Raw genomic sequence first — 276925 nt, forward strand, 5'->3', positions numbered from 1 at the left:
CATAGTCGTGGAAAGATCAAGGTCTTTGGAGACAAGTAGACATGATTTGGAATCCTAACTTTGCCATTTCCTAGCTCCAGGCTGTCATCCAATCTAAGTTGTAAAATGAGGTTTAAAAAGGTTGTATTAAATGAGAGAACATGTACAGCCTTACTGTGTAAGACACAGCAGGCATTCAGTGTTAGCTCCTGATAACTCAAATAGAGCAAATCCACCAGGGGAAAAATTAGACTTTACATACATACACCCATTTCCAAATATCCCTTTTGATTTAGTTCCATAATAATGAAAATAGGGTTCACTATTTTCAGTGATAATCACTGTGCCTAGAATTCTCCATCAATCCTTTAATATCCTTCTAAGAGTCAGCTCTAAGACTTCTCTAAATTCCTGATCCAACTTAAGTATTCTCCCTCTGCAGACCTGTGTGCTCACTTTTATGATTTAACACTTACTAGCTGAACTGTAGTTAATCTGCCTGCACTATTACACTGGGAGCTTCGTGAGAACAAGCATCATGTTATATTCTTATTAGAGCCCAATAATAAAGTGACTATTGAGTAATGTATACATGAACACCATGCTTTATACTTAATTTTAATTCTTAATGACATTGATTCTTCCTTGTTTTATTTTTGTCTGATTTTCACTAAGGGCCCAAGTATACAAAACAGGGTTTATACATAAACACAAGGGAAAAATGAAATAAATGCCACTTTTTACGATTCCTGTATTTTGTAAATTACTCTATGACTTATATGAAGACTTCCTGTTTACAAAGAGATAGTATAGTAGACATGCCCAAATTACTGGATCATAATCTTAAAGCTGGAGGAGACTTTGTCTAGTCTAAATTCTCTGTTTTATAGAAGAAAAAACTGAGACCCATGGAGGTTAAAAGGACTTCATCAGAATCAATGAGCTAATTTAATATCAGAACTGAAACCAGAATTCAGGCTTTCAAATTCCCAGGCCAGTGGTTTTCAACCACGTGGACCATTTAAAACCGTTAGAGCTTAGCTCTTCTCAATGAGAATTAGTTCTTCTCCCTCAGAAAGTTCTGAGCCCAGCGGTCTTGGATGGATTGTTTTGCTTTCAAAGACTTCTACTAGGGAAAAACGCCTAAGTAATAACCTGGATGTTGATGCTGTGGTTTTATTGCCACAAACTAGGAATGGTCTCAATGGACTATCTTACCTTTCCTAATTAAATATTTTCGGAAAGAATGGCCTAAAATAACTACTCTAAAAATTAAAACCATTATTTCTTGAGATGGCATCCAGAATTTATTTAGCTCATTGCCAACAATTACATGAAAGTTTGATCATTGTATTACATTTTGCAACTTCCAAATGATAGATTTTCCACAAAGATACGCCTCAAAATGTTCCATAGGTACATTTTAGAAATTTTTCTCCGCCTATGGTGGTTAACTGGTACTTTCTGCTTTGAAGTATTTCCCATCCAACCGTCTTGGCCATGTTTAGGAGGCATAGGATTTAGGAGTTTTCATCTTTGTACCAGTTAAGGCTTTTATGTAACAAGTAGTAAAAAACCCAATCCATTCTCTCATAGGCAAAAATAGCTCATGTAATCTAAAAAGTCCAAGTAGTTCTGATTTGAGACACAGCTGCATTGGGACACATAGGACATAATCAGGGCTTGCTTCTGATCATAACATTCTGCCTTCTGCTGACCCAGGTGTCACATAGTAACCAGGTGGCCATGTCAACTCATGTCACATCCTCTCAGCATCAAACCTCTTTCTAGAAATTCCCGGCAAAAGTATCTGGCTGGCCACATAGCCATCCCTGAATCAATCACTAGGGCCAGGGAATATGGCGTACTGACTAGCTTAAACCTGGGTCATACACTCCTCCCCAAATCAGGTGTGCTCAGCTTCACCAGAACCACATGGACTCAGAGCTGGAAACAGAATGGTTCCTCAGAGGGATTTCTGAGAGTGAGATTATCAGAGGTCGAATGAATGAAGCAAAAATAATAGGTAGCCATCCATGTATTCATGTACAGTAAATCCCCTACATACGAACCTTCAAGTTGCAAACTTTCAAAGATGCGAACATGCGTTCACATATCCAATCTAAGTTAGTTCACGTGTCTGGCATACATTGTCAAGTGCATGCATCCTCTACAAGAGGTTGTGCTTTGGTGTACTTCACAGTACTGTTGCTGTGCAACCCGAGGAGCTTACTAATGAAGACCTGATGGAATTGGAGGCCCAGAGAAAAGGACGAAGAGAGACAAGAGGAAGAAGAAGTAACAAGAACCGAAGAGATTCACGACGCAGGAAATGGCAAGGGGATTTTCTTTATTTGAGAAGGCACTGTTAGTTTTTGAGGCACAGGACCCGAACATAGAACAGTACACAAAGGTTGCAGCAGCCGTTCAGAATGCAATACAGTGCTACCGTGTCATCAATGACAAGAAAAAAAGCTACTACCGAGACATCACTGGATCGTTTTTTCAAGAGGGTAAATAGAACTGAATCCAGCAAGGAACAACCTGTGCCATCAGCGTCAGGCGTGAGTGAAATGGCAGCTCGCCCTCCGTCTCCTATTGCTGACAATCCTTCAGCTCTACCATCTCCCACCTCCTCTCCCTCCTCCAGTCAGTAACTCTTCTTGGCTGTTCACTCAATGCCAGCCCAGCGCCTATATGCCAGCTGTTGTACCATACTACCGTACTTTTCAAGGTACAGTACTGTAAGATTAAAAATGTTTTTTAATGTATTATTTCTGTGAAAAATATTATAAACCTATTACAGTATTGTACTATATAGCCGATTGTGTTAGTTGGGTACCTAGGCTAACTCTGTTGGACTTACAAATTGGACTTATGAACGTGCTCTAGGAATGGAACTCGTTCGTATGTAGGGGACTTACTCTTAACTCTAGAACTCTTGGCTTCCTAAGAAAAATCCTAACTGCCCTTGGGTCTCCTCCATGAAGCCAGATCAGAGAGCGCTAGCTATCCCCCAGCCTGAAAAGAGGTAGTTCTTTGCAGAATTGCCTTTCCTGAATTGTACTACACGGGGATTTTCCACTGCATCTAAGGTGTAGCCCTCGGAACTTGTAACATATGTAAACCTGTCTGGTTTGTTCACTTGCTTACAAATGATCGGGTTCACACAAGTATTAGCATAAGCAAAAGTGTTTACTCAGCTCCAAGGATTTGGGTACAGAGGTGTGGAGAAGCCACTAGAAGAGACTCAGCTAAATACCAGGGGAGTCTCTATGATGTTGCCTGAGGAATTTTGCGCATCTATGGAACTGGACAAGTTGTGGAGGGCAAGGTCAGCCAGGTGCTTCCTAGATAGGATGACTGTATGCTTGCTTTATTTTTCAAATTGGGATGCTTCGGAGAATGAAAGCAGGGAGTTCACGGGCATAAACTGGACCTCTGCCAGGCAAACTGGGGTATATTTCCAGGTCGTGTGGCACCAGGGAACCTAGAATAACAATGCCTCTGTGAACATACTCAACATAAGGTATGTATTCCATGCTCACGGAATACATTCAACTCCTTTATAGCTTTAGACAACCGCCCTTGTGGGCTCTGGTGTTTGGGCACACCCCAGAACATATCATTGTGTTTATTATCTGAACACTTCACAGTATCATTTTTATGAGAATCCTTGTGAGAAATTCTTACCTGATCGTAGAATTGTTCTTCCTGTACCTGGTGTTACTTTAGTCTTATGGACACTGTGGATGGTGGATCTGACCAGTTTTCTCTTTCTGCCTTGGCTACTGAGAAGCTTAAAGTGTGTGGCCTGCCCAAAGTGAGTGTGTCGGTCATGGTGGCATGCACTGATAGCCTCCTTCCTGATTCTTTTTTTCATCCCCGCCCTCTGGTTTCCTTCACGTAACTTTTCACTTATGTGATCTTGTACCTTAGGTTTTCTTGTTAGTTGCTTGAAGTCCCATAAGTAAAAAACAGATAGTCCCCAACCCAAAGGCCCACAGAGGTGGGGTGGCCATCTTTTCATTTGACTCCTTCAGTTTTTCAAGCATGTCGACCCTGCCATCTGATTGGGTTGAACTGCAAACTGTACGGCTCTCTAATTCAAACAACTCATCAGGGAGAAAATAATGAGACAGCAGAGTCTGAACACTGACTATTTGACAATATTGAGAAATTTTTATCAAAGTTGTTTAGGTGTGATGGAGGTATTGTGGTTATGTTTTTTTATCTTTCAGACGTATATACTGAAATATTTACAGCCAAGTCTGTAATGGCCAAGTCTGACATTAAACAGATATGGACATATAATTCTCTCCCAGGGAGGGGCAACAAATTTTTTTTTTTTAATGTAGGAGAAATGTGTTACTACTCAACCTCTACTGTAAGATTGGCAGCCCTGAGAACTCCTTTTTTAACGTAGCATGTTATGGATGTATTCCTGCTTCCAAAGGAATGAGGAGCAGACATTTCCGCATGCAAGACAATAATATATTTTTGAACCAAACCGTCTGCCATACTCACCCTCCCCTCCCCTGGAAGTAGGGCCAATAAGTCAACATTTTAAACAAGGACCCCAGCTGACTCTGATGTAGGTGGTCCTCAGATCTCACCTTGAGAAATTCCACGCTGTAATGATATTCTTTCCACACTCAAGAGCCAGAAAAGCTTTGCTTACTCTGAGAGACCAGGCCATTTTCTTAGGATTCCATTTACCTCTTTTTCTTATTTCTAATCACTGGCAACACTTTCAGAAAATAATGGCTTTGCATCCTATTCCACAAAAAGAGGGCTCTGTAGTCAAGTCAGTTTGTAATAGGCCATATACCTGCCCTCCTCTTGAGAAAGCCACGATGATAATTACCTCATTTCAAAGTCTGAGTAGTCCTGCAACAAAGAATCCTGTTTAAATTTATTCGATCCATTTCCCAAACTGAACGCAGAGACCTTTTTATGAATGCCTATTAAAAGCTCCACAGAACACACTGAGTGGAAATTTCAAACATACCTATATTTGTTAATGAGCTTAAGTTTTAATGTTTTCAAGTCACCACTGCATTAACTGCCGTCTCTCAAGGTACACCCGCGAATCTCCTGGCGGTCCAGTGGTTACAACGCCATGCTTGCACCGCCGAGGGTGCAGGTTCAATCCCTAGTCGGGGAACTAAGATCCTACAAGCCACGTGGCATGGCCAAAAAAAGTTTTTTAATTAGGAAAAAAAAAAAAAAAAAGGAACGCCCTCTAATGCCTCCATATTCCCTGTAGAGAAATAGTCACATCACAGAGCACTGAACTCAGAATCTGAAAACCTGTGGGTAAATGCTTGTGTCACCATTTACCAATCATGTGACCTTGAATATGCTACTTCATCTGAGCTTCAGTTCCTTCACCTGAAAACAGAGAATAACAGCTGTCCAATCACTGCATTGATGAGAGGGTCACCGCGATAGCACATAGGAAATTATCTAAATCTGTAAATGATTTCAAATAACAATGTTTGTTTGAGGCTTGGGCCAGAATTGTTTACAACCAGACAGGAACCAGTTGTCCTGCCTGCTTCCCGGTCCAAATTATGGCACTAGCCCAGCAAATAACCTGGTGACTGGAAGGGAATCCTGGTGCACACGTGGAAACCCGCAGGCGTGCTCAGGATCTGGATGCGTTAGCACGTGTCTGTGTGGCAGACAACACCCTCCCCTATTACAGACCTCTTCTGCTCCAGTCAAATCAGAAGGAGGAAGCCATCACCTAACTCTCTTCATTTCATCTGTACACACAAAGGAGACTAGACAAAAACAGGATTCCATAGGCATACCAATCCTGATTAGCAGAGTGTAGAAACCAGTCGCCTTGCCTGCCACTGGACTAGGAATCTGGGATAACTGTCAGTGCCCTCTTTCGCCCCTACTCCAGGATATTAGATTGCTAAATCATTGTCAATACACCCATCTGATGAAATTAGGCTCATGGGGCCACTACAGTTAATATCAGGGTGAATCCAGGAATGAACACTGAGACCTTCTTCTCTGGCAGAGAAGAACAGAACTAAGGTCCTTGTCTAAATAGCTCAAGCTTTTCCTTTGAAAAAGACAAGCTAGAGCACATGAAGAAACCTGCGATTTCCGGCAATTTTCCTCATTCAAACTATAGAGCTGGTGACATCAATATTCATATCGCTAAGGAAAGTATGACGCTGACGCTTGTTTTCTGTCATCTTTTTTTTTATTATTATTATTTTTAAATTTATGGCTGTGTTGGGTCTTCGTTGCTGTGCGCGGGCTTTCTTTAGTTGCGGTGAGAGGGGGCTACTCTTCGTTGCAGTGCGCAGGCTTCTCGTTGTCGTGGTTTCTCTTGTTGTGGACCACGGGCTCTAGGCACTCGGGCTTCAGTAGTTGTGGCACACGGGCTCAGTAGTTGTGGCTCACGGGCTCTAGAGCGCAGGCTCAGTAGTTGTGGCGCACGGGCTTAGTTGCTCTTAGATGTGGGATCTTACCGGACCAGGGCTCGAACCCGCGTCCCCTGCATTGGCAGGCGGATTCCTAACCACTGCGCCGCCAGGGAAGCCCCCATCTAACTTTTAAACGGATATTTTCTCTTTTATAATTTGGATCATCTATTCCACCACCCCAAGACTATTTAAAAAAAAATAAAAACTGCACAGATAGATATTAGGTGCATATACTTGTAACACACTCCTATAGTTAAACAGAAAAGTGCCAGAGAGAAGAAAAAAACAAAAAAACGGACATGAGCAACCACCAAACAAAAGTTGTTTACATCTGTTTAATGCTAAGAACACAGACATCCTAAAGAAGAGATAAACACTTAAGAAACAGAGTTTTGAGTTTTTTCCTAAACAGGATTTTGATAATGAAAACTAGCGTTCCAAACCTCGAAAACAATAGGGCATACAAACCTAGAAAAATGCAACACATATTTTATCTCTTATCTGAATTACCTGAGAACGCTGAAACATTCTCTTGAAGAGAGATCAGTATTAAAATCGTGCAAAGAAACTGTACCCATAGTGTTGAAACCATAAAACCAAGACCTGGCTTATACATGATAAGAACAAAATAAAAATAAAGCATGTAAAATAATATGCAGTTTACAGAATTCAAAGAAAATCAGGGTGAAAGAAAGGCAGTTAGGACAGGAGACATTCTATAAAGTGGGACGCTCCGACGATGTCTACTGCAAGCCCGGGTGAAGCCAGGCGCCCTGAACGTGTGGAGCACTCATTGAGAGGAGGGATAAAGCGTGATTTCTCTAACAGCCAGCAAATTAGCTGATGATCTGGGAAAACTTCCAGAATTAAAACTGAGGTAGTTTTCAGTAAGGAACGTTCTCCTTGAAAGCATGGCCAGCGCGTGGTTGAGCCGGGACCTGATTCCGGCAAAGTGAATCTGCCGCTCTTTATTCAACTTTCTCAATGAGTCCCTAGAGCACAGATCCCAGTGGGGGGTGCTCCAGTACTTGGGGTGTCCAGGTGTGACGACGTCATTGGCTCTGAGGGAAGTCTGGGAGCCAATGGAGCTGGCCACAGAGCCTTGGGAGGACAGAGAGGCGGAAGACCTCAAACTGGAGGATCGCGACACAGACGTCTTTGATACTGCTGACCCCTCTTTAGCCTGGGTTCCCAGAAAGGAGAGGACATTCTCGTCCATGTCAGTCTGGGTGCCAGCGCACGCCGTGCCCATGCTGGATTGTGTCCCCACGTCACTCATGCTCACGGTGGGCGTCCCCTCTCCTGGCTCCGTCTGAGTGGTGGCATCGGTCGCCCTCCCACCCTCCAGCCTGTCTCTGCGGCTGCTGAAGCAGCCCTCCTCACTGATGGTGAAGGCCTCAGAGTCCTCGCGCCCGGCCTCTGCCTGGCCTTCCTCACAGCCCGGCTCGGCCTTCCTGGGGCTGCTCGAGAGCCTGGCCAGCCGTAGCCGCAGCAGGTTGCCCAGCGTGAGCTCCTTGCACAGTGGTTTCTGGTTGATGAGATGGTCAAACCTACCGCTGATCCGGAAGCTGGACAGGCGTTTGGAGCTGATGGGCTTTGACTGTGCGTACAGTATCCGGAACTCCAGGTCAAAATGTTCAACCACCTGGCCGGACAGGATGACCAGGTTGCTGCTGTTTAATTTGCCATCCGTCCATGTAAAACTTGAGGATTAAAAACAAACAAATAGAAGCTGGTAAGGATGAGCGATCCTCATTTACTCATTGTCAACCTGAATATAAAGCCCAGATATCCTGAGACATAAGTCACAACTCTGGTGACAGCACACCTACGATGTAGTGTGAATGCAAGTTGCCTTAACACAGTACATAACCTAGGAATGCGTTAACACAAGAGTAAAAAGGCCACTGTTCAACCAACAGGCTAAAATTTACACTCCTCAGCCTCAGAGCTGCTAAAAACTAGAAAGGGCTCCTAAAGCACTTAGGCCAGCGCCCTTACCATGAGAAGCGAGGAAGGTGCCTAGCGACGACACACGGGGAAGCTAGTGGCAGAGCCTAGACTGGGCCCCGGTCCCTCCTCCATGCTGCCCTTTTCACAAAGGGAGACAGGACTGTCATTCTAACGATGACACTGTTGCTCAACGCACGTTTAGAGCTGACAAGTGGCCGTGCGCCCCTGCCTGTCCAGCGTACCTCCTCCTTCCCATGGTAACAGAACCCTGCCCCCTCCCAGCGCAGACAGCTTCATGTATGCACCCTCTCCAGTCACAACAGGGGTGGGCAGGTGAGCCAGGCTGGCCGGAGTATCCTATCCCCTGGGATGCGGGGACCTATGCAGCGTGGGCATGTGAGCTAGTGAGAGCCAGGGAATTTTGCAAGACCGATACCAGTGCAGAGAGAAAGAAAGTCTCCCTCTTTGAGAAACAGCTACTGAAGGCCACGTGAGGAAGCCTGGATCTTTGCCTGCAAATGGAGAGCCTGACAGAGAATAAAGATCAACTAGAGAAAAGCAGAACCATGAGACTGTGTTCTGATGAATGCATGGCCCCTACGTCAAGGTGAGCTGAAAACAAAGGGTCCCTTTCTACACTTTCAAGTTATGTGAGCCAGTAAATTCCATTTTGCACACAGTAGTTTGAGTTAGCTTTCTGCACTTGAAGTCACCGCACTGATACAGAAATTCGTATCAGGAGTAGGGTGTTTTACATAAGAAATCATAAAACATAGTAGCAGCTCTGTCTCTTGCAACCAAGAACCTAGGCTAATGCAAATTCACCTTGAGAGCTGCCTTCAGAGCCTGAGAAGAAAGAAACCCTCAGTGCAATCATGTAAACAGGACACCTAACACCAGGATTTTACAATGTCCTCAACAAACAGAAGCCATCCTCGTCCTCGTCCTCAATAGTAGCATATTTCATTTGTCGGGGGTAATTTTTATATTTTATATTTTTTTAGAACAGCCAAAAAACCATTTGGAGCTAAGTTTGGGTAATACAGATAAATCCTACTTTGGGTGAAAATCTAGTTTCCTCCTGTTATTTCCAAACATCTTATGAAAGAAAGTCTCCAGGAAGAGTTCCAGTTTTGTTCCAAGCAATGACAGTACTGTTTGAAAAGAAAGACACCAAGAGTTCCTTGATCTGCTGGCCTCATCTTGCACAAGACTTTGCACACCCACCTTTACCCAGGGCTGACACATAGTTATCACTCAGGGATGCGTGCTTCTTCACAAATACGTTTTTCTGGGGCTTCCCTGGTGGTGCAGTGGTTGGGAGTCCGCCTGCCGATGCAGGGGATGCGGGTTCGTGCCCCGGTCCGGGAGGATCCCACATGCCGCGGAGCGGCTGGGCCCGTGAGCCATGGCCGCTGAGCCTGTGCGTCCCGAGCCTGTGCTCCGCAACAGGAGAGGCCACAACAGTGAGAGGCCCGCGTACCGCAAAAAAATATATATATATATACGTTTTTCTATCCCTCTTTTTGGGGGGGGCGGGTGGGGGCTGTGCAGCATGCAGGATCTTAGCTCCCCAACCAGGGATCAAACCCATGATCCCTGCAGGAGAACTGCGGAGTCTTAACCACTGGACCACCAGGGAAGTCCCCGTTTTTCTTTTTTAAACTGTAGAGACACACTTCACGTATAACATCAGAGTCTAACACAGAGGTGGCAGAACACACCACCATCAGAGAGACCTAAGTAAAAATGGTGTATCTTGGGCTTCCCTGGTGGCGCAGTGGTTGAGAGTCCGCCTGCCGATGCAGGGGACACGGATTCGTGCCCTGGTCTGGGAAGTTCCCACATGCCACGGAGCGGCTGGGCCCGTGAGCCATGGCCGCTGAGCCTGCGTGTCCGGAGCCTGTGCTCCGCAACGGGAGAGGCCACAACAGTGAGAGGCCCGTATACAGCAAAAAAAAAAAAAAAAGGTGTATCTTAACCTCTGGAGATTGGTGTTTACCACTCTTTGTCTCCACCCTCCATTCAACTTCCCTGCTCTCTTCCCTCAGATGCCGTGCCAACGTGAGACTTCAAAGGTGGAGCCAGAAGCATGGATCAGTACTTTCTAGACTAAAGCACCAAATCACAAGGCTTGAAGCAAGGTGAAGGATTAAAGTAAGGGGGCAGCTTCAGCTGTGCCCTCTGCACTGAGGCTGATGCCTGCAACTGCCCTTCCCTTAAAGTGGGCAGGGACGTGGAGGGTCAAAGGCCCCAAGGAACAGGAGTTGAGACTGTTCCTGTCTCTGTTAACCCCCAATTCATCCACTGCAGTCCTGGCTGAGCCTTGAATCTAGGACTCCCTCACTATCGGGTCTCCAGGCAAGTTTCAGCCTCTGTACTTTAGGTTTGTGGACCACGAGGCAGGGGAGGGGATCCCAGCCCGACCACCTTCCAGAGGAGGAGTCTTTGATTAACAAGCTCACACACACACAGATGCACACATAGCAGAAGACTTGCCCATAAAGGCTCACACTGAGAGGAAAAAGCAGCTTTCACCTTTATATAGCACACTTCCTCTGAAAAGTTTAGATTAATAAGCATGGACGAGTCAGAAACTCACCTGTAGGAGCCTGTAGCCACACGAATGCCATCAATCAGTGTGAACTTTTCATGAACCTTCCCAACAATTTTAGTTCCTGACCTTGCATAGTAAATATTTCCTGTAATCGTCCGAACTGTCATCAGCTGTTGGTGGGGGAAGTGGGAGAAGAAGAAATGAATGATCCAGTGAGCACATGATAAAAGAAGCCTTAGTTTACAATTTCCAAACAGACAAGCTTACTAGCAGGTCAGTGGTTCACGGTCACCATTCGGTAACAACACCCACAGCACGCAAGCCAGATGATTCTCAGGACTCAAGTAACGCTACTTAACATTTAGTTCATCTTCTTGCATGCTTTTTTATGCATGCATACTTATTTTTGAGACCTTCGGTTCATGTGGACACGTGCTCTAGAAGATTCACTTTTTGGAGACACTAAACAATAGAATCCAAGAAATGACTTTGAAACAAAATGTGGGGGGATAAAATCATCAAAGAAAACATGCCAGTGACAGATAACATTTTAACAAAGGTTTAAAGAAGCTAAGCTGATGTTTCTCCTCCTCTTTAGTTTAATAGCATTGCTAATAAATAATAGCCCAGGACTCCCCTGGTGGCTCAGTGGTTAAGAATCCGCCTGTCAATGCAGGGGACACGGGTTTGGTCCCTGGTCTGGGAAGATCCCACATGCTGTGGAGCAACTTAGCCCGTGCGCCACAACTACTGAGCCCCCGTGCCACAACTACTGAAGCCCGCACACCTAGAGCTGGTGCTCCGCAACAAGAGAAGCCACCACGGTGAGAAGCCCACACACCGCCACAAAGAGCAGCCCTCGCTTTCTGCAACTAGAGAAAGCCCATGCGCAGCAACAAAGACCCAATGTGGCCAAAAATAAATAAATAAATTTATTTTTTTAAAAAGTAATGATTAAACACTATAGCAAGACATAACAACATCCAAAGAAGTGAAAACCTACATCTACACAAAAACCTGTACACAAATATTCATAGCAACTTTATTCATAACAGTAAAAAACTGGAAACTACCCTAATGTCCTTCAACGGGTGAATGGTTAAACAAACTATGGTTCAACCATACCATACGATACAGTTCAGCAATGAAAAGGAACAATCTATTGATACACACAACAATTTGGACAGATCTCAAGGGCGTGAAAAAAAAGCCAGCCTCAAAAGGTCACACACTGTATAATTCCATTTACATAACATTCTCTAAATGACAAAATTACAGAGATGGGGAACAAATTAGTGGTTGCCAGGGGTGAAAGATTCAGGGGAGGGCACGAGGAGGGGAGTGGATGTGACTATAAAGATGTAGCATGAGGGAGATCTTTGTGGTGATTGAATAGCTCTGTATTCTGCTGGCAGTGGTGGGTACACATATGTATACATGTGATAAAATGGCACGAAATAGACACACATGGTACCCATGTCAATTTCCAGGTTCTGATATTGTGTTGTAAGTTACATAAGGTATAACTATTGGGGGAAACTGGGTGAAGGATACATGGAAACCTCTATGTACTATCTTTGCAACTTCTGTGAATCTATCGCTACTTCAAAATAAAAACAAAAGACAAAACAAAAAAATTAGGGCATAGCATAACATTGTTTCTGCAATATTCTTACCAAAATGCGTAATATGAATTTAACCATGGGGAAACATCAGATAAACCCATATTCTACAGAAAACTGGCTAGTATTCTTCAAAAGCATCAAGACTCTAAAAGACAAAGAAAGAGAGGAACAGCTCCAGATGAGAGGAAGCTAAGGAGAAATGACAACTAAACGCAAGATATGGTCCCAGATTGGATCCTGGATAAGAAAACCAGCATTCATGGAATGATGAGTGAAATTTATCATGTCTACGGAGTAGATAATAGTACCATATCAAGTTTATTTCCTGATTTTGAAATTTGTGCTGAGGTTTGTAAGATGTAAACATTTAGAAAATTTGGGCAAAGAGTATCCAGGGATGCCTTATATTATTTTTCTAACTCCTTTGTAAATCAAATTATTTCAAAATGAAAATTAAAACAGACAAAAAACCTAGAACCTTCCATAGAGGTGCACATGAAGCTGGCAGGGGAGGGCTTCCCGGGCGATCCCTGAGCAGAGCTTCAAAGGGTCAACATATAATAACAAGCATAAAGAATATCACTGTGGGCAGATTTCAGTGTGGTTTTGTGCATCTTTCCCTTTGGAACTTACCTGAATGCTATGTAGGCCTCTGTGATTGTGGTCAAAGCACTTTTTTTTTTTTTTAAATTTTTATTTTACATTGGAGTATAGTTGATTTACAATCAAAGCACTTTTGAGTGCCTGCACACAAACGTGTGACCAAGCTCCCGCAGGCAGGACACCCAACATTCTGGACCAGCCGCAGCACCAGGGCAGAAGAAGTCACCCCCACTTCTTCTGGTGAGGGGCAGGTTCACCAGCACACACAGGCCCTGGTGAGAGAAGCCTCCATGGCAAAGTGGTGCTTCCCGAAGAAGAAGTTAAGACATGATGAACATGGGTGAGGCCAAAAAGACAGATCTCCTTTTGACCCTTCCTAGAGGATCCAGACACCCACGAAGGCAGCAACCAACTCAGCAGGCAACTGAGTCAGCAAATACTCCTAGATTTCTGCTGGGTGGATGAATCAGAGCCAGTCACTCGATCAAAGTCGTGGCCGGGCTATTCTGTGATCTTCCTGCTGCCCACACACAGCCTCAATTACAGCAAGAGCACCTTGAAATTAAACATCGACACCTTCAATTTCTTCACCAGGCTCTGCGGCAGAGCAGGTATGGACTAAACATCTAGTTAGATGACGATGCACTTTCCAGGCCTGACTTGCATTTCCCTTGGGTCCACCTGACACATTTTTAAATTGACTGTCAGGTCACAGGGCTGACTGTTTCATTCCGTCTCCAAGCTCCAAGCCTTACCTCCATCATGGATTTGCTTTGAAGCACTAGTGACAAGTTAGTAGCTACCTAATTAAACCCAATCCTGTTTCCTCTTGAGGGAGAACAACCAACAAGAGCTCTCAAGAGAAGTTAAACAGTCAAAATTGTGTAAACCAAATTGCTTGATAATAACAAGGCGGTAAGTTCATGTCCCCTACGCGGTAGCCTATAGAACCAAAGTCCAAACTCTTCATTCACTTTGCTCATCACTTTGTTTCCAGTACCTGGAACAATGAGTAGCTCAGAGTAGGTGCTCACATAGGTGAGAAACTAAGTTGATGAATTAAGGTGATGAACCAAGTTGATGAATTAAGTTCTGAAGCTCTTAAGTTGCTTAATTTTTAAGAAGTGAATGGTGTAATAAATGACTATTTTTCTTGCCTTTCTACTAAAGAGAACAAGCTTGCTAAGTTACATAACCTTACATTTAAATACTTAAGCTCAAATTACTTTCATGCTCAGAGCAAAGGACATAAAAAGTCTAATTTTATAATAATGAGAAACGAGAGGCAGCATGTGACAGTGATTTAAGAACACTGGGGCTGCAGGCAGGCCGACAGATGGGGAAACTCCATCCCACTACTTTCTAGTTGTAGACACTGGGCTCTTGGTGTCACCACTTCCCAATATGAAACACAGGTATAACGCCACTCACCTGATGGGGCTGCTGTGAGGATTTAAGTTGCGTAACATTGTCAAGAGCCTAGGACAGTGCCAAGGACACAGCAGGACTCCGTAAACGGTGGTCCTTACAATTAAAATTGGAGCCTACCAGTGCTGCAGTCAAAAGCAGCAGCTTCCAAGGCAGCATCTTGCCATCAACAGACAAGCTCCCCATTAAGAGGCATCGTGACGTGAGGGAGAGGCCAAGGTCTGAACCTGACTCTGTCTTTCTTTCCTGTGAGGCTTCAGGCAAACGACTTTTCTCACGGCCTCAGGTCCCTCCCTTACAACGGGGAGACCACCACCAACGGGGAGGTCACGGATGCTCAGTCATTATTTGCTGACTGTGGTGAAACTAGAAAGAGTGTAACACAAACCTTTTCCTCTTCAGGATGAACTTTCATATCCATGCACATATCCAAAAACTGAGAGAGCAGGGCCTGGTCCAGAAGGATGTAGACAGCAACTCCCTGTTTCCGACAGATTTCCTGCAGGTCTCGGAAGATGTCAATGTCCGTGAAAACATCCATAACCACTGCAATCACCTAGGGCGTTGGGTAGAGAGAAGAGCCAGCGGTCAACCCACAAGGATACCACCTTACAGCTCGTTGTCCGGACTCTGGACCCCGTCTCAGAGCTGGGAAAGGATCCCTGTCCTACAATACTCTTCCTTCCTTCTCCTTCTGCGGTATCAGTTTTCCTCTCACCGTGGACTCTTGTCTGTCTCCAAAGACACTCAGGCCACTGTATGCTACAAATCTGGACTTGACCCAGCCACTCTCCTCCACACTGCAAATTTCTCAAAACTATAGATTCATCCACTACTTTGACCTCCTATGAACTTGTTCCATTCAACTCTCTTCCTTTACTAAAACCCCCGTCTCACAAGCTCAGCTCAGACCGGCAAGATATCTAGGTTCTGCAGCTAACCCACCATCATTTTAGACACGTGGCTTGTTGCCCATGTCTGTAAAACAGGTATGTAAAAACTTAAGAGTCTCTCTGAGGCCCCCCTTCTGGGTATACCAGTCTCCAAGTCTGATTATATTGTCTGGTTTTGGATCATAATATGGTTTTCTATTATAATCTAGAAAGGGCCACCTCATCCACCACCAATTCATGGCTTGAAACTGACTGAGCCAGGCAAGTCGATTCTCCCACCTCCTGCCTCCGTCGCTGCACATCACCTCTTCATGACGTCTGCTCCCTCCACCTGTCAGGATCTAACCAAATGGCTTCCAGAGCGCCAGCCCCTCCTCTGTAAAAGGTGGTCTCTGAAGTTCTCTGGTATCTGTCCGCAGCGCAAGCCCACAGCGAGAGCACGGAAATATGTCCTAAGGATGCTGCCCTACAGCTTGGACCAGTCCTTTCTGCTCCCCAACGACCCGGCTCCATTTGTGCCTCCTAATCAATTTTCCCCACTCAGCACACAGTACAGTTAAGGGCCACCTCAGCCTCGTGGCCTTGGGTAGATTACAGCTGCTTCGAAAGTCTGTTTCCTTCGTTGCAAAGTAGATTTGTCGTGAGCATTAAATGACTAGGCCACATCAAGTGCCCATACAAGAGGTCCCTCTGCTATCTGTTCATTGATTCGCTTGACCAGTCCAGAGCTTAAGCCGTCCAGACAGTTCAGCGCAGGGAAACATCTCCCAGCTCCTGGCTTTCCTGCTTAAAGAGAGGCCGCTCCAGCAGCAAAGCCTCTAATCACACCCTCTGCAGGTTTGAAAGCATGGCCGTCAGCTAATTCCTGGCAGGTCTGCGGGGGAACCAAAACATGCGGGTCTCGTACAAGCCCCTGCATCGGGTCAGAGCCAGGACTGTCACCTTAGGAAACCGCTCCCCGAAGCCAAGGTTTGGAGCTCTTCTGCAGGCTGGAGCTGCAATGTACCACCCTCCTCGTAACCTCATCAGTAAAAACATGAGTCTCTTCCAATCACATTAAATCCTTTCCTGAACGTTAAGGTGACTGACTTACAGGTCTGTGAGAGCAGAGGCCCCTCAACGGGACTGATTCATCTCTGGGGGCCCAGAGGACTCAGGCCAGTACCCGAGAATCATTACCCCTTAAGTATTTGGGTATCAAAGAAGTGCAGAGGGGCTTCCCTGGTGGCGCAGTGGTTAAGAATCTGCCTGCCAGTGCAGGGGACACGGGTTCGAGCCCTGGTCTGGGAAGATCCCACATGCCGCAGGGCACCTGGGCCCGTGCGCCACAACTATGGAGCCTGCGCTCCACAACTACTGAGCCCGCATGCCACAACTACTGAGGTCTGCGTACCTAGAGCCCGTGCTCCACAAGAGAAGCCGTCGCAATGAGAAGCCCACTCACTGCAATGAAGAGTAGCCTCTGCTCGCCGCAACTAGAGAAATCCTGCGTGCAGCAACGAAGACCCAACGCAGCCCCCCAAAATAAATAAATAAATTTATTTATTTTTTAAAAAAGAAGTGCAGAGACAGACGATTTTACTGTCCATCTCTAACACCTCAGAGTCTTGTCCACCAGGAGAAGGGACCCAGAAATGCCAGCTCCCAGGAAGTCATTGCTGTGAGGGAGTCTGGGAAAGACAATTTATCTCTCTGGTTCCCTTTCTCTAATGTTGCCAAAGCCCCAGCGGTGAGCTATTCTTGGCAAACGGTACAGCTAAACCCCACTGGAGACAATGATTTAGAAAATAAAAAGTGTTCCTTCTAAATTGGTGGCATCTTCAAAAGTTTATGTCCTCCAATGCATTTTTATACATCCTATCTGGAGATGTATCTATCCCACTAATTCAGGCCAAACAACTTACTGGTTAAAAGGCAGACAGGCGTGGGCACAGTTCCCAGCTCTGTGGCTTACTGCTGTGTGACTCTGGGCAAGTTGCTTAATCTCTCTGAGTCTCAGTTTCCTCCTCTGGAAGATATGGATAATATCATCTAGCATCCACATCACAGGGCTGTTGTGAGGATTAAATGAGACAAAGCATGGAAAGGGCTTCGCTCAGGCATGAACTAGGTGTTCAAATGCAGCCAGCACCTCAGAGTCTACTGTGGGCTGAACCCTGTGCTAGGTGGAAAGATGGCTATAAAGGATTCGACATGCACCTGACTTACCCACAAAGAGAGGACACGGGCTGCAGGGAAGGAAAATGATACTTACTGTAACAGGCAAGGAAATCAGGGGAACGCTTTGGGGGACGGGGAGACAGTAAAGCATCTCCCTTGCAGGCACAGACCCAACACAGGCCCTCAAATGTTTACCAAAGGAGAGAAAAGGAGGATTCCTGGAGGAGATGGCCTTTGAGTTGAATCACAAATCAGGACGATTTGGACAGGGGAGAAGCAAAGGGGAGGGCATCCGGAGGGAAGCCACATGATGACAGAGGAAGATGTAGGAAATGATGGAGTATGTCCCAGTCTGGCTGGAACGCAGAGTATGCATGAGAGGGAGCGACAGGACGTGACTGAGAGACAGGTGAGTGTGCAGGAGCATGGAAGGCCTTGGACGCCAACCAAGGTGTCAGGATCATACAGGCCATGGAGGGGAGGAGGTTTAGGATGAGTGACAGGACAGAAGAAGCTGATGCTGGAAGTGTTGGTTGGAGATGTGGCCCCCCTCCTGCAACATAGGGCCACATACCTAAGTACCTGAAACACAGCAGGCACTTAGTAGCTTTTTAGGTTCAGCAAATGTTTAGGAGGACTAAAGACTGAAAGAATAAAAATCAGTGATAGAGGTTTTGACGGTGGGCCAGGCAGGAAGCCATGAGGGTCACAGAGAAGGGAAAGGGGCCTGTGGGAAAGGTAAGCAATGTTCTCCCTGGGATGAGGGAGGAGAGATGGGGTTGGAGGGAGGCTGATTCAGGTCCACACAAACAGGAAACAGAAACAGAAACAATCTTGAGAGAGAGAGAGGTTTTGAAACTGATTTTGAGGTGGCAGTAAAACCTCATAAAGGGGTTCTGAATACACACATGTGAGAATGAGTCGAGCTCATAAGAGAAAGTGAGAGAAAATCAATCCGGGGTCAGTCCCCGTCCTCAGGAGAGACAGGAGGTGAGCGCGACGGGGCCGATGGACGTGCACCCAGGTGCCACCCGGACAGAGCCGAGGAAGCGGGCCCAGCTGGCCGGGCTAGAGAGGGCTGGAGGGTTGCTGGAAGCAGGGCCCCAGGAGCGGGGCCCACAGCATAAGGCGCCTGCCAAACTGAATTTTGATTTATCATTTAACAAAACAATTGTGCAAACACCACCTTTGTTAGGTAGTGAGTCAGTATCTAATTTGCTGTTAGTTTCATTGTTTGGTTTTGAAGCTGCAACCTTTCCTGTGTGTTGAAAATAATTGGGTTTGAACGCCCACGGGGTACTTAGAGGGTAGATGGAGATGCTTCTCCCTCTGACTCCCCCTGCATCCAACATCCCCTCCTCTTTCTAGAGCAGGACCTTTAAAAGACTTCTGGAGGAAGAACAGCCCTATGGGTGGAAGCAGTCAGCAGGAAGGCCCGCCTTCCTTCCAGACCCCATCCCGGCTCCCCCTTACTCTCTGCCCTCAGCCCCACCCCACCCCCGCCCCCATGCAACCAAGCCCGGCGCAGCTGAACTAGACCTGGGGCTTCTCAAGTCTGTGAAGGGACAGACTCTTCTCTGAACTGAGCAATGACCTGGGCTCATTTGCTAGCCAGCTGAGTGTCTGCTTTGCAGAGCTGGCCACATCTCCTAGGTGTTGGCGTCCATGCTGCAGGCTGCTGGGCCCTAGAAGAGCACCGGGACTTGAAAGCGGTCATCACTCCCACTCCCTGAGTCATACCGCGGGATGGACAAAGGAGAGACACATGGGCAGGCGGGCATCCCATGCTCATCAAGTGCCCACATGGTCATGGTGGGTATTGTCCTGTCCCAGCCTATGCTACAAAGGGCCTACCCGCTCTCCTAGAGGTGGAAAGCTCTGCAAGTGGTGGCTTGTGAGTGTCCGATCCAGGGTCAAAAGCCCATCTGCAACTCAGCGCACGTTGGTCCTAACATGACACCTAAAGAGGAAATACCCAGCTGTCGGAGCCTGGATGGTCGGTCTGCTGCCAGTCCCCATGCTGTTCCTGCTCTTCTCCAGCCACATCTACAGCAGCCACTCCTGCATCAAGTCCCATGGCATCATCGCAGGTGACAAAACCTCAAGCCTTTCCTCCCTCAGTCACTCCTAACCGTCCCTCGATGATTTATACCATGGGACCCGGTGATCCACGTGGTTACAGGTAGCAGTCCCCGGGGTATTCTGCACAGGCCCTGTGTATGTGACTTTTCACACAGAAATGAAATCTTTTCTGTTTGCCAGAAGCTCTAAAGAGGTATCCCGAGATTTGAAAACCCCGTTAATTGTTATCTCCAATTTACTGATAAGAAAGATAAAGCGTGCAGAGGTTCGGTGACTTGTTCAAGGTGACACACTCAGGCAAACGCAGGAGCTGGAATTTCAGCCCAGCTGACCCCAGAGCTACCTGTTAAAAAGTGTTAGATTGGGACTTCCCTGGCAGTCCAGTGGCTAAGACTCCGTGCTTCCAATGCAGGGGGCACAGGTTCGATCCCTGGTCAGGGAACTAAGATCCTACGTGCTGCACGGTGCGGCCAAAAAAGAAAAAAAAAGTGTTAGATTAAACATTATCGCAAACAAATCTAATGTTCCGTCTTCAAATGATTGAAAGCTTAGACTAAATCCTGGAAGGATCAGTAGAGTATTCCATGAAGTATATGAGATTGAGCCCATCACAAAGGATGATCACTAAGAACACAAAACAACTTGCCGAGCGAACGTCAGGCACCTTGAAATGCCCTAGGACAGCAGGCACTTCTTTCTGCGGGCAGTTCTGCTGACTAACTCCAAACTGACTAAATCAGGAAACCTTGGGAGGCACAGATGCTACATGAACAGGCTACAGAGCTAGACCTGGACGTGGATGCAGGCTCCTCCACTTCTCGTCACCGTGTTCCCTCTAGCAAGTTACTTCCATTCTGTTGGCTTCTGCAACATACAAATAATGCTACCCCCCTTGTAGTGTTTGCAGTGGGTTTGGTCAAGAGAGAACACTTGACAGTTCCTGGCACCACAGAAAGCCCTTATATGGCAGCTGTCATAGTCTTAGTCCTAATTCTGCCACCGACCCTGGCCAAGTCATTCTACCTGAGCTCGGCATCCTCAAACACGGCTCCTCCGAGCTCTATCATCTGATTCACACACCCTCGATGGGCGGGGCAGGGCTCTGAGCAGGCACTTGAGCAGCCTCGAGGGGCTACTCAGGGTTGGTCGTTCCTGTTCTCATTCCAGCTCTTCCTCTGCCTGGAGCAGGAAGTCTGTGTCACTCACCCCTTCTCACTGCACCTCAGTTTCTCTCCCTTCCCACCCGTGGTCATAAAGCAAGGACACATGTGAGAGATGCTTGGAATTCTACCAAAGGTCTACGCACGTGCAAAGATGCGTCAGCCTGTCTGGTGGTCAACAAGAGCCTGCCTGCTGAATTCCTCACGTTGACTGAGTGACACCCGACTCGACTTCCTTCAAGTCCCCAGGGCTCCTGCCTCTTCTGGAGACCTTCTTGCAAAAAAAAAAAAAAAAAAAAAGACCTATATTTTCACCCCATGTATTACAGATTTTAACAGAACAGAAATTTTCTCCTGGAAATTTCTTTTAACATCTTTAAATAATGGGGCTTCCCTGGTAGCACAGTGGTTAAGAATCTGCCTGCCAATGCAGGGGACACAAGTTACAGCCCTGGTCGGGGGAAGATCCCACATGCCACGGAGCAACTAAGCCCGTGCACCACAACTACTGAGCCTGCTCTCTAGAGCCCGCGAGCCACAACTACTGACCCCACGCGCCACAACTACTGAAGCCCAGGTGCCTAGAGCCCGTGCTCCACAACAAGAGAAGCCACCGCAATGAGAAGCCCGCGCACTGCAGCCAAGAGTAGTCCCCGCTCTCCACAACTAGAGAAAGCCCGCGTGCAGCAACGAAGACCCAACGCAGCCAAATATAAATAAATAAATAAATTTATTTTAAAAATTAAAATAAAAATCTTTCAATAATGATCTTGATATCAACTTCAGGGTTTAAAGACAAAAAGAACGTCAATTTCCACAGCAAAACCTAAATTCATTCGTGCGTGTTGTTTTCTCTAAGTTTCATGGGCTCTTATAAAATTAGCAATTTAAGTATCAGATTAAATTGCCGATGGAGCCTCTATCTGCAGAGAGTGGCCTGGGGCGCCTCTGGGAAGGCAGGGGTGGGTAAACCAATTTTTCAATGGCCCCAGGGGTGCAGGGACCAGCCACATACAGCAACATTTCCTCTGCACTATTCCAGCATGAAGTACACAGGCAGGCTGGGCTTTTTCAAAGGGAGGGAAAAGCATTAAGAGACGTTTTGCGGGGGGAAGGGGCTTTATCATCGTGAGTTATTTTTTTTTTATAATTATGTAAAACATCTGCCTAGCTCCCAAGTCCAATCGACAAAACAAGCTACATCCAGAGACACCTAGCTTCCATCCTTGTCCCTTCTCTTCTGCCCTCCCCACAAAGATAATAACTTCAACTAGTTTTGGGTTTCTCCCATTTTTTAAAAAATATAAATAAAAGTATGCATGTGTACACATACTCATTTATGTTACTAAACGAGTATGTATATGTGTGTATACATATGTATATGTATATGCTCATATCCCCCCTGTAGATACAAGGCAGCGTATGATACGCGTTGTTCTAGACCAGTGCTGTCCCAGCAGAACCTTCTTAGATGGTGGAGGGTCTGTATCTGCACTGTCCAACATGGCCGCCACTAGCCATAAGCAGTGATTAAATACTTGAAATATGACTAGTGCAATAAAGGAACTGAGTTTTTTAATGTATTTCCTTTTTTTTTTTTTTTTTTTTTTTTTTTTTTTTTTTGCTGTACACGGGCCTCTCACTGTTGTGGCCTCTCCCGTTGCAGAGCAACAGGCTCCGGACGCGCAGGCTCAGCGGCCATGGCTCACGGGCCCAGCCGCTCCGCGGCATGTGGGATCTTCCCGGACCGGGGCACGAACCCGTGTCCCGTGCATCGGCAGACGGACTCTCAACCACTGCGCCACCAGGGAAGCCCTGTATTTCCTTTTAAGTCACATAAATTTAAATAGCCACAGGTGGCCAACGGCTGCCGCATTGGTCACTGCGGTTCTAGCCACTTAATCGTAGGAAACAGAGCTAGCGCTCATCCCTTTTCAGAGCTGCTAGGCGCTGCACTGTGCAGAAGGATCCGTTTACTCACCAATCTGCCACTGATGGATGTTTGAGCCCTTCCAGCCTTTTGCTGTTATAATCAGTGCTGCAACAAATAGCCAACTGCATAGGCCTGTTCATATTTTTCACCACTGTATCTTTGGGACAGATACACAGACATGGAACTGCTAGGTCAATGGGTAAATACAACTGAAATTTTGCTGAATATTGCCAGATTCCCCTCCAGAGGTTCTATCATTTGCATCCGGACTTTAAAAAAGCCAGTAGGCCTACTACTTTTCTTCATGAGAGAACTTATCCTTTAACCATAAAGGAACCAGAGAATAATTCTGCAGCTTCTCTACTGCCCAATGGATGCCAGGTGAAAAGAATAAAGAAATGAAATGGTAGACAGAAAACAGAATAGTGGTTGCTGGGGGCTGAGAGGAGGAGGGAATGGGGAGTTATTGTTCAGTGGGAACAGAGGTTCCTCTTGGGAAGATGAACAAGTTCTGGACCTGGATGGTGGTGATGGTTGCATGTGGTGATGGTGAATGTCCTTAATCCACTGATCTGTACACTTTAAAAAAGTGCTAAATTTTGTTACATATATTTTACCACAATTAAAAAGAAGAAAGAAATGAAATGGTGAAAGACTCCGAAATCCTTAACCTGACACATAGAACCAAAAGGAAGGGATAAAAAGTAGCCACACTTAGTCTAGTGGGCAGCACTTCATGCATCAGTGAGATTTCCTAGGACAGTGGTTCTCAACCAAGGGCAATTTTGCCCCTCAGAGGACATTTGGCAATGTCTGGGGACACTTTTTAAAATTGTAAAATATATAACATATATAGTATTTCCATCTTAACAATTCCTAAGCATACAATTCAGTGGCCTTAATTACATTTGCAATGTCGTCAGCCCTCACCACTATCTGTTTCCAAAACTTTTTTATCACCCCCAACTGAAACTCTAACCACTAAAGCAGTAACTCCTTCTTCCCCTGACCCCCTCCCCAGGGGAGACATTTTTGAATGTGATGACCATTTTTTGGCGGGGGCCAGCGCTTCTGGCATCCACTGGGTGGAGGCCAGGGATACTACTCAGCATCCTACAATGCACAGGACAACCCCTCAGAACAAAGAGCGTTATCCCGTCTGAAACGTCAATAGTGATGAGGTTGAGGAAGCCTGCCCTGGGTTCTGAACAGGAACTGCTCACACTGCACAGGTTCAATTGCAACTCAGAGAAGGACTGTGCAAGGCCAGGAGGGCCTTAATTTGGATACATCCACGCGCACACCAGGGGCCTCCAACAGATTCCTCAGCTGTTACTCCTCCTAGGAGGCAGGACTCTTTGTCAACACAACGACAGCTTTTTACAAATGCTCAGGTTATCAAAAGGATGCCCAAGTGTGAGGTCATAGCAAAAGTGCCCCTTTGGAACAAAAGCTCGTCGGGAATGGGCGGCTGGTAAGAGCGATGGCTCTGGAGAGTGCAGGACCTCCTAGCAGGGTGAGCTTTGTCTGTGAGCTCCCATCCAGACGCTAGGAATATCCCAAGAGCCTCGGCAACAGCACATCACCAAGTGAGGGCACACAGCACTTCCAGGCAAGGTCTCCACTCCCAGCCGATCTGTGGGGGCCAGAGCCCAGCCCAACGCTGATTCACATGGCAACAGAGACAAAGAAATGAATGACTCATCAACAAATACAGTAGTACAGGCATAGCTTCTAGAGTATGTGTGTAAGGGGGAAATCCTGTGTAGTTCAAAATTCTCCTAAGAGCAGACATCTCAGCTCTCAAGAAGTCCAAAGTGGGGAAAAAAAAAAGTCCAAAACAGTACTTCCTCCAGCTTTGGTGAAGCTCAACTGACACCGAGTCAGCTTGTATTCAGAAGCCACGCTGTACATGAATCGTGTGTTTCTAGGTGCTGTACCTCACTCAACGCAGCAGACCCACGCTTTGAAAGGTGCGCAGAAACTGAGCCCACGGCAGAACTGGCAGGTTCACAGCCCTGGTCCCACCTACCCTGGGACAAGTCCTTGCTGAGCAGATAGGCAGGCAAACTCACTTGCTGAATGATCAAAGGTGCACGTGAGACGTCTCCGCTGTACCTACTGAGCACTATTTGGTGCCAGAGGCCCTACAAGCCTAAACGGCTCAAAAGCAACATGAGTCCTGGATGAGGACTCATCCCAGAACCATCCGTTGAGGCCGCAGAGCCAGGATCAGACACCACCATTTACCAAGTGAGCCTGGCTTCTTGTGCCTGTACCCTGACCACCCCAGTCTCCTTCCTGCCAAGGGGAGATCTAGTCCTGTCATCGTCATTTTCCTTTTTCTTCAATATGCAACATGGAAATTAAAAGTTCAAATCTTAAGAAACTCTTAAAAAAAAAACCCAGCTTATTGAAAACTACCAGAGCACCAACCCTCCCTCATGGCAGGGGGCCCTGTGGGGTGGTGAGTGGTCGAGAGCCCGGGCTCAGGGGCCAGGCAGACGGGCTCATGCCCAGCTCTGTCCCACACTAACTGTATCTTGGGGAAGCTACTTATCGTCTCTGTGCCTGGTCTCTTCTTAACTGTGGCCTCCTCTTAGGTTGGGGAGGGTTAACTGAGAGAGTCCAGGTAAAGGGCTTAGCACAGAAACTGACCCTTTAAAAGTGCTCAATCACACCGTCAAGCGCTTTCGCCATCTGAACACAGACACAGAACGGCTTCTCATCTCATCTGGAAACGGCCTGAGACCTACATCTCTACAGTCCTCGCCGTCACAGGTACTGGACTTCAAAGGATGTATTCGGAGTGACACAGCCGCTCCTGTGTACACAACCCACACCTCTACCTGGAGCAGCCGCACTGGACCAGCCACCAGATTAGCTCTCTAACACCTGTCTCCTCCACAGATTTCTGTCCACCTGGGGACAGCGACGCCTCCTTACCTCCACATGGCACAAGGCAGAGCGTGGTGGCTGACAGTGCTTAAGAGATGCTGTGCCTCGGTTTGAGTCCTGGCTCTGTCATTCCCTGGCTGTGTGACCTCGGGGCAACTTAACTTCTCTATGCCTCAATTTCATCAGCCGCAAAATGCAGCTAATAATCGCACCTACCTTAGGGTTACTTGGAACAGTGCCTGGCAGAGAAAGCATTAGTATGTTTTGGGGTTTTGGTTTTTTTTTTTTTACATAAAAGAGATGGTGTCTGAGACCTCAAGTTTAGCGTGTCTCACATCCCACTCACCTCCCCATCCCTACCCTCAGTCTCATTCTTCTCCTGTATTCTAATTTCGTGGCATCACCACTCACCCAAGCTAAAAAACCTCAATTCTTCCTATACCTTCTCCTTGGCCTTGCCTACTTTCCTGCCCTCTCCCTCACTACCCTTCCGGTCCATCGAATGACCAAGTCCTGTCAATTCTACCTAAAATTATTCCCCTGCCCGAGCCCCAGCACTGCCTCAGCACAGACCCCCTTCGACCCCCTTCTCACGTGTAGATCCCTAAGCCCTTCCGTACTACCACCTCTACTCCAGTCTCGCCCCTCTCTAACCCATCCCCCTTCCTGCTCTCGCCAGCATTTACTGCTCAGGAACCCCAATCTGATCAGCTCCTCTCCTCCCTTTAAACCTGCGATGGCTCCCCACTGCTCCTTCCAGTAGCGTGCGAAGCCCTCGACAGTCTGGCGTCAGTCTTTCCCTTCAGCCTCCTCTCCTACCATTAACTCCCACATACTCTCTGCTCCAGCTGTGAGGAACTTGGCTGCCTCCCCAAATGCCAGGTGTTTTCACACTTCTGGGCTGGTCCCTATCTTCTGGTCTGGCAAGCCCCACCCATCCTCTTGGACCCAGCTCCAAGGTCACCATCACTCCTAAAGCTTTCTTCAGCCTGCAGCAACTTCCTCACTGCTTCCCGCCAGCAGACCGTCAACTCTCAAGTGCAAGCAAGGATCATGTCCTTCACCTGTGGCCCCAGCCCCTGGGGCACAGTGTCCAATACACAGTAGGCTCTGAATAAGCAAGCAATCTGGCATATGGCAGAGACACTGAAAATACTCATCAGATTTAAAGGTAACGTACCACCTTTCTCAGTTAAAACTGCCCAGGTTCCAAATACAGAATCTTGAACATATAAGTGTGTAGCTGGACTAGGGCACAGAGCACGGCAAGAGGTTCTACCCAGGAATGCATTACAGAATGCCTACAAGACAAAGGTGTCTGAGCATCAGCCTTGAGCCCCTTCTAAGACCAGCATGAGTTGATGGACAGTCTTCCCTCTGGTCTTAGCTCCAGTGCCCCTCCACTACCACTAAAAATCGGATGTAAGCAAGAGGATAGGGCAATTCCGCTCTCTTTCATGGAGACCCGTTCATTACTTTTCTGAAGTTCCAAGTGCCCAAGTTCTCTCCCTAGACGTGATCGTTGGGAAGGCACACCTATCCTAAAATGGTGTCTTTTTCCATCTTTTCAATCCTCCCGCTGAACCCATAGTGTCTGTTGCATCAAAAGGACCCTCAGCACACCCAAAGCACTGCAGGACTGATAATAGCCTAGCTGGAGCCCACACCTACTTCCACAAAGGCAAGGCACTAGCCTACTGTACCCCCTATGCACTGCAACCCCACCATCAGGCAAAGAGCACCCAGCGCAGGGACACTGGTAAGTCAGGGCTTGTCCCTTCTTGGTTACTTCAATTGCCTTGATGCACAGATATCATAACCACAGTCAGACACACAGGTACGAGCCCTACCAAGTCTTACCGTGGCCTGGGGCTTTACCTGCCATGTCTCTGGCACAGGCAGACAGCCAGGAAGCTGGGCACTGCCAGTCAGCAAGCGAGGTGGCATTTGATCATGGCTCTGGAGGAACGAGTCTGCTGCCACACCCTACCCACCCCTCCCACCTTCTGGGCTGCATTCTTCCTCCCAGACCCCTAGTACCCAGCACCCTGCTGCAGTCTCATCCTGGCTGGCAGAGAGACAAAACCTCCCACTGCACCCCAATACCTTGTCACACTAAGAGTCAGACAACAGCACCAAAACCCACTGTGAAGAGAGAGATGACTTAATGCAGGGGTATGTGCATTTTTTTTTCCAGCTTATGGAAATGCAAACTCCCTTCCCCACCCATTCACTGAAGGAGCAACTTCCCCTCCAGGCCTGCAGGAGGAAAAAGGGTTGGGGCTCACTTTGCCACTCTGGTATGTATCTGCTTTCTACAACAAAAGACACGTGCAGGTGACTAGCAATGATAGATTCCTAATGCCCTGCAGTTGTCTCTGGGGACAACTTTCAGGAATTTTCCCCTAGGTTATGCGCTTCTTAGGTATTGCATCTCCTAAGAAGCTCCTGAAAGCGGGATCTAGAGTTGGCTGACAGACATTCTGACAACTGGTTTTAACTGAAAGCTGTAACTAGCAGGACTTCTGATCACCCTCCCAGGGAATGTGAATGTTAGGAGTTGGAACTTGGGCACAATCCGCCGTCTTGGGGACCGAGACTCCTCCCACTCTCCCCTGCCACGAAGAGCGGCCAGGGAGGAGATCGGGGATCCGAGGGGATACACGCAGAGTGGGGCGAGTCGGGACCCCGGGACCACCCGGCTCGCGCTCCTAGCAGACCTCAGTTTCCCGTTTTTGAAGGGAGTGTCCCGTCGGACCGGGGACCGAGGTGACCCGAGGAGCCGGGCCGCGACGCTCACCTCTCGCGCCGAGCGGAGCTGCTGGCGCAGCGCGTCCTTGCAGCCATAGGGGCCGCGGGCGCCCGTGCCGCGGGGCTGGAAGTGCGCCTCGACGCGCGTGGCCCCGCGGTAGGCGCCCTTATAGAAGGAGGGCCAGCCGAGCTCCAGCAGCGGCGGCTCCAGGTCCGACTGCTCGGGGAAGTAGGTGCCGGAGGAGCAGTCGTGCGACGAGCCGAAGGAATCCTCGGGCCCCGCTGCCGCGCCCTCCTCGCCGGGCCGCTCGGCCGCGCCTAGGATGGCGCGCACCTCGTCGGGGTTTAGGAAGCGGCCGAGGCGCTCGCGTCGCAGGAAGGCCGCGAAAGCGTCGGGGCCGCCCGCCACCAGCTCCTCGAGCGCCAAGCGCCGCTCCTCGCTGTACAGCTCGGCCGGGTTGGGCGGCCCGCACGGCGACAGGCAGGCTGCGGGCAGTTCTTCCAGGCCATCGGACCGCAGAGCCATGGCGACGCTCTGACACAAGACAGCTCGGACCACCACGGGAGCGCAGGACACTTTATAGGCACCTTTGAATCTAACCGGCCCGCGCCATTGGCCGCGCCGCCCCTCCCTGGCTCTTCCATTGGCTGCCTTGTTGTGACGGCAGAGTCCGGAAGCAGTGCACGCCTCTACGACTCCGCCCCCTGAAGTGCTATTGGCTGCCCCGCGGCGCGGCCCGGCCCCGCCCCGCCCCGCAGCCCTGTCCCACCCAGCGCCTCCGTAGAGGCCCGGGACTGCTGCTGAGACCACGTTCTTGCTCCGTGGTTGCTCAGCGGAATTTAGTCTTGGCGACTACGTTCCTGTTCCGAGGTAGCGTTCCTGCTATGGTCCTGCGGGGAGCCGAGTTCATCAAGATCAACTAGAGAGCAGATGTCAGGCCTGAGTGGCCGTGGTACCCGGGGCGGTGGGGCAGGCAGGGAGCCCGAACTGAAGCCGGAGAGCCCGACCACAGCCATCCTCGCGCTCCCCCTGCCGGCCGCCCCACAGCGCGGCCCTACAAGGCCCAGGGAGGTCAGAAATGTGAACTGGGAGGAGAGGCTGGGACCTGCTGGGGCACACTGACCCACTGACCGTGCTTCTCCGGGTCTCTCAGAGCTTGGGTGAGGCCAGCCACTCCCCAGTATTGAAATCATTCATTCATTCGTTCAAAAATACCGGTCCGTCATAATAGCCACTCCTTTGATTACACCTTCAGGTAGCTTTCTCTTCTCTCACCTGATCATTTTCTTTCGTTTTTAAGATTTATTTTTTTGATGTGGATTATTTTTAAAGTCTTTACTGAATTTGTTACAATATTGCTTCTGTTTTATGTTTTGGCTTTTTGGCCGCCAGGCATATGGGATCTTAGCTCCCTGACCAGGGATGAAACCCGCACCCCCTGCATTGGAAGGCCAAGTCTTAACCACAGGACTGCCAGGGAAGTCCCTCACCTCCTTGTTTTTTGCCTGGCAAAACCCCAAACCTGGTTAAACCCCACTCTCCACCTACTTTCCTCCTGCACCCAGGCCGCCATACAGTGCAGGGGAAAAGAAAGACACAGTCATGCCCACCAGCTGTGCCTGAAATTCATGGTCTCAAGTGGGCCCTTAAGGTTGCCTGCTAGCCTCTATTTCCCTAACTTCTCTCTACCTTTTCCTCTCTCATTCTTACTTTTAGAGTTTGCTTTCTATTTCACTGAGAAAATAATAGCAGTCAGGGAAGATAGTTCCACATGCTCCCACCACATCTTCCTACCTGTTTGCATCTCTGCCCACATACTGGGCCTTCCGTTACTATGGATGAGCTGTCTGTGAGCCTATCTAATGCCAGTCCTTCCATTTGGGCAGTAGTTGCCAATCCCCCTACTACTAACCTATGTCTCTCCAGCAATTCCCTCCTCTTTCCTGGATTATCAATTTCCCTGCTTTACTGGTTCATTCCTATCAGCATACAAACATGCTGTAATATTTTTCATCCTGCAAACAACACTCATGACCCTACATCCCTCTAGAGCTTCCTCCCCATTTCACTCTCACTTTTATAGCATAAAGCCTCAAACAACTTGTCTATACTTGCCATCTCCAGTCTTCCTCCCATTCTGTCTTGAATCCTGTCCAATCAGGCTGATTCCTACACTGGCCAACCAAAACCTCTTGTCAAGATCATTGTGAGGGACTTCCCTGGCAGTCCAGTGCTTAAGACTTTGCCTTCCAATGCAGGGGTTGCAGGTTTGATCCCTGGTCGGGGAGCTAGGAACCCACATGCCTCACGGCCAAAAAAACCAAAACATAAAAAACAGAAGCAGTATTATAACAAGTTCAATAACGACTTTAAAAATGGTCCACATTAAAAAAAATCTTAAAAAAAAAAAGATCATCATGAGCTCCACGGTGTTAAATCTAATAGCCAAATTTTAGGCCTCATTTTCTTTGTGTAAATGAGAAGACATATATACAACTGTAAAGTGCTTCATAAATGTGAGACATTACCATTATCATGTATCAATATACTTTTTTTAAATAAATTTATTTTATTTTTGGCTGCGTTGGGTCTTCGTTGCTGCACGTGGGCTTTCTCTAGTTGCGGTGAGTAGGGGCTACTCTTCGTTGTGGTGCGTGGGCTTCTCATTGCAGTGGCTTCTCTTGTTGCAGAGCATGGGCTCTAGGCACGTGGGCTTCAGTAGTTGTGGCACATGGGCTCCGTAGTTGTGGCTCGTGGGCTCTAGAGCACAGGCTCAGTAGTTGTGGCACACGGGCTTAGTTGCTCCGTGGCATGTGGGATCTTCCCAGACCAGGGTTCGAACCTGTGTCCCCTGCATTGGCAGGCGGATTCTTAACCACTGCACCACCAGGGAAGTCCTCAATATACTTTTTTAAATGGATGAATGTCCGCTGCTACAAAGATACTTCCGTTCTTCCCCTCTCTCCCCATACCCAGCCTGTTTATGAAATTTTTCAAGCCCAAGTGTGGAGATTTCTATGTGTCCCTGCTCTGGCAGCCAGCATCCAGAAGGGTCCAAGACAGCATCCTTTTTCATCCTCTTCCAAGACACCAACAAACTTCTGTATGTGATGCAAACAATGACCACTGTCTGGGGCTGTGCAATCATAGAGTTTGTCAATCTCTCCATTGCCTAAGGTCAGAAGTGAGAATAACCACGGTCTCACCTGCTGAATTGTTGTAATAATGTGAAGTAGTATGTAGTATTTTACTTCCCCACTATAAACTGTATGAGGAGAAGGACTGGGGTGGTTTGGGGAGAAAAGGATAGGACAGGTCAGTGCACTCCAAGAAGAGAACAGAAGAGAAGGGCAGCCCTGTTACGTATAAATGTGTCATCAGACAACCATTTGAAAGTGTGGGGGAAAATGTTATATGAGCTATTACAGGGCTCCATGTTAATTTCAAAAGAAGAATTTGACAGAGTGAAGCTCATTTTCAACCACCCTTCTTTTCTTGACTTCATCAGGTTTCACCTTCTTGCAGTCTAGAAAGATACCTCTCCGTATCTGAGCCCTCAGAGCTCCCTCTGATTCAGGGGCCAACTGGGAGAGCCCTCTGTGGTGGGGTCAGGGACCTGGAACCCTCCCCTGCCCTTTATCCCAGGCACTACCGTTTTGTGAATTCAAATCATTAGGGTTCAAGCGAGCTCATAGCAATGACCACAGCCACACTAAACAGGTGTTATTAAAAGGAATTTAATAATCTTAATTAAAAACTCTTAACAGCGAATTCTGTCACAGGCCTTGGCAGCTGGAAGCAACTCCAGGGGCGCGCCCCTCTGGGATGTGGTCGAGCCACAGTCTCGAACATGGGGCTCACCACTGCCGCATGGCGTGGTGCTACCTGGAAGTTACTTCAATACAATATCAAAGATCCACAAGGATTTTTTTTAAAAAAAGTTTTAAATATATTAGACTCTCTTGATTGCCATTTTTACACAAAGCTGCTGATACAGTATACAGAGTTTTAACTTTTTTTTTTCACATAAAATACATTTTTCTTAAATGTTCTCTGTACATCAGTGGCTTCTGGTCTGGTGAATTATTGCGGAGGGCTGTGGGTCTACAGACTTTTCCTGGGTGCACAGAGCCAGGCCCCGCACTGTGGCACTTGCAATGCCCATGGGAAGCAGGCCCTCCGGCCAACTGGCCAACAAGAGACTGTCGAGGAAAGCTTCTAGCAGAGGCGGTCACTTCTGCGGAGTCACCCACTGACCACATGACTCTTTGCTCTTATGTGCCCTGGGGGAGGGGAGGCTGTCCCCAAGCCACAATAGCAAGAGTTAAATACAGTCCTTCTGGGCATCCCGTAAGGAGCGCCCTTCTGGAAAGTGTCCCAGTATTCTGCTCTGGGAAAGCAAGTGGAAGGGAGAACTCAAGATCAAAAGATATCTGACACCAACAACCAAAATGGTCTCATGTTACTACAAGGCCAGCAGACTGGTGGGTAGGACAGGGGACACAGCTTTGTTAACTTTTCTAAGCCTATTGAAATTGACCAAACAGTACAGAGCAGTTTCACCAATGCTGCATATTTGATGGAGAACTACATCCTGAAGTCTTCAGAAGACCTGGGCTTAGGGTGCACTCAACTTCCTGGAGCTACTCTCAGGCCAGAAACTCACTCTCTGGTGATAGCCACCAATTTTCAGTTGTTTGGGGCATAAGGTGGGAGCAAGGGCGAGAGCTCAGAGGGAGCCATGTTGCACAGGCTTTAGAAGTAGCCTTCTTTCATCTGCCAGGAACTGCCACCAGACCTGGGTCTAAGCGGGAGCTGGGCATATGGTCGACCTTGCCAGCTTTCTCCCTGCTCCTTGATCCACACCTGCCAGGAATAGAGGCAGACTCATGAGGAAAGTTTTCGATATTAAAGGAGAAGCTCCTTTTCCTCCCAATATCCGTTGGTGGGGCAGGACTAGGTAATAAATGAGCAAAAATGAGGAAGAGACAATGAGCTTAAGAACCTGAGATGCCTTTGGCAACAAGTTCCAGACTCCTTGTTCTTCTAGACACTGACTTCAAACTGGTATTATACAGTGGCTGAAAGATGCTGGCCTAAAGGCAGTTATCCTTGAAAGTCCCAGGTGGACTTGGGATGGTATCTGCCTGGAACCCAAGATCCAGCATCTCCATTTAGTGGCAAATGTTATCCAGGGGTGGTGATGTCAGCAGCTTCCCAGCTAAAGAAATTCATACGCTAGGGATTCTAGGAGCAGAAAAGCAAAAGGTTGCTGGACTAGGATGCAGCCTTTCTGTCTCAGGTGAACTGAATGGGGCTGTTGATGCTCATGACCATGAGGATGGTCATGACCATCATCAAAGGATGAGACCTCACTCTCTCATTCCTCCTTTATCCCTGGAACCTAATACAGTGCCTGGTGAGTCACAGCTACTCAATAAACTACATGAGTGAATAAATGAATGACTTTGGCCCCAGCTTGTCCCTTGACACCGAGGAGACCCACAGGGAAAGTTCCCCCAGGTACTTGAAGGGAATGGTTCATCCCCGACTGAAAACACGCGCTAAAGCCCAAGAGTCTGCAGTTGGCTCCTGTCAGGGGATCAGCTGGGAGTCCCAGCCTTCTGGGTGGGAGAGGAACGGCCCAGGAGGCAGGAAGCAAAGGAGGAAGGAGGGAACAGCCAGAAGGGCTCAGAGCGGGCAATAAATACCTTCAGTCTCTGGCCCCTGAGCAAACAGATCTGAAAACGTACACAGCTCTCTCCTAGGAGCGTGTGTCTTCCCTCAGCACCTCCCAGCTTGCAGCTCAAGTGGGCTCAAGAGGAATTTCAGTGTCAGTCTGATCTGAACACTATTTTAAAGCCTAAAAGGCATGTGTGTTTTGAATCATCCCTGCCCTGCTCCAGCCATAGGATGAGATGATGGAGAGTCAGCCCCAGACCCCAGGGATGTGGCAGGTGTCACGCACACCTGTCTGAAGTCGCCTGACCTGCCTTTCCACCCTGGACTGGATCCGTCCTGGAGCTGGGGTGGGAGTGGCCTGGTGCTGTGACTCTCCCTGCATCCAGGAGCACTGTTCTCTGACCCAGCTGCCCTGCTCCTGGTAAAGCATCAGCGAGGCCCTTGGGATCCAGCTATCTCTGCCTCTGGGCTATGGGAGCCATGGCGACCACAGTGGAGGACTGGGACAAACAGCAGACCTCATTACTAGGACTGTGGCACAAGGGGGCTTCTCCAGCCCCAGCCTCTGGCCCAGATGTCCCTCGGTGAGAATTTCTCATAAGCTCAGAAAGAAAAGGGTTAAAGGAAACCCAGATTTGCCCCCCAAATTCCAGAATCTGGACCTCAGGGGCCCCTTCAGAGCTCTAAAGAGGTAGTTTTAGACAAGTAAAGGGTGCACAGAGCAGGAAACAAACCTGCAGTTCGTTAGTTATACCAGGAGGTTTGGGCTGATTCCACGGACAGCGCCCAACTCATGGGCAACAATTTCAAAGGGGCTCACGAGAGAATGCAGTGGAGAGGTGGCAGGCAGCCTGTCTCTCATAGGCTTCCCTCCGCAGCATCAGAAAGATTGGGGCTATGAAATAGTAGAGCTGGGGCAAGACCCAACTACAGCCCCACCACCGCTCTCCTGAATGCAGTGCAGGGTGTTGGACCATGTGCACCTTGGATTTTCAGCCTTGGGCTGTCACCACTCTGGCAGGAGCAGGATGGGAGCTCCTGGGCCAGACAGGAACTCACAAGGGCCAACTGGCAAACCCGTCTCACCAAGCATTCCAGAAAATGCAAAGCTGGCCTGGGAGTGCTGAGCATTCACTCTGGGAGAGGTAGGGGCCCCGGCAGCCCCCCACTGCTCACTCTGATGGCTTCGTCTGAGGAGGGCCGGCTGAGACAGGCTGGACCGAAATCAGCCGAATATTCACAAAGGTTGGCCAGGGCGCTGGGCTCTGTCATGGTTACCAGAGACGTCTGCAGAAATTAACAACATGAATTCGCCTCTCTCCCTGGAAAAGCCCTTCCAACTGAAGTTTCTCGCTTAGCTTCATTTGTCCAACACCAGTCAGTAAAACCTAGCGATCGTGATACTGTTCAGGAAAGAAAACTAATTCAGTGGACCCCCTTCCCAACCTGAAGCTTTGTAGCCTAAAAGAATTCTTTCAGCAAATGCACTTTTGGAAACACTACCTTTGTTCTCTCTCCCCTCCATCTTTTGATGCTTCCACCCAAGAGCAAAATATGATTTGGATTATTCCAGGATTGGAATAGCCAGGTTTTCCACCTTGGCCCCTGGGCACTCACACAGCTGGCACTTGGCACAAGCAAGGCTGTGGGGAGCAGGCCTACGCCCGTGTCATCCACCCAACGTGGGCGCATAGCTCCCTCTGGATGCAGAGAGGACCTCCTGTTCCTGCCGGATGTGGATGATGATAGCAAACGCTGGTAGGGCTCTGGGCAGGCTGACAGGTATCAGCTTAGCAGGCCTCCTCCCCTGCTAAAGCCATGTTGGCAGTGGCGACAAAACTCTGAGTCTTAACTTCAGTCCTCTTGGGAAGAGCCCACAAATTCTCAGTCCCACCTGCTTCCCATGAGCCCAGCTGTGTCATCCCTACACATGTTGATTGTGTGTGTGTGTGTGTGTGTGTGTGTGTATTGATATGTCACATGTGAGTACTGGTCCAGAGAAGCCTTTACCAACAACAGAACCGGAATCCCAGCCCACGCTCCTGAAATCTGACAGCAGGATGAGTCAGGAAGCCACTATGGGCCTTGTGTTTGATGGCAGACAGTGCGGCAAGAAGCAGAACCGTGGGAAGTGGTGATGCTATGGGCAGCTGGCTGAGAGGTGAGGTTAGCGTTCCTCTGGAAAGCAGAGCCCACCTCTCCCCAGCTGCCCTCGGAAGCCTCCCCAGCCAGGGCTGCTGGGCTGGCCTGGATTCCAGGGACCCTCTCCCCAAAGCATCCCTCCCCTCCATCCCTCAGGGACTAGGAGATGCGGCAGCAGCCGTGGACCTTCTCCTCCATTTCCTCCATGGGGGCCTTGAACTTCAAGAGTGGGGGGTCTCCACTGGTGACCGTGTAATACACCGAGGTCCCATTGCTGCTGTACGGGGAAGTTCTGCCTCCGATCAAAGGGGCCTTGCCTTCACTGCCGCCCTCACCCGTCCTGCCCATGCCGCTACCCAGATGGGTGCTCAGGAAGGGGTGGCTGAGCAGCTTGGCAGCAGCCCGCTGCCGCTTCAGCTCCAGAAGCGTCTGGGGGCTCTGTTCCTTGTAGCCACTCCAGGGCGGGGTGGCATCGGCCATGCCAGGGTTGCCATAGGCCATGTTGTAGTCCGGCACCTCATGCACTTTCCAGACGTCCCCGTTGGACAGCGCATACTGGTAGGTGCTGACCGGAGCCCGGAGGCCATTCTCAACAGGCACGTCCATTTCACTTCGTGGGATCTTGGTAGGAAACTCGGAGAGCAGCACGGGCTTCTCCAGCCTGGGGTTCTTGAGGGTGAGAAGGACAACGTTACCAGCTGGCTGGAAGATATGAACCCATACCCCACTTGTGCCTCTGCTGAAAGCATGATTGTTTGGGCCTGTCCTCATCCGTTTTCCCTACCTGGGTAACAAGACTTCTATTTTCCTTTGGGGAACTCACCAATCTATGGGTTTTGATAGAGTTGACCCACTCTCACCTTTGCTCCCAGCAAAAGACCACGACCCCAGGCCTGGCCAATCAATAAACTCCCTACAGGAATTGGTTCAGGGGTGGGTTCCTGACTGAAATTGGTTCAGTGAAACTCAACCCTGGGACTTGTGCTAGAAAAGTTGGGAAAGAGCAGATCTATTTCTGTAGGAACTACGCTGGTAAGAATGATGTACTGGGGAGATACCGTTTCAAAGGGTCTACTTGGCTGTGAAGCCAGCACTAAGGAAGACTGAAAGAGAGACAGAGACTGAGAGAGAGAGAGACTGCATCCTGATGATATGTTTTGAGCCCCTGGATCCACTTGGCCCCAGACTTTCCAGTTACATAAGCCAATGCATCTCTTTTTTGTGTAAGTCGATTTTAGTTGGGTCACTTGTAATCCTTCCTCTTAGCCCCTGGTGTATCTCCCCTACAAATGGAAGACTCTTACCCAGAGATCTTTTATACCTAGAAATCCCTGGGTAATAAGAGCTTTAAAAGTAGCTGCAGCCTGTGGGCTTCCCTGGTGGCGCAGTGGTTGGGATGCAGGGGACACAGGTTCGTGCCCCGGTCCGGGAGGATCCCACGTGCCGCAGAGTGGCTGGGCCCATGGGCCGTGGCCGCCGGGCCTGCGCGTCTGGGGCTGCAGCGGTGGGAGGCCCACGTACCACAAAAAAAATTTAAAAAGTAGCTGCAGCCTAGAAACTATGACTAAAAGGTAGATTCATCTGACAGTGACGAAAATATAAAGCATAGCAAAGTCAAAAGACACATGAAAAACTAGAAATATATTTACAACCTATAAGAGAAAAGGGACTAATTTCCAAATGTATAAAGAGCTCTTAAAAGTCCATTTGAAAAAGCCCAACTACCCAACGGAAAAAACAGGCAAAGGACATTAATATTCAGATCACAGCAAAATGTAGATCTATATAGCATATAAATGTAGGAAAAATTTTCAATCTCACAAATAGTTAATGACATAAAAATTTAAACAACAAAATATCATTTTTACCCATCACATTGACAAATTTTTAAAAAATATTTATTTATTTATCATTTATTTACTTTTGGCTGCGTCGGGTCTTTGTTGTGGTACGCGGGCTCAGTAGTTGTGGCGCATGGGCTTAGTTGCCCGGATCCTGACCAGGGATCGAACCTCTGTCCCGTGCATTAGAAGGTGGATTCTTAACCACTGGACCATCATGGAAGTCCCAACACATTTTTTTTTTGGTTGGCGGGGAAGTGTACTGAGTGGCTTGTGGAATCTCTGTTCCCTGACCAGGGATCAAACCTGGGCCTTCAGCAGTGAAAGCACAGAGTCCTAACCACTGGACTGCCAGAGAATTCCTGACAAATATTTTTAAAGTTTGTTATTATTCAGTGCTTGCAGGGGTGTGGGAAGTAGACAGGAGTGTCAACTGCCACAACTTCTTTGGAGGGCAATGACACACCATCCACCAAAAAAAAAAAAAATTTTTAAGAAAAATATATACTTTGCACAAGCATGCCCATTTCCAGGACTTTGTTTCACAGATAGATTCCCTCAGGGGAGCATGAAAACCGTCATTAGGCAGGTGGGAAATTATGGCAAGTACTTGTATTAGACTGTTCTGGAGCTGGTAGGAAAAAATGAAGGAAGTCTCTATGTGCTGACTTGTGATTCCAAGAATCTGATTTCTTGGAAAGATCTCCAAGAAATATATAATTAGATTAAAATATGGTAAGGAGAGGAATGCTTCCCATAGCAAGTTTCCATTTATGTGTGTGTTTCTTCTGTTTCTTCAGTGGCTTCTTCTGAACTATGCAGGCAAACTGATGACAAATGGGATGGGAGGATGCAGATTCTTGATGGTCTAAATCAGTGCTTCTCAATCTTTCATGTGCATATGAGTCACCTGGGGCTCTTGTTAAAATGTATATTCTGATTCACTAGGTCTGGGTTGGGACCCAAATTTCAGCATTTCTAACACGTTCCTGCGAATAATTTGAGCAGCAGGGATGGAAGACACTCGTTCTCAGCCTTGAGTGCATATTGGAATCATCTGGGAGATTTTAAACACATGCAATGCCGAACTGAAAAGCAACATGCTGTGTGATTCAATCAACATACTGTATGATTTTGGAAAAGGCAAAACTTTGGAGACGGTAAAAAGATCAGTGATTGCCTGGGGTTGGGAAGGGATGAATAGGGAGCATCAGGGATTTTTAGGGCAATGAAAATATTCTGTATGACACTTTAATGATGGACACATGACATTATATATTTGTTAAAATCCATAGAACATACAACCAGAAAAGTGAACCCTAATGGAAACTATGGACTTCAGTTAATATAATGTATCAATACTGGCTCATCAATGATAACGTGTATACTACACTAAAGCAAGAGGTTAATAATAGTGGAAACAGGGGGGCATGATAACGAGGGTATATTGGAACTGTCCGTACTTCCCACTTCTTTTTCTTTTTTTTTTTTTGGCTGTATCGCAGCGTGTGGGATCTTAGTTACCCGACCGGGGATCAAACCCATTCCCCTGCAGTGGAAGTGTGGAGTCTTAACCATTGGACCACCAGGGAATTCCCCCCACTTATTTATCTGAAAACCTAAAACTAGTCAAAAAGTAAATAAATACATAAAGTCTATTCATTAAATAGATAAATAGGGACTTCCCTGGTGGCGCAGTGGTTAAGAATCCGCCTGCCAATGCAGGTGACAAGCGTTCAATCTCTGGTCCAGGAGGATCCCACATGCCACAGAGCAACTAAGCCCGTGCACCACGACTACTGACCCTGCACTCTAGAGCCTGCGAGCCACAACTACTGAGCCCTCGTGCCACAACTACTGAAGCCCACGTGCCCGTGCTCCACAACAAGTGAAGCCACCGCAATGAGAAGCCCACGCACTGCAGCCAAGAGTAGCCCCTGCTCGCCCCAACTAGAGGAAGCCCGTGAGCAACAATGAAGACCCAATGCAGCCAAAGATTAATTAATTAATTAATACAATGCCTGAGCCCCAAGCCTGGAGATTCTGATTTAATCAGTTGGGACTGCAGCCTGGACATCAGGTTTTTTCAAAACAAAAACAAAACACCACCCCAAGGTGATTTTCTTTTACAGTTAAGATTGTGAACCACTGGTTGAAGAGACGGGGTTGTCTTATTACTGCTGTGCCTGCTATCAGTGAATCAGCTCTGCCAAAACCATGTACCCAAGCCAGCCCTGGGGGTTAACAGCACAGAGCCTTGGCAGAAACCTGACTTGGGAGTCAGGCTGAGCAAATACTCCCTTAGATCAGTGGTTCTCAAATTCATGCATGCATCATAATCCTTTGCAGGGCTGGTTAAAACAGAGAGTGCTGGGCCTCAGCCCCAGGGATTCTGATTTGGTACATCTGGGGTGGGGCCTGAGAATCTGCATTTCTAACAAGTTCCCAGGTGACACTGACACTGCTGGTCCAGGGACCACACTTTGAGAATCCCTACCTTATAGACTATTATGTCCTTGACAGCACCTAAGGCCTTGAAAGGTAGTAGGAACAAAAAAGGAAGGAGCTTTGAGCTTTGCAGCTGTATCCTGTGACCTCCTTGTTCCCTCTGGGGCTGGGACAGGGACCCTGGACCCTGACGGTTTCCCTGGGACAGGACTTCTGAGCACCTGAGAGAGGACTGCCTGCTTCTGGCTATGCCATCTCTGTACCCTGTCTTCTCCTCCCTGGTCTGAAACCCCAGCCCCTGAGGCCAAGTGGCCCATCTGATTGCTTTCACTCAACTCCAGATAAACTGAAGCCTTGATGAGGAATCTCCAGAAATTAACAACAACAACAAACTCAGACCTAACTCAGGCTGGTCTCCAGCATCCCTATCCCCCCACCCTTTCCCTACAGGGCTCATGGTTTATGAAACTCTACATCAATGAGCACTTCTGAGAGAATCCTGGGGCCTGGGAGATCTGAATAGACACAGGGAAAGGAGCAGGCGTGGAGAGGGAAACCCCTGAGGGTTTCTTGAAGAATCTCAGTCTCTCCTATGAATCAATAAGGAAAAGATAAACAGCCCAATAAAAAAGGGCTAAAGAACAGATGAAGCACAAAGAGATAACCAGTTGGCCAATAAGCACAAGAAAAGGTTCAACATCATCCACCATCAGGGAAAAACAAACTAAAAATTTGAGCTACACAGCAACCCCACCAGGACGGCTCACACGCAGAGAACTAACTATCCCAACAGCTGGCAAGAAAGGCGCCTTCACTGCTGAAGGGAGAGCAGACAGGTACAACTGCTCTGGAAAACTGCCTGGCGGGATCTCTGAAAGGTACATATCGCCTACCCCGTGACTCATACAGCATTCCTTGGTAAATACCCTCCAGAAAACAGCGCTTGTGTCCATCAAAAGACACACACAAGGATGTCCGGAGCAGCTTTATTCAAAATAGCCCAGGCTGGAAACAACCCAAATGTCCACCAACGGACGAATGGACACATAAATTGTAGACTATGTAAATAATAGAATTTACAGAGCAATGAAAAAGAATGAACTGCTGCTGAATGCCACCACGTGGAGGAATCTCGGAGACACAAAGAAACCAAACACAGGGCTTCCCTGGTGGCGCAGTGGTTGAGAGTCCGCCTGCCGATGCAAGGGACGCGGGTTCGTGCCCCGGTCCGGGAAGATCCCACATGCCGCGGAGCGGCTGCGCCCGTGAGCCATGGCCGCTGAGCCTGCGCGTCCGGAGCCTGTGCTCCGCAACGGGAGATGCCACAACAGGGAGAGGCCCGCGTACCATCCCCCCCAAAAAAGAAACCAAACACAAAGAACCATAGACTGCCTGGGTCCATTCATATGCAGATGCAGGTGCAAAACTAATCTTTAGTGCTCCAAGTTAAATAGTGGCTACCTTTGGGGTGGGAGAAGTCCTTGGAAAAGAGAACATGGGAGCCTTCTGGGATGACAAAAATGCTCTATACTTTCATCGGAAGGTATGTGTTTGTAAGTTTATTGAAAAATTCATTTAAGCTTTGTGTACTTAACACAAGTTACACATGAATCACAAAGAAAAAATAATTAAAGCATAGCTGGGAGGCATTTGAAATGTGATTCGATTTTGATCTACAACTCTTTTCTCTCCCAACCTCCAAGTTTAGGGAAGAAGGAAGACAAAAGCTCCACGTGTGCCGGCTCCATCCCAGCCAGTGCTTTGATGGGGATTCTCTTGCCTTCTCTCCAGCTGGCAAGACAAGCCCTCATGTGACCTCCCTGTTCACGCAGGAAAGCAGGGCCCCCCTGAGACATTTTGCATCCCTCCAAAGCAACACTTGCTAGAAATGTTTTCAACTGCTCATCGTGTAATGGAAGAACCACAAAGGCAGACCCCTACTGGTATGGTCAGCCTCTTCCTTCTTGTCCCCAGCAATTCTGCTCTGGTCCCAAACCTGCTCACTCCTCTCAGCAAGGCTGCAGCCATGCATGGACCTGAGTGTATCGGTACTGAGTCGAACAGTGTCCCCCCAAAACTCATACCCACCCCACATCTCTGAGTGTAACCTTATTTGGAAGTAGGGTCTTTGCAGGTGTAATCAGTTAAATTAAGATGAGGTCACATTGGATGAGACCTAGAGGGGTGGGATAGGGAGGGTGGGAGGGAGACGCAAGAGGGAGGGGATATGGGGATATATGTATACGTATAGCGGATTCACTTTGTTATACAGCAGAAACTAACACAACATTGTAAAGCAATTATACTCCAATAAAGATGTTAGGAAAAAGAAAAAAAGATGAGGTCATACTGGATGAGGGTGGGTCCTAATCCAATGACTGGTATCTTTCTAAGAGAAAACAGAGATACACACACACATACAAGGAAGGCCATGTCAAGACAGAGGCAGTGACTGGAGGCCTGCTAGCAAAAAGCCAAGGAAGGCCTGAGCCGTCAAAAGCTAGGAGAGAGGCGTGGAACAGATTTCCCTTCTGAGACCCCAGAAGGAGCCAACCCTGTTGACACCTTGCTTTTTAGACCTCTGGCCTCCAGAACTGGGAGAGAATACATTTCTGTTGCTTCAACCCACCAAGTTTGCAGTCTTTCGTTACAGCAGCTCTCAGAAACTAATACAGCATCCTCTTAGGAAAGTGGTTGAATGCCCAGACCATTGGCTCCTCCTGGAGCCGGCTTCTTAGATGTCCTGCCAGCCCCTTACTATTTTTCAAAAATTTTCTTCCAACCTGATGTCTCAACACAATTCTCAACATCTTGTTATATTTCCCCCGAAGAAGTTGTAGTGTCCTCTCTCCCAGGGTGGCTGCCCTACTAAATCTCTCTTCTGGGAAGCTCAGAACTAAATCTCTCTTCTGCTGGAGCCCAAGCAGGCACATGGTGATCACTCACTCCCTGGCAATTATGAGTCCCTACTGTGTGCAAGTCTCCCAGCTCTGACACGAACACACCCTACGCTTGCCCCATTAACCACGGTAGCTGCCCACATCAGACAGGATCCAGCTAGTTTAAGGGCACTGACCAGCTGACCTCCCTCTGAAGGCTCTGAGATGAAGAGGCAACACCAGGCTGGGGCCCTGTCCCCCTCCCACTGCAGTGACCAAGACGGGGGCCAGGCAGGAGGCAGGCACTCACCGGGTCCTTATTCTCTTGGTCTGTCCTGGTCTCCCTGATGTCCCCATTGTAGGTGGAGGTCCGCTGATCGTCGGCTGCGCTCCTCTGCTGCCATAGTATGGCCTCTCCCTCATACTCCTTCCTGTACAGGTTGGTTCTGTCCGACAGGCTGGCTCGACGCACCACCTTCCTAAGGGGAGTGGGGGTGGGGGGATGCTGAGAGGCTGCATCCAGGCGCCATGGGTGGGGGCATCCTCGGGCGCCCCGGCTGCCCTGCCCCTGACTCACCCGCGGCTGCCCGCACTGGACGTCCTCCGGCTCAAGGATGACTTGTGCCTCAACTGCGACTTCATGATCACGTCGTGCTTGTGTTTTAGCTCCAACAGCAGTACCTTGAACTCTTCCTCTTCACACAGGTCTGAAGGGGCAAAGGAGCCCATGGTGGGGGATAGTGCAGGGGGCTGTGGCCCCTGAGGGCCCTCCAGACCAGAGGAGCTGCCACGCCAACCCACTGAAAACTCCCAGCATCTTTTGGGACATGGGAGGAGGGGAGAAAACAGGGCCAGCCTTATTTCCTGGGCTACGACTCAATCCTTAGAGGAGTGTAAGAAGAGGAAACCTACGTCCCGTGTACAGTCCCAATTCCCAGTTATGACCGAAGGATTCAGACACCTTTGATAGCTTCCAAGAGGAGTCATTAATTCCCCACAAAAAGTATCAAGAGAAACAAGCAGGTACCCCACATAGCCCAAGCAAGAACTTATGAAAAGATGCTGAAATCATACATCCCTACCCACTCAATCCACCTCATCCTTTCATTCAGCCGTCTACCTATTCGCTGAACCAGTCATCCATCCATAGACTCATCCTCTACCCACCCATCCTTTTATTCATTCATACATACATTCATCCACTTATCCATCCATCCATCCATCCATCTACCACCCATTAATTTATTCATTCATCCAACTATCCATCCACACACCAACCCACCGTCTATCCAACCATATATTTAACCATTTATCCTCTATTCATCAAAAACTCGATGAATGCTTATGTATGTACCAAGTGTTGTCCTGAACTTACCTATTGGCATCTCATCCATGGACGTCCTAGCACTGAGACTGGCCCCATGGGACACTAATAGCTCTGCCATCTGCATCTGAAACACAGGAAGAAGCCAAGGTTCCCCCTTGCCCAGGGCTCAGAAAGCCTAGGAGGTGGAGGGAGTGTTCAAAGCTTCTTAGGATGTGATCCAAAGAATGGTGGGGCAAAGCTGACTCCCAGGGAAGGCTCTGCCCCCTAAAGCCAGGAATCCCGGCAAATGCAATTGGCTTGACACCTCCTCCAGCATGTCTGGGCCATACCAAGGGACAGAAGAAGGAGTCAGCTATAACTCCAGAGCTGTCAGGTGTTTAAAGAGGAATGGTGAAAGCCACCGAGATTTCTATCTGGGAGACAAATGGAGAAACTATTCAAGGCAGAAATGTGGGGAATTTTCCAGCAAATTGGATTGTCGTCTTGTTAGGACACAACTCGTCAATCATTTCTGCAAACTCCCTAGGTCTTTTCATATCCCACATACTAGCCGTAGCCAACACCCTAAGTGGGTCTTGTGTTCTTTTGAACAACTTCCAGCCCAAAGGACAGCAGGTTGACCCTGTGATGGCCTCCTTCACAGCCCTGTGGGTGACAACTACCTGTCCCCAGAAGGCAGCCGCGTGCAGGGGTTCCCAGCCATCCCAGTCCTTCACATCCACGCGCACCCCGTGGTCCAGGAGGAGCTCGGCTGCCCGCAGGTATCCATTGGCTCCAGCTATGTGCAGCTGAAGGAGAGGAAAGACGTGAGCATTCCACATGGGGCTGGTCCCTCATTTGGAGGCCGGAGAGCCCGTTCCCTGACCCAAGTCCCAGATCATACTTGGGGCCAGCAGAATGGAATAGAATGCGGTGGAAATACCAGCCATGTTACAGAGCATTAGTAAGTCTGCAACGTGGAACTAGAAGGTAAGGCAGACAGGCGAGCCTTTCTCCCGTCTTCAAGCCCTATAGTTAAGGCGACAGCATTCACTGAGTCCCTACTCTGCATCGAGCCCTGTAGAAGGGGTCTCACAGGTCCAATAGGGTGGTTTTAAAGTATGTCTACAAATTCTTTGACACATCTCTCTTTAAAAGATGAAGCTTAGGGAATTCCCTGTGGTCCAGCGGTTAGGACTCCACGCTTTCACTGCCAAGGGCCTGGGTTCAATCCCTGGTCGGGGAACTAAGATCCCACAAGCCACGCAGTGCAGCCAAAAATAAAATTTTAAAAATTAAAAAAAAAAAAAAGGTGAAGCTTAATGCCTCCCTCCTTGAATGTGGGCCAGAACAAGTGACTCACTTCAAACAAATAGGATGTGGTGAAGTGGTGGTGTGTGATTTCTGAGATTATAAAAGTCATTGCTGCTTCCACCTTAGACTCTCTTGCATCAGTCACTCTAGAGGGAGGCAGCCATCATGTTGTGAGGACCCTTAAGCAGCCCTAAGGAGACAGCCTAAGAGATGAGAAACTGAGGCCTCCTGCCGACAGCCAGTGTTAACTTGCAGCCGTGTGAGTGTGCCATGTTGGGAGTGAGTCCTCCAGCCCCGGTCAAGCCTTCAGATGACTGCATCCCTGGCTGACATCTTGACTGTAACCTCATGAGAGACTCCATGCCAGGGCCACCCAGCTAAGCTGCTCCCAATTCCCTGACCTACAGAAACGATGTGAGATAATAAATATTTATTGTTGTTTTGAGATGTTACATATTGTGTTAGTATGTTATGCAGCAATAGATACCCAATACATCCAATAAGGGAAAGCTCATGTTGAGGCCCCATCTCTCTTACCTGGCACCATTTAAGGCCTCTGGTGATGGATACCACCTTGCAGACCTCAGTTGTCCACTTGCCCAATCTCCCAGAACATACATAAAGTACTTAGCACGTGACGAACCCTCAGTAAGTGATGAACATCCTTAGAGAGCCATAAGTGATGACAAGATGCACTGTGGGAATGGATGGAGGAGCGAGAAGGAGACGAGGCAAAGAGAAACCAAATGCCCAGACAAGGCGGAAGACAGGTGAGAGCCCAAGGAGGCCAGCAGAAGCCAGGCTGGGAGGAAATCAGAGGGCTCTTGGGGGGGCCAAGGTCTGGGGCAACAAAGCCCCAGCCAGTGGGACAGGGAAAGCATGGCCTTCAGAACAGAGCCCTGATGGCCAGATGCTGCATCATCCTGGGGTCAGGTTGCTGTAAGGTTCTGGCAAATAGAGGTTTGCCTTTATTTTTTAATTTGTAGAAAAAACTCAGGGTGTGATCTGGTACAGGCACACGTGAAAGTTGGTATCATTATCTGATTTATAAATATCTGCTGCTTGCCAGTGGTTGGGAATGACACACAGCTGGACAGCCAGACATTACAAGCTGTGGGGTCACATACATGGCTGGGAATAAAAAGGTATGACTGGGAGAGCAATATTGGTGGTTTTTTGTTTTATTAAAGTACAGTTGATTTACAATGCTTCAGGTGTACAGCAAAGTCATTCAATTATACATACGTACATATATATATATATATTCTTTTTCAGATTCTTCTCCATTATAGGTTATTGCAAGATATTGAATATAGTTCCCTGTGCTATACAGTAGATCCTTGTTGTTTATCTATTTTATATACAGTAGAGTGCTAATGTTAATAATAATAATGTGTTAATCATTAGCATCTATTGAGCATTTACAGACTCTGTGCTGAGCACCTACATGCAGAATCTCATTTAGTCCTCCCAACAATGCTTAAGGAAGGTTCTATTCATCTCCCCACTTTACTGGGAAGACCTGAGACCTAGTATGTGCCCGGCCCATGTGGGTGAGCCACTTATGAGGCTAGCCCAAGCGGAGCAGACCCCTGTGTCTAGAGGACTGAGCCACAGACCCAGAGGAGCTCCAGCTACGGTGGGCAACTCCCTGATACAGCCTGGCCATGATTTCATACAGCGTTCATGCAGCAGTACTCGATCCAACTACCTGACTCTATCCTTGAGTTCTGGGCTGAGCAGGTGATCTGAGCAGGGACCTTGTTCATAGAAAAGGGCATGAGGTGTATAAACCTAAAAATGGAACTACCATATGATACAGCAATTCCACTGCTGGGTATATATCCAAAGAAAATAAAAACACTAATTTGAAAAGCTACATGCACCCCAGTGTTCATAGCAGCATTATTTACAATTGCCAAGATACGGAAGCAAACTAAGTGTCCATCAAAGATGAATGAATAAAGAAGGTGTGGTATATATAGACAATGGAATATTACTCAGCCATAAAAAAGAATGAAATTCTGCCATTTGCAGCCATGTGGATGGACCTAGAGGGTATTACACTTAAGTGACATAAGTCAGACAGAGAAAGACAAATATGTTATCACTTATATGTGGAATCTAAAAAATAAACAAATGAATGTATATAACAAAACAGAAACAGACTCACCAATATTGAGAGGGATGGGGGAGGGGCAAGATGGGGTAGAGGATTGAGAGATACAAACTATTATGTATAAAATAAATAAGCAACAAAGATATATTCTACAATACAGGGAATATTGGCTATCGCTTTGTCAGACTTTAACTGGAGTATAATCTATAAAAATATTGAAACGCTATGTTATACACCCAAAACTAATATAATATTGTAAATTAACTATAAAATAAATAAATATTTTTTAAATTAAAAAAAAAAGAAAAGAAAAGGGCATGAGGCAGAGGGCAGGGCTCAGGAACAGGTAGGAGAAGCCCAGTTGTCACACCTGGGCCACCAGGTCAGGCCTGAGGGACGGTGAGGGAACTTGGTACTGCTGAGCTCTACCTGGTGAGCTGAAGATTCTGAAACCCCTGAGTCCTCACGATCACACAGACCACAAGCCTAGGGCAGGGCCCAGCCATGGGCAGGGTTGGGAGTGGTGGGGTGGCCTTCCAAGGCCACGCTCCAATTTTCAGTTTAGAGGCTGCAGAAGCAGACCTTCCGCAATACTGAGCTGTATCATGCTATGAGAGTCTATGAAGAAAGATCAAGAAGGTTTCCCAAGTCACTGACACTTGAGCTGAAAGGGTGAGTGGAGCTAACGAGGCAGATTAGAGAGAGAGAAGGTTCCATTGTTCTCCATCTCCAGGGTCTAGTACCGCATGTGGCATAGAGGACGTCGATGGGTGGGCGAACCGATGGATGGATGGGTGAACCAGTGATGAATGGGTGCCTGGGGGTGTCTGGCCTCTGAAGTCAGGGAACCCAGAGGAGAGGTTGTTGCGGCAACGTCAGGGACAGCCAGCGAGGCAAGGCATTGGGGTGGGAGAGGGGACACTAAGGCAGGAGAGGGAACAGTGCAAAGCAAGATGGCCTGGGTGAGCAGATGAACAGGGTACCAGTCCTTAGGCAGGAGACATCACAGGAGGAGGCGGAAATAATGAACTCAGGATGGACACCTGGAGCTTGAGGTAAAGGAGAAACTTAGAGACAGAAGAGGCGAATGGCAGAGCCAAGCCTCCCACCCAGGGCTCCCGACTCCCAGCCCCAGCTTCTCAAAGCGGCTGAGCCCCGCTCTACTAACTTCCCACATTCCAGGGGCACCCCTGGCCCCAAGAGGTGGGGGAGGTCCAAAGCCATGGACAGGCCCCAACTGTATAGGCTTGGCCTCCACCGGCACTGGCCCGGTTCAGTTCTAGCTGGTCTGGGTTCTGGTCCTGACCACCCCTCCAGCCCAATCCAGCCTGGCCCCTCTCCTCACCAGTGTGGCACCCTGGGCATCTATCCAGTCAAGGTCCTGGCCGGCTGCAATCATACAGTGAATGTCCGAAATCATCTGCTGCTCGGGAGCTGCCCGCTTCTCATTGATTTTCTCTTGGGTGATGCCTGCAGTGGGGAAGGGGGCATTGAGTCAGCATTCCCAGGCAGAGAACCCAATGGGGAGGGGAGCAGGGGAAGATTGGGGAAGCATGACTCCTGTCCCCGAGGGTCTGCCAGTCAACGGGGTAGATAGATATGCTCAGAGATCATTTCTCCCAGGCCCAGTGAATACAAACACCACGTGTTGGGCCACAAACAAGGTCCATTCCTGCCTGGTACCCAGTCGGCATTGTAGTAATATTGATTACTGTTACACACACAGTTCTTCCACCCCTACCGTCCACCTACCTGTCTCCAACTGCTCAAATACCTGGCCCATCTCATCCTTTAGGTCCAGCCTGGACCACCTCCTCAGCTGGCCTCCCCTGACCACTCTATTTGACCAGGTCTCTGTTAATTTCTTCTATTTCGTCTACAGCTGTGTTTGCAGCGCCAGGCACGATGCTCAATGAATCTTTATTACGGCAATGACTGAATTACTGAGCATACAACTTTTGAATGGAGAGCTGAATAAACCGAGGTTGAGGGACACAGAAACACATTTTCAAGCCTGAATCTCTGGCTAAGAATTTAAGTGTTACTAGCAGCTGCTAATGGTATTTAAGGAGAGAGTGATTTGCTCTGAAAAAAAAGGTCCATGAGATCAAGCATTCTTGGATAGAATTCAGGGGAGGTCTGTAAACTTGAAAGAGAAAAAGAATGACCTGTTTATTTTCATTAACCTTTAAATGAAATGTAGCATTTCCTTCCATTAGAACGGACGCCAAATTCACAGTAGAATTGGCAGTGCCTGTGACTCTGTCACCAACAGAAACTGTAGGTATTTTCGTATCATGTTATCTTATTGTTTCACGAATCAATAACGTTTCTATTTCACACATTTAAAAATATTTGGGGAGCTCTACTTTAATAGAAGTGGTTTCCTTTATAATCCTATGGCTTTGATAACTGCATTTAAAAATATTATTCTGAGAAGGGTCCATAGATTCACCAGATTGGCACAAAAATTGTTAGGAAGTTCTGCAGGTGAACAAGGAAAGCGCCAGGGCCAGGGAACGGGCAGGCCAAAAGGGCAGTTCCCGCAGCCACCTGGGAAGAAACACAAGCGCAGAGCCCGGGCAGGACCTTGGACTGCAGTCCAGGGTCTGGACTTGAGATTTATTTCTAAAGAGGAGGTCCTTCAGGGGTATGCACTGGGGTGGCTAGTGTAGGCAGATCTCTCTGACTGCTGCATTCATTTCCTCTCTGAAGCTCATTTGTAAGCTGAGGACAGCCCACATCTTGTTTATCCAGGGTCCCTGGCAGCCCGTGTGGTGCCTGGCACAGAGCAGGCAGCCACGAATGTTCTTGACTTTGTATTATTTTTTCCAAATGGGAATATATCTTTATTGTGAATGTTTATTGAATTGAAATTGTCACAGCTGACGAAGAGACCCGGCCAGCTGAGGCCACCCGTGTGTGGGGGGGTGACACAGATGAGAGCAACGCCCCCCTTGTGCACAGCACGTTTTCCAGGGTTGTTCTGTGTCCGCATCTTGCCCATCACATGGGTAACAACCATCGTGGGGCCCCATCCCAGTTCCTGAGCACTGAGCAGGCGGTGGGCACATTGCTAGGTAACTTGTTCAGCTGCACTGATGTGAGAGAGCCGCAGCCCCGCACTAAGCCCACTTCACCGCAGGCGGCCCCGCCCTTACCCTGGTACGCCATGCACGTCTCGATGACATCCAGGGTGGGCTCATCCTCGCAGAGGTCATAGGGCATGTTCCCATCGGAGTTGACAGCAAGTAAGTCGGCCCCACTGCAGAGAGAGGGCCAGGGTGAGGGTCAGCTTTGTGCGCAGAGGGTTGGTCTGGTTGCCTCTACCATCCAGCCTCTCACTCCCACCCCACTATGCACCCCAACCTCCACAACCCGACCACGGTGCAGCCCAGCAAGGACAGCATCTCCAGGATCTCAGGGGCCCCAGGTGGGAAGGGGCCAAAATCCCAGGAGAGCTGTGCCAGCAGACTTCCCCCAGCTTCCCGCTCTGCTGAACCAGCAGGCAGGCACTTGGGCACAGATGTCAAATAAGAAAATACAACATTAATGGCAGCAGCACTGCTTCCTAGGCATCTGCTTAGAGCCAGGCTTGATCTAAGCTCTTTACACTCATCATTTGATATAATCCTCGTTAACAGTCTTCTTGGTTCAGTATTATTGGCCCCATCTCATGCAAGGGAAACAAAGGCTCAGACAGGTTCAGTCACTTGTCTGAGGTCACACAGCCAGGACGTGGGAGGGTCAAGACTCAAACCTGGCCCTTTCATGGGCCAGCTCTTTTCACTCCTCCTTGTAACCTCAGCTATCCCCTACCTCCTCCTCTAAGTCCCTGCCCAAAAGGCTGACCAGGATAGGGACAGGACAGAGCCTTGGGGCTCCATGGCAGAATCTGCCTTTTGGGCCACTGGTTCCTATGTGCATGGTTCTGGGATGCCCTGCGGCAGAATCACCCGGGCACCACTGAAATAAAATGCAGCTTCCTGGGCTCCACTCTGGACCTCCTGAAACAGAGTCTCTCGGGGGTGGGGTGGGTGGGGTTGAGGATTACGTATTTTAAACCCATGATTCCGGTGCACACCGGTGCCGGAGACCCACTGTACCAGGCTGGCACCGCTCCCTTCTCCTCTCGCACCATCCCAGATTGGACTGTGGCCACCTGATGCTCCTGTAGACTTAACCGCACCCAGGTTCTCATCGGAGGTGTGGGCATGGGCCACCTGCCAGTCCTTTGGCCTAACAGCCCTCCACTGTGACCTCTCTGAGCTCCTGTGTGCCCTTGGGTAAGCTCTTCCACCTCTCTGAGCCAGGGCAGCATCTCTATCCCCCCAGTATCCACCTGATGGGCCCTGGCTGCTCTGCTGAGACCCCTGCCAAAGGTCACCTGCACTCGGCCACTATTCCTGAATCCTTACACTCAGATGTTCTCCTGGGACCCCAACCCATGGGTCTCTCTCCGTCTTGGCTCTGGTACTGAAATCACCTGATTTCCTGGTGGTTCCTCAGGACTTTAGCATCTCTGAGTGCTCTGTGCCCAGCACAGGGCTTGGCCCAGCTTGAGTGCCCTCCCATCACTAGATGAATCCAATTAAATACGCTTGAAATTTAATGGTACCTTTTCTGTGTGTTTATAGAAACTAAGCAGACTAGAAGGAATTTCAGCATGGGAGAAGACTGTCAGAGCTCTATAGAGGGAAATGGCCTTATTCCTGGGAAAGGCATTGTTACGTGGCGTCCCCCAAAGCACGTTCTGCCCCAGAGAAATGCAGGTGGACATGATTTGGCTGGGGGTGGGGGCAGAGCCAAGGAAGTATGCTTGCTTTTTTTTTTTATAGCAAGAAAAGCAAAAATGGCAACGACACATAAGCATGGAGGAGATGAATTCAGGCTCATAGGGACAGACAGAGAAAAAGAGATTGAAAAAAGAAAATGATACCCTGATACAAAGACAGACGAAGACACTACGAGAAAACTTCAGGCTGATATCCCTTATGAACACTGATGCAAAAGTCCTCAAGAAAATACTAGCAGGGACTTCCCAGGCGGTGCAGTGGTTAAGAACCTGCCTGCCAATGTAGGGGACGCAGGTTCGTTCCCTGGTCCAGGAAGATCCTACATGCCTCGGAGCAACTAAGCCTGCTAGCCACAACTACTGAGCCCGTGTGCCACAACTACTGAGCCCGTATCCTGCAATTACTGAAGCCCGCACGCCTCGAGCCCATGCTCCGCAACAAGAGAAGCCACTGCAATGAGAAGCCGGCGCACCTCAACGAAGAGTAGCCCCCGCTCGCCCCAACTAGAGGAAGCCTGTTCGCAGCAGCGAAGACTCAACACAGCCCAAAAAAAACCCAAAAAACAAAACCCAGCAAACCAAATTCAGCAGCCTATTGGAAGGATTGTACACTGTAACCAAATGGGATGTATGCCTGTAACACAAAGATGGTAAATTTTTTAAAAATAAATTTATTTATTTATTTTTGGCTGCATTGGGTCTTCATTGCTGCACGTGGGCTTTCTCTAGTTGCGGCGAGCAGGGGCTACTCTTCGTTGCAGAGCGCGGGCTTCTCACTGCGGTGGCTTCTCTTGCTGAGGAGCACAGGCTCTCGGCGTGCAGGCTCAGTAGTTGTGGCCCATGGGCTTAGTTGCTCCATAGCATGTGGGATCTTCCTGGACCAGGGCTCGAACCCGTGTCCTCTGAATTGGTCTGAGGATTCTTAACTACTGCACCACCAAGGAAGTCCCAAGGATGGTAAATTTTATGTTAGGTATATTTTACCCAATAATATCAGTAGAAAGAGAATGAAAGGAAAGACAGAGAGAATTAAGAGAGACACAGTGGAAAAGACAGAGTGATACCAAGGAAGAAAGAGACAGAGATGGAGAGAAAATGAGAGAGGAAGACACAGGGATGGAAAGGGAATGTGGTGAAAAAGAGAAGGAGTGGCAGGCACCAAACGAGACAGAAAAAAAAGAGAGAGAGGAGATGAAAGTTAAAAAAAAAATAGAACTTGGAAAAAACCAAAGGCAGAGGGAAGGCTGTTCTTGGGGGAGAGAGGGGCACGTACTACTGAACGAGGATTTTCACCAGGTTGATGTGGCCGCAGGTGGCCGCGGCATGCAGGGGCGTCCACAGCTCGTTGTCCTTGGCGTTCACATTGGCACCGTGGGAAAGGAGCAACTTGACAATTTCCTCAAAGTTGTCAATGCAGCACTGCAAGGTGGACACAGGCAGGGTCAGCTCCCGGCAGGGCCCTGGGTCGTGACGAGGGCACACCAAGTTCCCCCTCGAGAGGCCACAAGAAGGACAGCAGAGCCAATCTGCCTGAGTTTGAATCCAGCTCCATTACGTACATGCTGTGTGATTTTGGGCAAGCCACTTAACCTTTCTGAGTCTGTTTCCTTGTGAGTAAGTTAATAATATACGAGATAAAAATACAAAGACAATCTAAAAATAAAGTCATCTATAAGCTGTTTTGCAAATGTTGGTGGAATGGGATGAAATTTGGAATGAGGCTTTAGAACCTTTTCTTTTTAATTTCAGAAGGCTTCCTTCCAACAAAACTGTACGGAGAACTCTAACTTAGATAACCAATCGATTCAAGCAGGGCTGCTCGGGCTGAAGCAGGGGCATGTGTTGGTTGGGTGGGGATGGGGGTGATGGGGGAGACCCCCCTTGACAGCAGTGACCTCCTAGATCACAGTTTGGAATCTCTGACTTAGGAATTTCTGACCCAGAAGCTAGTTCTTGGGGAAGTCCCAAGTAACCAAGCCTTGCCCCCGAAAACCAAGCTCTGTGTGAGGCTCTAAGGGGTCCTTAATACAGTCCCTAAGAGGAGACAGCCGTGTCCGTGCTTCTGCTTGTCCACACGTGGGGCAGGCCCCAGAGAGATGCAGGGCTCCAACAGCCATTGGAGCTCCCAAACTCCAGGGACGGAGGGTGAAAGATTCCAAGCGGACAGAGGGGCCTCACGCCAGGGCCATGAGCAGCGAAAAGTGAGGACAGAGGAAGTAGAAGACAGGAAACCACTTTACAGACTACAGGACGCATCCCAGGTGACCTCTGGAGAAGCCAGCAGGGGACAAAGTGCTCAGAACTGCCCATCCAGGGAAGCGCTTACCCCTCGGTGCAATGGGAGATGTTGCAGAGTTATACTCAGAGGAGCAGAACAGTCAAGCTTGCTTTTTAAAAAGTCCCTCCTCTGGCTGCATGTGGAGAAGAGATTGCGATCACAAGCTTTGCAGGGGAAAAGAGGCATGGTGAGGAACTATGCTGAAATCACCCATGTAAGGGATGATGGTGGTCCAACCTAGAGAAGTGACCGTAGGCCTGTGGAGAGATGACTGGATGCCAACAGAAGGAGCAGGGGCACCTGTGGCAGCCCCAGGTGGGTGTGGGGATGGGGATGGAGATGGGGCGGCACCACGGCCTCCACCCCTATTCTCAGCAGAACCAGGGGCCAGTGCCAGAGGGACAGATGGGAAAGAAGCAGCCATTTGCACAGATGGTGCCAGGGACCCAGGTTCTCTTTCTGCACCAGCCGATCTGGGGTTGGCTGGCTCTGGGGGCATCTCTCCGGACAGCAGGGGCATGTGTGACCAAGTGGAGCTGGGTGCTGCCTCAGGTAGTCGGGAGAACCATGCAGTGACACAGCAATGCCGGCAGAGGGCACCCAAAGGCACCAGAGTGAGGCGTCGGGGAAAGGCGTGGGTCCCCAGGCTGTCACCGGGAGATGGGTTTGGGTTTGGGATGGCCCGGTCCATAGGAGGAGAAGCAGCCCAGCCCCTGGGATCGGGGGACAGGAGGGCCAGAGATCCCACCCTGAGGGCTGCAGAAAACATGAAGATGGGCGGGGCGGTGTGCGGCAGGGAGATTATGCATACAGAATTGCAGTTGTGTGAGAAGGATGCCCATGGGCTGGGCCAGTCTGTACCTGAGCAAGGGCTGGGTTGGGACCTGGATGCAGGAGTGCAATGGGGGCTGGTACGTGACGGAGCGGGCCGGCCTCCTCTCCTGCATTCCCCAAGGTGGGCAATGACACCTGGCATTGGATGACTCCTCCCACCCCGTCACTTCCCACGTCCAATCTATCACCAGGTGTGGATTCCATCTCCTGCATCGCTGTCCCCATCCCCACTGCCTCGGCTGAGGCTTCCCTGTCACTCTCCTTCCACACACCTCAGCCAGAGAGAGCTTCTTTGTTAATCCAGCCACGTTGCTCTCAGTTTACAACCCTCTGAAAGGCTCCCTGTTGCCAAGAGCAGAAAACCCACAGAAAGCTCTTCTTACTGTGCTCCTTCTTTGTATTGGAGCAGTAGTGACAATAATGACACCTGTAACAACAGCCCCAGCAAGAGCAGTAATAATACGTCACATTGTCAATAATAAGAGCTAATGCTTTTTGAGGAGTTACTAGGGCCACGCATCTTGCTAGCCATGCATTGCCTCATTGGATCCTCAGAACAACACTTCCAGGGCTCCACAGCCATGTGGGGCTAGAGGCTACCATACCGGACAGTGTCGTTACACAGAACATTCCATCACCGTAAAGGTTCTATTGGACAGTGCTGCCCTGAACTCAGTTTCCTGAGCTGTAAAATGGGGATAATAATATTTCAAAGAGTTGCTGTGACGATCAAACCACACTTCACATAAGTGAAGTGGCTTTGCCGAGAACTGAACATGTGACGAATTTTAATGCTAATAATAACTAGTATTTACCCAGTGTCAAGTGATGCGTATAGGGTTTTTATGTGTATTTATTTAATCCTCACAGCAACCCAACGAGATGGATACTTGTTATTCCTCTTTTACAGATGAGGAAAGTGAGGCACAGAGAGCTTAAATAACTTGCCCAAGGTCACACAGCTAGAATTTGTGGATGCATGAAGCCCTGCGGGACAGGAAGAGAAGCCAAGAGGACACATGGGGAGCCCCTGGGTTGATGGCTGAGGGTGGAGACTTGTCCCCAGGGCTCATGGGTAGGGGGATGGCCAGTCTCTGCCCACCCTTCCTGCCCTCAGAGGGAGACGGAGAGGCTCTCCCCAGCCCAGGGTTCCAGTTGCCTGGCCTCCCACTCGCCAGGCTGCATTCAAGTCCACCTGATCAAAAACTTGGTCCAGAGCACAGGGGGGCTCGGCGTGCTCACTCGTTAACTCAGCACACACATATTGAGCACTACTGTATGCCAGCATGGGGAGTAAGACTGGGATACACCGATGAGAAAGAGACACGGGCTCTGCTCTTGTGCCGCGCAGAGTCTGGGTAACGGGAGACCAGCATTAAACAGTCATGCTAATGGATGACATGACAAAGGGATGCTCAGAAGAAAGGATATGGATATAACAGCAGAGCTCTCAGGCTCTTGCTGTGCACGCACCCGAGCGCTGCGTGAAGTGCGACGGGGAGCAGTACCGTGTGTGCAAGGGACCGAAAAGTCAAGTGGCTGGAGGCCAGGCAGCCAGAAAACATGGTGGGCTCAGCAGGGGCACAGGGGATTTCCTCACCCCCAGCGTTATGGAAAGACACCAGAGCACTTTGAGTAGCATCAGCAAATGTTGGGTCTGAGCATCCCTGCAGCCACTGCTTGGAGGATGAATCAGGGGCAGTGCTGCCTGAATGCTGGGGACTAGATAGGGGGCTGCTGCAGCATCCAGGTGACAAATGAGAGCCAGAGCAGCCCCTCCCCAGCCAAAGGGGCCTGGGCCCATCTCGCTGCGCTAAAAAGGATGTGATAGCACATGATTCCTGGCCAGAGTTCATGGCTGTGTGACCTGAGGAAGGTCACATAAGCCCCCTGTCAATCACTTTTGTCGTGGGGGTGGATGGATGCCTTGGTGGGTGTGAACAAATGTGCTTCGGAAACTGTCAAGCTCCAGACAAACTTGCTTTGTTTGTCAAACCCTTTGCCAGGCAGTGAGGACGCAGCGTACAAAGGCTCCCTGTCCGCGGAGGCTGTGTGTGTGCCGTGCATGTGGGCACGGGGCTCTGTGGGCGTGTCTGTAACAGACACACTCGTCTCCAAAGCAGACAAGAGCCTTTCAGATGTGGTAGCTGCGGCTCCCCTCCCGCTCCTCCCTGAGGGCTCTGGGCAGGAAAAAGCAGGGAGATGGGGTACCTGTCCAGGTAGACAGCAGGGAACCAGGGGCCCCAGCGGGTCCTTACCTGGTGCAGGGCTGTGAGTCCATCCTCGTTACACAAATCAGGGCTGACCTTATTCTTCAGGAAGTAGCGCACTGCAACAGAGGGGACAGGAGTGACTGTCCTGTCACACTTCAGGTGTGCAGGGATGCGGGGGACCCAGGTAAGACCCTCTCTCCCCCAGGTCCTGACACAAACAGTCTTGTTTACTTCTTACAACATGGGTGAGAGGTAAGTATCAAGACCTCCCCATTTCACAGATGAGGAAACTGAGGCACAGAACACAGATCTCTTGTCCAGGATTTCCAAGAGGTGGAGAGCACTGCCTGTCTTACTCTGCATAATAATGACAGGAGCTAACGGTTATTGAGCACTTCCTGTGCGCCAGGCACAGAGCTAAGCGATTTACATTTGTTGTCTAGAGGGAGAACATTCTAGTCACTGAAAGCATACACTCTGGTGTCCAATGGCTTGGGTTCAAATGTAAGTGCTGTTTTTATTGGCTGTGCAACCTCAGTCAAGACACTTCCCTCTGGGGCTTCCCTGGTGGTGCAGTGGTTGAGAATCCGCCTGCCAATGCAGGGGACACGGGTTCGAGCCCTGGTCTGGGAAGATCCCACATGCCGCGGAGCAACTAAGCCCGTGCGCCACAACTACTGAGCCTGCGCTCTAGAGCCCACGAGCCACAGCTACTGAACCTGTGTGCAACTACTGAAGCCCGTGCACCTAGAGCTCGTGCTCTGCAACAAGAGAAGACACCGCAATGAGAAGCCCGTGCACTGCAATGAAGAGTAGCCCCTGCTCGCCGCAACTAGAGAAAGCCCATGCAGAGCAACGAAGACCCAATGCAGCCAAAAATAAATAAATAAACAAAAATAAATTTATATATATATAAAAAAGACACTTCCCTCTCTGTGCCTCAGTTTTCTATTCTATAAAATGGGGATGATGTTAATCCCACCTCACCAGGACATCATGTGGAATAACTGAGGTGAGCTGTGGCAGGGTCTTAGCATGGTGTCTGGCACATGGTTTGAGCATCAGCACTTGTTGTGGAGGTTGTTATTATTTTTATTAACACTGCAGGTCCCTGCACCCATAAGTGCCAAATGTCTCTGCTTTGGCCCTACTGAGCCTTGAGGTTTTTAAGCAGAGGCTTTAACTGCCCTCCATCCTGAGACCTTTGTCTAATGTGTGTGTGTGTGTGTGTGTGTGTGTGTGTGTGTGTGTGTGTGTTTTCAGGGATGGTGGGAGGGGGGAGGGAGCTGGGGCGTGGGAGGGCAAAGAGAACTCTAGCCACTTGCTTAGGACCCTCTTGCTTAGGACCACTTGCTTAGGACCACTCCCTCCCCTTTTCCAAGGGGACCCTCCCTCCTTCTCCATCCTCCCCAACCCATTCAAGCCCTAGTTCCCATCCTGGACCCAAGGGCAAAGGGAAAGAGGGAGGGTCAGCACACACATACTGGTAGTACATCATCATATCAATATATTCAAGTCCACCTGCTCAGAAACTTGGGCCAGAGCACAGGGAGTCTTCAGTGCGTTCATTCATGAAGTCAGTACACACATATTAGGCACCTACTGTATGCCAGCCTGCGGAATGATGCTGGGATACACCAAGGAGCGAGAGGCATGGGCTCTGCCCTCGTGTGGCTCAGAGTCTGGGCAGCAGGAGACCGACATCAAACGAGCGAACCCACCAGCCCTGCAGGCCCCTTCCAGCCAGCAGCAGGAGCCCCTGCCATGGCCTCCAAGCTTTAGGATACCCGTCTCTGGCCAGCCTCCAGCTGCACAGCTCCCATGGGGTGAGGTGCCCATGGAGTCCATTAAAGCCCATGGTTCCTCTCCTGGCCCATCTTACCCTTCCCTGTTCAAATGTCTCCAAGCCCGAAGGTAGGGCCTGCACAGGTCTCTTCCCCAGATCCACCTTCCCAAGTGTGGACCATGCAGTGGGAAAATACACCTCTAGGCTGCAGGGGTGACCAAGGGGTGGCCGTTTGCAGAGCAAATGGAGGAACTTGACTACACAAGCTGGCTTGTGTGTGAGGCCCTCATGACGCCAGGAACTGAGGCCTGGGTCCTGCAAATGGGAGAAGCAGGCTGGGCCTGGCCCCTCTGAGCCCCTCCCACTCCCACCCAGTTTGGCTTCCTCAAAGCACGAGCCAAACTGCACAGCCCCTGATGCCCACTGGGGGTGCTATCTCCACACTACAGCCCACCACCCACGCAATGGGGCAGGGACGCAGTGGTTTCCTCCTAGATTTGCCTCTGCTGTGGAGGAACAAACTCGAGTGACCTGTGAACGGCGGAGGGAAGGCCATCCATTCTGCAGGCTGAATACCTGCTCGGCACCCCCAGCGAGTGCTGGGGAAGAAGGTGAGGTCTCTGGAGCAGTGGGGATGGGGGCCGTCTTCATTAGTCCCAGCTCCCGGACCCAAAGCCCCAGTGGCATCCTTGGCCTGAGTGTGAACAGAGGCCCCTGTGAAGGGGTGGTTAAGGCCTCCACCCAGCATCCTGGCAAGAGGTGACATCTCCGGCAGACTTGCCCTAGATGCTTTCATTGCTGCTGGGGGTCAGAGTGAAAGGAGTTTACACCAGATACAGTCAGGTCCTCTGGAACCACTAGCCACATCTAGCTCACATGGCTTTCAAATGTTAACTCATAAAAATTCAAAATTCACTTCCTCAGTCGCTCTGGCCACATTTCAAGTGGTCAACAGACACAGGTGGCTACCATATTAGAAAGTGCAGAAATAGAACATTTCCATCTTCACGGAAATTTCTATTGGACAGTGCTGCTTTGGGGCATTATACATGGAAATTAGCCCCATCGCCAAGAGCTAAAACCCTTCTGTGGCACTCCGTTGCTCTGGGAACAACGTCCAAAACTCTTACTATGGCATAGAAGGTCTGCACGATGTGTTCCCTGCCTGCAGACCTCCATCTTGCACAATTCCAGGGGGAACCATTCACACTGTGGTCTGTGAGACTGGCACCCCCCAGCCCAGGGCAGAGCAGTGCACAGCTTGCTCAGCTGTACACAGGACTCCTAACCTACCTACCTCTCCAGTCTCACTTCTTAAACTCCAAACACTTTCCACAATGGTCTTTTGTCAGCTACGGAGTCACCATACTTCCTTTGGCCTCTGAGTTTTGCATAGCCTGTTCCCATTGCCTGGAAGACGCAATCATCCACCCATCCACCCACCCATCCACCCATCCATCCACCCATCCATCCACCCGTCCACCCTCATCCAAGCATCCATCCAGTCTTCCACCCATCCACCAACCATCTATCCACCCACATCCATGCATCCATCTCTAATACACACACACACACACACACACACACACACCTGTCTCACTCCTCATCCTGTACATCTCCCCTCAAACTCTCCAGACGAAGGCACTCCCCCTGGTCTGCATGCCCTGAGCTTCTATACATCTCATGTATAGCCTTATCACAACCGTAATTAAGTAACAATTTGAGTAATTATGGTAGACTTTGGGTCTGCCTCTGTAGGGCAGGACAGTGACCTGGCACTTACTGCTCTTTCCTTAAGGCCTGGCACATGGTAAATCCTCAACAACCTTTATAGACCCTGACCTAGTTGGCAGACCCTTAGCTCAGTCCAAGTACACAGCTTCTCCATCTCTGAGCACAGCAGACCACCCTGTAGTGCTGACCCGTATGGCTCGCATCTGGAGTATGCAGTGCTGCCGGCAGTGTCCTCCTACCAGGATGGACGGTAGCTGTTCTCAGCCTCAAGGCCATGTTTGAAGACTGTGGCCCAGCCTGTCCACGGGCTGGTGGGGTTGTCCTGGGCCTGACAGCTGGCCTTTGGGAGAGTGGAAGTGACCATGATGTCCCTGTGCAGGATGGGTTTCTGGAAGGTTCTCCTTTGGGGGTGGGTGGTGGACCAGGCTTCTGGTCCAGGAGACACTCTTTGAGGCAAAAATGGAGCATCAGATGCCAAAAGCATCCTTTGTGTGCAGTAATTATCGGGGTGTTCTCCGCGTGGCACGGGAGCCCGTGTGCAGTAATTATCGGGGTGTTCTCCACGTGGCACGGGAGCCTAAGACATGTAATTACTTCAATGTTGGGCAGTTATTTTCAGCCCAAGAGGTGGGACAAGTCATCCTCATCTCTAAGGAGCCGTCGATAGTCACGAGCCAAGGCCCCCTCCGTGGTTCTACTAACGCTTTAGCTGGGAGCCTGGCTCTGGACACAACTCATTGGAGCAAAGACCCCACCACCCAGGGCCTGGCCAGGTTTTCCTGCCTCTGGGGTTCAGCAAGAAAAATGATTCTTCTATCTACAGTGTGTTCTTACTGGACGCCTCCTATGTGCCCAGGTACATGCAGAACCACTTTCTTTCATGGGTTCATGTCTAATTATTCCTCTTACGGAGAACAGGAGACAGAGGGTCAGGGAAGTGCAGCTCACAGCCACGTGCAACCGAGTGGAGGAAATCAGACCCTCTGATTTCTAAGCCCAGGCTCTTAGCCACAAGGCTACTCTGTTCTGTCCCTGAGGCGAGGAATGCGAACCAGCATTGCTGGAGTAACCAGAGCCGGGCTGAGAGCTGGTATGGGGAGGAGGGGGAAAGGAGAGTGGACAGAGTGACCTCTGCTCTGCAAGCATCAGAGGCCCTCGAGTCCCAGGCCAAGCCTCTTCTTGCAGACAGAAGGGCTCAGGGACCCACAACCAGGACAGAAGAAACATGGCAGCCCCGGGGTCATGGTCAGACATCTCAGGGGCCAAATTAAACACAAAGTTGCCTTCTCTCACTCCCTCCTTAAAACCCTCTGGTGGTTCCACATTGCTCTTAGAATAGAGTTCAAAATCCTTCCTTGGCCTTCACTGGGGTCAGCAACCTATGGTGCAAGGGCCATATCTGGCAGGCAGCCTGGTTCCATAAATTAAAATTTCTTGGAACACATCCGCACTCATTGATTTACATATTGCCCGTGAATGCTTTTACCCTACAACACCAGAGTTGAGTACTTACAGCAGAGACGTATGGCCCGCACAACCTAAAATATTTACTATCTGGCCTTTTACAGAAAAGATTTGATGACCCTGGTCTTCACGGTCCTGCATGGTGTGGTCCACCTACAGGGCTACCACCTTGCACAATTCTGGGGGACACTGTTCTCAGCATAGTCTATGGGAATGGCTAGCTCTGGAGTTGTGCAGTGTGCAGCCTGGTCAACCTGACCAGGCCATCCTATGTTCCTAGCCCTCCAGGTTCTTCTCTTGCTCTCCAAGCACCTTGTACAATGGAGGTAACTGGCTTAGGGGGATCTGAGGGTTGGCTGGGGCTCAGAGAGGACAAAGACAAGAAGGGCATGCTCTCCTCTCCAGCTGGGCATGTCCACCACTTCTCCTGATTGCCCACCCTCAGGTCTGCCCCCAAAGCACCAACACCAGGCTTGCCCATCAGTTTGTCCAAGTGACCCTCTGTCCTCACACATTTCTTTAGCTGTGGCTTTAGGCAAGTTATTCCTTCTCTCTGTGCCTCAGTGTCCTCATCTGTAAAATGGGGATCACAACAGCATCTTTTTTGTGGGGATGCTGTGAGGATTAAGTAAGACAATGCCTGAAAGATACTACTATCATTTATATTAAAAATAGGGCTTCCCTGGTGGCGCAGTGGTTGAGGGTCCGCCTGCCGATGCAGGGGACACGGGTTCGTGCCCCAGTCCGGGAAGATCCCACATGCCACAGAGCGGCTGGGCCCGTGAGCCATGGCTGCTGAGCCTGTGCATCCGGAGCCTGTGCTCAGCAATGGGAGAGGCCACAGCAGTGAGAGGCCCACGTACCGCAAAATAAATAAATAAATATAAAAAACAACCACTGAGCCTCTGCCGGGTCCCACCCTGTGCTGGGTGCTGGAGATGTAATCATGGATATCTTGCATTTCTCAAGAGCCCTTGACCTGGTCCTAAAAGACAGAGGTCATCTCTCTCCAGGGAGCTCCGAGCATCTGCTGGCTCAAGGACCACAGTGAGGCCACAGCCAATGTCCCCACCACCCCCCGTGAAGGCAAGACCCCTCTGCGATGGCAAAGAGGTGGCTCCCGCCTCATGTATTCCTGCTCCTGGCGCCAAGCCCGTCGCTCCACCCACAACTCCCTGGCAATCTGGCTGGAATCTGGGCCAAGCAGGCCCATCTGTTCCCCTCCGTCTCCAGCTGTAGCGAGCGAGGCTGAACTGGCCCATCTCGGCAGGAAGCTGGTGGCGGCTGCCTTTGGGGAGAAATCACTGCTGACAAGCTTGTGTTTTCTTTGCCACCTGACCCACTCCACCCCACAGAGCAGAACGCCTGACCTCGGGCTGGTGAGTGATGTACAACCACAGGTGTGGGTCCTGCTCCTGCCCTGGGGGATCAGGGACAGCAAGGCAGAGGTGTCTGCTTACTGGAGGCGGACCTTGGACAACCTACATCTGCTGGGGGTGCCCTGGGGCTGAGCTGCTGTCGCCTGGCCACATGACTTCCACAATCACGTTCACAGGACACCCACTCACCAAGCCCTCCTCCCTTCCCATCTCGCTTCCTTTCCCACCCAACACCCAGGAATGAAGCCTCATCCTCCCACTACCTCCTAGGTGCTGACCTAGGAGGTCAGATCTAGTTCTGACCCTCCACACCCCTACTTTGTCCCTCCCTCCAAACCCCACTCCCTGAAACCCTCACCAATTCAGTCACACTGGTTTCTTCCATTTCTTAAAGCAAAACGAAACAAAAACTGAACTCCTCAGGGCCTTTACACACAGTTTCCTGCACCTAGAGCCCTCTTTCTTCCCATACTTGGGGCAGCAAACTCCTCTTCTTCCTTCCAATTCCAGCTGAAATGTCACCTCCTCTGAGAGGCCTTCCGTGATCTCAATCGAGTTGCCTGAGTTATTCTCTCCCATAATACCCTGCATTTCTGCTTCACAGTAGCTCCTATGGCAATTTATAATTATAGGGTCATTAGTTAGCATATATTAATTATATAGTGATTTGTTTAGTTTTGGGGGCTCCATGAGGGCAGGGAGCCCCATCGACTGGTATCCCCAGTGTCTAGCATGGAGGCTGGCTCAGAGCAGGGGGTCAAGAAATATCTATTGCAGTGAGAGCACCTGAAATCTACTCTCTTAGCAAATTTCTAGTACTCAATACAGCACCATTATTAACTATAATCATCACGCTTCACATCAGGTCTATAGATGTATTCAACCTACATAATGGCAACTTTGTACCCTTTAACCAACTTTGTACCCTTTAACCCCCAAAAAAGTAACTATATGAGGAGATGGATATGCTAATTAGCTTGACTATACTAATCAGGTAAACATCACATTGTGTACCTTAAATATGTACAATTTTTTTTAAATTTATTTTCATTTATTTATTTTTGGCTGCGTTGCGTCTTCGTTGCTGTGCGGGCTTTCTCTAGTTGCGGAGAGCGGGGGCTACTCTTTGTTGCGGTGCGGGGGCTTCTCATTGCAGTGGCTTCTCTTGTTGCAGAGCACGGGCTCTAGGCACGTGGGTTTCGGCAGTTGCGGCATGTGGGCTCAGTAGTTGTGGCTCACGGGCTCTAGAGCGCAGGCTCAGTAGTCGTGGCGCACGGGATTAGTTGCTCCACGGCATGTGGGATCTTCCCGGACCAGGGCTCGAACCCGTGTCCCCTGCATTGGCAGGTGGATTCCCAACCACTGCGCCACCAGGGAAGCCCAAATATATACAATTTTTATTTAAAAAAATCTATTGTGTGAATGAACAAAGGCAGGAAGGAATGGAGGGAATGCGCAATGCTCTGGGGGCCCACAAGGCTGCTTGTTCAGGGGGGCCTTGGGACGGTGGGACATGGTCTCTCCCTGGGGACACATGCATAGTCCTGCAGACACAACACAAAGAGTGTGACTTGAGGACTGAGAAGCAACAGGCATGGATTTTGCACAGAAATGAAGCAGCGAATACCCCTCCCCAAGCCTCCAGTGGCGATACAGCCAGACATGGCAGCTGACCGTAGGAGTCCCTGAGCCCACCTCCAGGCCAGGCCCCAGGCACCATCATGACCCTCCCACCCAGGAGACCAGTCCTCACTCCCTCTTTCCTGCACCTTTGGTGTCCTTTCTACAATCCAGCACTGACTGTACAGCAAGCACTTTGTCCATCAAATCCATTAGTCTTCCTAAGCCAGTTATGAGGACTAATGACCTGCTATTATAAATTAACTGCCTGCTACCATCACCCCAATTCACAAATGGGAAAACTGAGGCTCAGGCTTGAACATGTGAAATGATTTGCACAAGGTCACGTGTCTGGGAATGGCAGAGCTGGGATTTTAACCCAGGTCTGGCCACCTCCAAAGGCTGAACACTTAACCACTTTGCTAAAACTGCGGCAAACAAGGACACGGGGAAGGGAAGGTGGGCAGCAAAGAGATGTGCAAGATGGATGCAGATATTAGCGTGAAGAAAGCCATTGACAAAAAGCTAGAAGAAAGATCAAGACCACTGCCAACAGTTCATTGTTCAGTACATGATAATAAAGACAACGATCGCTAACAGTCATCCCAGAACCTTCTTATTAGAGCAGGTTGCAGACAGGACACTGGGGCAGGAAGTTAACACTTAGCTTGAGGTCCCGTGACAAATGAGTGGCAACTCGGGGGCTGACTCGAGCCTGAGCTCCACCACTTCCTCTGTTTGTCTTCCTGTTGCCTCTCCGTTCTAGGCAGACCCCACCCCATCCCTGATGCGAAGCATCCTCATGGCCGGCCTCTGGCTGCTGCACCCCACCCCCTAGGCTTGCACCTCCTCCTTGGAAAGTCATGCCCCCTGCTGGCCCTGTTTCCTCCCCTTACACTTTGCTCAGTCTCATGGGGTCCAGCACCTGGGGTCTGGTCAAACCAACTCCTCTGGCCCTCCCTCCCCCTCTGCCCCTCCTCAGGGTGCTGTCAGGGCTGCAGGGGGCCCAGCCTACTGCTTTAACCATGCCAGAAGGGCCAGCACTCTCAGCCTCTTTCCTCTCCTCCCAAGTCAAGGTTGTCTCGGGTCCTCAGTGCACTGTGCTTCCCAAATCATTCCACTGAGCAACTTCAACCTTTCTACCCACTACTGCTCCTCCCTGGAGCAGAAAGAGCCAGAAATAGCTGCTTCTAGGGAAGCCCAGCCGCCTTGGGCTGAGGGTGGAGTCAAGTCTAACGGTTTCTGCAGGAACTGGTGCAGCCCATCCCACAGGCAGGAAGTGCACCCCCGGATCCCGGGCGATGACTCAGCCACAGTGGAGGGTGGACTCAAAGTCACAGCCCCAGGCCCAGGGCCCAGGAGCCAGGCCTTGCTCTTCCTTAGGTAGGCCCCCTCCAGGGCCCATTCGAGAAGAGGGGTCAGACAATAACAAGTGTTGGCAAGGATGTGGGGACATCGGAACTCTCATACATTGCTGGCGGGAATGTAAAATGGTGCAGCTGCTGTGGAAAACAGTCTGGCAGTTCCTCAAAATGTAAACATGGAATTACCATATGACCCAGTGATTCCACTCCTAGGTATAGACCCAAGAGGAATGAACACATGTCCACACAGAAACTTGTACACAGATTTTATAGTAGCATTATTTACAATAGCCCCAAAGTGGAAACAAGCCCAATATCCATCAATGGAGGAATGGATAAATGAAATGTGGTTTAGTCACACAGTGGAATATTATGTAGCCATAAAAAGGGATGAAATGCTGATATGTGCTACACCATGGATGTACCTTTGAAACATCATGCTAACTGAAAGAAGCCAGTAATGAAAGACCACATATTGTGTGATGCCATTTATAGGAAATGTTCGGAATGGGCAAATCCATAAAGATAGAAAGTAGATTAGTGGTTGTCACGGGCTGAAGGGAGCAGGGAATGAGGAATGACTGCTCATGAATACAGGGTATCCTTTTGATGAAATTTTTCTGGAATTAGTTAGTGGTGATTGTTGTACAACCTTGTGAACGTACCAAAGACCACAAAATGCACACTTTTAAGAGGGAATTTTCTAGTATGTGAATGATACCTCAGTTTTAAAAGGAGAACAAGGGGCTCCAAGCTGACCTTGAGCATCCTGCTGTAAGCTCATTCCCCTGCCAGCCTGGGAGATCTGTGAGGTCAGTAAGCACCTGTTGCATTCATCGCTGTACCCATAGGAACGAGGATGATAGCCAGTACACAGTAGGTATTCAATCTTTACTTAATGGAAGGGAAGGAAGGAGGAGGCCACTGGCCACTGGGCTGTATATGATCTGGCCTCTGCTCACCTCTCCTGGTATCATCCGTCCTCACCACCATGGACCCTTTCAGGACCACCCATGCACCACTCTCTCTCTTGCATTTGTAAGCCTTCTTGTGTGCTATTCCCTCTGTCTGTCTTTTTCTGCCTTCACTTCACTTGGCTAACTCTTAACCAGGTTTCAGCTTAAGTGTCCCTTCCTCCATGAAGCCTCCCCAGGCTGGGCCAGGTACCCTTCTCATGTGCTTTCTGTTCCCTCCACAAGAACACTTAACACCATAATGTAGTTGTGTATGGATCTGTCTGTGTCTTTACTAGACTATCAGCTCTGGAGGGGTAGAGGAGTAGGAACCACAAACTTTCTAGCTACTGTGACATAGGCTCCTGGTCCATATGTGAGGATTACAGGGGTCAGGAGAGCCTGCCTGGCTCCTACTCAATCCTCAGAACTGGCCAGAGCATCCTCCCTTGGGATATTTTATGCTTTGTCCTCTGGACAACAAGGCTCCCAGGCTGGGCTGGGCCACAGACTTTTCCATCTCAGAGAGAATCTTCATCCCTTGGCTTATATAATGCAAAGAGGCCAGTTTCTGTCTTAGCATCTCTGATGTCCACATGACTGTGAGGACAAGATGGCCAAGGGTGCACCAGACATGAAGCTATAATCTCTTTTCTAGAGCCTCCATGCCCAGGGCACATGGCTGAGCTGGGCAGGAGTTTTTGACAGAGACTCGTATCAGCTACCCAGATGTCTCCGGACATATGTAACTTATATCTAGTATTAGGTGTGTGCCAGAAAAATGATTTCAGACCCTTTAGAATATAAACTCTATGTGGGCAAATCTTGTCCGTCTTCTTATCTGGGGTATCCAGCACCTAGAGTAAGAGCTCAACAAATATTTGTTGAGAGAATGAACAAGAAAAATTGTTTTTCTTCTATGAGAAGATAACACTGAAGATACCAGGGAAATTTAACAAAATATGTACAAGATCTATAGGAAGAAAACTACAAAACTCTGATGGATGAAATTTTAAAAATTAAATAAAAGGAGAGGTATTCCATTTTCATGAATAGGAAGACTCAATATTGCCAAGATGTCAGTTTTTCCCAACTGGATCTATAGATTCAATGCAATCCCAATCAAAAATGAGTTATTTTATGAATACTGACAAACTGATTCTAAAGTTTATATGGAGAGGCAAAAGATCCAGGATAGTCAACACAATATTGAAGGAGAAAAATAAAGTTGAAGGACTGACACTACCTGAGTTTAAGACTTAGTATAAAGCTATAGTAATCAAGGCAGTGTGATATTGGTGAAATAATAGACAAATAGATCAGTGGAATAGTATAGAGAGCCCAGAAATAGACCCACATAAATATAGACAACTGTCATCCATTGCTGGTGGGAACACAAAATGCTATAGTCACTTTCGATGGTTTCTTACAAAACTAAACATACTCTTACCATACAATCCAACAATCACACTCCTTGGTATTTACCCAAAGGAGTTGAAAACTATGTCCACACAAAAACCCACATACAGATATTTATGGCAGCTTTATTTATAATCACCAAAACTGGGAAGTAACCAAGATGTCCTTCAGTAAGTAAATGGATAAACTGTGGTACATCCAGACAATGGAATATTATTCAGTGCTAAAAATAAATATGCTATCGAGTTTAAATGCATATTACTAAGTGAGAGTGAAAAACTACATACTGTATGATTCTAACTATATGACATTCTAGAAAAAGCAAAACTATGGAGACAGTAAAAGGATCCGTGGTTGCCAGGAGTTGGGGAGGGGGGAGGGGTGAAGAGGCAGAGCACAGAGGCTTTGGGAGGCACTGAAAATACTCTGTGTGATACCTTTATGATGGATACATGTCATTATATACTTGTCCAAATCCATAGAATATACAACATAAGAGTGAACCCTAATGTAAACTATGGTCTTTGGATGACTGTGACGTGTCCTTGTAGGCTCATCAATGGTAACGAATGTACCACTGTGATGGGTGTTGTTGATGATGGGGGTGGGCTATGCATGTATGGGGCCAGGGGGTGTATGGGAAACCTCTGTACCTTCCCTCAATTTTGCTGTGAAACTACAACTGCTCTAAAAAATGAAGAATAAGTAAATAACGAAGCAAACAAAAAGCAACCAGGGAGAAGCTACAGTTAATCCTCTTGAAAAATGCATAGTCTTTCTGAAAAGCGAGGGTGGGAAAGGAATCTCTTCATAATGTAGGAGCAGACATTTATGTACTAGATTTCCTCCAAGGGATGGAGAACTACATTTAACTCATCTAATGTGAAGAAGACATGGGTCTGCAAGGTTTCTCCATCGAATCTCCAGACTGTGCCTGTGTACACTGCCCTCTGTCCCTCTCCCTTCCTCCCCTTCTGTCAGCTCCTTCACGCCATAGGTATCTTGTGGCCTCCCCGCCCTCTCACCCCCACAGGAATTTATCTCAGGGACTCAAGGCAAGGATACTGCTGGTCCAGAAGCACGACCCTGAACTTCCCCCATTGCATTCATGAGCACATCAGTCCCCAGCTGTGCCAGGTCCCTGTCCTTCACTAATTCTGCTTCCAGAATTCTCCCAGCAGCTCCTCCTGCAGCTTCCCTGCAGACCCAGGAACCCCATCTCCCATCCACCCTGCAGAGCCTGGCCACCCAGGAACTCTCCAAGGTATTAGCTTTTATCCCAATTCCCCTCCGCCCAAACGCCCTGCACTCCTCTTCTTGAATTCCTGTTGCGTCCCCAACTCCATCTCTCTCACCTCATTGCTCTTTCTGCTTCTCTCTCCTTAATTTTTTTAAACAGCCCAATTATATCGTATCTCCAGGGAAGCAATAGATAAAAAATATTTCCAGGCCTGCAGGTAGGTGCTGCATACACATAAACACTAAAATGGCTTCACAGCCATCATAACAATATCTAGCATTCGTTGAATACTTTTCACGTGTGAGGCACTATGCTGAGACATTACATGTCTCAGCCCAGTTAATCCCCACAACAACCCTATGACTTAGGTGCTATTATCAACTGATTCAAAAGAAAACTATGGTTTGCTCAAGCTCACTTAGCTAATAAGTGTTGAAACTCATTTCTAGTCTGGGTGATTCCAGGCACAACTGGTGGTTCTGGCATAACTAGTGACAAAAGGTCCTCACCCAAATATAACCAAGAATAAAATCCATTCCTATCAATATTTAGGCAGAGAAAACAAGTTTCCTATGAAGGGGGAAATTCCTTTAGCTCCCATCTGCTCACTTTGAACCTTCTGTCTGCTTTCCCTGATCCCCCTCTGCTGTCCCAAAGCCCCCCACTTCCCACGCCTGTCTGCCCAGTTCCCAATTTCTTCCTAAAGATGCTGTGTCTTGCTTCTCTCCCTCAACACAGAGTTATGCAGGACAGGGACAAATCGCAATCTGGGCTTCCTTCCGCCTGTCTGACCGAGGAAATTAAACAAGATCTTTGAACGTTTTAAAGGTAACCACCAGAGAAATTAAAATCAGGATTTATATCTTCCGGATCAATGGAAAAGATAAAAGCAAATAAACATAGTATTCATGAAAGTCACAAAATGAGAGAAACAACAGAAACACAAATGCCACAAAGCATGAAATTAGATGACCAAAACACAAACATTATAACAATAAACAAAATCATTTATCCTCCTCTATAAAGCAGTAGAGATTTCGTTGCCTAAAAGAAAAAAATTCAACTATGTGCTGCTAACCAGAGATACATCCCAACAAAATAACAGAGAGACTGAAAATAAAAGGATGCTCAAATATAAAACAGGCAAATGCAAACACAAGGAATGCGGGGGTGGCGACATCACTGTGATACAGAATAGAATTCAGGGCAAGAAGAGGAGGTAATTAACTTTAGGTTGATTTTTGAAAAATACTTCAAAATAAAATCATAAACAGAAATCAGATCAGTGGTTGCCCGGGGCTGTTGATGAGGTGGGGAAAGCGAAGTTGTTAGCAGTTAGGAAAACTTATGAAATCATAATCAGTAAAGCAAAATTCAGTGCAACACAAATTGTCAGTATGTAAGTCAAAACCACAATTTTGACAGCCTAAAGAAAAGATCAGGTTGGGGGCGGGAGGGGAAGACTTATTGACAAGGTTGTTCACAGTAGCATTGTTTACATACACTGCTTATAATTGAGAAATATTGAAAGCAACCCAAATGTTTAAACATTTGAGACTGCTTAGGTAAAATATGGAACATCCATGTAATGGAATATTCTGCAGCTGGTATCTTAAAGAATTTTTAATGACATAGGAAAATGCTTGATATATAACATAGAATGGAAAGACAAAAAACCAAAACTATACATTCAATGCAATCTCGATTGGAAAGGAAAAATGCATTGGAAAGGAAAAATGCATGTGTCCACACAGATACACACTTCTCACTGGGAAAAAAATTAAGATATTAACTGTGGCTATCAGGGACTTTTATTTTATGGTTGCCAGAATTTTCCAAACATTTAAAACTAGGTATGGACAACCTTTATAATCAGGATTTTCTAATTTCACTATAAAACTAAAACCAGAAACAGAATGGTAGGCGAATGGTAAGAACTATATTTTTGCTAAGAGTTTCTAGGGCAGAAATGAGGTCTCAAGCTGGCTGACCCCACGAAGCAAATGCTGAAGCTGGGATTCCCGCGCTGGGTAGGAAGTTAAACAGCGACCAACAATAATAATAACCTCTTTGTTGGTATTGCAAAGAGGTTCACAAACTATGGTCCAATGGCCAAATCCTGCCACATTTTTTTTTTTTCAAATCCTGCCACTTTGAACGGTTTACATGTTAGGAATGCTTTCTGTGTTTTTTAGTAGTTGGGGGAAAAAAATCAAAGAAGAATATTTTGTGACTCATGAAAATTACATGACTGTCAAATATCAGTGTCCGTAAGTGAAATGTAATTGAAACACATACTCTATATATTGCCTATGGCTGCTTTCTCTGTGGTAACAGACTGTACCACCCACAGAACCTACAATATTTCTTATCTGGCCCTTTGCAAAAGAAGTTTGCTGATCTCTGGCGCAGCGCTTTTCCGCTAACAAAGCATGTTGAAAACCACAGTCACTTAATTCTCACAATAAAAGTCTCTGGTAGGAGAGGAAGAAATCAATGGATGTCCAAGGCGGACCGTGGGCTCGTGGCCAGGAGGCGCGTGAGCAGATCAGGTTCAACGTCTTCACCTGCCAAGGAATGAAGGGGGCACAGGTCCCCAAGAGCCAGCTGTCACTCACCTTTCTCCCCATCGTCTCACCCCCAGCCCCAACTCAGTCGCTTCTGCCCTCCAAAAGCAGTCGCGTTTCCTGTCAAGAGCGTGACCTTCTGAAACCTGCATAGTGGAGGCTGCAGCTGCAAAAAAGATGGTATTTTTATCCGGAACCTGCTTCCTGTTTGCTGGCTGGGGTTTTATTTGCTGGTGTTCTGTTTTGTCATTTCTGATACAGACTCTCTCCCTTGTCACATCAGAACAGAGATGTCTGCCCTCAATAGGGTATGCTGCCTGCCACCAGGCCCACCTGCCCCCGGGTCCCTGGTCCTTTGTACTCTCCCCTCCTGCTGCACCATCTCCTGTAATATTGAGATACCCATCTTCTGCCTGCTCAGGAGCAGAAATCAGGGCAGCTGGATGGGCAGGGGGGAAACAGGAGCATTTCTGCTGCAGGAAATGGAAAAATCCACTCTCTTATCAGAGGAGAGCTGGCTGGGCTGGGAGAGGAACAAGTTTGCAGGTTTTCCAGAGCTTCTGGAACCCACTGTCCTTAGCAAGGCCTGGCTGGGGAAGGACCAGGGCAGCTGCTGGAGGTGGTTAAGTTTGGGACTTGGGAGTCATTTGCTGGGAATGTCCTCCCCTGGGACCTGGGGATCGTTTGCTGGAGCTCCCAGCTACAGATAAAAAGGGACTGCCTTCAACCCTCCTGTCCCCGGGACTCAGCCAGATGGGGGAACAGAGAGCAGATACATCAGTGTCTAACAAGTCAGTGATAGCAGGAGCTCACGTTATTGAGCACTTACTGTGTGCCTAGCACCGTGCAGGAATTAGCTCACTGAAGCCCTACCACTGCCCTGGGCAGGAAGGAGGCAGCCGCTCTGATTGAGGCTATTTTACAAACAGGGATACTGAGGCACAGTGAGTTTAATTACCTTGCCCAGAACCACTCATCTGGTAAGAGACTCCAGTAGCCCCACACTGGAACTCTGGGCTTGCTCTGCCATGATGATTTCATGTCTTAGAACTAAACCTGACCCTAGGTCTCGGGAGCTGGGGATCTGCAGCCGGGAGCATCCGTGTCCTGTCATCACACCCAGCACCAGGCTCTGAGCCAGACAGATAAAAGGGCTACAATCACTCCTACCCTGGAGAGAAGCCACCAAAACGTACCGCTGAGGGACAGGCAATCTACCTAAGCATTGCGCCTGGCATGAAAACACAGGTGCAGTGGCTAAGAATTCAGACCCCTTTTCCCAGTGATCTGACCTCAGGCATGTCACTGCCTCTATCTGAGCCTCAGTTCCCTCACCTGTAAAAGAGGAATTAGAACCTCATAAGGTTATCTGAGAAGTAGATTATAGAGTACTGATATAAATAACAATAGTAGTAGTAGTAGTAGTATTTAGCTAGTTGTCTCTTCCCATCCCAGCAGTGATCCCATAGGAACGTGGAGCCCGGTCTTCAAGCTCCAAGGCACTGAGTGGTGGTTCCAGATGGTGAACATCTTTGGAGAGCTTGTGAGCTGACCACAAGGTAGAGCCAAAGGGCATCCCGGGTGTGGCATCCAGCCTCCAAGACGCATCCCTTCCTCCTAAGATTTCACACGCTTGTGCAGTTGCTTCCCACACTGAACAGGACTGACTGACATGGGTCATTGTAGGATGGCGTGTGACCTGTGAGGCTGGGTCACAGAAGACATTGCAGGTCCCATCTTGCTCCTTGGACCACTCACTCTAGAGAAGAAGCTGCCATGGTGTGAAGACACGTAAGCGGCCTTGGAAAGACCTCATCATGAGGAACTGAGGCCTCCTGCCAACAGCCATGTTGGAGCCATTGTGGAATCAGAGCTTCAAGCTGCAGACGAGCCCTCGGATGATGGGAACCTGGGTTACGTGTTGAAGACAACTTCGGGAGGGACCCTGAGTGGGGACCACTCAGCTACCAGCCCAGGCCTCCTAGCTGTCCTAGAACCTGCGCTTTCTCCCCTCGGAGTCAGTCAAATTTCTGTTAACCAGGGAAATTCTTCACTAAACCCTAGAGCTGACTAAGGGTTTCTATTTCTGCCCACAGTGCTGAAAACACGTCAGTCATCACCTGAGTCTCCTTCCTGTTCTAGGGGCACCACCCCATCTTCCCCACTGCATGAGGATGGGACCAGGTCTCGAGGCACCTTCCTGAGCTGAGGGTATCAGGGACCTGGCTGGAGAGAGGTGGGGGAGGAGACAGCGGCCACATACAGCTTCCTAACTCACAGACCTGAACGTGCTTCTCTCCTGCTCAAAAACCTCTCGTGGCTCCCCACTGCCTCCACGCTGTCAGAAGCCAACCCAGTGGTTCTCACGGTGCGGTCCCAGCAGGAACGGCAGCACCTGGGAATTTGCTAGAAGCATAAATCCTGTGGCTCTACCTCAGAAATACTGAACCAGGAGTTGGGGGGGGGAAGGCGTGACAATCCATGGTTTAACACGTGCTCCCGGCGATCGTGAGGTTCCATCTCCTCTCCCCTCACTCCTTTCTGTGTCTTCTGGGCCCTAGAAACACCCAACTTCTCTTCCCCCTCCCCCGCCAAATATTCACTGGGTACCAACTCTGTGCCAGGTGTGAGCACACAGCAGTGAACAAGGCAGACACCAGCTCTGCTCTCCTCAAGCCTGCGATCTGCCCTGCTCTCAGTCTGGAATATTCTTCCCACCATCCAGCTCCCCACCCAGGCCCTCACGCCAGTGCAGGAGACGCTTGACAGTCACGAGGCAAACATTAAATGAGCCGATGAATACGTGACTGAATGCACCACCTCCTTGACCCTGAATTAAGCGCCCTCAGCAGGCCGTGTGCACCTCAGCCGGAGCGCCCGTCACCCTTCACGGTGGCCCACGGAGCGCTCGAGATGTGCACAACCCGGATTGAAATATTTGTGCTGTGAGTGTAACACACGCACTGGACTTGGCAGATTTAGTACCAAAAGAGGATGGGGAAAATGTCTCAATAATTTTTTTGTACTGATTATATGTTGAAAGAACAGATGGAGTTAAAGAAAGTATACAAATTAATTTCACCGGTTTCTTTTCTACTTGAAGATGCTACTAGAACATTTGAAATTAAGTATGTGGCTCACATTTTTTTTTCTGTCGACCAGCACTGAGGGGGTTGTAAATATTTAGTCCCAGGACTACGGGCTCCAGGGGCATTTCTGTCCATCTATCTTTCCTCCCTTCCTTCTGTCCGCCCTCCCCCCCTCCCTCTCTCCCTTCCTTCCTTCCTCGAATTCTAACCTCCACCTCCTCCTTTCCACAAACATTTATTGGACATCTGCTCTAGACTCCCACCATGAGACCTGCCACAAAGTAGGTACCAAGCCATCTGCTGAATGAATAAGTCAGTGCTCAGAATGCAGACTGACCAACAGGTGACCCTGGGGGAGTTTCTCTCCTATTTGATTCCCATACCTGCTTGTTTGCGTGTAGTTTTCCCATTTCATTTCAAAAGCAGCCAAATTCCAAAGATGTCGTTACGTAACTCGGGGCCGGGGTCAGCTTTCCTCTTGCATTTGGGGCTCAGGTGCCCTCATGTCCCAGCGCCAGGACTCTGAGTGCAATACACTTTGTTCCTGAAGCTCCAGGAGGCTGGCCAGGGCATGGATCTGGGCTTGGAGCTTTAGTGCCAAGTTCTGCAGTGAGGGGAGGGCAGCAGGCGGAGCCATACACTGCACCCTGTCCAACCTCCACCGGCCCCCAGGGGCCTGGGAGGATGAGGGTACATGTGGGTCAGTGAGACCCAGGCTTCAAGCCTGCCTTGGACCCTGGACAAGGGTCACTGTGGAGGAGCTGCTCCTTGGAGCTGGGAAGGCGGCAAGAAGGCTGGCACGGTGCATGGCCTTTCGTGTCCCCAGGACACACTCACAGCTAACACAAGGTCGTGGCCACCGCACCATGGCCCAGCAGCCAGCAGCAACTTCTCTGATGCCTTCCCACTGGTTTCACAGCCTTCCCAACCTCGCACTGAACCACTGGAGGTGTTCCCTGCCCCAGGGCCCTTGCTTATGCTATTATTTCTGCCTAGAATGCTCTCCTCTGGCTCAACCTCGATCTTTCCACATGGCTGGCTCCTTCTCATCCTTCAGGTCTCCGAAAGGTCATCTCCTTGGAGAGAACTTCCCTGACTGACCTTACTAAACAAGTCACAGTCCTTTTTTCTCTACGAGAGCAACCTTACCTGTTCCTTCATAGCAGGGAATTTCACAGTAGGGGAGTGAATTGCCACCTTGGGCTTAAAGAATCTTATCTTCCCCTTTAATATACTCCATGGATCATGACAGGAATTTTCAGTCACTTAAATCGCACACCTCATGTCTCCTCATGCATAGGCTGAGAGAAATAAGCCTCATACATAAGAGTCCAGGCTGTGATTCCGTTTACATGATGTTCTAGAACAAGCAAAACTAACCATATACTTCACACCCACTAGGGTGGCTATAATCAAAAAGCAGACAGTTATAAGTGTTGACGAGGATATGAAGGAACTGGAACCCTCATACAGTGCTGGTAGGAACATAAAATGGTGCAGCTGCTGTGGAAAACAGTCTGGCGGCTCCCCAAAAAGTTAAACATAGAATTACCATGTGACCTAGCTATTCCACTCCTAGGTATATACCCCAAATAATATAAACCCCAAGAACTCAGACAAATATATATACACGCATGTTCATAGCAGCACTATTCGCAGTGGCCCCCAAAACAGCCAAAAGGTAGAAACAACCCCAGTGTGTACATACATTAGGTCACAGAAAGGAATGAGGTACTGACACATGCTACAATGTGGATGAACCCTGAAAACAGGACGCTAAGTGAAAGACGCCAGACTCGAAAGGTTACATATGGCATGAGTCTACTTGGATGAAGTTTCCAGAATAGGTAAGCCAATAGAGACAGAACGCAGATTTGTGGTTGCCAGGGGCTAGAAGGAGGGGAGAATGAGTGGTGACTGCTTAATGGGCACGGAGTTTCCTTCTGGGGGGATGAAAAGGGCTTGGAACTAGATAGAAGTGGTTGCAAAGCACGGTGAATGTACTAAATGCCACTGAATTGTTGAACTTAAGATGGTTCGTTTTATGTTATGTGGATTTCACTTCAAAAAACCCCAAACCAAAACCAAAAATACAACTAACCTGTAGTGGTTAAAAAAAAATCAGAACAGTACTTGCCTGGGAGGAGGTAGAGAACCAGCTGGGAAGGGGCATGAGAGAATTTTCTGGAGTGATGGTAATGTTCTAGACCACCACTGTCCAGTAGAAATACAAGACGTGGGTCACATATGTAATTTTACATTTTCTGGTAGCAACAGTAAAAAAGAAACAAGTGAAATTTTGATAATATATTTTATTTAACCCACTCACTCCAAAATACTGTCATTGCAACGTGTCATCAGTATTTTAAAATTCTATATCTTGACTGTATGTGTAGCGGTCACACAAGTCTACATCAGAGATTTTAAGAGATTGCAGAGAGCTAAATACACATGCACACACACACACGCACACACACACACGCACACACACATCAATGAGGGTATGAAAACTGGCAAAAACTGAGTCCGGTTGACGAATTGTATCAATGTCAATTTCCTGCTTGTGCTATTATAGTTTTGTAAGATGTAGTTACCATTGGGGTAAACTGGGTGAAGGGTAGAAGGGATCTCTTTGTTATTTTTTCAGTCTGCATGTGAATTTAAAATTATTTCAGAATAACAAGGCATGGGATTCATCCACTGGGGTGGGACCTTGGACTCCTGAGATCAGGGGCAGAAGTGCCGTGGGCATGCCGCTGGGCACAGGCACTTGCCAGATGTACACACTAGGCTGAGCCAAACCAGACCCAGCCCTTGCCTTGCGGAGGGTCACCACAATGCATGGTAACCAGACAACCACTCAAATAGAGGGAACCATGCCGTGAGGGTGCATGGCAGGGACCCAGCCCAGTCAGGGGCTCAGTACGTCCACAAGCCTGCAACTTTAGGGCTTAACATCTCCCGATATAATCAAAGAACGATGACAGCTGAGAGCTGACATGTATTGGAGTCTTCCTCTGTGGTGGACATGTGCTAAAGCCAGGCTTCATTTAGTTCTCAGTACAACCCTTTTAAGGAGGTATTATTACTTCCATTTAACCAAAAGAAAAACTGAGGCACAAGAGGTTGAGTGATTTGCCCAAGGTCACCCAGAAAGCAGAGGAGCCAGGATCTGAGCCCAGAATGTCTCGGTCCAGAGCCCTGCGTCTGACCCATGCACTTCGGTGACGCCCAGGCTGGACCACACAGGAAGCTGTTCCTCTGGGCCTGGTGGATCTTTAACCGTCCCCACCCCCCGGAACCACTTCCTCTGTCGTCCCCATCAGCACCAGGTTGAATGTTTGAGCATTAATGCGCTGACGAGGCCAGAGGAGCTGTGACCACAGTGCACTTTGACCATCAGCCTTAGGGTGGGCTGCAGCCTGTGTGTGTGCATGTTTGTGTGTGTGTGTGTGTGTGTGTGTGTGCGCGCGCGCATGTGTGTGTGTGTGTGTGTGTCTGGGCCCAGCCTTGCCCTCTCCTCAAATCCCTTTTAAAAACAGCACTTTCTCCACCAAGTGATGAACAGATAAACAAAATATGGCATATCCATTCAATGGACTACTATCCAAACATAAAATGGGATGAAGTGCTGACACACACCACAACAGGGATGAACCCTGAAAAGATTATACTAAGTGAACAAAGTCAGACGCAAAAGCTCACATATCGTATGACTCCATTTACACAAAATGTCCAGTATTGGCAAATCCATAGAGACAGAATGCAGATTGGTGTTTGCCAGGGGCTGGGGGGGAGGGGGGCACAGAGGAGTAACTACTAACGGGTATGGGTTTTTGGGGGGGGGCGGTATGGGGTTTTGAGGTGATGAAAATGTTCTGGAACTAGGTAGCACAACACTGCGACTGCACTAAATGTCGCTGACTTGTACACTTTAAAATGGTTCATTTTAGGGCTTCCCTGGTGGTCCAGTGGTTAAGACTCCACACTTCCACTGCAGGGGGCATGCATGCTATCCCTGGTCTTGGAACTAAGATCCTACATGCCGCGTGGCATGGCGCCCCAAAAATTTAAAAATAAAAATGGTTAATTGTATGTTATATGAATTTAACTTGGCCTGCACCTCAGACGTCCATGGGGTGAGGGGAAAGCAAGCGGCTCTGCTTTGTGCCAGGTCCCCAGAAGCTCACCATAAGAGCACTGGCGAGCCACTGCCTGTTTTTGGGACACTTACTAAGTGCAAGGCGCTGGGTATGTCATCTTAGCTAATCCTCACCAGAAGACTGAGATATGTGCTGCTGTGACTCCGTTTTACAGAGGAGGGAAAGAAGCTCAGAGGAAGCAAGTTCACTGCTGAAGTTCACTTAGCAAGTAAGTACTAGAACCCGTGGGCACCTCCCTTCCCACTGCACACACACTCAGCCGACAGAGGACCGCACACCCAGGATCTGAAACTTCCTCTCTTCCCCAGGGGCCCAGAGTCTGAGTGATCACCCTCCCTCCAAAACCAGAAGCAGGAATCAAGCCTTCACAAGCTTCTGAAACACGAGTGCTACTCTCAAAATACAGACAGGCTCTGCAGGGGCAGGTTGGAATTGCACTAGAAGCCAGGAGCCCTGGAGGGAAGAACAGAGGCACTGACTTCTGGCTGTGTGAATTCTGGGCAACGGACACCCTCGCTGATGAGTCTGTCTCCTCATCTGCGAAGTCAAAGGGCTTTGGTACACAGGTGGTGCTGCAAAGGATGCAGCAGCGTGCAGGGCGTGGGCTAGGTGTCTGTCAGACGTCAGAGATCTGTGGGGAGACAGGGTGTGCTGGGGCGAAGCTCTTACTTCTTCCTCTGGTCCCCTCACACCCCAGGACCCACGGCTGTCTCACACTTGCCAGGTTCAAGTAGGTGTTCCCCTGGGGTCATACAAGGGTAGAATTTGTCTCACGTTCCAAATCGGAAACTCGGGCCGTCCTGAATTCCAGCCTGGCTAAGGGGACAGAGCCTGAGAGACAGATAGCCCCGAGGGACTGGGGCTGAGGCCACCGGCATGATTTCAGGCCAACCCAGCCCATTAAATGGTGCTTTCCCAGCCAGAAGGAGGCCAGGCTAATTAAGCGGAATGTGCCAGTCTGTAAATCGATTTCTGCGCGCCAGGAGCTCCCAAAGTGGGTCAGAGACTGTTAGTCCCTCAGAATCACTAGGAAACGCCCACTTGCTACCTGCATCTCAGAGCCTGGCTCTCTGTAGACACATCTAGGAGCCACACCCTCCCCACCCTGGTACCCGGGTTCAGGTCGCTGACCGAGGTCTGACTCTCCAACTGCCCAGCCCACCCCAGTGGGCACTGCTTTGCTCTACGGAGAGGCCGATCCCCCGGTTCTCCCCAAAAGGCTGGGCTCAGAGGTTCAGGGTGAGCTGGTTTTTTTGTTTGTTTAATTTATTTTTATTTTTGGCTGCCTTGGGTCTTCGTTGCTGCGCGTGGGCTTTTCTCTAGATGCGGCGAGCGGGGGCTACTCTTCATTGCGGTGCGTGGGCTTCTCATTGGGTGGCTTCTCTTGTTGCGGAGCACGGGCTCCAGGCGCACGGGCTTCAGTAGTTGTGGCACTCGGGCTCAGTAGTTGTGGCTCGCGAGCTCTAGTGCACAGGCTCAGTAATTGTGGCACACAGGCTTAGTTGCTCCGCGGCATGTGGGATCTTGCCGGAGCAGGGCTTGAACCCATGTCCCCTGCACTGGCAGGCAGATTCTTAACCACTGTGCCACCAGGGAAGCCCTCAGGGTGAGTTTAAAGTCACAGCTGGTGGGGGAGCGGGGTAAGCTTTGGGGGACATGGCCATGTGTCATGGACAGTTCAGGTCAAGGCCTCTGGGTCTTCGAGCCCAGCTCATGGACAGGGCCCAGCAGAACCCACTGAGTTCACCAATGAGAAGAGAACAAACCAGCCTGAAACAAAGTCCAAAAGTGGCATCTTGGAGGCTAAAAATTACCAGCTGGAAGGTCCAGGCTGAGGGGCAGAGCTACACAAGGCCTTCAACAGAAGCCATCAACCATGGCCCAGATATATGCTGGGGACATCCTAATAGTAACAAAAAATTCTGTTTATCAGGGATTGCTGTATGCCAGGAAGTATGCCCACGCACATGACACACATTTCCTTCTTCAAACCTCGCAGCTTCCTGTTAGTGTCCCCATTTTACAGATGGTGGAACTGAGGCTCAGAGAGATGGAGTGACTTGCCTGAGGCCACGGCAAAATCAGGGTTGGACCCCAGGCCTGGCTGAATCACAAATCCTCCCTCCATGTGCTGTCCTGCCTCTTGGCTCATGGAAAAATCTCACAGGGCATCCTTGGTGGCCAACCAGGCTGCCGGGGCTTCACCAAGCCTTGGAGTCTGATGTGACTCTGAATTGAGTCGGTGTGGTGAGCCTCTGGGGTCAGCACTCAACACAGTCACGCTGCGGGAGCCTGTGGACATACCCTAAAGCTCAGGGCCCTGACCAGCGGGGATGCAACGAGGGTGGGCCTCATGGGCGTGGGCGTGTCCAAAGGAGACAGTGACAAGGAGTCTGGCTCCACGGGGACTCGGAGGGCTTCATAAGTAAGTCAAAGGAACCTGGCTAAGCTGGAACTTTCAGTGGAGGGCAACCACCTGACCCGGGGGCAATGGTGGCCGTTTGGCCTGAGGGGTGTTGCAAGCTGAGGGTACAGGCTGGCTCTTCTTGGCCAGTTGGGGAGATTCTAAGAGGCTGCAGGTGGGAGGGGTGAGAACAAAAGTGAGAGCTGACAGCGAAGTCTGGGAGAGCGGGAGAGGGAAACTGGAGATGAATAACGGGCCTCGCTCTGCTCAGGTGCTGCCTCCCCGCCTCCCCACAAAACCAGCAGTACAATCTGCACGTCTTCCCACCGAGAAAGCACAACAGCAACAGCAAAATGAGTGCGAGCTGATAGCCCCCCGCACTGCTCCCGGGCCACAGCCCACCCAGAAGGTCCCTTGTGAGAGGTGTGCGGGAACCTGGAGGTCTTTCCAGGCTGAGGAGGGCCTGTGAACCCCTCTGTCATGCACAATCTGACCTGGGATTGCTGCAAAAGGGGGCCAGCTTGGTGTGGCAATGAGGGCACACATCAGAATGCCTGCGTTCAGTCCCCAGATGTGCCACTACCTAGCTGTGTGACTTTGAGCAAGTTACTTTACCTCTCTGTGCTTCTGTTTCCACAACTGTGGAAGCGGGGTGACAACGATACCTCTCCTAGATCGTTATGAGGATTCAATGGGTGAATAGTTATGAAGCACTTTAAGTTTCCGGCACAGAGCGAGCGCTGGCAAGTTTCTTTACTCACCCCCAACTTTTCATATTTAAATAGCTTTCCTGAGGTATAATTCACAACCATACAATCCACCTATTTAGAAGGCACAATTCAATGATTTTTTTCCCCCTGTATGTACAATCAATCTTAGGACACTTTATCACCCCGAAACGAAACCCCATACCCATTACAGCCACTCCCCATTCCCACTGCCACCCCAAGCCCCAGGTAACCACTAATCTGCTGTCACTGCAGATTTGCTTTTTCTGGGCATTTCCTACGCGTAGAACCATACAATGTGTGGCCTTTGTGTCTGGCTTCTTTCACTTAGCATGTGTTCAAGGTTCACCCACGTGATAGCACGTATCGCTTCTTTTTATGGCATAATGTTCCACTGTGCGCAGAGGCCACATTTTGTTTATCCACTCGTCAGTTGATGGACATTTGGCTTATTGCCACTTTGGGGCTATTCTAAATACTGTGGCTATGAACGTTCATGCACAAGTACTAGTGGGGACATATGTTTTCAGTTATCTTGGGTAAATACCTGAGAGTGGAATTACTGGTTCTTTATGGAAGAACAGCTGGATTTAATTCTCACAATTTCACTGAAAGAAATTTTATTATTATTATTATTATTATAGCCACTGTCTAGATGCAAAAACTGAGGTGTAGACAGGAAAAGCAACTGGCCCAGAGTCACGCACATAATGTATCGGGGAGACGGAACACTACAGAACGTGGAAAGCGTCTGGTTCTTTCCATCATCAGAGTCAAAGGGGGCATGGGGAGGGGGCCAGGGCTGGGGGGTGGGCAGGGAGACAGAAATGGAAGCGTGAGAAGCCCACACCCTCACCTTCACCTGGAGTGGTGGGGCCTGCTCTGCAGGAGCCCACAGTCATGCAGGGAGCTGAACCTGTCAACAGGGACCTTTGGGCTGAGGCAGAAGGAAACCAGCCAAGGTCATGCTCTACAGACCAGAGGGGAAATAAGAGGCACGTCGTTGCTCTGTGGTCAGACCAGGGTTGTCTCAGGACCAGGAAGTCAGGGAACTTCTCCTTTTCCACACCTTTTGTATTCTGTGCTGTGGTGGGGCAGGACAAGAGGGGCAACTCACATCCAGGGAGACCCCTTGGTGGTGTGCCTTCCAGGGGGTCCCCGTGGCTAGCAGGCTCTAGTCCTCGGCCTCTTAGAGAGTCCAGAAACAGTCTCTACTTTATGACCCAGAGCCACGGCAGTCTCTAAGCCCCAGGGGACCAATGAGAGCCAGACACCCCTCTGGGTAACTTCAGAGATTTGAAGAACAAGCCCATTGCCCTCTCCATGGTGTTGTGGACCTGAATCATATCCCCCTCCTCAAAATCTCATGACCCAAAGACGGTGTCAGCCATCAGGCCCATTCATTTGCTCAATAAATTGGGTTTAAGTTTTTCCCTCTGACTGGGATTCTCCCCTCAAAATGATGCATCCTGAGTCTGCCAGGATCTAGGGACCCCAGAGCTCTCCCAATCAGCAGTGAGCTTTCTTCCAACATGGTCAGCCCTCTGGAATCCATCCCCCCCCAGCCTTGGGTGATTTATGTGTCCCCACCTCGGGAAATCCCTACCAGCTTCTCCAGCATTGCAGGAAACCCCGGCAGCACCAAAGAAGCCAGCCCTCTGGCCTGACAACTTGAAAGTGCTTGCTATGGACTGAACTGTGTCCCCCCATCAAAGTCATACGCTGAAGCCCCAAACCCCAACGTGATGGTGTTTGGAGGTCGTGCCCTTGAGAGATGATTAGGTTTAGATGAGGTCATGTCATGAGGAGATTAGTGCCCTTACAAGAAGACACACCAGAGAGTTTGCTCACTCCCTCTCCCTGCCATGTGAGGACACAGTGAGAAAGCAGCCGTCTGTACGCCAGGAGAAGGATTCTCATCAGAAACCAACCATGCTGGCATCTTGATCTTAGACTTCCAAGCCTCTAGAACTTTGAGAAAATAAACTTTTGGTGTTTAAGCCATCCAGTCTATAGTACTGTGCTATGGCATCCTGAGCTGACAAGACAGAGTCCCCAAGCCATGGCCACCAGGAGACTGGGCTCAAATGACTTGGGGGATTTGAGACTCCCATCTGCTATGCCCTGGGAGACACCCAGGTCAATGCCATGATCAGTCACTGAGTGCCATTAGTCAGAACCTGTTTATTAGCCAGAGCACACCAAGACCAGAAACGTAGTTTGAAGAAATCTACAGAGTTATGTGGGCTTTATGAATATATTTTCAGCTACAGAGACAAAGATGGTAATATTTGACATGTCCCCAAACTTACCTACCGATCTATCTGCATAAAATCCAACCCCACCCATTAATTAGAGCTTAACCTTAAACTTTTTATAGTGAAAAACAGTTTTACCAACGAAGAGCTTCCCAGAGTGAGTGGCCTATCCTGGAGACAGCAATAGGACACCACGTCATATATGGCATGATTGCATTCTTTCATGAAATAAGAGCAGGCTCTTTAGGACCCAAATGTAGATTTTGAATTAAAATTTTTTTCTGAGGCCTGGAATTATTGCCATATAATATTTTCCAGGCACCTGGTGTCACAAAATGCTTTTGAAAACATCAGCTAGGTATGACCCTTGACAAGGTGTCTGTCTCGAGATGTGCTAGAAAGGACAGAAGAGAGAAGAACAAACTTTCCACGCCCAGGAGCTTTCTCTTCCTATGTCTCATCCTATACAGATGATGGAAATTCACCATGGACTATAAATGTCTCAGTGCAAATGAGGTCTGATTGCCAGTGGTGGGTGCGCCCTGGGAAAGACTGGTTCTTTTTTTTTTTTTAATTTATTAATTAATTAATTTATTTATGGCTGAGTTGGGTCTTCGTTGCTGTGCGTGGCCTCCCTCCAGTTGCGGCAAGCAGGGGCCACTCCCTACTGTGGTGCACGGGCCTCTCATTGCGGTGGCCTCTCCTGTTGTGCAGCACGGGCTCTAGGTGCACGGGCTTCAGCACCTGCAGCACACGGGCTCAGTAGTTGCGGCGTGCAGACTCTAGGGCACGCGGGCTTCAGCGGTTGTCACGCACAGGTTCTAGGGCACAGGCTCAGCAGTTGTGGCACATGGGCCCACTTGCAGCATGTGAGATCCTCCCGGACCAGAGATCGAACCTGTGTCCCCTGCATTGGCAGGAGGACTCTCAGCCACTGTGCCACCAGGGAAGTCCCAAGACTGGTTCTTAATTGTGCCTCCATCTGACAGACCTTGTTAGGAATGAGTTTGCAACATGGCTGCTAGGCAGCTGCATCCACCTGCAGGTAGGAGCCATGGGCACTTGTTTTGTTTCTCAGTTTCCTTCCTCAAGCAGGGCGCTCTCCCTGAGGCCTCATTCCTGGCCCAGACCTTGCTAAGTGCTGTTAAATGGTGAATGGGGAGGACTAGCCTCTTGAAGAGGGATAAACGCTCCACAGGGGTGTGATCCATGATTGCAGGATAAGGCTTAGAGTGCAGGTTCTGATGTCAGACAGTCCTGGCTCTGCCTCTTACCCGGGCAAGTTACTAGACCTTTTTAAGCCTCAGTTTATCCATCTGTAAAATGGAACTACCAATAGTACTTGCTCCCACTCCAGGTCTGGGACTCTTCTACTGTCCCACTGCAGTAACTCCCACTTTGTACTTCACCTTCATTATCTACTTACATCCTCCAACTACTCCCTCATCACTCAGGTACTCCCCTTCTCTCCTGCTACTTCCCCATTCCCTTAGCTGCTCCTTCATTATTCAACTCTCTGTCACTCACTCACATGGTCACTCATCCCACAGTTACTCTGTCACTCCCCAGCTTCTCTCTCACCCTCATATTATCTAAAGTTATATTTTTCTAACTTAACACAAGCTTGGAACAATCAAGGGAATCTTGGCTTTTGTTGGGACAAATCTGTCCTAGTCTATATATACTTATCTTTGCAGGAAACTGTCTCTTCCTGGACCAAGCAGCTGATGTTTAGAGATGGAATATTTCCTGCTTATTATCTTAGAGGCCTTTGGTCTGGGTGACAGGGAGTGGGAAAGCAGAGCCCACATGGTACAAAGGCATGGAACATTGTCAGGCAGAGCCAGGAGTCTCCACCACACAGGAGGAACCTGGCGGGTTGGTTGGCATAGCCTTGGAGCAGCTCTGCTGGTTCCAGGTGGGATGCTGAGGCAAGAGTCTCCTCCCCGTCACCAGGGCCCTGCCCCTAACCATCCCTGCAGTTCAGGATGCTCTCTCCTAAAAGCTGGGAGAGCTTCATTATGGATCTGATTAAATCATAAGGAATCTCATCCCAAGCTTGCCAGAAAACAAGCTATTTTCAGCATCCGTGGGCAGCAAATGGAGAAGAGAGTCATGAGCTGGAAGAAATGACTGTGTAGAAACCGAGCCCATTCAGATGAAGGTTGGCCACCATGCCTCCTTGGCAAAACGTTAGATGCCAAATAACTCGGGAGAACTTTTGTGACATAATATACAGGTTTTTGTCTTGTTTTGTTTTGTTTTAATGACAAGGGAACAGATCATGTTAACTCCTAAGGGTTAGAGAAAACAATGTATAGAAGCCAATTAAGGTTCCTCCAAAGAGCTTTGTAATTATAGATGGGTTTTAAACACTTAAATGGCTCAAGCCAAGCAAAACGAATTAAGAGATGACACACGGAAACCAGGAAATCCTGGGCACCTTGAGTCCTATGGTTTCAGTCAATGGTCTGACAAGTTCTTCAGGGGGCAGGTCCTTTCGTTTTAGGGACTCTGAAAGGGCTCCCTCATGCAGGCTGTTTTTAAGTGTTCCATTATGTGGGGTGGCCAAAGCCTTTCACTTTCCACTGGCTTACAATGAAAATTGATGTAAAACAATTTTTTTAACTCTTTTACACTAAAGTGTAAATGACTACAACCAGAATATTCTCATGTAAATCACTGATAAGAGGCTGGCACTGAGTAAACAGAGATAGAGAAAATGAGAGTAATTACCGCAGTAAGGGTGAGCAGAAGAAAGATTAGAAAGAAAAAGGAAGAGATAGTAACCTTGCTTCTGGTTCACTGTGAATGAAGCTAGTGGCAGATGATAGTAACAGCAACACTGGCTACGTTCACTGTCCAGCCTTTAATCTTCACAGCCCCATCACCACAGTCATTATTCTCTCCACCTTACAGATGTGGAATTTGAGCACAAAGAGATTAAGTAACTCACCCAAGGTCACAAGATAGAGATTAAAACTTAGTTTTGTCTGATTCCTTGTTCTTAAGCTCCAAAGTCTGCCTACCTCTCTGCAAAACTTCCCAACTTTTCCACCGTCCCCCATTTGATTCAGTTCCCCTATGCCATCCACATTTTGAAAGATTTTATCTATTGAGCACACTGTATTTGTGAACTAATAATTTGTTCAATAATAATAATTATTGAACTAATAATTAGTTCAAACTAATAATTTGAACTAATAATTGGAACAAATTACTTTTCTGTTTCTGTTTCAACATTGATCCAAACTTTAATCCCAATTACTGGGGATTCAACATAATATTATGAAATCACAAACATCAGTCATGGCTATGTGGCTAATAAGCAATACAATTAAATAAGCATAAGCACTGTTCCCCAGCACTGAATTCTGACTGCCACATGGTTTTAGAGTCAATGTCAATCACATACTTGGCATACTCAACCCAGGACCCAGGGTTCCCAGATAGAGGACTCTGGTAACAGTGTTTGGTCCACCCAATACATCCCAGACGTTTCCAGGGAAATCAACAGCCAATCACAGTGTTTGATCCATGTCCAGGGTAATCACATTGTGTTGCTAGAATTCCAGTCTAGGGCAAAGCAAAGTCTAGAATGTGTATAGATTGTAACAATAACGGCCCCCAATGGATCATGCCTTATTAGTACCCACACGCTGTATAGACTCCTCCCACAGTGACTCTGCGCTTGGCCATGTGACTTACTTTGGCCAGTGAGACATCAGCAAACACGATGCAGGCAAAGCTTGATAAATGCTTGTGTATCAGAGCTTGTCTTCTTGAGACCCTGACCCCACCATGCTAGATGAAGTCCAGGATGAAGCACCACATGGAGAGAGCAGCCCAGCCATCCCAGCTAAGCCCAAACACTGGTTTACCTGGCAGCTAACTGCAGCCTCATGAGTGAACCCAGCCAAGACTGGTGGAAGAACTGCCCAGTCCATCCAAAGAATCATTGAAAAATAATAAGCTGTTTGAAGCCACTAGGTGGTTTGTTTCAGGGTTTGTTATACAATAATAGGCAACCGGGGCTTCCCTGGTGGCGCAGTGGTTGAGAGTCCGCCTGCCGATGCAGGGGACATGGGTTCGTGCCCTGGTCTGGGAAGATCCCACATGCCGCAGAGCGGCTGGGCCCGTGGGCCACGGCCGCTGAGCCTGTGCGTCCGGAGCCTGTGCTCCGCAACGGGAGAGGCCACAACAGTGAGAGGCCCATGTACTGCAAAAAAATAAATAATAATAATAATAGGCAACGAACCAGTACAGCGTAGTTCTTGACGATGACTCACCCAGAGGACTGCCATTACTATCTTCATGGTGCCCAGGGACCCGAAAGAGTCATTAAGCCAAAAAGCCTGTATCCTAGGGTTTCTCTTGAGGGACTGGGAACCCTCACTCCTCCATCAAGATTTAGGTTTCATTTGGCTTTTCCTGTGTAAATGACAAAAGCTCCATTTCCCTCTCCTGGACTTTGTGGGTTCCATATCTATCCTTTCTTAGTCTTCCCCTCTGCTCCGGACACAAATTCCTCCATCAAATATGGTAGACGGGGTGGGCAGTGAGACCAGCTCTATTTGTTGGCACAATCATGGGATGAAGGCACCGGCCAATGCAATACTCTGAGCAGGTTCTGGAACATTCTTCTATTTTTCAAACCCCCACCTGCTTCCCCATGGTTGATGACTTTGGCTTTGGTGATTGTTGAGAGGAGGGCTTAGGGTTTGTGCATTTAAAGAGTCTCTGAGTTTCTTTGACGGAAATACTGACCATTTTCTCACTCCATTAGAAGAGAAACAGTGGTTCCTAGAAGCCAAGCAAGAATAAATCATGCTAAAAATACCTCATTTATCTCCTCCACAGGGTCACTAGACTGACAAATGCCAACGTTAGGAAGTGTCTAGACTTCAGTGAGCATTTGACAAGCCTCTCATATATCTCCCTATCAACACCCAGCGAAATGCTGGTGTCATGGTGTGTCAGGTTTAAGAAGGTTCCAGGAGAGCACCCAATTGGTTGAATCCCCCTGAATGGCATCACCGTGGTTTATCAGTCTATTACAAGTGGTTTCTTCTCCCAAGAGTTATCTCACACCATCCAAGCGTATAAGGCTAGTGAATAAAACCACAATGCCAGTTTCACGTGAGAAAGAGAATTGTCTTGCACGTCAGAAATTCATTTAAGCATGGTCGACTCATTCTGCATCTGTAGGCAGACCTGGCTGGCACGCCAAATTATAATCAGAGGGTTGCAAGGAGATACATAATCATCACATTTAACGGCATTACGTCAACATGGGTTGAAGTCTCCTTTTCCATAATCAGATTGTCCTTAGCAATGGGATGGTAATCGTCAAAGTTGCTGGTCATACTGTCCTCTCCCTTGGACAGTATTTAGATCTCACTGCTCATAAATGATCCCCTAGCCTCCTTTTTCTAGGCATCTGTTTTGTTTTTTTTAAGTCCTAATGTTTATAATTGGATTCAATAGACATAGAATTACACTTGAATAAATATAATCAAACTAACAATGGAGGGAAAAAGGAAAAAAGTACAAAACTGTACACATTGTTGAAAGTGTGTATATATGTTGATTTAAAAGATTCACTGTTATACTTAGAATTCGAGAAAGAATAGATAAATGTATATGTATAACTGAATCACTTTGCTGTACACCTGAAACTAACACATTACTAATCAATGATACCCCAGTTTAAAATTAAAATTAAAAAAAAAGATTCACTGTTATACTTAGAACTTTTTGTCTTTTTGCAATTATAATAAAACAAAAAGTTATGAGCAGAATACTGATTCGCCATATTAAATGCCTATATACACTCTTTGAAAAAATAAACACTATTATGTCTGTATTTAAAGGTTTTAATGTAAAAAATGAGCTTGCTTCTTGCTTATTCACATAGCTGCCTAAGTTGAATTGACAACAACAGTACTTGCAGGGCATAACTTTTACCTATGATGCTTCCTTGTTTTGTTTTAATGGCATTCAGTAGAGAAATCAGTTTAACAGAGGTATGTTGAAGGGAATGGAATAAGAGCTTTCAAACTGGCTTCAGCAAACTCAGAAGCATATCAAGATCATAACTTCTTTCATAATTGTTGTAAAACTAAGGCAATATATTGTAACGATCTGTAGAAACTTCAGTTTTTGCTCTTCAATTTTTTTCTACCATTGAAAAACACATTGCATTCTCTCTTTGCAGAGAAGTATTGATATTATTAAAAATCAGACAAATAAGCAAGTCTGTCTATCAAAGTGTACAAATTACATTTTTTAAAAGGTGAGAGAGGGACTTCCCTGGTGGTCCAGTGGTTAAGAATCCGCCTTCCAATTCAGGGGACACGGGTTCGATCCCTAGTCTGGGAACTAAGATCCCACGTGCTGCAGGGCAACAAAGCCCACACACCGCAACTACTGAGCCCATGCACCACAACTAGAGAGCCGCGTGCTGCAACTACAGAGCCCACGTGCTCTGGAGCCCCCGTGCCACAACTAGAGAGGAGCCTGTGCATCGCAATGAGGAGCCCATGTGCTGCAACGAAAAGATCCCGCATGCCACAACTAAGACCCAACGCAGCCAAAAAGAAAAAGAAAGGAAGGAAGGAGGGAGGGAGGGGAAGGAGAGAGGAAGGGAGGGAGAGAAACAGGGAGGAAGAAGGGGAGGAAGGAACGAAGGGAGAGATGGAGGGAGGGAGGGAGAGAGGGAGGGAGAAATTCTGTAATTAAAAAAAAAACCTCTATAATCCTAATTCCCTGACATAAAAGAAAATTTAAAATAAATAAATAAAAGGTGAGAGAAAACTGGTTTCTTTTTTTTTCTTCCTCCCATTTCCCCCATCTCAATCCCTAGTAATCACTCTTCTAGTCTTTGTTTCTATGAGTTTTGTTGTTTTAGGTTCCACATATAAGTGATATCATACTGTATTTATCTTTCTCTGCCTGACTTACTTCACTTAGAATAATCTAGGCATCTGTTCTTGACAAAGCTCTTTTTATAACATTATCTACTGTGAAGCATGTGAATACTGTGCTTTCTCCAAAATGACTTTGCTAGACTCAGCTCCAGCTTGGCCTGGCCTGGTCTCTTATTCACTATTGAACCACCAGTGCTGGTCTGAAGATGTCCAGACTGTGTTCCATGAATGTCTGTGCAAGAGTCTCTACTCTGATTCATGACATGTTTTGTTATAATTTAATCCTCAGAGAGAACTCTTCTTTCAAGTTTCTGTAGAAAAGGAAGGTGTTCCCACATACCAACTACAAATAACAGTACAGTTAAGTTCATCAGTTGAACAAATATCCCCAGTGGGTAATGACTGCCTGTGATATCTTAATATGAAGGCGGTCTCTGGGGTTGTGCTCCCAAGCTCTTGTCTTTGGCCATGTTCAACATTTTTGTCAAGGATTTGAATAATGGGCAAGGCCTGTGGTGTCCCATACAGTAGCCTCCAGCCTAACCACAGTTGACTACTTAAATTATTTTAAATTAAATAAAATCAAAATATTGGTTCCTTAGTTACCCTAGTCACATTTTAACTGCTCAATAGCCCCATGTGACTAGCAGCTACCATACTGGACAATGCATTTCCATAATCAGAAAAAGTTCTACTGGACAATTCTGAACTAAAAGACAAATGTTCATTGCATTTATGAACAACATGGAGTAGAAACTGTTGACGAATATTTCATTTGAAGTAGACATATTTAACTATGGTCTGGCCAGCATCCATTTTCCCTCCTTCTGGTAATAGCATCCCAATTTTCCTTGGGGTAGGTACAACATACCTGCAAGCACCAGTCCATGTATTTTGGGAGGAGCTGACTCCAAGGGTGGACATATGACTCAGATCAGACCAATCATAGCTTTGTACTCATGCTCTAGCCACTGTGATTGGCTGAGAGGTAAGTATATAGCCAATCTCAGCCAATGAGATTCAGTTCTGGGATTGTTGAACCTACGACATGATTGAGAGGAGAAACAATTCCTATTGGTGTTGCAAAAAAGATAGGATATATACTTCAAACTGCTGACAGTCATCTACTCAGAGACATTTTTTGGTAGTCCCCTGTATACGCATGTGTTAGTTTGAGTTGGATTTCCTGTCACCAGTCTTAATTTATCATTCAAGACATCCAAATTATTTGAGCAGGTGGATAATGGGCTCAAAACTCAACAAGATTGTGGCTTCCCTGGCAGTCCAGTGGTTAGGACCCTGCGCTTTCACTGCTGAGGGCCCAGGTTCAATTCCTGGTCTGGGAACTAACATCCCACAAGCCGCACAACACAGCCAAAAAAACAAAACAAAACAAAACTCAACAAGATAAATTTAGAGCCTCGACTTCAATGCTGAAAATCACCTGGGTGTCCAGGAAGGCTGCTGGGGTGCTGCCGATGTTCTGCCTCTTGATCTGAGTGCTGGTTGCATGCGGATCCTCAGCATATGAAAGTGCAACCAGTTTTTCCCCTTTCTGTATGAATAATACACTTCAACAAATAGTTTTTTTTTAAAAAAATCAACTGCATTAGGACCAGATGAGGAAGATGTAACTCCACTAATGGAACACTGACCCGAGAGCTTTAGTTTCTTATAAACTCAATATGAGTCAACAGTTGCTGCCCAAAAAGCCAATGGAAACTTAGTCATACTAATAGACACACTCAACCTGAACGAGGAAACTGACAGCGCCATTCACCCTAGGGTGGGTCAGATCAGACTTTGGGGAAAGGTATAGACAAAGTAGAGCATGTTCACAAATCTCAAAGTCACATCCCATAATAGTCAGGGGGAGAAGAGATGGGAGGACATGATACAGGCAGGACAGGCTGAATGAAACCCTGGAATGAACAGGGTTTGAAAAAACAGACAACCCTACGATCTGCAAATAATGTTATTTTCTACACAGAAAACCCCCAAGGAACCTACGGAAAAGCTGAGACTAAGGCGCTCAGTGGCCTGATACAAAGTTAATATACAAAACCTTAAAGCCCTCCTTTCAAGATATAAACAGAACTTACATGAAAAAAAAAAACAACAAACAAACCCTAGAGCTTTCCTAAAGGACATAAAAGAATACTTTCCCAATAGAGACATGTACTACTCACCTACTTAGAAAAACTCACTATGACAAAGATCAGTTTAGCCCAAATTAACTTTTTAAATTGTGATAAAATATACATAACATAAAATTTACCATTTTAACAATTTTTAGCGTCCAGTTCAGTGGTATTATGTACACTCACATTGTTGTGCAACTGTCACCACCATCATCCACCTTCAGAACTTTTTTCATCTTCCCGAATTAAAACTCTGTACCCATTAGACAATAATCTCTCTTTCTCCCTTCCCATCAGTCCCTGGTTAAATTTCTTTTCAATTTTTGTTATCGTGGTAAAACACACATAACATAAAATTTACCATCTCAACTATTTTAAAGTGTACAGTTCATTGGTATTAAATATATTCACCACCATCACCACCATCCACCTCCAGAACTCCTTTCATTTTGAAAAGCTGAAACCCTGTGTCCATTTATAATACTGATCAATTTTGGAGGAATCTATTTTTGAGCTTTGCAGGGAAAACTAACCCAAAAGGTCTTAAATATTATGTGAACAGCCAAAAATAACCAGGAACATTTTGAAAAGGAAGAGCCATATGAAGAAGGACTTTTGTATCATACATTAAGCCACAATATAGAACTACAAGGATCAAAACAGTGCAAAACTGGCACAGAAACAGATTGTTAGAACAGAATAAACAGCTTGGAAAGTTACCCTTCTTCACAGATAAGGGTCTAGAGTATGAGGGTGGCATCACAAACTCATGGGGAAGGGAAAGATGCTGAACAATTGATAATTCTTTGGAAACAATATAGAGATAGACAGTTTTTTCAGTTATTACTTTATACTCAAATGAATTCCAGAAGGATTACATATTTAATTTATTTAAATAAGGCCCCCAAAATCTAGAACATAAAGGTTAATATACATCACTGGATGAGGAAACACTTTAGAGCAAGAGTTAGCAAACTTTTTCTGTAAAGGGCCAGAGAGTAAATCTTTTCATCTTTGCAGGCCTTATGGTCTCTGTTGCACCTACTCAGCTCTGCCATTATGCTGTGAAAGCAGAGACAGTATGTCAACAAATGGCTGTGGCTGTGTGGCAATAAGACTTTATTTACAAAAACAGATGGTGGGAAGATTTGGCTTTCCAGCCATAGATTTCTGACCCCTGTTTTAGAGGGATAAAAGCAAAGAACAAAATAATTGGGAAAAAAAGCAAATATCATTAGGTTTGGCTACATAAAAATTAAGGACTCCAGGGCATAAAATATATATATACGATAAACAAAATGTTAAAGCAAACACACACACACACACACACACACACAAAATGCAGGAAATATTTGCACCATACATGACAACAGAGTTAACATCTCCCCCTCTGTTTTCATTCTTCCCCTTTCCTTCTCCCCCTCATACACAAACATATACAATCATTGAAATCAATAAGAAAAAGAAACACACTAGTAGAAAAAATGGACAAAACTCTAAACAGAGGAAGAAATGACCAGTAAGCTTATAAATAGGTATTCAACCTCAAACATCTCAATTATATGCATATTAGGACCACAGAGCTATTTTTCATATATCAAATATATCAGCAAAGTGTGTTTTTAGCGCCACTGACCAGTGTTGATGGGGAAGGCAGAGGTCAGGCAGGCCTGATACCCACTGCTGATAGGGGTGTACACGGATGTAACCTTTCTGGTGACCAAATAAGCAGTTTATATTGAAGCTTTGCATATGTTATATCCTTGGATCTACTGAACCTCTGAGAATCTACTCTAAGTAAATCATCAAAGCTGTGGACAAGTACTTTTATACAATGATAATCACGATGGCATAATTTATAGTAGCAAAAATTAGAAACAACCTCAAAATCCAATAATATGGAGAGTGGTTCCATAAGTTATGGTACACTCAGACAGCTGTATGAGGTTGTCATTTAAAATCTCTTTTCCAAAGACTATATAAAGACAATAAAATCGTCAACCTCTAAGCAACATTTGACTCAGCAGACAGACCTTTCTTCTAAAAACACCTCCTTCCCTAGGCTTCTGAGACGCCACACCATCCTCGTTTCCTTTCTTCCTCCCTGGCAGATGGCGTTTGGTCCCCTTTGTTCTCTTCTTCTTGGCTTAACATGTAGCTAGTAAGGTGTTCCAGGGCTTTCTCTTGGGTGTCCTTCTTCGCTCTGTCTTACTTCCTACATGATCTCAGACAGTCCCTTCACTTTAAAAAGGTTGCGTTTGTAAGCTGATGACTCTCAAATTTTTAAATCTGTCCCTGAGACCACCCCTTGGATGTTAAAAAGGCATGTCAACTTGGATGGCCCTGCAGAACTCTCGATTCCCTTCAAATTCCCACCTCCCTCCCACCCCAGTCTTTCCAGTCTCAAAGTACGGCACCATCATCCACTTAGGTGCTCAAGTCAAAAACCAAGGGTCATCTCTAAGTCCTTCCCTTTGTCACCTGACACACAAACCCTGGCGGCTCTACCTCTTCGTTTCTCCATCTCCATGGCCAACACTCAGGCTCTCACCTAAGCCTCTGAGATAGCCTGTGATAAGGCCTCCCTGTTCCCACTCATGCTCCCACAGGAAGAGACTCCTACTGTCTCTTCTCCACTCAGCAGCCAGCAAAGGCTTTTCACAATCTATGTCTCACCACATGCTTCCCCATCTCAAAACCCACCAGTGGCTTTTCATCTCAACCCAATAAAATGTACACGTCCTACCACAGTCTTCAGGGGTCAATGTCCCCCAGGCTACCTCTCTTCCTCCATCTTCTTTCCATCCTCAAGTTCATTCCCATCCCATGCCTTCATCCCTTTCCTCCAGACCCACGTGGCTGCCTCTTTCTCCACATTCAAAGGTCAGCCCAAGTCACCTCCTCAGAGGCACTCTCCCTGGTGTCATAGCTTACACACGGCCTCCCACCCCAGCCCTTATTTATACCACTACTTTGCTTAGGTTCTTCAAAGCACAGAGTAGATGACTAATTTTGTTGAATTGACACATGTTAGGGTGAAAGTTATTTTGTAAATACACACGGTGTCACCCTGCGTTTGAATGCGGATACCAAGAGTGAAGACAACTGGGTTGAGTACACCCCGTGTGTGCCCCCCAGAACATGGACAAACAATGGTTATCAGTCTTTTTCTCTAAAAAGGACAAAGAGGTCCTCTCACTGATCATGTTTATTGCCAATGATAGAATTTGAGCTTTCAGGCAAAAACCTGTTTCACCACCATGACCTTATAGTTTCCCAGTACTTGGAAGAATTTTCTGGTGAAATTAGTGTTGAAAATATAAATTTTTATTGAAGTATAATTTATTTATTATATTGTATTAGTTTCTGGTGTACAGCACAGTGATTTAGTTTTGTTTTCTTTTTTGCAGATTATATTCCATATAGGTTAGAAAGTATAAATTTTTTATATTGTACAATTAAATGTGTCAACATTTAGAAGATCTGTATAACTCAGTCAACCAATACTTTATTTTTTCCTCCAGGTTTACTGTGATATAATTGGCATATAACATTGTGAAAGTTTAAGGGGTATAACGTGTTGATTTGATACGTATATATTGCAAAATAATTACCACAGTAAGGTTAGTTAACACCTCCATTATCTCTGGTAATTACCCTTTTTGCATATGTGTGGTGAGAACATTTAAGATCTACACTCCTAGCAATTCCAAATATATAATATAATATTGTTAACTATAGTCAACCTGCTGTATGTTAGATCTCCAGAACTTATTCGTCTTATAACTGGAAGTTTATACCCTTTTACCCCCACCCTTACCAGCCTCTAGCAATAACCATTCTACTCTGTTTCTATGAGTTTGGCTATTTTACTTCCACATGTAAAGTGGTATCATACAATATTTGTCTTTCTCTGACATTTTGCTTAGCATAATGCCCTCAAGTTTCATCCATGTTGTCCTAAATGGCAGTATTTCCTTCTCTTTTATGGTCAAATAATATTCCATTCTGTGTGTGTGTGTGTGTGTGCGTGTGTGTGTGTGTGTATACCACATTTTTTTATCCATTCATTCGTTGATGGACATTTAGGTTGTAGTGAATAATGCTACAATGAATATTGCAATGCAGATATCTCTACAAGGTAGTGATTTCATTTCCTTTGGATATATACTCAAAAGTGGGATTGCTGGATCATATGGTAGTTCTATTTTTAATTCTTAAAGGAATCTCCATACTATTTTCCACAGTGGCTTCACCAATTTACCTTCCCACCAACAGTACACAGAGTTCCCTTTTCTCCACACCCTCACCAACACTTATTATCTCATCTTTTTGATTAACAGACAATCTAAAACGTATGAGGTGATATCCCATTGTGGTTTTGACTGGCATTTCCCTGATGATTAGTATGTTGAGCATCTTTTCATGTTCCTGTTGGCTATTTGTACATCTTCTTTGGAAAAATATCGATTCAGGTCCTCTGCCCATTTTTTAATTGGATTATTTAGCTTTTTTGCTATTGAGTTGTATAAGTTCTTTATATGCTTTGGATATCAACTCCTTATCTGATATAGGGTATGCAAATATTACCTCCCATCCTGTAGGTTGCCTCTTCATTTTATTAGTTGTTTCTTTTGCTGTACAGAAGCCTTTTAGTTTGATGTAGTCCTACTTGTTTACTTTTGCTTTTGTTGCTTTTGTTTGCTTTTGGTGTCATATCCAAAAAAGTGAACTAATACTTTCTACAGACCAATACGTTAGTTGAAAAAGTATGCATGTATAAAAGAGCCATTCAGAATGTAAGACAAACCAATGGATTTTAATGTAATAGCATAAGAAACGCTAAAAATTGATCTAGTTGCAGATTCCACACTGCAATTAACCTTCAAGAAACTAATACCTGTTGCATTTGATTGAGATTTCAAAGAATACCCACATTTATCTGAAAAAGCAATTAAAATATTTCCTCCCTTTTCCAACTATATATCTGTGTGAGGTAAGATTTTCTTCATTTACTTCAACCAAAATAACATATCACAACAGATTGAACTCAGAAGTGGATGAGAGAATCCAGCTGTCTTCTATTAAGCCAGACCTTTAAAAGATTTGCAAAAGCATAAAACAAGGCTACTCTCCTCACTATTTTTTTTCATTTTGAAAATATCATTTCTTGATTATTTGTGAAAAAGTCTAACTTACTTTCCTATATGAATATTTAGTAGAATTTTTTAAATATTTTGATTAAAATTATATATTCAAAGTCTGAGTCAGTTTTAAGAAAACTTTGCCTTAAAATAAATGGATAATCCAGAAAAAAAAAGAAAAAGAAAATATCATTTCTCATAAAAAGATTTATGTTAACATGTGTGGTGGTTTTCAAACATGTCCACAAATTCTCCTCCCTTCAAGAAGTAGAGCCTAATTCCCTTCCCCTTGAGTGTAGGTTGGACTCAGTGAATCATTTCTAATGAATAGAATATGGCAGAAGCAATGGGATGTGACTTAGAAGGCTAGGTTGTAAAAGGCACTGTGGTTCCCTCCTTGCTCTATCTCTTGGGTCACTGGCTCTGCAGGAAGCCAGCTGCCATGTTGAGAGGACGCTCAAGCAGCCCTAGCGAGAGGCTCATATGGCAAGAAACTGAGGCCTCCTGCCAAGAGCCATGTGGGTGAGGCATCTTGGAAGTGGATTCTCCAACCCCGGTTAAACCTTGAGGTGACTGCAAACTTATAAGAGACCCTGAGTTAGAATCACCCAAGCTAAGCTGCTCTGGGGTTCTTGACTCACAGAAATTGTGTAAGACAGTAGACATTTATTGTTTTAAGTTTCTAAATTCTGAGCTCATCTGCTATGTGACAATAGATAACTAGTACAACAGTTAATGAATTTATTTTTAAGTTTTAGTCTTAAGTTTTAGTCAGTGAATACACATTTATTTTTATTCCTCAGTTTTAATTTCCAATATGGTAAATATTGATGTAGAACCCAGTTAAACAAAAGTTCTTAGGGGTTCTCAGTTTTTAATAATATAAAGGGGCTTTGAGACCATAAAGTATGAAGACTATTGTCCTAAACTTTGCAAATTGCTCCTTTATTAAGCTTTTATCAAATTATCCCACATGAGAGCAACTTCTGTTTCCGATCAGGACTCTGACTGATAGAACAACACCAAAATATTATCAGTGGTTGTTGCTCTTCAGTAGGATAACATGATTTTATCTTCTTCTTAATGTTTTCTTTTCTGTACTTTAAATTTTTTCTGCAAATAAGGATTCATTGTTTTTATAATTAGGAGAAAAGAAACTTCCCTTTTCAAAATCATCAAAAGTGAAAGTTAGAGCTGTGTTTTCTTTAGATGAGTCAATGGTTGAAGCTTGGCTTGCAGAGCCCAGGTGTCCGCCAACGCACCTGGGAGTTGGGGAGAAGTCTGTGGGGGTAGGGTGGGGGAGGGGAGGTGGCTGAGGAGCCAGCACCCCCCGCCTACCTCAGCCAGAATAGTTCCTTCATGTGCTTTACATATTGGGTTTCTGCATAATATTTCATTTAAAGAAAAGTTTCCACTTTAAAAAAAAAAGTTTGAAAGCCTTTACCATGAGAATAACAGCTGAAGAGTTAAAATCAGGCTATAGAAGAATCACTCAAACTTTCTCCTCAATGTGAACAGAGTTTCCATAAAGGAAACACTACACATTCTGAGGGAAGAACAGAAGCCCTGACAACTTAATAAGTGTTTGGTGGTTTCAAGAGAGAGGCTGGCTCATGTGGCCATGGAAAGAAATTACAGGGATGCAGAGCTTATCCAGGGACACCCCCCCCCCCAATACTAAGGGCCCAAGAAGCCAGCAGAAACACCAGGGTCCTTAAGGCCCACAGAGACACAGATCAGAACCACAAGTGAATGGTTCTCTTATTTTCTTTAAAAAAAAAAAGCAAGAGGTACCAGGACCACCTGGTGGTTAAAAGCATGGGCTTCAGGGACAACAGATCTGGGTTCAAGTCCCAGGTCTGACACTTAAAACCTATGAGATCTTGGCAAGTGATATAGCCTCTCACAGCTTCAATGTAAGGGCACAATGTACAATTTCGCCTGTAAAATGAAGTCTGAGAATGTAAAGTTGTGAATCCATTTTGCAAAACAGTTTAGCAGTTTCTTAAAAGTTAAACATAAATTTACCACATGACCCAACAATTCCATTCCTAGGTAACTACCCAAGAGAAATGAAAACATATGTCCCCAAAAGGACTTGCATACAAATGTTCTTAGCAGCATTACTCATCATAACCCCAAATGGAAACCATCCAAATGTTCATCAACTGGTGAATGGGTCCCCAAAATGTGGCACGTCAATACTGCAGAATACTATAAGGCAATAAAAAGGAATAAAGTCCTGATGCATGCCACAGCCTAGATGTACCTTGAAAACATTATTCTAAATGAAAGAAGCCAATCACAAAAGATCACATAGTGTATAAGTCCATGTAAATGAGATGTCCAGAAAAGGCAAATATATAGAGGCAAAAATAGATTTGTGGTTGCCTGGGGCAGGGGCTGGAGTAGAAACTGGGAATGACTATAAATGGACTTAAAGTTCCTTTTGGGGGCGATGGAATATTCTAAAACTAGGCTGTGGTGATGGATTCCCAAGTTTGTAAATTTATTGAAAATCATTGAACTGTACACTTAAAATGGGCAAATTTGACGATATGTAAATTAAACCTCAATAGAGCTGTTTTTGCTTTTTTTGTGCTTTTTTTGTGGTACGCGGGCCTCTCACTGTTGTGGCCTCTCCCCATTGCGGAGCACAGGCTCCGGACGCGCAGGCTCAGCGGCCATGGCTCACGGGCCCAGCCACCCCACAGCATGTGGGATCTTCCCGGACCGGGGCACGAACCCGTGTACCACGCATCGGCAGGCGGACTCTCAACCACTGCGCCACCAGGGAAGCCCAATAGAGCTGTTTTTTAAAAATGGAGTTTGACTCTCTACCTCAGAGGGTTGCTGGAAGGATTAACAGATAATGCCTGTAAAGCAGGCAGCCTGGTACAAAGCAAGCACTTGGTAAATGATAATAATGATGACAATCAGAATATACACTAATAATAGATTATGTAAGTGTAGAATAATAGATAATGCAGGATAACAACAATTTATATCATATGTAATTCTCATTTAAATTTTAATTATAGTTAATTTACAATGTTGTGTTAGTTTCTGGTATACAGCAAAGTGATTCAGTTATACATATATATGTTTTCATATTCTTTTCCATTATAGTTTATTACAAGATATTGAATATAGTTCCCTGTGCTATACAGTAGGACCTTGTTGTTTATCTATTTTATATACAGTAGTTTGTATCTGCTAATCCTAAACTCCTAATTTATCCCTCTGCCTCCCTTTTCCCCTTTGGCAACCATAAGTTTGTTTTCTATGTCTGTGAGTCTGTTTCTGTTCTGTAAATAAGTTCATCTGTGTCATATTTTAGATTCCACATATAAGTGATATCATATGTATGGCATATGTACTTCTTACCATACCACTCCCACATGTGTCAACCCAATTTAATCCCACAGGATTAAACTAAGGCAGGTGTACTCTATCATCCTTGTTTTTACAGATGGGGGAAACTGAGGCACCAAGAAATTAATGAACTTTCCCAGGTTGCGCAGCTAGTATACGGCAGAGCTGGGATGGGGAGTCCTGGATAACTAGCTCCGGAGACTATGCTTCTCTCCACGACACTGCACTGCCTCTCAGTAAACGTCAGCTGTGTACTGAGTTATTGCTCTACCTAGTGATGGGGGAAAGGGTACAGAAAAGGATCAGAGACAGCTCCCCAAGAAGGTACCACAGGACCTAAACCTGAAGGGTGTAGCACTTAGTCAGGGCAAGAGTGTTCCAGACAGAGGGAACCACATATGCAAAGGTGGAAAAGTAAGAGAACGCAGGGCTTGGGCAGGAAGCCAGAGGAGGTGGAGGTGGCTGGAACTGATACCCAGCAGTGGGAACACGGGGCTCAGGCAAGTCCAAGGCCACGGAGGGTCCCTGGTGCCCGGACATTAGCCTGAGGCGATGCGGAGCCAGAGAAGGAAAGTCAGTGAGTTCCCCAGCACTGCCTTACTCCAGGAATGACTCACATCACCCTGGCAGGTGGAGGAGGTTGACTCAGCCACTGCTGTAAGCTCAGGGGAGCGGGGGAGCTGCTACCCCACGTTCCCATCCCACTGTCAGCTAACTCTCCAGCACCAGCTCCCCAGCATGCAGAAGCCACCCTAGCCAGCTGGGAGCACCGGGCTTGGTCATGCTGCCAGGAAGCTGAGCATAGTCTGGTGAGAGCGCCTGCTGGCGGCTGGCAGCTTCCACACCCCCGCTCAAAGCCCAGATAACTGTGGACCCCAGGGGCACCTCTCACCACACTCCAACTGCCTGCCACGGGGCGCAGTGCTCAGGCCCTCCACTCTCACTTGGCTGTCAGGGGACCAGCCTGGGGGATCTATCACTTTTCTTATTCAGATTTAATATATAGATAAACATTTGCATGTGTGCACAAAACATTCACTGTGGCAAAAGCAAAACTACTGAAAACACTTGCATGCCTAACAAAAAGGAAGTAGTTCAAAAATGCCAGTGAATCCATACTGCAGAATACTACGGAGCAATTAAAAAGAAGAATGCAGATCTATTATCCCATTGTACTAGGCATGAAAACACCTCCAAGACACACTGTTGGGTAAAAATAAATACCTACAGAATAATGTATCGAGTATATCATCACTTACATAAAAACCAAAACAAACAAAAATCACAAACTAGCTCTTTATTTTGCCAAGTCTACAAAATACGTGAGTAAGTAAGAAAAATGCCTAGAAGGAAACACATCAAACTAAGAGCAGCAGTAATCACAGAAGGGAGGGAGGGAGGGAGGGAGGGAGGAAGGGAGGAAGGAAGGGAGGGAGGGAGGAAGGGAGGGAGGGAGGGAGGAAGGGAGGGAGGGAGGAAGGGAGGAAGGAAGGGAGGGAGGGAGGAAGGGAGGGAGGGAGGGAGGAAGGGAGGAGGGAAGGGAGGGAGGGAGGAAGGAAGGAAGGAAGGGAGGGAGGGAGGGAGGGAGGGAGGAAAGAAGGAAGGAAGGGAGGGAGGGAGGGAGGAAGGAAGGAAGGGAGGGAGGGAGGAAGGAAGGAAGGGAGGGAGGGAGGAAGGAAGGAAGGGAGGGAGGGAGGAAGGAAGGAAGGGAGGGAGGGAGGAAGGAAGGGAGGGAGGGAGGGAGGAAAGAAGGAAGGAAGGAAGGGAGGGAGGGAGGGAGGAAGGAAGGGAGGGAGGGAGGGAGGGAGGAAGGGAGGAAGGAAGGGAGGGAGGGAGGAAGGAAGGAAGGGAGGGAGGGAGGAAGGGAGGGAGGGAGGAAAGAAGGAAGGAAGGGAGGGAGGGAGGGAGGGAGGAAGGAAGGGAGGGAGGGAGGGAGGGAGGGAGGAAAGAAGGAAGGAAGGAAGGGAGGGAGGGAGGGAGGGAGGAAGGGAGGGAGGAAGGGAGGGAGGAGGGATGGATGGGACTTTTTACATTTCTATGTAGTTTGATTTTTACCAGAAGCATGTATTTGGGTTCTTAAAAACATTAAAGTCTTGAAAAAAAACCAAAACAAAAACCAGAGGGAAAAGTGTGTTAAAATGATCACCATGCTGGTGCAGGGTTCAGGGTCACTTTTCAAAGAGCTGTGACATCCAGGATCTTGTCTAATTCTTGCTACACCCCCTTGAGGGCAAGTGTTCAAAACCCCTTTTACAGATTAAGAAACTGGACCCGGAGAGGTGAAACAAGCTGTTCAAGGTCACATGCAGGGCCGAGGGGCCCCTGGACCTTGGACCCAAGCCCAGCACTCTTTCTAACCTGTACCCGTGGGAGCGCACCGCGGTGCGGGCCAGGGGGCGAGGCCTGGGGTGGGGAAGCGGAAGGCTGGGGGGAGGCACGGATGCTCCGAAGCAGCCTGTCGTCCAGCTCACAGAGCCTCTGAAAAGCCCCTTCAGCGAGGGGAAAGGGGCCTCAGTCAGGGGAGAAGGGGGTGGAAGATGAGTGTGAAAGGAGGGCTGATGCAGCGCCGCCCACGACAAAATCAGACGTCATGACGTGCCACCCACTGAGTGGGAGGGACCCGACGCGTCACCCGGCAAATGACACGTGGGAAGTAGCCTCGCAGGGCCACGTCCCTGGAGCCTGAGATTTCACGCCTCTCTCACAGGGGCTGCTCACCCGAGGCTCTGGCTGCGCTTTTTGCAGCCGAGTGGTTCCGGGAATGCCTCTCTACTCAGTTCCCAGAGCTCTCTGTAACCAGGGCAGAAAGGGAAGTGTGCTTCTCAGAGGGTTCTAGAACCTGAGGACCCTAATACTCTTGTAAACCCTAATACTCTTTGGCGTGGTAAATGCCTCCACCCCTCAGTTCTTTTATTGGCTGCTTTAGCACCAAGTGTCTGGGTGGGGGGGGGCGGGTGTGGAGACAGGAGGCCACAGGGACCCAGGAAACATGGCCAGGTCCCTCCAAGGACAGGCAGAAGGGATTCATATACAGGGAGGGACCAGAGCCTGCTGAGGGGAACACGGGATGCATGGACACATCTCAGCTGGACAGTGAACAGGAGTGACCCCTCAGAGCATGCTCAGAGAAGAGGGCTTTGGCCAAATCACCGATCTTCTGTTCACTCTTACAATGGGGAGCAAACCCACGAGGCCATGAAGCCAGGGACAAGAGCCTGGATCCTGGGAGTTCTGATTCCAGCTCTCCTCCCTTGGTCAAGTTTCTGAACGTTGCTGGGTCTCAGTTTCCCCATCTGTAAAATGGGTATTATTTTTTTTTACTTTATTTTATTTTTTTATTTTTTTTACATCTTTATTGGGGTATAATTGTTTTACAATGGTGTGTTAGTTTCTGCTTTATAACAAAGTGAATCAGTTATACATATACATATGTTCCCATATCTCTTCCCTCTTGCGTCTCCCTCCCTCCCACCCTCCCTATCCCACCTCTCCAGGCAGTCACAAAGCACCGAGCTGATCTCCCTGTGCTATGCGGCTGCTTCCCACTAGCTATCTACCTTACATTTGGTAGTGTATATATGTCCATGCCTCTCTCAGCTCACCCTTCCCCCTTAAAAGGGGTATTATTATACCTGCCTCTTTGGTATCATGATATCTGGATCATAAGACACATAATAACAATAACTAAATAAAATATAACAAGTACAGGGTATCCATAAAATCTGGAAACAGATTATATGAATGCATATATGTGTTCATATTTATTTATTCACCCGTTTTACAGAGTGAAAATGTCCTAGACAACATTGTGTACATTCGTCTCTGTTTCTAGACTTGCTGGACACTCTTTAAATAAATGTAATTTTATACAAGTATAATTTTATATAAATGTATATAAATATAATGAAATAAAATATAGTAACAATATAATAAACTAAAACATACTAATCACTTACACAGTAGGAGGGACCATGTCAAGGACTTGCAGGTATTCTCTATTTTGGTGTTCACAGCAAGCCCTGGAAGTGGATACTATTAATATCCCCATTTTACAGAGGCAGAAACTAAGGTACAGGGAGCTGAAGAGACTTGGCAGGGTCACCCAGGGGATAATTTGCAAAACCAGCTTGAGACCTGGGTCATCTAACCTCAGAGCCTATGCTGTTCTCCACCCCTCTAAACCATCTACCTCTAAAGTGAAGACCGAATACAGGGGACCAGGAGACAGTTCTGCCATACAGAGGAGGAGCTTAGGAAATGCAAAGTCCTCTGAGTACTGAGCTCCTGGAGGAGAGAAACCAAATCCAACTGGCTCACCACCATATCTGGAATAGTAATGCACAAGATGTAGGCTGACAGTCAATATTAGTGGGAGGGAAGGAAAATGAGTATTCATTAGCCAAAGGCTGGTATTCTTGTTTTCAAAAAGAAGTCTCAGATTTCAGAGCCCTTCCCAGACCCACCCTGCTCTCCCCTCCACTGGCACAGAACCCAGACTCCAAGAGGTCCAGGTAGCCACACACCAACCAGGACCAGGAGTGACCTACCTTCCTCGGCGTCGTTCCTAAGCGAGGCCTCCAGCAGAGCCACGCTGGCCTCGAAGGACACCTTCTTTCGCCGGCCGCCCGTGCTGCGCTTCCGTTCATGCTTGCGCTTGCGATGCTGCAGGTCCTGCTCATACTGCGCCCACTTCTTCAGCTGCTGGGCCCGGCGCTTCTGGGCGGCGCGCAGCCGCTCCAACGTGGGCACCTTCTCCAGCAGCTGCAGCTCGGTTAGCAGGTCCACGTGGGTGGCCATGGCCTCCGCGCCTCCCCGCGCCCTGGCTGGAGGCTAGCACAGCGCGCCGGGGGCCGGGGCAGCATGGGGGCTCCTGCGGGGCTGGGGCCGCATGCTGGAGCCTGTGGCGGGGAAGGGGAGAGACACACATGGACATGCTTGTCAGGCTCAAAACTCCGATCTGATGATGTCACCCGGCCCCACGTTCCAAACGCTTTTCCCCCCTATTTTATTATTTTTATTTATTTATTTATTTATTTTGTGGTACGCAGGCTTCTCACTGTTGTGGCCTCTCCCGTTGCGGAGCACAGGCTCCGGACGTGCAGGCCCAACGGCCATAGCTCACGGGCCCAGCCGCTCCGCGGCATGTGGGATCTTCCCGGACCGGGGCACGAACCCGTGTCCCCTGCATCGGCAGGCGGACTCTCAACCACTGCGCCACCAGGGAAGCCCCCTTTTTTTTTTAATTGAGATATAAATGACCTATGACATTGTGTAAGTTTCAAGTGTACAACATGTTGATTTGATATACTGCAATATGATTACCACTGTTAGCTAACACCTCCATTACGGTCACATAACAAACCTTGCTTTCGAGTGGTCATATTGTAATTTCATATAAGGTTGTTCTATTGTTATAACACATACGGGTTTATTTTTATAACATAGAAGGGGTTTATTGTTAGTTTTAAAGGAATGAGGATTATATTTTAAATGTCTCAGTATTAATTACAAAATAGGTTAATATTGACAGATATAATCTACATAAATGAAAGCTCATTGGGAACCTTAATGTTAAGAGTATAAAGGGGTCCTAAGACCCACAAATAGCTGCTGAACTATGGGGACCTAGAAAACCTTAGTTGAAGTTTTCCTCTTTGGATGACTTTTTAAAAAAAATTCAGACCTCTTGCTCTCATCAGTTCTTGGGCGACATGAGATCAACAAAATTTCAGTGTGAAGCCAAGTGGGTGCTGTCTTCCTGTAAGCGCAGACCCTATGGGCTCTCAGATGCAGAAGGAAAAGGTCTTGGAACAACTTGAGCCTTTCTAAGCCTGTTTTCCCACCTGTTAAATTTTGTATCCACCTCCCAGAATTTACAGGATGTTCAAGGAAGAAAGAGCTGCCGGAAAAAAGTTATACCAAAGAGAAACAGGTTATAGCAAAGAGAAACAGCTTGGAGGAAGAAAAGCAGGGACACGTAAACGCAGCACATCTGGGAACCCATGGGGGCAAGGCTGGTGGAAGATTGCAGGATGCTGGGTACAGGTCTACATTTATGTGCTGTGGAAATGCTCACTATCATAAAGGGGATCAGCATAGCACTGGGCTTCAGCAAGTGACCGTTAATCTCCTGGGTTCCCTGCTTCACTCTGGAGCTGCTGGTCCTCAGGAGGCTAAAGACCAGAATTCAGCCTTCGGCTGGACCCTCAGGAGCTCAGAATGTTCTTCAGGTCTCTCCCTGAAGAGACTGGAGCATACACAGGAGGAATGGGGAAGGGGTTGGCTTGGCAATATTCAGAGGGCAAAGGCTCCTGGGGTCTGAGCGGACCAGATCTCAAGGATAAACATAAGCCAGGGACTTCCCTGGTGGCACAGTGGTTAAGAATCCACCTGCCAATGCAGGAGACATGGGTTCGAGCCCTGGTCCAGGAAGATCCCACACGCCACGGAGCAACTAAGCCCATGCGCCACACCTACTGAGCCCGCACGCCACAACTACTGAAGCCCTCGTGCCTAGAGCCCGAGCTCCACAACAAGAGAAGCCACTGCAATGAGAAGCCCGCACACTGCAGCGAAGAGTAGCCCCCGTGCAGCAGTGAAGACCCAACGCAGCCAAAAATAAATAAGTAAATTAATTTATTTTTTAAAAAAAGGATAAACATAAGACAATGGCAAGACTCAGCAGGAAACAAGCAAACTGCCCTTGGTTGCCTTTTGTTTTGTTCTGAGTATCTTGCAATGCTTTTTCAATTAGTTAAACTTTTAATTTTGAGATAATTATAAATTTACATACAGTTGTAACAAATAATGTGGAACGATCCCGTGCAAACTTTACCTAGTTTATCCCAAAGGTAACATCTTGCAAAACTACAGTACAGTGTCGAAACCAAGAACCTGACATTGATACAACCTATCAATCTATTCAGATGTCCCCAGTTTTATATGTACTCATTTGTATGTATGTGTGTTTAGTTTTAAGCAATTTTGTCACAAGTGTAGGTTTGTGTATCCACCACCAGAGTCAAGATACAAACAGTTCCATCACACAAGGATCCCTCATCCTCCTCTCCCAATGCACTCCTGTCCTTGCCCTTGTCAATCACTAATCTATTCTCCATCTCTTGAATTTTGTCACTTCAAAAATGTTATATAAAAGAATCAGACAGTGGGTAACCTTTTGGGATTGACTTTTTTCACTCAATATCCCTTGAGATTCATCCAAGTTGTTTTGCATAACAGTAGTTCATTCCTCTTTGGTTGCTGAGTGGTACCCCCACTTTATGGATGTGTCCCAGTTTGTTTATCCATTCACTCATTGAAGAGCATCAGGGTTGTTTCTAGTTTGGGGCTAATACATTCATGTACAGGTTTTTGTGTGAACATAAGTTTTCAGTTCTCTGGAGTAAATACCCAAGAGTACAAGTTTCATAAGAAATTGTCAAACTGTTTTCCAAAGTGGCTGTACCATTTTTTCATTCCCACCAGCCATGTGTGAGTGATCCAGTTTCTCTGCCAGAATTTGGCGTGCTCACTGTTTTTTAGTCATTTAGGTAGATATTCGTTTTTAAAAGTAAGGAGCTCAGAAGAGTTGAATTCACAACCATGCTGTATCATCATGATGGTCAGAACTCACTGGGAGCTAGTGGACCACATATTTACTTTCCCCCACTTCTTCAAGGAATCAAACAGTGAAACCTGCCCTGTGATGAGCCCTGGTTCAGAGATGGATTGAGGATCAGCTCTGCCTTCTAGGAAACCCAAGTCTGCCTGTCTGTCATCTATCTGTAAACTAATCTAATCCTTCTGATGACCTAATGAGATAGATACTATTATCATCCCCATTTCACAGATAAGAAAACTGAGGCACAGAGAGATTAAGTAAACTACCCTACATCACACAGCTAGAAAATGGAAGACCTTTTCTGCCTAAGGTTATCAGAAAAGGCTCTCCAGAGTAGAAGGCAACTGAGTTGAATCTCCAAGGATGAGTAGTCCGCCAGGTAAAGAGGGAAGACATGGGAGCTTGGCAATGTACAAAGGCATGGAGAGGTGCTGGACACCATGGAGGAAATTCTGGGAACCAACACGCACAAACATGGCTGGAAGTGGATGGGTCTGCCCAGCCCAATGGGAACAGAAGTCTTGTGGGAAGCAGTGAGCAACCTGTGGTACAAGGCCAGACAACCAGAAAGTCCCCTGTGGTCCACATCATGTTTGTGCGTTTGCTTGATTGGTTTTTGGCCCACACCATGATTTACAGTATTGTCATTCATTGCTAACTTTTAAAACTTGAAGATTTTATATCCAAAATCAGATTTTCAGCTTTTCTTAGAACATCTCAGTACCTGGCCACACTGGGCTCACGTGGCAATTATCAGCAGGTCTGGAGTAGGACTGTCCCCTTTAGATGGGGCCCATCTAATTTCCCATAGTCCCCACTACCCCCCCATTACTCCCACCTGACCTCCTTCACTAATTGGCATCCCTTCCTAGCTCCTATGGTCATTTCAGTTTGCAAGCCCTGCCTTAGGCGGAATGAGACAGCGGTCTCCAAATATCCACAAGTCCAATCTGCACAAGAAGATAGTCTGTGAGTCTCCCGGATGCAGAACAGGACCAAGGCATAGAAGAACAGTGGTGTGCACCAAAACCAAAACAGGCACCTGGCCTCCAGAGCTGTCCAACAAGCAACTGAACAAGGGCTTGTGGTCCAGTGGCTGTCTCTGGAGGTGGCAAATTCTCCGTCACTCACCGGAGAATACAACTTCTACTGATGACAGATCAGCCTAAGTGTTCTGTACAATTTCTTTCAGCCCTAAGATTCTGTACACAGATGGTTACTCATTTCTTCATTATTAAGTATTCACTGATCACCTACTAAGTGGTAGGTACCAAAAACATGCTAAGACTGAAGATAAGAATAATCATATCAATCGCCCTGTTAAAGCCCTTAATCCTTTTCCAAGAACTTCCTCAGCTATCATCCCAGCCAGGTGTTTCCCTAAGCGTAGAAAGAGAACCCATACCGAGGGAATTTTCAAAAGTTCAGGACAAGACTTAATATAACATGGAATCAGAGACACCAAGTTACCTCCTTTTCATTTCTTTTTCCGTCTATCAGATTGTCTCCAGAAGAAAATGCTAATAGTTCGTGGCTAATAGACATCTTTATAACCATGTTTATAATTGTGTCAATTTCCCTCCTAAACAAAGAGAAAGCAGGCCTCAGGCTAATAGCCTTGGGCAAGAAATCGTATCTAAGACAGAATGTAATAACAATGACTTTTTTTTCCCTGTGGATTTGGTTTCACAGTTAGTGTTTATTTATGGTAGTGAAATAAAATTTCCTTTTTAAATAAATCTACTTCAGTGGAAATCTTACAAGGTGGTAGCAAAGAAAAATGAAATATTGATGGTATTTCGTGCTGGCAAAAATTGTGATTGACATTTGGGAAACCGTCCTGGTCACTGATCCTCAGTGACAACAATCTTATAAAAGAAGCACTCATAGGAGCTCATTACTTCATCTGTAAACTATTTATTGGGCGTCTATCACATGGCCAGGACTGCACTGAGAGCTAGGTATACAGCAGGGTAAAGACAGGTACAGTCCCTACCCATTGGATGGATGACAAAACAGAGGCACAAGGGAGTGGAGGACATACTCACGGGATACAGAGACTGAGCAGTAGCTTGAACCCTGGGCCTGACTCCCAGTATAGTGCTCCCTCCTTGGGCCTCAGGGTGGTGGGCCCCATGCAGACGGAAGGCACTCACTGCTGTGCCTTCCCTGGCTTGGACAGTTTGCCTGGGTAAAGGAATTAAGGGCAGTTGCCCAGCCCCCTGGAGAAAGGTGAGAACAATGCCTCCCAGGGGCCAGAAAAGGGGGCCAGAGCACATTTTCTCTGACTTTGCTCTCTCTGCCAGCTCCCACCCCGCTCGCCCCTCTGGGTTCCCTGGAGCTGGGGCTCCAGGACAGCTCCCTCTTGACTGTTGGTTTTCAGGTGACCTAGTTTCCCCCAATAGACCCACACACCTCCTCCCACCCCCGTCCAAGAAAACCCTGCTTGGTCTAATTACAGAATTGCCATCGGTGCTGGTAACACAGCAGCTGGGCAGCCCCCAAGACAGGGCACTGGCCTGGGTGCTGGGGCAGCTCACAGAAGTCCTGGCTCCTGTGAGCTGTGGACTGGCTCCCTCGCGAGACCCGGTGCCCCTGTCCGTAGTTCCAGAGGTAGCCCTGGTTGGTGATGGGGACACAGGCCAAACTGCCAGGACCCAGGAGAGCAATGGCATTGTCAACTCTTTTTGTTCTCTCTCTCTCTTTTAAGGGTAGGGGAGTTTTTATTTATTTATTATTTATTGGCCGCTGCGCGTGGCATGCGAGATGTTAGTTCCCCCACCAGGGATTGAACCCATGCCCCCTGCAGCGGAAGCGTGCTGCAGCCTTAAGCACAGGACCGCCAGAGAATTCCAGGCATCATGAACTCTTAAAGGAGATCCCCAAGGAGGGCCTCACTGGAGGAAAACCAGCTCTACGGAGACATACTGAGCCCAGTGTGTTGTGGGAGCATCCGGATGGACCATCTTGAAGAGAACTGGGCGTGATGTGGGGACGCGAGATAATGGAATGGCTGGGCTAGAGACGCGGGTGGGGGAGGGGTCCGCAGAGGCCAGGTTGGGGTGAGGTTATCCAGGAAGTGTGTGCGCTCTTAAAATAGGAATCAGAAGCAAGGGGAAAACAAAATACGGTACTCGATAATTTTTCCAACCAGTGGCTGTGTCAGGTCTGGGTGGATGAACCAAAGTAGCCCGATTCTGGGCAGCCCCAAGTCTGAGGCCAACGCCCTTGACCCTCAGTGAGGCAGGAGCAGGCAGTTGAGGTAAGCCTTGATTCATCCTCTGACTGCTGTTTGACAAAGCTGAACTGGATTCCTGTTGGTGTATCCACTAACCCTCGCTGCCGCAGAAAAGGAAAAACAAGTAGTGTAGGGAAGCAGGGGCTGCGCTTGGGGACGAGGTGGAGGCGGGCTGGACAGGGTGCACTACAGAATCCCTCCCCTGCCCCAAAATGAAAAGAAGGCTATTATATAAGAGTGTTGTTTGGGGTATGATATGTCTCTGAGGAAACGAGAAGAAGAAAGGCATGGGCCCATTGAAATACACAGCTTGGTGATGGTCTGTGTAGTTCCCTCAGTATCAGTCCGTGCTGATTGGCCAGAGTCCACGAGCAACGGCCTAAGCCCAGCCAGAGTGATTGGTTGGGGGGAGGCACATGACCTAAGCTGGACCAATCAGAAGCTGTCTCTTCCCACTGCCCATTAATTGGAAGCATGAACCCTAGTTGGCGGCTGGAAGCCGGCCTTTGGATAACGCCAATACTCGGGAGTCAGAGGAGGGAAACAGGGTCCTTTAATTTAGGGACCTCTGGACTTTATCTCCTTTATTATTTAAGCCAGTTGAATTTTGTTACTTGTAGCCAAAAGTACCCTAACGGACTTTTAGGGATGCTACTTTTAGGGATGCAGGAATGGGCGCCCCAGAAGGAGGCGTTGCCTGAATCAGAATGAGTGGTCTCTTGCTGGGGCATATCACCAGATACCTCCACTTCCCCTAGAATGGCCATCTTATGGCCCTCCAGGCCCAAGCTGAGGGCCAGCCTTGAAGAAGGGTGGGAAGGCCAAAGCCAGGTTTCCACGGCAGCCCCGCCCCCTGAGATGGGGGGAAGGGGACCCAGGCCTTGCGACGCCTCCATCCCAGAGGAGCGGCTGGTTGACACATCTTTGGACTCGAGCCCAGTGCCTTGAGAAAAACAACACGAAGGAAGGTGAATTCAAATTGAAGAGACTTTAAAACATGAGTCAGACAGTGCCTCAAAGTTCACACTGCTAACAGAAAACGTTAAGAGTTTTTTTCTCGTTCTTCAGCTATTCTTCTCCACCGAACCTTGGCAGCACCCTGGAGGAAGGCCGTGAGTGCTTGCGCCTCGTGCTTCCTGTACCATTGAGCACGAGGGAAAAAGCAAAACAAAACGCTGCACCGGCTTTCCCTGCTCCGAGCTCACTTGGGACCCACTTTCTCTCCTAAAGGATGCACACCTCTGCCCTCCCTCAGCACGTTCCTTTGAATAATAGCGTCATTTCCCCTTTCCTGCTCACTCCCCACCCCCCAGTATAAAGATGCTTTACTCATGAACAAAGAGACTTCTGGGGCCCTTGGTGCTCCAAAATCTGAATTAGAAATTAGCCTTGTCCCCCCCCCCCAACTCCATTCTCATGGGATTTTGTAGACTTTCTGTTCTACCCCTGCTGTGATGAGCCTTCTAGATTTCGTGCACAGTCATCCTAGACAGACACCCTGGTTTTAAATCTGTTGTGGGACTCGGGCCCCTGAGGGTCTGCTCCTTAGCTCTGCCTCTCCCAGCTGTGCTCCTTCATCCAGACCTCTGAGTGGTGGCCCTGGGCTTGGCCTTGATTTGTCACTGTTCTCTGAAGCCCACTTACTATGACCCAATTTGGCAAGACCTTGGGGGGTGGGGGGCAGGGATGGAGGAGAGGGGAGGGTGGCAGGACTCGAAAACCACAAGTTAAACAAGAACAGAGTGATTGATCAAGCAACTAAAGCACCTTGAGTTCTCTCAGGAAAAGAATCATGTCCAGCGTTGAGATAATAGCCCAGCTGACCTCTGTCTGAACTGGCTGGGCCATTTTGGTAATATAGGACCAGGCCTTAATGAAAGCCATGAATGAAAGGATTAGCTTTGTTCTCTAGAGGACAGAGTTGGGATCATAAACAGGCAAAATGAAGAAGTAGGATCAGCCTGGCACTTTCCTGGTGGAAAGTGGTTAAGACTCCATGCTTCCACTGCAGAGGGCGGGGGTTCGATCCGTGGTCAGGGAACTAAAGATCCTGTGTGCTGCGTGGCGCAGGGGGAAAAAAAAAAAAAGTAGGATCAGCCTGGAATGAGGAAGAACTGTCTAACACTGGTGATTCGAAGCCCAGCCATGGTGTGATGCTGAGGTCCCCACCACCAGGAACACCATGGTCACTCTTGAGGCTGCAGAGAGAGAAGGTCCATATTGGGTTGGAGGTGGGACTGGCTCAGTGAACCCCAATCCCAACCTGGCAGACAGATCATCTGTATTAGCAGTAAGACTCTATCGTGTATATTTGCAGCCCAGCACTTGGTAACCACCAGGCTAGACAGTGTGGAAGAACCATTGCAAGTAGATATTGACTGACGATGTTTTAGATTCATTTCTACTTGTGAAGGTGAGGCAGCTGTCTCAGACTCAGCTCTGAGAAAACTTCAAAGGAAGCCACAGCTCGAAGGGGTGAAGGAAAACCCGTGAACACAACCATCTTCCATGCTGAGCTTCTCTCCATGAAACTGAACCCACAGAGAGGCCCACCTACTTATGGGTAAGAATGCCACTGTGGAGGAGGCTGCAGGGGACAGAACAAAGGTGCCAAGGATGGGGCACATGCAAAGATGACATGATGTCTACGAACACATTAGTCAGTCACAGTCACGGTGCTAAACCAGCCAGTCTTCTGAAGAAGCTTATGTAATAGCTAAGCACGGGGAAACGGGAGTCAAATTACACATACTGCTTCTCCAGGCTTGGGGGTGTGTGGTCCACCCCCTCCCTTGCAGAGAGATAAAAACTCCCTTTGCAGCTAGAGGGATCATTTTCCAAAGGAGGCCACGTGTGGCCACAGAATGCCCTCCTGGTTTACACATTGATTAAATAGGCGATGGCTATTCACACTGACTAAGGCTGGAGTGGCCTCTGCCACCTCTGCCTCCCTCTCTCAGCATGACCTCCCTGGACGAGCTTTCCTCTGTTGTGCCAACTCTTAGGTTGGTGGTGGCTTCTTGGAGCACTTTGAGGACAGAGGTTATGAGGCCACATGTGATAACAGGAGGAATGAGGGCTGTGATTGATTAGTAATGTCTGCCACAGATAAAGGAGTGGGAATTGGCTGCACGCATACTGAGCATGCAGCTCTGTTCTCCGTCACGCTTGCCTACTTGGATTTCAATACTTGCCTTTGCCCCATTGTTCAAAATCCTCTAGTCTCAAACACAGACATCTGGAAAGTTATCAGATTGAGTGGAAGGGTCCCTCGATATCAATATATCATTCAACCAAGAACAAAAGTCACTGTGGCCTCAGTGGTAGACAGGAATCAAGAATATCTTAGGTTCTAGGAAGAATTTCTCCAATAACTTGCACTAGGGGGTAGAATGAAGAACTGTCCTCCATGACTCCATCCCCTTAAATTGGCCGGATCCTGGTTCTAGGAAGCAGTATGCTGAGCCAACATCAGGCAAAGGTTGGCAGCCCCTGTGGAATTGCCACCCCTCCCAACCCTGACCCTGGAAAGTAGGGAGGTAAGTGTCCTGCTGGTAACTGGATGGGGTTAAAGAGGGAGGGGCAGGGATCACTATCAGCCAGGGATCACTCCCTCATCCATCCTAGGCACCCTGGGTTTCACAGCATTACCAACATAAAGGAGGAAGGGGACTGTGGTCTGCGGAAGCCCCTCTCTCCACTTCAGAAACCTCAAAGATATCCCTGGCAAGCCATCTCCTTCCCTTGAGCCAGGGGTGTTCTTAGCCAAGTAGGAGGTAGCTGGGATGGGAATTTTAAAAAGCTTTTCATGTATTTTGTTCATGGAGGTTTGGAGAATAATTCCAAGGAAACAAGAACAATAAAAAACAGAGCGTTGGACTCAAAGGAGAAAGTCCTACACTGGAGGAAAGAAAGAATGAGGAGACAAAGGGCTAGAGCAATGCAGACAATGGGTACCAATTAACTGCACAGCCAGTAAGTGGTGGAGGTGGGATCCGAACCCATGTCTGTCTAATTCCATTGTCTACATATATTAAAGGAGAAGGAACCAGGAAAAAACTCTGAAAGAACCACAAGTGCTTTAAAAGATCTTCCTCATGAAACACAAGAAGATTTCAGAAAATCCAAGGTTATTAATCATCAAGGAGATAAGAGGACATTGCGACTAACAAACCAGACAGATCAATTGGTAATAAAGCAAATACTTGCTGAAATCAGTATAGAGTAAAAACATATGCTTAATGAAACTAAACATAAGTGGGACTTCCCTGGCAGTCCAGTGGTTAAGACTCCTCGTTTCTAATGCACGAGGCGTGGGTTCGATCCCTGGTCAGGGAACTAAGCTCCCACGTGCTGCATAGTGTGGGCCAAAAAAAAAAAAAAAAAAAAAGTAAAATAAGACCGATCCACTTAAAAAAAAAAAAAAAGCAAAACTAAAACATAAGCATCTCAGAACCTATAAAATATGTAGATGAAATGAACCCAGAGATAAAGAATGCAGGGTAAAAATGGCAGCTTCTGTGCACAGCACATCTTCCATGGGTCCAATTCTTTACATGTAACATCTCTTGGAATCATTGTGCCAACTCTGCAGTAGGTGTTGTTCCCATTTCAAAGAGGAGAAAACTGAGACTCACAGAGGTTAAGGAACCCATAAGTAGGGCTATTCCAGTTGTCTATAGCTGGCATCTTTTCTGATTGCTCAGTCATATGCCATGATGGTTAAGTATTTTTTATTATCTCCCCTGCTTGAAAATAGAGAAAATGTCAGACAGGAAAGATGGGCCACAAAAGCACGACTAGAAGCAAGAAGAGAACCCTTTGCAGGAAAAGAAATGAAATCTATGCAGAGTGAGGATAACTGATTACAGTCATAACTTCCCTTACTATTGGAGCTGTCATCACCTTTGGAGGCTTAGGCAGGAAATATAAGTATCTCATCCTAAATTTCATAAAACTCTGCCTTCCAAACCCTATGAGCTCAGCCCCCTATGACTACTGTTCCCTTTCTTGGTGAGCACTTTCTCATTTTCACTTTACCCAACAGCTCCCAAACCAGATTCATAACAGCAACTGTCTTCTCTCCTCTACTCTCTGGGAGATGAAGCTGTCAGTAGAATAAATCAGGAAGTTTCCAGACCCTCTGCATTTGGGTAAATGAAGTTTCCATCCAATACACAGGCTTTGAAGTCTCTCTGTATGGGATCTGTGACCTTCCAGGTCACCATGCAGAGAGAAGCAGGCTGTAGTAACCTGCCTTTACATTGCTTTCGTTCCTCCCCTCTTTGATCTCCAGCCAAAGTCCCTTCACTTTGATTCCCTCCTCTTGGCTCCTCTTGGGTGTACAGAACTCCAAGCATACCTCTGCTTCCCCTATGACCCCTTATTCCATTGAAAATTCTCCATAAGCCATAGATTCAATCCCATGAAAGTGATGTTACCGTCACAATTGAACTTATCTCCTCGTGTTGAAATCTCAGGTTCACTTTGTTAGAGACTTTGGTCTACACTCAGAGCCCTAATATAATTTCAATCCTTTCACTCATCATTTTCTCCAGCAAATTGCTAAACACTCTTTCTATTTTATGCCTGATGTCATCAACAAGTAACTAATTTCAGAATTTTCTTCGGGCAGTTTTCTCCTCTAATTCACTTCCACTTTTAATTTAAAGCTGCATTCATTTAACCAATCAACAAATATTTATTACCATCTACTATGTGCTACGCCATAAAGCATGGGGGTCCTAAGGGTCCCTTAATGAACAAAACTATTGATCAGAAGAGTTCTGCTCTGGGAACGGCAGAGTAGCTCTTATTGGACACACCCCCTCACATATAACTATTGTGAACTCTACACACCACACACACACACACACACACACACACATAACCTATTGAAAGGCACTAAATTTGTTCAACCACAAGCAGACAGAAACCGGAGGGGAGCCAACACATGAAAGAAAGAAATTTGCACTAGGTGAATTCCATGTTTTTGTAGCTTTTTATCCGAGGGCAGGCCCCAGTCAGTGTTGTACCTGTTGGCTACAACCTGGATGAGAACCTTTGCTCTTACCGTTTGAGGAATTAAAGGACAGAGTTCAGGTAACTACAGTTGGGAAGTGAGGAGAAAGCATCCCAGAAAAGAGTCACAGATGGTAGCCCCAAATGCTGGTACAGATTCTGTCCAAATCTCTCCGAATGCTGCATGTGCAGGGCAGGTTCCAAGCAGCCCAACTAAGGCTAAAAGAACTGACGAAAGATTTCAGCTGCTGCCTACCCAGGGGGAAACTGAATTTAGAGTTTGTTTGGTCAAGTTAACTGATTTTTTTAAAAGTCATTACTGTTCTGAGGAACATAATAGAACCAAGGGTCTCTTCAAGTCTCATTCATGATGTTCAAGATGTAACCTAAAATTACTAGAAAAAAACAAATTTTAAAGCAAACAGGAAAGGGACTTCCCTGGAGGTCCAGTGGTTAAGACGCCATGCTTCCACTGTATGGGGTGTGGGTTCAATCCCTGGTCGGGGAACTAAGCTCCACATGCCTCAGCGTGGCCAAAAAAACCCAAACAAAAACAAAAACAAAAAACAGAAAATATGACTCAAACTCAAGAGGAAAGGCACAATAGAGATCTATCCACAAAATGACCCCTTATTTCCTTTAAGGGTATAAAGGAAAATATGCTTGTAATAAACGAATAAATAGGAAATACCAGCCACAACACAGAAACCACAAAGAAGAGAAGTAAAACTATTAATCAGATTAGCTAAATCCACACCAACACCTTTCTCTGCAGCCATGTGAGTTGTGCTTTTCACTGGAGCCAGTTACATAGTTCTAATATCGACTTCAATGACTGTTTTGTGTTTTTTCTTTTTGGAGCACCTTCCAAGTGCCAGGTCCCAAGCTGGGAGCAAAAATACAACATAAAATATTAAATCCTGATCCCAAAGACCAGATATTTTCATCTGATGACATCTGTATAGACGACTTGTCACTTCTCATGTCCTCCTTTCTATTTCAGGTCTTAAATTGGAAGAAGAGATTGAAGTCCTGTCATGGGCTCTTCCCAGCTTCCAGATCACTCCTGATGGAACCATTTGCCCACATAAAGCACACATGAATGAGGCACAGGCTGTCGGGTTTAATACACCTCTACATTCTCCTTCCACAGCAAAAGCATCCTCCCCTGCTGATTAGACAGATAAGATCTATAAAAAACTCTGGGTACAGACGTCAAAGAGAGTCAATGGGGAGGCACCTGCCATTATAACACCTCTTTATACCGTTCCATTAATGCGTGTTTTGCTTTTTCAAAACCTGTCAGGAAAAAGGTTCTCAAACTTGGCTACAAAGTTGGAATCACCTGGAGATGCTGGGAACTTATATTAAGATCACAGAGCATGACTACTATATGTCCACCAGAGTGGCCTTTTTTTTTTTAAAGACAGAAAATACCAGCGGTTGGCAAGAATTCTTATAAACTGAGTGGGAATATAAATTGGTACAGTCACTTTAAAAAACTGCTCAAGCAATATCTTCTAAAGCTGAACCTATGATGCCCTATAATCTAGCAATTTCATTCCTAGGAATATACTCACCAGAAATTTCTATATACATTTACCAAAAGGCATTTACAAGAATGTTGACAGCACTATTTGTAATAATCCCAAAGTGTAAACTATCCAAAATGCCCACCAACAGTAGTTTGGAAAAAAAATTATGGTGCACTCACCCGATGGAACATAGTCCAGCAGCGTGGATGAGTAATACACAATTACACTTGACAATCTGGATCTCTCACATTGTTAACCAAAATAAGCCAAACACAAAAATGCATACTACATGATTCCATTTATGTAAAATTCAACGACAGGCAAAAGGAATCTCTGTTGTTATCAATCAGAATTGTGGTTTTGGAGTCGGGGTGACTGGGAAGGGACTGAAGAAGGGCTTCTGAAGTGCTGATAATATTCAGGTTTTTGAGCAGGATATGGCTTACCTGGGAAGTTCGATCTGTGAAAATTCATTCACTTAGGATGTGGGTACTTTTCTGTGTTTGTTTTACCTTAATAAACCATTAAAATGTTTAAAATACGGGGTTCCATCTCAAGAGATTCCGGTTTAGTTGGTCTGGGGTGCAGCCATGCATTGAAATTTTTAAAAAGCTCCCCAGGTGGGTCTAATATGCATCCGAGAACCACTGTGTTAGAACCTGGCAACCCTCTTGACTATTTATTTCTTGGAGCAGAAAGTGCTGCTGCTTCTCCAGAAAGGTTAAAGCAGGATGTTTTCTGTGGAACACTAGTAGCTCCAGAGGAGGTTAACAGGTGTTACATGGAAAAAGGGTTCCGTGGTGAAATAAACAATTTTTAAATTTTTAATGATTAACTCTTTTTGAACACGTACTACATTCCTGGAGCTAAGCTAGCTGCTTTATCTACACTATCTCATTTAATCCCACAATAAGCCTATGAGAAAGGTACTATTAATCCTCATTTTACAGAAGAGTAAACTAAAAGTTCAGTGAGGTTAAGTAATTGCCCAAGGTCACACAGCCAGTAAGTGACAGGGTTAGGATTCAAATCCACATTGACCTTGACACTGAAGGCCATGCTCTGAACCACTGCCCTGATTTGCCTCTCCAGGAAGCACTTGTCTGCAGGACTTAACAGAGCTTCCACTTGGCTAATGTGAGCTGTGGGTTGTCAAGACAGGAACATGGGAGGCAACACTTCCCAAAATGGTCTCCTTGCCTCCATCTCTTACCTTCCAACCCACAATCCACACCACTGGCAGAGTTTTCATTCTGCACCCAAGTCTGATCCTGTATTTCCCTTGTAGGGAAGCCTATAATGTCTCCCCAGTGCCTGTAAAGTCTAAACTTCTTAGCCTCAGAGACCAGACCATCCAGTATCTGGCCTTGACATGTTTAGCTTTACCTCTGGTCGTCCTAACCTCCCTCCCACCCTCCCCAAGTCCACTAAACACTCAATTTTTCAGCTACACTTAATAGGTCTGGTGGATTCACACGCCACAATGGTACCCACCATTGGCTGAGACTCTGCTATGTGTCAGGTACTGCCCATAAATTAACTGTAATCCCCACAAGGAGCCTTTAAAAACAGGTCTCATTATCTCCAGTACACAGAGTAGGAAATGGAGGCTCACCTTGACATGCCCAAAGTCACAACTAGTGAGTGGCAGAACTAGAATTTGAACACAGATTTAGATTTCTCCTCTACAAAGCCCATGGAGTTTTCTCTCTGCCTCACTTACCACCTCACCTTCATTCATGCTGTCCCATGCAGTGGCAGTACCCTTCTTTCCCTCCACCTGGCAAGCTTTTCCTTGTTCTTTGAGAGCTAGCCCAAGTGCTGTAATGATAATATCTATCATCTCTTAAGTGCTTTCCAGGCACCGTGCTCAGCACTTGACTTGCCTCGTCTCATTTACACAATATTGTCTCCATGCTCCTTTCATTCCCTCCGAATTGTTCTTTATCTGCCTTGTGCCAAACGGGTTTCTCTCTCCTCTTTAGTTCCAAAGCATTTGACCACATCTCTGTTGTGGCTCTCAACTAGTAATTGTTAGTTTCAGATCTGCCTCTTCCATTGAACTAGATGCTCTCGAAAGACAAGGAATAGATGTTATTCAACTTTTCATCCCACCCTAGAGTCACCCAGCATGTGGTAGATTTTCAATAAATGGAAGAGGGTAGACAGGAGGGTGGGAGACCAAGAGACTGAAATTCACTGACATTATTCCATCAGTTGTATCATAGGGAGTGGTCCTCTGACTTGGAGCCAGAGCTATAGAATCAAACCAGACAAAATAGACCTGGCTGTTGGAGGAACGTGGGGGCCAGACCCAGGATGTACCTTACCTGGCCCCTGCCTTGCCATCCATGAAAGGATGAGTTAGGACCGTCTCTGGCTCCACAGTCTTTTTTCAACTCTGCACGCTTTGCAATTGGCTCCAGAGATCCTGGCTTAGAAGCTTTGCTGTAAAATGATGGTTAGTTTCATCCCACAGCACTGTTTCAGATATTCTCAGCTGCTCCTTGTCGCATGTTGTTCTTAAGGTATTGCAGTGAATGAAGAGCTATCCAAGACAGGTAGCCCAAAGAAAATGCATAGCTAAGGCGTGGCTCCCGCGGGTGGGAAGATCAGGTGGTCATAACCCCTTTCTAAATGGATCTATTCTTTTTGAGTAGGAGGCCCTTTTACAAGACACAGACATCTTTGATGCTTACTCATTCATTGAACGCCCATTCTGTGCACCCAGTCTACAGTGGGCACTGTTCAGAGCACGCATCCTTGTAACCCCTGGAGTAACCACCAATTCATGCCACCCACATCCAACTTCTATGAGCTCCAAGGTTGTGGATTTTTAAAGCCAGCCTTCTGTTCCTTTGCTCTCACTGTTTCTGGACTAACATACACGTTTGTCCAGGTACGAGCGATTGGTCATCAGCACCAGCTGCAAACTCAGCTGGGTTTCTGCACAGCCTCCCTCAAACAAACCTCATTAGTAAACACGGAAACTACCAAAAAGTCTATTTCAGAATTACTTCTCCCTTCCTAGCTGCCCATCTCTTCTGCTGCCACCACTAGGGGTAAGCAGCATGATTTTTCTGCTTCTAACAAGTCATTTTCTTCTGAGGATTTCAAGTATCCCCACTCCCACCGGGACATAGTGTATGCTGTACTTTACAAATTCGTTTATGATAGTCATGAAGAGTTTATCGAACAGAACTTAGCTTACACATTTCTCTAGCACAGCTTTGTTCTTATTTTATTTGCCCACTTGTCTGCTTCCTTCAGGAGACAGGGACCAACCTAAGGGAAGGAGCTGGTTTAATTTAATTTTATGTCTCTAATTCCAAGCATCAAGCCAAGTAAAATGCAGTTCTTGAATATTTAATAATCTTTATGTAGCCACGGTCTAAAGGGTCATAAAATCTGAAATATTGCGGAACTTGACCTAGAAACATTCTTTCTATTTTATTCCTATCTGACTGGCAAAAATTAAAGTTACTCAGTGATGGAGAACGGGTTGGGGCAATAGGCATTCACACACATGGTCGAGGGAATAGAAATTGGTTTTCGGGACTTCTCTGGCGGTCCAGTGGTTAAGATGCCGCGCTTCCACTGCAGGGGGCATGGGTTTGATCCCTGGTCAGGGAACTAAGATCTTGCATGCCGTGCCAAGAAAAAAAAAAAGAAAAATGAAATTGGTTTGGCCTCTTGGGAGGACAGTTTGACAATGTCATAGTTCAAACTGCAGGGAATTTTCCTTACAGATAAAATCATACCAGTGTACAAAGATACATGCTGTGTAAGCAAGGATGTCATAGCATCATACAGTTGTAGTAGGAAAAAAAACAAAATAATCTTCACTGCCAGCAAGGGACTAGAAAACAAATTATGGTAAATTTTTATTACGGGAATATCATGTAGCCTTTAGGACTGAGGTATATCTATATGTGTTGACATATGCTAAGATAAATTAGCTGAAAAGGGAAGTTTCAGAAAAGGGTTGTACAGATGTGTTAAAAAGAAAAAAGGATAAACATGTAAATGCATGTGGATTTGTATATGCATAAGAAATTTATGGAAAGACATAAAACATTCAGGGATTTCTTCTGGGGAAAAAGAAATGAGTGGATGATGATTGGGGAAATTTCCCTTTCCATTTCCCACATTTCTGTACGGTTTGAATTTTAATAATGAGTTTGTCTTCTTTTTATAATTAAAAAGCATAAAATACAGCAATAAGAAAACAAAAGCTTGATTTCATACGTTAAAAAAAAAGTGAAATTCTGGAGAAACTCTTCCCTGTTTCTTAATAAGGCAACAGGCAATGACTCTAAAGCGTTTTTTCTCTGCCCAGTTCATGGGGGGGGGGGGGGGCGATGATGACTACAGAGTTCCCGAAAGGAATCTGGGGACAGGAAAAGTCACCAAGAAGACCCAAGAGCCCTGAAGAAAGTAAGTGTGAGAATGTGTGCCTTCTACTTGCTCTTGGATGACAGGAAATAAAGCCAGTTCTGACTGAGACTCTGAAACATTCTGGAAGCCAAGAAATTCTGAGAACTCGCCAGGCTGGCATGGACACTGGGGTCTGTAACCAGCGCCAAGAAGCAAAGGTTAGGAATGCCTAGGTAAGTAATAGACATAAGTAACCAGGGTGAACAAAACAACAGACCCAGTCCTCTGGGATGTAAGTGACACAGGGCTCTGCTCGCCTATCCCCTCTGCTCTGAAGCTACGACTCCCAGGGACTGACTTCACTGACACTAATGTAATAATTATTGTTGGTATGTATCGAGTACATCCCATGTGCCAGACACAGGCTAAATAATCATAGCCTCTCATACGATTATTATTCCTATTTTACACACTGGTAAATTGAGGCTCAGCAAAGTTAGCAAATAGCTTCTCAAGGTTACAGTAAGTGGCAGAGGCAGGGATCCAACTGAGATCTGACTCCAGAGCCAGCCAAGGTCACTGCTAGCCTTTCCCCCATGTGGGGAAGAACTAGAGAAAGGCACTCCCTCAGGGCAGGGACAGCTTACGAAGTGCAACAGCATTTTTTGCCCAAAGTCAGACAGCATCATGATTAAGTTAAAGGACTTGGAAGCTAGATGTCCTGATTCAAATCCTGACTCCACCACTTACTGGCTATGTGACAAGGGCAAGTCATTGAACCTCACTTTCCTCAGCCGTAAAATCAGGGTCGTGGTAAGGTCACCTCTTAGAGTTGCTAGGAGGACTAAAAGTTAAATAGTGCTTGGCTCATAATAAGTACTAATTGTTAACCATTATTATTAATATTAAGAAAAAGATGGGGCTTCCCTGGTGGCGCAGTGGTTGAGAGTCCGCCTGCCGATGCAGGGGACGTGGGTTCGTGCCCCGGTCCGGGAAGATCCCACGTGCCGCGGTGCGGCTGGGCCCGTGAGCCATGGCCGCTGAGCCTGTGCATCCGGAGCTTGTGCTCCGCAACGGGAGAGGCCCCAACAGTGAGAGGCCCGCGTACCGCAAACAAAAAAAAAAAAAAGAAAAAGATGCCCTTCCTTCCAGGTAGATGCAACCCTGCAGGGTACAGAGCTAGGCAAGCGGCGCGGGCTAGCTTTAGGTCCCTCCCTCAGCCGTGTGCCATCAGGCTAAACACAATGCTACAACTTTACACCGGGCCTCCTGAGCAATTAACTTCCACGTGCTGCCAGCTCTTCCTCTTGGCTTCCCCTCTGCCAGCCTGGCTGTGAACCAGAATCACCTGGCACACTTTTTAAAAATACAGACGCCCAGGGTCCCACCTTGGCCGGTTCTGACTCAGGTAAGCTGGGCTAGGGCCAAGGGATCTATCTGTGTGTTTAACAAGCCCCAGGTGACCAGGTGACCCAGGAATAGTGTGTCCCCCGACACACGTTTCTGGAAGTGCTAGAAGCCCCTCACACCTGTTCTGGCTGTTTCCGTTGCTCCTTGCGGGCAAGCAGCCTTTCCTTCAGGCTTGGTCCCAGGTCTGGGCACACAGAGAAGGGGAGCAGTAAGTCTGGTCCCCTGCAAACCAGCCTGCAGAGCAGACGGCTGGGCGAACAGGCGCGACAGGCTGAATTTGCTTGAGTGGGTGATACCAGGGACCCCTCACCTGTAGACTTGGGCTTCCCCAGACCTTTGCTCCCCAAAGTGCAGTTCACAGACCAGCAGAATGGCTCCCCCTGGGAGCTCATTATAAATGCAGATGCTCAGGCCCCAGACCTAATGCATCAGATTCTGCATTTTACAGAAACCCAAAGGCTGTGAGCAAGTTTGAGGGCTGTGCTCAAGATTCCTTCCCCCGTCAGAATAAGTTCTAATCCCTGCGCACCTCTAACCTGTCCAAACACCCTTTGGGGCCACTCTTTTCTTTCAAACTCCCAGAGAGCCCTGGAAAAGCAGCCTGGTCCTTTCAATAGCCCAGATATAGGCTCAGCAGGAGCCTGGGGCTCACGATGAACCTTTGCTTTAATGAATTATTTCAAAGCTCACATGAAAATAAACCTTCCCACTAAATTGAAAAAGAGACAACAACTCTGGCCTCTATGATTCTGGGGCGTAAAACATTCCCTTCTTTTGTATAGAGTCGTGACCCCTACTTCCCTGGCCAAAGCCATCCAAAGACATCAAATGCTCAAAGAAAACAAGCCATGTCTTCCTATTGGCCAAGCTTCAAGTTATCAGGCAGATTTCACACTGGAGCTTGACCTCATTAATCCAAGGCCTATCACATTGCTGTAAATGTCAGTGGAAAAATAGCCATTCAGTGGGTTTCCTTCATTCCACCAGAAAGGGAAAAAAACAGGAAGCTGACAGCAGCTGCGCCCCAGCTTGGCAGATCCCAAGGGCCCAGCCGACAGGGCGTTCCTTATGAGCACCTACATTCCCCTGCCCCAGCCTGCTTGTCCAGAGAAAGGTGGGTCCTGCGTCTATATGAGCAAAATGCAGCGGTGATTGTAGCAACAGTGCTGATAATTCGGGCCCCCTAGCACCTGCTCTGGAAGGAAAAGAGCTTGGTCTGGATTTCTTTGGCCTGAATGACCAGTTGGCTGTTCATCATTCAAGTTCATCTGAATCGCTTCTGTCCATTCAAACTGTCCTGCAAGCCAAACCTCTGGGACTCCAAGGGACATAAGGCCTTCCAAGTACTCATTCATCCCTTTAATGCATATTGGTTGTCTCCTGTGTGCCGGCCATCGTGCTGGGCAACTGGGGACACAGGGCTGAATGAATCAGACACAGTCACTGACCTTAGGGGCCTCATGTCCAGTGTAAGCTTTCTCCATTTCGGCACTATTGACATTTGGGATGGGACAATTCTCTGTTCTGGGGGGCTGCCCTGGGCACTGTAGGATATCTTGCAGCCTTCCTGGCCTTGACCCACCAGATGCCAGTAGCTCCCCGCCCCCTCTGCACTTTCCCACTTGTGACAACCAAAAATGTCTCCAGACATTGCCAAACTGCCCCCAGTTGAGAACCACTGGCCTAGTGCGGGGGAGACAGAGTAAAAGGATAATGACCAGAGATAGCCATATAATCGCAATTATGCTAAGAGCCATGGAGGGAAATTTTGTGGATACGATACCAATATATTTATGATGTGGAAGTCAATTTCATGCGTGATTACATCCCTTATGACAACTCTGAATTGTATATATATACACATACATGTATATGTGTGAGTGTGTGTGTGTGTGAGTGTGTGTGTGATCTGTATTTCCAGTTGAAGAAATTGAGGTGCAAGGAAGTGAAGAAACTGGCCAACACCCAAAAGCTAGTGAAAGGCAGAGGCAGGATTTGAACCCGTGGCCCTGAACTTTGCCTCCTGTAGAAAAGGAAATTCAAGCCTTTGTTTTGATGTCTTCTGTAAACAGGTAGGGTGTGTGGTCACGTGATGCTCTAACCAGCCATCCTAAAAGACTCGTTCCTTCCTGGGGTCACCGTGGAGCGCTACTGCCACCTGCTACATCAATCAAGCTGCAGACTGCCTGCGTCAAGGCACGTCCGTGGGGCCTAGCGGGCCAAGGAAGGAAGCCCTGAATTCTGAGACATCCAAGAACAGCTCCCCGTCGCCAAGTGCCTGCACGCAGGGCCTTCCCAAACATCAGGGCTGGGAGAGGATGGGGCAGTCCCCAGGTACCCGGAGCGCACCCCACTGTGATCCATCGCCAAGATGCCTACAGCCCAGCATCCAGGGCTACTACCAGACATTCTGCAGTCAGCTTTAGGTATTTACCAAGGGCATGCGCGAGGTGGTACACATAGCACAGAGCAACTTCGGAGACCTCTAGACATGAGTTCCTGTCACTTATAAGCTGAGTGCCCTTTAGCAAACCACCTCATCCTCTGTGCCTCAGTTTCCCCTTCTGTTCAGTGGGGACAAATGCACCTACTTCAATAAATCAGTATGAGGATTCGATGGCAATACGAGCAGAGACCTTGGTCAGTGACCAGCATCCAGAAAAGTACTTATGGTACTATGGTACCTTATTATGGTCGAGGGAACGAGATCGTGACGCCTCCTCCACCCACATCCCCTTTCCTTCAGTGAGAAACGTCCCAGGAAGAGAGAAACAGGCGCAGAAGTAGCAAAAGCATCTCTGGAAGAAGGAGGGGACCTCTGTGCTTTCCAGGTAGAAGGAAGAGGAAAGGACAGTTCATGTACCGGCAAACGTGCACAGACCAGCCCTTCCTCGCCTGCAGAAGTTATTCCAGACTGCGATCAGACATCTCCGTTAGCTGCAGGGGGCCTGCTTTGGGTGAGCAAGCGTTTAATCATTTGGGACCCCTTGGCAGGATGGCCTTGCTCCCTGGCCTTGCCTCCTGCCCCTCCCTAAGTCACACCCTACGGGGACGGTGCTCCGGCTGTAACTCCTGCTCACTGCTCTCCGAGACACCCAGCACTTTTAAGCCTCTGTGCCTTTGCACAAGCTGTTCTCTTGGCTCAGGCTGCCCACCCCCCTACTAGCCACCACCTGGAAATCTGTCTCTGAAGGGCTCAAATGTGCCCCTACTGCAAAACTTGCCCACCTGCAATTGGTCACTGCAGACTAACAATAATAGCAGCCAACATTTGCAAGCACTGATTAATATCTAGAAGGCGCTGAGCTGAGGTTTTTGCCCATGTGGTCTCACTTTTCTCCTCACATCACCACCCTAGAGGTAATGCATCTGTCCATTGCCACCCAGCTACAAGGTGGCCGATTCAGGAATGAGACCTGGGTTCGTTAGCCGAGCCCACCTGTTCATCCGTCCCTCGACTCTTCATTCCCCTTCTTGCCAGTGAAGCTGGGTCCTCACTGTCACCTTTTGCCCCTAGATTGAGAAGCCTGAGAGCTGCCTGATTCATCTTGAAATCCCTCACTAAGCACAATAGCTAGAATGCAGTAAACATCTGTTGAACGAATCAACAAATCCTGCAAAACGGCAGCCAGATGAGAAAAGCTAAATGACAGACTTCCTAGAGACAGGCCCGTGCTGGACTTGAACTCCCAGAAATCAGCAGCACCCCTTCCAGGCTAAGGGGCTTTCCCTGTCCTGTTAGCTAGAGGCAGAAGAGTTCTGACATCCCCCAGATTCGGGGGGTGGGGGAGTGAGGGTGAGAGGGGGGAACCTGTGAGAGCCCAATGCAAAGGAGGAAATGGTGGTGATGGTGATGATAATCATGTCCTGCATTCCTGCCCATACCAGGTGCTGCACGAAGCACTTCCTGTGCAACACGGGCTCACAGAATCCTCACAACCCCACAGAGCAGGCATTACTATTATACCCATTTTACAGATGAGAAAACGAGTGAGAGAGAGTAAATAATTTACCCAGGTCACAGAGCTTTCAAGTAGAGACCTGTAATTTGAACTAGGCCTATCTGACTCCCTTGCTCTTCAAACTTTGTGGCTTTCTGTAGGAGGCAAGCTTGTCCAAGTCCTCCTTAAAACCCAGTGTCTAGGATGTACTCAGGAAAAAGAAGGTCATCCTAGCCTCTGCTGGAAGCATGCCACTTGGGACCCACTGTACACCAAGTGCTTCAAGTCCTGGGTGCAGGTGGCATGGGGGTGGGGGTGGCTAGATTGGCAGAGGGGTCAAGGTTGGGTGAGGTTCCTGATGGTCCAAACACAGCACAGGAATCCAGGTATGTGCCTTCCGCGATCCATAAAGCCATTCTGGCTGCAGTCTCTGTTGGTTAGAGAATGTTGACGCTGGGTATGGAGCAGGTTTTGAGAAGAACCTGGGGCCCTAGTTTCCAAAGAGTCCAAATGAATTCTGCAGAAGGTTACTGCCTTGGGGAAAAACCCTCCTTTCTGCGTCAGCATCCTCTTAGCCCTGTGGCTCAGGCTCCCGAACAGACTTAACAGCTGGATTAGAAACGTAACCTCCACTCCAGCATCAATTACCAAAGAGAACGAAGTCTGAGCATGCACTGGGTCTTGCCTGCCATGTCCCTCCATGCCAGGAAAGATTCAGAGGGCGCAAGGATGCAAGGAGCCCCAACCCAGAGCCCGCCAATGAACGGCACGGAGGGAGGAGACCAAAAGAGGGCTGAGCGGGATCAAGTGGTCTTCCTGAAGGAAGACATTCAGAGGCTGGCAAGAGCTGGGACCAGGAGAGGGGTCAGGAAGGTTCCAGGGAGGGGGACGCTGTTGGGTAGACTCCAGTTCACAGCAGAGTACGAAGTTGAAGGTCCAAAGTGTCTGGTTGACATCTTGCCTCCAACATCCTGGCGGCAGGTGGGAGATGAGGGGCTGGGAGGCTGTGTGGGAAAGTCCGGGAGCAGGCTGAGAGCTGAAAGGTCTCACCAGCGCCCACCAGCCGCCCGCAAGCTGCCTCTTTATGACAGAGCGGAGGGAGGAAGATGTGGAAACTCCCCCAGCCCCTGCAGAACCACCCACCAGGGCTCTACTTCAGCTCCTGCCTAAAAAGAGACACGCCCCACTGCAAAGCGTTCTGAGAGGCGCTGGTATTAACAGAGGAGCGCTCCCGCTGCCGAGCTCCGCTGCACCCAGCACCTCACACGGTCCTCTCCCCATCCTCCCACGGCCTGATTAGCCCCGTTTCCTAGAGGCAACTGAGGCTCCGAGGCCAAGGGCCTCGCTCTCGGGCAGAGAGCTAGTCACTGGCTGAGCTAAGAAGCTTTATGGCCAGTCTCGAAGGAGGCCTCCCTGATGGAGGGTTTTCCTCCGGTGCTTCACCAGACACGGGCAATGGCAGGGCCCACAGGGAAGTACCCCCGCTGGCCGAAGTGGCTAACGGCAGGCCCCTTCCGGGGGCGCCCTGCGGGCAAGGGCGCCTGATACCTCGGGGGTCCGGGTCCTCTACAGAGGGCGATTCAGAGGCGGCACCTGGTGCCCGGGGCCGCTGAGAGCTGGTGGGCGCTTCTGACAGTGAGAACAGGGACCCATTATGTGGAATCCAGTCACATGGGCGCGCAAGCAGCTCGGTTTTCGGTTCTGAGAAGCGCTTATGGAGCCGCGTCTCTCTCCTCGGGCTCCAGAGATGCCCGGGAGCACCGGGTCTCGGGTTTTTCGCGCCGCCCTCCCGGGAGGGCCAGATTCAGAGCTCCAATTATCCGCCCAAGGCTGGGAGCTGCATCATCAGCATCTCCCGCTAAGCCGGTCCGGACTGGAGAAGAAGGAGGCGGGGAGTCGGCCTCAGGGAAGGAGGCGGGCAGAGAACGCCCCCCCACCCCTGGCTCTCCACTCGGGACAGTCTGGACAGTTCAGTCTGGGCGCTCCCGGTGACCTTGGGGAGACCCCTCTGCGTGACCTCTCCGGGGAGGGCTGCACAGTTTCTGCCCATCCTAGGCGCTCGGGGGCGCTCCTCCGGCAGGAGTCGATGCGCGGGACTCGGGAGGGGAGGAGAGCTCCAGGTGCGGGGGACCGAGCCGCGGGCGCACGGCTGCCCTTCGGAGAGGCCGGGAACAACCACGCGCGGGGTGTCCCCGGGGCCGCGGGGCGCTGTCAGCTGGATCCCGCAGGAGGCGGGTCTGCACGCGGGGGCGCCTGCCCTGGGGACCTTTCCCGCCCAGTCAGGAGCCCTCTCGGCGCCCTGCCACCGCCTGCGGGGAACAAGCGCCGCCACGGGAGGGGGCGGCACCCCCGTGCCGGGCCCGAGGCTGGGCGCCGGGGCTGTCTGGTGCTGGTTGTGGCTCCTTCTGCCCGGCATTGCGCCCCCCGGCAGACGGCGGCCCAAGAGCCCAGAACCCGCGAAGGAGCCCCCTGCCCGCCCCAAGAGCCGGCCACGGCGGCCGCAGCCAACAACCTGCCACTGCGCCCCGTACCCCGGCCTCATCTCTGGCGCGCAATACCCGGGAGAACGCCCCCACCCCAGCCCGACTCTCGGGTCCTGCGCTCCCGGTACCCGCCTTTCCAGGCTCCCCCCACCCCCAAATTACCTTCTGCCGCCAGCCCTTAGCCAAAGCTACACACACACCCCCAGCCAGACCCTCAGAGGCTGGGACCGCCTCCTCACCGCGATCCTCATTCCCCGCCCTGTCGAGCTGCAGAACGCAGGGAAGCAGGCGGCGCCGCGGAGGAACTCACCCGCTCTCCCGAGCCCTGCCCCGGGCGGCTCCCGGCCGTGGCTCGGTCCGTCCGTCCCCGAGCCGCAGCTGCCAGTGCGGCGACAGAAGCCTGATCCGCACGACCGCGAGCCTCCACCCCGCCCCTCGGCTCCTCCCCCGAGGCGGGGCCTGAGCTCGTGGGAAGGGAGTGGGCGCGCTCTACCCTGCCTGGCCGACGAGGCAGCTCCAGGAAGGGTCCTCGCGTCTCTGGGTGCTCCCCACCCCTTCACCACCCTACCCTTAGAGCAGCTGGAAATTGAAGGTGGATGAGAAGCGACCAGGATTCGGAAGAGTTTTCCTTACGGGCTTCCTCCCACCCTCCAACACTACTAGCTTGGAAAGGGGGAAGCCCAGGACTGGATTCTTGCTCCCATTTGATGGAAGAGCATCAGGAAGCCCAGAGAGCCGCAGTAAACCACCCAAGGTCACACAGCATTAGTACAAGTGCCAGCAATTCAAGTCTCCTACCTTGAAGCCTGAGTCAGAATGCTTCCTAGGACGTCAAGGAGCCCAACCAGGCCTTGCCCTGGGGGCAGGTTTGTGGGATCAGGTCCCCCAACTGAGGGGTGGGAGACGAGAGCCAGACTAGTGGGAGTATGGGGACCGTGGCCTGCGACGTAGAATCGCGTCATTTACTCTTTCTGGGAAGAAAGGAGGTGAAGCGAAGGAGGAAGGAAGTGGTTGTACCTCCACTGACGTCTGCCGCTGTTTGGGAGGTACAGGATCTAGAAAGGGGCTGCCTCCCTGAGATAAAAAGTAATACACACCCGGTGGCTCCTATCATTGAATTCAATCCTCTTTCCCGGGCTGAAGACCCCTCCACTCAGCACCATCTTTTCTTTAGAGGACAGTGGATTTAACTATCTTTAAGTTGCTGTTGAGAAGACCCTTCTCTCCACCCCACCCCCACCCCCCAGGAAGAGGAGAGAAAGTTAACAAACAAAAGGGGAAAAAAATCCATCCCCAAACATTCTCTGGAATCCACACTCACTGAACACGGGCTTTAGAACAATAGAGTTCTCTTCTGCACAAAGGGCCTTGTTTTCTGAGCTTTCTCAGCCTCCAGACTAGAACCCTAGGCACCCCAGGGCCAGCCAGTGGGGCACAGAGAAGGTTTAAGTTTGGGGAGTTTCAGGGTGATACCCAATTAATTCAATTCAATTTCTTGTTCAAAGAAATCCCTTACTTATTATTATATAGCAACGTTCTTCTGAGGCTGACAGTATAACCTGAGTTTAGTGATTTCCTGTTTGCTGAGGAAACTCCGTGACCTTTCTTGGGGAAGTGAAAACCTCTGGATTGGGCTTATTCTGGGCCCCCAACCTCCCCAGTTTCTCTGAAAGCTCCTCCCCCATTTGACCCCTGGCTTCCTCTCAGATCATTAATAATCCAGTTGTGAATGACACCGTTTCAGAAGAGCAATTAGAGAGCAGGATAGGTAGGGAAGACTTAAAGTGATGTTTAAAATAACCCAAGGGGATCATTGTTCGCTGCAGAATGTTTCCACTGATTTATCATGAAGAGCTGTGGGCTGAGAGGGTGGAAATCCGTCTCTCCAGGGCATGCGCAGAACTTGGAGCCTGCTTCCTGAAATGATGCCTTGAGTATGGGTCCAAATCCCCATGCTGTGCTGTTCATTTACACTGCTCTCAATGTTTGATATCCAAAGTTCAATTATACTCAGAATCTGGTGGAAGACTCACATTTCCTGATTTCAAAACAAAGCTACAATAATCAAGACAGTGCAGTACGGTATAAGGATAGACATGGATCAATGGAATAAAACTGAGATTCCAGATATAAACTCTTATTTTTATGACTAATTGATTTTCAACAAAAGTGACAAGACAATTTAAAGAATAGTCTTTTCAACCAGTGGTGCTGGGACAACTGGATTTCCATATGTTAAAGAATGAGGTTGGACCCCCTACCTCACACCATATACAAAAATTAAAACAGATAAGGCTGAAACATAAGAGCTAAAACCATGAAACTCGCAGAAGAAAACATAGACATAAGTTGTGACCCTGGATTAAGTTGTGGTTTCTTAGCTATGGCACCTAAAGCACCAGCAACAAAGGAAAAAAATAGACAAGTCGGACTTCATTAAAATTAAAAACTTTTGTGCTTGAAAGGACACCATCAAGAAAGTGAAAAGGTAACTGTAATGGGCTGAATTGTGTTCCCCCAAAATTCACATGCTGAAGTCCTAACACTCAGTACCTCAGACTGTATCAATAATTCTGTTAGGAGATAAGGTCTTTAAAGAAGTGATTAAGTCAAACTAAGGCCCTGAGGGTGGGGCCCTAATCCAATATACCTAGTGTCCTTATAAGAATAGGAAGAGGCACAAGGGATGCTTGCACAGGGGAAAGGTCATGTGAGGACCCAGGAAGAAGACGGTCATCTACAAGTCCAAGAGAGAGGCCTTGGGAGAAAACAAATCTGCAGACACCTTGATCTTGGACTTCTAGCCTCCAGAACTGTCAGAAATAAATTTCTGTTGTTTAAGCCACCCAGTTTGTGACATTTTGATATGGCAGCCTTAGCAAACAAATACAATAACCCACAGAATGGGAGGAAATATTTGCAAAGCATTTAACTGACTTGTATCTAGAATATATGAGGAACTCTTACAACTCAGTAATAAAAAGGCAAATTACAATTTAAAAAATGAGCAAGGAATCAGAATAAACATTTCTCCGAAGCAGACGTAAAAATGGCCAATAAGTACATGAGAAGATGCTCAACATCATTAGCCATCAAAGAAATGCAAATCAAAACTACAATGAGGGAATTCCCTGGGGGTCCTGTAGTTAGGATTTGGCACTTACACTGCCGGGGCCGGGTTCAATCCCTGGTCAGGGAACTAAACTACCACAAGCCACGCAGCCAAACAAAAACAAAAACAAAACGAAAACAAAAAAACCACAATGAGACACAATTTCAAACTCATTAGGATGGCTATAATCAAAAAGACAGGTAATAACAAATGTTGACAAGGATGTGGAGAAATTGGAGACTTCATACGTTGCTGGTGGGAATCTAAAATAGTATAGCTGCTTTGAAAAACAGTCTGGCCGTTCCCCCCAAATGTTAAACATAGAGTTTCTGGCTGACCCAGCAATTCCACTCCTAGGTATATACCCAAGAGAAGTGAAAACAATGTCCACACAAACTTGTACACAAATGTTCATGACAGCATTATTCATAATAGCCAATAAAGGGTGACAGCCCAAATCTCCATCAAATGATAAATGGATCTGGAAAACAGTGTGTGCATACAATGCAATGCTATCTGACGATCAAAAGGAGTGAAGTACCAATACATGCCACAACATGAACCTTGAAAACATGCCAAGTGAAGGAAGCCAGTCACAAGACCACATATTGTATGTTACCATTTCTATGAAATGTCTAGAAGAGGCAAACCTATAAAGACAGAAAGTAGATTCCTAGTTGTCTAGGGTTGGGAGGAGGGATTGGGGGCAAATGGAGAGTCACTGATAATGGGCACCTGTTTTCTTTTTTTTTTTTTTTTTAAGTGAAATATAATTGACATATAACCAGTTTCTTTTTGGTGTGATGAAAATGTACTAAAATTGATTGGAGTGATAGTTACATGACTATGAACATACTAAAAACCATTAAATTGTATACTTTAAATGGGTGAATTATATGGTATGTGAATTACATCTCAATAAAGTATTTACCCCCCCCCCAAAAAAAGGTCAAACTATACTCTGGTCCTTGAAAGCAACACTGACCATGTCTAAACCTCTCTATTCTGCCCCAGGTAGGAAAGTCCCTCCTTTTATTTTGAGGCCATCTTTGGTCCATTAGATGGTCTAATGCCAATGAACATTCTAATAGACTATGGAAAATGTTGGAGGACCTGAAAATAAACGGATTGGCTCCAACATACAAAATCTAAAACATTGATGTTTACAAATATAGAATTAAATATCTACACAACTTTGGGTCAACCAGTCAACTGCAACTCATGCCAACTCATAGTTACATATAAATTATACAGAAGGTAAAATTGGGGTGAATTATATGGTTGCTGTGATGTGACGCAAAGTCTCCAGAAGAAGGAAGGTCTAGAGATTTCTGAGTGTGAAAAAATGAGCTAATCCAGCCTCATAGGGATTCACTTTAGTAGTTATTTGATCCACTGGTTCTTAATGTCTGCCGGTGGGCAGGTGCTGGGCTGGCTGCATTCATTCACTCAACAAATACTTAGTCCAGTGGAGAACAGTATAGAGTTTCCTTAAAAAACTAAAAATAGAGTGACCATATGATCCAGCAATCCCACTCCTGGGCGTATATCTGGAAAAGACAAAAACTCTAATTCAAAAAGATACATGTGCCCCAATATTCACTGCAGCACTATTTATTATAGCCAAGACATGGCAGCAACCTAAATGTCCATCAACAGATGAATGGTTAGAGAAGATATAGTACATATATACAATGGAATATTACTCAGCCATTAAAAAGAATGAAATAATGCCATTTGCAGCAACATGGATGGACATAGAGATTATCATACTAAGTGAAGTAAGTCAGACAGAGAAAGACAAATATCTTATGCTACCACTTTTATGTGGAATCTAAAACAATGATACCTTGAACTTACTTACAAAACAGAAATAGACTGACAGACATAGAAAACAAATTTATGTTTACCAAAGGGGAAAGGGGAAAGTGGGGGAGGGATAAATTAGGAGTTTGGGATTAACAGATACAAACTGCTCTATATAAAATCGATAAACAACAAGGATCTACGGTATAGCACAGGGAACTATATTCAATATCTTGTAATAACCTATAATGGAAAAGAATCTAAAAAGCAAAATGGGGACTTCCCTGGTGTCACAGTGGTTAAGAAGCCTCCTGCCAATGCAGGGGACACGGGTTCGAGCCCTGGTCCAGGTAGATCCCACATGCCTCGGAGCAACTAAGCCCGTGCGCCACAACTCCTGAGCTTGCGCTCTAGAGCCCACGCGCTGCAACTACTGAAGCTTGCGTGCCACCGCAATGAGAAGCCTGCGCACCGCAACAAAGGGTATCCCCCGCTCGCTGCCAACTAGAGAAAGCCCGCGCACAGAAACGAAGACCCAATGCAGCGAAAAATAATAAGTAAATAAAAAGCAAAATGATTCTCAAATACACACACACACACACACACACACACACACACACCCCATTGTAAATCAACTATACTTCAATTGTCCAGTGCCTGGCCCAGAGTAAGCCTGGATAAGTGGCTGATTCTGCTGGTGAAGATGTTGGCTCCAGGCCAGGCCCAACCAACAGAAATGCAGGAAGTGCAGAGGGTGCCCCGTGGGCTCAAGCGAAGATGACCAGATGGGAGAAAGGCATCCCGGGTAGGAGTCTGGGCTCTGCCGTGAACTCGCTGGGCAGTCATTTCCCCTTCCAGAGTGACGGTTTCCTGGTCTGTGAAACTCCGATTGTAAAATACTTGCTTGTCTTTGTGTGTGTCTTTTTTCCCATGTCCCCGTGCTTTTGAGGGAAGTGACCTTTCTTTGACCTGTTTTGTAAGCGCCCCAAAGAAAGAGCGCATAAGTGGCGTAGAGAGAACACCAGATGTTTTCGGCTGGCAGGTGAGCTCAGTCCTGTGTTGCTGTGTGTTCAAGGGGAATGAGGAGAAGGGGAAGTAGGGTTTTCATTTTTATATTCCGTTTAGAGAGAACCGTCTTAGCCCAGCGGCTCTCAACTTGACAGCACGTTGGAATCACTAAGGAGGCTTTTTTTTTCTTAAGAAATTTGTTTACTTAGCTTTAAAGTTTTAGGTAACAATCCACATCGAATCAATTTCTTATATCACAGTGTGCAATTATTTTTCTCTATAATGGCTAATGATTCACATTTATTCTTTTTTTAATACAATTTTTTATTCTATATTGGAGTATAGTTGATTTCCAACGTTGTATCAGTTTCAGGTGTACAGCAAAGTGATTCAGTTATCCATATATAAGGCAGATTTTTTAAAATGTCGATGCCAGGCTCTCCCCCAGGCGGTTTGAATCAGATTCTGGAGGTGGGGCTCTTACCTTTAAACATACACACAGATCACAAATACTCCCCGGGGTTGTTTAAAATGCAATGTGCAGCCAGGCTAAGGATCACCCTCCAGACCTGTGCTTCTCAAACTTTGGGGAGCATAAAATCAGCCCACGGAAGGAAAGGAAGAGAGTGTTAAATGCTGATTCCTAGGCCTGTCCTTTGCACCCCTCTCTCACTCTTGAGTTAGGATGGGGCCTAGGGATGTGGCCTAGGGATATTTGATGGATTCTCGTGACCAGTTTGTCTTAGTCAAAGCCTCCAGTTGCCTTGATAGTAACACCCCAGGGTTTCCCAAATTCCCTGAGTAGAATAGTTGCCTGGGGCACTTATTAAAAATACAGATGCCATTTTACAACCACTTAATCATTGATTGAGGAGGTAATTCATCCACAAATGCTAGAGCCATTGGGTAGAAAGTTGGGTAACAGAATATTCGCATGGTTCCAAAAATCAGATCATTTACTGATTAAAAAGGGGGAACGTGTACCTTCACAATAGAAATACCCAGCAGTCCCCCCCTTAGCCAGTGATCAAACCCAGCATCGACCTGACATTGTGTGCCCCTTTGTGATGCAATAAGATGTACTTGACATCTTCTATGTCATATTCTTGCCAAAAATACTTAACCTGATTTTAATCATGAGGAAAATTTAGACAAATCTAGAATGTGGGGCATTCCACAAGCCTGGACTCTCTCTTAAAAAGCTAATATTTTCTAAGGTGGGGAGTTCTTCTAGATTAAAAGAGATGAAAGAGACATAACCAAAAGGAGATACATAATGTGTGGACCTTGATTAGATCCTGGATTGAAAAAGTAAATAGCTATAAAAGAAATTTTCCGGACCATGGAGAATTGAACTGTTGTTTGTAGATTAGATGACATTTCTGAATTAATGTTAATATTCTGAGACATGATAATGGTATTGTGGTGACGGAGGAAAAGGTCCTTATCTTATTCTTAGGGGATGCCTGCTGAGGAGAGGGCGAAGGAGGGAGAAAGAAAAGCCTAAATGGGCCAAGATGTTAACAATTGGTGAATCTAGGTGAAGGGTATTCAAGGGTTCCTTGTACTTTTCTTTCAATTTCTCTGCAAGTGGGGTATCTTTTCAAAATAAAAAAATTCAGGGTGTGGGGAGGAATGCAGGTTCCTGAGGCCCTCCCCTTGGAGATTCTGGTTTAGTATCAGTAGATCCAGAGTGAGGCCTGGGATCTGGATTTTTTTAAGGCGGGCCAGGTGTCGGGGGGGCGGATTTTTATCTGGCCCAAGGCTTCACCATCCCAAGAGGTGCTCCCAGCAACCTCCTCCTCTAGCCGCCTTTCAGTTCCTCCAATGCCCCGCCGGGTGCTACCATCTCTTGGCACTTTCTGTTCCCTCTGCCTGGCCTGCTGTCCCCTCGTTCTCTGCTTAACCTCCACCCTTTTTTCTGGTCTCAGCCCAGATGTCACTTCCTCAGAGGAGGCTTCCTAGAAGCCCCTCAGTCAAACCCCCGGGTTTTGGTTCTCATGGTCCCAGAAGCCACAGCTGTAATTGTTCACGTGGTTGTGACTGTTGGATTCATATCTGCTTCTCCCATCTGACAGTGTTATAGGCTGAATTGTGTCCCCACCCCATATGCAATCCATATGTTGCAGTCCTAACCCCCTGTACCTCAGCATGTGACCGTATTTGAGATGGGGCCTTTAAAGAGGCGATGAAGGGGAAATAAAGTCCTCGAGTTGGGCTCCCACCCAGTATGACTGGTGTCCTTATAAGAAGAGGAGACTTGAGAGTTTCCTGGTGACCTAGTGGTTAGGATTCTGGGCTTTCACTGCCCGCACCCGGGTTCAATCTCTGGTCGGGGAACTGAGATCCCTCAAGCCATGTGGTGAGGCAAAAAAAAAAAAAAAAAAGATACTAGACACAGAGAAAAGACCACGTGAAGACAGTGGAAAAAGATGGTCATCTACAAGCCAAGAAAAAAGGCCTTAGAAGAAATCAACCCTGCTGATACCTTGATCTCAGACTTCTAGCCTGCAGAATCGTGAGAAAATAAGTTTCTGCTGTTGAAGCCCCCCGGTGTGTGGTCTTCTGTTACGGCAGCCCTAACCAGCTCATATATAGATGGAGAGCATCTCTGATCAGGAACCATGTCTGTTTTGTTTACTGCTGAATTTCTGGGGCCTAACAAAGCTTGGCACACAGGAGGAGCACAGGAAGGACTTGTTGAATGACTGACCTGACCTTTTACAAGGCTGTTGAGGGAAAACATATTACGGGTTCTGGCTTACACTGGGGCTTCAGTAAACAGCACTTGAAAATGCAGCTAGATAATATTTTGTAAATTATAAACTCAGGTTTAGTTTGTCTTCCCTCAATTGTTGTTTTGTTACTCTTTGCCTCTGGGGAAGGACAGACACCACCCAAAGGGAAAAAAAGTGGTTCCTCAGTACTGAATTGCAAAGAGAGTCTGTAATATTCACAACCCAGGTAGTCACTGGAAAGCCAATGCGCTTTTCACATGTTGCTGCCTTGGACAAGAGAGGAAAGGTCTTTTGGAATTCTCGAAATCTAGGCTTGGAAGATAAAGACGCAAAACCTGAGGAAGGGGGCAAGATGTCTATCCCCAAATGACAGATTGGTTGAAGAGATGCTCAACTTCAGAATGATTAGGGAAATGCAAAGAAAACATCCAGGAGAGAAAAGCTGACAGCTGTCAGAAATGGCCACAAAAAAGATCTTTCCATGCTGGGACAGGCTAGGACTATGAAACAGGAACCTCTGGGGTTAGGAGACCAAACACTGGTACCACCGCCTTGGAGAGGAATTTAGCATTATCTAGGAAGGTTGGCCCAGCAACTCCACTTTTAGGGTACTTGGTCTGGAGAAAGCCTCCCACCTGTGTAGGAACAGGTATTTCTTGGCGGCTTTGTCTGAAATCGCAAATGATTGGCAACGTTCTAAATGCCTGCTGATAAGGAAGTGGACACCAATGAATTAAGGGGTATTTTAATATGATGGAATTCTAAACAACAGAGAAAATGAACTGAAATAAAGCTACCTGCATCAACATAGATAAATCTGGAAAACAAAATGTGAGTGGAGGAAAAAAAGGCAAGTTGCAGATGAATACTTTCAGTGTGATACTTTTATATTTTCAGAACAAAATAGCATCCAATTATGAAACTTACACAGGCGGCAGAATGGCCGCTGCAGATCCATTCTCCATCCTTCACTATGCTCTGCAACGCTGGGGGTTAGGCTGTAGGGATTCCCTTGTATTCTGGCTTCTTTTAGGGTTTGGCCAAAGGGAGGCACCAGCAGGAGAAACAGGACCATCTGAGTTGGCTGTTTCCCTCTACTGAAGACCATGGCTCCTGGTGGTGGCCCCCTCCAAGCTTTGGTAATTGCTCACTCCCCTTGCCTCAGTTTTTGCATTCATAAAATGGGCGTGATAAAAAAATACCTACCTCCTAAGGTCATCATGTGGAGTTGGTGAGGGTAGGCTCCTGGCACAGTGCCTGGTAGGTTATAAACACTCAGCAAAAGTTAGCTTGGATTATTATTTTTATTTATTTATTTATTTTTGCGGTACGCGGGCCTCTCACTCTTGTGGCCTCTCCCGTTGCAGAGCACAGGTTCCGGACGCGCAGGCTCAGCGGCCATGGCTCACGGGCCCAGCCGCTCCACGGCATGTGGGATCCTCCTGGACCGGGGCACGAATCCGCGCCCCCTGCATCGGCAGGCGGACTCTCAACCACTGCGCCACCAGGGAAGCCCTTGGATTATTATTAATCACACCCTTTTTCCATTCCTTCAAAGAACATCTTCCCTCTTTCTTTTTTCCCCGTTTTTTAAACATAAAATTCTCACGGCTCCCTTTAATATGACTTCAAATTTCAAAATACTGGTCCACAAGAAATCTCTCATCTGAAACCAAGGGAGCCAAATGTGCTTTGGAATTCAGAACTTTGGAGTTTTATAAATGTAATGTGTTGCATGTACTTTATATCAATGACTCACATACTTGAACATGAATCAGAATCACCAGGAGGGTTCGGTGAAGCACAGAAGTCCGGGGCCCATCCCTGAAGTTTTGATTCCATAGGTCCGGGGTGGAGCCTGAGAATTTCTATGTTTTGCAAGTTCCCAGGTGATGCTGCTGCTGGCCTGGGGACCACACCATGAGAACTAATGCGATCTACTATATAACATCCCTGGGTCAGCACCCCATAATCAAACATTAATATTTCTGCTGTGAAATGTTAATGAAAGAATATAAATAGCCTTATGTCAGTTCAGATTAGGTTTAGCTACTCAGTGAGCTTTTGTAAACCGATGAAAAACCTTTCAGTTTTCAGAGAATTTTGGATTTGGGAAGAGAATGTAAGGAATTGTGGAGTTATAAATGAAATCTCATGACCAAAGATGAAAGCATAGACAAAACAGTAACGCTAGATTACGCTTTTTTAAAAAACTACACTTGACCCACCACCAGCAGGAACTGTGAAATGCTTGTAGAATGAATGAAAATGTTTCTCTTTAAAGAGAAAACTGTGCATGTTTTCTATTGGCCACCAGGTGGCAGCAATAGCTCTCTAGCCAAGTTGGTGGCGGGGCTTGGGGGTGGGTTGGGTTGTAGTGGATGGAAAATGGTGCTCTTTGCTTTTATATGAGAAAGCCGGGCTGGTGGTAGCTGCTCTGGAAGAGTGTTTGGGAATTGCTGTTGCTGTGTAACACACTATCCCAAAATTTAGGGGAGTAAACAACCATTTTATCGTACTCATGAATTCTGCGCCAAATTCCAAATTTGGAAAGGGCATGGCAGGGACAGCCTGTCTCTGTTCCATGTGTCTGGGGCATCAGCTGGAAAGACTCAACAGTTGGAAGCTGGAATTATCTGGGGACATCTTCACTCACATGTCTCACGATTGGTGCTGGCTGTGAGCTAGGACCTCAGCTAGACGGTCAGCAGGAGCCCCTACATAGGCTCTCTCCATGCGGTCCCTCTGTGTGGACTAGCTTGGGCTTCCTCACAGCATGACAGGTGGGTTCCAGCATGCGTGTCTCCACCCAGCTTCAAGGGGAGAGGACATAGACCTCCACTGGATGGGAGGAATGTCAAGGTCACTGTATTAATTTGCTAAGGCTGCCATAACAAAATACTGCTTAAACAATAGAAATTTATTTCTCACAGTTCTGGAGGCTAAAAGTCCAAGAAAAGTTGCCGGCAGGTTTGTTTTCTCCTGAGGCCTCTCTCCTTGGCTTGCAGACGACTGCCCTCTTGCTGTGTTCTCATGTAGTCTTTCCCATGTGCTCACACACCCTGTGTCTCTGTCTGTCCAAATTTCCTCCTCTTATGAGCACAACAGTCAGATGGGTTTAGATCTTTAATTCCTAATGGCCTCATTTTAACTTAGTCACCTCTTTAAAACCCTATCTTCAATGTAGTCACTGAGGTCCTGGGGTTAGAACTTAAACATATGAATTTGGGGGACACAGTTCAGCCGATAACAGTCACACTGTCAGAAGATTATGTGGGGTCGGAGATGTTACTACGGGTATCTTGGGGAAACGCAGTGTGCCCTGACACCCCTCCTTCAGTTGATCCATGCACTCCAGTGGCATCAAAGTTAAGCACATTGTACTCATCCTACCCCTATGCCTTTGAATACGCTGTGTTCTCCGCCTGGGACACCCTCACCTGCCATTCTCTAATGGGCACTCTTATTCACCCATCCAGAGCATCCCTGACCCTGTCCCCAGTTGACCACCATTATCTTTACCACCAGCCTTGTCACACTGGTCACAACCACTGCCATTTATGGACTGCTTCTTTGTGCCAGGCTAAGTTCTACTGATCTTAGTTAATTCTTAACAACCATCTGTGAGGTTGGTTTTACAGATGAAGAAACCAATGGCCGGAGTGAGGAAGTTATTAGCCCAGTGCCACAGAACAAGTAAGTGGCAGAGTCAAGACTCAAACCCAGTTCTGCCTGCTCCAGAGCCTGTGTTTGTCACCTCTTTCCTTATTGGACCTTTGATTACCTCCTCTGTGCCGCTCCCACCCCTGGTTCAACCCTCTCATCAAAGCATCAGTCCCCTGCAATAATTCACATCGCACCAGCTCTGGTCCCATCCGCTGGTCTCACCTGCTTATGCCTGGGCTGCTCCGGGGAAGGTCTGACCTGAGCTTATGAACAGGCTGAGGGCCAAGCATGCCTTGCACGTTTCAGTGTATTTACATTACACGGTTACGCCATCACGTTAATGGTTCCCAAGGAACCACACCTCCCGATATCCACACCTTTGTGTAGCTCCCTCCCACCTCGACTTGGAGTTTGTCTGTGGGACTCGCTGTGGTCAGTGGGACATCAGCAAATGTGATGAAAGCAGGAGCTTGAAAGTGCTTGTGTACTGAGCCTGGCTCTCCTGGAACACTGCCACCTTGTGGACAAAACTGGGGTAGATTGAGGATGAGAGACCAAGCCCACCGTGGCCACGCCTCCTGGTCCAGGAATCCCAGCTGAGGCCTAGATGTCCCGTGGTCTTAAGCCAGTGTGCATGTTTTGTCTTGTTTTTACAAGCCTGTGTTTTTAATCACAGATTTGCCTTCTTCACTGGCCTCGCAATCTCACGGATTGCCTTCCTTTGCCCGAATTCATACAGCTTGTGAGTGGAGGATCCAGAATTTCAACCCAGATCTGTCTAGAAGGCTATAATAATAACTACAACAACAATAATATTGTCATTATTAAATAATGTTATTTATTAATTATTATAAAATAATTATTATTTTACATTCTTGCTCTAATCCTGTATTGTATATCAAGGACATTATAGATTTTAACATTATTTTAATGTATTTTATAATCTTATCACCAAATTCTTTTGTTTTTCATGATCATAAACTATTCTTTAATTTCCTGGTTTTTCTCTTTATGTTGGAACGGCCATGACGTTGCCTCTCTGCAGTCCAGTTCTCTGTTCTATTATATCAATATAGTATTTTGCCTGTTTTCTTTTTTCTCTTGTTCTTTTGCTCTAGAGCCAGTCTTATGGTTGGTCTATGCATGTTTGTAGCAGGTATAAGCCAGATTCATGAGGTCCAGCCTCAAAACACTGCTGTCATCATGCAAGCACGGTCCAGCCCGCTCAACCCCCAAATGTTACAACTCGACTTTTTTTTCAAACACCATGAAAGGAAATACAAAATACCCAGAAACTTACTTAAACCCTCTTTTCTGCCCTGTCCACTTACTTCACATGCCCAAAGTCCTTGCTCTCTGGCCACCTCCTGTTTCTCTCTCCTCTGACTCTCTCTCTGTCTCTCTCTTCTCCTTCCAACTTCTTCCACTTTCTTCCAGCGTCTGCACTTCTGTATCCCTCTCCCCATTTCCTGCGTCACAAGACTTGCTTAATTACTTGTTGACCACATGACACTACACATGTCTGTGATTTTATACATTAAAAAATCCAGGGCTTCCCTGGTGGAGCAGTGGTTGGGAATCCGCCTGCCAATGCAGAGGACACGGGTTCGAGCCCTGGTCCGGGAAGATCCCACATGCCGTGGAGCAACTAAGCCCGTGCGCCACAACTACCGAGCCTGCGCTCTAGAGTCAGTGAGCACAACCACTGAGCCCATGCGCCACAACTACTGAAGCCTGCATGCCTAGAGCCTGTGCTCTGAAACAAGAGAAGCCACCGCAATGAGAAGCCCGCACACAGCAACAAAGACCCAACACAGCCAAAAAAAAATAAGTAAATTAAAAAAAAAAAAATCCAGTAGTGGGGCTTCTCTGGTGGTCCAGCGTGTAAGACTGTGTGCTCCCAATTCAGGGGGCCTGGGTTCGATCCCTGGTTGGGGAACTAGATCCCACATGTATGTCACAACTAAGAGTCTGCATGCCACAACTAAGAAGTCCACATGCCGCAACTGAGTCCACATGCCACAACTAAGAAGTTCGCATACCACAACTAAAAAGATCCCACAAGCTGCAACTTAACATGCCACAGTGAAGATCCCATGTGCTGCAACTAAGACCTGGCACAGCCAAAATAAATTTGAAAAAAATCCAATAGATTCTCCATTCAGGTCATTAGAACTAATAAGAGTTCTTCAAGGTTGTTAGATACAACATCAATAAACAAACACCAATGATAACAATCAATTATGTTCTTATATACCAGTAACAAACAATTAGAAAATGTCCTTTTACAGAAGATGCCATTTACAATAGCAATAAAAGCTTACAAGGCGTCTAGGAATAAACCTGCATGATATCTTTATGGGGAAAATTAGAAAACTGTAATGTGAGACATTGAAAGAAACTTAAATGTTTCATAATTTAATAAAAGGAAAGTACACAAAATAAAGAACCTATACAAAATCCATGTGAAGAAGATGTATATCCCATTATCAAACCAGGTAAAGGATGTGAATGGGGAATGTTCAAAGGAAATATAAATGACCAGAAATCAAAGAAGTATTCATTAAGCCACAGTGTGATATAATTTACTGATGATTAGAAAGAGCACTTAAAATTGTAAATATGTAGGATTGGTCAAAGTGTGAAAAAATGGGTGGATGCCTTTAGGGAGAGTGTAAATTGATACTGTTTTTGTACAGTGATTTGACAATATTTGTCAACATTTAAAATCTCCTTTGGTCTGGAAGGTTCACTTGTGGTAGTGTATCCTTCCTGAATATGTGTGTATGCAGGGATGTTTGTTGCAGCATTATTTGTAAGAGAATAATCTTGGAAACATTTATTAATATGCCATTCAAAAGTGGAATCATTAAATAAATTATGGCATGAAACATAATGGAATACTATTCAAATGTTTAAATGAATGGGTTGCTTCACAAAGAATGGAAATACATGAACGCAACTTTCGAAGTCTATTATGTGAATAAAGGAAAAAGGTACATTCCCATTTTTGGTTAGAAGATTCAATACATCTTTCATCTTTCAATCTACAATTTTAATGGGATGCAAATAAGTATTCTGACAGGATTATTTTGGAACTTAACAAACTGACTCCAAAGATTATGCAAGAAAATCAAGAAAAGTCCTGGAGAGAGAGAAATTTGAAAAGATAAACTCTGCCACATCTCAAAGTGTATTATAAAGTGAGAGTAATAGTTCATTATGAATTCAGGAATAGACAGAGAGATGAATGGGACAGATGAGTGAGTCTGAAAGTAGACCGAAAAAATAAGGTCGTTTAATAAATAATAAAGATGGCATTTAAATCAGTGGAGAAAAGATGGATTACTCAATAAATACTGTTAGTACAATTGACTAGTCATCTGAAAAGAAATTCCACTGGAGCCCTACCACAAACCTGCACAAAGATGAATTCCAACCGGGTAAATAAATCATGGTACAAGCACACAACAAAATACTATACAGCAATGGGAATGAATGAACAATGGCTATGTGCAACATGGATTCATAGTAAAGACAATGTTTAGAGATGCATAATTGGGTGGTCAAACTATAAAGGGCATGGAAAGGAATACTATAGAAATTGGTATAGTGGTTTCCTACAAGGGGAAAGGAGATTTTGATGGAGAAAGATCATACTGGAATGTCCTGGTGGGGAAGGCGAGTAGCAATGTTCTGTTTCTTGACCATTATGACTGCACAACTGTTCATTTTACAACTTGTTAGGTTGTCCATTTATGTTTATGCCATTATGTAGTTCATTTTTTACATAAAAATGTTTACAATAACTAAGTATATAGGAAGAAAAAGTAGGGCTTTGTTTTTGTTTTGTTTTTCGTTTTCTCAGTGTGAGCAAGGCTTTTCTAAGGATAACATGAAACCCAAAAGCACTTTTAAAAGATTGCTTGATTTGAGCCCATAACAAATTCTGCATGGAAAAACACCTCCACAAAGTCAAACAACGAACACCCATTATGGGAAAATGTTTGCAATTATATCATATTTCTTAGTATAAAAGAGCAGAGGATTAGAGGGTGGTTTTTCAGAATCTTGTGAATGCATTATTCATTAAACATAATATAAAAATAAAGACAGGGAAAAAAGAATGTGGCAGCTGTTTTTGTATTGATGTAGGGTGATCTCCAAGGTATACTGTAATATAGTGTGCTAATATTTGTGTAAAAAGTGTACGTATATGTGGATATCGTGGATGCATTCTCCTGGTGTTTTTTGTCATGTTTGTGGCAGATAGACACACATTTTTTTTTTTGCACATATGTTTTTAAAGGATGGAAGAGAAGCAACTCCACATGCAGTGATATTGAGTGATGTCTACAACAAACCGCTACAGACAAACAAAAGAAGCTAGACAAGAGTAGTGTTATTTTTGTTTCTTTTTCTTCTTTTTTCTCGCGGTACGCGGGCCTGTAACTGTTGTGGCCTCTCCCGTTGCAGAGCACAGGCTCCGGACGCGCAGGCTCAGCGGCCATGGCTCACGGGCCCAGCCGCTCCGCGGCATGTGGGATCTTCCGGACCGGGGCACGAATCCGTGTCCCCTGCACTGGCAGGTGGACTCTCAACCACTGCGCCACCAGGGAAGCCCCCTTCTGTTTCTTTTAATGGAAAATTTCAAAGCACATACAAAAAGTAGAGAGAGAAGTATAGTGCACCATTATGTACCTATCCCCCCTATTCATGATAAAAACCACATGGCTATTCTTGTTTCATCTATACCTCCCTCCCACTCCCCTCCAGCCCACTTGATTATTTTGGAGCAAATCCCAGACATACCATTTCATCTGCAGATACTTCAGTATGTACCTCCATAAGCTCTCTCTCTCTCTCCCTCTCTCTCTCTCTCTCTCTCTCTCCATACCACTGTCATATCTAAAAATTAAAACCTATCAATAATTCTTTCATACAATCAAATATCCAGACACTGTTCAGCCTTCCCAGATTTTGCCGGGAGTATATCTTCTTTACCAGTTGATTTACCAGCACTGGGGTCTGCAGGTCTACACTTTGTATCTGTGTTATGGTTCCAATGGCTTTTAATACACAGGTCCCCTTCTTTTCATCCCCTTTGCAATTTATTTAAGGGGAAAAATGTTTAATTTATAGGTTCTCCCACTTTGTTCCTTTCCTCCCTTCTGTGCAAGTAATTTGATGGAAGAAAAAGGAAGAAGGTTGTTTATCCTGGCGAGTTCTCTGCATTCTGGATTTTGCTGACGGCAACCCTATGGTGTCATCATGTTTGGGACAGATTTTGCTCACTTGCCCCATTCAGGTCCACCTTCCACCCTTCTTTACATTGCTCTGCCCCAGTAGGCTCCATCACCCAGGCTTTCTTGCCCTCTGGTTTCAGTTGGCTTTGGCCAATGGGAAGCCCTTGTAGGAATGGGAGGGAGGGAGAAGAATGAGGTCAGAGTGTTTATTTCCCCGACTCCCTCTGTGCAAGGCCACCTTGGGTAGGCTGTGCTTCTTGACTGAAGGTAACTGTTCCTCTCAAGACAGCTGTTCCACATAACTGCCTCCCCTGCCAGGTTCTGGTAATTTCTCCCTCCTACTGGCAAAGGCTTCTCTGTCCCTCATTCCAGGATCCTGCGCTATCCTTCACGTTCTGCCTTCACCTTTTGCCTTCACCTTTGTAATAAACCCTCTTCTCATTTTCCTAACCTGAGGGCACCATCTGCATCCTGTTGGGACTCTAATTTATACAAGGTTTCTCTGTCTCCAGTATTTTCAATAAACTGGCAGTTAAGTCTGAAGCTTGATCAGATTTGGACTAAACATTTTTCTGTAAGAATACTTCATGGTTGATGTTCAATATGCTACATCATATCACATCAGAAGGCACACAATATCCATCCATTACAAAGATCCCCGTCAGCTTTTTGCCAAACGGTTTTCAGCTGTCGTTGATCTCTGTCTCTTGCCATTATCAGGAGTTAGAAAATAGTGGTATTCCATTATTCTTTCTTCATTCATTAGCTGGAAAGACTCTATAATGAAAAATTCCCTCACCATCTACATGGTTACCGTGGGGTCCAGTTTGTACAGGAAAGGCAGGATCCATGCCTGCTTCTTTCCCTTCTTTCTCTTTACCAGTTTTCAAATGATGAGCTGGATTCTCCAAAGATAACCAATGATGAATTCATGGATTTCAATAGTTGATGTTTTAACCCCTCATTTTTGTTCTTTCTGATGTTCAAGTTGTCCCATGTTTTGGCCAGTGGGTGGGAGCCACTGAGTTCTTTTGATGTGATCCCAGGAGTCTTCAGGAGTCTTTGATCGTTTCCTCACTTTCTGATGCAACAAGATACTCCAGGCTCATCTTATATATTTCCTGCCCCAGAACTGGAATCAGCCATTTCTCCAAGGAGCCCTGGTTCCTTTTAATGAGAAATGGTATTTGAGAAGCCACATGAGGGATATTCCTTGATACTGGGCTGTTCATTATTTCTAGATCATATTTCAGCTAAGAAATTAATACTTTTAGAGAGAAAATACATCATGTGCTCTTACTGATATTCGTGATTCAAATTTAGGATTACAGGACTTTAATTTTTTGATTTTATATTTTTATGCCTTGTAACTTATGCTGAAAATCTTGGTTCCTAAACACATTAACATAATTATTTACATATATATACATAAATATTTATATCTTCACAGTAACTATACCAATGCTATTACTAACAACATAATTACTGAAAACAGTAAGATTTCTTTGCAGTTCTTTTTTGTTCTTAGAATATATCCCACTAAAGATGTACATTCAACTACTGGGTTTTTTTCTCTTTCTTCTAAAAGTCACTTAAAGTCACCTAACTAAAGACTTAAAATAAAGACCTCAGGGCTTCCCTGGCGGCGCAGTGGTTAAGAGTCCGCCTGCCGATGCAGGGGACACGGGTTCATGCCCCGGTCCGGGAGGATCCCACATGCCGCGGAGTGGCTGGGCCCGTGAGCCATGGCTGCTGAGCCTGTGCGTCTGGAGCCTGTGCTCCGCAACGGGAGAGGCCACTACAGTGAGAGGCCCGCGTACCACAAAAAAAAAAAAAAAAAGTAAAATAAAGACCTCTCTGTGTGAGTAAGCTACCAACTTGATATCTAATAATTAGCTTCATTTGTTTTACTTTGCTTCTGATTTTTAAGGCTTGTGCTTTTATCTCGATTGAAATCGGTTTGTTTCATAATTGTGTATAACATATACATGATTACAGAGCCAAATATAGAAAGCATGCACTGTTAATTTAAAATCGTAGTCATAGGAGAAAGAAGGAAATTGCTAAGCTCTTCTAGCCAATACAGACAACTTAAAAACAGCTCTACCTTCATTTTTAAAAACAGCTGTCAAATAAAATGTTATTACTAGGGCAACATATAATTAAGCAAGGCTGCCAATTTTTTTTAAGATTTAAAAAATTTTATAGATATCAATTTTTTTAGGATTTTTAAAAAACAGTACATGATTACATTTCTCTAAAACCCAAGTGACTTAAAAGAGTCCTTTGTTACATTTAACATTTGCAACCAAATTCAGAACAGGATGAGGGTCCATATTTTATCAGAACAGGCTCTTTGGGCCAGTTTTCTACGGCTCTCAGGAGACTGTTTTTCCAAGCTGGCAGGGGAAGAGGGAACATCTTTCTTATCTGAGATACTCTTCACTAGGAATTGTCAATAAGGAGGACCTCCAGTCTCAAGGCCAAGCCCTGGAATCCCATTAAATAGCAGGAAGTGAAAAGAGCAAACTCAAACTCAGAATATGTGAAAGAAAAGGGCAATGAGAAGTTTTAAGATTCTGCCTCCAGAATTCACAAAGAGCTAAAACCAAGTTATTTCAGGTTCCCAAGATACACCTCTGCTCTTTCTTCATCCAACCAGATTTCTCTGGAAACTTTTTAAAATGTGATCCTTCTCCAAAATCAGCCCTAATTCAGAAAAGAAGCTTTGGGAAATTCTGCATCTGTGTCATCGTTGATGCTCCCCAGAAAGCTGCTAGGTGGTACCGAAGAATCTGTTCCATAACCCATGCCTTGGCACACACAGAGGGGATGCTAGGATTAACTGGGTGTAGTTGGTAGGTCCCCAAATTTCCCAGTGTATCTCAATAATCTTGTAAGAGATTTCTACCGTCAGATCCAGAATGTGGGAAAAGCTACCAAGAAAAGGGAAGATCATCTTTCCCCGCACCCCGCCTGTTTTAGCGTTTGGGCGTACCTTCTCACAATGGCTAAAGGACTATGACAAAAGCTGACAGGATCGTTATCAACAAAAGGATTAGCTCATACTCTTGGAATGCCCTTTACTATGAATAATGACCAGGGCACGGATACTGCTGGACTATAAAGCCTTACAGGTTTAAAACAATGATGAAATCCAATCCAAATTACTGCTGAAGTGTCCCAAGCTGGGGAATGATCCAGCACGTAAAGAGGAGCTTTACCTCCCTCCACCATTAAAAGTAGAGTTTCCAGAAGTCTGTCCAGGCTGGGGAATGCCCAGGCCATCCCCAGATGGTTGCCCCGGCTGGGAAAGGTCTGGCATGATAAGATATAGCCCACCCTCAGTCAGATGTTTATCAAAACGTTATGCAGGCTGGAGAGTGCCAAGCAGCTGAATTTATCCCCCAATTCTTGTTGTCCAGGTCGAGGAATGGCTGTCAGGAGAATCCCACTGCATTTCCTCTGGAACAGCTAGGCACCAGCCAGAGGGGAAGCCCCCTCCCCCATCCTGTTCCGCATTCCTGAGAAGAATGTGCAGGCTGAGATTAGTGGCCAAGGCAATGTCCTCCTCCTGTCCCAACTTTCCCGTCCCAGGAAGAGCTGACGAGGAGGTAAACGTAAAAGACCATCTTTTTAGATTTCTCCAAGACTATTGACTAAATAAAACAATATTAACAATGTAATGTAGAACATAATAGTAAGTAATATAATAGTAAAACCTTAGCAATAGTAATAAGAACATAAGTAATAGTAAAACATAAGTAGAACATAAGTAATAGTAAAACGCATGATACCAAAGGCAAATTCCCAAAGCGGCAAAAGGAGTTATACATGGTAACATTCTTACATTGTATGTGAAGTGTTACAGATTAATTCATGGCAGACTGTAACAAATTAAGGATGTAGACTGTAATCTTTGGAACAACTACCAAAAAAATAACACAGAGAGGCACAATTAGATGGAGATGAAATGGAATACTGAGAAATTACACGTGGCTAAATGATGTGCCTTGGTCAATGAAAGCTGAGTAGGTGTGACATGTGTTACTTCTGGGTGGAAGCATTTCGGAGCTGGTACTTGACTCTGGATGTCTCTTTTCTTGCTTTGTGTTGAGATGGCAGGATCCAAAGATGGTGCGCAGTGATTGTGCGCAACAACAATTCCCCCCAACCTACACACACGCTGACATTCACTGAACGCACAACATAGGAAATAAACCTTGTGTTAAGCCTCTGAGATTTTTGATATTTGATGGATACACTTGCATTCCTGGAATAAAATCCATTTGGTCACCATATAGTATTTTTTTTAATGTGCTGGTAGATTCTGTTTGTAAATAATTTACTTGTGTTTACTTCACTGGTATCTTTAAGTGAGATTGGGCTATGATTTTCTTTGTGTATGTGTGGAACGGGGGGCGGGGGGTGGTGGTAATCTATCAGATTTTGATAACAATGTTATACTCACTACATAAAAAATAATTTCGATGGTTTCTTCTGTTTCCTGCGTTCTGAAAAAGTTTAAGGAACATTGGAAATATCTAGTCTTTAAAGGTTAATAGAATTCTGTGAACTTAATTGGACTTGGAGTTTTCTTTCAGGGGGTAGCTCTGGGGTACATTTCTTTAGTTCATCTATGGAAATAGGTCTGTTTGGACTTTATGTATCTCTATTAGGACCAATTACATTTTTCTAAAAAATTAACTATCTCACCTAGATTTTCAAATGTATTTGCTGAGACTTGTGCAAGGTAGTTATACTTTTTTTCCTATTTTGATAATTGTTTCTTTTTTATTTCGTGTATTTGTGTTTTCTCTATTCTTTCTAGTAGTTTTAAAATTTTGTTGGTCTTTTCCTAGTAGGTTTTCTAGTAGTTCTTAAACTGTGTTGAATTTTTTAAAAAACTAACAGCTGATTTATTTTACCATTTTTGTTTTTAAATTATTCAGTTTCTTTTATCAACTTTCTGGTTTTATACATTTCTGTTAGAGTTGGATGCCATTTAATTTTTCTTTATTGTGTAAGTCATCTTGTCTTCTTTTTTCCTAGAGGCCAGAGGATTTCTTTTTTTACCAGCACTTAGAGTTTGACATAATAATTTTGCTAGGATTTTTCTTAGAGTTAACACTTCTGAGTCAGTTTTCCCAACCATTCACATGGTATGTCTTTACAGTATTTATATTCAGGGAGTTCTCCTTTCAGAGGGAGGAAAGTTTTATTGAATTACCATTTTATTTATTTTCATTTATTTAATTTATTTATTTTTGGCTGCGTTGGGGCTTTGCTGCTGCTCGTGGGCTTTCTCTAGTTGCGGCGAGAAGGGGGCTGCTCTTCGTTGCGGTGCACGGCCTTCTCATTGTGGTGGCTTCTCTTGTTGCAGAGCACAGGCTCTAGGCGCACAGGCTTCGGTAGTTGTGGCAGGCAGGCTCAGTAGTTGTGGCTCACGGGCTTAGGTACTCCGTGACATGTGGGATCTTCCTGGACCAGGGATCGAACCTGTGTCCCCTGCATTGGCAGGTGGATTCTTAACCACTGCGCCACCAGGAAAGTCCCTGAATTACCATTTTAAATATTAATTTTGTTCCACTGTTTTTCTTCAATACAGGTCAACATAGTTGAATTTTCTTCTTCGACTATATTCAGTTTGATTTGATTTCCATGGCCTCTTTTCCTTACCTATAACTTTCTCTAATATTCTTTTTTTCCTTTCTTTTCAGTTGGATATCTTCACCCTTGTGCATCTTGAATTTAGGTTTATGAGATAATTTTTCCTTTTTATTCAGTTTCTTTGCTGAGTCCTTCCAGTTCCCATTTCACATCTACCTCTGCTCAAAGTTTTTCATTTGCTTTGTGATTTCATTTGCATTGGCTTGTCCAATTTTTCTTTTAAGATTTTTTTTTGATGTGGACCATTTTTAAAGTCTTTATTGAATTTATTACAATATTGCCTCTTTTCTATGTTTTGGTTTTTTTGGCCGTGAGGCATGCGGGATCTTAGCTCCCTGACCAGGGATCAAACCCACACCCCCTGCATTGGGAGGCAAAGCCTTAACCACTGAACCGCCAAGGAATTCCCTGGCTTGTCTAACTTTAATTCATGCTGGAATGCTGCATTACAGTTTTCTTTTGCCTATAGTGGCTATTTCTTTTTTTTTTTTCTTTTTTGGTTCTATCTGCTAAAAAGTTTTGGTCTTTTCTTACTGTGTCCCCACAAGAGTGCCGCAGTTTTATTAATGTTCATATTTGGGCATACGTTAAATTTACTTAAACGGCTATTAGCAGGAGGATGCAGACACGGAGTGGGGCAGGGAGAGGGTCTGGGTTTCCTCAAGGGCTCCCCCTTCTGGTGCTATAGGGAGAGACAAATTCTTTACTATTTGGCACCTTTTTGTGGTCAGGCTTCCTCTGTTCCAAACTTGCTTTATTCAGTCTCGAATTACCAGCCCCTTCTGTGCTTCCCTTCACGCCACCTCTGGCTTCCACGGTGCCTCCCTCACCCCCAGAAGGGGTGCCTTTCCAAGACTGTCTGCTCTGGTCAAGCCCCTCCCTTTCTTCTCCATCATTGCCAGTGCTTACCGGGGAATAAACCTTTGTTGTTATCCAGATTCTGATATGGTTAGGACTCCTCCCTCTTATGGGTAACTTATTTGCTTCTTTATGGCTTAACAATTTCCCATCCGTACTCAGATTCATTCCCAGACTCAACCTGGCCATCTCTGTTAGTCTCCCAGGGAGGCCATAACAAATTATCACAAGCTTGGTACCTAAAACAAGAGACCTATTCTGGATACCAGATCAGGTGTCATCGGGCCACACTCTATGAAGGCTCTAGGGAGGAAGCCATCCTCACCTCTCCCAGCTTCTAGTGGCTCCTGGTATTGACTTGTGATGGCGTAACTCCCATCTCTGCCTCTGTCTTCACATGGCCTTTGTCCCTTTGTTGTCAAATCTCCCTCTCCTTCCTCTTATAAGGACACCATTCATTGGATCTGGGGCCCACCCTATATCCAGGATATCGTTATCAAGATCCTTAACTTAATTACATTTGCGAAGAGTCTATTTCCAAATAAGCTCACATTCACAGGCTTAGGGCCTGGACATATCATTTGGGGGAAGAGGGGACACAATTCAAACCACTACATACACCATCCTGACTTTCCCTATAGCACAGACTCATCTTCAACTCATGGTGACTTTGGTCAATGAAAATGTGGGAGATGTCTCCTGAGTCACCAGGACAATTGGATTCCACGGGGCTCCCTGGGCCCGAAAGGAAAAGGAGCAGATGGGCAAGGGGCAGAGAGACGAGTGCCTGGGCCACGGTGGGTGCTCAGAAACAGAAGCTGAATTGGAGAATAGAGGACTTTATGGAAGGAAGGGACCAGAAAGGGCAACAGAGTCTGTGTGACTTCCCAGGGCTCAGCTGTCTTAGTCGAGTTCTGACGCTCACCTGGCCTCCCTGACCTTGGCTGCTCTCCAAGGTGAGGATCCTAGCCACCAAGCAGAGGAGTGACAAGAGGACAGAGGTTTGCTGGGCAAGGGGAAATCCTGGGGCTGCCCTGGTTGCCAAGGGCTGCAGGAGGCTGAATGAGGAGAAGCAATGGAAAGAATGAAGTGGGGGAAAGGGGAAGGATCGAGTCCCAGAAATCCCCAAGTTACCAGAATGCACTTGAGAGAATTATTTGCCTGTTTTTCCTATTGGGTTTTATCCAGCGGCCTCTGCATATGCCTGCTTCTATAGGAACGATCCACAGGGTTTTGAGGGCCAGAGGGGCCAGCAGAGGCCAGAGGGAGAAGAAGAGGTAAACCTGTTGCTAGAGGATGAAAGGATGTGGCTTCCAGCTCAGGGTCCTCCCTTCCTCCTGAGCACAGCCATTCCGAAGACCATCAACCCCCATCCCAGCATTTCAGTGAGCCCAGCCCTTGGGAGGGCCCTAGGGAGAGGCTAGGAGTCCAGATACAGCTGCCTAGCCTAACTTCTCCTTTGCTCTGCCAAGGTACTGGACTTAGCCCGGAGGCTACAAGTACCAGACCCACCCCATTCCTGGATCTCATCTTCATCACAGCTCCTAAATAATGATCTCCCCAAAGCCAGGCACTTTGTCAATTCCACTTTATGATTCTGCGATTTGTGCTTTATACACTTTGAGGCTACTTTATCAGGGGCATATAGGTTAGCTTCAGGCTCGGTCTGTCTTTTTGCGAATTGTTTATTACTAAGTAAAGTTTCTCTTTCTAATACTTTTTGCTCTAAAGGCTATTCTCCTGACGTTACTATTGCTATAGCAGATAAGTTGCTCAGTGTTCATTTGCCTGGTTTACCTTCCATCCCTTTACCTTTATCTTTGTATCATGTTTTCAAAGCATCTTTTGCAAACAGCTTACAATCATATGTGTATTTTAAAACCAATCTATTTCTTTTGTTTCTCTTTTGATAGGCCCATTTACTTTATGATTAATACTTGAACTCATTTATACCATTTTATTTTGTACTTTTTATTAACTAGGCTACCTCTTCTCCCCACCCCACCCACTCCCAAACTTTCCTTCTACTACTGGACTTGGCTTTCCCTAATGTTTATATTTACATGCTCTATTTCTAGTCTCTCTGAGGTTACCCTTGCTGCATTAGTATTATTTATTCAGGGAGTTTATCCCAGGTTCCTCACTTCATGAGGGCCCAGGCTACGTATCTGGTCCCTGGTTAGGCATTTCAAAAGTTGTAGTGTCTACCTGCCCTTAGGGCTTATTTCAAATAAGCCCTGAAACCTCAGGCTTGCCTCAGTGCCAACTTTTGGTTACCAATCTGGCTATGATTTTTTGTAGTCATTTCTCATTTCCAAGGTTTTCTGTGATATCTATGATTCCAAGCTCAGCATTACAACTTGTTAACTTCTACTTTATTCCCACTTTTTGCATAGCTTGTAGCAGGTGCAAGGGGGTCTTCCTGGGTGAGCTTAGTCTGCCACTTTCCCGAAATCCTTAGGTGATTTCATTATCTCATTTAATCTTACTACAGGTTAAAAGGAATTATTCCCATTTCCTAAATGAGGGGATAACTATCTGTCACACTGTTCTCTTTGTTTCATATTATTTTAAAAACTTTCCTCCTTAACAAATCCCCACCGCAAAAAAAAAAAAAAAAAAAGGGCTTCCCTGGTGGAGCAGTGGTTGAGAGTCCGCCTGCCGATGCAGGGGACATGGGTTCGTGCCCCGATCCGGGAAGATCCCACGTGCCGCGGAGCGGCTGGGCCCATGAGCCATGGCCGCTGAGCCTGTGCGTCCGGGGCCTGTGCTTCGCAACGGGAGAGGCCACAACAGTGAGAGGCCCGCGTACCGCAAAAAAAAGCAAACAAACAATCCCCAACTAACAAGAAGTTAATGGGTTTTATTTATTTTTAACCTACACTTTTAGTTAGAATAATGCTAGCTGCCGTAATAGATTAGGCCGAAGTTCTCAGGGGCTTAAAACAGTAAGTTTATTTCTCACGCACTGAAGAATCTTCAGGGTCTCTGCTCCAAGCAGTCATTTAAGGATGCGGCTCCCTCCATCTTGTGGCCTCGTGCTCCTCTTGGGCCTTAGACAGCTCTCTATTCAGCCAGACGACGGGGAAAGAGAGGCTCTTGTGGGAGGTTCATGGAAGCCAGCCCTGGAAATGGTGTATATCTCTCTGTCCATATCCTACTGGCCGTAAGTCAAGTGGCTACCTATTTGACCGCAAGGGAGGCTGGGAAATGTAGTGCAGCTGTGTGCCCAAAGGAAAGGGAAATGGCTTTACTGAACAGCCAGTCTCTCTGCCTACATTTTGTAATCCTCTGTTCTACCATTTTCTAATTATCTGGAAATGATTTAATTACAAAGTTCTGTAATGATAAACTTCAGCTTATTCACTTAATCCCTTAGGTGGGCATGAAATCATCTGTGCATACGGTATTTGTATGAATTCGCTTTCTCCATTTCTTGGTTTAGCGTTCTCTGCCTATATTTTAACTTATATTACTCTTAACTTCTATTTTCTTACCTGTTCGCCTTCTTTGTTGCTTTGGTAAAACTTTTTACTTCCAGAAATGCCAATGGAAGGCAGTGGGGGCAAAAGGAGGGACACCCTTACCACATCTTAGCTGGGGAGAGAGGCCCCTGATCACCCTAGGTGGCCACCCAACCTTCAGGGATGCTCTGACTCAAACCCAGAGCCGGGCTGACCCCCCATGCCAGACTCGCCCTCCCCTGGGCTATCTCCCCCTCCCACAACCCAGACAGAAGCCCGAAGCTGGGCTATGGGAATCTATTCCTTCACGGCTGCCCTCAGATCATTCAGCTACAGTCACACCCACCTTCTCTCCACAAACAGTCCTGGCAGGGTCACAGGGAAGACTTGAGATGTCTCAATGAGTAGGGCTCCCCAGCTAAGGGGAAGCCCTCAGTGTGGACCCCTGATTTGTTCCTCTCAACAGAGCGGACGAGCTAGTCTCAAATTGTCTTTGTTCACAGATTTAGTCATTCATTTATTTACACAACCAGTTGGTCATTCATTTAAAATCCTGTGAGCCCACAGCACCCTGCAGGCCCAGCACTGGGCTGTGGATACTCCAAGCTGAATGAAACCCTCCTCCTGCTCTTGGGGAACGCTTTACAGTCTGTAAGAGACCATCTGGGGGCAGAGAAAAAGCTCTCGGTACAGTGATGAGTGCTGCTGGTGGTCTGCGTGAGGAAGGGCTGGGAGGTGTCACGGAGGTCACGGCAAGCTCAGTGTGAGGGCTTAGAGTTAAAGCGGGAGAGCTCAAGGTCCAGCCTCACCGCAGCCCCAAACCTCCTCAGTGCCAGGCTACGGGCACCCCGACTAGGCCCAGCTTCACACTTGTTGTTGGACTACGCTGTAGCCCAGCTTACCTGCCCACCCAGGGTCCTTCCTCACCAAGGCTGGACTTCCAGGGCAATCCTTCCACCTCATCACTGCTGTTCAGGCTGTTTAAAATGTTGACTACGGGAGAAAGACCCCTGTCTCCCCAGGCCTACGGCAGTCAGCACAACTCCTCTCCCCAGAAACCTGATATGGAAACCTCTCCCAGGAGGCGGGCCTGCCTTCTTCGCATCTGTCCTTTCTCGGCAGCTCCCGTTTGCTCTCACCATCTCACCGGGCCTCAGGCCCAGCCGTGGACGGCCTGGGGCTCCCCAGCAGGGCCGTGGGGGGCCCTGAGTCAGCCTGGATCTCCCGCCACCACTGGCCCTTCCCGGTCTTCGGTTTCGAAGCCCCGAGAGCTGGAGATGCAAGTGACCGTCCTCGGTGAACTGCAGCAGCAGACTGGTTCTGAAGTGGCCTGCTCAGAGGGCTGGGCCAGACATCCCCTGGGATTTAAACGTACGGATTCTATGACAAGGATGCTAGCAGCTCTGGAGCCTTCTGGGCTCAAGCACTGGGTATGTTTGAGAGTTAAAATTCTCACCAAGCAATCTCTGTATGAGAGAGGGGTTATCTGTTTACGATGAGGCTGCAAAGGCCCAGAGAATGTGAGGTTGTGGCTAAACTGAAAAGGCTCCGCGGTTCACCTTTTCCAGTCTGTTTCTCTCTTCGGAAAGACCTGAAAAGTTAAGCAGCCAACACACTCACAGGAAGAGAAGTTTTAAAAACTGTAGGAAGGCCTCACATCGTGGCAAAGTTTCCAGCAAAGAAAGTACAAACAAGAGTCAGGCCACTAGCCCCACACCTGTCCATTCAGAAGTGAGCACCAGGCAGGCCCTAACGGAGTGACTTCATACTATCCGGTTCCCCCCTTTGGGCCCCCTTTTCCTTATTTCTAAGCAGAAATAGAAGAAGGAGGGAAATATTTCTAGCCCCTGAGAGTTCATGGTTGATTGTTCTTAGGATACAAATGTTACCTTTTTACCTGTATGTGAAAGAACTCCATCTGCTGGGCATTCACACAATTTTGGAATAAATTTAGAAGACTATCTACACTGACAATATAAAATTCAAAGGATTTTTTTTAAACAAGAAAGGCTTTAAAATGTGGTAAGAAGGAAGCCTGTGCAGACTGTACACCTCCGTCCCCCACCCTGTCTTCATTCACTGCTGCGGGAAGTGAAGGCTATGGCTCATCCGTGGCTCAGCAAAGACAGCAGGCCACCTACAGTCCCTTCACCGCCAACGCCCCCAAAAGAACACAGGTGCAGAGGGTCACTCCCAGTGGCGCTAAACTGTTCTCCCCAGGAGAAGTCCATCTTGCAGCCAAATGTTCCCAGCAGACTCGGGCTAGACACAGCTGGCAGAGTCACTGTCCTGTCACACTGGCTGACGTGGCCCAAGGTCCCTGGAGGGGCCCATCTGCTATGCCTGCTCGCCGGCCCCGCCTCCGCTGGCCCCCGAGCCCTTGCCGGATGCCTGGGCTTCTGTGGAGCGCGAAGCCTGCTTGGGCAGGCGGATGGGGACGTACACGTTGGAAGCACAGTGCTCCTTGAGGTAGCCTCCTCCCTTCTCTTCATACTCCTTCCTGGTGATCCAGACATCCTCGTTGTCCAGGTGGTCCAAGGCCCAGTCGCGAGCACCATACCAGGCGTCCAGCACAGGGTTCGAGGCCAGCTGAACCTGAAACATGAGCAGTCACTGGACGGGCGTCTCCCATCAGGGTCCGAGGACTGAATGTTCAGCAAGGCCAGCTACAGCCCCTACGTTTTATCCCCAGAAATACACACGCAGGAGGGCCCCCTTTAATTCCAAGACGGGGCAGGACTACCTCTGCACCCTCCAAGGAGAGCTGAGTGAAATGCTCCAGACTCTTCAAGAAATCGCGCAAACATGCAGAGCCCACCGGACACGACCTCAGCAGATACGTGGTTAGCAGCTACTCTACCAACGTCAGACCTGCCGCTCTGGGGGGGAGAGGGACCAGCTGCCCTGCCTCCTGCCCCATGCTGTAGACCACAAGCCGTCAGGTGGAGAGACCTGGAGGGAAGGCCTTCCTGGACCTGATCCCCTCTCTGCCAGCAGAGGGAAGCAGAGGCTGATGCGAGGTGGCTCTGGCCATGGAAGGAGCCTCAGGGGAAATGAGAGCAGAGAGGCTGACCTGGGCTCTCCATGATGCTGCCAGCACTCGGTTTCCACTGCTTATTAGGGGAGCAAGGCCGGGGTCAGCAGCCCTGTGAGTGCCCCTCAACGAGGCTGAGCTGAGCACTGGGCGGACCGCGTTCCAGCTCAGATCGGGCCTCCCCTCCTCTGGAGTCGCCTGTCTGACCTCCCACCTCCCTCTTCCCTGCCCCACCCATAGAAGTCCCAGGATGGAATGGTGGTTTTGGAACTTTCTGAAGTAAAGGGCAGGTGGAATCAGCACAGATGGAGGAGGATGAGGGTGAGACTTGCGAGAAGGGACCATCAACAAAATCAGGGTCACAAAAGCCCCGACCGCTCTGGCTTAGAAAGTGTCGGTGACAGAACGAGTGTAAGGCGCTCACTCTACTCCTTGCACCGGAGAAGTGCTCACTGTGATAAACCATGAAGACTACATGTTGAATCCTGTGGGTCCTTCTAGCAAATCGTGGAACCTGGAGTGTTCTTTGGGACCCTCAGCACAGCAGCTGATGTCTGTTTATCACACGCAGGCTCTGTGCTGAGCACCTGACAGGCAAGGCGCGCTGAATGCTGGTAACAGGCACCAGGACGATCTCCTCCGTACTGCGGAGAAAACTGAGGCCTGGCAAAATTCAGTGACGGCGGGGCCGGAGTCAGGACCGAAGCCCAGAGACCACACCCTGAACGCACAACACATCGTGCGGCACAGGGGGCCACAGCCAAGCCCCCAGCAGGACACGGAAGCTCTGTACCACGTGTGCCCTGCACACTCCCCTCCCCCACCCCTCTTCACAGCCATGAGCCCCAGCCACACCCAGCTGCTCACCACTCAACAAGTTCGCAGCCCCCGAGCCCTTGCTCCTGCTAGGCCCTGTCCGGAGTGCTCTCTCCACCCCACAGCCCTCCACACTCTCTACCTGGCAAACACCTCCTCATCTTCAGAAGACTCACCTCCAAGAAGCCTTCCCTAGGTGCCTACGTCTGTACGCCCCTCACGCTGTGGGTTATCCCCCCTATTCATCTGACTGCTGCCCCCTCGGACAGCAAGCTCCTTGGGGCCAGGGCATCTGGTGTCTAGGACATCTCAGCATCCCAAGGTGCCTGGTCCGCAACAGGAGCTCAGACCATGTTTCTTGGTGATTGGGAATTTGGTAGATAAACTGTGGGGCAACCACACCATACAGTCACGTTTTTAAGTTTTTTAGAAGAATAATGACACGGGAGAAAATGCTCAGGACAGGTTAAGAAATTCAGGTTACAAAGCGGTATACACTCAAATGTGCAGAAAATATGTGAAAGAAAGAAAAATCTCCCCAGCCAGTCTCCTAGAGAATGCCTTATTCTCAATGTACACGCTTTTGTACTCTCTGCACTTTTACTATATGCAGGCCTTCCTTTGTCAATTAAAACAAAGAAATACGTAAAATACGATGTCCATTCTGCTTTAAAAATTAAACATAGGGCTTCCCTGGTGGCTCAGTGGTTAAAAATCTGCCTGCCAACGCAGGGGACACGGTTTCGATCCCTGGTCCGGGAAGATCCCACATGCCGCAGAGCAACTAAGCCCATCGCCACAACTACTGAAGCCATGCGCCTAGAGCCCATGCTCCGCAACAAGAGAAGCCACTGCAATGAGAAGCCCACTCACCGCAACGAAGAGCAGACCCCGCTCACCACAACTAGAGAAAGCCCACAAACAGCAACGAACCCAACACAGCCAAAATTAAATAAATAAATACATAAATAAAAGTAAAAAAAAAAAAGAAAATTAAACATAGATTGAAGACCAGAAGGAAAGCCACAAACGTGTTAATAGTGGCTATCTCTGGATGATGGAATTATCAAGTAATTTTTCTCATTTACACTTTACTACTTTTGTAACCAGAAAACAAATAATTAAGGCTATTTTCGAAACAGCTGGTTACACGGACAATTGGTACCTGAAAGGAAGACTGAAAGGGTCTCATCTCCAACAGCTCCTTCTCGATTCTGACCTTCATCCCAGGATACATCATGTTCCCGCCAGTGAGGAAAACGTTCTGAACCAGCAACTCCTGAACATCCTTTGGGTACCTGGGGACAAAACGATTCCTCTGCTCTAGTCCCTCCAACTTGAATATTGGAAGAGAATATGGATGTGGAAATGCAAGCTCTCAGTACAAAACAGATAATGTCTCTGCAAAAAGTTAAAAAAAAAGCCTTCCATTTTTCATTTGTGTCTTTACAGAATTCCAAATAGCTAGCCAAAACCTTAATTTGAATGGTCAATCCATTTCCTTAGCATGATTAAAATATTATGCCCTTCTAACACGTTTTTCTAAAAAACTGACTTTATTGAGGACTACTTTAAATACATTTGGATGAAGTCTGACAAATTTATATACCCATCAACAGCAGTAACCATTACACAGTAACCATCACCACAACCAAGATACAGAACATTTCTATCACCCCCAGAAGTTCTGCCTCTCCTTTTGAGGACCCATCTCTCCACTTGTGCTTTTTTTTTTTTTTTTACTACTAGTTTTATCTTATTTGTGTTTGCTCACTTTCCCACCCACTGCTAGACAAAACTCAAAGCCACTCTAAGTAGCTGCAATGGCTTTTCTTCCTTGCTAGGTGTAAGTTTCCACCCTGTTTTAACCAATAGCAACCAGAGTACCACAAAATCGTGTTCCCTACTTGTCCAACTTGTATTAGGAAAACTCACACTGCAGGAAAATACCTGTATAAACGGGTGAGGGGGAGGTAGGTTCTTGTAGAAATGCAAACTCTTAAATAAATAAAATGCAAGGTAGGGAAAAAAACTAAGTTCTGCACGTTTTTAGGGTGATTTAGAATCACTAGTCTGCAATACTGTGAAGATTTATAGGAAAGCCAATGCACATATATCATGTTGCCCAAATTTTTGAAAGAAACTCTTAAAGCTCCTCAAATCAAGCATTTACACGTTGAGCATTTACACGTTCAGAAATGAATTAGAGAGCCCTAACTCTGTGCCACGCTTGATGAGAGAGAAAGAATACCATCTGAGTGCAGCAAGTCAATGAAAAGGAGATGCCCGGCCAACAAATCCACTGTTCAATTCAAAATTCAAGGAAATGGTTCAGGAAAATAGACGTAAAAGAAAGAAGTTTCAGCCTCACCTGTCCAGAATGTACTGGAGGGTCTCAGCTATGCCGGCCTGCTCCTCCCCGATGAGAGATGGCTGGAAGATAATTTCTGGAGCTCGAATTCTTTCTGTCCCAACAAACAGCTGATGATATGCTGCCAAGTTAAACACGGGCTTTAAAAACCCAAGGTTTAGAAGATATTTTTAGGCCATGAGAACAAACATCCCAGTTGCCAGTTTCTTCTAACTGCATTTCTTATTCCAACATAGCTTCTGTCTTTTGTGCCAGAATAAGCTCTCCCCAACTCTCTTGATTTGATAATTCAATTTTCTACCTTCTTCAACCTCTGGATTATAAACCGCTACACATCTGCTTCATGAAATGGTCCCTGAGATGCAGGGAAAGAGACTTGGTGAAGAGCAGCTGAGAAAGGCTGGTACTGGAAGACCAAGTGCCTGGCTCAGTCCCCAGTGCCCACAGAGCCGAGAAGGCCTTCTCCCAGGTGTGTCTCAGCCTCACACCAGTCTACCTGGCTGCCATTGTAATGACAGAAACACAGACCCAAATGAGGATGAAGCATTATGACACTGGCTTAAATGTAAATAAAATCATTAAAAGCTGGTCTTCGGGTCTAAAGTCCCCAGTTAGTTGCCCAAATGCTTCCACCGAGGAGACTGTTTCTCACAGATTCACGGAGCTTAGAGCTGGAACCCCAAACAATCACCACAGCGGGGAAAAAAACCCTGACTTCGGAAGCTTTCGGTACTGGGACTCTCCCTTCTAGAAAATACAACTGGTATTTTAGGGAAAAGTATTCCTAAAGAAGCAGACTAAACCTGACTGGTCATTTATGTTAAGCTTCAAAGCATAAGCAAGGTGGAGGCTACGGGAGGCCAACCTGGACCGTGGTCACCGGCTTCTCCACTTCGGGCGTTTCCTCCGAAAACAAGGGCTCGAAATCGTTGATGTTTTCCACGTCTTCCAGAGATGGTTCGAGCTGCCCCAGGTCAGGGGTCTGAGAAGAGAAGAAACACAAGTGGACAGAACCTGTAATTCAGCGAGCCTTAGTTCTATGAGTTCACTGTCACAAAAAAGAACTGGGATCTTGCCTAACGTCCTAAAAGTACATCCATACATAAAAACTACGAAAAAGTTTCTGAACTGTTAAAAAAAGGAACACACGTGAACACAAGATTAAAAGACTAAAAAGCCAGGGATGAGCTTCGCTCTTATCCCCTACCCTTCCCACTGAGACAAGCCTCACCAACTCCCACCTTCTCTGAAGGCTTCTGAGGGGCAGCTCCAGCCTGGCGCCCCTGGGAGGACTGTCTGCCTGCACCTGTCACACCACCACGCACAGAGCTCTGGGGGAGAGGGTGTGAGAGCTGGTGTCCTACAAAGCAGCTTAGACTATGGGCAAAATCAAGTCAATCTCTCAATAATTAATAAACATATGTGCCAACACTAACAGGCTTAGCAATCAGTTCCCTTGAGGGCAGGTCCACTGGGCTGGGGATGTGACTAAAGGCTCCAAGGTGGCCCAATGCCTCCCATATGTGGAGGCCTGCAGAACAGGCTTTCCTCTTCCATGACAATGACCCTGGGTGGGGCCTAGACATGCCAGCACGGTTCCTAATTGAGGGTTTAGGACACCTTTAATTTTGACCTGAACAAATGAAGTTGGGAGGGTGGGGGGATAGTTCTGGATGATGTCCTCGGGCATCTGTCATCCTCCCACATGAAAGGCAGATGAGTTGTACCTTCCGGACTCAAAGGGGAGAAGTTTCAGGAAGGAACTCTGTTGCATTCCCTGGAAGGAGGCTCTAACAGTGACAGCTATTGTAGAGAGGACTATCTGATGAGACGGCGTCCTGGGAGGGTTCGAGCAGATTCAACACTAACCGCCAAGGTTGCCTGAGAGGAGAGCCCTCCTCACTCTCAGAATCTATGACGAACGTAAATTACCGACACAATTCAGAGTACTTAACTATACTTCCCTAGAACCTACTCATATCAGCTGCAAAGGTAAAACGCAAAGTCACTCTTAAACAAGGCAAAGCCCCTTGACATATGCTCTCTGGCTCCTCCCTCCCAGGAGCTCCCTCCTGGAAGTCAGTGGCCGCGCTGAGAAGCCCCAAGCACACGGAGAGCCGCGTGTGGGTGCTCAGGTCTGTGGAGTCCAGCCTCTGAGTCATCCCAGTCCAGATGCCAGGGAAGTGAAAAAACCCTCCAGAGAGTTCAGTTCCCCATTGTCCAAGTCCTCCCAGCTGAGGTCCCAGAGTCCCCTGCTCCACTCTGTCTGAACTCCTGACCCATCACATTCATGAGCACATTAACATGGTTGTTGCCTCACACTGCTAAGTGTGGAGTGTTTTTTATGTAGCAGCAGATACGTGAAACGGGCTTCTGGTGAGGCAGGAGCAGAGAGAGCCCCAGACCGCTACCAGGCCATCCCTCTGTCACTGGTCAGCAGGTGTCTTAAACCCCTCATAACACTCTTCCCTTCGATTCCACCCACCCCCTCAGCAGTGGCCTTCCCCAGGCATTCTTCTTTCCCCACTCCCTGTGTGAGTCTAGGTCCTTCCACAGCTGGGTCCTGGACAGTCCTGCCTGGTGTCCCACAGAGACCCCAGAGATGGGCTCAGAAGCCAGCTCATTGTTGCCCTAAGCTCAGTCCCCAGCGTCACCTCCCCCTGCTGCCTTTCAACCCAGCCTCAGTGACCGGAGACAATCTAGACCCGGACTGCTCGGGTCTCTCAGCTGCGCTGCTCCCAGCTGTGCAACCTTGGGCACGTTTCTTTCCTAGCCTCAATGTCAGTCTCCTTATTCATAAAATGGGAATGAAGACAGTACTTAGGGAATTGTGAAAATTAATCAAGACGATACTTGCACAAGCGCCCAGCACAGGGTCTGGCACATGTTCTGTTATCATCAGCAACCGCCACTCCTGAACGACACCAGGATCTTTGGCTCCGACCTTGGAAGTGTGTCCTCCTCCACCTTCCACCCCAACAGCCACTGACAAACTCCAGGCCACTGACAAAAATCAGCTCTCTTCTGGATGACTACACACGTTTTAATCCTGTCTTCCCACCTCCAGCCTTGCCTCTCCCTAAAGCCAACATCCCAACTGCCGCCAGTTATTTTCCTAAAATAAAATCTCATCAGATTATTGCCTTGCTCAGCACACTTCGAAGGCTCTGTCTGAAGGATAATATCCGGGCGATGGATAAAGACCTTAATAGGTGGCCATGGCCTCCCTTCCAGCTTCATCTCCCATGCTCTCTGTCCCCGATGTGCCCTGCTCCCCGCACGTGTGCTTCTTTCCATCTAAAATGTCCTTCCTTCCTCATTTGCTATATGCTGAAATCAAATAATCTTTCAGGGCCCAGCTCAAACACCTCAATCCTTTCTCAAAACTCCTTCTGTATTCCCACACACATCTACCACCACACTTGATAAGTTTTATTACAGCCTGAGTATGGTTCTGTAGCCCTATTTTTTGAGGTACCAAGGAGGACAGGGATTGCGTCTTAGTCACCTCTGTACCCCTAGTCCCTGGCAACCCTCAAATTTCTCTAGAATAAAGAGGATTGCAGAATGTCTGGGCTTCAAAAGGCTTCTTCAGCTGTGACAAAACTATTATTATCCACCTTCATATCTAGCTATATTCAAAAGCATCTCACCTTAAAAATAAGATAATTTCTAGCTTCACTAAAAATGATAAAAAGATATTTTCCTTATCCCAATTCATATGATTCACAGAGAGGAACAAAGCTGGTAATTTCAATGCCGACAATACGCATCTAAGACAGAACATATTTCTCTAGCATGGCTGGTTTCTCTCCCCCTAGGGTTTGCCAGGGTCTCCACGTGTACTGGGTGGCATGCGGGAACGTAAATATGACTGTTCTCTTGGAACTGAACAGAGCAAGTTTGCCAAAGTCCCTCAGAGAGGATGCAGCATGGTTCCCTGGAACAGCCTGGAGCAGCATAAAAACAAGCAAAGGGCAGCTCTGATCTTGGATCGTCAGGCCAGAGCACTTTCTGTATCTGGCCCATTGTCTTTTCCAACAAACAAGGGTGCTCGAAAGCTGTGCTCCCACCTCCCCATCCCCTTACGCTGCGCTCGTAGCGATGCAAAATCAGCATCTTTTAGTTTAAATACTTCATTAGGAGGTATTTTAAAGTATATTAAAAGTATTTAAAATTTTAAAAGTATATTAAAAGTATTCAAAAGGAAGCCTACTCCTTTACAACATCCTCGTTGAATACCTGCAGAATACCGAGGGCTAGTATGGATTGGTCTGTAGGAAAAAATGGATTTTATTTTTATTTATTTATGTTTTTGGCCGCACCGTGCATCATGTGGGATCTTAGTTCCCCGACCAGGGATCGAACCAATGCCCCTTGCATTGGAAGCATGGCATCTTAACCACTGGACCGCCAGCGAAGTCCCGAAAAAATGGATTTTAGAAAACACTGGAAGTTTAAAAATGTATCTATATTAATCCAGTGCAGCCATTACTGCTTAGATTGCATTTCAATATGAACTGTGGTCCACATAAATCTGTTCTCTCCATTCTAAAAGAATTATATTGTTGGAAAATATAACAAATACTTTTTGAAAGGTAGAACTGGCTGGCCAATGTTGTGGCCAAATTTATTCCATGAATGTTACTGTAATCGATCTAATCTCTAACAATCACCCTGACCATTAAAGCTTTGGGGACAGATCGATTCATCAAATTTGTTGTACGTAGAGAAACCTTTTAAAGTACAACATTTCAAAATCACCCCAAGCCCAGAGAAATTTGAATATGTTCCCTTAGAGCACAGAACAAAGTAGGGACTTAATAAGTATCTGCTGAATGAATAAAGAGTGATTGAATCAGGGCATGTAACAAATGCAGAAAAATGAAAAAAGAAAAGGAAAAATGGGTTCCCCGACTGTTTGGGAATCACATCTTCAGAGTTGCTTGTTTTTTTCTTTTTAAATCTGAACTCCCCCATGTGCATGTGGCTTAGTGGTCCATCTCTGATACAAAGATGCTGACGTCTTGTGGACATGCTGATAAGCATGATAAAACTGAGTACAGATGAATAAACAACAAAAGCAATGTGGATCTGGATCCTAGGAAACAACAGCTCAAATCTGAAACACAGACCTGAAAAGGAGCAAACTAGAAAAGGCACATTAGTTCTCTGGAAGCTGATCTGGGACGCTGTGCGAGAATAAGATGGTGGTGGAGGCACTTCTACCCTGGATCTCAGTGATCCAGTACGCTGTGCCGAGGCAGCCTGACTCAGGATCTGCTTCAGCAGTCACGCATGCTCATGGCCAGTCACTGTCCTCATGTGGTCTACAGCCTGTCGGAGAGGTGGGGAAGGTGAGGCTGAGAGCAGGAACCGAGAGCCAGCCTCCAGCTGAGACACAGTCACTGCAAAGCAGGCTGCCTGCCGAGCCAAGGACGGCCCTGAGGTCCCTGGTAAGCACCACACTACACCCAGCAGCAAACCGGAGTTTTCCACAAGACTGTTTCTTTCTAAACGTATAGGTAAAGTTGATTTAAAAACAAAAATCAACAGTTGGACTGGCTAATCTTGCCCCACAAGTGTCATAAGGCAATGAACAAGTTCCTTTGTTTTAGCACTCTAGAGATGACAGATTCAGCAACAATGTGTCCACTTATTAACACTTTCGTCCAGTTCTAGAGACAGGAGAGCCAACCAGTGACTTGGGGCAGAGGTGTGACCTGCAGGCAGCCCCTTCACCATGCAGGGCCCAGTGCTACGGTATGAATTACCCAGGATCCTATCTCAGCCCCGCCACCTGCCCTTTTGGTCACATCAACACTAACAGCCCACTGGCAGGGAAACAAAAAGGAGAGAGAAGATCAAAGAGTTAGTGTTTAGTAACTAACAAAAGGCTGATCTTAAATCAGCCCACAAATACCTTATTGAGCATGGCTATTAGCGGCTGTAAGAAATTCCTAAACTACACATGAAGCATGATCCCTGTCCTTAGGGAGCATGGCGATGGAAAGGAGGTGAATGAAAGAGCAACCATGATATATTTAATAGAAGATCAGAAGAAAGTTAAGGGGGCATATGACTAACTGCCCAGGAACCATCAGAGGGGCAGGTTCAGGTTCAAGATGGGCCACACGATAGGCCTGTGTATGTTCTTCCTACTCTACTCGCACACATCCCCTTCCCGGGGGACAGAGCTCTACCGGCTGAAACCCCTTGGCTCAGAACTTCAGTTGGTACAAGGTCAGTGCCATCCCTGCCCCGACCCGTAGATATCACACACCACTCTGCTCTCTTTCCCCCAAGTCTGGTCACAACCCCTTTGATGTCAGCCTTCTCCAGACACTCCTCCCGCCCTCAGAAAGGGCTGTTCTCTCTACACCAGTGGTCCCCAACCTTTCTGGCACCAGGGACCAGTTTCATGGAAGACAATTTTTCCACGGACGGTGGGGGGATGGTTCCAGTGGTAACGCGAGCTACGGGGAGCGGCAGATGGAGCTTCACCCTCTCGCCCACTGCTCACCTCCTGCTCTGCGGCCACGGGGTTGGGGACCCCTGCTCTACCCCACCCCGCGGGACCTCCCTCCCGAGGCCCGCAGTACCTCTGGCTTGCTGTCCACCACGTCCACCTCGAGGCTGACTTCTGCTTGAAGGATCTTCTGCTTCGCCTGCTCCACTGCGGCACTGAGCTTCTGTATGTAGGACTGCAGCTCTTCCGGGGAGTCCATGTTCAGCTCTATCAGGGCCTTGTGAAACTGATCCATCTGGCCATCCTCTAGGAGCTCCTGCAAGCCGAGCAGTCACAATCCATCCTCAAAGATGTGCATCAGGGCAATCACGCACGGGAAGGAGAGACGGAACTTAGAAACTGGACAGAGAACGATGGCAGCAGAGGGCTCCCCGAGCTCCCTGAGCCTGCCCCCCCATGGAACCACCCCCTCCCCCACCACCAAAGCTTCGCAACGAAGCCCTCCTCCCCAGCTATCTCTGGGCTCCCACGCATCACCATCTCAGCACCACCGGAGCAGGCAAAACTCATCTATGGGGACAGACGTCAGAAATGTTAGCTTCTGGGTGAGAAGAGATGGGAAAGTTACTAAGAGGAGGCTGAGGGAGGCTTCTGGGCTGCTGGTAATGCTCTATTTCTTGACCTGGATACATCACATGTTTCAGTGGTGAAAATTCATTGAGCTGGACACTTAAGACTTGTGCGCTTTGCATCACGTGTGCTACACTTAAACCAAAAGTTAAAAATCAAACAAAGGGGACCACAAGGATAAAATAAATCAACGAGGCCAGGTCCACAGCTCTCAGGTCCTGCTGCTACACCGTCCTCTACATGCACGATCTCTATATGGATGACCCGCCCTCAGACCCCTTCTTGACCCCAGGTCAAAAAGATGCATGATGCGTTCGTTTTATGGAGCAAGGCTGAGGTCCCGCCCTGGGAGGGTACGCTGTCACCTGCACATAGAGCAGCCGGTCCAGCCGCTCCTGATCCAGCTGGAGCTTCTCCTCCCGCCGCCGCGCGTTGAGCTCCTGCAGCCGCCGCAACTGCTGCTGCCGCCTCTCCTGCTTCTCCTCGGAGGTCAGGGTGCTGCCCAGGAGCTTGCTGGAAAACGGGAGCTGCATCTTGTGGACATTGTTCTCATAGTAATCAGGGCACCGCCATTTCTGCAATTCTTCAACAGAATGATTTTGGAAGTTAGGAAACACTAATAGTACTGAGATTAGAAAGTCGGCACCAGGGATCCAGGTGCGGGTAAGATGGAGGAAGCACACTCCATCCCATCTCTGAAGCCACCCAATCGGCGAAATGCAGCTATAAGACCTGGACACAATGCCAACACACCTGCTCTGAGCGAATTGCTAAATAAAGTTCTTCAGACAGAAAGGATACCATCTAGAGCACCAGAAATGAAGGGAAAGCAACAGAAGTGATGAAAATCTGATTAAACATAGTAGATTAACCTCCTCTTGAGCTCCTTAAAATACATTGACAACTGGAAGTAAAAACCATGACGTCTGATGGCTTTCCAATGTATGTAGATGCGACACAGAAGACAAGTCCAACTAAAGGAGGAAGGATAAAGGGGCCTCTGGGGACTTCCCTGGTGTCACAGTGGTTAAGAATCCACCTGCCAATGCAGGGGACATGGGTTCAAGCCCTGGTCCAGGAAGATCCCACATGCTGCAGAACAACTGAGCCCGTGTGCCACAACTACTGAGCCTGTGCTCTGGAGCCCGCGAGCCACAACTACTGAGCTTGCGCACCACAACTACTGAAGCCCACACACCTAGAGCCCATGCTCCGCAACAGGAGAAGCCATCGCAATGAGAAGCCCGTGCACCACAATGAAAAGTAGCCCCCGCTCGCAGCAACTAGAGAAAGCCTGCAAGCAGCAACAAAGACCCAACACAGCCAAAAATAAATTAAATAAATAAGTTAAAAAAAAAAAAAGGGGGCCTCTGGCATGCTGACACCTCCATGTTCCACTTGAACTGGTAAAACAGAGATTCTAAGAAGACCGTGAAAAGCCTGTTTACTGTCATCTCTAGAGCAACAGCCAAAAAAACCTACACGAGAAATATACAATGAAAAACACAGTAAACAAATTAAAATGGAATACCAAAAAAATTTTTCAAATGTTCAAATAACCCAAAGAAGGCAAGAGAGAGCAATAACAACAAAGAGAAGGAATAACAGAAAACAAAAAATCAAATGGTGGACCTAAACCCAAACATAAGAAGAATTAAATTAATTGGAAATGGTCTTAACATATCGATTAAAAGATAGAGACTGACAGAGAGATCTTTTTTTTAAAAAAAAAGGACCCAACTATTAAGAAACTTACTTTGAATATAATGATACAGGTAGATTAAAAGGTCGGAAAGACACACCAATCAAAAGAAAGTTGGAGTGGCTATGTTAATGTCCAAGCAGACTTCAAAGCAAAGAAAATTGCAAGGGATAAAAAGGGACACTATATAATGGTCAAAGATCAATTGCCAAGAAGAAGTAAGAATCCTAAATGTTTACCTAACAAAAGAGCTCCAGACACTTGAAAGCAAAAACTGACAGAACTGAGAGGAGAAATGGGAAAATTCACAATTATCCCTGGAGATTTCAACACCCTTAATAATCAACATGGCTTGATGGAAAATGAAGAGGAGAATAGAAGAACTGAACAACATCATCAACCAATAGAACCTAAATGGCATCACAGAATACTCCACCCAACAACAGCAGGATACACATTCTTTGCAAGTGTATGTGGAATATTTGCCAAAGCAGCTCATGCCTGGGTCCTAAAACAAATCTTCACAAGTTTAACTGATAACAGACAACATAAGTTCTTTGACCATAATGAAATTAAACTAGAAATCAACCACAGAAAGATAACAAGGAAGTCTCCAAACACTTGGATATAAAATAATATTCTAAATAATCAATGGTTCCAAATAAAAAAGGCTTAGCGAAATTGGAAAATATGTGAACTCAGTAAAAAAGAACACATAACATACTAAAATCTGTGAAATGCAGATAAAGCACTGCTGAGAGGGAAATTCAAGCTTTAAATGCCTATATTAAAAAGAAGTTATCGTAATAATCTAAGCTTCTACCTTAAGAAACTAGAAAAAAAGAGCAAAATAAACCTAAAGCAAAAAAGAAGACACCAATGCAATCACCGAAATAGTCCTACTTCTATTAAAGAAACTGAATTCATTCAGAAAAAGAAATCCCCAGGCTCAAATGGTTCTACTTGAGAATTCTATCAAACATTTAAAGAAAAAAATAATATCAATTATTTACACAGTCTTTTCCAGAAAGCAGAAGAGAACACTTTCTAGCTCATTTAATAAGACCAGCATTGCCATGATACCAAAACAAGACAAAGACAGTACAAGAAAAGTATAGATTAATATTCCTCATGAATATACACAAAAACCTCATAAAATTTACCAAATTGAATCCAGCAATATATTAAAAAATAATATACATGAATAAGTGGGGTTTACCCCCCCAAATCAAGGCTAGTTCAATATTTGAAAAGCAACCATGATACTCTCCTATATGAACAGTCCAAAGCACAAACACCATAGGATCGTATCAGATGCAGAAAAAGCATTTCACAAAATTCAAAATCCATTCATGATAAAAATGATCAGCAAAACTAGGCACAGAAAGGAACTTCCTCAATTTGATAAAGAATATCTGTAAAAAAACTAGAGGTTAAAAAAAAAAAAAAAAAAAAACTAGAGGTAACATCATATAATTAATATGGAAAGACTAAAGGCTTTCCCCACCACAAGATCAGCAGTTAGGAACAAGGCAAAAATGTCCACTCTTACCACTCCTAAAGAAACAAAGGCAAACAGATTGGAAAGGTAGAAATAAAAATGTCCCTATTCCCAGATGACACGTCTACCTAGAAATTCCCAAGGAATCTACAAAAAACTAGAACTAGTAAATTTCACAAGGTCACAGGATACAAGGTAAACATGCAAAAATTAATTGCATTTCTATACAATAGCAATGAGCAACTGAAATGAAAAAAACAAGGAAAGAAATAATTAGGCATAAATCTAATAAAACATGTACAAGTCTATACACTGAAAATTATAAAATGCTGATGAAAGAAATCAATAAAGACCTAGATAAATGGAAAGACATACTATGTTCATGGATTAGAAGCCTCAACGTAGTAAAAAAAAAAAAGTCAATTCTCCCCAATCTGGATTTAACATTATATCTGAATCTACATTTAGAATGTTGTTGTTTTATATACAAACTGATCTACAGATTTAATGTTCTTTCAATCATAATCCCAACAGAACATTTTTGTAGATATGGACAAACTGATCCTAATATTTATATGGAAAGGCAAAGGAACCAGAGTAGCCAAAACAATGTTGAAAAAGAACCTACATATGCAAGTTATCAATTAATTGAAAAAGTCTGTTAGGAAAACAAATACCAAAAAGGGAAGGGAATGCTAAAAAGTACTAAGAGGAAAAAAGTGAGCGAAAGAGTCACCCTGGGAACAATTTAAGGAACACCCCAAAGGTAGACAACATTCGAAAGCTGCAAGCAAACATCCTCTTTGTACCTTCCACATAATCCTCAGCGATGTAGCTGTGCTCGTGCAGGATCTCCTCCATGCGGCTGAGAGTGATGGCTGCCAGGTGCCCAGGATACTTCAGCTGCAGGAGACGCTGGAGGTAGCCAGCTGCTTGGCTTCCTCCCAGGTTGATGCGTTTGCAGTTTTTAGCATCCAACCTACAACCAAGGGATGGAAACAGCACTGAAATTTTTGGCAATGTGGAGGAGAGAATATGGAGCATGTGCACTAGTGCGGAGGATAGTTTGATGTAGAGTAATAAGGAAGCAACTGGCCAGCTGGGGGAAATAAAACCTAACAGTTGGAAGGAACTTTAAAGTTGCCTTAGTGCAACCTCTTACCCAACGCAGGCATTCCTAGAGCACATCCAAACAGACACATGAACATCTAATTTCTGGCAAGCATCTCGGAAGATAACTTCCTGGCAAGCATCTCGGAAGGACTCATCTGCTCTGGGAAGGGCCTAGAAATATGCATTTTTCCCCAGGAATATGCATTTTGACAAGCTTCCCAAGTCCCTCTAGTGTAGGCCAGAGTTTGAGTACCCCTCCCCTAGACACTCCACTTCTACTTATGCAAACACATTAAGTAATCACATACACATTGGCTTACTGTAATCTCCTAAAACAACCAGGTCCCTCTGACATGAAGTGAAGGGGAGGAGAACCAGAGTACCTTTATTTTCTCAATATGAGAAGGTTAGAGGAGCAGAGCTCTAGGAACTTGCTGTGTACTAAAATGTCACTGCTATATCACACCTCACCAGCAGATGCCAGCATAGAACATGATATGCCCCAATCTGATCATTTCTTAGCCTTTGGGTAAAATCACTTTCTCTCAATATAACAATAACATAAAATAACAATATTATTTTTAATTTCTGCATATTCTGGTTACATAAGATAGAAAACTCTATAGCAGGAGTGTTTGGTAATGTCTAAGAATTACTTTTTTCTTCATAAATTTTTGTAAGAACTTCAAGAGAAATTCCCACTACAGGGAATAAATAAATTCAACAGCATTTATTTTCACTTAAATATTCAGACTGTTTTACAAAGTGCCATCACCTACATTATCTCGTTTCATTCTCAAGGTAACCCTGAGAAATCAGTTTTTCCCAAGTTTATATGTTAGGAAACTAAGTGAAGAAGTTAAGTATCTCAACCTCAGCAGAGCTGCAAACCCAGGCTTTCAATCCCGAAGCCAGGTCTTCTCTCACTATTTACACACCCTCTATCTCTATGCAAAGAGAAACCTTCTCAGGAGAGCATGAGGCTGGCCTAGTCTCTCTCTCTCTCTTTTTTTAATTTTTTATTGAAGTATAGCTAATTTACAGTGTTTCAGGTGTACAGCAAAGTGATTCAGTTCTATATACATTCTTTTTCAGTTTCTTTTCCATTATAGATTATTACAAGATATTGAATCCTATGTGTATATAGTAAATCCTTGTTGTTTATCTGTTTTATATATAGTAGTGTGCATCTTTTAATCCCAAATTCTCAATTTATCCCTCCCTCCCCGGTCTAGTCTCTTTAACAGACAACGAAAACCCAGCTATAAAACGAGAAGATTTTAAACATGACAGAAACTACCCTCACCTTTTATAGAACTTGAAAACATCTATTAAGTACCTATTATGTACCAGGTACAGTAGTTAAAAAGAAAGGTCTAAATAATTGTCATTAAATAGCTTTAAATTAAAAATAAAAAATCTCTTATTAAAAAGTGACTCCAGAACACAACAGTCTAAATTAAATCTATTTAAATAATTTACTCAGAACATTTTTATTGAGTACCTACTACTTACAGGTATGGTGTCAGCCATCTCACCATTAAGTCAGAACCATAAAGTTCTAGAATTATGGATTTGGACCTCAGGGACCATCTACCCCAACTCGATCCAGGAGGTCACAAAGGATGGACGATGAAGTGACATCTATACTCACACAGTGAGGGAGGTCAGAACTAAGCCCAGAGGCCAGTTCATGGTCCTGTCCTTGCTCTTTCCACTCCACCTTTAAATCAGGTGCCCAACAAACGTTTCCTGAATGCTTCTCAAAACAGTGCCCAAATGCCATAAGTGCAACTCACCTCCCTTCTAAGATGGGTAAAATATGTGTACACTGGTATCCAGATGAAATGATGAGCCCGTTGGAAAGCAAGTTCTTTGGCTTATTGTGGTAGAAGCTGAAGAGGCTGTCTATTCCATAGGCAACCGTAGGAATCCCATAGCACTCAAAGAGAAGCTCGGACATCATCTGTCGTGAATACAGTGGGTTGCACACGGCTTCTGTCAAAACTATGGGATGATCGACACAGCCCTACTTGGGAAGAAAAGAGTAAATTGGTAGGTGCTAAGAGAATACTCCTTTTAATGCCTAAAAAGAAACAGAAATCCTTATTGCAAGGGCTCAACTGGCTTTTGGTCTCCAATCAAAACACTGGATCAGAAGCAACTGTAAAACACCCATCTCTCCTGGAAGTTGCTTTGGAAAATATGAAAGTAGGGTCAACTTACGTCAAGCCCCAGCCAAACTGTCAGCCAATCATCTGGCTCTATCTTCAAAATATCTCCAGAATCCAACTGCTTCTTACCACATCCTCAACTCCTTCCTCATCTAAGTCACCATCATCCCTCACCTCCTAACAGCAACAGCCTTCTAACTGGTCTCCCTGTTTCTACCCTATGACCCCGGCCAGTCCATTCTCCATACAGCAGCTATGGTGATCCTTTTGGAACATAAGTCACGTCCCTTTTTTGTTCAACACCCTGCAACGGCTCCCCACTTCACTCAGCGTAAAAGCCTATAAGGTGTGTGACTTGTCCCCTCATTACCTCTCCGACTTCCTCTTCCACTGACTACCCTTCCCCTCACTCTGGCTGCCCTCAGTTAGGATTAGGGCACACTCCTGCCTCAGGGCCTTTTTACTGGCTGTGCCCTCTCTCCGGAATACTATTCCCTCAGATATTCACAAGGATCGCTCCCTCGATCATCTCCTTCAGTCCTTGCTCAGACAACACCTTCTTCCCAAGTCCTCCCCCTAACCATCTTATTGAAAACATGTAACCCTCTCCTGTCCTTCTATCATGCCACAGAATATACTACTTAATTCTATCGTTTATTGTTTGTTTTTTCATACTAGAGCGACTTTCCACACCCGCTCCATAAGCACAGGAGATTTCGTGTCACGTTCACGGACGTTATTTCAAACACCTAGAAAAGTGCCTGACACAGAGTAGATGCTCAATACATATCTGATAATAAATTAATGTATTAACAAACGAGCCCGAATATGTGCTCCAAGAGAAAAGGGCGTTGTTTTTGCTCACTGCCATACCGCAAGCGCCTAGCACAGGACTTAACACACGTTAGGCGCCTAATATTTGACCGACTGACTAAATCAATGACTAAATGACATTCAGAACTACTGGAGTGACTATTATCCCTCGGAGAGCGTTGTGAGCGGGGACACGACCTCACCCCTCCCCTCAAGCCTAACCCCACCACGCCCTTCACCTGTGAGGAGACACCCAGATGCTGGAAGCTGTAGTCAAGCAGCAGCTCCTGCAGCTCCAGGTTCACCGGCACGTTGCGGTCGAAGGGCGATCGCAGCATCCAGCGCAGCGGTTCCAGGCTGCCCAGCGCGTTGCCTACCTGCGGGCCCGCCCCGCCCCGAGCCCCGCCCCGCCCGCGGGCGCACACGGCGCGGAACTGCAGCCGGGGCTCGGGGCCCGGGTCCGGCCCGGGGCAGGCCCAGCCTGCGCGGGCCTGGAACGACCCGTTGTCCAGCACCAGAGGCACCGGCAGTGGCCCGTGGGCCACCGGACCGGCCTCCAGTACCTGATCCGGCGCGGCGCGGGCATCGCGGAATGGGAACACATTCGTAGGCGGCCCGGCTGCACTGGCCGCCGCCATCTTGGAGCGCGCGCACTGGCCCCGCCCCTCGCCGCAGCGTCCGCCCAAATGGCGCGAAGCCCCGCCCCCAACGCAGCGCCCGCCCAGATCGCGCGAGACTCCGCCCCCGCGCATCACAGCGGGTTCTCCAAGCCTCCTCTCCTCTCTAAGCCCGGCTGCCCTTTTCACCTAACTCGCCCCTGGTGGCCCAGGCCGCCTTCGGGATCGCTAGGCCCCGCCCTCTCTGGCTGTGGCTTAACCTCGTCCCCAACATCCGACCTGACCACGCCCCTTCGCTGTAGCCGGGACTCTGGGCCAGGAAGCCCCGCCCCGAGCGCGTAATGCCAAGGGCCCAGCCCCTTCCTGGCCTCCAGAAATGAGCTCCGCGGGGCTCCCTATTCCGCTTAGCCACGCCCTATTTGCTGGGTATCATCTTCAACCGCCCTTGGCTCTGCCCCCACATGATTACGTCGCCGTTAGCCTTGCTGTCAAGGAAACAAACTCGGGGGTACCGACCGCTCAATTTCTTGACCGAGGAGCTCGCTACTCAGGCGTGTTCACTTTGTGAAAATTCATCAAACCGTCCTCTTTACGATTTGTGCACTTTTCTGCACGTGTGTTATATTTTATAATACAATATAAAGTTTTAAAATAGATTTATTAAGACCTACAGACTGTACCCTCTCACAGACCTCAAACGCTGAGAAAAGGACTGCTAATTGTTACCTACTATGTGCATATTCTTTTTCTTCCTTTTAGTGGTATAATTCCCCCGCATGGTGGTCATTTGGCTTGTTGTGATCATGTGACTCAGTTCTGGCCAATGAGGGTGGGAGTGGAGGTAATGTGACCGGGACCCCCACACCCCCTTAGTTTTAGCTCTAAAAGGACTGGGCACGCTCTCCCCTGCCCTGTTTCCCCCTTTCCACCAGCCAAGGGGATTGCAAGAATTAGAGCAGCTGCCTTGACTCTACCCTCCCAGCTCTGGAACAATTTGAGAGATAAAAGCAAGTTAATTATAAAAGGTGGTTGTAAATAAACATCCTTAGCAAGAGATGAGACCCCAAAACGTTCTCAAGAACCTCTAGGAGCACTTCTAGGCCAAATAGGGAGCCAGTTAGTGGCAAAATCAGATTAAAGGTGTTGCCTTTCAACACAAGCCATTTTCTCAGACATCTGAAGGAATCCATCATTAAACTGAGAAAGTGGGGAGGAGCAGAACAGAGTGAAAATAAGTGAATGTAAGTTTAAGAACTACACCTAAGTATACTAATACGGAAAAATCTCCAAGATATATATTTAAAAGAAATAAGGCAGTGCAGTTTATAGGAACTCCCTTTAAGAAAGGGGGTGGGGAGAAAATATATATGTTTTTGCTTGTATTTTCATGCAGATGGACAAGAAACTAAGAAAAGAGTTTGTAAAGGAAAGGGACAAGGTGAGTGTGTCAGGTGTGGGAGACTTTTTCACTGCATACTTTTTCATATACTTTTTATTTTTTAACCATGTGAAAGTATTACCTTTTAAGAGGGGGGGAGGGAAGCACTATGTATAGGCGATGTTGATTGGATTATTGTTCCCAGTTCTTCACTCCTCTATAATAGGATAATACAGGAGTGAACATCCATACCATCTGCCATGTAACTTTGTTGGGCCTCTCTCACCGTAGACATTGATATTGGGCTTGGCCATGGGACTCACTTTTAGCCAGTGGACTGTGAGCCAGATATGATCTGAGCAGAGGCTTCAAATGTGCTTGTGTGGCTTAGACTGCCCTCTTACTCTCCTGCTGTTAGTCATGAGAAGAACATGCCCTGAGTCTAAAGAGAATGAGAGACACATGGAGAAAACCCGACACAAACTGTAGCCTGGAACCAAGTCCAGCCAACCTGCCACCTAAAGCTGAGCTGTTCCATGGATACCAAAAATGTTTGTTTTTATAATCCACTGAAATTCTGGGGTTGCTATGCAACATTATTGCAGGAAAAAACTGACTGATACACTAGACCAATGGCATTCAGTAGTTCTTTCTGTTTTGATGGGAATGTTCTACAATCTGAAATGTCTAATGCAGTAGCCACTAACCACATGTGACCACAGAGCACTTGAAATGTGAGCAGTGCAACTGAGGAATGGAATTTTTATTTAATTTTAATTTACATTTAAGCTTAAATAGCCATATATGGCTAGTGGCTCGTCTGTTGCACAATGTACCACCAGACGAAATCCATGGCTGTAGTTATTTGCCCATGGAAATGACTAGAAGATAGATCAGAAGCCTACTGTGTTTGTTAGTTTCCTAGGGCTGCCATAACAAAGTACCACAAAGTGAAATGGCTGAAAACAACAGAAATTTATTGTCTCACGGTCCTGGATGCTAGAAGTCCAAAATCAAGGTATCAGCAAGACTGTGCTCATTCTGAAAGCTCCAGGGAGAATCTGTTCCTTGCCTCGCTCCCAGCTTCTGGTATTGCTGGCAGTCTTTGGCTTGTAGACCCAACCCTGCACTGTCTGCATTGTCATGTGTGTGTGTGTTTGCATTGTCATGTGTCCCTATAGACCCAACCCTGCACTCTCTGCCTGCATTGTCATGTGTCCCTGTGTGTCTCTCTCTCTGTGTATCTCTTTTCCTCTTCTGATAAAGATTTTAAAAAATCATATCATATTAGGATTAAGGACCCACCCTACTTCAGTATGACCTCATCCTAACTAATTACATCTGTACCTCTGCAACAATCTTATTTCCAGATAAGATCACATTCACAGGTACAAGACATTAGGACTTCAACATATCTTTTTGAGGGGCACGATTGAACCTACAGGGTCAACACTAAGTTTTGAGGGAATTGTATTGTCAAGAAACCACAAACCTGGACTCCAAAATTATATATTTGACTTGTAAGGTAACCCTAGGATCCCAAACCTGTACCAGGAGGAAGCCAAGTGTGAAAGCTGTGCCACCCCAAGGAGCGGATACTCTCTGAGATCCCCAGGAGGTTCACGGATATGAAAGAACTTCTCAGAGGGCAAAGCCAAGAGCACTGAGAACAGTGGACAATGGAGTTGCCCCAGGAAAGGAGAGGCAGAGAGAGCTCTAACCCAGAAGTTACTCCACTGCCAGGGAAGGAAATCCATAAATTCCTGACCAGCACATTTTGATCATTGCTATCAACCTATGACTGTGGGGAGCTTTCAAAAGTGCTAATGCCTGGGTCTCACCCCTAGAGATTCTGCTTTCATCCTATGTGGTGAGACCTGGGCATGGGGAGCTTTCTAATTTCCCCAGATGATGGTAGAAGGAAGCAAAATTTGAGAATCAGTGCTCCAGGGCCTTGCACCTCCAAGTGTGGATGGCAGCCCAGCAGCCTCACCATCACCTGGGAGCTTGTTAGAAATGCAAAACCTCCAGCTCCACCAGAGAGCCAGTGAATCAGGAACCTGAATTTTAAGAAGATTCCCAAATGATTCACGTGCATATTAAAATTTGAGAAGCATGGGTCTGGACCTCTTACCAGCTCTGATTTTTATGTGAGAAGGAAATACAACTTCTGTTTCGCTTAAGGCACTCTCATGTTGGTCTCTGAACTCACACACACACACACCACTACATATACACACTGCACATTCAGGTGATCAGGCAATGCACATGCTCTTATTCATGAGGGAGCCTGCACAGCAGGACTCAGATGATAGAGCCATTAGAAAACTGTTCCAAGGAAATATTTGCTTCCCAGTCTGCCTGATGCTTGGCCAGGAGGGTGTGATGGGAACGGGCATCAAATTTGGCTGTTGAAGCTCAATATCAAAAAACAAACAACCCAATCAAAAAATGGGCAGAAGGTCTAAAAAGACATTTCTCCAAAGAAGGCAGATGGCCAAGAGGCACATGAAAAGATGCTCAACACCACTAATTATTAGAGAAATGCAAATCAAAATTACAATGAGGTATCACCTCACACCAGTCAGAATGACCATCATCAAAAAGTCCACAAACAGTAAATGCTGGAGAGTGTGTGGAGAAAAAGGAATCCTCCTACAGTGTTGGTGGGAATGTAAATTGGTGCAGCCACGATGGAGAACGGTATGGAGGTTCCTTAAAAATGGAGCTACCATATGACCCTGCCATCCCACTCTTGGGCATATTTCTGGAGAAAAACATAATTTGAAAAGATACACGCACCCCAATGTTCATTGAAGCACTATTTACAATAGTCAAGACATGGAAGCTACCTAAGGGTCCATTGACAGATGAATGGATAAAGATGTGTTTTGTATATATATATATATATATATATTACTCAGCCATTAAAAAAGAATGAAATGATGCCATTTACATCAACATGGATGGACCTAGAGATTATCATACTACGTGAGTAAGCCAGACAGAGAAAGACAAATATCATATGATATTGCCTATATCTGGAATCTAAAAAGTGGCCCAGTGCTTTTCTTATTTTCATCCATTTTCCTGGTTGGCCTCAGCTGAGCTGTATCCCGCAGGCCTGCAAGCCTTGTAAATGCCCGATGCAGGGGACACCGGTTCGTGCCCCGGTCAGGGAGGATCCCACATGTCGCGGAGCGGCTGGGCCCGTGAGCCATGGCCGCTGAGCCTGCGCGTCTGAAGCCTGTGCTCCGCAGTGGGAGAGGCCGCAGCGGTGAGAGGCCCGCGTACCGCAAAATAAATAAATAAATAAATAAATAAATAAGGATACAAATGAACTTATTTACAAAACAGAAATAGACTCACAGACATAGAAAACAACCTTATGGTTACCGAAGGAAAGGTGGGGAGAGGGATAAGTTAGGAGTTTGGGATTAAAATATACACACTACTAAATATAAAATAGATAACCAACAAGGGCCTACTGTATAGCACAGGGAATTATACTCAATATCTTGTAAGAACCTATAATGGAATAGAATGTAAAAAGAATACGTATATTTATATATATGTATAACTGAATCACTTTACTGTACACCTGCAACTAACACAACATTGTATATCAACTATATTTCAATAAATTTTTTTTAAAAAAAGGAAAACAATTTGGCTGTTGAGCTGTGATTCATCATGGTGGACTAACACCGTGTGCTCAGCCTGGCTCAGGGCTCCTTGAGCCCACTGCCTGGGAAAAGGAAGAGATATTATGTAGCTAAGGAGGCAAGCAGCAGACTTGGGCTAGAGACAAGGAACTTAGCACAGGGTTTCCAGCTTCTTCCCAGATTCTGCCAACCCACCAATAGGCTCATTGGATAGAGGGGATGCTGTGGCTTTTTTTTTTTTTTTTTTTTTTTGGCCACTGCACGGCTTGCGGGAATCCTAGCTCCCTGACCAGGGATGGAACCCAGGCCCTCGGCAGTGACCTTTCAGTCCTCATCTTCATTGACCTGTTGACTATCTATTTTATATATATTAGTATATATTAGTAGGGTATATATATATAATAATATATATATATTTTTATCCCAAACTCATAATTTATCCCTCCCAGCTACCTTTCATCTTCGAAGTTTGTTTTCAAAGTCTGTGAGTCTGTTTCTGTTTTGTAAATAAGTTCATTTGTATCATCTTTCTGGATTCCACATATAAGTGATATCATATGATATTTGTCTTTGTCTGACTTACTTCACTTAGTATGATCATCTCTAGGTCCATGTTGCTGCAAAGGGCATTATTTCATTCTTTTTTATGGCTGAGTAATATTCCATTGTATATATGTACCACATCTTCTTTAACCATTCCTCTGTTGATGGACATTTATGTTGCTTCCATATCTTGGCTGTTGTAAATAGTGCTGCTATGAACATTTGGGTGCATGTATCTTTGTGAATTATGTTTTTCTCTGGATATATGCCCAGAAGAGGGATTGCAGAATCATATGGCAGCTCTATTTTTAGTTTTTTTAAGGAATCTCCATACTGTTCTCCATAGTGACTGTATCAGTTTACATTCCCACCAACACTGTAGGAGGGTTCTTTTTTCTCCACACCCTCTCCAGCATTTATTGTTTGTAGACTTTTTGATGATGGTCATTCTGACTGGTGTGAGGTGATACCTCATTGTACTTTTGATTTACATTTCTCTAGTAATTAGTGATGTTGAGCATTTTTTCATGAATGTTTTGCCCATCCATATGTCTTCCTTAGAGAAATGTCCTTTTAGATCTTCTGCCCATTTTTTGATGGGATTGTTCATTTTTTTTTTATATTGAGCTGCATGAGTTGTTTGTATATTTTGGAGATTAATCCCTTGTTGATCACTTCATTTGAAAATATTTTCTCCCATTCTGTGGGTTGTCTTTTTGTTTATGGTTTCCTTTGCTATGCAAAAGCTTTTAAGTTTAATTATGTCCCATTTGTGTATTTTTGTTTTTATTTTCATTACTCTAGGAAGTGGATTAAAAAAATATTGCTGCAATTTATCTCAAAGAGTTTTCTGCCTGTGGTTTCCTTTAAGAGTTTTATAGAATCTGGTCTTACGTTTAGGTCTTTAATCCATTTTGAGTTTACTTTTGTGTATGGTGTTAGAGAATGTTCTAATTTCATTCTTGTACACATAGCTGTTCAGTTTTCCCAGCACCACTTATTGAAGAGACTGTCTTTTCTCCATTGTATATTCTTGCCTCCATTGGTGTAGATTAATTGACCACAGATGCAAGGGTTTAATTCTGAGCTTTCTATCCTGTTCCCTTGATCTATACTTGTGTTTTTGTGCCAGTACCATACTGTTTTGATTACTGTAGCTTTGTAGTATAGTTTGAAGTCAGGGAGCCTGATTCCTCCAGCTCTGTTTTTCTTTCTCTGGATTGCTTTAGCTATTTGGGGTCTTTTGTGTTTCCATATACAAATTAAAAAAATTTTATTCTAGTTCTGTGAAAAATGTCACTGGTAATTTGATAGGAATTGCATTGAATCTGTACATTGCCTTGGGTAGTATAGTCATTTTGACAACATTGGTTCTCCCAATCCAAGGACATGGTATATCTTTCCATTTGTTTGTGTCATCTTCGATTTCTTTCATCAGCATCTTATAGTTTTCAGAGCACAGGTCTTTTGCCTCCTTAGGTAGGTTTATTCCTAGGTATTTTATTATTTTTGATGCAGTGATAAATGGGATTGTTTCCTTAAAGAGGCTACCATTTATAGGGGGAATTAACATCAGGTTGGCTCATCAGTTACCAGGGAAACTAGCGGCTGGGGCAGGGAGCAAGCACATAGGTAGTTACTGATTAAGCCCTATGATTAGGGTACAGGTGAAGCAAGGACTGGTCAAGCAGGGGATGTACAGAGAGTAAAAGAACAGCCATCTTGAATGGCGTGACCATACAACCTCATACTTTCCTGTGACTCCAAAACTATTTATGTGTTGATGATCTTTTTGAAAAGAAATTACTTATTTACTTATTCATTTAGTTGTTTGTTGAACAAAATCTATTAAGTACATTCTGCATATCAGATCCTGTGTTAGATAGTGGAGATACAATAGGGAGCCCAACAGCGACTATGCCCGCTCTTGTGGAGCTTACTGTGCTTAAAGTTTGTTGCCATAGACCCATTTATCCTTCCCTCTTTTCTTCCTTTCACCTATTGATCCGTCCACTGAGCCACCCTTTTCATCTGTTCATCCCCTGACCCATTCTTCTGTCTATCCATCTTTCCTTCATCCACTGATCCATTTATTAGTCAATGGCTTATCTACACAACCATGGGCCTTCAAAGCACATACCCACTGACCCACATCCATCTACTTGTTCATCCGTCAGTCCATTGACCTAACTTTCTCTATATTAGTGATCCCAAACCAGTGGCACATCAGGAACCTAAAGATCTGAATCTAGGTGTGAAGGCAGGGAACAGGAATCTCTGAAAACCTCCCTATTTGATTCTATTCACCTTGCCTGGCACCTGTCTAAGGATGTATATTTGGGAATCACTGTCCGAGATTAAAAGCACTGTGAATACAGGAGCTGTCTTAGTTTAGCTTTCTTGGAAAGCAGACACTGAGACAAGGACTCAGGTGTAGTTAATCATTTGGAAGGTGATCCCAGAAAGGACAAGTGAGGTAGTAGGGAAAGGGAGACAGGGAAGGGGAGGGGAAGCCAAATAAAAGGTGCTTTGATGAGCTTGTGGACACACGAGGTTCAATCCTGCTGGGAACCATCTGAGATACCTTGTGGAATAGACCACAAATAATCCCAATATAGGACAGGAGCCATTCATTTATTGCCAATTGACTGGGTGTTTGGGAGCTTTTAACTCCCCAGCAATTTCAAGTTGTTCTTCCAAGGTATTCTAGAAAGCCCTTGGGCAGAGGAGAGAGAGACAGATGGAGAGAGGCACTTTGTCATGGTCTGCTGTCAGGTTCCTGAGAAGTGTCCACAACTTCTGGTGAACTCAGATGCACCTAAGGACATAGGATAAGGCATTGACCCCTACCACAGAGGCCATGTCTATCTTGTTTATTGCTGCATCCCTAGGGGCTAGAACAGTCCTTAGTCCAGTGGCCTATGCTCAACAAATATTTGATAAATAAATCCTGTGCACCTACCAGAACTTGTGCCGGGTACTGGGTAACAATTCCTTTAATTGTGCTCTCCGTTCGGACTGTACTTTCCTCTCCCATCTAGAGTCTGTACCATTCCCTCTGCATCCTCAATCTCTCTGCCCTGTTTTCACCCCATCTGCACAAGGTTGCTGGGAGCTGCTGGAAGCTCACATGGCTGGGCCTTCAGCACTGCTGGATCATCCTGCTGGGTGTCCCTGGCCAGAGGACCCTCCTCGCCTGGCCCCTCCTGGACCCCATAACTGGCAGAGGTGGCATCCACAGCATCTCTGTAGCATCAGCTGTAGCCAGACTCTTGAAAAGTCTCAATCCAAACTTCCAGGGAGTAGAACTCATTTCCCAAGGCCAACCTCACACCCAGAGCTGGGACTAGTGTGGGAAAGTGAAGCATTTGTTTAGAGAGCAAAATAAAAGGATGCCAAAAAATTCGATAATCAAGATCATATTTTATGCAGTCTTTTTAAAAATCAAAATTCAAAAGTGAACCATGTGTTCAAAATAGCACGATGAACAGATAATAAAATTTAAAGACAGGATTGTATTACTGTTATTTCCTTTTGCCTCAGACTCCATATGGCCGAGCATTGTGCCACTACTGGTCCTGTGCTTATCTGAATGTCACGCTTACCGACCCTGCCTGCCTAAGTATTTGGGAGGGAAATATACTGAGGTCTTCAATTCTTCAAATTTACATTAAAAAATGGATTATTGAATGGATTGATGAATAGATACAGGACAGGTAATCCAGCACCATAAAATGTTAATTGTTCAAGTTAAGCTGTGGAATTCTTTCACCTTTTCTGTATGTTTGAACTTTTTTTTTTTTTTTTTTGTAATTTTGGAGAAGAAAAAATACAGAGCAGTGGGAAGGACCCCCGAGGCTGGCTCCCCGGGGTCAAAGCAGCTCCACCCCCTTAACCCCTAGGTGTCCAGTGAGGACGTACCGGTCCAGCCAGCCTGCTCCTCCTTGACCTAAGCCTGTCTCTGGCCCTGCGTTTGAGATCCCTGCTCTCCACCAATAGAAAGGCCTGGATCCTCTCCACTTCCTGACTGGTGCCCGTGGAGTCCGGTTGACTCCCTCCTTCCCTCCAAGGCCCCTAAGTGGGGAACATATTAGTCCCTGGGGTAGGGTTTGTCATTTAACAAAACATGTCCTATGATATAGCATCCTTCTATGTTTTGGGGGAAAAAAACCCCATCGAAATGTCACTTGAAATATGGAGGACTTGAAAGTAAAGCACTAGAGATAAGCGATCATTATCAACGGGGCGGGGAGGTGAGAGTGAGGGGTGGCAGGGAGGGAAGAAGCATTTAGAAATCTAAAGGTGGAGGGCTTCCCTGGTGGCGCAGTGGTTTAAAATCTGCCTGCCAATGCAGGGGACACGGGTTCGAGCCCTGGTCCGGGAAGATCCCACATGCCGCGGAGCAACTAGGCCCGTGAGCCACAATTACTGAGCCTGTGCGTCTGGAGCCTGTGCTCTGCAGCAAGAGAGGCCGCGATAGTGAGAGGCCCGCGCACCACGATGAAGATTGCCCCCACTTGCCGCAACTAGAGAAAACCCTCGCACAGAAACGAAGACCCAACACAGCCATAAATAAAATAAAATAAAATAAAAATTAAAAACAAACAAAAAAAGAAATCTAAAGGTGGAGAACCTTCTCTCACCGCTGGGGAGCGAGGCAGGGCTGGCTCGGGACAGGGTGGTGGCTTCCTCCGGGATCTTGGTGGTTCCCAAAGCACAGAACTGGGTCAGGGTCCGAAGGGCGTAGAGCCAGGATTCGTCGTAAGAACCGTTGGGAACTGAGGGAACCCTGGTGGGGGGGGTGGGGGGGTGGGGGAAGGGTCTGGTCCTGAGGTGGATTCCCTTCCTCCTCAATTCCTTCACTGAATGAAACTTGCCGGCCCTATCTGCCTCCCTCGAATTCGGATTGCGAACTCACGGCGGACCCGAGGAGAGCTCAGGAGTTCTTTTCAACTTCTAGCCATGCACTTTGGTGTTGGGGGTAGGAGTCGGAGATGCAGAGATGGGTCGCATCTTCTCCTGCCGTCTATTTCTCCCGTCGGCCTGAATGCAAGTCTGGGGATGGGTGTATTGCCCACGAGGGGGCAGGGTTTCCCTTGGGGCTCCTAGGAGCTTGGCTCTCCCGCCTCTGCCTTTCTGGGCCCGCGCAGGGTGACGGGTGGGGGACCCGGGCTCCAGGGAGCTGAGCACAAAGTCGGGAGCTAAGAGGCAGTGCAGCGGCTCCAGGCGAGTCCGCGGAGATGGCAGCCGCTGTCCAGCGCCTGCCTGGTGTCTCATTTGTCCTTTTAAAGACGGGAAGGACGGAGCTGGTGCAGCGTGACGCTCCCTCCTTCCCTTCCACTGCAGAAGTCAGGGCTTTTTCTGAAGGTTACAGACCGAGCTCCGACTCAGATCGTACCCGAAGGTGGGTGGACCTGCGGAGGAGTAGCCGAGGCGGGGCAAGGGCGATGAACAGTCAGTTCTCCGGGCCTGGGAGGCATCAGAGGGCGTAGAGGGACGGGAAACTGAGAATCCTCTGATCAGCTCTGGATCCTGACTCGCGACAATAGAGACAAAGGGGCATCAGGTGGGTGACAGCGGACATCTTAAATGGCCCGTTCAAATCGTCAGAGCCGCAGGCGGCCGAGGGGACCCAATTTTATCCCGCTTGCGCTTCCACACTTGTTGGATGGCTGCAGAAGCAGGCGGTGCGAGGTCACCTCTGTCGCAGGCACGCGCTCAGGGGTGCTCTGCACACACAGGCAAGCACACGCATTCATCAAAGCTCTCACAAGACATAGATACAGCCTCCCACCCCCAACCCCGCACATCTTCGTGTAGGCGCTCTCTCTCACACAAGCACACACTGACCCACGCAGTGGCAGCGGGCAGGGAGAAATGGCCACTGTGCGTAGGCATTCTCCCCGTTCTTTCCTATGCTCCCATCGCACCTGGAGAAATCATTCCAAATGAGGCCTCTGCCTTGGTGGGAGAGATCAAGAGCCTCCCATCGTGGCTTCTCTCCCACTGAGAGTGGCCTAGCCTTCCTGAGCTCCCAGATTCCATCTAGAGAGTCTGACCATGATCCATACCAATGTACCCAGGACTGGCACCCCTGGAAGCAACAGGAGGGCTGCCCTTGCAGTAGGATCTGCATAAAAAAGGACAGGGTCCTCTGGGTAATTTAAGCAAACACATTCTCAAACAGGCTGCTCAAGAAAAGGGGAGGCTGGGACATAAACGGCTCTGCCTGGTGAATCTAAACAGCCAGATCTCTTCACTGTGGCTGTGTAAACCCCACCTTGGACTTGAGGGGGGTTCTCCAGGGTGAGAGGTGCCTGGGATGCTAGGTTGGCAAACCCTGGGAAATACACAACGGCCCTGCTGACTTCCTTTGTAGCTCTCTTCACAGCCGGCAGTCATACTGTGGCCTTCAGAGTCCCAATCTATTGCCTGTCTCTCCTCTGCTAGACTGTAAGCTCCAGGAGGGCAAGGCTGAGTTTGGCAGCCTGCACGGTCCCAGACCTGGTGGGCTGTCTATAAATATTTGTTGAACAACTCTGTAGGGCTTTTGTACATAAGCAAAACCTTTTCTTCCTCTTTATTTTAGGATTGGAGTTCGAGAGCGTCCACCAAATTCTCAGATGGATCCAACCCCCGGGGAAAGATCTGGGCGGGGGGAAGCCTAGTCCTGGCGGCTGGGGAGCCAAGGCCACACCGAAACCGTGGGCGCACCACCACGTGCTCCTTTGCCTGAGTCCCCCAAGTACTCAGAAAGCCTCCCTTTGGTGCTGAGCACCCCTCACTCTCCCCGGAGCTCTCCAGGGACTCTTTAACTACAACTGCTTATCCATCCCCACTTGCTTCACGGGGTGGGCCAGGGCTGGTTCCCTCGCCACCCAGCGCCAGGATTCCCGCGGGTGCGAAAATGCAGAACTGAGACAGGGCCGCGAGCGCCTTTGTTTCTTCTTTATTTGCGGATATAATTATGCACCGCACTCTAAATTAGAGAAAGATTTTTTTTTCTGATATACATTTCATCTTATTCACCACGAGCACACCACACGCACAGCAGAACAGTTCCACAACCTGATAAATTGCACAAGATGAGTTTGGATTCCTGAAAACCGGCAAGCAAGTCGGCCCCGCCGGGGCTTCTCGCTTCCCCGCTTCGGCGAAGGAAATCGCCCACCCGAAACGGATTTCCCGGCCAGCCTTTCCCGCTGAAGGGTTGAAATGTCTCCGGAATGGGAATCGTTCTTGCTGGAAATGGCTAGACTCTGCAGATTCCAAGCACTGATGGCTGTGAAATGTGCCTGCAAGGTCAAGTTTCTGCGCCTGCAAGTTGTGCCCCCTCTCCCTCCCTTCCCCCCCCTCGGTGACAGGGACCGAAGTGTCGGGGCCCCTCCTGGAAGGACAGAAAACCCTGCCCACAGATGCGCCGCCGCCTCCCCCGAAACCAGGGTGTTGTGGAAAAGAAAGGACAACAGAAACGCAGACGCAATGGATTGTGGATCCCTATCCCCTCCCGCCCCCAACCCCCAAAATCAGAAACGGGGAGCCAGAGATGTTTAAAGCTTGGCTTCCCAAGCGCGGCTGCAGGGCGCACGGGTTTGTTGGGGGAGGGGTGGGTGGGCAGCGGGGAGAGCGCGGGAGGGTGGCCGGGGCTGGCCCTAGTGCCCTAGTCCTCCGCGTTGGTTCGGTAGGCCTCAATGAGGCCCTCCAGCGAGTGCACGAAGCCGGACACGCTGCAGATGCCGCCGATGACGAAGATGGCGACGTCGAAGAAGACCTGGTGCCACAGCAGCTTGCGCCAGAGCAGGCGCAGGTGGAAGAGGCTGGGCAGGAGGAAGCAGAGGCCGGCGCCCGTGAGGCTGCCGGTGAGGCCCATAAGCAACGCGAAGTGCGGCACGTAGATGGCCATGAGCAGCGTGAAGACGACCAGCGCGCAGCGTAGCGTCAGGCCCCACGACTTGAGGCGCCCGTCACCGCCGTAGCAGGCGGGAAAGAAGGCGCGGCTGCCTTCCTGGAAGAGCGACTTCTCCAGCACCTCGACAGCAGCGAAGAAGGGCAACGGGTAGGACAACAGGGCCTTGGCCACCAGGAAGATGTTGACCACGGCGCGGATGGAACCGGGCAGGTTATCCGTGATGACCTCCTTGGTCTCATCGGCCCAGGTGAGGTAGGCGACGAGCGCGAAGAGGCCTTTGAGCACGCAGGCGGCGATGTGCGTCCAGTTCATCATGCAGTGGAACTCGCTGGGCTGCTGCATGTTGCCCTCCAGCGAAGGCAGGAAGATCTGCGACGTGTAGCTGAACACGATGATGCCAATGGAGATGGGAAACTTCTTGACGTCGATATAGAACTTGACCTTCTCCCAGGCCCAATCGCGCGCCCTTGATAAGCAGTAGGCAATGACCAGAATGTTGATGACGAAGTGGGCCAAAGTGCACAGCAGGCTGAACCTGGACACGGCCTTGAGGTTCTTAAGGAAGGCGCAGGGCAGCAGCGCCGCCGTGGCGATGATGGACCAGGACTTCTGCGACACGGGCAGCCCTGGGAAGCTGTTGTACATGAGGTTGCCGCTCACCACCACGTACAGGATGCAAGTCATCACCAGCTCGATGATCTGCGCCACGTTCACTACGCGGCCGCCCAGCGTGGGGAAGCGCGGAGCGCAGCAAGCGTTGGCGATGGCCACATACGAGTCCCGCACGCGTACCACCTCGCCGTCTTCGTTCTCCTCGTACAGGCATGCGATGAGGATCTTGCCAGTGTAGCAGCACACCACGGCGGCGAAGATGATGAGGAACAATCCCAGGTAGCCGCCGTGCAGGATGGCGTAGGGCAGGCCCAGCACGAACATGCCCTGCGGAACGAAAAGACAACCAGACCCGGGAGCTCAGTGGATGCTGTATCGGAATACGGGGTCTGGGAGAGTGACTTAAGGGTATAGCCGGAAGGGGGCGCTAAGTGTGAACTGGGCCTAAGCCACTGGGAGGAGAGGGTAAGGATAGGCTGGAGTGGAGGTGTAGAGCGGTCTAATGGGGAGCCTGGGTATTGAGTCAGAGGTGGAGAAGGGGGTGTTTAAGGATGGAACTGAGAAGGAGAGGTGTGCTTAATGGCTGGGAGGTAGGGAGGGGGCTGAGTAAGGGGTCAAGCCGCAAAGAGGGAAGGGGTACGAGGAGATACCTGGGGGTGGTTCGGAAAAAGATGAGGAGGGGCTGGAGGGGGTTGACCGGAAAAGGACGAGGAGAAAGGTAGAGAGCTGGGCCTGAGCCACTAGGAAAAGGGGATGCAGAGTCTAAGGTGGGGCTGGAATGGGGTGCAAGGAAGCCAATGAGGGGAACGCAGGTGCCTAAGGGTCGAACTGGAGAGGGAAACCGTTGAAAGCGGCAGCGGGAGAGAAAGGAGACGGGGTAGGGAGGAAGGGGGGCTGAGCGTGGGGCAAGTGGCAGGGAGGCAAGACCAGTGGGAACGTGGGGTTTGCTAGCGAAGGGCTTTGGGTGGGGTGAGGCCAGAGGCGTGGGGACGGGGAGAAAGGGTTGGGCAGTCTTAGGGCCAGGCCAAAACTGGGGCGGAGAGACCGATCCCTAAGGAAGGGGACTAAGTGGTAGAGGCGAGCAGGATTAGGGGCCTACGGGGAAAGCGCAAGCGCTTTGTGAACGGCGAACCCAAGCGAGAGTCAATACCCAGAACCTGCGGGAACGGGCGGGCAGAGCTGTGGAAGAAGGATTTAGAATCCACGTAGGGAAGCAAAGCTAACGAAATCCAGGGTTCCCGAGGCTTGCAGGCCTCCAGCCTTCCACCCTGGCCTCCATCAAGGCCTACGGAACGGGGTCTTTAAAGATGCCCCAGGTGAAGTCGGGGGCGGCAACCGAAGCTGGTGCGTGCCCCCGGTCCCTGGTTGCGCTTGGCCGTCCGGCCCGGCCCTGGAGCGGAAGGCGCCTCGGGTCGGGTCACTTACTGAGCAGGGCCCCGAGGAGCCCCGCGGAGCCCGGGTCCCGGGACAACCCCATCTCGGCCTCCAGCTCCCAGGAAACCCACGTTCTGCGCCCCAACGACCTGTACGCTCCGGGGACGCCGAGGGTGGGAGATGGGAGGCAAGCCGCAGGGCCCGGGGACGCGTGGGGCGGAGGCCCTCTCTGCCCCTCGAGCTGCGGCCTGCTCACCTTCTCCAGCTCCCGGGGTCGTTGTGCAGGTTCCAAACCCGCTCCCGGCGGAGTCCGGCGCCGCCTGGTGGGGACTGAGGGTTGAGAGTAGGGGTGACAGGGTGGCGGGCCTGGAGACCAGAGGCGGTTCAGAGCATCTGGAGGCGGCTTCTCCAGGGTCACACGCAGAGGAGCTTTTTGCGGTGTAGCCGGGATTTCGAGCGAGAGGGGTGTCTGTGTGCAGGTAGCGCTGAGGTACCAGGGACCATAATGTGCTTGTGTGGTCATACATATATGTGTGTGTGTGTGTGCATGTTTGTGTATACCTGTTTGTCCCCGACAGGGCTGCACCTGAGAGCGGGTGGATCCTGTATGCATGAGTTTGTGTATGTGTGCATGTGTTATGTTCAGACGGGTTTATGTGTGTGCCCTTGGTATGTACAGGTATGTGTTTCTGTGTGGGGGAGGTGTAGGGGTGTATGAAGGTGCATTTGAGGATAATTCTGTGGTCTATATATAGGTGTATATTGTGTGCACCTGTGACCAGCGTTTCTTCGGGGGAGGGGGGCTGTGAGCATGTGTGCCTGACTATGTGCATGCGCGCTGTCTATGCGTGTGTGTCTTGTGTGTCGGGGGAGGAGACTCCCAGCTCAGATCTTTCCCCCTCTCCTTTTCTGCCGAAAATGCAGCTGTGAATCCATTCCGGAGTCCCAGGCCATACTGTTCCCTCCAATCCTGATTTTCTTTCTCCCTCACCCCTCCCCACTCCCCCTCCTCCTGTTTTCCTCGCTTCGGCAGGGTCTCCGGGAAAGCGTCTCTAACCGAACCTCAGCCTAGCTGTCCGGCGGCCGGGGATGCGGGAGGGGGCCGGATGGGGGGTGGGGAGACACCACCTGGGGACGTAGATCCCCGCGCAGGGCTGGAAGGGATGGGGGCAGGCGAGATTCCTGGTACAGGAAGGGGTCTTGAGGCTGAGATCTCCAGGGGACTCTACTGCGAGTAGAGCCTGGTGCGCAGATCTGGGGGGGGTGGGGCGGGGAGAGAGGCAGAGCTGGGAATCCCGCGCTCACCTGGATAGCGTTGGTCACGTTCCAGCCCGCCTCCCACGCCGTGATCTTGGGCTTGTCGTGGCCCCCGAACTCGCCACCAGCTCCCAGGGACTGGTCCTTGGAGCCCGAGGGCGGCAGGGGCGCGCCACCGCCTCGCTGGTAATGGATGTCTCCTTCGACGGGCGGTTCAGCGCCCTCGTCCCCGCAGGGCTCGCCCTCGGTTTTCAGGATGTCCATCTGCAGGCCCTGACGGTGCTCAAAGTCGAGGTCGTCGCAGTGCGCGAAGCCCACCGCCTCCTCGTCGGTGGCAGCCTGAAAACCCATCCTGGCGAACATGCCGCTCACCTTGGCCTGGGACTTGTTGGATACGGACGTGGCCACGTTGGACAGCTTGCTGCGGAGCAGGGTGGCCATGGCGGCAGCGGGGCCCGAGAAAAGAACAGAAGGGGCTGGGGACGCGGGGGACGCACGGCAAGGCGGTGAGGGCCACGGGGGCGCGAGACCGCTATCTTCGCTCGCTTTCCCCGCGGCGCCCCGGGGCGCTCTGGCTCATGACCCCCTCGGCTGGCGTCTGAGGCTCGCTCAAGGCCGACCCGGAGGGCGGGCAGCGGGGCTGGCGGAGCGGCGGTGGCGAGTGCACTGCGGAGCTGCAGCGGGGCGCGGGCTGGGCTGCGGAGGGCGGCGGTGGCGGCGGCGGCGGCGGCGGCGTCAGAGCATCTACGCGAAGCTGGCGCGGCGCCCCCAACCGCGCGCAGCCCAAAGCGCTCCCGCCCCTCAGAATCTGGCGGGGGCGGAGGGGCTGGGGAGGGAGAAACTCCGGGAGGTAAAAGGAGTGAGGAGAGGGCAAGGAGAAGAGAAAGGGGGCACCAAGGGACTCCGGAGAACCGAGATGGGGACAGGAGAAGGGCGCCCACGGAAGGGAGCAGGAGGGAGCGCGTGAAGGAGGGGTGTGGAGGGCGGGGTGGGGGCTGGAGTGCTGCATTTCTGGAGGAGGTGCTAAACTCCGATCCTGGCCCTTCCCACCTCGCCGCCGCAGGGAGGGAGGGGGCCCGAGCGGGCAGATCCTCTTGGTCCCCTGTCCCTGGCTACCCCCTCCAGAGTTCGCGAGCCTTTCAGCCCCAGATCCTCTGGCCAAGGACTGGTCTAGACGCCCAGAAAGGCAGCAGGACAGTTACCTGTCTCCGGCGGCCCAGGCCGTCTGGGCATCGCTCTGTCTCCCTGGCACCCATCAGCAGCACTTCAACCTGGTCGCGAGCCCCCCTTGAAGGCAGAAGTGATCGGCAGAAGTGGAGGAACGCTCTCAAGAAGGCTTAGCCCCGGCCTCGGTCACTGGGGCTGTCTCCTCCCGTCCAGGGACGACGAGATGGAAGTGATTCTGCGGGTTGTTCGCCACCAACCATTCTCCAAACGTGTGCATAATGAGGGCGAGAGGTTGGCTGTTCGCTTTCTTTTCCTTTGGGGGTCTGGAAGGAGGAAGGACTGAAGGCACCTGTCAACAGCCTCGAGGCGGGTCTGCGAGTGCCCGCGCCGCGGAGGGGCGCAGCTGGTGCCTGGCACAGGGGAAGGAAGGGCTTGCGGCGGGCCCAGGGTGGGGAGGCGCGCTGTGCGCCCCGGCCCTGCTAGCCCGGCAGCTGCCGGGGGCTGTACAAACCTAGGCTGTTTCTGTTGAGTGGGTTGCGTGTAGCTCGAGAGCAGGAGAAAGACCCAGAGACAAAGACCGACACTGTACCAGGTATTGCTACGGGCTGGAGCTGAGCAGACTCCGGGGGTGAGATTTGGTAACCGTGTTTATTCTGTAAGTGCACAGTTCTGCGCGCATTTGAGCCTGTGTGTGCGCAGAGCTTGTGTGCTGGGTTGTATGTGTATATGTATGAATGGGTTGCTTGCGGTTTTGCCTGTCGGGGTCCTTTTGTAGTTGTGTCTCCGTGCGGGTCCGCGGCTCGGTGTGTTCCCAGCTGGGCTCCTGCCCCGGGCTCTTAGGCACTAAACAGCAGCGTCGGCGACCTGGCCGTCCCAGCCTAGGTACAGGAGGACTAGTGGCTGTGACTGGGGGCGGGATGGGGAGAATCTGAAGGAAACAAAAAGAAAGGGGCTCCCAGTGACCCCCTTCCCAAGACCCAGTCTCTCTGAGAACCCCAGTCTCCTCCTCCCCTGCTGTATTTCTAGATTAGCTCAGGTCAGCGCACAAGTAGGACGGCCTGAGGGCTTTGACCATCTCGTTGGAGCTGCCAGGAGAAGACAGGCTTCCCCTCTACCTCCTAACCCTCCCTGCCCACACCCCCAGCACCTCACGGTCTCTGAGAATCTCCTCTCCGGATACAGAACCTCTACCACATTGGGCAGAGATGCTAGTAATCGCTCCAAGGTACCCCCCTTAAATTCCCCCAAAAGCCTGCCTGGCAGAAAACAGAAACCCTCTGCCCTAGAGTGAAGCAGTCCCCACCACCACTATGACAAGAAAACTTCTCCATAGAGCCTTCTCCCAGACACGGACCCTCCAAATCATGATAGGACTCAGAACAAAGACAGGACAGAGATCCTTCCCCAAAACACAGAGATTCACTCCTCCAAAGAGGCTTTGAAAAAAACAAACAAACAAAATTAACTGATCTCCCAACCCAGAGATTTGCCCTAGAGACAGACCCTCCCCACCACAAACCCCAGATGCTAGGGAAAGAGAGCCTTTTCCCTACAGATTTCTATAGACAAAGATCTCTATCTCCTAATTCTCATCCCTCCCCTTCTATTCTTGGTGAAATTCTTTAGTTGCACAGGAGATAATCTGGGCAGAGACAAGAGTTCCTTAGGGCTCCCTTCCACCCCGTACATACCCAGACCTGAAGATGGTCATTGATGCCTTCTTTGACAAGTGAATCAATAACACATATGTATCAGTTGGTCATTGCCAATTTGTGTGTGGATTTTATGGGGGTCCGGGGTGCTTATCCTGTCTTTCCTTTTCCCTACTGATGTTCACTGTTGTAGGACCCAAGGTGGGCTGTGAAGTTCTTGCAGTATTGAGAAATGAGGTCATTCATTCACCCATTTATTCATTCATTCAGCAAAATTTCTCAAAGCTTATTCTGTGTGTGACTCTCTTTTGGCTGAAGATGACACAAGCCTGGTCCCTGTTTCTGCTTCTCACCCCAATTCTTGGGACTGCAGGTGGGGACCCCAGAGAGCACTCAGGCCAGTCACCCTCTCTGCAATGCTTAAACCATCCCTAAAACATCCCAACAGAGCCTCACTTTCATTCTCATTGTACAGAGAAGCAAACCCAAGCCCAGCGGGAAGGTGTCCTGCGCAAGGTCATGCAGAGTCCAGGGCAGAGCTGGGCTAGGACGAAGGAACCCTGATGCTCCTCCAGTGCGCCTTCCCCTCCATGACCTCATCTTGGAAAATCCTGCCCCATCACGTACGAGCTGTGTGACATTGGGCGACTCACTTAACATGTCCCAGCTTCCATTTCCTCATCACTAAAATGTGAAAATAAAAACAGACCCCTGGAGTTCTTGAGGGAATTCAATGAGATTGGGTATATAAAATTCTTAACATGTGCTAAGGGTCCCAATACATGGTAGCAATTATTTTATTATTATTGTTGCTGTCGCTATAACCCAATGGCCATTTTTCATTGTTTGGGGGAAAGTGAGTGTACGAGAAAAAGCTTGTGATTGGGGCTGAGAGTCGAAGTGAGTTGAATGCACACCCTCTGGCTTTGCCACACCTCTCTGTCCTCACCCCTTCCAGTCCTGGACTGACCTGAAGGGAAAAGAATGAAGGGCAGGAGAAAAGAACGCAGAGGGCAGGGGGCCTGTCAGGCAGCCCCAGGAGACGACCAGGACCACCTAACTATCTGGTATTAAGCTGGGCTGTGCTCTAGTGAAGCCATCAACTTCTGAATTCTCCTACTTGCTCCTCTAGGGGCACCCTCAGGAGAGGAATTTGCAGCTGCTTGGCCCCCTGAGTTGAAACACAACATGTGCATACACACATCCACTCACACACAGCTAATGACAAGCCAGTTGACAGATGCACAAAGAAATGAGGACCAACACACAGATCCAAGTACATTAGCAGATTCACACAGCCTAACAGAGCAACACACATGGGTCAGAGACAGGCCAGCACATACACACACTGACAGACACCCAGACACAGGAACACACACACACACACACACACACACACACACACACACACACACAGATTCACAGTGAGATCAATCATCAGGCACCCACAAAAGCAAGAATACCCCTATGTGATCACGAAAGGGAAAAGAGGAGAGAACAAAGAGAGGAAAGGGGCAGAGGAGACATAAAAAGGAACATGCTAGAAGAGGCAGCAGGGAGACAGAGCGGGATGTGCTAGACAGAGACAGCAGCTGGGGGGCACAAAAGAGACAGAGTTGCCACAGCCTTCCACTTGGCCGATGTCAGAACCCAGATCTGTGACTAAGATAATGTGGATGGCGGGTGAGGAGGCAGGAGCTGCCCCTGCTGCCTGTCCTGGGTGTGGGGATGGGGGTTCTCCTCCCAGGACCACACAAAGTCCCACCCTCTTGGGGGACCTGGGCTGCCTGAGAGGGAGCAGTGAAGGACTCCCAGGACTCCTGCCAAGTCCCATGAAGCTAAACCTGTATTCTGGATTGGTCCTGCCACCCGGACCAGGGTTGGGGGGCGGTGGGTGTCCCTCTTCCAAATGAGATTATTCTCTCTATTTTTGATGCCTTCAGTAGCCAAAGGGTTAAACACCTGGCTAGCAGAGATGGAGGCCACTTTGGGGGAATAAATAGGGTTAAATAGAACTGGGCTTATCTCCCAGAGCAGGCAGCACCATGGGGGTGGGGCATGGAGCCCTTGAATTAATGGCCTGGAAAGCCAACATCATGAGCATCGTTTCGGGGCTGAATGATCACAGACAGACCCCCCTCCTCTTCCTTTTCCAGAGCATATTCTGTCCGTGAGCCTTTTCCTGCTGTGGGGACAGGCGCTGGCTCTATAAATCACCCTTCCCCCATCAAGCTAGTGCATTGGCTTGAGAAAGTCATGCCCATCTTGCCTCAAACCAGAACCCAATTTCCTGATGCTGAGTCCATGGGCACAAGGGGGGGAGAGGGGGCAGCAATCCGTGCCCAGAACAAAGACCCTGATTCTTCTCCCTTTGGTGAGACAAATCAGGGGGCACCATGGATGGTGAAGATGCTGCCTCTGCTGGCTCAGGGTGAAACATATTAAAATATATTAATGACTTTGTAAATATTAGCAGTTTTCCTTGTTGAAATAGAGAGCATGCCGTCTCTGGAGGCATGCAGGCCAAGGCTGGATGTCCTCTCAGAGATCATGTGGAGTTCTGCCTCAGGGCAAGGGAGGCTGGATTTCACGAATTCTGGGCTTCTAGGTTCATGTCTTTGTGTGCATGGCTCTGAGAAGAGACCAGGGAGCAGGGGACACTGGGGACCCAGGCCTGGGCCTTGGCAGCCTTGGAAACCAGAGAAAGCTGCCTGGAACTGAAGCAAGAGCCCTGGACTGAACCCTTAGACCAAGGGTTCCTGCCTTTATGAGAACACAGCCTCCTATTACACTGGGAAGCAGGGAGAATGACGACCTCATTCCCCACTGGGTCCCTAGCACACAGTAGACACTGAATAAACATTTGTGGGTTGGATTAAATCCATATCACAAAACCATTTCCCCCCATGAACTTTTAGTATAATTGGTTGAGGAAACACACATAGGCAATGGCCAAAATTTAGCTCTGAATTCTGAGTTCTGTAGCTCTTCTAAACTGATTCATCTTGAATGCTCACATTACCTTCGACATAGTAGGAAGCCGGTCATACATACATGTGTGAGATGTGATTTTTGTTCAGAGAGGGCTTGGGGTACACACCCAGATTCAAAGACTTTTGCAAGACCTCTCAGCAACCGTTAGGAATCTGTGGGTCACCAGTTATAACTGGGAGAGATGGCTGTGGTGGAGGCTCTGACTCCAGTGAGCCCTGCTGCAAGGCCCCTGAACTCCAGGAGTGCAAAGATGCTGTGGGTCTGACCTCCTGGACCTTCAAACCTGTTGGTGCAGAGCTAACCTTTATTGAGTGCTCTTTGTGTGCCAGGCATTGGTGAAAGCACCTGGGGATTGCCTCCTTAAATTCCCACAATCCTTAGGTTAGGCTACTGTCACCTTCAGAGGCTTAGGCAGGGACTGGGGGAGATGGTGCTGGATGGGCACAAGCAGGGAAAAGGGGAATGTTGGAAGGATTATGCAAGGTGAGAGATGTCTGATTTGGAGGGCCAGGGGAACTGGAGGTGATCCTTGCTTAGAAGGGTTAAGGGCTAGCCTCTGCTGGTCAAAACATTGCCTCACCCAGATAGCCTACCTTCCTGAGTGATATGGATCAAATTGTGTCCACTCAAAATTCACTATGTTGAAGCCCTAACCCCCAATGTGATTATTTGGAGATAGACCCTCTATGGAAGTAACTAAGGTTAAATGAGTTCGTAAGGGAGGGGCCCTGATCCAATAGGATTAGTGTCCTTATAAGAGGTACCAGATCTTGCTTGCTGTCTCTGCCATGTGAGTACACAGTGAGAAGGTGGCCATTTATAGACCAGGAAGAGAGTCCTCACCAGCAATCAACCCTGCCACATCTTAATCTGGGACTTCTAGCATCCAGTACTGTAAGAAAATAAATGCCTGTTGTGTAAGCCACCCAGTCTGTTGTATTTTGTTATGTTGCTCAAGCTAAGACACTGAGTGATCTGCCAGCCCCTGACCAGCACTACCTCAGTGGCCTAAGATTTTTCTAGGTCACAACCTCTTTGAACATCTAAAGAGGCTGAAGATCCTCCTTCCACAAACACACACAAAATGTCACACAGAGTTTCAAATCCTCTATTGTCCACTCATGATAACTCTATGGCTTCCAGTCTAAGAGCTAACTCTAGAAGTTTCTTTCTCTTCCAATTCTGCTGAGAGCTGGAGTCAGGTGAGATATCAACATTAATATTTAACAAATGCTTATTCTATGCCAGGTTCTAGGGTAAGTGCTTTGTCTGTGTTCTCTCACTATTGCCTTAGAGCATCTCTCTGAGCTTGCGTTGGTTTCATGTCCATTAGGGATGAGGACGCTGGCATACAGAGAAGTTAAGTAACTTGTCCAAGATCTCACAGCTAGGAAGTGGAGGATCCAGGATTCAAACCCAGGATCAGAGCTGACCTTATAACCTCCACACTCTAGGTGAGTCTGCCAAGAAGAGCTTAGGCCTTGGACTCCAGGGAGGGGCTGAAGTCCAGATCTGGCTCCCACTGGCAAAACAGATCTCCATGTCTTCTCTTGGGCATGCTTCCTGCACTGAGAGGTATATATGTCTACTCTGGTCACCCTCATCTTCCTCCCTACCACACAGGCAACTCCTCTGGGACAAGAGGTCGGGGAGGCACGGGGGCAGGCATACAGTAGGTGCTCAGAAAAGCTTGTGGATTTCACTAATGTCTGGGTGGCCTTTGAAGGTCAGGCCCTGTATCCTGGGCTTTCCAGCCTCAAGAGCACATGGCTCTTCCCCATGGGATGGCTTAGCCTAGCACAGCTGATAAAGGCTCCTGGGACATTGACTGTTTCTTAACTTGGGGTGTATGAACCCTCGCCCAGAACTGGTTAATTTTATGTTGTATCATTTTATATCTAAAGTATCTACCAGCAAATTCTAGATCCCCTGGATGACCAGATACTGCTTTAATTGTTGTGAGCCTTATGACAAAAGAACAGAGGGAGGCTAAATGCTGAAGCGTACAACACAACACTCACTGTGCAAGTGGAGATTTAATTTCAGCGACACATCATCCATCACATTAAATTAATCGTGTCGTTTTGAAATGTCTGATTTTGTAGCTTTGTTTGTATCATGTGGGTACATTGTGTTTGCTTTTCCAGTTGTATAAAGCTAAAAGGATATGGATTTATACTTAGCTTTATGTTTGTACATATTTCAGTAAAATCATAATAAAGATAATTTGTCAGTTGTAGGGAGGGGGCTGTGGTTTTTTCCCCGTTTGAAAAGTGGCTCGTGTATTAGTCAAGTGTGAGAAGCACGCGTTTAATTCATTCTGACCAAGTAGAAAATAAGCTTCACACATTGGTGCCCCCCACACACAGCCCCTGCCACCTGCATGGGTCCCCATCCTCCGTCCGGCTCCCCCACTGCTGCCTTGGAGGGGAAATATGACAGCGTAATGAACAGTTGTACGACGTGCTATAAAAAGGCAATTAAGGGAACTATTGGACTGGGACAAGCCAGTGTGACCTGGTTAATAGCTCTGAGCAGAGCTGGGCCGTGGGGAGGGGGAGGGGGAAGGGGGAAGGGGGCTTGCTGCTTTACAGTGAGGGGCTGAGCTGATCCGCTGCCCACTGCCTGCTAGGTACTGAGGGCACCTGGGCTGGCCTCATGACTAACGGGTCCAGGGACAGCCTGAGGGGGATGTTGGTTCAGAGCTCGGCTCCAGAGTCTACTCTGCCACTCCTGGTTGAGTGACCCGGGCCGGTGACTCAGGGTCTCTTAGTTTTAGTTTACTCATCTGCTAAATGGGAATAAACATGATTGTCCTAGACTGATGTCCCGTCAGTGGGAGGAAGGAGTGCGTCATTCATTATTTAACTGGTCAGTGCTCGGAGCTGCCTAGGGAGTCCAAAGGAAGGTGTGGAAGAGGCTTTTACTTTGTGTTTAAGTAGGATCTTCGATACAACACAGTCCGTGTGTGTGTGTGTGTGTGTGTGTGTGTGTGTGTATTGTGATCAGCTCACCCAGGCTCTCCACCCTACACGGGATGTGAGTTCTTTGATTGGATCTCCTGGAGTCACCCATGTGGTCATGCATCGTGTGGTCACTCCGCCCCTTTGGACCCTCTCTCATGTCCTCAGCCCCTCAGTCTCTGTACTCCCCACATGCCCCTATTTGTAGCCATCTTTGGCATATACCAACCTTTAGGATGGAGACAGAAACACTTCCTGCCCCATCCAAGCACATCCTTGACCCTACTTCACTGTGTTGGTGGAAGGATTAATGAGACAGCACGTGAAAAGTAGGTAGCGAAGCACCCGGCACATAGTACGTGCTCAATAAAAGCAAGCTATTCTCATAAATCAACTATATTTCAATAAGAATTAAAAAGAAAAGCTTATCTTAAGAAAAGCGAGCTATTCTTGTGGTCACAATAAGAAAAGCTCTGGGTTTATATTTAACACCTAGTGCAGTGCCTGACACATAGTAGGTGCTGAATAAATGTTTGTCGACTGAATTAATGAATGAAACCCCACTTGGTCCCATTATCTACTATGATTGTACACTAACCCCTCTCTGAGCCTCAGTTACTCATTAGTCAAATAGGGATGTGATGCTGCCCCCTGGTCAGAGAGATGCCTTGCAAACTGTAAAGTCCTGCCCACTGTTGGAACTGGTTCTATTCACCCCCACACCCACCCCCACTCATCTGTGCCTGGCACCTGGATTTCTGAGAGCCCGGGGGCTCAGCCCCCCAGCACACGCATTTATCCTAAAATAGGAAACAAGCGCACACATTGGCTGCATGGCCCCCTCCCCCTCCCCACAGTCTCAGATGGAAGTGAAGCTGACAGCCAGCCAGTGACAAAGGAGCAATCAGGAATCATTATGGCTTATTTAGGGTGGGCTTGGTGATTGGCTGAGAAGCCCCGGCTCGCTCCTCACTCAAGAGGAAGAGGGTCTGAGTAAGGCAGCTGGAAACAAGTCCCTCGGCTACTTCTCTCCAGCACCCAGCCCCAAGGGGGGCTGTGAGAGGCAGGTGGGTCTCAGAAAGAGACCCTGTCCTCCAGGGAGGTGGTGGCACTCCAGGCCTATGCACCGACATCCCCAGTCACTGAAGGCTAATCTGTGGGCCTGATGCTGACTTGGTAGAGTTCTGAAGCCAAGTCTGGCCATCTCTATCATCCAACTGCACTCACGATGAAGTGCAAACCCCCTCCCCTGCCCTCGCAGCTTATAAGACCCCGTGTGTCCTGACCCCGCCTGCCTCAACAGCTTCCTGTCCAGCAGTAAAACTGGATCTTTGTTTTCAGAGAGTGACCTTCTTCCTACCCCCACTCCCACTTACTCTCATTTCTGTGGCTGAGAACCCACACTGAAAGGCAGGCAGGGCCACCTTCAAATAGAATTCCCACCACTTTGTAACTGTGTGGTCAGGAGACTAACTCCACCTGACAGAACCTCAGTATCCTCATCTGTCAATGAGGATAATCAGATCTCCCTCCCAGGGTGGCAGAGAGGATTACATTAAAGGAGATAAAGCAGCTAAGATATCTCACATAGGGACTTCCCTCGTGGTCCAGTGGTAAAGAATCCACCTTACAATGCAGGGGACGCTGGTTTGATCCCTGGTCTGGGAACTACAATCCCACATGCTGCAGGGAAACTAAGCCTGTGTGCGCCACACCTACTGAGCTCGTGCGCCTCAAGTAGAGAGCCCGCATGCAACAACTACAGAGCCCACATGTTCTGGAACCTGCACGCCACAACTAGAGAGAAACCCGCGCACCGCAACTAAAACCCAATGCAGCCAAAAATAAAATACCTCACATGTAATACACCCTTCATGAATATTAGCTTGTATTATTATGCATTCTTAGGTCACTGCTTAGATGTCACCTCCTCCAGGAAGCCATCTTTGATTCCCCAAGTCTGGAGTTTGCCCCTCCTAAGTATTCCGAACGCCCTCTGTGCTTTGCTCTGCCCTGCGGCAGGTACAGACAGGTGTGGCCTGTGTCTTACTCGTCCTTGTATTCTGGAGCTCAGCACAGAGCCTGCCACGGAGGAGGCTCTCCATGGGCCTCTGGACAAACCACTGTCCTGACAGCCAGGACCACGTGGGGATGCCAAGAACCCCTGATCCCCAAGCCCTGAGCCAGGGGGAGGTGGGGCTGAGTCTGCAAGCCGCCAGTCTATGCTTCAGTGGGACCTGTCACCTCAACCCAGCCCCTGGACCATTATCCAGACTGTACTCCCTGCTGGGATGCCCTTCACCCTCCTCTTGGCCTCCAAAGCCTGTCTTGCCCAAGGGACTTTCCAGGACCACTGACCACAAAGTACTGCGTAGAAAATAGAACTTGACTGTCTGCCCCACGCAGATGGATTGCCTCTCAGGGTGTGTATTTGAGCTAGGTCTGTGCTCTTTTAATAATAGTAATAGCAGCTACCACTTATTGAAGCCTTGCTTTTTCCATCTAATGTGCTAAATGTATTATCTCATTAAATGTAGTATCTCATTAAATGTAGCATCTCATTAAATGTATTATCTCATTAAATGTAGTATCTCATTAAATGTAGCATCTCATTAAATGTATTATCTCATTAAATGTAGTATCTCATTAAATGTAGCATCTCATTAAATGTAGTATCTTATTTCTCCTCAACCTCAGCCACTAGCTTAGTCTAAAGGGGCAGTACTGGAAGGATGCTGGGGTCTCAGGTAATTATGGGAGGACGGGAAGCAGCATTGCCTCAGGGGATCTGGGGCCAGGGACCCCCACACACACCCCCGTTCCTTACTTCTCTTTCCTTAACATGTCACCTTTGCTTTCCTCTGCTGCAAACTGACTGTTTCCATGTCGAGGGAACATGACTGCCAATAGCTCCCAAGCCTCCTATGTCATAGCTGTCATCACCAGAGGGAGACTAGCTGTCTGACAGCTCAAGTCGAGTGTCTGCCCTGCTGGTAAGGTTGTGGCAAGAATTAAATGAGATCATGTGCATTAAAGTCTTGTGCCTTGTAGTAAACGCTCAGTAAATGGCAGCTGTGATTAATAGTGTTGTTGTTATTATTATTATTACCAGCTTTGATCATATTCAGCTTAGGAGGATGTGACGCTCATAGGCGGGGATGTGAGGTTGGAACCCATGAGATTTGGGGTCTGTCCATCCTTGGAACAGACCCTGTTCTGAAAAGGGCATTTGCTCACACCAGAGACATGCCCCAGACGCAGCCTGTCGCCTCACCAGGCGGATGACCAGGCCCTAGGGCAGGGCTCAAAGGACGGGGCTCTCTCCAAGCCCACTGGAGGTCTCCCTCTGACCTTGATCCTGGCAGCTGCAGACCAAAACTGGGGCTGGCCTCTTAGGGACTCACAGCCTGGGCTACTTTGTCTGTTAAATGAAGGTCGCCGAAAGGCAAGGAGGCCTCCTCCATGCAAAGATGTAAAAGCCAAGTGAATGCGCCCACCAAAGGGCCTCCTATAGAGGGTGTCCCTCAGTGTCAGAAATTCACAGGCCATAGGCCTGCTTGAGGCAGGAGGTCCTCTCTGTGGGGTCTCTGGGTCTAGATCCCATGGTCAGGGAGAAATCCTTGTACCTCAAGGGCACCCAAGGCCCTCGGAGTGGGGCCAGTCTGATCCAGCCCTGGCCTCCTCGCTCTGACTCCAGAATCAATTCTGCCCTCAGGTGCAGGTGCTGCAGGCTATCCCCCATCCCACCCTCCCCCCCTCCCTTTCCCGCACCAACATCCCACCGCCACTCTGTTCTCCCAGCTGGGCCTTCAGTGTTCAATGCTGGGTAAAAGCATTGGTGCAACCTCTATATTGGGCTATTATAAATGTAACCCTGATTTCAGGGAATGCTCCCTGACCCTGGAGATCGGAGAGGGTGCCCACCTGATTCCACGGCTGGCAGAAGTTTCTCTCCAAGATATTGGATCTTTTGATGTTTCTCAGCAGGTGGGTCTGGGGGGAGGGGCAACGAGGCAAGGACGACGAGGTTTCCTTCTTTGTGCTCCTTGGCCTCTTGTATTTATGCTTTTCTCCTCTTCCCCTCTCTCCCCCTCCTCCAGGATGGCCTCTGATTCCCCCCAAGAGTTCTTTCTTGCCATCTGTAGCTACTACCATCATGTTGGGTGCAGAGGCTACAACAAGAGAGATGTGGAATTCAGGGAAACAATTCTGGAAAGCTCAGGGCTCCTGGGAACTCACCTAATGCTTTCTGCTCCAAGATCAATAGGTGAGGAGATCTCCAAGCCCTTAATTAAACTAAGTCCTTGAGAAAATGAGCTGTAACTAGGTATTAAGTAAACATTCTTTTCCCTCCAAACAAGGGGGTGACTTATTCAGCGTTTTCTTGGAGCAGATATTTCCTCTTTCTGTTGTTTTTCTCTCCTTTCTTTTTTTTTTTTTTTTTTTTTGCGGTACGCGGGCCTCTCACTGTTGTGGCCTCTCCCGTTGCGGAGCACAGGCTCCAGACGCGCAGGCTCATCGGCCATGGCTCACGGGCCCAGCCGCTCCACGGCATGTGGGATCTTCCCGGACCGGGGCACGAACCCGCGTCCCCTGCATCGGCAGGCGGACTCTCAACCACTGCGCCACCAGGGAAGCCCTCTCCTTTCTTGATTTACTTTTTGTTTTACATGGTTGCGAAAAAATATATATAAAATGTATATAGTGAAAAGTCTCCCTCTGACTTCTATTTCCTATCCACCTACCTTGTGATTCTCCCCAGGTGCTGTTACTGGCTTCCTTCCATTTGCCTAGACAACAAATATAAATATACAAACAAGTACAAATATATATTCTTACTGTCCTTTTCCTTTTTTAGTCACACAAAAGGTGGCACATTGTACACCCTGTTATGCTTTTGGGGTTAATTTTTTGCCGAATTTATCTTTGGAGATCTTTCACATCAGAATATAGAAATTACTCAGCATTCTAAAGGATCTGAGAATAGCATCCTCTAATTATTTTTCCTTCCTTCTTTTCTTTATATTCTACCGCTTCCCCCAAATAGCTATGCCATTCATTCATTCATCCGTTCACCAATCACCTGCTCTGTGCAGGGTGCCAGGGCAGCAGAAATGAATTAGCCCAGGCCCCCTTCCTCAGGGCTCAGAGGCTGGTGGGCGCCAAGTCACCCCCAGCAAGCTGTGAGTGGGGAGGGGGCAGTCCCGGGTTTCCTCTAGTCGTCAGTGACTTGTCTTTTGTAGGCCACTGGTCTGGACTGGGTTTTTCTTTCTTACCTTTACTAAATCTCTAGCAGGGGTGTGTGTGTCTGAGTTTTAAATTTATTTATTTATTTATTTCTGGCTGCGTTGGGTCTTCACTGCTGCGCGTGGGCTTTATCTAGTTGCAATGAGCAGGGGCTAGTCTTTGTTGTGGTGCTTGGGCTTCTCATTCCAGTGGCTTCTCTTGTTGCGGAGCACGGGCTCTAGGCGTGCGGGCTTCACAGCGCAGGCTCAGTAGTTGTGGTGCACCGGCTTAGCTGCTCCGCGGCATGTGGGATCTTCCCGGACCAGGGCTCGAACCCGTGTCCCCTGCTTTGGCAGGCGGATTCTTAACCACTGCACCACCAGGGAAGTCCCTGCCTGAGTGTTAGGAAAGCAGATTCATCATCAGCATTTACATGGCTCCTCTGGAAACAAACAAAAATTCCCATAACGTTCTTAACACAAAGCACAGAAAGTAATACCCGACTGCGGTGTTGGCAGGTGAGGGATACAGGAGGCAGAGTGTGGAGATTCAAGATGTGCCTGAAATTTTGTGAATGAACAGTTCCTTAGTTCCTTGTGGTGTTTGTCATGTGCCTGGGGTGCAAATAGTACGTATTATGATCCACTTTATGCCTCTGGTGCATTTGCTATTTTAAAGTTATTATAGAACAAGGGTATAATAGCAGCTACCTTCTAAAGTCAGATGGCTGCCATTGATTAAACGCTTCACGTGGCGCACTGTCCTAGCAACACTCTGAGGTGAATATAACCATCATAGCTGCATCATAGATGAGGAAACTGAGGAACAGAGAAGTTAAGTAACTTCCCTGGACCGAATGAGTAGTAAGGGACATAAGTGGGTCTGTACTCCAACCGCTATATTATCCCATTCCCTGAGAGCCCATTTCACTTCTCTGGGCCTCACCTTTTCTCATCTGTAAAATGGGGATAAAAAATTACATCAAAGGGCTGACCTGAGGATTTTAAGGGATCATGTCTGTAAAGGGCCCTGAGAAGATGGTATTGCAGCCAAGAGTCAGGGAAAGGTGCCCAACGAAGCTCATTGATTTAATAAACTCACCTCTGCATCTCAGCCCCCTTCCCCGGGTCCACTGGAGCTCATCCTCTGCTGAGAGGGCCAGGGTCCCTCTGGGCAGGGAAGTCTGTTTTGGTCCCATTTCCATTACACACTTGGCTGAGCAGAGGCGGAGGGGAGCCAGCGGCTGCCAGGCAGTAATTAATTGCCTATTTGGACTCCTGCTGTCACCTAGATGGAGGATACAGGACAGCTCCTACCTGGGCCTGGGCCTGGGCTGGCTGATGGCTGGGAGGGGAGTGTCCCTCCACATCTTGCCTCCACTGTCCCCTCGGAATCCATGCCCAGGCCATTTGGGGAGGAACCATGGCAGAATAAAGGCACCTTCTGTCCACTTTGACAAAAAGTGGTTCTGGCCAGCGATACTTGAGACCACTGCAGGGTGCTCTGTTTTGGGTACTTTCTCGAAGGCATTAAGGGTGACTTTGCTTTAGCCTCTGAGAAGCGGCTCTTGTGAAGGGAAGAGCATCCAAGACCCAGAGTTTTAGGACCCTGTTCTCATCCTGGCTTTTCCGTCCACTGGCTGTGTGACTTTGGACAAGGCACTTGCCGTCTCTGAGCAACCACTTTCCTCCTCCGGAAAAAGGAGTAGGGGAGGAGGCCATCATACTCCTGTGGACTTGTGCTTTTTTCTGCCTCCAGAATCCATTCTCTTGGAGAATCACCTGCCCTGCCCCCCATTTCATAATAATCCTCCTTGGTGCCTATGGTATGGGTGGGGCCAACGCTGCAGGTCCCAGGGACAGAGATGTGACCCAGGGGATTTTCTTCTAGCACGTTTGAGAAAAAATCCTCTTCCTTACGACCTCAAGAGGCCTGAATAATACAATGACCTATCGTTGAGGGTCATAGGGGTAAACTGTGGAAGGAATGTAGTTTATAGTACTTTGCAAGCCTTAAGGCACAAGGTGCATCTGCGAATAAAATCATTATCATCACCATCACTGTCATTAACGTCATCATTATCATTGCTATCACTTAGGCCTGAAGACCTTTGTTAGAATGAAATGGGTTTCCTAATCATTTGAAGTGGCTTGCAGGAGACTTGGATTCGGAGGCTCACTGGATCTCAGTGGGAAGGATTATCTGAACAATGAGTGTTGTCTGCCCTGAGGGTAGCAGGGGATAGTGCTCTGTGTTGGTCATTCTTTATTCACCTCTCCTGGGCTGGAGATGAACACTCAAGGTTAAGTGACATTTCTGGTATTATAAGCAAAAGCAGGTCCTCAAACTAGAGACCAGACAAGGGCCCATAGGATACAGGGGTGAGTTCACTCAGTCAAAACCAGAGCTTATTTATGGGAGGCCTTCCTGCACCAAAAGTTTGGAGATTGGTCTGCACATTAGATGAGAATTAAAGGAGGGATCCTAGGCAGAAGAAGCAGCAGGAAGCTCAAAGTGGACGAGGGGAGGTATGTAGGCTGGGGGTCTGCAGTGGAGCCCCCTCTGGCCTGGGTGCTACTCTGCCTACCAGGCCACTGCTGGTTGGTGGATGTCTCATCCTCCATCCTCATATTGGAGTTTGTGTTTAGGTCAAGACTTATGGACTGAACATTCTGTCTCTAAGAAGAGCTCTGATGAGGACACCCAAGGGAAAAGCTACAGCTGGAGGCTTCCCCTCTGCAGCCCTGCAGCTAAGATTCCCATCACCCCTCAGCCTCATCACCTCCAGGGTTTCCATGGCCCAGGTCCTCGACACAAATTCCTGAACTGGCTTGTCCTGAGCTCCCCATGGCTGGGTCTTGGAGGATCCTGAGTCTTTACAAATCACGCACAGTCAGGTCTGAGCAAAAAGTCCACTCCTGGCCACTGCTCTGGTGGGAAAAGTGGCAGAGGTTTTCTAATTGATTTGTCTCATGGTAATTATCTTTTTTTTTTTTTTTTTTTTTTGCTGTACGCGGGCCTCTCACTGTTGTGGCTTCCCCCGTTGCGGAGCACAGGGTCCGGACGCGCAGGCTCAGTGGCCATGGCTCACGGGCCCAGCCGCTCCACGACATGTGGCATCTTCCCGGACCGGGGCACAAACCTGCGTCCCCTGCATCGGCAGGCGGACTCTCAACCACTGCGCCACCAGGGAAGCCCTCATGGTAATTATCTTTACGATGCTCTGACTATATATCAGGCATAAGCGAAGCACTTCCTGCTCATTACTTCAATGGACTCTCACAGCAGCCCTGCAAAGCAGGTATTAATACTTCCATTTTACAAAGGAGACAGCGAAGACTTAGAGAGTTGAAGTGCTTTGCCCCAGGTCACAGAGCTAGTATGTGGCAAATCTGAGTTTCCACCCCAGGGCTGTCAAACCCCACATTTCTAAGGAGCACAGGGGCAGTGCCCGCCTCACCTCGCTCCCATGCATATGCCTCAGTTCTCATCCCCCAGGTGTCACCCAGGTGTCACCTCTTTCCGGACGCTTCTGAGAGCGCCCTTAAGCTAGGACATCCCTTTTCCCACCTTGTTCTTCTGGTCACGAGACTGTTTCTTCGGGGGACCTCGCCCTCACATTACAGCTAAGCTACCTAAGGTGAGCCCCACTCTATGACCTTGTTGCAGGTCACGGTCAATGGCGTCCCGATTCCTGATATTTAGAACACAATGTGATCACATCCCGCCTGGCAGCTCTATCTTTCCAGTTTGTTTTCTCTGCTCCCTAACTCCCTCCACACTTGACATTCCCTGTTCCTAGACCTTGCCCGGAGCTCTCCCAGGTCAGTGGACAAGAAGCGGCCCAGCATGCCCCCAATTGCCACCTCAGCATGTGCCCGGTACAGAGGGGTGGCTGGACGTTCAGACACTGTTCTAGTGAAGACGCATGGACCCACGGATCAGACCCAGAGCCCCCGGTTTCCAGCACTGGGGGAAAGGCTGGAACGGTGCTGTGTAGACTGAGAAGTGCTGGGAGTTTGTCAGCGAGTGTCATTGAAATGACCTCAGAACAAAGTCCAAAGTCTCTGCTCACTGGGGCTGACCTTTGGGCAGCTGGGTCTCATCCTAGAGTGGTCTTTCTTTTCATGCAGTACATTCCTGCAGGAAATTTCCAAAGCAGATGGTGGGGCTACCCAGGGGAGACAGCCTGGGTCTACCAGAGAGCGGCAGCATCTGACAGCACAGGCAGTGCTTCGGAACAGTCTGAGCAGAGGAATTCCATCCAGATGGAACAGGAAGGAGGCCTCCAGAACTGGAGCTGCTGGAGGTCCCAGCAAATCCTGCCCAGGTCTCCTGCTGCCTCCCCAGGAGCTAAGAGGGTGGCCCTGGAAGATGTCTTTGAGTGGAACTGCCAGGCCTGGGGATCTTACTCTGTGGCCTCAAGAACAACGTTTTGGAGGTGGAGACTTCCAGGATCCATCAAATTGATCAGAAACCGCAAAGACCAGATCGGACACAGGCACAGTGATGTAACCTTCTCTACTCAGTCCTCAGGATTGTGAGCAGGGGAGGGTCTAAAACAGCCAGTGGGAGGGGAAGCCCGGGACTCCCCTCCCCACTTGTATTTCCAGTGGGTCAGCTCCACCCAGCACCCCTTGACCCTTCACACTGAGGAGATTTGGGGTTCCTTTCCCTTACCTGTCTTTGGTTGGGCCCCAAGAGGCCAACCCTGAGACAAGGATGTGGGTGCTGGTAGTTTAGATGACAGGTGATTACAGGAACCTCAGTAAGAGAATAAGCAAGAGAGGGAAGGGAAGAGAGCTAAGAAACACATGGGAGGGCATCACTGAGCAGGTTCTGCTGAGGACAGCCGGGGACCCAGCTGGGGACCCCTGGGAGACAGTACAGAGCACACCTGTGCTGCCCGAGGAATGAGGGATCAGGACATGTATCCCGCACTCCCAGGCGTCATCCGATGAGGGCAGCTCGGAGCAGGGGATGGACTCCCAAGCATTCCGGCCTGCCCCAGGCACCAGCTCAGGGGAAGAGCCCATAGGACACAGCGCGAATTGGGATGGGGATTTCTCATGAGATGTGGGCAGGTACCGATGACACCTGCTATATCACCCTTCTCCATCTTTCCTCCCCTTTCTCCTTTTACCCCTCTCTTCTTTCCTCCTTTTACCTTGAGATCCTTACTGGGCCTCATGTTCTCAGCATTTTTTCCAAGAGTTCCTGGAATCTAATGTTTCTTAAAGTGTGGTCCCCTTGATACCTGGGATTTTTGTTAAAAATGCAGATAGCAGGGCCTCAGCCCTACTAAACCAGTAACTTTTATTATGGGCCTAGGATCCTGCATTTAAACAAATATCCCAAATGAATCTGATACATGTGGACGTTGCTAGCCTAACCCCATTACAGCAAGGTGACAGCAGGGAATTTCTGGTCAGTTATGGAATCTCCAGGCCCTGCTTTTGCCTCCACCTGACCACCTGACCTCTTGGGCTTGGTTTCCACTGTCTGCCTCCCTCCCTTCTCTCCAGGCTCCTTCTCTTGACCAGCTATTGGGATGGCTGCATCTTGGGTGTTGCCTCTGCCCTTGATGGGTCCTTTGTGGGATTTAGGGCTTGGACCTTCATTCGGCAGTCGAGAGGTGGTGCCCCACCCCATCTGCCATCCAGTCACATCTGCCACATCTGGCCAGATGCTCCTGAGGATAGCCCTGGTCCACAGGGAAAGAAATCAGACTTAGATCCTTCTGTTCACACCAGCAGTCACAACAAGGCGTCCTACTAAAACACACTGTTTCCCAGAGTGGCCCATGACTTCAATGTATGTAGCACAATTCCCAATTCCAGGAGCGTCACACAGGCTGACCGCTGTTCATGTACCTTTGTACACAACCAGATGGCATAATATAGCCATGTACAAACTCAGGGACAATTTTACACTGTGTGTGCACACAACACACACAGAGGAGAAATCTCACAGCAAACCACCAAATCACCCATAGTAGCACACCACCTCACAATAACATGTGGCACACAAATTGTCACAGCATGAAAAAAACACCTGAGTCTGTGGTGACATAGCCACACACCACATAATATAGTTGCACAGCAAGATGGTGTCACAAAGACACACAAACACACACACACAGAGTAACTCAGGCACAGCAGCAAACACAGACACTTACATACAGGCAAAAAGAAACCCACACAGAGCACAGCCTCAGAGAAGCACATGGTCACGGTCATGGTCTTAATAAAACATCACACCCTGTTGAAATAATAGACCATCTTACAGCCTGGGGCACAGAGAGGCAGCGACACACAACCCGACTCGACTGACTCAGCCACAGTCAGATGGAGCAGGGCAGACACGGGGCGCAGTGGAGACTGATGGTGAGAGGAAAGGTTGCCTTTATTTGAACAGATGTCTACTAAAGGAGCAGGGCGTTATGTAGCTGCTTTGATGAGCTAATGGATTCCGGTAGCTGTGAACCTGGGGGATTCATTACCGGCCCCAGGAGCAATTGCTGCGCCTATACACGCTTCCACCCTCACTGATTTCTCACTTCCTTCCTAGCGTAGCCAGCCTCAATCCCCAAAGCCAAAGCCCTATTTGAACAAGAAAGGCAGAAGCCGAGCAAATATTTGTGTCTTCAGGCCTTGCTTGGCACTCACTGGGATGACGTTTCCTTCTGGGATCAAGAACAAATTTTGCCAGGCAGATTCTGCTCGACTTGGTCTGGGTGGGAGGCAGGGGCTCAGGCTGAGCTCTGTCCTGGACCCCTCAGGTCATGCCGGGATGGCTCTTTTCCCTCTCTCCCTGCACTCACCTTGCTGCCTCCCTCTTCATTCACAGCCAGCCTCCCTCTCCTAGAGGGGTCTACATCCACTGCTTTACCTCCCATCCACTTCCAGCCCACTGTAATCTGGGACCCACTCACCATTCTTCCAAACTGCTGCATCTGGAGCCTCTAACGTCATCCTCATTCTCCTCGACAGCTCGGTGGCCTGTGCAGCTTTTGACCAAATTCTATCCCCTCACATCTGATTCCCAGAGAACACCCATCTCCTGCTTCTTTCTTACCTCTTACTTTGCCCCTTCCCATCTCCTTCCCAAGCTCTTCCTTGGCTGCTGCCCTTACGTGTTGGTGCTTTCAAGCTCCCAGTCACTGACCCTCTCTGAATGCTCCCAGGGGAACTTGGAAACCGCCCACGTCTCATTCAATCTATTACCCCTTCTGCTAGTGGTCAAGTGTGCAATGGTTAACAGCACTACGCCCTAGATTTCCTTGGTTCAAATCCTTGCTTTGATACTTGCTGGCTATGTGGCCTTGGGGAAGTTACTTTGCTTTTCTGTGCCTCAGTTTTCTCATCTCTAAAATGGGGACAATGATAACTTCTGCCTCATAGAGTTTTTTGATGGTCAAACGAGTTAATATATGTAAATTGCTTAGGACATGCCCAGCACACAGTAACTGCTACATCAGGGTTGGCTGTTATCATTACCTGCGACATGGTGATAATTTATACACCTGCATTTGTAACGAAAGAGAAATATGTTTTGTTAGTTGGCCTCATGGAGCTTGAATGCAAAGGGAGATAAACAATGAAAGACTAACAGATATCCCCCAAAGCACAGGCAGATATGACTGAGAGTCTCCGAACTTAAGAACAAGCAGGTGGTTTCACCCTTGGGAACATCTCCCACTGTGGAAGCCAACTTCCAGGATGGCCCCTAGTGATTCTCACCTCCTAGAATTCATGCCCTGGTGCAGTTCACTTTTATAGTGGGTAGGGCAGATAAATCATCTGGAGGAAGCTCTGTCCCTCTGCTACCCCACACCCACTCCACTCCCTCAGCAGCCTCTGTGGGGCAGGGAGGTAGGAAGGAAACCTATATTCTGTTATCATCCTTTAACACTTGTGCTCTAGAAACAGCATGATTAAGTGCAGAGAACAAGGGTTGGAAAAGTGGGTGCAAAATGGGGGCTAAGGATCCCTGGGTGACAGGAGGGAACTCTGGGGGCCTGCTGGGAGGAGTGAGCTGTGGCAAGGCTTAGGGGTCAGAGACAAGCTTCAGTTGCTGCTGCTTTGCCCTGTAGGCTCTCTGAGGGCCCCTCCCTAGGTGGAGGGGTTGCTCATATTTCCCTTATCTCTGTGAACCAGTGACAGCCTGTCTTCCGAGGTCACTGATCACATGGCATTGTTTTCATCCTGTGCCTGTCACCAGCCAGGGCTGTGGGGCTGTCGATTTCTGATGAACAGCACCTGAGCGCCAAAGGGAATCTGTTCTTGGCCTTATCTCCGGCCTGTGTATCCTGCTTGGGCTCCACGTTCACGGTCCCAGTGGAGCCATCACTGTACCAGTAGCAGCCCCTGGGGTACCCAGATAAGGCACTACCTGTCTGTACCCTGAGCTCTGAAGTCAATGGCTGTGGGGAGGGGGTAACACCCAGACTGGCATCTCCAGGCCAGGTCAGTATCTCCGGGCATATTTCTGGGGGCACTGTGGCAGTTCTGGCCATGCCAAAGGCACAGAACTAAGCTTGGGGAATGTCCCCAGCTTCAGCATTCACTAGCTGTGTGGAATTACACATCTTTTCACTTATGGACAGTTTCCTTCCCCAGCTGAACAAGGGAGGAAAAAGAGTCAGCACCAAGGACAGCGCATCGCAAGGCTTTCCACGAAAAGGTGGAAGGAAAAAAAGGAGGGAGGGAGGGAGGGAAGGAGGAAAGGAAAGAGGGAGGGGGGAGGGAGGAGGCAGAGAATGGTGAGGGAAGGGGAAGGAGAATTCTTTTGCAGGCCAAATAATGGTGTGTTATTTTGGGGTCTGTACTTTTCAGCTTGCTCAGTGGTTGAAGAAAAGGTTGACTGTTTGGCCAAGGCAGAATGAGTGAGGCTAAGTCTTCCTGATGTTAGACAGGAAGAATTTGGGTCAGTTAGAGATTCCACATCAATATCGACCAAAGAAGGAACTTGAGGGAAATGACAACAATAATCAGTTAGTTTACTGTGTCATGCTCTCTGCTAAGTTCTTTATGTGCTGCAACTCATGCAATCCACCCACCAAACTTGTGATATAGGTGCTATCATATCCCTCATATTACAAAAGAGGAAACAGAATACGAGTGAGGCTTAATAACTAGACTGAAGTCACACTATAGAAGATGGCAATGCCTGGGACTAGGGGAGAACGAAATCCCTGCTTATCTTCCCCTCCATTCCACCCCTTCCTGATCAACCCCCATCCTCTTTGAGTGTCTTGTATCTCTTTGAACTTTCAACACAAAACTGGTGTCTCCTTAATTGATTGGCTCATGTATCCTCATGTTTGCAGAAGGGGAGTTCTGGGTTCCATCTTGTAACTTAAAAAGCTCTTTTAGATTTTCCTGGGCTGGAATCAGCCAGTGCATTGTTTGGTTCCCTATGTTCTGAAGCAGGGAGGTTTCTGATCAGGGGAGGCCCCAAGGTCTGACTTGCAGTCACTCTGTGGCTGATTTCCAAGGAGGGGTGATATAAATGGACCTTTGATAACATCAAATATAAGGTTATCTCAGGAAAGCTCCATGTGCCTTTGGCTGGTCCAATGTGAAAGGAATAGCTGAAAAGCAGTATATACCCAAGGTCAAACTTTAGCTTTGCTGTCAACCTTCAGTGATCTTGAGCAAAACGTCTCTTCTCTCCATAAATCATGGAGGTCCCACAATTTCAAACAGGGTAGATACTTGGCACATGCTACTGAATAGGTGTGAGTTTTCTGCATCTAATTTTCTTCGGAAAGTCAAGAAGGGCTTCACTGCCTTGTAGCATAGCCCCATCTCTGTGTCCGAGGCTGTGTTCTACACTGAGGATGAAACTGGAGGTGGAGATGTGAGGGGGGAGCACTGTTAATGGGAGCTTAATGTTGGGCAAGTTGGGGGTAGGTGGACAGCAGATGGGAAAAGGTTTGGGTAGCCTGGATAAATGAGAGTTGTCACACACTCTAACTCTTTGGGGAAGCTCAGAAATCCTCCCTCATGCACATAGGAATCTTCAGGGACATAATTCCTGGTGATCTGGTAGATCTGACTAATAAAACTTCTAAGATCTTATCTAATATCTGGTTTAGTAAGCCAGAGAATGTAGAGGGATATTTTGATGGGTGAATCAGTTAATAGATAGATAATACATGCCCAAGGATTCAAGCTTTGCAGACAAAGATCCAGGTTCAGATTCTGGCTCGGTGACTCCATAGCTGTTTGACCTTGGGAAAGTCACTTAGTTTCTTCATCTGTCTGAGGGCAGTTAAATTCAAGAGATCTGTTTAACCCCCAAGTTGACAGGTCAAGTAGACCATTGGATATAAAGGGCTGGACCTCAGAAGCGAGGAGGGGCTGGAAAAATTAACATGGTAGCCATTGTCTAAAGATGATATTAAAAGCTATGAAAATGAGTGAATTCCCTGCAGGAGGTTGGGAGAGAGATGAGTTACTTTGAACAAGTTGCTCAACCTTTCTGTGTCTGTTTCTTTATCATCAAAATGGGGATGATATTAGTACCTTCCTCATTGGATTGTTCGGAGGGTAAGATTTAGATAAATCTTGTTCAAGCATTTAGGGTCTGGTATATGTTCAATATGGAGACTAATGCTATTAATCTTCACCCAGCCCTTCAAGACAGGTGTAATCATCCCCATTTTACAGACAAGGAGACTGAGGCTCAGAGAGTCTAAGGTTTCATGGCAAGTATACAACAAATCAATGTCTACATGCAAAGTCCATGCCACACTGCTTCTAGCCTCTGGGGGAATACTATATGAACACATTAAAAAAAATGAAGGGGTGAGTTTATGAGTCTTGCCAGAAAGGACAAGGTTGACCCTCCAAGTGGCAGTGGTAGGACAGTCTGGGCTTGAAAGAAGGTGTGATTGGGTGGGAACTACCATAGTCTTTAGGATGAATTCCCAAGACAAAACCCCAAGTTATGTGCACACTCAGTTTCCCATTTCACACGTGTGAATGCTTCCTTGGCAGTCAGTGTTTTCAGTGATTCCAGCTCCTCCCAGCTCCAGAAGCCAATGAAGCAATGTCCCTGCAAGGAGTGACTTAAAGCCAGTCCCATTTGCCTTCTCAGATGAGTCAGTGAGGCAAAAAATTTAGACAATAAAGAGAGTTAATGACAGGCCTCCCCAGCTGGCTGAGCTGGCCCTTGGGGAGAAGGAGTCAATGAGCTCCTGTCGCAGCTGTGCTGGCTCCTCAATTTCTTCATCTCGCTCCTGCACAGCCCCCTTCCCTGCCTTGCTTGCTGCCTTGGACATTGATTGCAGCAACTCAAGCAGCGAAATGAGACCATGCAGGCTCTGGGGCATCTCTAGGTCAGTGGCGGGAGAGGAGGGGTGGAGGCAACTTGGTTCTCTTCGCAAATGATTGCACAACTTTCCTAGCTCCTCAAAAGAGGAACTTCCTCGGGAATACCATGGAAATGACATACAAACAGGATCCCTGGAACTCACGGTTAATAATATCATTAACAATAACTAACACTGGGGGGGGTGTTATTATGTTAGGCACTGGACCAAGTGTATTACATGCAGTACCTCATTTAGTTCTTACAACAGCCTTCCAATGCTGGTACTATTAGTATTCCCATTTTGCAGATGAGGAGACTGAGCTCAGAGAAGTGACATTTTCCTAAGTTCATACAACATGTACTTGGTAGATTTGGCTTTCTTTTTTTTTTTAAACTAATTAATTTATTTATTTTTGGCTGCATTGGGTCTTCGTTGCTGAGCACGGGCTTTTTCTAGTTGCGGTGAGGGGGCTGCTCTTTGTTGCGGTGCGCGGGCTTCTCATTATGGTGGCTTCTCTTGTTGCAGAGCACAGGCTCTGGGCGCACGGGCTTCAGTAGTTGAAGCACATGGGTTCAGTAGTTGTGGCACACGGGCTTAGTTGCTTCGAGGCATGTGAGATCTTCCCGGACCAAGGATTGAACCCATGTCCCCTTCATTGGCAGGGGGGTCTTAACCACTGAGCCACCAGGGAACTCCCTGGCTTTCCTTTTATAAATTTATTTTTTATTGAAGTATAGTTGAATTACAATGTTGCGTTATTACTGCTATACAGTATTAGGTATATATATTCTTTTTCATATTCTTTTCCATTATGGTTTATCACAGGATATTGAATATAGTTCCCTGTGCTATAGAGTAGGACCTTGTTGTCTAACAATTCTGTATATACCACTTTGCATGAGTTAATCCCAGACTCCCATTCCAACCCTCTCCCATGCCCTTCCCCCTTGGCAACCACCAATCTATTCTCTATGTCTCTGATTCTGTTTCCTTTTCATAGATACGTTCATTTGTGTCATATTTTAGATTCCACATATAAGTGATATCCTATGGTATTTGTCTTTTTCTTTTTGACTTACCTCACTTGTACTTGGTATATTTGGGATTCAAACTCCAAAGTTCAGGCTGGATTGCCTCTCTCCTTACACTTTGTCGTGTAGAACAATAAGTCAGTTTCACTAATTTATTCAAAAATTAGCCAGTCTGGTGTGGTAATGGTCACTAAACCAGGTGTCTATTATTCCCTTATTGGCCCTATGTCTTTACCAGTAAAACCTTGGGTTGTGCGTTTTCTTGATAACTGGCTCAATCACCTGGTTGACATTCTTGTGTTTGCGGTCAACTAGAACCTTCAAATCTTTCTCATATGAACTGGGATCGAGTCAGTATTGTCTGGCCTGAATTCATACAAAACACAATGATCTCAAGAGATTTTACTGCCATAGGGAATTGGTTTCCCTCCTCTAAGTGGTCCAAAATAGGGATATTACATTGATTGCATTTTACTTTTTCCTGTTTTTTTTTTTTAAATCAAGGTATAACTAACACACAGTAAAATGTTCTAATCTCAAGTATACATCCCGCTTGGTGAATTTTCACCCAGATCAAAATAGAGAATATTTCCCCTATAGGATTCCCAGTCAATACCTCTACCCCAGAAGTGATCACTATGGGTTTCACTTTTAAATTTAAAGCATCCACAATTACAAATTACAACTTTTGCAAAATGAGATTTAAAAGTGTAATAGAATCCTTCCATCCTGGAAATTAAAATTGTTCAACTTTCCTTTTCCTCAATTGTTTCTAAGCTTTGGAAATCTATTTTCCTCCTGAGATTTGACAACTTTTCAATTTCATGTCTTCTATTTTAAAAATACTTTATATATTTGTATGGTTTGTATTTAGGTATTTAATTCATTAGGAATTTATTTGATTACTCCTCTGATGTGAAGGTCGAAACATATTTTCTTCCTAACCGATTAACCTTATGCTATCTATTGACTGTTTCTCTCTAAATTGATCTTTGAAAGTTCTTTTATTATAAATTATTTAATTATGGGTAACACATTTTCCATCCCTAAATTAGAATGCTAGTGATACCCCCCTCACAAAATGAGAGTGAACATCAGATTACGTGGAGTAAATTAAATATAGGATCTGTCGCAGTCACAGTTCTGGCACATAGTGGGTTCTCAACAAGTGGTAATTCCACCCCCTCCCACCCACTCCCATAGACACTCTCCTCTCCATGTTTAAGGCTCTGTAACTATGGAAAGGAGAAAAAATGTCTTACAAGACTGTCCAACAGGCTAACCTGGAGGTCAGACGTGCACCTAGAAGGTAGAAGACCTCTGACTTGGATGTTTATAAAGATTCTATTTATTTCCTAAGGGCCTGGATGTTGGATCAATGACTCCCAACTGACAGTTTTGAAAATGATGCCAGTGCATGATAAAATTTCCTGTGGCTCTTAGTGAAGTGATTAAGATATGTACAATGAAGGGAGTTTTTATAACTTCATTTTAACTAACTGTATTTTAGTCTGACTTTATGACCCTCCCACTTTTTCAGTTTTTAAATGTGCTGATTTTTATTAAAAGATGGAGAGAGTAGGTGATAGTTGATGTTCTTAAATGTCTTTTACTTAGAATTGTCCTTGATCGTTTTTAACTTTACTGGTTCACAAACTCCTTAAATCTTGGAATAACATCAACTTTGAGGTGCATTGCCACATCTGAAAAACAGAATTCAACGATTCTGGGTTGACACTTTTTCCATTCCTCAGAGCACCACCCACTATACATTGTAGGTAATCAGTAACTTTTGCAGACTTACTGAATGAATAATATTATAGTATAACATCTGGCTGTGTGTTTATCATTGACTGGAAAGAAACAGTTGAAAGAGGCCAAACTTGGTGGACTGAGAAGTATGCACCAGGCATTTACCTCTGACAAGCTTTCCTCTCATATCCAGCCGTCAGCACCTCGGACAGCTCAGCTACAATTACACGGGTCTCCGAGGAAACCTATCTAAACACAGACAAAGGCATTTTTACATCATCTTTTCTCTACTTCATTGTTTAAACAAGAACCTCTTGTTCGTACATAGGCTTTCCTCTTTGCTCGTTTAAACCTCCCTCTCAGATTGTTTGCCTCATGATCTGCAATTCCCCAGCAAAACGGCCAGCTTCAACTCTGAGCTTCAGAAATGCCAATTTTAATTAAAAGTGCAATTTTCAAATCCACCTAGAGCTCAGACAGATACGGCACACTTGCTGCCCTGTGATCTTTCTGGCTTCTTTGTTGATTAAAATGGGTGCTGCTCTAAGTGCTTTGTCAAATCTTCACAAAAACGAGAAGAAATTGACACTTACACCTTTATACCAGCAAGAAAGTGATATATTAGATTCACCCCTGTTGCCACAAAAGCTTGCTTTTGGCTTAAAGGCAGCAAGAGGCCAAGAGGTCCCTAGTGATAACTATGTTTTGATGCTTCAGCCTTAAAGGTTTTCTCTCCAGCTGGTGGTGGTGTAAGGAAGAGTTACTATGCCATTTTCCCATTGACTTCTCCACCCCGTCTTCCTAGACAGTTCCCTTTGTGCCTATGCAAGGACTTTGAGCTTTTAGGGTAATGGTTCTCTAACTTTAGTGAATATAAGAAAAGCATTAAAAGCTCTCTTAGCAGATTCATTGGCTCTACTTCCTAGAGATTCTGATTCAATAGGATTTGGGTATGACTCCAGAATCTGAATTTTAATGAAGCACCAGGTGATTCTGATGAAGGAAGATCATACTCTGAGAAAATTTGTTCTAGCAATTCCCAGAAAATTTACCACAAGGATCTAAGCTGTAGAGTGGGTGAGAAACCCTGTGTAGGGAATCTAGAGGTGTGACCCTGTCCAGCTCTGATATTTGCACTCTGGTGTGCTTGAGCAACTCATTTCCCCTCTGTGTTACCATTTCTCTATCTTTATAGATGAAGGATGCTGGCTTCAGTTCCTGAGACCACCCCCAGCCCTCCCATCAGCATGCTGGGCTTCTCATGGACATGACCAGAGTAGAGACCCCTCATTGAGGCTACAATGATACTTTCTTTTTCTGCCCTTTTTTAACAAAAATTATGAAGTATACCACACACCTAGAAAAACTTATGACATAAATGTACATGGTTATTTAATAATTCTAAAGTAGACATTGGTGTAACTACCACTCAAATTAAAAAATGGAAAATTGCCTGAAACCCCCCATGTGATCCTTTACAATCATGCCCCCATCCTTCCCCTAGAATAAGTCACTATCCCGTTTGCTACAGTCATTTATTTCCTTGCTTTCTTTTATAGTTTTACCACATTTGCATGCATCCAAAAACAGTATCTTAGTTTTGATTACTATGAATTGAATAAAAATGGATTCCTGTTGTATGTATCCTTTGGTGTCAATATAAGAAAGATTTATCCATGTTGCTATGCATGGCTATAGTTCATTCATTTTCACTGATGTATAGTATTCTATTATATGATTACACCACAATTAATTATTATGCTGTTGATGGGTATTTGGGTTGGTTCCAGTTATTAGCCATTACAAACCATGCTGCTATGATCATTGTGTGTGAATCATCTAATGTTATGTACATAACTGTCTCTGGAAAGTAATGGAATTGCTGGGTGACAGGGCTTGCATATCTCCAACTTTGCTAGATAATGCCCAGCTGTTTTATAAAATGTACCAACTTGCACTCCCACTAGCAATGACTGATAGTTTGTGGTACTCCTCCTTCTCTCCAGAATTCTATGGATACTCTCTCTTTTCAGAGTCTTTGAACGTGCTGATCCTGCTTTTGAGAGCATTCTCTTTCCCTATTTTCTTATTTATCCTGCTAAGTCTAGGCAGTCATTAAGGACTCTCAATCCTGGCAGCCTTCTCTGACTCCTCAAATCTGGGTTATGTGCCCCCCGTACTCCCATAGCCCCCTCCATTTTCCTCTCCATAGTATGTATCACATGTAGTGTAACTTCCTATTCACTTGCCTGTCTCAACCACACCCCCACACTCCCACTCATACACCAGACTGAAGGATCCATGAAGGCAGAGGGTGTGTCTTGATCTAATGCAGTGCCTAGCACACAGCTCAATACATGACTGTTGAATGAGTAGAATCCATTTCTGCCCTCAACTCACGGCTCCCCTCAACCATTGAGAAGCCAGGTGAGCATTAAGGCTTTTCATAGAATTGTTGCCAAAACAACATAATAACTCTGGGGAAATTAATTGTTAGATCTGGCTCTCTCATTAGTAGCTCATCAAAGGACTGTGAGCCCCCAGGGGGACTCTTAAAAATAAGTAACCGATCAGCATGGAAGAAAGGGCATCCTCTTCCCAGCACATCCCCCCACTGCCACCACCACGAACACACAAACAGACACACCTCCTGCGAATTGCTGGGCCTGGCCATTTAACACAGTTATTACCAACACCCACTTAGTGAATTATGAGAAACAGCCTCGAGAGAGCTTTCAAAGATCTTCAAATGGATGTTTAAAAGCCTGCGGTTTCTCAGACAGGCTTAGCTAATGGCATTTATTACTTGGAGGATAGGGTATTTACATAAAGCTGGATTTTTATTATAATGGTCAGATGGTTCCCGAGAGGGAGGGTGGAAGGGAGAAGGTAAGGTGAAGATACAAACCTTCGACTTAAATTTGATATGGACAGATGCTGTCAAACTTAGGGTAGGGGTTGAGTGGGGTGATCCTGGGGCAGGAGAGGCCAGGTATGGAGAACAAGAGAGTCAGCACCCTGGACAGCTCAAGGTGTCTGTCATTGATCTATTGGCACACTCTCAGACAGTTCTTTCCTACTAGGGTCCTTCCATCGATGATGTATGGATGTCCCTCATTTATCCCAGCTATAGTCTGGAGTAAATATAATCCAGTGTATTCACTATCTCCTGGCTTCACCAGCGGTTCTAGGGATTCCGATGTACTCGTCTGCATGACAGTTGTGATGAAGATGAATTAAAGCCAGTTGTTGTTGACTTCAAGAAGCTTGAATTAATTGTCTATTTCTGGATAATAAACCACCCCTAAAACATAGAGGCGTAACACAACAATTATTTATTGTGATTCTGCTGATCGGGTGATTCTTCTACTGGCCTTGCCTGGGTAACTTACACAACTGTAACCAGCAAGCGGATCCTTTGGGGCTGGGGGATAAGACAGTGAGTACAAATCTAATGAGTCTGGAAGATGTGTCTTCCAGGTGGCCAGCACTGAGAAGAACATTTTAGGAAGAAGAATCGGCATGTAAGCAAAGGTCTGAACTGGCTGGGGGCTGTTTGGGAGCCATGGAGATTGGGAAGTGGTTCTGAATGACCAGATCATAAAAGGGAGAATGATTTCAGGTGACTCTGGGGAGGTGAGTAGGGCACTGGATACCATGTAAGGAACTTGGCCATTATCTTGTAGATTCTGAGGAGACCTGGAGTGACAAATACTATTTAAAAGAATAATTACCAAATACCAGGCACATTACTGAGCATTGTTGAAAATACAGCATTTAATCCTTGCTATTATCGTCATTATATACATGAATAAAGTGAGTCTTACCCAGGGTCGCATAGCTAATAAGTGGTGGGGATGTGATTCAGAACCACGAACCTGGCTTTATCACTGATTATTTTCATTGCTATATTCCATAGTTCTGGGGGACCTTGGAGTTTGGAGTGTGACAGGTAACGAGAAATGAGGCAAAATTAAATTTTCATTTCAGAAAAAAGGAGGAAGATTCCATAATTAAATAAATATGGAGGGCTTCCCTGGTGGCACAGTGATTAAGAACCCGCCTGCCAACACAGGGGACACGGGTTCGAGCCCTGGTCCGGGAAGATCCCACATGCTGTGGAGCAACTAAGCCCGTGGGCCACAACTACTAAGTCCACGCTCTAGAGCCCGCAAGCCACAGCTACTGAGCCCCTGTGCCACAACTATTGAAGCCCACATGCCTAGAGCCTGTGCTCCGCAACAAGAGAAGCCACCGCAATGAGAAGCCCATGCACCCCAACGAAGAGTAGCCCCCCCTCACCACAACTAGAGAAAGCCCTTGCGCAGCAACAAAGACCCAACGCAGCCAAAAAATAATAAAATAAAAATAAATAAATAAATATGGAGAACACTGGATCAAACAAAATTTATCAAGTTTTACTGCTGGCCTCAGAGCCTAACATGAGATACAAATACACGCTAGAAAGTAAGCTCCATGAGTGCAGGGATTTTTTCCTCTCTTATTGACAGCTCTTTCAATCCCCAACACCCAGAATGGTGCCAGACATATAGTAGATGCTCAATAAATGTGCACTGAATTAATTAATATTGGGACTCTCCAAGGGCTTCCATATTCCAAAATTATTTAACTGTAGAATAGTCCTTTACCATGACTTTTTTTTCCTATGGAGTCTTCAAGGAACAATAATGCTTTTAGAACACAATTGAGAAATTTAGCCTGAGAGTACATGAAAACTAAATCTAATTTTTATTTTGTACCCACTGTGTTTCAGACACTTTCCTTTTTTCATCCACTCATCCAGGCCTCCAGGAAACACAAACTAAGAGCTTGCCACTCATCAAGTCCCCTACAAAGTACTAGGGGACAAAGATAAGAAGACATGTCTCATGCCCTCAGGAAGAACCCAGTCAGAGGGCATTTTCTCATTTTACACAGGATTTAATTTTATGGAATTTGCAACAATCTTGTGCAGTTTTCTAATTAAGAGACCTGAGGCTCAGAGAGGTGAAATGACTTTCCTAAGGTCTTAGCACAGCCAGGTGAAAATGGCTGGCCCTTGTATGATGGACATCCCTCTCCTACTCACTGGTGGAGGAGAGAAGCAGTGGATGGCTCGGACGATACCACTCCACCTACACACTAGAATCCTGGACAATCTGGGGCCAGGGCTGCACTGTTTCTTCAAACAGGTGAACTGAGGTTGTCACTGTTTTTTCCTGATGTGGGAATAACCTGCTACTCAGTGGTTGGACCATGAAGGAGAATTCTGAGGCAGACAAGCAGCTGACCCCAGATTGTGACTAGGACCTCCTGGGCCACCCAGTAGGTAAATCCTTGCTGCAGAAGCCCATTCCTTAGCCAACACACATCTTCTTGCTGTGGGAGCAGGTGAGGAAGGAGGAAGTTCCTCCCATCACCAAAGGGTCCCACCTCCTGTGGTCACACAGGCACACACATATATGACTGTGCGCACATATGCAGAGACAGGCACAAACGTGCATAAAGACTAAAGCACATAGGCACATGCACATGCACACCCAAAGCAGGGCACAAAAATGCATCACACAAAAAGCACACCCGCACAGATGCACACACCGGGGTCCGCACATGCACGCACAGTCACGTACCTAATAGCCATCTCTCACTCTGGGGGACTCCATGCTGAAGCCTCTCCCTGGAAGGAGGAGGTGACTGGGGATGAGATGAGGCAGGGAACCAAGGCAGAGTGGGTCCATGGGAGTAGGTGACATGCTGTCCCTAGACATGGCAGCTCTGGCCCAGGCTGGCTGCTTTCAAAAGTCTTTTTTTAGGGCTTCCCTGGTGGTGCAGTGGTTGAGAATCTGCCTGCTAATGCAGGGGACACGGGTTCGAGCCCTGGTCTGGGAGGATCCCACATGGCGCGGAGCAACTAGGCCCGCGAGCCACAACTACTGAGCCTGCGCGTCTGGAGCCTGTGCTCCGCAACAAGAGAGGCTGTGATAGTGAGAGACCCGCGCACCGCGATGAAGAGTGGCCCCCACTTGCCACAACTAGAGAAAGCCCTCGCACAGAAACGAAGACCCAACACAGCAAAAATAAATAAATTAATTAATAAACTCCTACCCCCAACATCTAAAAAAAAAAAAATTCTCTCTTTTCAGCCACAGGTTGCCCACTGGTTGTGAGGCCTCAGCACACCTGGCGTCTTGGAGATGCCAGCTCTTATAACAAAGCAATCACCTTGACAGGAGGAAGAACTTAAAGGAGGTTCCCAGGATCAGGGGTACTTGTGCAACCCCATTTAACAACCCTGAAATAAATTGAATTAACTCCATCATTTTGAGAGTCAGAATTGTCCCATCACTTATTTCCTAAAATCAAATGTGATCAGTTTCAAATCCCCGTCCAGCTGGCCAAGAAGAAAATTCAACTAGTCATATTGAGCTTCTCCACCTCACCTCCGCCTCTGCCAGTTGAGTTGAGGTCATAAGGGTTTACTCAGAGCAGGTCACTTGGGGAGAATCCTCTCGTTCTCCATTCCCACCGGTCGCTATTGAAATGCTCATTGTTCAAACTCATATACAGTCATCTCTCTGTATCTGTGGGGGACTGGTTCCAGGACCACCACCATCCTGGTCCATCCCAGGATAACAAAACCTGCAGATGCTCAACTTCCTTGTATAAAATGGTGTAGTACAGTTGGCCTTCTGTAGCCACAGGTTCTGTATCCGCGGGTTCTCCATCCGCGGACTCAAACAACCTGCGGATACCGAGGGCTGACTGTAGTCCTTGAAGACATGTGGTTCTGAGGTCTGAATGTCAACCATGTACACAGGGACCCTTGCTGGGTCTGAAAACCCTGAAGCTCTTCCTAGAGACAGGCTCCCAAGTGGCCTTCCTTAGCATTCTAGAGCTGTAGAAGTCGGTATGCAAATTGTCACATACAAACACTCCCTGAATGAGACTCACAATAGTGTCCTGGAGAACAATCAGTTAAAAGGAAGGGAACCACTGAAATATGTCTTCCTTTATCAGCCCGATTCTCCAACAAAATTGATCGACTCCGCCACGCTTAATTCAAATGAAATGCACGTTCTCAGCGCTATAAAAATAACTTTATCACAGTCAAGAAGAGAATGATTAAAAGAAATGAATATGTGGGTGATTGAATACAGGATGTCCAGTGACAGGGGATGGAGGATGAGGATTGCTATCTCGGTTCAGCCTCAGCTGGGCTTATGATGCTCCCAGGGGCTGCCCCATCCCTGAGCAGAGACAGGATGGCCACAGGGTAAATGCTGCCCCAGACATACCTGGCAGCCATCACCTGGCACACCGACTGGTCGGCTGGGCTGGCCCAGCCACACCCGGCCTCCCACTGTTGTCAACACAGAGGAAGCAAGATTGTGGTACCTGGGGTCAGACTGACAGGGTTTGGACGCCAGCTCTCCGATGTAATAGCTGTGCAGCCTTAGGTAAGCTGGCTAACCCCACTATGCCCCCCTTTCTCCTTCTGGAAAATGGGGATAATGATAACAATGGGGGCTTCATTGAGTTTGCTGTGAAGATTAAATGTTGTAACACACCTAAAGTAGAGTGACAGTCCCAGTGGAGGCCAGGGCCAGCTGACTCAGTGCTGGTGTTTTCACTCACTCAGATCTGTGCTGCCCTGGGCCTGGCTGGGGGCAACGTGGAGCCTCTGATCCCTTGGGAAGGGGATCATCTTAGCTGGGAGGAGCCTTGCATGTGGCTGGGAGGATGCTTTGACCCTTTCCAACAAGCCATAGCATTTACCTACTGTGCTGTGCTGTGGTAATAGTGCAGCTTCTGAAGCCAACTTCTTCGGTTCAGATTCTGGTCCTGCCACTTACTAGCTATGAGAATTTGGACATGTTATTCCACCTCTCTGAGCCTCAGTTTCCTCATCTGCATAATGGGGGCACCAACAGTCCTTGGTTCATGGGGTTGATGCAAGGACTAAATGAGGTAACTCATTGCCCTGGGGTGAAGGAGGCACTCAATAAATATAGCTATTACTCATCTATTATTGCGGTGGTATCTCATGGTACCACTTCTCACATTCTGCCTCTAGAGTTTATCTGCCAGGTGTTGAAGTGACCATTTATTCATTCATGGATTTCTAGAAGCAAGTGCTCTTGAGGGCTGGGCCTGATAAACCAGCAAGGCCTGGTCCCTGCACCGCCTCTTTCATTCATTAAACAAATATCAGCCGGTGCTCTTCCAAGACCTGGGGATGCCGCAGAGAACAAAAGGAAAGCCCTGTCCTCGAGAAGCTCACAGTCTAGTGGGGGAGACGGACAAGAAACCAATGGACAAATCCAAATACAACTTCGGGTGGTCATTACTGTGGAGAAAGAGTGGGCAGGGGCAGGGCATGGGGAGCTATGGGGAAGGTTCTGCCGAATCCAGCAACATTCCCTCCTTCCTCGCTTCTCAGGAGTCGTGCCACCTTCCACGTGGTCACCGAAGTCACGATCCGGAGGTGTCCTCAGCTTCTCCCCCCCCCCTCCCTAAATATAACCAGTCACTAGCTCGGTAGATTTTACTTCCTAAATAGCTCTTCATGTCTTCTCTCTGTCCCCCTGACCCACCTCTCTCAGGTTTCACAATAGCCTCTCCTGCCGCGTCCTGGTTCCTGGTGCCCTGGACTCCAGCCTCCCCGCCCCATCCCTCCAGCCCCCAAAGCCAGAGGGATCTTTCTAGAACACAAATGTGATCAAGACCCACTACCCACCCCAACCTCGTTTCCCTGCAGATCCTGTTGCCCTCAGTTACGGCCCCAGGTCCTTTGCCTGGAATTCAAGGCCCTCTAAGACCAAAACCCATCCACCCCAGCTCCGGGAATGTGGACTCGCCTCCTCCAGGAGGCCTTCCCGGATCTCACAGGGTGAGACCCGGGTCCCGCGACTTGGCGTAAGACTGATCAGAACTCACCCCCAAACTCCCTTCCCACCCACCACCCCAGTCTGAATAACGGGCTGGGCGGGGGGACGGGGGGCGCTCCCGGTCGGCGACCACGTGCCGCCCACAGTGCAGCGCTCGCCCGGGGCGCCCGGGAGCTGCAGAACAAAGAGCCAGACGCCCGCGCACCTGTAGGAGCCCGAGCGCCCCCACCCACGCCCCCAACCCCGCGGCTGCCGCGCGCTCTGCGCCTGCGCGGGGCGGGCGCTCGCCACAGGCCGGGCTACGGAGGTCGGAGGTCGGGTCCAGTGCTGGTTCTCCGGTCCAGAAGTGGGATCTGGGGGAGGACCGGGAGCGGGCCTGGACGCGAGATAAGGAGGTGCTCGCTCGCTCGCTCTGCCGCCATCCGTGGACGAGTAAAAAGCCCTGCTTTGCTTTTGCTGTTCCGCTTGGAGCCGAGCGGAAAATTGTTTTTTGCCGGGAAAATGAGAGCCCTGTGATTAAACAACGGCAGGAGGGGCCAGGCGTGGTCTGGGGGGCCTTTAGCGTCCCCTCCCTCCCCGCCCTGGGAGAATTGGGGGCGGAGAGAGAGAGGAGCTAAGCCTGGGGCCCCCAGCGGCTGCGGGGCCTGCCAGACTGGGCCCAACCTCGAGTGTTTCCGGACATACAGCGTCCTATCAGGGCACTGGGGTGGACCATCCTCTCTGACTCCCAGGGTTGAATAAATCCTGACTCCTCACTATGGCGACGAGACCGTGTGGGATCAGCCCCCGCCCCTGCTGCAGCCCATGCCCACCACGGTGCCCTTTAATGTGCCCCACACATCAGTGTCCTTTCTGTTTCCTGGACAAGCCAATCGCTTTCGTGTCCTCGGGTCTTTGCACATGTTCTTCCCTCTGCCTGGAAAGCTGTTGACCCACCTGCTTGACTGGCTCCTTCCCTCTCAGCTAACTGTCACCTCCTCCAGAAGCCCTCCTTGAACATCCTTTCGGAAGTAGAATCCCCACACTTCTCTTAGTCCCTATACCACCCTGTTGATTTTCTTCTCTTTCAAGGCATGGCAAATTTTGTAATTAGACATTGATTGATTTAAAGCTTCATCAAAGCAGGACAGCCTCTTTCTCCCTCACTACCCCTTTCTCAAGTACCCAGCTGAGTGCCTGGCCTGTCTTAGGTTCTTCTATTTTTCCTTCTCCTCCTCTTCTCGCCTTTCTCCTCCCCCTCCCCCTCCTTCTTCCTGAGAAGTGAAGGCTCAAGGGAGCTATGATGGAAGAGAAGGTGGCAGGGTGGACAGATCATCTGCATCTCCTTGGCAGGTCAGGTCAGGAAAGGCGGGTGCTCGTGGTGGGCGGAGCCTTCCCTGACCTGACTCCCGAGGCCCCCATGGCCAATCCAGCCTCAGACTCTGAGAACCTGGCGCTGAAGGGATGCACTGCCCTGTACAGGAGCCGCAAGCCACGTGGCTATTGGCCACATGAAAGGTGGTGAGTCCCACTTGAGATGTGGAGCAAACATAAAATGCAGACGGAACTTTGAAGCCTTAGTGTGAAGGGAAGTATGTAAGATAGCTCATTAATAACTTTTTATATTGATTCTCTGTTGAAATGATACTATTTTGGATCCATTAAGTTAAATAAAATATATTCCTAAAATTAACTTCACCTGTCTTGTTATTTTTTTAAAATATGGCCACTAAAAACTGTAAAATGATATATGTAGCTTACGTTTATGGCTTGCAGTGTATTTCCTTTGGACAGTGCTGAGCTGAGTGTCTGATTTACTCCGTAGGTCTGCCCCTCGGCCCCAGGCCAGCCATATTCAAGGGGAGGGGAATAAACTCTACCTCTTGACAGTGAGTGTGCAAGAATTTGGGGGCAAGTTTTAAAGCCACCACAGTATCCTTTGGCTGTCTACTAGCCAAGTAAAAACACTCTGGGATCAGTAAGATCTGGGTCCCGTTGACTCCACCATGCATCTACTCGGTGCCCCTGGACAAGTCACTTCACCTCTCTGAACCTCAGTTTCCCCATCTGTGAAACATGGGTAATATTATTTGTCTCACAGTTTTTTGGAGAATTAAATGACGTGTGGATGGCTCTTGACACAGTGAGCCCTCATAGATAGCTGTTGACATCATTATATTATTTAAAACACTCTGAAGGTCATCTCAGGGGGTGACCTCTGCCCCCTCCCCCAATCTCTGGGCTCGCAGCGGAACTTCAACAAACACAATGGAAACTGAATGAGGACAAATGTGACCTGGGGACAACGCCTGCACCCACATACCCCAAGCAGAGCACAGGTCTTGGCTAGCCTGAGACCCTCTCAGAAGCGGCAAAGATTCTCTCCTTGACCAAACTCCAGCTGCTTTTCTGAGCCCTCTTCTCAGCCAGGCTGCAACCTTGGCCTATGAAGACTTGAACAAACACTAACATCGTTTCTAAGAGCTCAAGGCCACTTCCCTAGGATACCTTAAGCCCCCCTTAAAGTGCCTGCCTGAGAAAACTCAAGTCTTCCAACCAACACCTGAAGATGGGCCGCTGTCTCCCTGCCTCTGCGGGAGGGTGGGAGCAAACCCAGATGGGTTTCACATGGACCAACCCCCACTTCCCACTTCTTGTAAGTTTTCACTGACTCCATTGAGCCCCCGCTCACCACCCTCATCCCCTCATTCTCCCTTTGACACGACCAGTCACCACTGTACAAATCAGGGTTGAGTTCAGTTCACACTGGGCTCTTTTCTTTATTGCAGTAGTACGTTACTGATTAAAAACCGTCCTTACCACGTTCAGCCAGCGTCCAGCTTTGCTTACCTTTGACAGATGACACTAGAGGAAGTAGGCAGTGGCCTGGCTGATCCCAGTTCTGGGCTCCATGGCTCCAAGGGCTACCCACAGCCCCCAGTCTCCTCCAGGCCTCTTTCTGAATGCTCTGGCTTCTTACCCTCCAGATTAAGGCAGAGTTCCCTGCTTTATTTATTTTTTAAAATATTTTATTTAGTTAGTTTTGGCTGTGTCGGGTCTTAGTTGTGGCATGAAGGCTCTTCATTGCAGCGTGTGGGCTCAGTAGTTGCTGCGCACAGGCTTAGTTGCCCTGAGGCATGTGGGATCTTAGTTCCCTGACCAGGGATTGAACCCGCGTCCCCTACATTGGAAGCCAGATTCTTAACCACTGGACCAGCAGGAAAGTCCCAGCGTTCCCTGTTTTAATCACCTACAAATCACCACCAAAAGTTATGCTTTATCTGTATGCCATCTGTACTATTAATTATTTACTTAATATTTTTCTTTAAATTGACTCAACTGGTACTATTTTCAACTACTTTAGTAAATTTCAACTATTGCTATTTGCTATTTTTACATTTATTTAATAGGGAATTCATATTACTGCCATAAATGGAAAACCAGTAGCTCTGGCCATAAATGTAAAATACCTATAAACACAGCGAAACCACAACGCTACAAATCTCAAGTTAGACAAGGCTGCTTGCTTTCCCCTTAAAAAAGGAGCTTGGAAGTGCTAGGCGGGTGTTAAAGACACACCAGCACCAAGCTGCTGCTTTCTTCTCTGCCCAAGCAAAATTGAAACATGACTAATGAGGGCATGTCCTTCTCACAACAGGATTTACTTATTTGAAGCCAGGACATAGCACTAAACCGTGCAGGTGATTTAAAATCCAGGCCTGGAAGTGGTGTGTCGGGTGAGGTCATTAAGGGCTGATCTTCTGAGCTAAATCATAACAGGACTAGTCACAATAATAGAGGTTACTCATTGTGCACTTATGTGCCCTCCACCGTGCTGGTCACTATAAATATTAGTTTGTTTAATCCTCGCATCAACCTCAGTTTATCAGTGCTTTTAACCACTGCCTGGTATCTTGCCTCTCACATTGAAGAAGGATCTAGTATTTGCATCCAACATGGAGATGCTGGTGACAGGGGCTGCCGGGAGGGCTGAGAAGATGCAGGGCCTGCTGTGTGCCATGGCCACTTGGCTCCCAGCACCAGTGGCTTGATTGCATTCAAGACCAGGCTTCCCATTTACAAGTTGTGTGACCTCGGGTAAATCACTTAACCTTCCTGAGCCTCAGTTTTCCCATCTGTTAATGGGGCCAGCTTGAGGCTCTCTCTTCCTGGCCTGACTCAAATTCAAGTGGAAACTAAAGGCAAGAAAGCACTTTGTCTGTGGTCCATGTGTTGGTGACTGGCCTAAGAACATCTTCCTGAAGATCACTGCAGAAACTCCCTCCCAAAAAATGCAATATAGAAGCCATACAAGCGAGTAAAAAAAAGACACCTAACAAGTAATAAGGGCAAACACCTAGTACTTACTATATCTTAGCACTATTCCAGGTACTGCACACATATTGACCAATTGCTACCTCACAACAGTCCTACAGGGGAGGTGTTTGTTATTTTCATCCTTGTTTTGTAGAGTGGGAAACTGAAGCACAGAGAGGTTAAGCAACTGGCCCAAGGTCACCCTGTGGGAAGTGGCAGAACTGGATTTGAACCCAGGCACCTGGGCTGTAGGATCAATCCCCTTAACCACGACTCTGCTGCATCTTCAATTTACAGTAGACAAACTAGATGATCCAGTAGTCAACACAGTTGGGGTAAATCCCCTGTCTTAATTAAGCCCTGACTGGTTTATAGTAAAAAACATCTTCTAAAATTATGATGAGAAAGGGGAATATCTTTAGGCAAGTCTTGTTTACCCTCCGCTCATGTGATTGCAGGTCCTCTAGTCGTGGTTGGCAGGGAAAGATGAAGACTGATACAGCGGCGCAGGACGAGCCCTGAGCTCATTGCAGAGAGAACCTGAGTGCTACCGACTTGCAAATGTTTGCCCTCCCTGGGTCTCCAAACACAACAACAACAGCGACAACAAGCGCTCACAGGTGTCAGGAACTGTGCCAGGCATTTTCCATGCCTCACAATGGGCCTCTGAGGTTTGGATCATCACCTTCACTTAGGGGATGGAGCAACTGAAGCTCCCTTCTTGGGAGGGTGGGCACGGGGTGTTCCTGGCCAGAGAGGGAGGCCCAGGCATTCTCTGGGTAGGGAGGTGGAGGGGGGGGCCAGCCTGGTCTCTTTCACATCTATGAATAGTTAAAAGGCAATTACAATGCTAATTTGCAGAGCTAATGGCTACAGCTCCCAGTGAGGGGGAGCTGGGAGGTACTCTCTGCCAGAGCTGCCAGCCAGCGCCCTGCAGGGACAGTTCCCTTGAGATCCCTGGACCATGGCCGAGTCTAGGCAGAGACACTGGCTCCTTGTCCCCAAAATGTAGTGGCCCCTGGTCCCAGACAAGACTCAGCTCTGCCAGGTCCTTCCTCAGTGTCCCTCAGAATGAAAGCAGTGTTGCTTGGACTTCAGGCCAACAGTCAGGAGGGGGCTGCAGACTCCAGGGGCCATGAAGATGCTCAGGAAATTTTTTCATCTTCCCCCTCCCTGGAACAAAAACAAAAAGAACAATAATACTTACAAAACCAGATGTCGTTATCTATTGGAGGCAGGCTGCCTGTGACTCACTAGCTGTGTGACTTTGGGCAATGTATTTTATTCCTGTTCCTCGGTTTCCTCATCTGTAAAATGGGGATGAAAAAAATGTCCATCTCATAGGGCAGGTATCACGTTTAAATGACACAATGCCCATAAAGCCCTTGACGTGATACTGGAACTGGAATGGAGGTGACTGCGGGCAGGTCCTGGGGATGTCACGCTGAGTAAGATGCACAAGATCCCAGCCTTGTGGTGGAGAAAGAGACAGTTAAACAAGTGATCAGAGAACAGCATGAAAGGTGGTACAGTGGGGAAAGTCGAGGGTGCTGTAGGCTCATAGTGATGGAGGGGCATAATCCAGATGGGGGTGGGGAGTGGCAAGCAGGGAGGGCTTCATGGAAGAGGGGGCATCCCAGGAAGGCCAGGTGTGGGAATCAGTTAGTAGGTCAAAGACTGGGGTGAAGGAGTGGAGGATGCTTCCAGGGGATTCCTTCTCCATCACTATCCCATCAGCAAATCCATCAGTGCCTGGCGGAGCCCTCTTCAGGCCTCACACACATGAAGCTGACTCAGAAGTCACATTTCACTTGGAAGTCAGGGCTCGAGGACTGAACTGTAGGAGTGGTTGATATGATACTTGCACACATCGTGAACATATCGGAGTAAGGGAATTACGCACAGTTACCCGTGATGACGTCACTGTGACTGATGCTGGAATACATGGCAAAAGTGTCCCTCGAGTGGGAGAGAGAGACAAGGACAGGGGCTGCCAAAAGAGAGTGAGGAAATTTCTCCTTCCACTGAGCTCTTGTCAAGGGGTCTCCAAGAAGGAGGAAAACTCTGGAGGCAGCAGGGGGTAGTCCTAGACCTGCAAACCACCCGGAATCCCTCCATGTCACACGGAAGACCCTCCATGGCTCTTCTCTCTGCTCTTCCTAACCCAGGGCTTCTAAAATGTAAGCGTGCGCCAGAACCATCTGAAGGACTTGCTAAAACAGTCTCTGGCCCCAGCCCCAGAGTTTCTGATTTAGTAGGTTTGGGGAAAGGCCTAAGAATTTGCATTTCCAAGTTCCCAGGCTGCCGATGCTGCTGGTCAGTGGATCACACTTTGAGAACCCGGGTCTCCAGCCACATCTCCTCCCATTCCATCCCACACCCTCTACACACCACAACTTTGACCCACCCCATGCCTGTTGGCCATGATCAGCGGCTTTTTGTTTTGTTTTGTTTTTTAATCTTTTGGCTGCGTGGCATGTGGGATCTTAATTCCCTGACCAGGGATAAAACCCACGCCCCCTGCGTTGGAAGCGTGGAGTCTTAACCACTGGACTGCCAGGGAAGTCCCAATCAGTAGTTTTGATGTGTGGTAGGGGTCAAGAAAATCTGACCCAACCTCACAGAATGAGACAATGGAATTTTGAAATGAATTGAATACAAGACATGAACAAAACAAAACAAAAACTAAGCTAAAATGAACCCTCTGAAGCTGCCCTGCTAGTTTATGTGGAGCTCTGCAACTCCGGGTCTCAAAGTATGAGTGCACACGTGGGGTCCTCTCTGCTCCAGCCCTCCTGAAACCTGCCTGAACACCCTGTTTTCCAGCCTCTCTCCACACCCAAGCAGGCCAAGTAGAGTTAGTCACTGAGGCCAGCAGACAGTGTGGGCTCAAGAGGCACATGTATGACACATATGTCTCTACTCTCCTTGCCTACCCACTGCAGACATCACTAATCAATCACAGCTCTCTGGAACTGACTTAGCTTCAGAATGTTTCCCAATATGGTGCAGACACCCATTTCCAAATAAGCAGAGCTGGTACCCAAATTTAAAACTATGTGGTCTGGTCAGGAACTGAGATTGCCTTCCTCACCTCCTTTTTTGACCCCTCTAATTACAGATGGCCTCTATTCATTATCTGCTTCTGTCTCAGCTCCTGGTTCTATTCTCTTGTGTCTCTGCCAACTCTTGATACCCCTCAGCCCTCCAGCATTTTAGACTTCAGCTCTCTTGGGTGGCATTTTGCTTTGGAGCTTAGCACAGGGCCCAGAAACATCAGGTACCTAAGCCATGTTGTTGATATCTAGGAATCTATGAATGAAAAAGTAAGTTTTCCTGGTGTCTCGGTTATTATTGCCTAACAAGCTGCTCCAAAACGTACTAGCTTTCGGAGAAAACCATACTTTGAAAAGATATGTGCTCCCCAATGTTCACTGCAGCACTATTTACAATAGCCAAGACATGGAAGCAACCTAGATGTCTATCGACAGAAGATGTGGTACATATATACAATGAAATATTACTCAGCCATAAAAAAGAATGAAATAATGCCATTTGCAGCAACGTGGATGGACCTAGAGATAATCATACTAAGTGAAGTAAATCAGACAAAGACAAATATCAGATGATATCACTTATATGCAGAATCTAAAAAGATGATACAAATGAACTTCTTTACAGAACAGAAACAGACTCACAGACTTCAAAAACAAACTTATGGTTACCAAAGGGGAAAAGTAGGGGAGAGGGATAAATTACGAGATTGGGATTAACAGATACACACTACTACATATAAGATAGATAATCAACAATAGATAGGACCTATGTATAGCACAGGGAACTCTACTCAATATTCTGTAATAACCTATATGGGAAAAGAATCTGAAAAAGAATGGATACATGTATATGTATAACTGAATCACTTTTCTGTACACCTGAAATTAACCCAACACTGTAAATCAACTATACCCCAATATAAAATAAAAATTAATTTTAAAAAACTTACTAGCTTAAAGCGAGAATAATTTTATTTGCTTGTGATTCTGTGGGTCAAGGATTTGGTAGGGTTCAACTGGATGATTTTTCTGCTTCACATGCCATCATGTGACTTTCTCATATGGCAAATGATACAGATTTCAGGAGGGCCTTTCCACATGGCTGCTTGAGCTTCCTCACAGCATGGTGGCTGGGTTCCAGGAAGAAGTATTTCAAGTGACAAAGGCAGAAGCTGCTGATCTCCTAGGACCCAGTTTCAGAGTTACACAGTGTCACTACTGTCTCATTCTACTGGTCAAAGAGGCCACAGAGCCAGCCCTGATTTAAGAGGAAGGGAAATAGACTATACTTGTCCATGAGAGGGGTGGCAAAGAATTTGCAGCCACCAAATCTGGGGAGTTTAGGGTTATGGCATCCAGTATGTGCTCAATAAATATTTCTTCATGAATGAAGAAATCAATGCCATTGCCAGCACTGGCCAGGGCTCCCACAGTTCACACCCTATCACCCAGATCCCCGACATGCCCAGCATTCCCCTGCACAAACCCAGACTCAGCTCCTGGCCCAGCTGCATGCTACTGTGATTGGTGGATTCCTACACCCAACCTGGTATGTGCGAGGCAAGAGGGAGGTGCAGGCCTTAAGAGTGGGAACCCCACCAAGGGGTATGGGTAGAAGCTCCCTGGAAATTAGTCACACTTGGGGGCAGGGAGTCAGAGCTGCCCCGGGTCCGTTTCCATCTCACTGATGTGGAATTGGAGAAAATGCTGATTTTTTTTTTTTTCTTTTTGAGCACTGGAGACAGAGAGCAATCTGGGTTGCTATGCAACCAGCGCCTGTGCCCAGCTGATAACACCAGAGGAATTAACTGTCCTTGTCCTGCTCAGGCTCTGGAGGAGGGGGCTGATGCTGCTTCCCAGCGCCTCAGCCTCAGCCCCCGCCAGCTCAGTGTCTGGCCCAGCTATGGATGGGGGAGTCCGGAGCCAGGTCCCGGCCTCTCTCTTGCTTCACAAAGAGCAACCAAGGGAGAGTCCCTTGCCTCGTGCCAAGGGCTGCACATCACAGAGTATTAGGCGGGGGGGTTGGGGGGGGTGGGTGGGTGGCTGCCTGAGGGACTCTTGGACACAGGGTATCTCTACTTCTTTCATCTGCTAATGAGCTGTGAATTAAAGACAAATAGAAACTCAGAGGGAGGCTAGAAAGAGGGCAAGGCTGGTGAGGGGCTGGCCCAGAGTGAGGATAAGATGGGCAGAATGAGGCCAAATCCTGGGGCAGCAGAAGAGCACGTACACTGCCGCAGCCGGGGCCCAGCAAGCTCTGCCCGTACAAGCCCCCCAAGGCCTAAGGAGGCAGGCCAGGCTGGGGTAGGATGTCCTGGTGGGCAAGGGAGTCGCGGTCAGGCATGGTAGGGCCTTGGCATCCTCAGAAGACCAAGGACTCTCATACCCAGAGTCTAAAGAGCAGGGGGCAGCCTGTCTGGGGACTCAGGGGAGATCCTCAGCGGGGAGACCCAGGGAGACATGCTTAATGTGTTCATCTCCCCACTAGACTGGCTCTTTAAGGGCAAGGAACATGTAACATAAGGGTTTCAGAGTCAGACCTGCATTCAAATCCAGCCACTTATAGCTGTGGGACCTCGGGCCAGCCACTTCACCTTCCCAAACATCACTCTTCTCAGCCGCAAAGGGGAGAATTACAGTATCCCCTCTACAGAGGATGGAACGTGAACATGTTTCTGGTTGAACCACAGTAAGCTGCCGTTTCTGGGAGTGAAAACCTGTCAAACATCTGCTCTTTCATTTGGTTCAACATAAAATGTCCAGCGCTGAGCAGTGTCCTGCACCCAAAACGCACTCAGTAAATACAAGCAGCTATTGATGCCTTTTGATGTACTGGGTAGTGGTGGTCCAGTGTGTATGTTCAGAGGAGGAATGAATGAATGAATGAAGAAAAGCAGGCTGGGGACAGAGCAGGGGCTGAGTTGTGGGTGGCTGGTCCCCGGGGCCCAGAAGTTGCTGACAGGTGATGGGGGCTCCTCCCCTGGGTCAGCAGGGAGCGATGATCCCAGGGAACCAAGTTCACAGCCCCTGCTTGTCTGCTCTTCCTCTCCCCTCATCCCCCTCCCCTTCCCCTCCCACGTGTGCCCTCTGTGTTTATTTCTCTCTCTTGCCCCACTTATGAGCAAAAGTTTTGTTTTCCGGTTACCATGGTTACCATTTACTTACTCTGTGCCAGACTCCTATCTAAGCATTTTGCAGGCAGTTAGCTCATCTACTCTGAACAACCACCTAACTTGAACCTTATTTTTAACCCTTTGAAGTAGGGTTTTTAATTTGTTGTTTTATTGAGGCATAATTGTACATAGAATAAAACGCACCCATTTTCAGTGTACGGTTCAGTGAGTTTGGGCAAATGTATACATCCAGACAGCCACCACCCCACTCAAGATGCAACATTTTCATCACCCCAGAAAGTTCCCTCTTGCTCCTTTGCAGTCAAGGCCCCCCACGGACTCTCCCACCCATCCTTCCAGCCCCAGGTGCCACAGATGTGCTTTCCATGACCATAGACTTGTTTTGACCTTTCTAGCATTTCATATCATGGGAATCACACAGTGTATACATTTTGTGTCTGGCTTCTCTTATTTATCATTAATTTCCTCCTTTTAGTTTCTGAGTAGTTGTTATGGATTGAATTGTGTCCACAAGTGTCGCCCCCAAATTTCAGAGGTTGAAGCCCTAACCCCCAATGTGATTGGATTTGGAGATAGGGCCTCTAAGGGGGTAATTAAGGTTAAGTTAGGTCATAAAAGTCTGAGGTCCTTATAAGAAGAGGAAGAGACACCAGGGATGCACACACACAGAGGAAAGGCCATGTGAGGATGCAGCAGAAAGGCAGCCATCTGCAAGGCAAGGAGAGAGACCTCAGGAGGAACCAAACCTGCCTCATCTTGATCTTGGACTTCCAACTTCCAGAACTGTGGGAACTGATGCCTCAGCTGGAGCCCAGTGCTCCATGCCAGGTAGAAGGAAGCAAATCAGGGGGAGATGCCCTGGGAGGTTCCTGCGAAGCCCCAGTGTCTTTGCCCTCAGACACCTTCAGCAGGAGCCCAGCTGGAGGAGTGGTCAGTGCCCCACAGGCTGAGGAAGACTTGGGACTGGAGAGAAGATCCACAGAGGGAGACTGTCCAGTGAAAGACCCTGCTGAGAACTCAGTAGGGCTGGCACGGGACTGGCTCTGCCTCACTAAACCTCAGTCTGCTTGTCAGTAAAATGGGCATGATAATTCTCTTACTGATCTCACACATGGGGAAGGAAAATGAGAGGAAGAGAGTCCCATCTTGCCACGCCAATAAGGTGGGGAGGGGGGACTGATCATCCCCATTTCACAAATGAGAGACCTGAGACCTAGGGAAGAGAAGGGACACCAGGGTCTGGGCCAGCCCACCAAGCAGCATCCCTGCTGCGGGCTGATACACTGCCTCTAGGTCTGGGCTCTGAGAATGGCTCTGGGCCTTTGATGCCTCTGAGGCCTGCCTCCCCTCCAGGCTGTAAGCCCTGGAGTCTGGGATTGTGTCCAGTTTCCTCATCATTATATCCCTGGAATCTAGTAGGGTCCCTGACACAGGGTATCCAGCCAATATTTGCAGACTTAGTAAATAAATGAATGAACGATAGCCACGCTTTTCAAAGGGGTATATGAGTCGTCTGGCAGAGTAGCAGAGGGTGCCCCTGCTTGGAATGTCCATTTTATTCAGCGTGTGGGGGAAATAATCATGTAACAGTGAACATCATTTTGGGGGGTATTTTTAAATTGTGGTAAAAAATATATATACCAGTATGATGGTTTCTTAAAAAATTAAACATAGAATAACTGTATGGTCCAGCAATTCCACTTCTGGGTCTATACCCAAAAGAATTGAAAGCAGGGACTCAAACAGATACTTTACACCCCTGTGCATTGCAGCATTATTCACAATAACCGAAAGACGGAAACAACCAAATGTCCATCAATGGACGAACAAATAAACAAAATGTGGTCTATACATACCAGGGAACATTATTCAGCCTCTAAAAGGAGTGAAATCCTGACACATGCTACAACATGGATGAGCCTTGAAGACGTCCTGCTAAGTGAAATAAACCAGGCACAGAAGAACAAATGTTGTGTGATTCCACTTACACGAGGTACCTAGAGGAGTCAGATTCATAGAGACGGAAAATAGAACGGTGGTTACTGGTAGAGGCTGGAGGGAGAGGGGAGTGGGGAGTTACTATTTAATGGGTACAGAGTTTCTGTTTGGGAAGATGAAAACATTCTGAAGATGCATGGTGGCGATGGTTGTACAACAACGTGAATGTACTTAATGTCACTGAACTGCACACCTAAAAATGGTTAAAATGGTAGATTTTATGTTATGTATACATTTTGAGTAGTGGTAAAATATACACAACTCCACAGCATTGAAATCACCTTCATGGGTGATCAGGGTGACCCTTCTGTCTAAGTGGGTGGGCCCAGGGGTCATGGTCGTCTTCCAGGCTGAGTGAGCCCTACCAGGAGCTCCAGGCCCCAAAGTCCAGGCTGTAAGCTGGATGGAGAAGGGAGGGAGGAGATGGGGTGGTTTAAGGGGGCCTGACCAGTAAGGTGATTTTCCCAGTAACCCACCCAACCTGCCAGCCTCATACTCCATTTCCTTCACCAAATATCTCTTACGTGCCAAGAGCAGATTTACCAGGTGCGACAGGGCTGAGGCGCACAGAAGCAAACCACGCCCAGGGTCTGGTGTCTGGACCATCTAAGCCAAGAGGAAAGGCACAACGCCCACATCTGTGAAACTGGAGTAAACCTGCTCCATGAGGTTGGAAGGGATGAAAGCTGAAAAGCTCTTTGCACAGGGCTTGGCCCACAGCAAGAGCGTATGAGATGCCAGCTGCTTTTTTTTGTTTTATTTTGTTTTGTTTCTTTTAACTCTCATAGGAGGTAAAGACAAACAAAGTCAGTTGGCCACAGGGTGCAGGGTTCTGTGAAAGGAGAAGCCAGAGAGAGGGTTTTTAAAAAATTTTCTTTCCAATATAGGAGAAAAATCTCACTGAGGCAGCAAAGCAGGGTCTTGGCTAATCATGATTTCTCTGCATTTCCCCACCCCCACCCCAATCAAGAGCCTGGTCTAACATCAACTGCTGCCCCCTCCTACACTTTGTGCCTCCAACCCCATGACTCACACTCCTCAGAACTGATTGTTCACCCGGCCTCCTCAGTCCAAAGCTCTTGATGGATTTGGTAATTGGAGTAATTACGGTAATTTTACCTTAAAGACAGGCAGCTGCAGATTCCCTATTGAGGAGCTCCCTCCCTGGGCCTCCTGCCAGTCAACGTTCAGGGACAATGAAAATGGCTCCCCTTCCCCTCTCCCAGAACGTAAAGTGGCTGGTGTGGAAAGAGGGGTTCTCAATAGAAGGCATCTCCCACCCTCTGAGCAGCCCGCGGAAGGGGGCAGGAGGCAGCAGGATGGGTTTGCCAGGAATCGTTTTTCGTTTCTACCACCCTAGCCCTGGTTCCAGGGACTTGCAAAGCACAGCAGTGGATCTTGGCTTGTTCCCCACCAAGACCTGAAAATCAGGACAGGAGACCACCCCTCCCCGCCACCCGCAGTCTATGGATGAAGTCCCTTATAGATCGCAATTGCACGTATCCTACAGAATCCAGGCGTGAGGGGCAGGCAGGGGTATGGATCCCGGGACGTGCAGGGGGAGAGTCACCTGCCCACAGCCAGGTACCAGGCAGCACCCTCCCATCCTCATCCCCGCAGAGCCTGGGCTGCCCTTCCCCCAGCGGCAGCCAGAGGAATGTTCACCTTCACACCAGGGCCCCTGAGAGCCAAGGGCCAAGTGCGGGGAGGACGTGGGGGGCGAGATCTATTCTGATTTCAAGGTTAGAAGGCTTCTCCGAGAGGAGGGACTTGAATGAAGGCCTCGAAGAATATATGAGACCCCTTGAGAGGGCCTGGGGCAGTGAGGGACACCAACCAGACCCCAGAGCAGACCGACAGACGGGCGTTTGGGGCCATATTTAGTTTTGCTAAGAGCCAACCTGGGGGCAGTCTCAGAATACCCAGGCCGGTGGTTTGGTAGATTTAAACCCTTCCAGTCTTCCCAAACTTCTTTGGATCCATTTCCCGTCCCTGCCCTGTCTGCCCACTGCCCCCTTGCCCTCTCTCAACCCCAGCCACGTCAGCGTTTCAGTGTCTCCTCCACGCTAAGTTCCTCCGCTCAGCGGCTAACACACCCCCTCCTGCCCAGAGGGCCCTTCCACCTCTCACCTGTTCGTCTTTCAGCCTCCTGGGAAACTTCAGACCTAGTCCACTTCCCCTCTCTTTCCTTTCACTCCCCACAACTGTAATTAGCAATACAATGGTAAGTAACAAATAGCAATTTGTGGGCTGAGTTATTTTAACATCATTGTTCCTTCACTAGACCGGTAAACTCTGAAAGGAAGGTCTGTGTTGATTATTCAACGCTCCATCTCCAGTGCCTGTCTCTCAGTAGACATTTTTGCTGATTGCATGTTGGAAATTTTCAGCAGGCAGAAATGGGGTGGAAGTGCATTCTCAGAAGAGGGAAAAGCACAAGCTAAGGCTCTGGGGCCAGAGAAGACAGAGTAAGTTCAGAAAACGTGGTGCCAACATGGGGAGCAGAGGAGCAAGGGGACAGGTGTGGAGTGACTCTGCTGTAGGTGAGGACAAAGGGGGGAGGGGCCTGGGTGAAGGGGTGGGGGAGGGGTTGGGGAATCTCAGGGAGGGATCCTGATCCACCCCTTAGCCCAGCTGCCCCAGACAACCTCTCTGCCCTGGTGCTCCAGCAACTACGGGCCGTGGCTGAGTCGTTTCTGTTCCCTCTATCTGCAAACCTCTTCTCCCAGCTCTTCTGATGGCTGGCCCCTTCTCCTCATTTCGGTGTCAGTTCCATTGTCACCTCCTCGGAGAGGTGTTCTGTAGCAGACACTCCGTGCACATTGTCTCCACGCACGCCCCTAGGCACACACACCACGGCTTCCGATTGCAAGCACCTCGGCCTGTCTGCGCAAGATCGTTCTCTGGCACAGGAAGGTGCCCAGCCTGTGTACCTGTAGTACTGGTGGACCAGGCAGGGGGTTAACACTCCTGGGATGGCACTCAACCCATCAAGGACGAGTTGGTGGATAATGCCCTATCTTCTTTACTCCTGGGTTGGCCTGCATTAGAGGCATAACTACACATTTTCCCAGAAATCCATGCAGCACTGAGCCCCAGCTGCCCACGGCTCTAACGCGCTCACTGATGCACCCTTCACCGGCTCCAGCCCTTCCCCATCTCACGTCTCTACTCTCACTGGGTCTTCCTGAGAGCACCTCCCAAATACTTGGCTCAGAGTCTGCTCCTAGGGGCCCCAAATCTAAGACCCTTTTCTGGCCACTCGAAACAAAGATCCACCCATGTTCCCACCCCCTGCATTCTCTCTGTCTCTCTCCTCCCCCATCTCTCTCTCTCTGCTTCATTTTCTCTGAATTTTATCATGATGTGAGATCATTTTGTTCCTAAGTTAGTGTGTGTTTCTCAGTCGTCTGTGAGTTCCCTGAGCCCTGGGACCCTCCCTGATGGTTTACTACTCTCGCCCCAGCCTAACCCAGCGCTGCGCTCTAGCTGGCATTGAACGTCATTGGCGAGTGACTGCAGACTCCCTCATTTCATCCTCCCCACCCTCTGTGGTGTAGAAACAGCAGATGAATCTTTCTCTTGGGCAAGTTACCTGCAGCCCCATGGAGCTGGATTGGAGCCCCATCTACCAGCCAGCCCAGGGTGACACCCTGTAAGCACTGCCCCTCCCGGGGAAGCACTCACCTGAATGACAGGTGAGACATTTCCTCTGCTCAGGGGTCATTTTCACCATTTGCCAAAGGAAATGCTCCCACTGGAGGGCGTCTTTCCAAATCCCACCCTCCTCCCTCTCAGAAACTGGAGGCTGCAAGGGCTTGTTTTAGTCTGTTTGTGCTGCCATAACAAAATACCACAGCCTGGGGGCTTAAACAACAGACATTTATTTTCTCACAGCTCTGGGAACTAGAAGTCCAATATCAAGGTGCTAGAAAATTTGGTTTCTGGTGAGAACTCTCTTCCTGGCTCGCAGAAAGCGGCCTCCTCACTGTGTCCTCACATGGCCTTTCCTCTGTGTGCCCACAGATATAGAGAGCATGTTAGTGTCTCATCTTCTTATAAGGACACCAGTCCTATGGGATCAGGGTTAGGGTTCTGACCTCGGTTAACCTTAGTTACCTCCTTAAAACCGGATCTTCAAATACAGTCACCTTGGGGGGTTATGGCTTCAACATATGAGTTTGGGTGGGGGATGGAATTCAGTCCATAACAAGGCGCTTTAAAAGAAACATGACCTCGGCTCAAGTCCAGCTGGCAAAGAGCCTGCAGAAGCTGGGCACCCTCTGTGAGCTGTGCTAACCCAGCAGCAGGGCTGGTGTGAGATCATCAGTCACCATGATGCCACAGGGTGGGAAAACGTGAGCCCTTGGATAGCACTGAAGATGAGTAGGGAAACTAACATGTGATTAAACTGGCCTCCTCCGCTGATGGCTGGTGGCCTTCTCTGAGTACAAAGTTAACACAGCCAGACCTGGGCTCCCGGCACCCACCGAAGCACATGCCCCTCCTCCTGCTAAGGTTAGAGGATTGTCCCTCCAACCACACAGCTCCCTGGGATCCCAGCCCTGTTAATGAGGGGGTGAGGCATGCCATGGGACCAGAGCAGGTGCTGAGAACCATGGGGGAGATAATATCATCACTCACCATTTCAGGCTGCCTGGCTCTTGTTGATAATTAATAATAATAATGACAACCCTGAATGAGCACTTGCTATAGGTCATTTCCTCATTTTCACACATCAAACCAGGGAGGTAGAGTTAAGTCAGGTAGTGAGGACAACAGTTTCTGGAGGAAATAGAGGAGCAGAGAGGGGTTCGTGTATCTGTTCATTCATCCAGTGGATTTTTACTGAGCACCTACTATGCACCATTATATCCACAAAGGTGAGCAAAGTCCCACATGGTCTCTGCTTTCATGGGGTTACATTTTTGGTGTTTTTTTTTTTTTGCAGTACATGGACCTCTCACTGCTGTGGCCCCTCCCGCCGTGGAGCACAGGCTCCAGACACGCAGGCCCAGCGGCCATGGCTCACGGGCCCAGCTGCTCCGCGGCATGTGGGATCCTCCCGGACCGGGGCACGAACCCGCGTCCCCCGCATCGGCAGGCGGCCTCCCAACCACTGCGACACCAGGGAGGCCCGGGGTTACATATTAGTCAGGGTCACAGATGGGGAAAAACTAATTAAATGTGATAATTTCAGGTAATGATAAATGCTAGGAAGAAAATTAATTAAGGTGATGAGAGAGAGAGAGAGAGAGAGAGGAAGAGAGGAAGCAACTTCAGACAGTTCAAAGGGGATGGTGAGAGAAGGCCCCTGGAAGGAAGGGACATGTGAGCTGAGACCAGGAGGTGAAAGAACCTGGCTGTGAGAGTAGCTGAGGCGAGAATGTTCTGGGCAGAGGGAACAGCACGTGCAGATGCCCCAAGCAGGAATGAACCTGGTATGTCTGAGGAATGGAAAGGAGGCTCATGTGGCTGGCTCTGCAAAGTGACAGGCAGGGTGGGTGAAGTGTCATCAGAGACAATGGATGGACCTCATAGGCCAGGGTAAGGAGTTGGGATACTACTTTAAGTGGTGTGGGATCCCTCTGGAAGGTTTTCAGTAAGAGGGCTTTTAGGAGAACCGAATTTTTGTTTTACAAGCATCACTATGGCTGCTATACAGAGGATAGATAGGAGGGCAAGGAGAGAGAGTAGTTAAAAGGCATGGAAGCCACTGAGACTTTGTACCATCACCACTACCACCACCGCTGCCATCAACATCACCACCACCATCATCATCACCACCACCATCATCATCATCACCATCACCACCATCGTCATCACCATCACCATCACCACCATCACCTCCACCATCATCACCACCATCACCACCACCATCACCATCATCATCACCACCATCACCATCACCACCACCATCATCACCACCATCATCATCATCACCATCACCACTACCACCATCATCATCACCACCACCATCATCACCATCACCATCATCATCACCACCATCACCATCACTACCATCATCATCATCATCAAAGGCATCTAGATGACAGAGGCTTGGACTAGGATGATAGTAGGAGCAAAGGAGTGAAGTGGGGGGTGGAATGGGGTACATTTTGGTGGGAGATCCAACAGGGCTTGGAGGTGGTTTGCAGCGGGCAGGGAGGAATTGAGGAACAGAAGCAGCAACTCTAGCTGAGCCCCACATGGCCAATCTCCCTGTGTCTGCTCCTGACTGTCCTCTCCCACTAGCACCTACCAGGTCCTGTTCCTGCTTCAGGCACTTGTGGTGTGGCTGAAAAAGCAATGGATTTGGAATCGGGCATCCAAGATTCTCACTCTCAGTGTGACTTTAGACACATAGTTTAGCGTCTCTGAACTTCAATTCCTTCATATGTAAAATGGGACCATGGTAATACCTATTTCACAGGACTTTGGGGCTACTGCTGGGCTAAACTCATGCTTCATCCATTCTATGCTCTTCGGATGTGGCTGCTGGGGAAACTGAGACCACTTAAAGGCTCGTAACCTGCTACAATCTCCAGATGCCCTGCCAGCAGTTCTAGGATTAATGTCGATCCCTCCTCACTAAGTTTTCTTGGTTCCCTCTTTCTGCTTCTGTGGGTGTTTGCATTGTGGGAGGTGGGGAGAGAGAAGCGGAGACTGACAAAGTGATTATCATGAAAATAGTTTAAAATATAGATATTTAAGGCAAAATAGTGTGGGTTTGTAGTCTAAAATAGTTAAGAGCTTGCATCTTGACACCAGACTAACCTGCATTGGTATCGAATCCTGTCATTTATTGGCCATAATAATATTGTGTTTCAGAAGATTGCTGTGAGGATTAAAGGAGTTAACATATGTAGAGCACCTGGTACGTACTTAGTGCTTAGTGACCATTAGCTGCCATCGTCACATCCTCACTCAAACTAAAACACTGGATTGTGGTGAAGATTAAGTTTATAAAACTCTTGGTATCATCACTGTCATCACCATCACCATCATCATCATTATCATCATCACTACCATCAGCAGCTGCAGCAGAAGTAACAGCATCACCATCCTCACCACCACACCCATTATCATCACCATCATCATCATCACCGTACAGGGTCAAGCAGGTACTATCAATGCACCAGCAATATCCTTTCATCACCTGCCATTTCAGTGTCCAGTGGTTAACTTCTAATTGCCAGCATCTGAGGGCTATCTCTGGCTACCGGAGCAAACTATGCCTGTGCTCATGCTGGCTGGAAGTGGCAGGGAACAAAATGCCCACACTCGTCAGGAGGAGCCCTCAGCCAATCACTCACAGGAGCTGACGAATAAATACCCAGCTCCCTTGCCCTCTGGGTGTGGATAACTGATGAGTATCTTCTCCATTGTTTCTCAGTGTTCTCCAGGAGAATTAAGCTCTGGTGCCCACAGTGGTAACTTGCTTGATGATGCATCCTTTTATGGGCTGCCGCCGCTTCTTAACTTCCCACTCCCTTGTGTTTCCTGAGATCACTCTTTGCCCTTGAATCATTATTTCAGGGTCTGCTTCTGGGGGAACACAAATGAAGACCTGGATTACTGTGAAGATTAAACTTATAAAGCTCTTGGCATATATGAAGGGCTTAATAAATTCATTGTTGAATGAATGAGGCTTCACCTGTCCCAAGGAGACAGACCCAGGGTAGCGGAAAGAGGAGGAAGAGACCTGGGACCATAGGAGAGGGGTGGGACAGGAGCCCAGAGAAGCTGCCCCTGCAGCCTCCTGCCCTTCAACAACTGTCGTCATGCCTCCAACCCTCCCCCTCTGATTCTCTTCCTGGCCCCTCTGGGTGGCTGCAGGCTCAAGGTGTGAACAGACCACGTTGAGAAACACAGCAAGACGTCCTCATCACCAAGCTCCCATGTTAGCTCACTGGAAGGAAAACACCCACTGAGAGCTAGACTGGGGAGAAAAAAACTTGAATGAAGTAAAAGTGACATGTAACTTTTGCCCTTAATGTTCAAACAGAACTTAAATACCATTTTACAAAATGACATGATTGTCCAAAGCACTATTTAAAATATGGGCACTGTGAAGGGAGAGGTTTTTCCTCTTTCCAGTCCCCTCTGGGGCTGTTCCTGGCCACAGTGCTTGCTCCCCTTCACCGAGGCCCAATCCTCTCATCCTTCACAAGGGCTCAGAAAGGGCAAGAGGCTTGCCCAAGGCCACAGAGCTCTCCTGGCTTCTTCTCCAGTTCTGTCCACTATACATCACAGGGCCACTCTCAAAGCAATTTTTTCCTGGAAAAAAAGGGAAACTTGTCCCTTGATAGGGGTGCTATGTTTTTTATTCTCCTCAGGGCTGGGAATCACAGACAAAAATCCATGCAGGTCTAAGTCCCCAAGAGGTGTTGGCATACAGCAAGCGTGGTGTAGGAGCCCACCCTGGAGTGAGGGCTCAATGTGTGTGGTTCTCCGGGGCCCTCTGTGGGTTCCGAGAGGCATCTCAGAGGAGAAGGTCACCTTGGAGGACAATCTCGACCTTCTCCTTAAGTACCCGTGCTCCCACGCCGAGTACACCCAGCCCGCAGGGGCAGGGATGCGGCATCCAGGCTGCTTCTTAGAGCCCAGGGGCTTAGGTGGGGTTCTGTATGATGACCCCCACTCGCCATGGGGGTTGGTGCGGTACAGATCTAAAAGGTGGACATCTGGGTCCAGGCGATGCTCACCTGTGGGAAGCAGGGTTGAAGGAGGTTGAGGTAGGAAAGACCAGCCTCTCTCCCCGCAGCCAAAGGGAGCCACTCTGATGCAATTTGTGCTCCAGAGCCCCCTTGTGGCCACGGCTGGACATCACCCCTTCTCCTCCTTCCCTCCCTCCCTTGTAAGGCTTTGCCTGAGGACCCTCCCTCAAAGCATCACTACACCCAAAGCCTTGTCTTAGCCTCTGCTCCTTAGCTGGTGGCTCTCAAAGTGTGGTCTTTGCGTTAGCAGGACCTGGAAACTTGTTAGAAATGCAGATTCTCAGGGCCCAGCCACCTGTGTCTTAATAGCCCTCGGGGTGATTCTGATGCACCACTCAAGTTTGAGAATCACTGCTCCAGAGAATGCAGCTGAGGACAGCTGCCCATCCTCAGTCCCCACAAAGCTGGGGGACTCTCAGAGCTGGACACATGTTTACAGAATTCCTTAAGGAATCCATGGTCACTGGCCCGGGAGGAGGTCCACTTCAGCTAGGCTGGCCCAGAAGCATCAATTTCACTAGAGGTACTGACAACTGTCACACTAAACAAAAAATTCTGCCCCCTCCGTGTCTGATGCCAGCTCCAGGCAAAACTCCAAACTCCAGGACGGAATCCTGGAGCAAAAGCTGACCCTTGACCTCACAGCAGGGTTCCACTTGGTTTCACAGGAGACAGAGGCCTGAAGGGGAGATTCATCCCAGGGTGGACTCTGGTCTCCCGCAGAGGGGTCCAGTGAGCCCTCAAGGTCAAAGAGCTCCCAGTGACCTGGGCTCAGACTCATTCCCCACTGGAAACTTACTGATATTCCCTCTGACTCCGTGGAGGAGGATGCGGGCTGACTTTATGGACCTGTTGCTGTAAGACAGAGAGAAGCAAGCCACTGGCTCTTCTAGAGGCAGCGAGAACAGCCACTGCGTATGGAGCCCAGGACTGGAAGGGGCGGCCTCACTGATTTTTGGTTACAGGTGGGAGATGAGACATACGGACCCTCCCGAGACAGCTGGAGCCCAGGAAGGAGCCCAGCACCCAGAGGCAGGGAAGAGGCAGCTGGACGGCACTAGGGGAGGGCCAGCCATGGGTCCCCTGCCACAAGGCCCCTTCCTGCTGGGCATCAGAATGGAAGCTGTGGAAGTGGTGGGATGAGTGACAGATGAGGACAAGAGCCTGCAGTGAGGGGCAAATTCTGAGTCAAGATGGATTATGGATGTTGTATGAGTATGTATGTTAATTATAATTAGTATATAAGTATCATATGATTATCATATGATACTTATAGATATCCTGAGCTCAATTCCAAAGTCTGTCCCCAATTTGCTGTGTGGCTCTGGGCAAGGCCCTTTCCCTCTCTGAGCCTCAGTTTTCCCATCTGTACAAGGAGGAACTGGACTAGACACTTGCTAAGGACCAACAGTCCAAGAGTCCTTTGTGCCAATTCCATCAAGGAGGCTCCTGAGAGTTCAAGCTGTTTCTTACATCCTGGAGTGACAGCTGCAGATCATCCCCATGGATTCTCTTCCAGCTCTTTGGCCACACTGACTCAGGACCTTTGCACATGCAGTTTTTGGTGCCTAGATGCCTTACCTCATTTCCCACACTATACCAGCTGCCTTGTTTTACATTCACATTGTTCCCTATATTTCTTATACAACCTAATACAGCTTGTAACTTGATATTTACTTTGTGGCTATTTGACTCATGTCTATGTCTTCCACAGGGCTGTGAACTTGTAGGTCCAAGGCCCCTGTCTGTTCTTTTCCTTGTGATTCTAGCATTCCACATGGTACCTGGTCTAGAATAGGCATTCATTAAATAGCTGTGAAATGAATGAGTGAATAAATGAATGAATCATGGCTATCACCATTACGATTTGGAGCCAAGAAGTTCTCTGAGAAGGCTGGAGAACCCAGCTCTGACCACCCCAGGAAGGGAACGGTCAACAGCAGGCACAACTCCCCTCAATGGCCTTCAGCTCCGAGGGGCTGACCTTTCCCTGCACCAGCACCCTGTTCCCTGCAGGGGAGAGGCTCCTGTAAGGGGTAAGGGAAGGTGGCCTGAACTCAGAATACAGTATGCACACACACAACACACCCACGCCAGCTGCTTGTGCACGGATCATATGTCCACATACACAATGTCCCCCAAAGCGTGCATACATAAACACAGGCTATAGAAACATGTGTGCACATGCGTTCACCTCACACACAACAGGAGTGCGTGCAGGGCACCTCCAGACGCGTGCATCTAGGTTTACATAAATACACATGATGCACAAGGCGACACTGCCAACTTCCCCGTTCTGGACTCCTCCTGGAAACTGTATTCTTAGAAGTCCCCTCTCTTCTACTGCCCCCCTCCCCACCCCAATCACTCGACACCCCACAAAGCAAACCCCACTTTCCTAACCCTTGGCAAAGCACACTTTCCTAACACTTGGCAAAGCCTGAAAATAAGGCAGCGGTAATAGCTTCCAGAAAACCACGCACCACCCCACCGTTTCCTCCTTGCTCAGCCGCGTCACCTCCCTCGTTTCTGAGACCCCGCCTCCTCTCTCGCTGCGACGGGCCCGGGACGCCCCCTGGTGGCCACAGTCGGCAGCGCCGTTCCCGGCAGCCTAGTCGTGAGTCCCGGCTGATGCAGAGGATGCGAAGGCACGGCCACCAGGTACCCTCCCGCCACCCCTTGCCCCTTTCTTCTTCCACCTGTGGGGGCGGGGCAGTGGTACAGGGCTCACTTACCAACTCGGGGCCGTCCGTCGCCTCGTTCCTGTCTGCGTGCATCCTTCGCAGCCAGGTCTTGAGTCCCCCATCGCAGAGCTGGGGGCACCAGCGAATGCTGTCGTTCAGTTTTCACACCTGGGCCACCAAGAAAGGCAACCTGGCCAGAAAGAATCAAGTCTTAGCCGGGGCATCGGGTTGCTGGGGTGAGAAGCAGAGCCGCCAGGGTCACTGGGGCCTCTTTGTCCCAGCGTCTCAAACAGAGCTTGGCAATATGTATTTGTTGAACTTGGGGCTGAAGCACTAGTTTGATGGGAGGAGGGGGGCCATTTAGTCCCTAAAGGGGGCCATGGAGTAGGGGACTCTGAAAGCAGAACCCACCCTTGGGCTTCCTGACAGGGATCTCCCAAGACAGAGGCTGGAGGGTACTGCACCTGCTGTGGGACACGTGTTCATTGTCTTACCCAAGCAGGGGTGTCCCCAAGAACACACCTGCAGTGGGCTAAGGCTTTGAGAACCCCAGCCAGCCCTCACTGGTAGATCCCCAAAGACCCCTGGATCAACCCATACCCCTCTGTCGAATCAGAACCCAGCAGACAGTCAGGAGAATCCAGACTCCATGGACCCTGATAATAAAGGGCATGTGCCCTGGACTCTGCCAGGACTGGGTTCCATTCTGGGCTCCTCTGTTTACTGGCTGTGTGACACCCAAACAAGGTGACACATATGAGAGGGGGAGGAAGAGGATCTTCCTATATTACTTTATCTACATCCATGTTGCCTGAAAGTTTTACAAGCAGTCATTAAGGTATTTCTTGAATTTAAAAAACAGCGTACAATAAAAAATGTTTTAGTAGTCCCATTAGCCCAGAGAGCTGAAAGAGCACAGAGAAGAAAGGGACTCTGGGCGTGTAGGAGGGCACCTGTGCTGGGGAAGGGTGGGAGTTCTCAGCAGAAGAGTTGACTTTTGAACCGGGTCTTGAAGAATGAGCAGAGGATACCAGCTTTCTGCTCTCTCTAGAATGGAAGGGAATCCCAGGCGGAGTGAAGTACCCAAGCAAAAACGCGGAGGCGTGCAGCGCGGGATGACTTTGGAGAATGAGCTGGTATTTGGTACATTTAGAACAGAAAAGATTGCCTGAGTCTGGAGCGGGGAGAAACTGGAAACAGTCAGAAAGCTTCACTTGTGGGTCTCTGGAATTAAAAAAATAAACTGTCTTATGACTTTAGAGATGAAGGGAAGGATAGAAGGGAGGAAGGGAGAGAGGGAGAGCAGGAAGGTGAGAGAGAGAAAGGGAGGGGCCAAAGGTGAGTGGATGGATGGATGCGTGGAGGGGTGGATGGATGGGTGGGTGGGTGGGCTGATGGATCGAGGTGTATGGATGGGTGACTAGATGAAAGGACGAACGGAGAGACGGATGGAGGAGGCTGCATGTCTCCGTGGAGTGGCCTCACACGCAGTGGTGGCGGTGCTACCTTGCAGTCATGGGGGTGCCGGCCGGGTCTTCTCTGTGCTCCGGCCCCACCCTCAACTTCCACGGGCCTTGGCGTGTGACCACAGGTAGACCGCAGAGGGGTCTCTCTCCCTACTCTTGCCCCTCCCTCTTGCTCTGGATTGTCACTCAGGGCAAGGCTCACGGTGGGGCGGGGGTGTCCTTGTCACCTGACTCCGGCCTCTCTCTTCGGCAGCCCCTGTGCTCCTGAGTCTCAGGGGTGGGGCTTCCTCAGCATCATTAATGCTTTGATGTGAAGGAATCTTTGCGGGGGCTCAGAGAACACCCGTAACCTGGGGTACATCAGACGGCAGTGGAGACAGAAAGTGTAGACCCCTCTTGGATGCGAGGGCAGGGGGAGAAAGAAGACTCTGGCCTACACGTAGGATCCAGCAAAGGTCCCGCAAGAGATACCACTGGGGATTTGAAAGGACAGTACCCACAATCCTGGAGGGCAGGGGCCTCCTGGCCAGAAAGAATCAAGTCTTAGAACAGATGAGGTGTCATCTCCGTGGAAACGCTCCAAAGCATCATCTTGTTGCTCGGCTCCCGGGCCACTGGGAAGAATTCCAGCAGTGCCTGGAGGCGGACACAGAACCTCCCTCAAATCTCAGCACATCCCTGGTGCTCCCTACCTTTTCCAGAACGTCATGCTGCACAACCTGGGGACACCTGGAAAGAGCCAGGGACTGGAATAGGGGTTTTGATTTCAGCTTTGCCATCAGCCCATCCCACAACCCGTGTCTCAGTTTCCTGCTCCTCAAAAAGTGATCCAAACCTTCCCACTTCCCTGCTCCCCCAGATGTTACTGAGACATCTGGCTCAGACCACAGCTCCCAGGCAGGAAAGGACCACAACTCCAGGAAGTGGGTCTTTTCCTGGAGAGCCTCACGTCAGCTCCTTCTGAAGTCTGGATCTGCCCAGGATGCAAAGGAAAGAATAGGGAAGCAGAGACAATGGGAAGATGAAAACAGCTACAATGTATTAAGTATTCTTTGCACTCATGGCCCCTTTGTTAGCACCTTACATACTTTTATCTTCTCACTTAATCCTCACAACTCTATAAAGTGGGTTCTATTATTGTACCCATTTTGCAGAGAAGGAAACTGTGGTTTGGAGAATGTGTCCAAGGCCACATAGCAGTAAGGCTGAAGGGAAGGAGGAAGGAATGGAAAGATGGAAAGATGGATGGATGGATGGATGATGGAAGGCAGAAAGGATGGAAAGAAGGAAGGGAAAATACTGAAAAGTATTACATCTTCTACTGTATGATTCCTCATGTGTTAGCTCTTGTAATTCCCCAATCTCTCAAGATGCTATTATTATCCTCAGTTTACTGAAGAAGGAACAGAAATTCTAAGAGCCTGTCTCTGTAACCAAAGCTAAGGCATAAGGAGAGGAGGTCCCCTGAGCCCAGCACTACCTGGTTACAGAGACCTCTCGGGGGCTCCTATGTTTACTCCAGACAAGGATTCCAGTAGACCTGGTGTTTCCTCACAGCCTCACCCTAGACGTGCATCTTGAGTTCGACCCAAGGATAGCCAGGAGGGTGCTGGGAGCTAAGTGAAGCCTACATCCAGCCCCACCCCCAGTGCTGAGCACCCACTCTCATAACACACAATGGGAACTCCCTAAGAGTGTTTCCCAAATGGGTGCCCCAGAGAATACCAGTGCCATGCTCTAGTCCCACTTGGAGACTCAGGAAGCCTTAGCATATCAAAGGCTCTGAGAAGTCGTGTAAGAAAGAATGATCCTTAACTTTGTTTCATTAACTCAATGTTTACCCATCTTATTTGTATACAGAGCCCCTTTTCCCAGTGACACCAGTTAATACCACATAACACTAATGTTCGCAGTGCCCACTCCGGGAAGCACCATTTCCTTCCAGGACCCATCTGCTTTCTTTAGGGAAAAAGTCTCAGGAAAGACTTGGCGGGGCTTCCCTGGTGGCGCAGTGGTTAAGAACTTGCCTGCCAGTGCAGGGGACACAGGTACGAGCCCTGCTCTGGGAAGATCCCACATGCCCCGGAGCAACTAATCCCATGTGCCACCACTACTGAGCCTGCGCTCTAGAGCCCACGAGCCACAACTACTGAAGCCTGCGCACCTAGAGCCCGTGCTCCGCAACAAGAGAAGCCACCGCAATGAGAAGCCCGCGCACCGCAACGAAGAGTAGCCCCCGCTCGCCGCAACTAGAGAAAGCCCGCGCGCAGCAACGAAGACCCAATGCAGCCAAAAATAAATAAATGTATTTAAAAAAAATGTCTTGGCCATCATGGTTGGTGACCATTGCACCCCAGCACCTGGCATAGCTGTGGAATGAAAGAATGAGCACATTTGGAGGCGTTATTTTGGGTGTAGGCCGAGGTGATAGAGTGAAGGCAGCTCGTGGTAACTTTTCCTTCGGGATGTTCCTGCTGGGTTCTGGGAGGATCTGGATGAACAGTGAAGGGCCTGCAGGCACTGCATCAGGCCCGGGATGTCTGCGGGAAGAGGGAGGGCTTGGTCTCCCGTCCCCATGGGAGGTTCAGGAACCATCCCTCCCCGGGGTTGGAGTCCCCTTCTCGAGGAGGGGAGATTCTAGAACTGGAAAGAACAGGAACGGCCAGGAAACCTTTCCTCCTAAGGCCCGGAACTGTTTCCCGGGCTAGTGTAGCTCAGATAGAGGCCCAGCCAGTGCTGGTCTCGAGGTTCACTCTCTGCACTGTGTGAATAAAAAGTAACACACATGTGTGCATGCACACACACATTCACATGCACTCACAGACATGTGCACACACACACACACATGCCCAGATGTGCAGCCTCAGACCTATGGCCCAGGGTCAGAAAGGCAAGGAACCAGCCATCACCTCTAGGAAGTGAATAGCTCCTGGAGACAAGGTTTAATGAAAACCTTCGTGTTTTGAGGGCTGGAAAGGAAAAGCTGTCCCACGCCTGAGGTCAGGATCTCTGGAGTTGTAGAATTCAGAGGAACAGTTCACCAGAGCCAGACCACACCCATCAGCAGTGAGCCAGCCGGAGCCCGGGGAACAGCTGTGCGGGGGACACAGAGGCTGAGTGCCTAGGGTTTCGTCCCTCAGATCCTGTGTGGCCTTCATTCATTCATTCACTCACTCAGCAAATATCTTTAAGCATCTTTTAGGTGCCAGGCTCCAGTCCGAGGACCCAGAACATTGTGGTGAAGGAAACAAAGAGGCAGGTTTGTGGAGTGTATGTTTCAGGGGGAGAAGACAGACAATATCAAGCAAAGAAATAACTAAGTAGCTTCAAACACTGATTTGTACTAAGAACATAAGCAGAGTATTATAACAAGTGGTGCCTGGGTGGGCAGGTTGCCAGGACAGGAGGGTCTCTTTCCAGCCCTGACATTGAGCTGACATGTGAATGCCAAGAGGCAGTCAGCCTAATAAAGGGGTGAATTTCCAGGCAGAAAGAGCAGCAAGTGCAGGCACTCAGAAGAAGGAAAGAGAAACAGGCACGTCGAAGCAGGGGAGCCTGGCCGGGTGGTGGCGACAGAGAGGGGCATGAGATGGGTACGGAGTCAGAGTTTATTCCCAGTGGGTTCCAGAGGGTTTGATGCTGTCGAGTGATCGGCTCTGATTCCATCTATATGAGAAGCAAATGTGGGAGAGGATTTCTCAGGGTCCCTGCCCTCTGCTTGGGAGTGGAGATCAGACTGCCTGAGCTCTGAAGCTTTTTGGAGAATCACAGAGAGAGAGAGAGAGAGAGAGTGTATCCTTGGGTTTCCCTCAAGGTCGAAAGCTTTATTCTTCTGCGAAAACCAGAAGTGACTGTGTTTATTCTCTATGGATTGGGAGGAAGTCCAGGCAGCAACTTATACATGTGGGATATAAACAGAGAGAGATCCACGTGATTCATGCCGGTCTGCAGAGGGGCACACAGACGGACGGATGTGCACACATGTGCCCACAGATACACAACTAGACAAACCCAATAGGCTCGACCCCATGGATATCGTGAAGGGAAGAAAACCGGTCCAGTGGGGGACTGATAGGGACTGTGGTGGGCAAACCCTTACCCTCCTCTCCTCCCCTGTCACACTACACACACACACACACACGTGCATACACACAGCACATGCATGGACACACATCTACCACATGCACACACGTGCGTGCACGCACACACATAGTCAAATGTGCACGCACTCACAGCTCGAGGTCACAGGGACAGTCCTGTCTTCCCACCACTTCCCCTCTCCAGCCAAGGCCAGTGCCATCAGACACTCTTCCCCCCAAACACAAAGGGCTGGGCATGCTCGCTGGGCAGCACAGGGAAGGCCTGGAGGTACTCCGCGGTGAGCAGAGGCGCCGGCAGTGCCTGGAGGGGCATTTGGAGCAAATCAGATGCGTCGTTGTGATTCAGCTTGTGTTCCAGCCCCTGAAGGAAGGAGGGGCGCTGATGAGAAGTTGGCTCAAGGCTCCAGTGAAAGTCACTCTGCCGCTCCTCTGGGCCTCAGTTTCCTCATCCGCAAAGTGGTGATAAGATGTGTGTAAGTCTAATGGCCTACTGTGTGTAAGTCACTCAGCACAGGGTTTAGCTCAATAAATGTGAGTGGTCTGACTCCAGGGCCCGCACTCTCAACCCCTCTGCTGTATTGTGCCAACTTCACCCTTCCAAACCCTCCTGGGATTCCATGACCCAAACAGATACCAAAGACAGAACACTGATAAACCATGAAATGGATTCTCTCCTGGCTTAACACACGGAGGAGGGTGCTGGGAGACGCAGCCTCAACGAAGTGGGGAAGCCAAACCATAACTTTGACTCTGGCACCCTGAGAATGCCCGATGTGTCCAGCCCTCTCTCTTCCAAACAGGACAGCAGCTATGGGAGAAAGAAACCAATGTTTAAACCAGCAACCATTGGAAACCGGGATTCAAACGTGTGTTTGTCTCCCATGAAAACCAGAAAGAAGAGAGAGTTTGGAGGAGATTTCCCTCAAAATGAGAAGAACAGCTTTCTTGGCCGCTGCCATGAGCCAGGGATTGTTCTGAGAGCTTTCCGTGCATTTATCTCATTTCATCCGTAATGAAAGGAGCATGCTGTTATTCTAACCTTCCTCTGCAGATACTGAAAGAAAGGCTCATAGAAGTTTAAAAATTCACCCCAAAGACGAGTATAAGTTACACGTGGACTAACCTCCGTGCTGTTCAAGGGTCAACCGTAAAAATTTGACTCTCTTCCAATTGAATGTTAAATTCTGTTATTTGATTGTACAAAAATTGTTAAAGTTTAAGACATTATTAAAGACTCCTATGTTAAAAATTCAAAAAAAAAAATTCATCCCGTTTCTCAGCTACCAAATGTCAGAGACAGAATTTGAACCCAAGTCTCCTGATTCTATAGTCCACACTCCTATCTCCCAGGCTAGACATCTCCCAATAATGGCTCCAGAGCCAGCCTCTCATGGGCTAAATGAGCCCAATCTGGGGATAACTTCCGGCTTGAAGGACCAGCAGGACCTGGGTGCTGGGGAGGGATCTACAGTCGGCTTCTAGCAAGGTGTCGAGGGACACGCTGAAAAGGCAAGTTTCTGCGGAAGTCAAAGAGCAGAAGGGGCATTTCACTTCCTGGAATGACAGCTGGGCTCCAACCTGCGAGATCTCGTGGGTAACTAGAATCAGACGCTTTTCCCTGCGTGAGGACTGAGCTCTCTGGAGGATGGTCGAGCTAAAAATTCTCCACATCTCTCCAACAGAACCTTTGGCCTCAGTGATCATGAAAACATTAGGTGCACCACAGAGCAGAAAATCTCAGCTGGATAAAGAGATGTTCAAAGGAAAACGTGCTGCAGCCCCAGGGAGTGCTGGGTATGACATGTGACAATGGCCTGAGGTAGAGGGTCTAGGTCTGCAAGGACAGGCTGAGTTCTGAAGAAATGTATTTCCCATCCTGCCTTGCAGTCTTCTTGGGCAAATTCCTCCTTCCCAATCTTCTCTAATTTCCTTTCTTCTCCCTTCAACCACCTACATGTTTCTCTGCGAAACCCCTACCCCTGGCCTTTCTTATCCCCCATCCTCTTGTCTTTGAAGAAGCAAACAAAAAAAATCACAGTGTGTGATGTTGACAGTGATGCAGTGAGATGAACACTCTCATACACTATTGAAGGCTAATATATACCAAGAACTGAATAAGTATATTCTAAAATAATCTAAGATGCATTCAAAGTTGTGTGTGCAGCCATAGTGATTGTGTTTTATAATAGAAAATCATGAAATAATAAATGTCCACTAATAAGAAATGGTTAAATAAATCACATCCACAAGGAGGGAAATAGTGCCCTGATTAAAAATAATGTTTTCAAAGAATGTTTAATAGTTGTGGTAAATGATAATACTGTTCCAAGTTCATTAGCCCTCCTTGTACCCATATCCTTAGCCATGTGAATTTGCAATCCTTCCCATGAAAGAAGCAGAAAGTACTTTCCCACTCCTTGCTGGTCATTCAGGTGACAGCTTTGGCCAGTGGAACAGTAGATTCTGTGATGCACACAGAGGTTTAAAATGCATGGTGTGGTAGGGTTTGCCCTCTCGTGCCCTCTTGCCATAAGGACTGGCTCCAGATAGCCTTCTAGTCCCAGGAGAATGAGAGAAATATGAAGCAGACCCAGACCCTGCCAACAGCCTAGATCAGCCAACTGACCCCCAGTTCACCCCCAAACAGAGTAAATAATTGTTTTAAGTCATGAGTTTTGGGGTTCTTATCATGTAGCATTACTGTGACAATAGCTGAATGATACAGTGACTGGGAAGTGCCCATAATTCTAGAATATTTAGTGAAAAAAGGCTATACACACACATGAAAAACAAAAAGGAAGATGATACCCTGAAAGTTAATAGAGCTTATATCTGAATTGCATTTTTGTATTTTTGCTCTATTTCCCAAATGTCCTACAACGAGCAGGAATTGTTTTCACATGCAAAATTTTATATATATATATATATATATATATATATATATATATATATATATATATGAAATATCGCAGCTAAGCATGTTTTGGTGGAACATTCCCCAGGCAGCTCCCTCGATGAGAAAGCTGGGACTTTAGCCTCAGGGTTTTTGATGCGCTGGGACCGCTGACCTGTCGCCTTCCGTTTGCCGGCCTTGCTCTTTTTCGGGTCCAAGCCCAGGACGTCACAGAGCGTGGTCAGCTCGATAAGGGCTAAGGCAGGGACCTTCTGATATCCTGTAAGGACAAGTCTCCTACCCTAGTCAGGCCAAGTCTGCCCTTGGGGATCCTAAATTTCTAGGGAGAAAAGGAAAAACAATCGTTCAAGCCATGCACCAGCATGTGCGTTGAGGCTCCCCCATCCGCCCAGGCAACCAGGAAGAGGAAGCGCAGAGTGAAGAAGAGCAGGGGCTCAGGACGCCATCCCAGGTTCAAGTTCAAGCTCTACCGCTGACTGATGGGGTCACATTCTGAGCCTCTAATTCCCCGTTTGTCATCATAAAATTGTGCCTACCTTGTGAGGTTTTTCCGATGGTAAAGTGGGCTAAGGGGTGTAAAGTGCTTCGGGTGCCAGAGGCCCCAGTGAGTGGAAGATGCTTTTACTACCTGCATCCCAACAGGAAGGGCGGGAGAAAAGTGGTCACCCCACAGGCCTCTTCTCATTGTGTCTATTCAGGTCCTTTGTTGCTCTCTCTCACCCAATCTGTCCCTACGCTTGGCCGTGTCACCCACAGCTCCAATGTTCCTCTTCCTCACTCTGCGTAAAGACAGAATATTAATTGAAAAAATAAATGATGTTAGACTGCGCCATCTAGAGGCAATAGTGGGGATCTGCAGGCATTCCTGCTATGGGAGGTGAAAATTGCTGAGAGAGGGGGGGACAGATTTCTTCAGTATTACCAGAAGACTTAACCAGAATATTCCGCAGTGCCCCATTAGAGTGCTCTAAGAATGGAAAGGAATCATGCTGTGGTTGTCGGTAATAATGTTGTGGCTATAATACAGCCTAGTGCTCGTTGTATGGGCTATGGAGTCACACTTTCTGGGCTCGGATTCTGACTTTACCTGTGAGTTTGGGTAATTTTACCCTTTTGTGTGTCAAGTTTCTCATCTGTAAAATGGGGCTAATATTAGCATCTACTTCACAAGGTTGTTGGGGATATTAAATTAGATAAAGTTTATAAAACACAGTTCCTGAGGGAATTCCCTTGCGGTCCAGTGGTTGGGATTCTGCGCTTTTGCTGCTGAGAGCCAGGGTTCAATCCCTGGTCGAGGAACTAAGATCCCAAAAGCCACGTGGCCAAAAACCACATCACCTGACATATACTGAGTACTCAGTCATTATAACTGTTACTATTTTTTAGTTTATTTATAGATAATTACTGTCAACATAACAGAATGAAATTCAATCATGTATATAAAGTACTTGGTCTAATAACTGATCCATGGTAAAAGGTCAGCAATATGTGGTACCCTTTAGCATTAATTATTATCATCATTCATAGCTGAGTGGGGAAAATCAAATTACCAAGATGAGAAGATAAGATAATGTTGAACATTAATTATCTCCGATGATTTAGGAATAGAAAGTCATTATCTAACAATTTTATTTGATGAACTATGGTTACATAAGATATTAACACTGGGAGAAAGTAGGTGAAGAATACATGGGAACTCTGTACTATTTTTGCAACTTCTTGTGAGTCTAAGATTATTTCAAAACAAAACGTTTAAAAGAAGATTCCATTCGAGGGAAGGACAGTGCTTTCACATTGGAGTGGGGTTCTTGCGGGGGTGGAGGACAAATTTCCTAAGCAAGAGGAGTAATGGTCAATCTGGAAGGCTGTGGGTCAGGCTGCTGGGGGCTCAGTTAGCTCCATCACCTCCCTCTGAGCTTCACTTCTCTTTTTTCTATCTATAAAGTAGGAGTACAATGACAGCACCCATCTCGTAGGGTGAGGTAAGGAAACAAGCCAGTGCATGTGAACGATGCCTCTGGAACAACTCCTGGGGCAGGGAAGCGCTCAGTAAAATGTTACCTAGGATTATCCAGCCACATCAAAATATGATCAATGAAGAACCTCTTCTTCCTTCAGCAGCACAAGGACATGGGAAAGACTCTTCCTGATGAGAGATCAGAAGCCTGGTTACCCTGGGGGGAGGGGGGATTAACTGGGAAAGGACATGCGGGAGACTTGGGGTGATGGGAGTGTTCTCTATCTTGATCTGGTGGTAGTTGCATAGGTACACACATCAAGATGTACAAGGTAGATATTTGTGCACTTTACTGGGAGTCTGGGACTGTACTGGGACAATTGAACATTTGGAAAAGAAAAAAGCTAAGAAGGTGGGTCTCTCACACCAGACACCAAAATTAATTTAAAAAACACAACTAGAAAAACACATGTAGGTGGATAGTTAGTTTGCTGGATGAGGGAGGACTTTCAATGCATAAAAGCAAAGAAGTAAAGGATAAATGAAAATAAAGAAAAGCATAAACGACTATAGTTCCCTGCTCCCCAGTCCCTGCCATTTGTGACAACATGGATGGACCTTGAGGGTATTATGCTAAGTGAAATAATTCAGACAGAGACAAATACTGTATGATGGAATCTAAAACAGCTCACAGAAACAGAACTCATAGAAACAGAGAGTGGAACGGTGGTTGCTAGGGGTTGGTGGGGGCAATGGGGAGATGCTGGTCAAAGGGCAACTCCTAGTTGTACAACGTGTAAGTTCTGGGGATCTAATGATTAGCATGGCGACTACAGTTAAAATACTTGTACATTGCTAAGAGAGTAGATCTTAAATGTTCTCACCACACACAAGTGCTAACTCTGTGAGGTGATAAAGATCTTAATAACCTTTTTGTGGTAATCACAAAATATATGTGTATCAAATCATCACATTGAATACCTTAAACTTACACAATGTTATATGTCAATTATATCTCAATAAAGCTGGGGAAAACACACGTAATGTAAAAGAACAAAAGGTAAAAGTAAAAAAGGTGGGCCAAATATTGGGTAAATGTTAACACAATGGCTGAATATCGATAGCACTTGCAGATTAAGAAGCATTCCAAGGAGGGAAAAAGAGTAAATCCACAAAGAACCTATGACCGTGAGGAACCTTTATGCGCTTCATAGCACAGCAAGAAAAATAAAAAGAACGGCTAGAAATGTGACATTGACAGAAACACGTGGGCCTCATCATTTGCCATTTCCCCATGTGAACACTGCTTTCCAGTTATGAGTTGGCAAGTTCTCCAGTATCTCTTAGACCTCCGTGTCTTTGCATAATTTGTCCCCCCGGCCAGGGCTGGGGTTTCCCCAATCCTGGCCACCGTATCCCTTTTACATGAGATCTGGCTCACTCTTACTGCACTAAAGGCAGTCTTACAATAAGAGCTTGGCGAGGTAAGGAAGGCGTATTGCAGGAGGCCATCAGCATCTCGGGGCCAGACGAGGACAAAGGGACATCACAACGTCACGAGTGAGCGGAGCACAGATGCGGTGGGCCTTGTGGCTGCCTCCCCAGCAACCTTTCCACGCATCCCCCATTATAGCAGCTGTGACCACCCCCCCACACACAGCCTAGTCACAGACGCAGGTCCAGGTAAGCTTGAATTAAGAACTGTTGTGTGAGTGCCTGCCGATGAGTACAGCGTTTTTTTAAGGGGATGAAAATGTTCTAAGATCGATTGTGATGAGGGTTACACAACTCTAGGAATAGACTGAAGACGGCTGGACTGGGTACTTTATAATGGGTGAATTATATGATATGTGAATTATAGTTCAATAAAGCTATTGTTTTAAAAAAAAAAAAACCGAAAAGAAAAGAACCATTGCTTGCATTCCTCCAGCCACAGGAATTGTTTCAAGAAGATACAGCTCAGGACTTTCGTTGGGAATTCTGAGATGTAGACAACTTGCTGAAGACATGTGCAAAAAATAAGTAGCCCCCAGGTGTTGGCAGTCACCCAGTGGGGATCCGGGCTTAGAACAAAGTGGATACCATGCACAGCAATAAAAAGAAATTTTAAAAGCGGGGCCTTAGATAATATCTTGAGCAGTCGAATCATAAGAAGTTCACCCACAGAGTGCATTTTATTTGAAATATCCTTACCTGGGGAGGTAGCTTGGTTTTTAACCTATGCCCTTTTGACAGATGCTTGGATTGCCTCCATCGGGTCCAGATCATGAGTAAAAAGCATCCTCGTATTTATGACCTTGTACCTTTGCGCAGAGGTAGCAGTGGAAGAGAGTCGAAAGTGGAATTGCTGAATCAAAGGGTTTGCATAAAATTTTGACACTTCCTGCCAAATTGCCTCCCCCGCAGAATTGTTCTATTGGATTTTTCTCTGTTGTTGTCGTAGTTGCTATAGCCTGGATCAGGGGGCCAATTTTGCTCCTGCTGTCTACCTGGCTTCTGCCTTGTGGGGTCCTGTGCCCTAGAGTCTCTGAGGCTGTATTTTGCCCTCAGCCTGACACCCCACCCATGGATGTCCCCCCAACTTCTGGAGGTGTGATCCAGTACCTAGGACCAGCAGCACAGGTGTCTGACCTGGGTAATCCCACAGGATTCCAGGCTTAGGAGGAGCCCATGCTGGGTTTAGTGCTCTGCTATCACCATCTTGAAATTCTTAATAATTTTTGAACAGGGGCCCCCATGCTCATTTTGCACGTGGCCTGTCCCGCCAGCACCTTACCCACAGGCCCTGGCTTGTGCCTTCCCCCCAAGTGTCCTGCCCACACGCTGAGCTCCACCCTCCCATCCTGAAACATCCTTGAAAGTGGTAAAGCAAAGCAATCTCAGGTCTGCCAGTGCCCGAAGGAAGAGGCAGGGCACCAGTTCTCCCTGGGCAACCTCTTGGCCAATTTTACCGAGCAGAAGCTTAACTGGAGACTGATTCCCAGTTAATTATAAAATTGGCCGTTTAGCTTGATTTATGCTTTTCGAGAAAACTGCCCGTCCAGGAAGCTCCTGTGTCGGTTTGGAAACCCCTGCTGGTGCACAGCATGATTTCTTCAGTTGCTTTGTGATTTGCTTGGAAATTACCAGCCTCTGGGTGTTTTCGTGACAATTTGAAAACTGCGGTGACTTAACCAAAACAAAAGTCATTACCTTTGGCCCCGTTTTGACAGCTAAGCAGGGAGAGGGGAGTGATCATTTCTTTGGGTGAACTTTTTGAGGAGGTCAGATGGGACGCAGGAAGGGACAGAAATGAAATAAAAGCCTAACAGTTCCAATGGCGTCACTGTCCAAGGTCACATGACGCAGTGCTGCAGTGAGTCCCCCACTTCACCAGAGAACAAGGGCACTCAGCACATCCACAAAATTTGTTCTGAGCATCACTAACAGCTGATTTTTTGCTTGTTCTGTTTTCAGTGTTTTACTGATGTACAGTATATGCAGAAAAGTGCACAGATCCTCCGTGCTCAGCATGAATAACTGTTTCCTGTTGTCATTTTGTTTCCAGTGTTTCCTGAGCACTTACTACATGCCCATCACCAGACACGCGCAGGCATCAGTTTAATATTCACAGGTGGGTGCTATTGTCCCCAGTTTACAGATGAGGAAACAGACCCAGGAGTAGATGACCGACCCATACATACCCAGCTGGCAAGCAGCAGAGCCAGGATTCGAACCCACGTTGCAAGCCCCAGCTCTAGTGCTCTCAACTGGTATGCGCTGTGGTTTCAGGAGGCCCTTAGGTATGAAGGAAGTGATCTGAACCCATTCTTTCCCCACCATAAACACTAGCCTGTCCCTGCCTGAGTCACTTAATCAGGCTATTTTCTATGCTGTGTTGGCCAGTGCAGTAGCCACTAGCCACGTGTGGCTACTGAGCTCTTGAAATGTGGTTGGTATGACTGAGAAAATGAATTTTTATTTAATCTTAACTAATTTAAATTTAAAACTGGATGCTTGAAAACTTGGATATGCGAATCTACTCTGCCAATTCTCAGTCTTTGCCGGAGAATTATTGAAATAGAAACTCTGGTCGGGGGCAGCAATCTGGTCCTCAGGTGGAAATAAGGAGAGCAACGGGGCTCCCTTGCTGCAGGCGTGTTCTGAGCTACAGCATTTTTTGGAGGACAATTGGGCAGGAACTATCAAGACTCTAACTGGTCCTTTAAAACCTACAATTACCCTTCTAGGAATGAGTTTTACCCACACAAATCCCCAAAGATGTCCGTTACAGTATTGCTTAGAATGGTTAAAAATTGGAGCCAATCTATATGTCTAAATTAGCCAGGAACTAATTAACGAAAGGATACCCATAAAACTGGATTCTGGGAGACCACTAAAATGAATAAGTTAGATCGTTATGTTACTGACATGTAAAGATGTCCATAACATTAATTAAGGGTTGAAAGGAAGCGTAAAGGCACAACCACTACCATGGTTGTATTTGCGTAGAACTATATAGATACAGCTTTATATATGTCACAACATTCTCCCAAGGTATATGTCCAAACCTTAACAGTAGTAGGTTCTGGGAAATAGGCGCATATACTTCTGTACTGTTTGAATTTCTGTCAGAATCACATTGTTTGTAATATGCTGTAATCACAGTCGAGGAGAAATGACGTTTTAAAAATTCTGATCTGGGCAATTCCCTAGTGGTCCAGTGGTTAAGACTCCATGCTTCCACGCCGAGGGTCCAGGTTCAATCGCTGCTTGGGGAACTAAGATTCCACAAGCCGCACAGCACAGCCAAAAATAATAATAAAAATAAAAATTTTAGGGCTTCCCTGGTGGCGCAGTGGTTAAGAATCCGCCTGCCAATGCAGGGGACATGGGTTCGAGCCCCGGTTCAGGAAGATCCCACATGCCGCGGAGCAGCTAAGCCCGTGCGCCATGACTAGTGAGCCTGCGCTCTAGAGCCCACGGGTCACAACTACTGAGCCTGCGAGCCACAACTACTGAAGCCCTCGCGCCTAGAGCCCATGCTCCGCAACAAGAGAAGCCACCGCAATCAGAAGCCCGCACACTGCAACGAAGGGTAGCCCCTGCTCACCACAGCTAGAGAAAGCCTGCACGCAGCAACAAAGACCCAACGGCGCCAAAAAAATAAATAAATAAAATAAATGTAAAGACATTGTTTTAATAAATAAAAATTCTGGTTTTGCTGTGAGAGGCATACTGAGCAGGGGGAAGGGGGTGACAGTTCTCAGTCGAGATGACCACACTAACCCAGCTGAGACTCCACAGTTTGGGGTCCTGAATCCTGAGCCCCAAAGAAGCCCTGGAGTCCCTAATACTCTCTTCATCCAG

General features: G+C 47.7%; 4 protein-coding genes and 1 non-coding gene across 8 annotated transcripts; all 5 read right to left on the minus strand.

Moving 5' to 3' along the window:
- Window positions 1–4329: 4329 nt before the first annotated feature.
- Window positions 4330–4464, minus strand: LOC117202520 (small nucleolar RNA U109). Its single transcript, XR_004484943.1, has one exon. It is a non-coding gene; the product is annotated as a small nucleolar RNA U109 (small nucleolar RNA).
- A 2086-nt stretch (window positions 4465–6550) lies between these two features.
- On the minus strand, window positions 6551–29083 carry FAM83D (family with sequence similarity 83 member D). Its single transcript, XM_004272980.3, has 4 exons — window positions 28524–29083; window positions 14986–15153; window positions 10987–11111; window positions 6551–8134 (listed from the first exon to the last, which is right to left on the minus strand). Exons 1-4 carry the CDS (start codon window positions 28998–29000, stop codon window positions 7222–7224), a joined length of 1683 nt encoding a protein of 560 aa, XP_004273028.2. The 5' UTR covers window positions 29001–29083; the 3' UTR covers window positions 6551–7221.
- Window positions 29084–32196: 3113 nt separating this feature from the next.
- On the minus strand, window positions 32197–167417 carry PPP1R16B (protein phosphatase 1 regulatory subunit 16B). Of its 3 annotated transcripts, none has more exons than XM_049699170.1 (11): window positions 167293–167417; window positions 108631–108981; window positions 58372–58442; window positions 54275–54420; window positions 51368–51471; window positions 49552–49676; window positions 45457–45582; window positions 44843–44918; window positions 44045–44174; window positions 43778–43946; window positions 32197–36968 (listed from the first exon to the last, which is right to left on the minus strand). In XM_049699170.1, exons 2-11 carry the CDS (start codon window positions 108878–108880, stop codon window positions 36459–36461), a joined length of 1707 nt encoding a protein of 568 aa, XP_049555127.1. In that variant the 5' UTR covers window positions 108881–108981; window positions 167293–167417; the 3' UTR covers window positions 32197–36458. The 3 variants fall into 3 exon arrangements, with proteins under 3 accessions (XP_049555127.1, XP_004272894.1, XP_033289612.1); XM_004272846.4 differs by lacking the exon at window positions 167293–167417 and adding an exon at window positions 135508–135659; XM_033433721.2 differs by lacking the exon at window positions 167293–167417 and adding an exon at window positions 135020–135234.
- Window positions 164241–183570, minus strand: ACTR5 (actin related protein 5). Its single transcript, XM_004272844.3, has 9 exons — window positions 183140–183570; window positions 181713–181942; window positions 179610–179779; window positions 175963–176180; window positions 175101–175283; window positions 169364–169480; window positions 168499–168638; window positions 167293–167425; window positions 164241–164872 (listed from the first exon to the last, which is right to left on the minus strand). The coding sequence occupies exons 1-9, from the start codon at window positions 183536–183538 to the stop codon at window positions 164615–164617; spliced, it is 1848 nt and encodes a 615-aa protein (XP_004272892.1). The 5' UTR covers window positions 183539–183570; the 3' UTR covers window positions 164241–164614.
- A 12466-nt stretch (window positions 183571–196036) lies between these two features.
- On the minus strand, window positions 196037–202104 carry SLC32A1 (solute carrier family 32 member 1). 2 transcript variants are annotated; one of them, XM_049699171.1, is made up of 3 exons: window positions 201458–202104; window positions 200304–200676; window positions 196037–197951 (listed from the first exon to the last, which is right to left on the minus strand). In XM_049699171.1, the coding sequence occupies exons 2-3, from the start codon at window positions 200616–200618 to the stop codon at window positions 196764–196766; spliced, it is 1503 nt and encodes a 500-aa protein (XP_049555128.1). In that variant the 5' UTR covers window positions 200619–200676; window positions 201458–202104; the 3' UTR covers window positions 196037–196763. The 2 variants fall into 2 exon arrangements, with proteins under 2 accessions (XP_049555128.1, XP_004272891.1); XM_004272843.3 differs by lacking the exon at window positions 201458–202104 and having other exon boundaries at window positions 200304–200960.
- Window positions 202105–276925: the final 74821 nt, after the last annotated feature.

The sequence above is a fragment of the Orcinus orca genome, chromosome 16 (genome assembly GCF_937001465.1).
Source record: "Orcinus orca chromosome 16, mOrcOrc1.1, whole genome shotgun sequence".
NCBI classification, from domain to species: domain Eukaryota; kingdom Metazoa; phylum Chordata; class Mammalia; order Artiodactyla; family Delphinidae; genus Orcinus; species Orcinus orca.

What these genes read in the sequence shown, in the direction of transcription:
- FAM83D (XM_004272980.3), bottom strand. Translation starts at nt 29,000, where the DNA reads ATGGCTCTGCGGTCCGATGGCCTGGAAGAACTGCCCGCAGCCTGCCTG. An exon ending in AGCTCCGCTCGGCGCGAGAG is followed by an intron (nt 15,154 to 28,523) that starts GTGAGCGTCGCG and finishes CCAACGCCCTAG; the next exon opens with GTGATTGCAGTGGTTATGGA. An exon ending in GTGGCTACAGGCTCCTACAG is followed by an intron (nt 8,135 to 10,986) that starts GTGAGTTTCTGA and finishes TTAATCCTCAAG; the next exon opens with TTTTACATGGACGGATGGCA.
- PPP1R16B (XM_049699170.1), bottom strand. Translation starts at nt 108,880, where the DNA reads ATGGCCACCCACGTGGACCTGCTAACCGAGCTGCAGCTGCTGGAGAAG. An exon ending in GACTCACAGCCCTGCACCAG is followed by an intron (nt 54,421 to 58,371) that starts GTAAGGACCCGC and finishes TCCACCTTGCAG; the next exon opens with TGCTGCATTGACAACTTTGA. An exon ending in ATGCCCAGGGTGCCACACTG is followed by an intron (nt 45,583 to 49,551) that starts GTGAGGAGAGGG and finishes CCTCTCCTTCAG; the next exon opens with CTGCACATAGCTGGAGCCAA.
- ACTR5 (XM_004272844.3), bottom strand. Translation starts at nt 183,538, where the DNA reads ATGGCGGCGGCCAGTGCAGCCGGGCCGCCTACGAATGTGTTCCCATTC. An exon ending in CGCTGAGGATTATGTGGAAG is followed by an intron (nt 176,181 to 179,609) that starts GTACAAAGAGGA and finishes ATTCTGTTGAAG; the next exon opens with AATTGCAGAAATGGCGGTGC. An exon ending in AGCCGGTGACCACGGTCCAG is followed by an intron (nt 168,639 to 169,363) that starts GTTGGCCTCCCG and finishes GGGTTTTTAAAG; the next exon opens with CCCGTGTTTAACTTGGCAGC.
- SLC32A1 (XM_004272843.3), bottom strand. Translation starts at nt 200,696, where the DNA reads ATGGCCACCCTGCTCCGCAGCAAGCTGTCCAACGTGGCCACGTCCGTA. An exon ending in ACGTGACCAACGCTATCCAG is followed by an intron (nt 197,952 to 200,303) that starts GTGAGCGCGGGA and finishes TTCGTTCCGCAG; the next exon opens with GGCATGTTCGTGCTGGGCCT.